The sequence below is a fragment of the Rutidosis leptorrhynchoides genome, chromosome 2 (assembly GCF_046630445.1).
Source record: "Rutidosis leptorrhynchoides isolate AG116_Rl617_1_P2 chromosome 2, CSIRO_AGI_Rlap_v1, whole genome shotgun sequence".
NCBI lineage: Eukaryota > Viridiplantae > Streptophyta > Magnoliopsida > Asterales > Asteraceae > Rutidosis > Rutidosis leptorrhynchoides.
The window spans coordinates 231,454,132-231,742,489 of record NC_092334.1 but is presented as its reverse complement, the minus strand read 5'-3'; the positions used below and the strand labels follow the sequence as shown (position 1 = coordinate 231,742,489).

At 35.4% G+C, this 288,358-nt stretch overlaps 1 protein-coding gene across 1 annotated transcript; it reads right to left on the bottom strand.

Moving 5' to 3' along the window:
• Window positions 1–59,782: 59,782 nt before the first annotated feature.
• On the bottom strand, window positions 59,783–61,927 carry LOC139891706 (NAC domain-containing protein 7-like). Its single transcript, XM_071874684.1, has 3 exons — window positions 61,768–61,927; window positions 61,039–61,310; window positions 59,783–60,358 (listed from the first exon to the last, which is right to left on the bottom strand). Exons 1-3 carry the CDS (start codon window positions 61,925–61,927, stop codon window positions 59,783–59,785), a joined length of 1,008 nt encoding a protein of 335 aa, XP_071730785.1.
• Between the last annotated feature and the right edge of the window lie 226,431 nt (window positions 61,928–288,358).

The following is a 288,358-nucleotide window of genomic DNA, read 5'->3' as shown; positions in this document are numbered from 1 at the left end:
CCAAAAGAGCTACGCCGATGTCCGAAGGAAACCATTAGAGTTTTAGATCGGTGACATGGTTATGTTAAAGGTGTCACCTTGTAAAGGTGTAATACGTTTTGGAAAAAGAGGTAAACTGAACCCAAGGTATGTAGGCCCGTTCAAGATCATCGAACGCATTGGACCGGTAGCTTATCGACTCGAATTACCACAACAACTCGCCAGAGTACATAATACATTTCATGTTTCAAACTTTAAGAAGTGTCTTGCAAAGGAAGACCTCACCATTCCTCTTGAAGAAATCCAAGTCGACGAGAAACTACAATTCATAGAAGAACCAATCGAAATCATGGACCGTGAAGTTAAACAACTCAAGCAGAGCAACATACCAATCGTTAAGGTTCGTTGGAATGCTCGAAGGGGTCCTGAGTTTACTCGGGAACGAGAGGATCAGATGAAACAAAAGTACCCACATTTGTTTCCCGAGAACGTAAAATAGGTACAACTTTAAAATTTCGGGACGAAATTTATTTAATGGGTAGGTACTGTAATGACCCGGATTTTTCCGATCGTTCTATACTTATAAGACTAATATTTACATAAATTAAACCTTACCAACATGATAAGCGATCCCAATTTGTTGAGACTTATGTTTTTTTTTTTTTTTTTTGAAAAGAGTTTTACACAACGTTTGACCGTCCAATTTGACCGATGATATCACGAACTATATAACACAAGATAATTATACAATTATGTATATATACATATCTATACATATTTAACTTGATTTAAGGATGGTTTAACATTTCATTGTGAACTAACAACAATGAGTTATAAGTATACTTTGAGACCACTAACTTAAGTTTTCAAAACGATAACTATATGTAACGTTCTTTGACATATATACTTACAATCTATAATGTGTTGGTGATTTATGTCACCAATATGATTTAAGTGTAATGTGATTAATTTGTAACCAAAATAATCTTGATAAATATCGAACAAGTTTGGGGAAGTGTGGAGTGCACATTTTTTTGAACTTATCTAGATTATGATGGGGGTTCGGGGGCAGCGCCCCCGATAAGCGGGGTCCAAGGGGTGGTAACCCCTAGCGGGGTCCAAGGGGCAGAGCCCCTGGCTCATATTGGTGACCCAAAATAAAAGCCCGGTTTTGAGCTTCCATTACCGTATCATACCCAGCATCTATACGTATTTACTATTGGTAAATACACATCAAATCCACATCCTTATCAGCCTTAGATCTGCCCTAGATAAGAGGGAATATTATTTGTAAGCTAGCATACATTATTACTCAAAAATTCAACACAAAAATTTGTCCTTGTTCCCTCAACAACCAGACTGTCCTATAAGTATCACCATCACCTTGGTTTTTCATTTCATTTTTACAACCATTTTTCTCTAACCAAAAACACACTCTTAGGAACTCTAAGTGTTCTTCACAATCTCAGCAAATACTCATGAAGAACTAGCTTCAAGAACAACCTATAATCATCATAAGAAAGTTTAATCATGATTATTTCTTATCTTTTCCAGTAGCCTTATCCAAGTAACTTGAGGTAGTAACCTTATTCATAATCTTATTCGATTCATATTTATATAGCTATCTTATTTTGTGTTATAAAATTTTTAACAACAAGAACATAGTTTGAATGATTTCAAACCTGTTCGCAAACTAAATAGATCCTTCTAACTTAACTATTAAAACAAAATCGGGTATCCGAAGCTAGTTTAGCTACGAAATTAATTAGATTAAAACTAAACTAATCTTATCTTTGCTAATTAATATGATATTTTATATATATTTACTTATGATTTAATTTTTTATATTTCAGGACCACCCGTAAACAACACGAGAAGATTAATCATAAGATCTCATGTTTGTACGCAACACGTCATTTGACAACACGGTACTTTATGTACGCAACAGGTCATTTGACAACATGGTACCATGGGTCGAGATTAATTCTGATCAATACGAATATGATGGGGTCTTTATTTATTTTATTGAGCAACTAATTGTGGACCATTAACAACAGACTGCTAACTACGGACTAAGAAAATATTATAAGTATTATAAGTATATATATATGTAACGATTACTTGAAAAGAAAATATGTTGATATATTATATATATGGTTAGGTTCGTGATATCAATTGGAGACCAAGTCGTGTTATATATCTTCAAGGCAAAAGTGAGTATATAGTCCCACTTTTAAACTCTAAATATTTCAGGATGAGAATACATGCATATTATGATTTAAGTTATGGACACAAGTGATTAAAAATATATATATTCTACGTTGAGTTGTACCACTGGCATACTTCCCTGTAACTTGGTAACTACTATTTACATGAGGTATTGTAAACGCGAATCCTGTTGATAGATCTATCGGGCCTGACAACCCCAACCGGACTGGACGACCAGTATTCAACGGTTGCATAGTACTTCGTTTCAGTGACTACACTTGGTACGGTGTAGTAAGATTTCATAATAAAGGGAATATGCGACGTTGATTAAATGTTAAGTATGGTTATCAAGTGCTCAACAACTTAGAATATTTTTATTAAAACGTGTATATATGAAATCTTGTGGTCTATATTTATAACGCTGCCGGCATTAAACCTATATCTCACCAACTTTATGTTGACGTTTTAAGCATGTTTATTCTCAGGTGATAACTAAAAGCTTCCGCTGCAACATGTTGAATTTAAGCAAGATCTTGAGTATGCATATTTGGGTCAAAAATAAAACTGCATATCGGAGAATTTGTAATGTAAAATACGTTGGAAATCATGTTGTTATCATCACATGTAAAATTTGTAAGGCTAAGATTATCGCTAAACGATAATCATTATTATGTTGTTTAAACCTTGTATTTGTAATAAAAGCTATGGTTTGTATTGTAAAAATGAATGCAGTTTTTGAAAAACGTCGCATATAGAGGTCAATACCTCGCGATGAAATCATATGTTATTGTATTCGTCCTTATGATTAAGGTCGGGTTATGACATGTGGTATCAGAGCGTTGGTCTTAGAGAACCAGAAAATTTGCATTAGTGTGTCTTATCGAGTATGTTAGGATGCATTAGTGAGTCTGGACTTTGACCGTGTTTGATTTCAAAAACTATTGCTTATCCTTGTTGGTTAAAAAAAATTAATATGTAAATATTATGTGGTACTAACGTGCTAGTTGTTATGTGATAGATGTCTGGCTTAGAACTTGTTATCACATTCAGTGACTCCGAACCAGAATCTTCAGATGGTGTTCCAGTCATTAACCTGTCCGATGATGAAAACGATACCTTTGGAGAAGACTCACAATTTTCGGATGAATCAATTGAAGAGGAACTGGAAAGTGATCCTAAGGAGGAAGAAATACAGGAAATTACGAAAGACAAGTTCGGAAGAGGAAAGAAACGAAAGGCTACTGAATTGGAAAATCCAAATCCCGAGTTTAGTAAGGATGTTGTGGCACCAACTCCACCAGACACTTCCACCCCTATTCCCGCTATTCCTATTAGTTCTATCCCGGCATCCAGTTCTTCAGCCCCTCAGCCAAAATGCAGGGAGACAATCAAGATAACCTATAAGCGATTTCTTTGAACACTAACGTTTTGGGTTAAATGATGCGATGTTGTTTTAAATCATGGGATCATATAACATTTTGTATAATATTACTAGTGTGGTTTGCTTAATGTTTTATGTAAAATAAGCATATGTAAAATAGTGAAGTGTGAAATGCAATAATTTTCCATGGTTGAGTATTATTTGGGTGATAGTAATTAATTTCTGTACTAAGCTATTAAGTATGAACTTTAACGGTTAGGTACTACCCTAGATATAATTATAAAACGCTAATAAGAAGAAAAGGCTTTTATAATAATAACTGGTTCATATTATTAATAAGCTACGATGTACTGTAAATACATACTACATCTATAATATTTCATGTGAATAATTATTTTTTTCATTCTTATTGAAGATTATGGCGCGATTGAACCGAATGACGGAACAAGAAATCGAGGAACTCATTAATCAGCGAGTGGACGAAAGAATGTTATGGGTCGAGGCTGCGAGAGGTGCTGCAGCTAACCCAAATCCTCGTGTGGGATGTACTTACAAAACTTTTCAAGGTTGCAAGCCCTCATCATTCAGTGGAACAGAAGGACCGGTCGGTTTAACCCGGTGGATCGAAAAGATTGAGTCTGTGTTTAAAATCAGTGGTTGTATTGAGAAGGACATGACCAAGTATGCATCGTGCACCTTACAAGATAGTGCACTCACGTGGTGGAAAAACTATGTGAAGGCCGTAGGAGGAGATGTAGCTTATAATACTCCCTGGGAAGAATTCAAAACAATGCTAATCAACAAGTATTGTCCAAGGAACGAGGTTAGGAAGTTGGAAGCTGAATTACGAAGCCTGAAACTTGTTGGTACTGAACTCACCAACTACAATCAGCGATTCATGGAATTAGCTTTGCTATGTCCCGAATTGGTACCAACCGAAGAACGGAAGATAGAACTGTACAAAGATGGTTTACCTAAAACTGTCAAGGCAAATGTTACAGCATCGAAACTCAAGACTATTCATGAAGCCATCACCATGGCAAACGAGTTGATGGACCAGATTATTCTGGATAAGAACACCGATGTCAAGACATCAGAAAACAAAAAAAAGTGGGAAGGTAATCAACAATCCAACAAGAAACAAGAAACCATGCAAGGTGTGGGTAGTGGTTCAAGCTTAGGTTACAAAGGACGAAATCCTTTATGTAATAGATGCCACAAACATCACTCTGGTTATTGTAATGTGGTGTGCGATAATTGTAATCGAAGGGGTCATCTTGCTGAAGATTGTAGGATTCCTGTTACAAATACCAATGGCACCAAGACTCCTGCCACCAATGCAAATAGAACTGCCTTGGCCACTGTTACTTGTTATGGGGGTGGGAAACAGGGTCATTATAAGAGCCAGTGCCCGAATCCAAAGAAGAATAACGGATCTGCACGCGGAAGAGCATTTATTATTAATGCTAGAGAGGCGTATGAAGACCCAGAGCTGGTTACGAGTACGTTTATCATTAATAACTTATCAGCATCTATTATATTTGATACTGGTGCCGATAGAAGTTACGTGTGTAGAGACTTTTACGCTAAATTGAATTGTTCATCATTACCTCTAGATGCTAAGTACATGATTGAGTTAGCTAATGGTAAACTAATTATAGCCGATAAAATTTGCCGTGATTGTAAAATAAGTTTAGCCGGAGAAACATTTAAGATTGATTTGATACCCGTAGAATTAGGAAGTTTTGACGTAATTATCGGCATGGATTGGATGTCCAAAGTAGGAGTCGAAGTGGTGTGTGCTGAAAAGGCAATTCGTATTCCTCGAAAGGATAAATCAATGATAATGATTTACGGAGATAAAGGTAACCCAAACCTAAATCTCATTAGCTATTTGAAAGCTTGAAAGTGCTTAGAAAAGGGATGTTATGCCATCCTAGCACATGTAAAGAAAGTTGAAGAAAAGGAGAAGAATATTAACGATGTAAATGTAGTAAGAGACTTTCTCGATGTATTTTCGGAAGAATTACCGGGACTACCTCCTTTCAGGTCTGTAGAATTTCAAATAGATCTTGTACCAGGAGCTGCACCGGTTGCTCGTGCTCCATATAGACTTGCACCGTCCGAGTTAAAAGAACTTCAGAGTCAGTTAAAACAATTACTAGACCGAGGATTCATACGACCAAGTACTTCACCTTGGGGAGCTCCAATTTTATTTGTTAAAAAGAAAGACGGATCTTTTAGGATTTGTATAGATTATCGTGAATTAAATAAGTTAACTATCAAGAATCGGTATCCACTACCGAGAATTGATGACTTATTTGATCAACTGCAAGGATCATGTGTTTACTCGAAAATCGACCTAAGATCGGGCTATCATCAACTACGTGTCAAAGAAGAAGACATTCCGAAAACTACTTTTCGGACACGTTATGGTCATTACGAATTTTTGGTCATGTCGTTTGGATTGACGAATGCGCCAGCTGTATTCATGGATCTCATGAATCGAGTTTTTAGTCCATATTTAGATAAGTTTGTTATCGTTTTCATTGACGATATTCTTTTCATTGATGATATTCTTATCTATTCCAAAAATGAGCAAGAGCATGATCAGCATTTAAGGTTGGTATTAGAATTGTTAAGAAAAGAACAGTTATACGCCAAATTTTCTAAGTGTGCGTTTTGGTTGAAAGAAGTGCAATTTCTTGGCCACGTTGTTAGTAGCAAAGGAATTCAGGTTGATCCAGCTAAAATTGAGGCCATTGAAAAATGGGAGACTCCTAAGACACCAACGCAGATACGCCAAGTTTTTGGTTTAGCCGGTTATTATAGAAGGTTTATTCAAGATTTTTCCCGAATAGCTAAACCATTAACAGCGTTAACGCAAAAAGGGAAGAAGTATGAATGGACCTCTGAGCAGGAGAGTGCATTTCAATTACTGAAGAAGAAGTTGACTATGGCGCCTATTTTATCGTTACCTGAAGGGAACGATGATTTTGAGATATATTGTGACGCTTCGCGACAAGGTTTTGGTTGCGTCCTTATGCAACGAAAGAAAGTTATTGCATACGCATCTCGACAATTGAAGATTCACGAGCGGAATTACACGACGCATGATCTAGAATTGAGGGCAGTAGTGTTTGCATTGAAGATATAGAGACACTATTTATATGGAGTTAAATGCACTGTGTTTACTGATCATAAAAGCCTTCAACATATTTTCGATCAGAAACAGCTGAACATGAGGCAACGTAGGTGGGTCGAGCTGATAAATGTCTACGATTGTGAGATTCGCTATCATCCCGGGAAAGCGAATGTAGTGGCCAACGCTCTAAGCAGAAAGGAACGAGAACCAATTCGAGTACGAGCGATGAACATAAAAATTCGCATGAATCTAAACTCACAAATCAAAGAGGCTCAACGAGAAGCTCTTACTAAAGAAAACATAGGAAATGAAATAATGAAGAAGTATGAGAAGCAACTCGTTATACGGGAAGACGGAATTCGATATTTTGCAAACCGTATTTGGGTACCGAAGTTGGGTGCATTAAGGAAGTTGATATTGAATGAGGCGCACAAGACAAGATACTCGATACATCCTGGAGTTGGAAAGATATACCAAGATCTTAAGACGCATTATTGGTGGTCTAATTTAAAGACAGACGTTGCAACATATGTTGGGGAATGTTTAACTTGTTCCAAAGTTAAAGCAGAACACCAAAAGCCATCAGGGTTACTTCAACAACCAGAAATCCCAGAATGGAAATGGGATGGTATTACCATGGATTTCATCACAAAGTTACCTAAGACTGCCTGGGGTTATGACACCATTTGGGTAATAGTTGATCGTCTCACTAAAGCTGCACATTTCTTGCCTATAAAGGAAACGGATAGGATGGAGAAACTATTACGACTGTACATAAAGGAAATTGTTTCAAGGCATGGAATACCTATTTCCATTATATCCGATCGTGATAGTAGATTTACATCAAAGTTCTGGCAATCACTACAGGAAGCCCTGGGAACTCGTTTGGATATGAGCACCGCATATCATCCGCAAACCGATGGGCAGAGTGAAAGAACAATTCAGACTCTTGAAGACATGCTCAGAGCATGTGTGATCGATTTTGGAAACGGATGGGATAAATATCTACCATTAGCAGAATTCTCGTATAATAATAGTTATCATGCGAGCATTAAAGCTGCACCATTCGAAGCACTATATGGAAGGAAGTGTAGATCCCCTATCTGTTGGAACGAAGTAGGAGATCGACAATTAACTGGTCCCGAGATCATCCATGAAACTACTGAGAAGATAGTGCAAATCAAAGAGAGATTGAAAACAGCCCGTAGTCGCCAAAAGAGCTACACCGATGTCCGAAGGAAACCATTAGAGTTTCAGATCAGTGACATGGTTATGTTAAAGGTGTCACCTTGGAAAGGTGTAATACGTTTTGGAAAAAGAGGTAAACTGAACCCAAGGTATGTAGGCCCGTTCAAGATCATCGAACGCATTGGACCGGTAGCTTATCGACTCGAATTACCACAACAACTCACTGGAGTACATAATACATTTCACGTTTCAAACTTTAAGAAGTGTCTTGCAAAGGAAGACCTCACCATTCCTCTTGAAGAAATCCAAGTCGACGAGAAACTACAATTTATAGAAGAACCAATCGAAATCATGGACCGTGAAGTTAAACAACTCAAGCAGAGCAACATACCAATCATTAAGGTTCGTTGGAATGCTTGAAGGGGTCCCGAGTTTACTTGGGAATGAGAGGATCAGATGAAACAAAAGTACCCACATTTGTTTCCCGAGAACGCAAAATAGGTACAACTTTAAAATTTCGGGACGAAATTTATTTAACGGTAGGTACTGTAATGACCCGGATTTTTCCGATAGTTCTATACTTATAAGACTAATGTTTACATAAATTAAACCTTACCAACATGATAAGCAATCCCAATTTGTTGAGACTTATGTTTTTTTTTTTTTTTTTGAAAAGAGTTTTATACAACGTTTGACCGTCCAATTTGACCGATGATATCACGAACTATATAACACACGATAATTATACGATTATGTATATATACATATCTATACATATTTAACTTGATTTAAGGATGGTTTAACATTTCATTGTGAACTAACAACAATGAGTTATAATTATACTTTGAGACCACTAACTTAAGTTTTCAAAATGATAACTATATGTAACGTTCTTTGACATATATACTTACAATCTATAATGTGTTGGTGATTTATGTTACCAATATGATTTAAGTGTAATGGGATTAATTTGTAACCAAAATAATCTTGATAAATAGCGAACAAGTTTAGGGAAGTGTGGAGTGCACACTTGTTTGAACTTATCTTGATTATGACGGGGGTTCGGGGGCAGCGCCCCCGATAAGCGGGGTCCAAGGGGTGGCAAACCCTGGCGGGGTCCAAGGGGCAGAGCCCCTGGCTCATATTGGTGACCCAAAATAAAAGCCCGGTTTTGAGCTTCTTTTACCGTATCATACCCAGCATCTATACGTATTTACTATTGGTAAATAAACATCAAATCCACATCCTTATCAGCCTTAGATCTGCCCTAGATAAGAGGGAATCTTATTTGTAAGCTAGCATACATTATTACTCAAAAATTCAACACAAAAATTTGTTCTTGTTCCCTCAACAACCAGACTATCCTATAAATATCACCATCACCTTGGTTTTTCATTTCATTTTTACAACCATTTTTCTCTAACCAAAAACACACTCTTAGGAACTCTAAGTGTTCTTTACAATATCAGCAAATACTCATGAAGAACTAGCTTCAAGAACAACCTATAATCATCATAAGAAAGTTTAATCAAGATTATTTCTTATCTTTTCCAGTAGCCTTATCCAAGTAACTTGAGGTAGTAACCTTATTCATAATCTTATTCGATTCATATTTATATAGCTATCTTATTTTGTGTTATAAAATTTTTAACAACAAGAACATAGTTTGAATGATTTCAAACCTGTTCGCAAACTAAATAGATCCTTCTAACTTAACTTTTAAAACAAAATCGGCTATCCGAAGCTAGTTTAGCTACGAAATTAATTAGAGTAAAACTAAACTAATCTTATCTTTGCTAATTAATATGATATTTTATATATATTTACTTATGATTTAATTTTATATATTTCAGGACCACCCGTAAACAACACGAGAAGGTTAATCATAAGATCTCATGTTTGTAAGCAACACGTCATTTGACAACACGGTACTTTATGTACGCAACACGTCATTTGACAACATGGTACCATGGGTCGAGATTAATTCTGATCAATACGAATACGATGGGGTCTTTATTTATTTTATTGAGCAACTAATTGTAGACCATTAACAACAGACTGCTAACTACGGACTAAGAAAATATTAAAAGTATTATAAGTATATATATATATGTAACGATTACTTGAAAAGAAAATATGTTGATATATTATATATATGGTTAGGTTCGTGATATCAATCGGAGACCAAGTCGTGTTATATATCTTCAAGGCAAAAGTGAGTATATAGTCCCACTTTTAAACTCTAAATATTTCGGGATGAGAATACATGCATATTATGATTTACGTTATGGACACCAGTGATTAAAAATATATATATTCTACGTTGAGTTGTACCACTGGCATACTTCCCTGTAACTTGGTAACTACTATTTACATGAGGTATTGTAAACGCGAATCCTGTTGATAGATCTATCAGGCCTGACAACCCCAATCGGACTGGACGACCAGTATTCAACGGTTGCACAGTACTTCGTTTCAGTGACTACACTTGGTACGGTGTAGTAAGATTTCATAATAAAGGGAATATGCGACGTTGACTAAATGTTAAGTATGGTTATCAAGTGCTCAACAACTTAGAATATTTTTATTAAAACGTTTATATATGAAATCTTGTGGTCTATATTTATAACGCTGCCGGCATTAAACCTATATCTCACCAACTTTATGTTGACGTTTTAAGCATGTTTATTCTCAGGTGATAACTAAAAGCTTCCGCTGCAACATGTTGAATTTAAGCTAGATCTTGAGTATGCATATTTGTGTCAAAAATAAAACTGCATATCGGAGAATTTGTAATGTAAAATACGTTGGAAATCGTATTGTTATCATCACATGTAAAATTTGTAAGGCTAAGATTATCGATAAACGATAATCATTATTATGTTGTTTAAACCTTGTATTTGTAATAAAAGCTATGGTTTGTATTGTAAAAACGAATGCAGTTTTTGAAAAACGTCATATAGAGGTCAATACCTCGCGATGAAATCATATGTTATTGTATTCGTCCTTATGGTTAAGGTCGGGTTATGATATCCATATTTCTGAGGATTTTTTATAACTATTCTTATCTGAAATCATTAATCTCTTCGTACTATCAGTATTACATCATATAGAAACTGTTGGTTTCTATATTCTGTAAACTTTCGAGCTTAAAATATGAAAGCTATTGAAGTAATGTTGGGAACTGATGCATGAATTAGTATAATATAATGACACTTGATCAACGTGATTATATTACAGTAATTCATGCTGAGTTTCTAATGGAACGTGATGATTCACAGAACATACTGTCATCATGTGCCATTTATACAACTCTTGCATTCTACTCAATCTCTAAACATATCAAGAACATATTTTCTAGATAGTTCAATCTTTTCTCTTGAATTCTAGTAAATTAACCAATCAAAATCGTGCTAATACAATTTCTTCTTAAAAACATTAACTATGTTCATCCAAAACTTCATACCTATGAATTCTGGACCATTACTAGCTTGACATGAAGTTGGGAAGAGGAGATAACAGTATGGAACTCTTATATATAAAAGAAAATATAAAGCTCGACAACAACACATAAACTGCAAACCGTGCATATCAATACGTATTGCCACGTAAAGGCACGGGAGAATTAAAATTACTATAACCCCAAGGTAATAATAGAAGTGAATAGATTCTTCTGGCGATAGATGAAAGAGAAGAATGACAGATATGAAAGTTAAGAGTATATCAAGGATCAAAGCAGATCCTAATTCCCTTGATTACCGAAGAATCAAATCTTATTACGAAGATTTCCTCCAAATCTCTTGAACTTGGGAAATCAATCCTATCTACGTCAAAAGATATGACGAATCTATACCTACCCATTTCACTCTTTGGTGTTAGCTTCACTCGTACTCTTCACAAAATCAAATGGTTTTATCCATATTACTCAATGATGATAAAACTCTATTTATCAACTCATATTGGTCATGAAAACATTTTTTAATGTTAGCCATGACGACCTCGATCAAATTTTAGGACGAAATTTCTTTAACGGGTAGGTACTGTGATGACCCGGAAATTTTCGACCAAATTTAAACTTAATCTTCATATGATTTCGACACGATAAGCAAAATCTGTAATGTTGAGTCTCGAAAGTTTTGAAACTATATTCATGTAATCAAATACCTTTTGACCATTCCCGACAATTCACGAACAACTACTTGTAAATAAATATGTGTGTATATATATATATATATATATATATATATATATATATATATATATATATATATATATATATATATATATATATATATATATATATATATATATATGCATATACAAATGTAAGTATACTTAATAATTTGAAATTATAAAAGATAATTTAAACAATGGAATTAAATATATAAAATAAGATACAAAATAAGTATGTGGTGATTTAAAATGAATGTATATATAAATACATATGATTTCTATGTATAAACATTATTATATGTATATTATAATGTATATATATATACATACACATATAGTGTATAAATATTCAAATATAGTATATAAACTATGATATAATTGATAAATTATGATAAATGTAATTACAAAGTTAAAAATATAATTACTATATTATTATTGCTTTTATTATTATTATCAATATTAATATTAATATTAAAAATTAGTATTATTAAAAGTATTATAGATATGAAGTTTGTTATATAAAATGTTGTAGTATTATTATTACTAATATTATTATTGTCATTAAAAATATTAGTATTATTATATCCAATATTATTATTATTAATAATATGATAGTTATAAATAAAATAGTTATTATTATCATTATCATTAATAAATAATATTATTATTACTATTATTAATATTATTACTATTATCATTAATAATATTAGAAATATTATTATCATTTAATGAATAAGATTAATTATAATTATAATATATATAAATACACATATATAAATACAGATAATTCATTAATTCAGATAAAAACAGATAATTACGGATAATTATAGATATATACACCTGTTACGACTAATAACATAGTTACAGATATAAATTTTAAAGAAATCAGTAATAATTTTATTTAGATTATTATTAATAATATATTTATTATTTAATATTAACATTAATTAAATAAACCATATATAGAATCGGATCAGTTTCAATCATAAATCGGCTGTTTTGGAATCTTGTTTTTGTCTTCGATTCTGTTAGATGTCTGCATCAAATAATCAGAACGATCCAAGCCAGTACGATTTGATATCGTCTTATATATTTTCTTTTTCTTGTACGATATATATTGTGTCAATTCTTCATTTGCTTTATAATAATTAATTTACTCACGGTATTAGGATAACAGTCGATCATTTATTCATCATTCTCCATTATCAATTTTAAATCACTGCTAACTGTTGAATTAAAATCACAAAAATTGAAGAACACATTCAACCCCTGTACGCGTCATAATTTCTTTCAAAACTCGATTTTTTATTGTTTTCCAAAATCCAATAATGTAGTCCTGTTAGAAAACTCTTACTCAAACTCCCTGTAAATCCTCAAGTCTCAATTCATCGTATGGAGTATTAATTTTAGAGTCAAAGTATTTTGATTTAAAAGTCAAACAAATGTTCATGAACGAATTTGAATTTTCTGTTATAATTAATGTTAAATTGATAGTTCCTAAAGTTTTTAAGAGTGATTTGGAACCTTTTTCATGAAGAGATCATAATCTAAAACGATCTACAAATTCGAGTTTGGGTATTGAGTTTCAATATTATTTTTTTTCCTTCGAAAACAGAAGCAGCAGCAATTTAAGATTTTTTTTTTCTTCTCTGTTAATTAAAAGATTACAATCTCTGGTCGTTATAGTTATATTCCAAGTCTTAATTCGATTTAGTGATTTGCTGTTATACTTCCTCTGGTCGTCTGAGTTCATGAAGAAGAAGAAGAAGTTAGTAGGAGTTAAATAGAACGGATTAAATACATTCGGGTTAGGATATTAATCAGAAAAATAAATTAGAGCAAACGGTTTAAGGGGTGTGCGGGTGAGCGGATGGTCACGGGTTCGAGTCCGGGCATGGACTATTATTTTTTTGGAACCTCATTCTTTTAAGGTAATTTATATTTATCTTATTATTATTATTATTCTTATTATTATGATTATGATGATTGTTATTATTATAATTATTATTTTTATGTTAATATTAATAATATGACTACTATCATTATCAATTTTTTTTTTTTGTTATTATTAAGATAGTACCACTAAGTATCATTAGTATTATTATTACTATCATAATGCCAAATATTATTATCATTAATATTAGTATTAGTATCAATTATAATTATTAGTATTATTATTATTATCATTACTTTTATCACTAGTATTATTATTATTATTTAAGTATTAGTATTATAGTTATTATTATTATTATCATTATTATTATATGTATCGTTATCGTTATTTTTAAACATTACAAATTTTGTTAAAAATGGTACTACCATTGAAATTAACATTTTTATCAAAATTATCAATTTACTATAGAAATTATTATTACTATCATTATTAAGAATTGACATGAGCTTATCAAAAACCAGTATTATTTTATCATCATTATCATCATTATTATTAATATTATTATTGTTATGATTAGTATTAGTAATATATCAAATAAAGTTGATTTATATAAAAATGCGTATAACTTAACTATATTATTATTATCAATACTACTATTAATATTATTATTATTATTATTACAATAAAAATTAGTTATATAAAACCATATCTAATACATATAATCCAAATTCTATTACAATATTAATTAATTATTCAAGATATATAAAATAAATATATTTAAGTTATTAATGGAACTTATAACTCGTTAGAATAACAGTTGAACCACTAATAATGATATATGATTGTTCGACCAAAAGAATATGTTTTAATATATATAACTGATATAGGTTCGTGAATCCAAGACCAACCCTGCATTGTTCAGTTGTTTAATGTCGTTATATGTATATTTACTGCAAAATACAGTATGGTGAGTTTCATTGATCCCCTTTTACTCTTTACATTTTTGGGGCTGAGAATACATGCAAATGCTTTAGTAACTGTTTTACAATAATTATATGCGTGAGTTTCGTCATTCCTTTTTTAAATACTTTCGCAATATATATTTTTGGGACTGAGAATACATGCGCTGTTTTTATAACTGTTTTACGAAATAGACACAAGTAATTGAAATTACATTATATGGTTGAATGATCGAAATCGAATATGCCCTTTATAGTCTGGTAATCTAAGAATTAGGGAACAGACACCCTAATTGACGCGAATCCTAAAGATAGATCTATCGGGCCCAACAAGCCCCATCCAAAGTACCGGATGCTTTAGTACTTTGAAATTTATATCATGTCCGAAGGAGGATCCCGGAATGATGGGGATATTCTTATATGTATATTGTGAATGTCGGTTACCAGGTGTTCAATCCATATGAATGATATTTTTGTCTCTATGCATGGGACTTATGTTTATGAGAAATGGAGATATGAAATCTTGTGGTCTATTAAAATTATGAAATAATTATTTATGTTAAACTAATGAACTCACCAACCTTTTGGTTGACACTTTAAAGCATGTTTATTCTCAGGTATGAAAGAAACATTCCGCTATGCATTTGCTCATTTTAAAGAAATTATTTGGAGTCGATCATTGCAATGAAACCAGATGTTGGTGACTTCGTCCAGATGGATTAGGACGGGTCCTTTCATCGGTGTTCATAACAACCGTTAGTGTACAACACATATATCACTAACCCTTGGACAACACATATCCGTTTATAAAATCGTTAGTGTACAACACATATAACACTAAATTGGACAACACATATCCATTCATAAAACCGTTAGTGTACAACGCATATATCACTAACTCGGACAACACATATTCGTTCCTACAAATAAATACATTATATACATACATGTATACTTATTCCACTCCCAACCACGTGTGATAACGTACACCCAAAGTGTGTACCTCACCAAAGGTGGTCAACTAAAATGCACAACCGTGCCAATTGGACCCATACACAAGTCCATCAAATCCACCTATATGTGAAGTGAGCTCTATAGCCAAGAATCACTTCACCCGACCCGCACCCATCCTACACATACAAATGCATATAGGATATTAACACTCACCTTGTCGCCTTGATGAATGCTTCCGAATTATCCACAACTCGCTGAAGGAACGTACCTATTCCATTATCATAAATACCACAACACAATTAGGATGGATTTACAAACCAACCCAATTCGACACTTAGTGCAAATTCGACCCAAATGCACTTCCAAGGACAAACCGCGCCCAAAATAACCAATAATCACTAACACAAGTGATAATGGTCCTAATATGCCAATTAAACCCGAACACAAGTGTTAAACACTTATCATTCTCAAAATCGCCCACAAACCCTAATTTTGACCCATAAGGTCAAAATCTCATCATTTACAAGTTTTGACACCAAAACATGTTTAACTCAGTTTTATACTTCAACTTAATCCATTTTAAGTTTACAAACCTCATCGAATCGACATTCGGGTCATAATCCTCAAAAAACCCTAATTTTGACTCTAGTCAAAATTAGTCAACCACGAAAACCCTAAAAGTCTCCAAAACACCAATAATCACTAATGCTAGTGATTGTACACCATTTACAAGTCTTAAACATGGTTAAATCATTAACCAACCCAAAACCCGCCTTTAACACTTACAAACCCAAATCTTGGTGTTAATCTCCAATTAACAATTAAATGGGTTCCATCTATTAATCATACAATCAAAAGCCTCAAATTTGGATGATGAACACGAAAATGAAATTCGGAGTTAGAGCTTACCTCTAGTATCACCGTGTAGCTAAGAACGAGGAGAACAAACTTGTCAACTACGCCAAAGATCAAATCCCGCTTCTTCCTTTCCAAAAATCCCTTTGAAATCAAGTGGGTGTTTGAGTTTTGAGAGAAAAATGAAAAGAAAAGGAAAATGAAAATAGGAAATGAAATGAATGGATGAGGTTAAATCCTCAAATCTGGCTCAAACGCAAAAAGACCAAATTGCCCTTAAACTTCATTTAAAATTACAAGATCTGGTGCCAGTTCGTGCAGTATGCCGCGCCGCGGCATTAATGGTCGCGCCACGACCTTTGCCTGAGTCTGGTGCCTTCTTTACCACACTTTTTGATCTGAATTCTAGTTGATTGCCGCGCCGCAGCCTCATTTGTCGCGCCACGACACACGGCGTGATCTGAGTCATTTTCTTGCATACAAGACCTCAACACCCGAACATGTCCCGAACCCTTCATACGCCTATCGTACATACACCATACACCTATAAATCATATACGGGGAAAACGGGGTGTTACATCAAAACATTTGCATACGTGTCTATGGTATCCCAAGATTACATAATATATTAGAATACATGTATAATACAATATAAGTTAGCTAGGATATGATTAATATAGATTTGTTACCAATTTTCACGTAGCTACAACAAGTAAAAATATCCAATCTTGTTTTATCCATAACTTCTTCGTTTAAAATCCGTTTTGAGTGAATCCAATTGCTATGGTTTCATATTTAAATTAAGTTTATGAATCTATACAGAAAAAGTATAAGTTTATAGTCAGAAATACAGGTTACAAGTCGTTTTTGTAAAGGTAGTCATTTCAGTCGAAAGAACGACGTCTAGATGACCATTTTAGAAAACATACTTCCACTTTGAGTTTAACCATGATTTTTGGATATAGTTTCATGTTCATAAGAAAAATCATTTTCCCAGAAGAACAACTTTTAAATCAAAGTTTATCATAGTTTTTAATTAACTAACCCAAAACAGCCCGCGGTGTTACTACAACGGCGTATATCCGGTTTTACGGTATTTTTCGTGTTCCTGCTATAAATCATTAAGTTAGCATATGATATAGATATAGAACACGTGTTTATTTGATTTTAAAAGTCAAGTTAGAAGGATTAACTTTTGTTTGCGAACAAGTTTAGAATTACCTAAACTATGTTCTAGTGATTACATGTTCAAATCTTCGAATAAGATAGTTTTATATGTATGAATCGAATGATGTTATGAACATCATTACTACCTCAAGTTTAGTAGGTAACCCTACTGGAAAAGAGACAAATAGATCTAGCTTCAAAGGATCCTTGGATGGCTTGAAAGTTCTCGAAGCAGAATCATGACACGAAAACAAGTTCAAGTAAGATTTACACTCGAAATAAGATTGTTATAGTTATAGAAATTGAACCAAAGTTTGAATATGAGTATTACCTAGAATTAGAAATATAACCTACTGTAAATAACAAAGATTTCTTGAGAATGGATGATCACTTTACATGATTGGAAGTAAGCTAGCAAACTTGGAAGTATTCTTGATTTTATGAAACTAGAACTTATAGAATTTATGAAGAACACTTATAACTTGAAGATAGAACTTGAGAGAGATCAATTAGATGAAGAAAATTGAAGAATGAAAGTGTTTGTAGGTGTTTTTGGTTGTTGGTATATGGATTAGATATAAAGGATGTGTAATTTTGTTTACATGTAAATAAGTCATGAATGATTACTAATATTTTTGTAATTTTATGAGATATTTCATGCTAGTTGCCAAATGATGGTTCCTACATGTGTTAGGTGTCTCACATGGGCTGCTAAGAGCTGATCATTAGAGTGTATATACCAATAGTACATACATCTAAAAGATGTATATTGTACGAGTACGAATACGGGTGCATACGAGTAGAATTGTTGATGAAACTGAACGAGGATGTAATTGTAAGCATTTTTGTTAAGTAGAAGTATTTTGATAAGTGTCTTGAAGTCTTTCAAAAGTGTATGAATACATATTAAAACACTACATGTATATACATTTTAACTGAGTCCTTAAGTCATCGTTAGTCGTTACATGTAAATGTTGATTTGAAACCTTTAAGTTAACGAGCATGTTAAATGTTGTTAACCCAATGTTTATTATATCTAATGAGATATTAAATTATTATATTTTCATGATATTATGATATATTAATATATCTTAGTATGATATATATATACAGTTAAATGTTGTTACAATGATAATCGTTATTTATATGCCTCGTTTCGAAATCATTAAGTTAGTAGTCTTGTTTTTACATATGTAGTTCATTGTTAATACACTTAATGACATGTTTACCTATCATTTATCATGATTAAACATAGTGTATCAATATCTTAATATGATTCATATGTATTTAATAAGACGTTGTTATAACGATAATCGTTATATATACCATTTCGAGTTTCTTAATTCAATAAACTCAATTTTATGTATATAACTCATTGTTAAAATACCTAATGATATACTTACTTATCATAATATCATGTTAACTATATATATAATGTAGTGACCCGAACTTTTCCATGTTTATATATATTAATTGAGATTGATATTTACATGACTAAATGTTTCCAACGTGTTAAGCAATCAAACTTGTTAAGACTTGATTAGATGAAATAAGTTTCATATAGACAATTGATCACCCAAGTTGACCGGCGATTCACGAACGTTACAAAATTGTGAAAACTACATATTGTGGTATATATAGACATATATATATATGGTTGACATGAGATTATGATGAGTAAGTATCTCAATAAATATATTAACAATGTGTGATATACATAAGAAATGAGATTACTAAGTTAAGAAAATCGAAATGATATATATAACGATTATCGTTATGATAACGTCTACTAAATACATATGTATCATATTAAGATATTGGTACACTATATTTAACATGATAAAATGATATTTAAATATATCATTAAGTGTGTTAACAATGAACTACATATGTAAAAACAAGACTACTAACTCAAGTATTACGAAATGAGACTTATATGTAACGATTATCGTTGTAACGATATTTTAATGTATATATTATATTAAGAGATATTCATACATCATAATATCATGATAATATAATAATTTAACATCTCATTTGATATAATAAACATTGGGATTACAACATTAATTGAGATCGTTAACTTAAAGGTTTCAAAACAACACTTACATGTAACGACTAACGAAGACTTAACGACTCCATTAGAATGTATATACATGTTGTATTTTGATACGTATTCTTACACTTTTGAAAGACTTCAAGACACATATCAAAGTGCTTCTACTTAACAAAAATGCTTAAAATTACATCCTCGTTCATTTTCATCAACAATTCTACTCGTATGCACCCGTATTCGTACTCGTACAATACACAGCTTTCAGATGTATGTACTATTGGTATATACACTCTAATTATTAGCTCTTAGCAGCCCATGTGAGTCACCTAACATATTTGGGAACCATCATTTGGCAACTAGCATGAAATATCTCATAAAATTACAAAAATATTAGTAATCATTCATGACATATTTACATGAAAACAAAATTACATATCCTTTATATCAAATCCATATACCAACAACCAAAAACACTAACAAACACTTTCATTCTTCAATTTTATTCATCTAATTGATCTCTCTCAAGTTCCATCTTCAAGTTCTAAGTGTTCTTCATAAATTCCATAAGTATAGTTTCATAAAAATCAAGAATACTAGTCTACTTCAAGCTTTCTAATCCATTCCAAGTAATCATCTAAGATCAAGGAACCTTTGTTATTTATAGTAGGTTATATTTCTAATTCAAGGTAATATTCATATTCAAACTTTGATTCAATTTATACAACTATAACAATCTTATTTCGAGTGAAAATCTTACTTGAACTGTTTTCGTGTCATGATTCTGCTTCAAGAACTTTCAAGCCATCCAAGGATCCTTTGAAGCTAGATCCATTTTTCTCATTTCCAGTAGTTTTATCTAGAAAACTTGAGGTAGTAATGATGTTCATAACATCATTCGATTCATACATATAAAGCTATCTTATTCGAAGGTTTAAACTTGTAATCACTAGAACATAGTTTAGTTAATTCTAAACTTGTTCGCAAACAAAAGTTAATCCTTCTAAATTGACTTTTAAAATCAACTAAACAAATGTTCTATATCTATATTATATGCTAACTTAATGATTTAAAACCTGAAAACACGATGTATACCATAAAATCGGATATACGCCGTCGTAGTGAAACCGGGGGCTGTTTTGGTTTGGATAACTAAAAACTATGATAAACTTTGATTTAAAAGTTGTTCTTCTGGGAAAATGATTTTTCATATGAACATGAAACTATATCCAAAAATCATGGTTAAACTCAAAGTGGAAGTATGTTTTCCAAAATGGTCATCTAGATGTCGTTCTTTCGACTGAAATGACTACCTTTACAACAATGACTTGTAACCTGTAATTCTGACTATAAACTTATACTTTTTCTATATAGATTCATAAACTTAAGTTCAATATGAAACCATAGCAATTGGATTCACTCAAAACGGATTTAAAACGAAGATGTTATGGGTAAAACAAGATTGGATATTTTTGATCTTTTTAGCTACGGAAAATGTTTAACAAATCTATACAAATCATATCCTAGCTAACTTATATTGTATTATACATGTATTCTAATATATTATGTAATCTTGGGATACCATAGACACGTATGCAAATGTTTTGACATATCATATAGACCCATGTATATATATTATTTGGAACAACCATAGACACTCTATATGCAGTAATGTTGGAGTTAGCTATACAGGGTTGAGGTTGATTCCAAAAATATATATACTTTGAGTTGTGATCTAGCCTGAGACATGTATACACTGGGTCATGGATTGATTCAAGATAATATATATCGATTCATTTCTGTACATCTAACTGTGGACAACTAGTTATAGGTTATTAACGAGGACAGCTGACTTAATACAGTCAAATCTTTAAAACATAATAAAAATGGTTGTAATTATATTTGATCATACTTTGATATATATGTACATATTTGTATAGGTTGGTGAATCGATCCGTGGCCAAATCTTATTTCCGAGGAAGGAAATATCTTTGAAAGTGAGTTATAGTCCCACTTTTAAAATCTAATATTTTTGGGATGAGAATACATGCAGGTTTTATAAATGATTTACAAAATAGACACAAGTACGTGAAACTACATTCTATGGTTGAATTATCGAAATCGAATATGCCCCTTTTTATTAAGTATGGTAATCTAAGAATTAGGGAACAGACACTCTAATTGACGCGAATCCTAAAGATAGATCTATTGGGCCTAACAAACCCCATCCAAAGTACCGGATGCTTTAGTACTTCGAAATTTAGATCATATCTGAATGGTGTCCCGGAATGATGGGGATATTCTTATATATGCATCTTGTTAATGTCGATTACCAGGTGTTCACCATATGAATGATTTTTATCTCTATGTATGGGAAGTATATTGAAATATGAAATCTTGTGGTCTATTGTTACGATTTGATATATATAGGTTAAACCTATAACTCACCAACATTTTTGTTGAGTTTAAAGCATGTTTATTCTCAGGTGAATACTAAGAGCTTCCGCTGTTGCATACTAAAATAAGGACAAGATTTGGAGTTCATGTTTGTATGATATTGTGTAAAAACTGCATTCAAGAAACATATGTCGATGTAATATATTTCTATTGTAAACCATTATGTAATGGTCGTATGTAAACAGTATATTTTAGATTATCATTAATTGATAATCTACGTAATATTTTTAAAAACTTTATTGATAAAATAAAGGTTATGGTTATTTTAAAAATGAATGCAGTCTTTGAAAAACGTCTCATATAGAGGTTAAAACCTCGCAACGAAATCAATTAATATGGAACGTTTATAATCAATATGAATGGGACATTTCATATAATCTTATATATGTCATCATATAGTTTTTACAAGTTTTAACGTTCGTGAATCACCGGTCAACTCGGGTGGTCAATTGTCTATATGAAACCTATTTCAATTAATCAAGTCTTAACAAGTTTGATTGCTTAACATGTTGGAAACACTTAATCATGTAAATATCAATTTCATTTAATATATATAAACATGGAAAAGTTCGGGTCACTACATAATTCCTCTTTCTTGAACCGAATCACAACTACTGCTGTAGCTCCTATGTTGTTTAAGTAAACTTGGGCTAAATTAATGGAATGGGCTTAGGTTAAAAATTTGAGCCTAGAGCATGTTCTCTGTTGGGTTGTGAACCGAGTATTGTGATTGAGCTATGTAACTATGGTTGTTATCCCTATTGGTCGAATGAATTGGTTGCTATGGTTGCAACAGTTATTGTTTCCAATACAATTAAATTCAAACTAATCTAATGACATAAAAATGATAAACGATGGGATGATTGTGTTAAGATGATGATGATTATGAAATGGGATGATATTAGATGTTAATAATGTAAGATGATGATGATGATGATAATGATTCTGTATGATAATATCATGAAGAAGATGAAGTTTGATTATGATATAAGATGATGTTTTAAAAAGACGATGATGATTGATATTGTTAGATGATGACTGTGAAAAATGATTATGATGAAGAAGTAGAGACAGATAAGAGGGTTATAAGTTAAACGTCTCAAATAATACAAGAACAAACACGCAGCTCAGTTGGTTTGGTGTGGTGATGAGGTAGCGAGAGGTCTTAGGTTCGAAACCAGGCCACACGATTTTTTTTTTTTCAGTAGAAACTGTTGGGCCACTTAGGTTTAGATGGAATTGAAGCTTGGGCCTTTTGTTGTTGGACTTCACAAGGGTGATGTATTATGTGTTAAGAGTTAATATAGAAAAGCAAGAGTGGAAGAGTTATTAAGGATGTTTTCGGGTTAGCGGGACGTCGCGGGTCCAAAACCGGACTTGGGCATTTTTTTAAGGGCTACTCCTTTGAGGTAGTTATTACTATTACTCTTATTATTATTATTATTATTATTATTATTATTATTATTATTATTTCATTATTATTATTTTTTTTATTATTATTATAATTATTATTTATTATTGATTGTTAATAAGTAATTATTATTATTACCAATATTAGAAATAAGATTATTAGTATAATTAATATTATTATCATTATTATTATTATTAAAATATATAGTATTATTATTAATATGACTATTAAAATTTCTATTAGAATCATTATTTTTATTAAAAGTACCATTATTATTTAAAATATTATTTTTATGAAAACTAACATTTTTATCTTATCATTATTATCTTTTCATTAAAATTATTATTATTACTAACATTATTTTTATTATTAGTATTATTATTAAAACTATTAATAGCAGTATTAATACTAAATCTAATTACTTTTAGTGTTATTATTATTATCATAAAAAGATACAAATTTTTATTTATTATTATTATTATTAATATTATTTTACCAAATAAATAGCTATATAAGAATATATTTAAAACATATCGCATAACAACCTTAATATTTTCATAATAAATACTAATTATTTATCTAAAGTATATAAAATAAATATAGTTAACATAGTTACCAATGAAACATACAAGTTACTGAAATAACAATTAATAATAATATCTAAACTTGTTCGATTACAAGTATATGCTTTAATAAATATATGAAAAATATAGGTTCGTGAATCCGAGACCAACCCTACACTTGTTCAATGACGTCATATGTATTTTTACTACAAAATACAGTATGGTGAGTTTCATTTGCTCCCTTTTTAAATGCTTTTGCTATATATATATTTTGGGACTGAGAATACATGCACTTTTATAAATGTTTGACGAAATAGACATAAGTAATTGAAACTACATTCTATGGTTGAATGATCGAAGCCGAATATTCCCCTTTTTGCTTGGTAGCCTAAGAATTAGTAAACCGATCTATTAATTGACGCGAATCCTAAGATAGATCTATTGGGCCTAACAAACCTCATCCAAAGTACCGGATGCTTTAGTACTTCGATGTTGTTTTATCATGTCCGATGGATGTCCCGGAATGATAGGGGATATTCTTATATGCATCTTGTTAATGTCGGTTACCAGGTGTTCAATCCATATGAATGATTATTTTTGTCTCTATGCATGGGACGTATTTTTATGAGAAATGGAAATGAAAATCTTGTGGTCTATTAAAATGATAAAAATGAATGATTATGATAAACTACTGAACTCACCAACCTTTGGTTAACACTTGAAAGCATGTTTATTCTCAGGTATGAAAGAAATCTTTCGCTGTGCATTTGCTCATATTAGAGATATTACTTGGAGTCATTCACGACATATTTCAAAAGACGTTGCATTCGAGTCGTTGAGTTCATCAAGATTATTATTAAGTTATTCATAGTTTGGATATATTATGAAATGGTATGCATGCCGTCAACTTTCGATGTAATGAAAGTTTGTCTTTTAAAAACGAATGCAATGTTTGTAAAACGTATCATATTGAGGTCAAGTACCTCGCGATGTAACCAAATGTAATGTATTCGTCCAGATGGATTAGGACGGGTCACTACATTGACTACTGCCCCGATTTTGTCATTGCTCGAAGGAAATGAAGACTTCGTAATTTATTGTGATGCTTCACGACAGGGTTTTGGTTGCTTGTTAATGCAACAGAAGAAGGTGATTGCCTATGAGTCATGACAACTAAAGATTTATGAACAGAATTACACGACTCACGATTTAGAACTTGGTGCTATGGTCTTTGCACTGAAGATATGGAGATATTACTTGTATGGTACAAAGTGCACTGTTTTCACCGATCGCAAGAGCTTACAGCATATTTTTGACAAGAAAAGGCTTAATATGAGGCAGAGACGTTGGATAGAGCTATTGAATGACTACGACTGCGAGATTTGCTATCATTCTGGCAAGGCTAATGTCATTGCATATGCCTTGATTATGAAGGAAAAATCTAAACCTCTCCGAGTTAGAGCATTGAACATGACTATCCGAATGAACCTTACTTCTCAGATTCGCAACGCACAACTTGAGGCATTGAATGAAAGGAACGTTACTACTGAGTCACTTCGAGGAATTGATAAGAAGTTTGTTATTCGAGAAGATGGAACCCGATACTTCTTAGATAGAATTTGGGTTCCGAGGTTTGGTGGATTAAGGGAATTAGTGCTAGATGAGGCACACAAGACAAAGTATTCTATTCACCCTGCATCCGAAAAGATGTATCAAGTTCTTAAGGCACTGTACTAGTGGCCTAACATGAAAGCTGACATCGCTACCTATGCTGGTAAGTCCTTGACTTGTGCTAAAGTCAAGGCTGAGCATCAGAAATCGTCAGGACTGCTAACACAGCCAGAGATCCCCAATGGAAGTGGAAAAATATTACTATGGATTTCATCACTAAGTTACCCAAGACTGTGGGAGGTTATGATACGATTTGGGTTATCATTGATCGTCTCACAAAGTCAGCTCACTTTCTACCGATTAAGGAAATGGATAAGATGGAGAAGTTGGCACAGATCTACATAAAGGAAGTGGTTTCCCGACATGGAGTGCCGATATCCATTATTTCCGACAGAGACAACAGACTTACATCTAGATTCTGGCAAGCTTTGTAAGATGCCATGGGAACTCGTTTAGACATGAGCACAGCATATCACCCACAAACTGATGGTCAAAGCGAGAGAACCATTCAAACACTAGAAGACATGTTAAGGGCATGTGTTATTGATTTCGGAAATGGATGGGATAGACATCTACCGTTAGTAGAATTTTCATATAACAACAATTATCACGCAAGTATAAAGGCAGCGCCTTTTGAAGTACTGTATGGCAGGAAGTGCCGATAACCTGTATGTTGGACTGAGTTAGGAGATAGTCAATTGACTGGTCCTGAAATTATACATGAAACAACTGAGAAGATTGCGCAGATACAAGAGAGACTGAAAACGGCGTGTAGTCGTCAAAAGAGTTGCGCCGATGTTAGAAGGCAAGATTTGGAATTTCAGGTTGGAGATAAAGTTATGCTCAAAGTATCACCCTGGAAAGGTGTAGTGTGTTTTGGTAAGCGAGGCAAGCTAAGTCCGAGATATATTGGACCGTTTGAGATTACCGAGAGATTTGGACCGGTAGCGTACAGGCTGAAACTAGCTACCGCAAGAACTCAGCAAAGTTCATGACACTTTCCATGTGTCTAACTTGAAGAAATGCTTATCAGACGAAAGTTTGGTAATTCCTTTGGATGAGATACAAGTTAACCTTAAGCTTCTTTTTGTCGAAGAACCTGTTGAGATTATGGGTCGCGAGGTCAAGCAGTTAAAGCAAAGCAGAATTCCGATAGTTAAAGTTCGATGGAATGCCCGTAGAGGACCAAAATTCATGTGGGAGCGTGAAGACCAGATGAGACTAAAGTATCCACAACTGTTTCCCGAGGAGACTACCTGTAGTGACCCGAACTTTTCCATGTTTATATATATTAATTGAGATTGATATTTACATAATTAAATGTTTCCAACATGTTAAGCAATCAAACTTGTTAGGACTTGATTAATTGAAATATGTTTCATATAGACAATTGACCACCCAAGTTGACCGGTGATTCACGAACGTTAAAACTTGTAAAAACTATATGATGACATATATATGGATATATATATAGTTAACATGATACTATGATAAGTAAACATATCATTAAGTATATTAACAATGAACTACATATGTAAAAACAAGACTACTAACTTAATGATTTTTAAACGAGACATATATGTAACGATTATCGTTGTAAAGACATTTAATGTATATATATCATATTAAGAGATATTCATACATGATAATATCATGATAATATAATAATTTAACATCTCATTTGATATTATAAACATTGGGTTAACAACATTTAACAAGATCGTTAACCTAAAGGTTTCAAAACAACACTTACATGTAACGACTAACGATGACTTAACGACTCAGTTAAAATGTATATACATGTAGTGTTTTAATATGTATTTATACACTTCTGAAAGACTTCAATACACTTATCAAAATACTTCTACTTAACAAAAATGCTTACAATTACATCCTCGTTCAGTTTCATCAACAATTCTACTCGTATGCACCCGTATTCGTACTCGTACAATACACAGCTTTTAGATGTATGTACTATTGGTATATACACTCCAATGATCAGCTCTTAGCAGCCCATGTGAGTCACCTAACACATGTGGGAACCATCATTTGGCAACTGGCATGAAATATCTCATAAAATTACAAAAATATGAGTAATCATTCATGACTTATTTACATGAAAATAAAATTACATATCCTTTATATCTAATCCATACACCAACGACCAAAAACACCTACAAACACTTTCATTCTTCAATTTTCTTCATCTAATTGATCTCTCTCAAGTTCTATCTTCAAGTTCTAAGTGTTCTTCATATATTCTACAAGTTCTAGTTATATAAAATCAAGAATACTTTCAAGTTTGCTAGCTCACTTCCAATCTTGTAAGGTGATCATCCAACCTCAAGAAATTTTTGTTTCTTACAGTAGGTTATCATTCTAATACAAGGTAATAATCATATTCAAACTTTGGTTCAATTTCTATAACTATAACAATCTTATTTCAAGTGATGATCTTACTTGAACTTGTTTTCGTGTCATGATTCTGCTTCAAGAACTTCGAGCCATCCAAGGATCCGTTGAAGCTAGATCCATTTTTCTCTTTTCCAGTAGGTTTATCCAAGGAACTTAAGGTAGTAATGATGTTCATAACATCATTCGATTCATACATATAAAGCTATCTTATTCGAAGGTTTAAACTTGTAATCACTAGAACATAGTTTAGTTAATTCTAAACTTGTTCGCAAACAAAAGTTAATCCTTCTAACTTGACTTTTAAAATAAACTAAAAACATGTTCTATATCTATATGATATGCTAACTTAATGATTTAAAACCTGTAAACACGAAAAACACAGTAAAACCGGATTTACGCCGTCGTAGTAACACCGCGGGCTGTTTTGGGTTAGTTAATTAAAAACTATGATAAACTTGATTTAAAAGTTGTTATTCTGAGAAAATGATTTTTATTATGAACATGAAACTATATCAAAAAATTATGGTTAGACTCAAAGTGGAAGTATGTTTTCAAAAATGGTCATCTAGACGTCGTTCTTTCGACTGAAATGACTACCTTTACAAAAATGACTTGTAACTTATTTTTCCGACTATAAACCTATACTTTTTCTGTGTAGATTCATAAAATAGAGTTCAATATGAAACCATAGAAATTTTATTCACTCAAAACGGATTTAAAATGAAGAAGTTATGGGTAAAACAAGATTGGATAATTTTTCTCATTTTAGCTACGTGAAAATTGGTAACAAATCTATTCCAACCATAACTTAATCAACTTGTATTGTATATTATGTAATCTTGATATACCATAGACACGTATACAATGTTTCGACCTATCATGTCGACACAACTATATATATTTCGGAACAACCATAGACACTCTATATGTGAATGTTGGAGTTAGCTATACAGGGTTGAGGTTGATTCCAAAATATATATAGTTTGAGTTTTGATCAATACTGAGATACGTATACACTGGGTCGTGGATTGATTCAAGATAATATTTATCGATTTATTTCTGTACATCTAACTGTGGACAACTAGTTGTAGGTTACTAACGAGGACAGCTGACTTAATAAACTTAAAACATCAAAATATATTAAAAGTATTGTAAATATATTTTGAACATACTTTGATATATATGTGAAATGTCCCGTTCTTATTGATTAAAAACGTTCCATATTAATTGATTTCGTTGCGAGGTTTTGACCTCTATATGAGACGTTTTTCAAAGACTGCATTCATTTTTAAAACAAACCATAACCTTTATTTCATAAATAAAGGTTTAAAAAGCTTTACGTAGATTATCAAATAATGATAATCTAAGATATCCTGTTTACACACGACCATTACATAATGGTTTACAATACAAATATGTTACATCGAAATCAGTTTCTTGAATGCAGTTTTTACACAATATCATACAAACATGGACTCCAAATCTTGTCCTTATTTTAGTATGCAACAGCGGAAGCTCTTAATATTCACCTGAGAATAAACATGCTTTAAACGTCAACAAAAATGTTGGTGAGTTATAGGTTTAACCTATATATATCAAATCGTAACAATAGACCACAAGATTTCATATTTCAATACACATCCCATACATAGAGATAAAAATCATTCATATGGTGAACACCTGGTAACCGACAATAACAAGATGCATATATAAGAATATCCCCATCATTCCGGGACACCCTTCGGATATGATATAAATTTCGAAGTACTAAAGCATCCGGTACTTTGGATGGGGTTTGTTAGGCCCAATAGATCTATCTTTAGGATTCGCGTCAATTAGGGTGTCTGTTCCCTAATTCTTAGATTACCAGACTTAATAAAAAGGGGCATATTCGATTTCGATAATTCAACCATAGAATGTAGTTTCACGTACTTGTGTCTATTTTGTAAATCATTTATAAAACCTGCATGTATTCTCATCCCAAAAATATTAGATTTTAAAAGTGGGACTATAACTCACTTTCACAGATTTTTTACTTCGTCGGGAAGTAAGATTTGGCCACTGGTTGATTCACGAACCTATAACAATATATACATATATATCAAAGTATGTTCAAAATATATTTACAACACTTTTAATATATTTTGATGTTTTAAGTTTATTAAGTCAGCTGTCCTCGTTAGTAACCTACAACTAGTTGTCCACAGTTAGATGTACAGAAATAAATCGATAAATATTATCTTGAATCAATCCACGACCCAGTGTATACGTATCTCAGTATTGATCACAACTCAAACTATATATATTTTGGAATCAACCTCAACCCTGTATAGCTAACTCCAACATTCACATATAGAGTGTCTATGGTTGTTCCGAAATATATATAGATGTGTCGACATGATAGGTCGAAACATTGTATACGTGTCTATGGTATCTCAAGATTACATAATATACAATACAAGTTGATTAAGTTATGGTTGGAATAGATTTGTTACCAATTTTCACGTAGCTAAAATGAGAAAAATTATCCAATCTTGTTTTACCCATAACTTCTTCATTTTAAATCCGTTTTGAGTGAATCAAATTGCTATGGTTTCATATTGAACTCTATTTTATGAATATAAACAGAAAAGTATAGGTTTATAGTCGGAAAAATAAGTTACAAGTCGTTTTTGTAAAGGTAGTCATTTCAGTCGAAAGAACGACGTCTAGATGACCATTTTAGAAAACATACTTCCACTTTGAGTTTAACCATAATTTTTGGATATAGTTTCATGTTCATAATAAAAATCATTTTCTCAGAATAACAACTTTTAAATCAAAGTTTATCATAGTTTTTAATTAACTAACCCAAAACAGCCCGCGGTGTTACTACGACGGCGTAAATCCAGTTTTACGGTGTTTTTCGTGTTTCCAGGTTTTAAATCATTAAGTTAGCATATCATATAGATATAGAACATGTGTTTAGTTGATTTTAAAAGTCAAGTTAGAAGGATTAACTTTTGTTTGCGAACAAGTTTAGAATTAACTAAACTATGTTCTAGTGATTACAAGTTTAAACCTTCGAATAAGATAGCTTTATATGTATGAATCGAATGATGTTATGAACATCATTACTACCTTAAGTTCCTTGGATAAACCTACTGGAAAAGAGAAAAATGGATCTAGCTTCAATGGATCCTTGGATGGCTTGAAGTTCTTGAAGCAGAATCATGACACGAAAACAAGTTCAAGTAAGATCATCACTTGAAATAAGATTGTTATAGTTATAGAAATTGAACCAAAGTTTGAATATGATTATTACCTTGTATTAGAATGATAACCTACTGTAAGAAACAAAGATTTCTTGAGGTTGGATGATCACCTTACAAGATTGGAAGTGAGCTAGCAAACTTGAAAGTATTCTTGATTTTATGAAACTAGAACTTTTGGAATTTATGAAGAACACTTAGAACTTGAAGATAGAACTTGAGAGAGATCACTTAGATGAATAAAATTGAAGAATGAAAGTGTTTGTAGGTGTTTTTAGTCGTTGGTGTATGGATTAGATATAAAGGATATGTAATTTTGTTTTCATGTAAATAAGTCATGAATGATTACTCATATTTTTGTAATTTTATGAGATATTTCATGCTAGTTGCCAAATGATGGTTCCCACATGTGTTAGGTGACTCACATGGGCTGCTAAGAGCTGATCATTGGAGTGTATATACCAATAGTACATACATCTAAAAGCTGTGTATTGTACGAGTACGAATACGGGTGCATACGAGTAGAATTGTTGATGAAACTGAACGAGGATGTAATTGTAAGCATTTTTGTTAAGTAGAAGTATTTTGATAAGTGTATTGAAGTCTTTCAAAAGTGTATAAATACATATTAAAACACTACATGTATATACATTTTAACTGAGTCGTTAAGTCATCGTTAGTCGTTACATGTAAATGTTGTTTTGAAACCTTTAGGTTAACGATCTTGTTAAATGTTGTTAATCCAATGTTTATAATATCAAAAGAGATTTTAAATTATTATATTATCATGATATTATGATGTACGAATATCTCTTAATATGATATATATACATTAAATGTCGTTACAACGATAATCGTTACATATATGTCTCGTTTAAAAATCATTAAGTTAGTAGTCTTGTTTTTACATATGTAGTTCATTGTTAATATACTTAATGATATGTTTACTTATCATAGTATCATGTTAACTATATATATATATCCATATATATGTCATCATATAGTTTTTACAAGTTTTAACGTTCGTGAATCACCGGTCAACTTGGGTGGTCAATTGTCTATATGAAACATATTTCAATTAATCAAGTCTTAACAAGTTTGATTGCTTAACATGTTGGAAACATTTAATCATGTAAATATCAATCTCAATTAATATATATAAACATGGAAAAGTTCGGGTCACTACAGTACCTACCCGTTAAATAAATTTCGTCCCGAAATTTTAAGCTGTTGAAGGTGTTGACGAATCTTCTGGAAATAGATGCGGGTATTTCTTCTTCATCTGATCTTCACGCTCCCAGGTGAACTCGGGTCCTCTACGAGCATTCCATCGAACCTTAACAATTGGTATCTTGTTTTGCTTAAGTCTTTTAACCTCACGATCCATTATTTCGACGGGTTCTTCGATGAATTGAAGTTTTTCGTTGATTTGGATTTCATCTAACGGAATAGTGAGATCTTCTTTAGCAAAACATTTCTTTAAATTCGAGACGTGGAAAGTGTTATGTACAGCCGCGAGTTGTTGAGGTAATTCTAGTCGGTAAGCTACTGGTCCGACACGATCAATAATCTTGAATGGTCCAATATACCTTGGATTTAATTTCCCTCGTTTTCCAAATCGAACAACGCCTTTCCAAGGTGCAACTTTAAGCATGACCATCTCTCCAATTTCAAATTCTATATCTTTTCTTTTAATGTCAGCGTAGCTCTTTTGTCGACTTTGGGCGGTTTTCAACCGTTGTTGAATTTGGATGATCTTCTCGGTAGTTTCTTGTATAATCTCCGGACCCGTAATCTGTCTATCCCCCACTTCACTCCAACAAATCGGAGACCTGCACTTTCTACCATAAAGTGCTTCAAACGGCGCCATCTCAATGCTTGAATGGTAGCTGTTGTTGTAGGAAAATTCTGCTAACGGTAGATGTCGATCCCAACTGTTTCCGAAATCAATAACACATGCTCGTAGCATGTCTTCAAGCGTTTGTATCGTCCTTTCGCTCTGCCCATCAGTTTGTGGATGATAGGCAGTACTCATGTCTAGACGAGTTCCTAATGCTTGCTGTAATGTCTGCCAGAATCTTGAAATAAATCTGCCATCCCTATCAGAGATAATAGAGATTGGTATTCCATGTCTGGAGACGACTTCCTTCAAATACAGTCGTGCTAACTTCTCCATCTTGTCATCTTCTCTTATTGGTAGGAAGTGTGCTGATTTGGTGAGACGATCAACTATTACCCAAATAGTATCAAAACCACTTGCAGTCCTTGGCAATTTAGTGATGAAATCCATGGTAATGTTTTCCCATTTCCATTCCGGGATTTCGGGTTGTTGAAGTAGACCTGATGGTTTCTGATGCTCAGCTTTGACCTTAGAACACGTCAAACATTCTCCTACGTATTTAGCAACATCGGCTTTCATACCCGGCCACCAAAAATGTTTCTTGAGATCCTTGTACATCTTCCCCGTTCCAGGATGTATTGAGTATCTGGTTTTATGAGCTTCTCTAAGTACCATTTCTCTCATATCTCCAAATTTTGGTACCCAAATCCTTTCAGCCCTATACCGGGTTCCGTCTTCCCGAATATTAAGATGCTTCTCCGATCCTTTGGGTATTTCATCCTTTAAATTTCCCTCTTTTAAAACTCCTTGTTGCGCCTCCTTTATTTGAGTAGTAATGTTATTATGAATCATTATATTCATAGATTTTACTCGAATGGGTTCTCTGTCCTTCCTGCTCAAGGCATCGGCTACCACATTTGCCTTCCCCGGGTGGTAACGAATCTCAAAGTCGTAATCATTCAATAATTCAATCCACCTACGCTGCCTCATATTCAGTTGTTTCTGATTAAATATGTGTTGAAGACTTTTGTGGTCGGTATATATAATACTTTTGACCCCATATAAGTAGTGCCTCCAAGTCTTTAATGCAAAAACAACCGCGCCTAATTCCAAATCATGCGTCGTATAATTTTGTTCGTGAATCTTCAATTGTCTAGACGCATAAGCAATCACCTTCGTTCGTTGCATTAATACACAACCGAGACCTTGCTTTGATGCATCACAATAAATCACAAAATCATCATTCCCTTCAGGCAATGACAATATAGGTGCCGTAGTTAGCTTTTTCTTCAATAACTGAAACGCTTTCTCTTGTTCATCATTCCATTCAAATTTCTTCCCTTTATGCGTTAATGCAGTCAAGGGTTTTGCTATTCTGGAAAAGTCTTGGATGAACCTTCTGTAGTAACCAGCTAGTCCTAAAAATTGGCGTATGTGTTTCGGAGTTTTCGGGGTTTCCCACTTTTCAACAGTTTCTATCTTTGCCGGATCCACCTTAATACCTTCTTTGTTCACTATGTGACCGAGGAATTGAACTTCTTCCAACCAAAATGCACACTTTGAAAACTTAGCGTACAATTCTTCCTTCCTCAATACTTCTAACACCTTTCTCAAATGTTCACCGTGTTCTTGGTCATTCTTTGAGTAAATAAGTATGTCATCAATGAAAACAATGACAAACTTGTCAAGGTATGGTCCACACACTCGGTTCATAAGGTCCATGAACACAGCTGGTGCATTAGTTAAACCAAACGGCATGACCATAAACTCGTAATGACCGTAACGTGTTCTGAAAGCAGTCTTTGGAATATCATCTTCTTTCACCCGCATTTGATGATACCCGGAACGTAAGTCAATCTTTGAATAAACAGACGAGCCTTGTAGTTGATCAAATAAGTCGTCGATTCTCGGTAGTGGGTAGCGGTTCTTGATGGTAAGTTTGTTCAACTCTCGGTAGTCGATACACAACCTGAATGTACCATCTTTCTTCTTGACAAACAAAACAGGAGCTCCCCACGGTGATGTGCTTGGTCGAATGAAACCACGCTCTAAAAGTTCTTGTAATTGGCTTTGCAGTTCTTTCATCTCGCTGGGTGCGAGTCTGTAAGGAGCACGAGCTATTGGTGCAGCTCCTGGTACAAGATCGATTTGAAATTCAACGGATCGATGTGGGGGTAATCCCGGTAATTCTTTCGGAAATACATCGGGAAATTCTTTTGCAATGGGAACATCATTGATGCTCTTTTCTTCAGTTTGTACTTTCTCGACGTGTGCTAGAACAGCATAGCAACCTTTTCTTATTAGTTTTTGTGCCTTCAAATTACTAATAAGATGTAGCTTCGTGTTGCCCTTTTCTCCGTACACCATTAAGGGTTTTCCTTTTTCTCGTATAATGCGAATTGCATTTTTGTAACAAACGATCTCCGCTTTCACTTCTTTCAACCAGTCCATACCGATTATCACATCAAAACTCCCTAACTCTACTGGTATCAAATCAATCTTAAATGTTTCGCTAACCAGTTTAATTTCTCGATTCCGACATATATTATCTGCTGAAATTAATTTACCATTTGCTAATTCGAGTAAAAATTTACTATCCAAAGGCGTCAATGGACAACTTAATTTAGCACAAAAATCTCTACTCATATAGCTTCTATCCGCACCCGAATCAAATAAAACGTAAGCAGATTTATTGTCAATAAGAAACGTACCCGTAACAAGCTCCGGGTCTTCCTGTGCCTCTACCGCATTAATATTGAAAACTCTTCCACGGCCTTGTCCATTCGTGTTCTCCTGGTTCGGGCAATTTCTAATAATGTGGCCTGGTTTTCCACATTTATAACAAACTACATTGGCATAACTTGCTCCGACACTACTTGCTCCGCCATTACTCGTTCCGACACCATTTGTTCCTTTCGTTCTATTAACCCCTGGTCCGTAGACCTCACACTTCGCCGCGCTATGACCATTTCTTTTACACTTGTTGCAAAATTTGGTGCAGAACCCCGAGTGATTCTTTTCACACCTTTGGCATAGCTGCTTCTGATTGTTGTTGTTGTTGCGGTTATTATTGTTATTGGGATGATTGTTGTAGTTGCTGTTGTTGTTGTTGTTGTTGTTGTTGGGCCGTTTGTTGTAGTTGCGATTGATGTTGCGATTGTTGGGATAATTGTTGCGATTATTGTTGTAATTGCTGTTGTTGTTGTATTGGTGATTCTTATCACCGTTTTCCTCCCACTTTCTTTTGACTTGCTTCACATTGGCCTCTTCAGCAGTCTGTTCTTTAATTCTTTCTTCAATCTGGTTCACTAGTTTGTGAGCCATTCTGCATGCCTGTTGTATGGAGGCGGGCTCGTGTGAACTTATATCTTCTTGGATTCTTTCCGGTAATCCTTTCACAAACGCGTCGATCTTCTCTTCCTCATCTTCGAATGCTCCCGGACACAATAGGCACAATTCTGTGAATCGTCTTTCGTACGTGGTAATATCAAATCCTTGGGTTCGTAACCCTCTAAGTTCTGTCTTGAGCTTATTGACCTCGGTTCTGGGACGGTACTTCTCGTTCATCAAGTGCTTGAATGCTGACCACGGTAGTGCGTACGCATCATCTTGTCCCACTTGCTCTAGATAGGTATTCCACCATGTTAACGCAGAACCTGTGAAGGTATGCGTAGCGTACTTCACTTTGTCCTCTTCAGTACACTTACTTATGGCAAACACCGATTCAACCTTTTCGGTCCACCGTTTCAATCCGATCGGTCCTTCGGTTCCATCAAATTCCAAAGGTTTGCAGGCAGTGAATTCTTTGTAGGTGCATCCTACACGATTTCCTGTACTGCTAGATCCAAGGTTATTGTTGGTATGTAGCGCAGCCTGTACTGCGGCTATGTTTGAAGCTAGAAAAGTACGGAATTCCTCTTCATTCATATTCACGGTGTGTCGAGTAGTCGGTGCCATTTCCTTCAAAATAGTTAAATGGAACAAGTTAATCATACAGAATATTAAGAGTAGTTAATAGTATTTCGTAGCATAATATGAACTCATTTATAAAAGCTTTTTCTTCATATTAGCGTTTTATAAGTTTAAATTCGGGTAGTACCTACCCGTTAAGTTCATACTTAGTAGCTAATATACAATTCAACTACTACAATTCTATATGAAAAACTGATTATAATAATATTTCGCGTTCAAACTTTTATACAATATTTTACAAACTTACAATACCGCTTATTTTACATAAAGCATGAAATATAGCACACAATAACTTTGATACAAGATAGTTGTGAAGACAATTCTAGCTAGTACACAAGTCGTTCAGCAAAGGTAATAAAGACACGTAATTCATACGTCCAGAAACAAGTCATGCATTCTGGTTTTACTAGGACTACTTCACATCCTTGGTCTTGTGCAACATAACCGTTATGGCCGTTGATAAGACAGCATGTTGTAACGTCATCAAAGGGACGAGGGTTACGTAATGTCCAACAGTCCCGTAATAATCTAAAAACCTCATTTCTTACCCCAATTACCGACTCCGTCACTTGTGGAAACGTTTTGTTTAATAGTTGTAGCCCGATGTTCTTGTTCTCACTTTGGTGAGAAGCGAACATTACTAATCCGTAAGCATAACATGCTTCTTTATGTTGCATGTTAGCCGCTTTTTCTAAATCACGAAGTCCAATATTCGGATATATTGAGTCAAAATAATTTCTTAACCCGTTGCGTAAAATAGCATTTGGGTTCCCCGCAATATATGCGTCAAAGTAAACACATCGTAACTTATGGGTTTCCCAATGTGATATCCCCCATCTTTCAAACGAAAGTCTCTTATAAACCAAGACATTCTTGGAACGTTCTTCGAATGTCTTACAAACTGATCTCGCCTTAAATAGTTGTGCCGAAGAATTCTGGCCGACTCTAGACAAGATTTCATCAATCATGTCTCCGGGTAGGTCTCTTAAAATATTGGGTTGTCTATCCATTTTGTGTTTTTAAACTGTAAAATAGACAAGAGTTAGATTCATAAAAAAAATACTTATTAATACAAGCAATTTTTACATATATCATAAAGCATAAGAACACTATATTACATATATTACACCACACGAATACAACTATCTTATTCCGACTCGCTCGTTTCTTCTTCTTCGGTTTTGGTTCGTTTTGCCAAGTTTCTAGGGATATATGATGTTCCCCTAATACGAGCCGTCGTTGTCCACATTGGTTTAGAAAAACCTGGTGGTTTAGAGGTTCCCGGGTCATTGTTACAACTTAAGGACTTCGAGGGTTGACGATACATATAAAGTTCATCGGGGTTGGAATTAGATTTCTCTATTTTTATGCCCTTTCCCTTATTATTTTCTTTATCCTTTTTAAATTCAGTTGTGGTAATTTCTATAACATCATCGGAATTCTCGTCGGAATCCGATTCATCGGAGAATTGGTAATCCTCCCAATATTTTGCTTCCTTGGCGGAAACACCATTGACCATAATTAACTTTGGTCGGTTGGTTGAGGATTTTCTTTTACTTAACCGTTTTATTATTTCCCCCACCGGTTCTATTTCTTCATCCGGTTCCGATTCTTCTTCCGGTTCCGATTCTTCTTCCGGTTCCGACTCTTCTTCCGGTTCCTCTTCGGGAACTTGTGAATCAGTCCACAAATCATTCCAATTTACATTTGACCCTTCATTATTATTAGGTGAGTCAATGGGACTTGTTCTAGAGGTAGACATCTATCACATAATATCAAACACGTTAAGAGATTAATATATCACATAATATTCATATGTTAAAAATATATAGTTTCCAACAAAAATGTTAAGCAATCATTTTTAAAGAAAACACGGTCGAAGTCCAGACTCACTAATGCATCCTAACAAACTCGATAAGACACACTAATGCAAATTTTCTGGTTCTCTAAGACCAACGCTCGGATACCAACTGAAATGTCCCGTTCTTATTGATTAAAAACGTTCCATATTAATTGATTTCGTTGCGAGGTTTTGACCTCTATATGAGACGTTTTTCAAAGACTGCATTCATTTTTAAAACAAACCATAACCTTTATTTCATAAATAAAGGTTTAAAAAGCTTTACGTAGATTATCAAATAATGATAATCTAAGATATCCTGTTTACACACGACCATTACATAATGGTTTACAATACAAATATGTTACATCGAAATCAGTTTCTTGAATGCAGTTTTTACACAATATCATACAAACATGGACTCCAAATCTTGTCCTTATTTTAGTATGCAACAGCGGAAGCTCTTAATATTCACCTGAGAATAAACATGCTTTAAACGTCAACAAAAATGTTGGTGAGTTATAGGTTTAACCTATATATATCAAATCGTAACAATAGACCACAAGATTTCATATTTCAATACACATCCCATACATAGAGATAAAAATCATTCATATGGTGAACACCTGGTAACCGACAATAACAAGATGCATATATAAGAATATCCCCATCATTCCGGGACACCCTTCGGATATGATATAAATTTCGAAGTACTAAAGCATCCGGTACTTTGGATGGGGTTTGTTAGGCCCAATAGATCTATCTTTAGGATTCGCGTCAATTAGGGTGTCTGTTCCCTAATTCTTAGATTACCAGACTTAATAAAAAGGGGCATATTCGATTTCGATAATTCAACCATAGAATGTAGTTTCACGTACTTGTGTCTATTTTGTAAATCATTTATAAAACCTGCATGTATTCTCATCCCAAAAATATTAGATTTTAAAAGTGGGACTATAACTCACTTTCACAGATTTTTTACTTCGTCGGGAAGTAAGATTTGGCCACTGGTTGATTCACGAACCTATAACAATATATACATATATATCAAAGTATGTTCAAAATATATTTACAACACTTTTAATATATTTTGATGTTTTAAGTTTATTAAGTCAGCTGTCCTCGTTAGTAACCTACAACTAGTTGTCCACAGTTAGATGTACAGAAATAAATCGATAAATATTATCTTGAATCAATCCACGACCCAGTGTATACGTATCTCAGTATTGATCACAACTCAAACTATATATATTTTGGAATCAACCTCAACCCTGTATAGCTAACTCCAACATTCACATATAGAGTGTCTATGGTTGTTCCGAAATATATATAGATGTGTCGACATGATAGGTCGAAACATTGTATACGTGTCTATGGTATCTCAAGATTACATAATATACAATACAAGTTGATTAAGTTATGGTTGGAATAGATTTGTTACCAATTTTCACGTAGCTAAAATGAGAAAAATTATCCAATCTTGTTTTACCCATAACTTCTTCATTTTAAATCCGTTTTGAGTGAATCAAATTGCTATGGTTTCATATTGAACTCTATTTTATGAATATAAACAGAAAAGTATAGGTTTATAGTCGGAAAAATAAGTTACAAGTCGTTTTTGTAAAGGTAGTCATTTCAGTCGAAAGAACGACGTCTAGATGACCATTTTAGAAAACATACTTCCACTTTGAGTTTAACCATAATTTTTGGATATAGTTTCATGTTCATAATAAAAATCATTTTCTCAGAATAACAACTTTTAAATCAAAGTTTATCATAGTTTTTAATTAACTAACCCAAAACAGCCCGCGGTGTTACTACGACGGCGTAAATCCAGTTTTACGGTGTTTTTCGTGTTTCCAGGTTTTAAATCATTAAGTTAGCATATCATATAGATATAGAACATGTGTTTAGTTGATTTTAAAAGTCAAGTTAGAAGGATTAACTTTTGTTTGCGAACAAGTTTAGAATTAACTAAACTATGTTCTAGTGATTACAAGTTTAAACCTTCGAATAAGATAGCTTTATATGTATGAATCGAATGATGTTATGAACATCATTACTACCTTAAGTTCCTTGGATAAACCTACTGGAAAAGAGAAAAATGGATCTAGCTTCAATGGATCCTTGGATGGCTTGAAGTTCTTGAAGCAGAATCATGACACGAAAACAAGTTCAAGTAAGATCATCACTTGAAATAAGATTGTTATAGTTATAGAAATTGAACCAAAGTTTGAATATGATTATTACCTTGTATTAGAATGATAACCTACTGTAAGAAACAAAGATTTCTTGAGGTTGGATGATCACCTTACAAGATTGGAAGTGAGCTAGCAAACTTGAAAGTATTCTTGATTTTATGAAACTAGAACTTTTGGAATTTATGAAGAACACTTAGAACTTGAAGATAGAACTTGAGAGAGATCACTTAGATGAATAAAATTGAAGAATGAAAGTGTTTGTAGGTGTTTTTAGTCGTTGGTGTATGGATTAGATATAAAGGATATGAAATTTTGTTTTCATGTAAATAAGTCATGAATGATTACTCATATTTTTGTAATTTTATGAGATATTTCATGCTAGTTGCCAAATGATGGTTCCCACATGTGTTAGGTGACTCACATGGGCTGCTAAGAGCTGATCATTGGAGTGTATATACCAATAGTACATACATCTAAAAGCTGTGTATTGTACGAGTACGAATACGGGTGCATACGAGTAGAATTGTTGATGAAACTGAACGAGGATGTAATTGTAAGCATTTTTGTTAAGTAGAAGTATTTTGATAAGTGTATTGAAGTCTTTCAAAAGTGTATAAATACATATTAAAACACTACATGTATATACATTTTAACTGAGTCGTTAAGTCATCGTTAGTCGTTACATGTAAATGTTGTTTTGAAACCTTTAGGTTAACGATCTTGTTAAATGTTGTTAATCCAATGTTTATAATATCAAAAGAGATTTTAAATTATTATATTATCATGATATTATGATGTACGAATATCTCTTAATATGATATATATACATTAAATGTCGTTACAACGATAATCGTTACATATATGTCTCGTTTAAAAATCATTAAGTTAGTAGTCTTGTTTTTACATATGTAGTTCATTGTTAATATACTTAATGATATGTTTACTTATCATAGTATCATGTTAACTATATATATATATCCATATATATGTCATCATATAGTTTTTACAAGTTTTAACGTTCGTGAATCACCGGTCAACTTGGGTGGTCAATTGTCTATATGAAACATATTTCAATTAATCAAGTCTTAACAAGTTTGATTGCTTAACATGTTGGAAACATTTAATCATGTAAATATCAATCTCAATTAATATATATAAACATGGAAAAGTTCGGGTCACTACAATATGTATATATTGTTATAGGTTCGTGAATCAACCAGTGGCCAAGTCTTACTTTCCGACGAAGTAAAAATCTGTGAAAGTGAGTTATAGTCCCACTTTTAAAATCTAATATTTTTGGGATGAGAATACATGCAGGTTTTATAAATGATTTACAAAATAGACACACGTACGTGAAACTACATTCTATGGTTGAATTATCGAAATCGAATATGCCCCTTTTTATTAAGTCTGGTAATCTAAGAATTAGGGAACAGACACCCTAATTGACGCGAATCCTAAAGATAGATCTATTGGGCCTAACAAACCCCATCCAAAGTACCGGATGCTTTAGTACTTCGAAATTTATATCATATCCGAAGGGTGTCCCGGAATGATGGGGATATTCTTATATATGCATCTTGTTAATGTCGGTTACCTGGTGTTCACCATATGAATGATTTTTATCTCTATGTATGGGATGTGTATTGAAATATGAAATCTTGTGGTCTATTGTTACGATTTGATATATATAGGTTAAACCTATAACTCACCAACATTTTTGTTGACGTTTAAAGCATGTTTATTCTCAGGTGAATATTAAGAGCTTCCGCTATTGCATACTAAAATAAGGACAAGATTTGGAGTCCATGTTTGTATGATATTGTGTAAAAACTTCATTCAAGAAACTGATTTCGATGTAACATATTTGTATTGTAAACCATTATGTAATGGTCATATGTAAACAGGATATTTTATATTATCATTATTTGATAATCTACGTAAAGCTTTTTAAACCTTTATTTATGAAATAAAGGTTATGTTTTGTTTTAAAAATGAATGCAGTCTTTGAAAAACGTCTCATATAGAGGTCAAAACCTCGCAACGAAATCAATTAATATGGAACGTTTTTAATCAATAAGAACGGGACATTTCAGTTGGTATCCGAGCGTTGGTCTTAGAGAACCAGAATTTTGCATTAGTGTGTCTTATCGAGTTTGTTAGGATGCATTAGTGAGTCTGGACTTCGACCATGTTTACTTGAAAAATGATTGCTTAACAAATTTTGTTGGAAACTATATATTTTTAACATGTGAATATTATGTGATATATTAATCTCTTAACGCGTTTGATATTATGTGATAGATGTCTACCTCTAGAACAAGTCCCATTGACTCACCTAATAATAATGAAGAGTCAAATGTAAATTGGAATGATTCGTGGACTGATTCACAATTTCCCGAAGAGGAACCGGAAGAAGAGTCGGAACCGGAAGAAGAATCGGAACCGGAAGAAGAATCGGAACCGGATGAAGAAATAGAACCGGTGGGGGAAATAATAAAACGGTTAAGTAAAAGAAAATCCTCAACCAACCGACCAAGGTTAATTATGGTCAATGGTGTTTCCGCTAAGGAAGCAAAATATTGGGAGGATTACCATTTCTCCGATGAATCGGATTATGACGAGAATTCCGATGATGTTATAGAAATTACCCCAACTGAATTTAAAAAGGCAAAAGAAAATAATAAGGGAAAGGGCATAAAAATAGAGAAATCTAATTCCAACCCCGATGAACTTTATATGTATCGTCAACCCCCGAAGTCCTTAAGTTGTAACAATGACCCGGGAACCTCTAAACCACCAGGTTTTTCTAAACCAATGTGGATAACGACAGCTCGTATTAGGGGAACATCATATATCCCTAGAAACTTGGCAAAACGAACCAAAACCGAAGAAGACGAAACAAGCAAGTTGGAATAAGATAGTTGTATTCGTGTGGTGTAATATAAGTAATATAGTGTGCTTATGCTTTATGATATATGAATAAATTGCTTGTATTAATAAGTATTTTTTTTATGAATCTAACTCTTGTCTATTTTACAGTAAAAAAACACAAAATGGATAGACAACCCAATATTTTAAGAGACCTACCCGGAGACATGATTGATGAAATCTTGTCTAGAGTCGGTCAGAATTCTTCGACACAACTATTTAAGGCGAGATCAGTTTGTAAGACATTCGAAGAACGTTCCAAGAATGCCTTGGTTTATAAAAGGCTTTCGTTCGAAAGATGGGGGATATCACATTGGGAAAATCCATAAGTTACGATGTGTTTACTTTGACGCATATATTGCGGGGAACCCAAATGCTATTTTACGCAATGGGTTAAGAAATTATTTTGACTCAATATATCCGAATATTGGACTTCGTGATTTAGAAAAAAGCGGCTAACATGCAACATAAAGAAGCATGTTATGCTTACGGATTAGTAATGTTTGCTTCTCACCAAAGTGAGAACAAGAACATCGGGCTACAACTATTAAACAAAACGTTCCCACAAGTGACGGAGTCGGTAATTGGGGTAAGAAATGAGGTTTTTAGATTGTTACGGGACTGTTGGACATTACGTAACTCTCGTCCCTTTGACGACGTTACAACACGCTGTCTTATCAACGGCCATAACGGTTATGTTCCACAAGACCAAGGATGGGAAGTAATCCTAGTAAAACCAGAATGCATGACTTATTTCTGGACGTATGAATTATGTGTCTTTATTGCCTTTGCTGAACGACTTGTGTACTAGCTAGAATTATCTTCACAACCATCTTGTATCAAATTTATTGTGTGCTATATTTCATGCTATATGTAAAATAAGCGGTATTGTAAGTTTGTAAAATATTGTGTAAAAGTTTGAATGCGAAATATTATTATAATCAGTTTTTCATATAGAATTGTAGTAGTTGAATTGTATATTAGCTACCAAGTATGAACTTAACGGGTAGGTACTACCCGAATTTAAACTTATAAAACGCTAATATGAAGAAAAAGCTTTTATAAATGAGTTCATATTATGCTACAAAATACTATTAACTACTCTTAATATTTTGTATGATTAACTTGTTCCATTTGACTATTTTGAAGGAAATGGCACCGACTACTCGACACACCGTGAATATGAATGAAGAGGAATTCCGTACTTTTCTAGCTTCAAACATAGCCGCGGTACAGGCTGCGCTACATACCAACAATAACCTTGGATCTAGCAGTACAGGAAATCGTGTAGGATGCACCTACAAAGAATTCACTGCCTGCAAACCTTTGGAATTTGATGGAACCGAAGGACCGATCGGATTGAAACGGTGGACCGAGAAGGTCGAATCGGTGTTTGCCATAAGTAAGTGTACTTAAGAGGACAAAGTGAAGTACGCTACGCATACCTTCACAGGTTCTGCGTTAACATGGTGGAATACCTATCTAGAGCAAGTGGGACAAGACGATGCGTACGCACTACCGTGGTCAGCATTCAAGCACTTGATGAACAAGAAGTACCGTCCCAGAACCGAGGTCAATAAGCTCAAGACAAAACTTAGAGGGTTACGAACCCAAGGATTTGATATTACCACGTATGAAAGACGATTCACAGAATTGTGCCTATTGTGTCCGGGATCATTCGAAGATGAGGAAGAGAAGATCGACGCATTTGTGAAAGGATTACCGGAAAGAATCCAAGAAGATATAAGTTCCAACGAGCCCGCCTCCATACAACAAGCATGTAGAATGGCTCACAAACTAGTGAACCAGATTGAAGAAAGAATTAAAGAACAGACTGCTAAAGAGGCCAATGTGAAGCAAGTCAAAAGAAAGTGGGAGGAAAACGGTGATAAGAATCACCAATACAACAACAACAGTAATTACAACAATAATCGCAATAATTATCCCAACAATCGCAACATCAATCGCAACTACAACAAACGGCCCAACAACAACAACAACAACAACAACAACAACAACAACAGCAACTACAACAATCATCTCAATAACAATAATAACCGCAACAACAACAACAATCAGAAGCAGCTATGCCAAAGGTGTGAAAAGTATCACTCGGGGTTCTGCACCAAATTTTGCAACAAGTGTAAAAGAAATGGTCATAGCGCGGCGAAGTGTGAGGTCTACGGACCAGGGGTTAATAGAACGAAAGGAACAAATGGTGTCGGAACGAGTAATGGCGGAGCAAGTAGTGTCGGAGCAAGCTATGCCAATGTAGTTTGTTATAAATGTGGAAAACCGGGCCACATTATTAGAAATTTCCCGAAGCAGGAGAACACGAATGGACAAGGCCGCGGAAGAGTTTTCAATATTAATGCAGCAGAGGCACAGGAAGACCCGGAGCTTGTTACGGGTACGTTTCTTATTGACAATAAATCTGCTTACGTTTTATTTGATTCGGGTGCGGATAGAAGCTATATGAGTAGAGATTTTTGTGCTAAATTAAGTTGCCCATTGACGCCTTTGGATAGTAAATTTTTACTCGAATTAGCAAATGGTAAATTAATTTCAGCAGATAATATATGTCGGAATCGAGAAATTAAACTGGTTAGCGAAACATTTAAGATTGATTTGATACTAGTAGAGTTAGGGAGTTTTGATGTGATAATCGGTATGGACTGGTTGAAAGAAGTGAAAGCAGAGATCGTTTGTTACAAAAATGCAATTCGCATTATACGAGAAAAAGGAAAACCCTTAATGGTGTACGGAGAAAAGGGCAACACGAAGCTACATCTTATTAGTAATTTGAAGGCACAAAAACTAATAAGAAAAGGTTGCTATGCTGTTCTAGCACACGTCGAGAAAGTACAAACTGAAGAAAAGAGCATCAATGATGTTCCCGTCGCAAAAGAATTTCCCGATGTATTTCCGAAAGAATTACCGGGATTACCCCCACATCGATCCGTTGAATTTCAAATAGATCTTGTACCAGGAGCTGCACCAATAGCTCGTGCTCCTTACAGACTCGCACCCAACGAGATGAAAGAACTGCAAAGCCAATTACAAGAACTTTTAGAGCGTGGTTTCATTCGACCAAGCACATCACCGTGGGGAGCTCCTGTTTTGTTTGTCAAGAAGAAAGATGGTACATTCAGGTTGTGTATCGACTACCGAGAGTTGAACAAACTAACCATCAAGAACCGCTACCCACTACCGAGAATCGACGACTTATTTGATCAACTATAAGGCTCGTCTGTTTATTCAAAGATTGACTTACGTTCCGGGTATCATCAAATGCGGGTGAAAGAAGATGATATTCCAAAGACTGCTTTCAGAACACGTTACGGTCATTACGAGTTTATGGTCATGCCGTTTGGTTTAACTAATGCACCAGCTGTGTTCATGGACCTTATGAACCGAGTGTGTGGACCATACCTTGACAAGTTTGTCATTGTTTTCATTGATGACATACTTATTTACTCAAAGAATGACCAAGAACACGGTGAACATTTGAGAAAGGTGTTAGAAGTATTGAGGAAGGAAGAATTGTACGCTAAGTTTTCAAAATGTGCATTTTGGTTGGAAGAAGTTCAATTCCTCGGTCACATAGTGAACAAAGAAGGTATTAAGGTGGATCCGGCAAAGATAGAAACTGTTGAAAAGTGGGAAACCCCGAAAACTCCGAAACACATACGCCAGTTTTTAGGACTAGCTGGTTACTACAGAAGGTTCATCCAAGACTTTTCCAGAATAGCAAAACCCTTGACTGCATTAACGCATAAAGGGAAGAAATTTGAATGGAATGATGAACAAGAGAAAGCGTTTCAGTTATTGAAGAAAAAGCTAACTACGGCACCTATATTGTCATTGCCTGAAGGGAATGATGATTTTGTGATTTATTGTGACGCATCAAAGCAAGGTCTCGGTTGTGTATTAATGTAACGAACGAAGGTGATTGCTTATGCGTCTAGTCAATTGAAGATTCACGAACAAAATTATACGACGCATGATTTGGAATTAGGCGCGGTTGGTTTTGCATTAAAGACTTGGAGGCACTACTTATATGGGGTTAAAAGTATTATATATACCGACCACAAAAGTCTTCAACACATATTTAATCAGAAACAACTGAATATGAGGCAGCGTAGGTGGATTGAATTATTGAATGATTACGACTTTGAGATTCGTTACCACCCGGGGAAGGCAAATGTGGTAGCCGATGCCTTGAGCAGGAAGGACAGAGAACCCATTCGAGTAAAATCTATGAATATAATGATTCATAATAACCTTACTACTCAAATAAAGGAGGCGCAACAAGGAGTTTTAAAAAAGGGAATTTTAAAGGATGAAATACCCAAAGGATCGGAGAAGCATCTTAATATTCGGGAAGACGGAACCCGGTATAGGGCTGAAAGGATTTGGGTACCAAAATTTGGAGATATGAGAGAAATGGTACTTAGAGAAGCTCATAAAACCAGATACTCAATACATCCTGGAACGAGGAAGATGTACAAGGATCTCAAGAAACATTTTTGGTGGCCGGGTATGAAAGCCGATGTTGCTAAATACGTAGGAGAATATTTGACTTGTTCTAAGGTCAAAGCTGAGCATCAGAAACCATCAGGTCTACTTCAACAACCCGAAATCCCGGAATGGAAATGGGAAAACATTACCATGGATTTCATCACTAAATTGCCAAGGACTGCAAGTGGTTTTGATACTATTTGGGTAATAGTTGATCGTCTCACCAAATCAGCACACTTCCTGCCAATAAGAGAAGATGACAAGATGGAGAAGTTAGCACGACTGTATTTGAAGGAAGTCGTCTCCAGACATGGAATACCAATCTCTATTATCTCTGATAGGGATGGCAGATTTATTTCAAGATTCTGGCAGACATTACAGCAAGCATTAGGAACTCGTCTAGACATGAGTACTGTCTATCATCCACAAACTGATGGGCAGAGCGAAAGGATGATACAAACGCTTGAAGACATGCTACGAGCATGTGTTATTGATTTCGGAAACAGTTGGGATCGACATCTACCGTTAGCAGAATTTTCCTACGAAAACAGCTACCATTCAAGCATTGAGATGGCGCCGTTTGAAGCACTTTATGGTAGAAAGTGCAGGTCTCTGATTTGTTGGAGTGAAGTGGGGGATAGACAGATTACGGGTCCGGAGATTATACAAGAAACTACCGAGAAGATCATCCAAATTCAACAACGGTTGAAAACCGCCCAAAGTCGACAAAAGAGCTACGCTGACATTAAAAGAAAAGATATAGAATTTGAAATTGGAGAGATGGTCATGCTTAAAGTTGCACCTTGGAAAGGCGTTGTTCGATTTGGTAAACGAGGGAAATTAAATCCAAGGTATATTGGACCATTCAAGATTATTGATCGTGTCGGACCAGTAGCTTACCGACTTGAGTTACCTCAACAACTCGCGGCTGTACATAACACTTTCCACGTCTCGAATTTGAAGAAATGTTTTGCTAAAGAAGATCTCACTATTCCATTAGATGAAATCCAAATCAACGAAAAACTCCAATTCATCGAAGAACCCGTCGAAATAATGGATCGTGAGGTTAAAAGACTTAAGCAAAACAAGATACCAATTGTTAAGGTTCGATGGAATGCTCGTAGAGGACCCGAGTTCACCTGGGAGCGTGAAGATTAGATGAAGAAGAAATACCCACATCTATTTCCAGAAGATTCGTCAACACCTTCAACAGCTTAAAATTTTGGGACGAAATTTATTTAACGGATAGGTACTGTAGTGACCCGAACTTTTCCATGTTTATATATATTAATTGAGATTGATATTTACATAATTAAATATTTCCAACATGTTAAGCAATCAAACTTGTTAAGACTTGATTAATTGAAATATGTTTCATATAGACAATTGACCACCCAAGTTGACCGGTGATTCACGAACGTTAAAACTTGTAAAAACTATATGATGACATATATATGGATATATATATATATAGTTAACATGATACTATGATAAGTAAACATATCATTAAGTATATTAACAATGAACTACATATGTAAAAACAAGACTACTAACTTAATGATTTTTAAACGAGACATATATATAACGATTATCGTTGTAAAGACATTTAATGTATATATATCATATTAAGAGATATTCATACATGATAATATCATGATAATATAATAATTTAACATCTCATTTGATATTATAAACATTGGGTTAACAACATTTAACAAGATCGTTAACCTAAAGGTTTCAAAACAACACTTACATGTAACGACTAACGATGACTTAACGACTCAGTTAAAATGTATATACATGTAGTGTTTTAATATGTATTTATACACTTTTTAAAGACTTCAATACACTTATCAAAATACTTCTACTTAACAAAAATGCTTACAATTACATCCTCGTTCAGTTTCATCAACAATTCTACTCGTATGCACCCGTATTTGTACTCGTACAATACACAGCTTTTAGATGTATGTACTATTGGTATATACACTCCAATGATCAGCTCTTAGCAGCCCATGTGAGTCACCTAACACATGTGGGAACCATCATTTGGCAACTAGCATGAAATATCTCATAAAATTACAAAAATATGAGTAATCATTCATGACTTATTTACATGAAAATAAAATTACATATCCTTTATATCTAATCCATACACCAACGACCAAAAACACCTACAAACACTTTCATTCTTCAATTTTCTTCATCTAATTGATCTCTCTCAAGTTCTATCTTCAAGTTCTAAGTGTTCTTCATATATTCTACAAGTTCTAGTTACATAAAATCAAGAATACTTTCAAGTTTGCTAGCTCACTTCCAATCTTGTAAGGTGATCATCCAACCTCAAGAAATCTTTGTTTCTTACAGTAGGTTATCATTCTAATACAAGGTAATAATCATATTCAAACTTTGGTTCAATTTCTATAACTATAACAATCTTATTTCAAGTGATGATCTTACTTGAACTTGTTTTCGTGTCATGATTCTGCTTCAAGAACTTCGAGCCATCCAAGGATCCGTTGAAGCTAGATCCATTTTTCTCTTTTCCAGTAGGTTTATCCAAGGAACTTAAGGTAGTAATGATGTTCATAACATCATTCGATTCATACATATAAAGCTATCTTATTCGAAGGTTTAAACTTGTAATCACTAGAACATAGTTTAGTTAATTCTAAACTTGTTCGCAAACAAAAGTTAATCCTTCTAACTTGATTTTTAAAATCAACTAAAAACATGTTCTATATCTATATGATATGCTAACTTAATGATTTAAAACCTGGAAACATGAAAAACACCGTAAAACCGGATTTACGCCGTCGTAGTAACACCGCGGGCTGTTTTGGGTTAGTTAATTAAAAACTATGATAAACTTGATTTAAAAGTTGTTATTCTGAGAAAATGATTTTTATTATGAACATGAAACTATATCCAAAAATTATGGTTAGACTCAAAGTGAAAGTATGTTTTCTAAAATGGTCATCTAGACGTCGTTCTTTCGACTGAAATGACTACCTTTACAAAAACGACTTGTAACTTATTTTTCTGACTATAAACCTATACTTTTTCTGTGTAGATTCATAAAATAGAGTTCAATATGAAACCATAGCATTTTGATTCACTCAAAACGGATTTAAAATGAAGAAGTTATGGGTAAAACAAGATTGGATAATTTTTCTCATTTTAGCTACGTGAAAATTGGTAACAAATCTATTCCAACCATAACTTAATCAACTTGTATTGTATATTATGTAATCTTGAGATACCATAGACACGTATACAATGTTTCGACCTATCATGTCGACACATCTATATATATTTCGGAACAACCATAGACACTCTATATGTGAATGTTGGAGTTAGCTATACAGGGTTGAGGTTGATTCCAAAATATATATAGTTTGAGTTGTGATCAATACTGAGATACGTATACACTGGGTCGTGGATTGATTCAAGATAATATTTATCGATTTATTTCTGTACATCTAACTGTGGACAACTAGTTGTAGGTTACTAACGAGGACAGCTGACTTAATAAACTTAAAACATCAAAATATATTAAAAGTATTGTAAATATATTTTGAACATACTTTGATATATATGTATATATTGTTATAGGTTCGTGAATCAACCAGTGGCCAAGTCTTACTTCCCGACGAAGTAAAAATCTGTGAAAGTGAGTTATAGTCCCACTTTTAAAATCTAATATTTTTGGGATGAGAATACATGCAGGTTTTATAAATGATTTACAAAATAGACACACGTACGTGAAACTACATTCTATGGTTGAATTATCGAAATCGAATATGCCCCTTTTCATTAAGTCTGGTAATCTAAGAATTAGGGAACAGACACCCTAATTGACGCGAATCCTAAAGATAGATCTATTGGGCCTAACAAACCCCATCCAAAGTACCGGATGCTTTAGTACTTCGAAATTTATATCATATCCGAAGGGTGTCCCGGAATGATGGGGATATTCTTATATATGCATCTTGTTAATGTCGGTTACCAGGTGTTCACCATATGAATGATTTTTATCTCTATGTATGGGATGTGTATTGAAATATGAAATCTTGTGGTCTATTGTTACGATTTGATATATATAGGTTAAACCTATAACTCACCAACATTTTTTTGACGTTTAAAGCATGTTTATTCTCAGGTGAATATTAAGAGCTTCCGCTGTTGCATACTAAAATAAGGACAAGATTTGGAGTCCATGTTTGTATGATATTGTGTAAAAACTGCATTCAAGAAACTGATTTCGATGTAACATATTTGTATTGTAAACCATTATGTAATGGTCGTGTGTAAACAGGATATTTTAGATTATCATTATTTGATAATCTACGTAAAGCTTTTTAAACCTTTATTTATGAAATAAAGGTTATGGTTTGTTTTAAAAATGAATGCAGTCTTTGAAAAACGTCTCATATAGAGGTCAAAACCTCGCAACGAAATTAATTAATATGGAACGTTTTTAATCAATAAGAACGGGACATTTCACTACCATGGCGGACATGCACTAAAATTTCGGGTCGAAATTTTTCATAACAGGTGGGTAATGTAACAACCCGACTTTTTTTGTTACTATCGTTACTTGTCTGTTAAATATTTAACAGTGTTTACTTAGACTTTGTGTGTTTAATATGTTTAAATGCATAATTGATCCTATTGGATTACTTGAATTAATATTTTATATTAATTTATGAACTTGTTTCGGATAATTAAATAACTAGAAAACGATACGATTAAGTTAGTCGTCTAGAAAGCTTTTCAGTTTACGGAACTTAGAAAAACGTGAAAATAATTATTTTTAATAATTATTGACTTTAAGAAAAACTTATTTAATTTATTATTTATTTAATGAATTAAACCCGGTGATTTCGTTTCAACGACTAGTTAACGTTTCGGAGACCCGGTTCGGTTAATGGCACACGAAACGGACCACGCGCGTACCAAGAGTTAACAAAACGAGCCCAATGACCCCCCCTTATAGGGCCATCGACCAAACACCACCCCCCCCCCCCCCCCCCAATGAACCTCCCTTGTTGGACTTTAATTTGCTAATTGGGTCATTAATGGTGAGTTTAGGGCCTAATGGGACTATAAAAGGAAAAATAGAACTAGAAGCCCTCATTTCCAAACCCCTGCTAGTCGACTTCTTCTTCTCCCTCCCCTCTCTTTGGCCGTTGGCCATAACATCACCACCACCACCCTCACAACTCAACATTATAAAAAAGCTTGAGCATAAACGTTGTTCGTTATCGTATGCTCAAGATATGCTAGATTGAAGTTTTCACTAGATTTTACTTGTAATCCGAATTTTCTGAGTTGTGAGCTTTATGATTTGGTTAATGAAAAGTGCACCACTATAATCCTTGTGAAAAATCATGCATGTTGGAAATTACCTTGTGTGAACTAGAATTGATTGAGACTTTGATCTTCTGGAATATGTTAGTTTATATGTTCCTTGATGTATTTCATTTGTATGGTAACTTTCGAAAACGTGTTTTACATGAGTTATAAGCTTGAATAAACAATATGTATGTTTGATGACTAAAACTAAAGGGTCTGGAAAGATTGGCTAATTTATACAAATTTGCAAAATGAATGTCTTTTTATTATTTTATCACTAAAACTTTTAGATTTTTTGAGTCATCTCCAATTGGCTGTTCGTCAAAATCTATTTTCAATATTTTATGAGAAATGTTTCAAAATTGACGCGCGGGCAGAAACTGATTTGGTAAACCGTAACTAGTCCTTTTATGAAACCTAACTTGTAGACATCGTATGAGGCCCTGGATGGACTTTATGGAATCGATTTTAAGTCTAGTTGTGTTATGGAGTTTTCCATGTTTTTATGAATTATGTGCTAAGAGTTATAATCGTGTTTTTCTATGATGCGCGTATTTTAAGGACATGCGATAAACTGCGAATGTACAAATTGCTAAACTATGAACTGTAACATATTGTTTGACTTAGGTTTGGCTTGTTGACCATGATTTCATGATCTACTGAGATTTTTTACTTTAGTTGACCACTTTGACCGAGTTGACTTTTGAGTTGACTTTAGTTGACTTTTGTTGACTTGTTTGGACTAGTTGACTTTTACTTGCTTATTGAGCCAGTCTGAGCACTAGGACTATGCGTACACTATGGGTTGACATAGTGTTACCTATATGTATACTTAAGATGAACTATTTGACTAGGTTGCGTTGTTCGATTGAGATTGTTCGACTACTGTACGATTTTACTAAGAGATATTTCAGTGCTTTTGCTAAGGTGAGTCTACAGTCCCTACTACATTTTTACAGGGATGAGATAACATTCTTTTTACAAATTTTTTACATATTAGGCACAAGTAACCAAACGATATACATATGAGTTCAGATCAAAAATCCTTTAGCTTGATTATATTAATTACTTTAAGTAAGCTCGACTTATAGGGACGGTACCGTTAGGTTTGACGAACTCGCCTCAACCTACGAGGTGCTTATTCTGTTGTTACTTGTACACTTGATCGGTGTATGCTTAGAAAGGGTAAAGGGACGACGTGTAGCTATTTAGCTATCCACGGGTTAAAGTTTTATAGTCAAGTGCTCATGCTAATGTATAATTTTTACGATGTATTCTAGAATCTTGTGGCCTAAACTTACGAAATGATTTACTAAACCTGTAGATTCACTCAACATTTTTCGTTGACGTTGTGCATGTTTTTATCTCAGGTCTATAGAGGTATAACTTCCGCTTTGCAGAGTTGTCATGATTGCTTGTTTGCTGCTAGTACTGGATGTCATCCAGCATGTTTTCGTCATGACTATTTAGAACATATATTTGCATTGAAAACTGTAGTTTCAAATGATATTTCGGTTTACTTAAGTTGGTTGTTTATGTCAACTACTTTTCAGATATATTTCTTTTAATATTTGACTTTGTTTTGATATCTAATGCGAATACATTTTCGAAAACGTCACATATAGAGGGTGTGACCATTAAAATGTGGGACTAGAGTTAATACACCGTTAGTGGATTCTGACGGGGTATTACAACATATTAAAGTTATTTAAACTTGTTGATGTATTAGAAGTGTTTCGAAAACATATTTGTGGTATTGTTGTTATTAAAAAAACAAATTTATGTCAGTTTAATGACGGGTTGGGTCATTACTTTAGATCTGTATGTGTAGCATCTCTGGTAAATATTTCCCTTTGATTTAACGGTAGGCAGATCTACAATGAATTTCTTTATCTACCGCGCAATCAAACCCTGAAGAGTTTTCCATGATGGCTGCCATCGTCGAAAAATCATAACTCGTGATCTAACAGTTCGATCGCAACCAACAGTAAGTTTTTAAGGCGATCCGACAGTTAAGGAACCCACTATGAATTTACTCTTACAACTGCTCATGAATCTCCGAATTTTGCTTAATCATTCTTTCACACGAGATCACGAAGAACGAAAACTCCGATCCGAAACAGGATCTCCTGAAAAAAAAAATATCTTCTTACAACAAAACCCTATCGAACCGACCCACTGACTCTTTACCCTTCGTGAATAAATCACCATCATAATGCACCCGGTGCCCCTGTTAAACCATAACCTGCTAGGATCAGACTAACCATGATGTGATCAACTTTTCTGGATACGTATACATACCCAAAGTTTATCGCGATTAACTAAGTCTCTATTCGAAACCTATTGCAAAACACAAAACCATGGTCGTTTCTTCTCATAAAGATAACCCAATATGAAGAAATATAGGACCTAACCAAGACAAGTAATTTACAGTAATCACGAACCCATGAACGACAAGCGAATAATCTAAAAGTATAAATGATAAAATTAAAGCATAATAACACAAGAATTTAACGTCGTTAAATCTCACTATTTTCGTATATGTACAAGAGGTCAGGGTTATTTTATTTAGGCAAAATGAATTAAGGAAACAAACTAAACCCACTTGCTGGCCAAACTAGGAACGCGACCGTGCAATGTTCGCAACGAATTTGAGATTTTAGTTCTCGACCAAGCTTTCGCGTTCTTGACCTTCAAGCTATACAACTTTCCTAGAATAGAATATTTGCTCCATAAGTTAAACTTTACTTCCAAAACATTCAATTTAATTCCTTTTATTTAAAGTTTTCATATCTCAACATTTTATCCCGTAACATATGGTCATGATCAAGTTAGTTTAAACGAGTTCATTATACAACAAAAAGTAGTAGTAATATATATGAAGAAATTCAACCACTATAATGTATATTTACAGCTAAATACATTCTGTTTATTTTTTTTAATTAAAAGCTTTGTTAAACAATATATCATTTTTAAAATTTTCCCATGATAAAATCTTTAGATCTTAATCTTAATGGATCAATTATTACAGAGCGTTTGATTAACTTGTTGTATTTGAAAGAAATTACCGGATAGTACTACTACAAAATCAACAATATTGATGAATGAAGAAATTGACAAAAATGGTCAACGGTTTCAGTATGTATGAATGCTTGTGTTCCATGTATGTGAAAATATATGATCGAGTACCACAAGATGAGCACGCCTAGTCATGATGGTGTCTGCTGAGAATTGGCATAGCTTAAAAGGGAAAACAAATTTTGAAATTACAGCTTCTTATATAGACCTCAAACAAAGTTAGATGTTTATTATTATATAGTTTTTATTTGTTTCTTAGATTCATTACAGAATCATCAACTCAACCCATTCTTTGTCTTCTATTATTCTCTCAATTTCATATAACAATATCCTACATATTCCTTCAACCTTCATTATCAGATTCACATTACCTTCCCCATATAAATGCATGCATTATTAAATACACTCTAATATTTCTTGGACGAATTCTTCGGTTGTACATACATAACCATGTTGATTATACGGTAAGTCATACATTTTCTGTTTTAAGTCTAACTTACTGTCACACCATTCCCCTCTTTTAAGTCCTGTTTTGAAATTTATGTTTTGTTCTGGTTATTTATAGGTTGTTTCTACAAGCTTTTCCACATTTTAGTCCAACATCTAAATAGATAAGAGTGCTTCCATGCATAAAGTATATACATTTAAAGATACATGTATGCTTTTTGACAAGTTTATGATATATGGTCTTTAAAGTTAGAAACTTTTGGCCATATGTAGCGAATATTTGTCGTGTTTATTCCCTTCAGCGTAAGAGTGCTCCCATGCTTCTCTGAGCTGTGGGTTTGGCATAACAACACTTGGTCTATCTTATCAATCTTTATGATTTTACACAACTACGTTTGCCTTTGTCATAAGATATTATGTTGTTAGCCATATATTTTACATATTTCGAGCTTCAGTGTCTATAGGATCCCTATCTACAGATGGGGTTGCCTTTTTATTTCATAAAACAAAACCAATATGTTGGTGCATTATAGTCTCCGAGTTCATTACGACCAAGTTGATAAGCTTTAATTTTTAACTTTCACTGTTGGAATACATCCGCACGGTTACAGGTATGCAACCGTACGGGTACACTAGGCAACCACCCGGTTGAAAGATGCAACCGCACTGTTGCACTGTGTGTATATAATGAAAATTTCGCGTTCATTGTTAGGGTTACGTATCATAAACATCCTAATTCGTCTAAACCGATTCCCAGGTTCCCTAACACTTGTTTTGGTCGTTCTTAGTCATACTAAAGTCGATTTACAAGCTAAGATTTATAGATTATTGATTGTTTTGAGTATAAAACCTAATATCGAGTTTTTCCGCACGCGATATTGAATATAAGATCGTTTAATATTGTTTACACGATCCTACAGAATAAAATTTTATGGTGCCAAATTGAATAAATTTTTTCTTTAATAAGCACATGCATTAATCCATCTAGGTCCCCTTTTTTTGTGACTTCCTAACAGTTACATAACTTTTTTTTTTTTTTGGAATGGCCAAAATATCATAAAAAGTTCATAGCGAGAAGGTAGGAAAGCCACGAATTACATAATAACTTTACCGCCAAAATTGTGTGAAGTTTAATATTCTGTATTAATATTAATGATAAGTTTACATTAATTATTTTGAGATCATGCTAATTACTTATATATTTATTTATAACAGCATTTTGATTATGCTAATTAGGTTTGTGTCACAAGTCAAACTTCCTGCTATATAAGTCTTACTATCTTGACACACCTTCTTGAATTCATGAAATAAAAAGCACAAACATCTTTACATATGTTCTTTTAAAGTGGCTAATGACGATCGGTATCTGTAAAGTATGTCTAATTTCATATTCAAACGTAACAGAAGTTCTTATTCTGCGTAGGTTGCTAGTGCATACACAGATCGATGATTAAATAGCGCTCGTATAAATAAAAAAATGAATGCAATGGTAGAAAACTAAATAATGACGATCCTACAATCAGTGGTTGATGATCAATCAAGAATAATAAAACAATATATAATAACATAAACATGAAAACGCAACAGCATTACTAGAAGCTACTGCTATGCTGATAAGGTATCCCATTGTTAATTTGTGTTGACCATATATATTTAGCACATCAATTAGCATAACAGTTATATTGATAAAGCTGCTTCATCAATATTCAATATAAGTTTTATTATGTACAACAATTAGTACAAGTACAACAATTAGTTCAACAATTTGATATTATTACATAAAGTCTATTCAATTCATTATAATATATGTCTCATTTTTTCCTTAATGAACAAGAAGTTCAATATACTGTTTTTTTGATTAATAATATAATTACTTCCAAAGATCCATCTGGCAAGTGGATGTAGATATTGAGGCATCTTCTGAGGCTATTTCCTCACTTTTAGAATCACTTAAAATCATGTTCATCTGTTCACCGATTTGAATTGATGATGTTGAAGGATTCAAATAACTGTTGTCCTTTGTGACTGTATCTTGATCATTACTAAGCTGAGAAGCAACAAATTTATCGAGTACTCGCCAATCAGTCACTTGAAGATCCTGCTGCCCGTTATTATTATCATCGTTATTATAATTATTACCGTAAATCAAGGTGGCATTCGACTCTTGAGTTGGGGGTTGAAAAGTACTTATGGTGGCCGATAATTGTGGAAGCTGAAGGAACGAGTGTTCATGCGGTAAGTTGTAATGCATTTGATCTAATTCTGTTTTTGCAGGGTGGTATGAAGTATTTGAGGTGTAAGGATGAGAAACTCGACTTGGGGATTCGTAATCGGGCATGAATGAATTAACTTGGTCATCGTACCAACAGATAGATTCGTGTTCATCCATTCTACGGACAGTTGTTATTCGCTTCTTGAATACTCTGCATACTACCCATCCTTCTTCCTGTTCCAAGGAAAGTAAGGCATTGTATCGAAGATTAACTAACAGTCACTGTAAGCACATAATATATATGGAAAAGGCCTATGCAGTACAAATATATGCATTAGTATATTGCTTGTATTTCGACAACAATAATTTTTTTTTTTTGAAAGATTAGCTTTGGAATCACTGACGAGGATAGAAACTATCCACCCAATCATTTTTTCCACGCATACATGCACACACAGGAGGAAACCTTAAGCATATATAAGAGGGACCCAATCCGTGACCTCCACCCGCCCAATACATAAGATATTGGGGTGAACCACTCGGCCGCGAAGGCGGGTTCAAAGCTTGACAATGAATTAATAGCTTGACAATGTAATAGCTAGTGTTTGACGAATGTAGGTTAAAAGGCAAAAGTGTCCTGGATTTTGTTTTCAAAATTAAATTATATTCAAGGGCACTTTAGTCTCTGTTTACCGCGTAACATAAACGCTAAATTTTAAAAATACATGAGGTCACATTGAAAAAGTTTCAAAGTAGTTGTGGTGTCACCGGACACCACTAACATACACCTAGATACGCCCTTGCTAGGCTTGGTATTTGGTTTCGATTATGTTGGGTGAAAGAAGTTAATATTAATAATAATATGAAGAACAAGTTCCGTAGTGACTAGACCAAAAGATGCTATAGAAACTTGCCTGAGTCATCGCATTTTCATTCGTTTCTAGTCTATACTCGTGCATGATCCAATCTGATTTCTGTCCGTTAGGAGCTCGGCCCTTATAAAAGACCAACGTCTTTCTCATACCAACTAGATTTTGCTTCGAGTATATGGCCTTGTCTCTTCCGGTTGCTTTCCAAAAGCCAACTTTTGTAGCCCTATTAGTACGAGTTCCCGTTGGATATTTTTTGTCCTTGTGGCTAAAGAAATACCATTCATTTTGCTCTTCAGTTCCCAAACTGCATAACTCTGTCAATATGACATGAAAAAGAGTTTAGAAACCCTTTAAATAGACATTATAATATTACAGGGAAGGGAATACATCTTTTTGAGGCAAGTTTTCTCGCCGAAAAGGGCACAAAATTAACCGCAATAACCTTTTCAACGGCGATTCAAGTCGCCGCAATTGCAATTTCAACGTTTGACCGGATTTTGAATAGAAAGAAAATCAAAAAGAAAATACGTTAATTCTTTTGCGGCGATATCATCAAAAAATGTCGCCGCAATTGGTTTGTTGACCCACTGTTGGTCAAAATTAAAAAGGTGAAAATTTTGTTGTATAGCGTGTCTTTTTTCGCCGAGATTCCGTCGCTGCAATTGTTTCGTCGCCCGTTATCTTTTTTCTTGTAGTGTAAAAGGTACTCAATATATACTACTTTAGTTGAAGACAAACTGAATCTAAATTTATCATGTCTTAATTTAATACCTTGAAGATCCCATGGTTCAATCCTATAGAGATCAACATCTTTGATAACATCGAGATCGATTCTTTTGGATGCAATTTTTTTTCTAAGGTAGTAATCTACGAGTTCTTCATCCGTTGGGTGGAATCTAAAACCAGGAGGAACATGTGAAAAGGTATTCATACTCTCAAAGATTGGATGATTTATATCTACAACCTGCAATATTCAAATGCGTGATTTTCAGTAGTTGTACCCCATACAAAAAAAAGAATTAACAGTCATGTATTCAGTCGATATAGTCTCAATTATGCGTACTCATCCGATTCACAATGCTGATAAATCTCAGGTCATGCAAGTAGATAATAAAGACAATGCAGTTGCTTTACAACCATGCCAAATTCTGGAAAAAAGAAATGAGATATTTTTAACTGAAAGAGAAGCTAGGCATAGATAAAAGCAAATCAACACTTGGGTTTTGTTTCGTTATGAAGTCCATTAACATTTACATGCATATCAGCTATATCAACTAATCACAATACATAGCATAATCAATTCAGTATTGAACAATAAACGGATGAGTTTCTCTCTATTCAAGGTTACCGTGGGATGATGACAAATTTTTCTCGCATTTTTGTACTTGATAGGACGTTAAATCACTAGGTCATCTAGTGAAGATTTGAGCATTGAACAATGTATAGTGAGAAGCTTGAAGATTTAACTAAAAGCATCCCCAAACATTAACCATATTTGGATACTTAATCCTTTAGGGTTTAAAAAAAATAATGAGTGACAATAACATATGTACGTTGTCTCATCATTTTAGCCACTTAACATTTTATTGACATTAGGAAGAATCCATTTTACATTAGGAGTATTTGTATAAGACTAATCGTTACAATGACTAGCTTTAACGTGGAGGCATTTTTGTGTTTTGTTGGGAGTTTGGGGTGGGATGACTAGATTATCTTTTGATGGGTTGTTATGGTAAAGAGTGTGGGAAGTGTTGTAGGAAGGTTTTGAGTGATGTGACAAAATATAATTGATAATTGAACGAAAATTAAATAAAATAATAAATCAAGTTTCCATTTTTTTCCGTTTCAATTCTACCCGACGCCAAAAAAACCACGAAAGGATGCCCTATAAAGAGAGGTCGTTTACGTTAAAAACGCCAACTTACATGCAAAATAAAAAAGGACACCGCGTAAGGGATAGTCTAACCAGAATCTTGGACTAGATATAGCTAATTAATGCCATATTATGAACTTCAAGCCTGTATCAAGTTCAAAGTTAGCACATTTATAAAGGCATTATTAATACATTGTATGGACTAGTTAAAGACTAAACCAAGAAACATGTGAAGAAAAATGTATATAAGAGAGAGTATAATTTATGAAGAATTATTTCAATATAACTTAATATATAAAAGCACGAATTTTGAACTCTTATTCGATCAGGACGTACCTAATTAATTCTTGAAAACTTGAAGGATGAATCAATACAACTAGCATGGATGATCCCAAAACTAACATAGAAGATTATTTATCGGATATTTCTATGTTTCAACTACGGGACTCAAACTTTTTATCTTAAAACTACGCGTGATGACAAACTAGTGATTATGGCTCTAATACTATATGTAACGACCCCAAACTAAACCAATGGAATAATAACTTATCTTTATGTTTCAATTACGAACCATGGTAGAAGGTATTATATCATTTAGAATTATAAGGGCCGACGTAAATTTATAGCTGGTGGAAGGGTTGTAACAGTGTTAAACCACACACATATTTGGCAAGTAATAATACACATTAAGGATGTGATTTTTATAAACATCAAGCTCCTAACCTTGAAAGGAATAAAGAAACTAATTATTTGCATACAATCTGGATTTCAAAATAATTTTTTTATGTGCTACTAATCCTCGACATTCCAAAGATGGAGGAGCAGCATTACTTGATGGTGTTATATGAGTTATTTTATATGTTTAAAAGCACAAAAATATGTGGGCATTCTTTTTTGATGCAGAAATTATGGCAAAAACAAGATAGAAGAAAAGATTGGTGTAGGGTAGAATGCAAATCATGATGTGAAAACAGTGAAAAACAATGTGTGGACTATGTTTCTGCCATGCATTCTCATGAAAGAAGCACCATTTGATGACTTGATGATCAAGATAAAAACTACTCAAGTTTGCTTTATCTTGATGAAAGCCACTCAAGTTTTGAACCACTCAACAAAAGTGTATTGTATTGTTGAATTCCTGATAATAATGCATAATCAAAAGACTACAACTTAGCATCCTTAACATACAAAAAGGCAGCAAATTAAACACTTATATATAGAGCTGTAGAGGCAATCAAGAGGTTCCCTTTTCGTCAGTTTAGGTAGAAATTAATTGGATATCAACACATAAATATAAAAAGAGTAATTAGCTCAATGGAGAAAGAGTAAAGATATAATAGAAAAAGAAGAGAGAAAAAAAACAAAGATGATCATGAGCTTGTGATCCTTATACTACAAGTTAGAACTTGTTTATTTCAATAGAAGTTAATATAATATATTTCAAATCTGTTAGCTTGTTTTATACCCGTATATAAACATCAATAACCGAAACTTACTTAATGAAAGAACATATAAATCATGTAACTGATCTTTTATTACTAAAAGATTATCAAATCTTAAGGAAATAAAAACACATAACAAAGAAGATGAGATCAATTACATATAAAAGATGAATTATATAGAAGATTAATAAAACCTTTGAGATAGTTTCTTTTTGATCCAAATGAATGAATCTTCTTGTTCTTCTAGAAGTGGATGATGATCAGAGAAAGAGAGAGAGAAAGGTTTCTTTTAGTACAAAATCCCTTCTTTTTCAATTAATAAGAAAGCAAAGGAGACAAAAGAAGCAAACAAAAAGCAAATAGCAAAAGGAAGGTTTGGGGCCCTAGAGAGTTTTATTCTCCTTGGGAATTGAAGTGAAAGAAGTTTGTTCTTTTGCTGTCGGGAATTGAAGTGAAAGAAGTTTGTTCTTTTGCTGTCTCAATTAACATCAGATCCCAAGTATATTAAACCTAATTACAACAACAACAACAAAAAAGCACAAAAAGTAGTTAATTTTTTCTGTATGAAGAAGATAAAGCAAAGCACATAAAATCAAGTACTAGCTTACTTAAATCTTTGTTCAATTCATGTAAAGAAGTTGCTGTTAAAAATAGGGAGCCAAAGAAGATGATCGATGCGGAGAAAAGGTGGCGGTCATATACTAATACTTCACCATCCGCCACCAACTACTGATAGAGACCATCAATATATTATATATGTATATATAGTTGACACACACATATATATACAAGAAGAATAGGCTAGACTAATATTTATTTTGTGCTTTTTAGGTCACCGGAGAGAGATGGAAATGAAAGAGATAGAAATGTGAGATTTAAGAATGTGACGGCATGGGATGATCACTTTAATTAAAGGACACCCACCAGACCAAAATTATTAGTACCATATGTATATTTCAAGATTTCCTCTTTCGGATGTCTTTTAGTTTCTATTAACACCATCATTCTAATATTAATTAATTGTACAAATATTAGATGTGTACGATGATCCAAAAATCACTTGTATCATTCACTATTGACCGGAGGAATATTTGATGTGTTTAGAATAAAAGAAGACTGATCATACGCATAATAATCCGTATCGACACGACACATCTTTTCATAACTTAACGAATTCCCGTCCAAAATTCGACTGGCACAACGGTCTAGGAGGGAGTGCATTCTCTCGGGTACGCCTAAACAAACCAGCCAGAAGGCCATTCAAGTGCATATTCGGGAAGGAATGTCTAGGATATTAGTTGATCGTGACTTCACGTCCATCCTACCCGGACAAGTGAGTCGGATACCGGCACCGCTCACCGGGTACCTGTGTATCGAAGAAGTTACAAACTATGTTGTCACATCAAGGTCTACTCGGCCAAGCACACAAATCATCCGACAAATACCTACAAAGAATACTTCGGATAAATACATGAACCGATTGCAGCCACACCCTGCCAGGAGAAGATCGTGAAGAAGCACTTGGAGTAAACATCAGATAATCCTTGTTTACCTAACCAAGAGTGAAGACAATCATCCGTCACATCATAGTCGGAACATGCACTTGGTCCCGAAACATACACTTGATCCTGAAACACACGCTTGACCACGGAACATACACTTGGTCCCGGAGCAGACGGTCAAACGGGTTATATGCCAAGTTAACCCACGAATCTAGAAAAGTTTGTTAGGATCTCTTTGTTACACCAATGAAAGGGACAGTTGCCACGTCAGCTCTCGAAATTAGCGAAGTTTGTTATGACCATGAAAGGGACATATGCCACGTCTTTATTCCCTTAAAACACCTATAAATACACTCAATGAGTCATTCATTAGCCAACACTCGATAGACACTGTTACTCTACCTAAAAATCTTACTGTAACATTATTCAGCTGAAAACACAACTCCGATAGAGATTTCGATCGATATCGGAGTTAACTTTTACTTAAGATATTGATTTATCTGATCTAATAGAGTAAGATTAATCCCATCGTTTGTTTTACGACCTTGGAATCCAGATTTCAATTTGGGGTTTGCAAATTATTGGAGTTAAAACAATCGATCAATTCATTTTTCTCAAATTAAGCACTCAGGTCTAAATCTAAAATCACAAAATCAGATTTAGGAGTGATCAAAGACAATTTAACATTGATGTGAATGTTTCAAATATTAAGGTTGTGTTAAACCATTCGTATCAAAGCATCAATTTTATTTTCACTTCAGTGTGGCAATAATGTGAAGCCCAATAACGCCCATATCGGAGAGAGATTTGACGCATGTCATGCGTGTTAGGAATAATTAATGAGCCTTAACAAGATTTGACAACTCTTGGTTATCAACCCACAAGACAACAAATGATAATATAACGAGGTTATATGTAATCAAAGTGATTACTTTAATCATCGGCCAACCAAAGAGTATTCTATTTATTAATTTTCGTAGTTATAATTTACAGGTTACATATGGGGGTTATAATTTAAAGGATTCCTAAGTCGCATCCAATTCTAGCCGCCTAAAGGGTGTTTTGCGATCGCAAGACCCAGTAGAAAAACACTTCGCGTTCGCGCGATAGACGTCGAGAGTTTCTTCAGTCGCGACTGAAATCTCCTTTTTGAGAACTTGATCTCCGCGGTCACAATCAAGACACTCGCGGTCAGGCGATGCATAGTAGCAGCAGCAACATCGACCTTATTTAACTTGATAGGTACTCCAACAATCTACGACTCTAAGAGACTTTAAACAATACCTATCTTTAACCTGACTTCATCCCACAGAAACAAACCGACCCGCTAATTACACCTCCTTTTGGTACCATTAAATGAGACACCCGAATCATCACACATTCACACGTTAACCCACGGGCAAGTGAAGTCTTTACAAAAATCCGCTGCTAACTGGTTATTTGAACCCGACCTGACCTAATCGCCTCCAGTGTCCAAGCAATCCACCCGTACACAATATCATCTACCTGATTTACCTTTTCCGACAAAGAGTAAACCCTCTGGTAGAACAAACACATGGACATTACCGATTACGGCCTTGAACGAGAACGCGATTGCACACTTAATAGTCCACCTTACTTCATTTATTTTCATTGTTGGAAAACCTACCACATACGTGCTCACGAATTTGACAAACCCAATTTTTAACCCTGGGCCAACTCACGTTATACGGATGTATCATTAAACGTGACTCCTAGAAAACCTCTTTCTCATCTTCCTCGGTCGATCTCAACAAAGTAGCCATTGGAGAAGATCTACCCGAAGTAACGAAGACTCTAGTGTACCCAATTACATCTGAATCTTCACATGTTTCAACTTCGCTTGAGCTCATACTCAAACAAGACTCCTCAAAAATCTTAGAAAGCATTAGCATAGTAGCACTTTTAACACCTACAAAACCACCTAACCATTCCTTGGAAAGAACATCAACCATATACATGGTTCCCCCTATACCCACGAGCAATAATACAATCAACACTATCCACTTTTGATTCCCAAATAGAACATGACACCTATCATCATCTAATTGGCCAGCCGAGATCGATTTACTCGTGAGCTTGGGAATAAACCTCATGTTCCTCAAGATCTAAGGATAATCCAATTGTCTAACCACAAGATCACCAATGCCTGCAATATCAAGAGTATTCCCATTCGCGACTCGAACCCTACCGGAATAGCCCTTAAAATTCACCATCTCGTTCATGTACGAGGTAACATGATACGAGGCACCCGAATCTAAAACCCAAGATTCTTTAAGAACCTCCTCTTAGCACATCAACGCATCCTCGATCATCGTAGTTACCACGCTCCCACCCGATTTAAGGCTCATTCACTTTGACTTATAGTGACAAACTTGTTAAAAAATGTAACACACCACATTCTTACTCCTTGATGGACTCCTTGACCCAACTCTTCCCCAACTAACACTAAAAACCGAACCCGAACCTGAACTCCCACTTGAATCTTTCTTTCAAATACCTTCTTTAAATATTAAATCACGAATTCCTTTAAAAGTGATATTAGTAGTTCCGGATGAACCACTAACCACTGTCACGCTACCGCCTCAACTATCGGGTAACGAAGATAGCAACAATAAAGTCTCAAGCTCATCATCCAATTTAATATTAACCGATTTTAATTGAGTTAAAGTCAAATTAAACTTGTTAACATGATCCGTCGCTGAGGAGCTCTCTATCATTCTAGCATTTACCAATTGCCGAATCAAGAAAACTTTGTTCAAATAGGATGGCTTTTCATACATTTTGTAAAACACCACAATCAATCCCGTATTTGTGGTTTCACCCAATATGTTCTAAGAAATGATCTTGGCCAGATAAAGTCGAACAGCCCCTAGGGCTTTCCTATCTAACAAGTACCACTTGCCTTGCCCCATCTATTCCTCTTTAACACCCTTTAAGGGTTGATAAAGCTTATTTTAAAAGAGTAGGTCTTCAATTTGCATCTTCTAAAAGCTCAAATTGGTCCCATCAAACCGATCAATCTTCATATTACTCTTATCCATCATTCTTCCTATAAACATGAGAGCCTAAGCTCTTATACCACTATTTAGAATCGATTAGTGAGCGCTAACATGACTTCACAACCCCCTGGTATCAAACCACAAGACAATAAACGAATATATGTGATGAATGCGAAGAATGAATAGCGAAAGCATAAAAACACAAGAATATAACGAGGTTATATGTAATCAAAGTTATTTACTTTAATCCTCGATCAACTAAATAGTATTCTCTTTATTAATTTCCATAGGTATAATTTGCAGGTTACTTATGGGGGTATTTATAGCATTTAATGAGTTAGAATTGCGATAAAACTAGGATTCCTAAGTCGAACCCAATTCTGGAAGCCTAGAGGGTGTTTCGCGATCGCGAGATCCAGTAGACTGCCCCTTCGCAAGCTATACATCGACAATTTCTCTAGTCGAGAGTTAAATTCTTCCTTTCGCGAACCTGATCTTCGCGGTCGTGAGATGCATAGTAGCAGCAATATCAACCTTGTTTAACTCGATTCCTACTCCAACAATTTCTGATAGAATTGATAGCCCAACAACATGTCCTACAATATAAGTACAAGAGTCCCTCTTTTCTCTAAAACCAATTGGTAGTAGAGGGAGTTCCCCCTAGACTTATATGCATACATTTATTTTGTTACCTGGGTCTCCTAAAAGATAATGTAAATTTTGTATTTAGTCTTTTGTAAAAGGGTGTATTGATAAGGGCTATCAATACCACCCTAGACTTCTAACAACATAGCCATTGTACTTACACTTAGTTAAGAAGCTGTGGAAATCTGATTTTTGTAAATTATTCTCTCTATCCAAATTCCAATTTCCTTGTCCGAATTTGTTCATCATACAAACTCCTTCATTTTGCATGTTAATGATATGATCAGGTCCTATCATTTGGTATCAGAGATCATCCAGGAGTAATTCTATATCACTTACTCGATCCAGATCACTTCACAGAAGCATATTTCAATTGATTTTCTCTCACGATTTGAACATTTTCAGTTAAATCTTGATCTTCATTTCTAGAGATTGAATATGTCAGGGATTTTCAATGAAGGTGTCTATAGCTATAAGGAATTGATTTCGATCAATAGATGAGATTAACAATAAATGCCTAGTATGAATTACTGATTTAGAGTACGTGGCTATTTCTCTGATTTTAATTGATTTAAGCCTGAATTTGATTAGAAATGGATAGTTCATTGGTGTTTCGTTAGTAAATCCGTACTGTTTCACGGATCAATTTCACAATTTCAAAAAGTTTTTGAGTTTTGCTCTATTTTCGGACTTGTAACTGCCTATCTGAATTTGATCATATCTTCAAATTTACGTGATTTTAGATTGATAGATGAGTGTTATATCTTATGTTAGTTGTAGTTTATGGTTTGGAAGTGAATTAAGTTGATTGTCCGAAGATTATAAGGAGTTAGTTGATTTTAGTTTTGTATTAGTATATTTTCGGACATACGACTGCCCGAGTTTGATTCTGATTAATGAACGTTCTCATTTTCTGATCTTCGAATTTTTTTTATAACTAACATGTTTGTTTTGCAGGTGTTCTTCGAATTAGAAATATTTTTTCATTGTACGAATTACAAAACTCAGAAAAATCAGAATTCAAGCAAGACAATCCGATTTTGATCTTTTCCAAAAACCAAATTTGTCCAAAAAACAAGTTTGTCAGAATTCAAGCAAGACAATCCGATTTTGACAATCCGGTTAATTTTTAACAAATGGCTAGCTCTTCTGACTATAACCGAATCACGTTTCACTGCTTTAGAAATGTAGATCTAAAGCAAGTTATGATTCCGAGCACAGACATCAGCACTCTCAACGGAAAATAGTGAAGCATTAAAGATGATTTGGTTCAATCTAATGAGATTTCTGCCCTACTTAAGCCTTACTTTTATTTACAAACGTTTTAGATTTTCAAAAATACTTTTTTGAAAAGGCTTTCTCTTGTTAAAAATTTTGAAATTTGGCTTAAGAACTTGTGATCTTCGTAATGGGTTATTTTAATACAGCGTAAAAAGATTATACCAACATCCCACACTTAGACGAACATTGTCCTCAATATTCCTAGTGTATCCCACACTTAGGAGTTTTAGTTGAAGATTTTGGGAATATTTGTCTAGTGTCTAATTGGGTTGGGATCCCACATTAGTGATAATCTAGGATGTGGCATAATTTAAAGTTTGAGCTAGCAGCGGGAAGAAAGAAGTACCCCTTGCATATGTTGCTTGTGACGATACTGCCTGGCTTTCAATCTGTAACACCCCGTTTTCCCCCTCTATGATTTATAGGTGTATTGTGTATGTACGATAGGCGTATGAAGGGTTCGGGACATGTTTGGGTGTTGAGGTCTTGTATGCAAGGAAAGGTGTCAGACCACGTTGAACGTCGCGGCGCGACGAAGGAGGCCGCGGCGCGGCAATTAACTGGAATTCAGATCAGAAGTCCGATTAAAAATGATCCCAGACCTAGGCAAATGTCGCGGCGCGACACTTAAGGCCGCGGCGCGGCGATACGGGCAAACTGGTACCAGATTCTTGTAATTTTAAATAAGGTTCAAGGGCAATTTGGTCATTTTGCATTTGAGCCAGATTTGAGGTTTTAACCTCATCCACTCATTTCATTTTCCTAATTTCCTTTTCCTTTTCTTTTCATTTTTCTCTCAAAACTCAAACACCCAATTGAATTCAAAGGGATTTTTGGAAAGGAAGAACCGGGATTTGATCTTTGGCGTAGTTGACAAGTTTGTTCTCCTCATTCTTAGCTACACGGTGATACTAGTGGTAAGCTCTAACTCTGAATTTCATTTTTGTGTTCATCATTCAAATTTGGGGCTTTTGATTGTATGATTCATAGATGGAACCCATTTAGTTGTTAATTGAAGATTAACACCAAGATTCGGGTTTATATGTGTTAAGGGCAGGTTTTGGGTTGGTTAATGATTTAACCATGTTTAATACTTGAGAATGGTGTATAATCACTAGTATTAGTGATTATTGATGTTTTGGAGACTTCTAGGGTTCTTGTGGTTGACTAATTTTGACTAGAGTCAAAATTAGGGTTTGTTGATGGTTATGACCTGAATGTCGATTCGTTGAGGTTTATAAACTTAAAATGGATTAAGTTGAGGTATGAAACCGAGTTAAATATGTTTTGGTGTTAAAACTTGTAAATGGTGAGATTTTAACTTAGTGGGTCAAAATTAGGGTTATGGGCGATTTTGAGAACGATAAGTGTTTAACACTTGTGTTCGGGTTTAATTGGCATATTAGGACTATTTTCACTCGTGTTAGTGATTATTGGTTAGTTTGGGCGCGTTCGGTGTTTGGAAGTGCATTTGGGTCGAAATTGCACTAAGGGTAAAGTGGGTTGGTTTGTAAGTAAACCCTAATTGTGTATTGTTGTATTTGTGATAATGGAATAGGTACTTTCCATTGACGAGTCGCGGATTACTTGGAAGCATTCATCAAGGCGACAAGGTGAGTGTTAATATCCTATGTGCATATGTATGTGTAGGATGGGTGCGGGTCGGGTAAAGTGATTCTCGGCTATAGAGCTCACTTTACATGTAGGTGGATTTGATGGACTTGTGTATTGGTCCAATTGGCACGGTGCGTGTTGGTTGACCACCTTTGGCGAGGTGCACACTTCGTGTGTACGTTATCACATGGGTTTGTGAGTGGAATAATTATATATGTATACATATGATTTACTTACTTGTGGGGTATGGATTAAAGTTCGATGTTGACGATACCATACCCTAGAGTATATTTGTGATGTTGATGAGGGCTTAAAGTTCGGTGTGGACGATACCTCATATGTATGGATTTAAAGTTCGATGTTGACGATGCCATCTTACTATTGTTTGTTGGATGAGGGTTTAAAGTTCGGTGTTGGCGATACCTCATATGTATGGAGTTAAAGTTTGATGTTGACGATGCCATACCACTATTGTAGTGATTTGATGAGGGATTAAAGTTCGATGTTGACGATACCTCATATGTGGGTTTTAAGTTCGATGTTGACGATACCACAATAAATGGGGCGGATGGGGTTTAAGTTCGATGTTGACGATACCATTCGCGGTGATAGCCTTGAGATCTTGAATACTAATGGATGTTGTGAATATCGATGTTTGTCGTATTATTGTATATATTTATATTAATGTATTGTTGTGGTGTAGCTGAACCTTCGGGTGTAGCTTATTGGCGTTGTTCACATCGTCGTTGGTGAACTTACTTTATTGTTGATGGTATTAGCTCGTTGCTTAGTGATTTCGGTATGCTTAGACTCGCTTGCCTTTATGTTTGGATGCTCCGGTATGCGGTATTTGATCATTTGTGTGGCGTATCCATTTTATGCATATATATATGTATGTAGTATATTATCACTCACTAAGCGTTAGCTTACCCTCTCGTTGTTTACATTTTTATAAATTTGCATGGAGGCGGTGGCACGGGTAAGCGTGGGAACTAGTGGACTTGCGTAGTTTGCTTTAGAAGACGTGCTTTTGGATTGATTAGGATTGAGTAGCGTATCCCCAATCACCATGCTCGTTTTGTTGGAAATTAAAATAGTCGGGTCGTGTTTGCCCGTTCGGATAATTAAGCTATGTATTAAATGTCTTAAAAGTTTATTTAACTTATTATTGTGTTAAAGATGTTTTCGGAAACATAATTGGGACCTAAATATTAATGTATTAAAGAAAAAAAAAATTCGGGCCGGTTTAAATACGGGTTGGGTTGTTTCAGAATCCTTGCGTCTTTTACTGATCGGCTCATTTGTCATCCTTTATTCTTATACTCTACTTTATTGCACGAGTTGCCTCCCAAGAAGCGCTTTTGTTTAAGGTCGTTGGCTCGACCGTAGTGATACCTTAGAAAACAAACATTCCTCGCTGATGGTTGTAATCTTGGTCTTCTCGAGGGAATGTGAGTCTTGGTGGGTAAATCCTGAGAAAGTGTCGGACCAACAGTAGTAGAAGATACGGTACTTCTCTTGAAGATCTTCTGAAAGATAAGTAGTGCGTAGTTTCGGCTGTTGATAAATCTTGAAGTCGGATGAGAATATGATCCACGGCTCTGCTGGTTGACCCATGAATTTCAATCATAGAAGTAGTGATGGTGGTGATTATCTCTCTGATGGGATGCTCATTTTGGAGGTCTTCAAACAATGTTAGAAACTGTATCTTTAGTATCTCAAAATCTTTGGAATGGTGATCTCCACAGTAAGAGTCTGTAGCTTTGCATAGATTAGTTAAAAGACGAAGCTGAAAATAAGTGAACAGCAATCCTGACCAGAGCATCAACGTCACCGTCTTTGAGTATATCTCCCAACATCCTGTTTTAAATGTGAAACTTGGATCTGTGGATTCATGGAAGATACGTGATATCTGCTTCGTAACGTAAGTTGCGATATTGACTCGATCTGGTTCAAGATGAGAGAACGGATTGTTGCGCCTTACTTCCTCTATAACTGCATCTCGTAACTCTTCGATAATCAGATCGCCATGGTGATCAATTGTTACGTAAATCACTAGCATGTCTGGTGTGCTTTCAAAATTATCTCTTTCCAAGAGAGCGAAAAATCTGTGAATATCCTCGATCATTTGCAAATCATAGTGATAAGTTGAGCGTCTGGTGGAGAGATCCATGTGCTTCCAGATGAGAGTCAGTAGTTCTCGTTGGTTTGCTGAGAACGGAAGTGCAGATCTGGCTAAGGCGTTGTAAACCTTAGAGTAAATAATCTTCTGATCTCGACAGTATCTTGTCTCAAGAATAGTGCGAACCACTGAATTGTGCTCTCGTTGCCTTTCTTCGTGGTAGATATGATCTTGAAGAGTGTTGATAAAGTCTTGAATGCGTTCTTCTAGGATTTCAACATCATTGTCTTCTCTTTGGAGATAGAGGTTGTATTCTTCTTGGATAGCCATAATTCGTTCCGTTAAGCGTAGCGTGAAATCAATTATTGATTTACGGATGGCTTCTAGAATATCTTCAAAATCATCGGTATCATTGATGAAGGTAATCATGCTTGCGTGTGTAGATATGACCGGAATCCGATCTGAAGAAGAGTCTGGCTCCCTTAGATCTAGTTCGGTTGGAGAGTGTAAGTTATCCAGAATGTCTTCATGTTGGTCTTCCTCATCATCATCATCGGTATAATGTTCTTCCGAGGATTCGTCTGAGGAACGGGTTTCTTCAGTATTCTGGTTCTCTACTTTGATACTTGTAGGGTCGATTTTTATATCTTTAACCTCAACCTTGTCAGTCTTCTTCTTGAAACGAATGATTAAACTGTGATCTTCTGTGTCAAGCGTCATTAATTCTTCATGACGCTTAATGCTTAGAGAGGGTATTATCGCAGTTTCTTTTACGTCTTCCATTTCCTCTTCCTTTTCAGATTCCTCCTCTTCCTCTATTTCTTTGCTGGGATCCACTTCTTCCATTTCTGGGTCGTCTGCAGAATGTGATTCGACACCCATATCGATATCATTGGCTGTTGGTGAAGACTCATCATCGGAATTGATTCGTCTGGTGGAAATAGCAAACATCTCTGCCTGTCCAGAAAGATCGGTTGGTCTGTCAATTTTGAAGGTAACACTCTCCCCATGTGATCGCAAGATCAAGGTTTGATTGTACACATCAATGACAGTCCTAGCCGTATTCATGAAATATCTTCCTAACACTACTGGTGTGTGTAGGTCTTCCTTGATGTCCATTACTACGAAATCCATAGGATACAAGAATATGTCGACTTTCACAATGACGTTCTCAACTATGCCCTTAGGATATCGAATTGTGTGATCGGCAAGTTGGATTGTCATTTTAGTTGGTGACAAGTCTCCTAACTCTAATCTCTTGTAGAGAGAGTAGGGGATTAGGATGATACTTGCTCCTAAATCTGCTAACGCATGAATGGTTAGATCGAACACCGAAAAATGAATCGGCCCGCACCTCCTAGCTTTGGTGGTAGAGAGTTTCTGAGTAATGCTGAGCATTCTTCATTCTGTGGAATTTTGTTAGAATCTGATATCCTCTCCTTTGTAGAGAGAAGCCTTCGGATGTATTTTTTCTGGTTGGGGACTTTGGACATGGTGTCCAGGAATCTTCCATCGAGCCTGAAGGAATCAAGCTTGGATGGTTCCTCATGTAGCCTTCCGGGATAGGGTACACGCACTGGAGTTGCAGGGGTTGATATCGGGCAAAAAGTCACATTTTTATCCCTAATATTAAGCCCTAGAACAATAAAGATTTAAACTTTGTTGGAAAAATTATTGTTTTTTCGGTTAATTTTTTAGATTAAGTAATTACGAAGGCTATGCAAAAAGAATCAAGTAAAACGGAGCTAAAACGAAGATTCTAGAGCGAAAACGGTGAAAGGTAAGAAATCAGGTTACGATCCAGTGAAATTAGGCTGACCAGGCCAGCAAACGGCCTATCATACGGCTTGCCAAACGGCCTTCCAGTATGGCAAACGTCCTGCCAAACGGTCAGAGCAAACGGGCTCGATAAACGACTTGCCTTAGCAAACGGCCTCCAAAAACAGCCTGGCAGCCGTTTGCAGGCAAAAATCAATTCTATTTAAAGGGCTCTCTCCATCCATTCCAACACACACTCAATTTGTAATTCATTTCATATTTTCAAGCTTTTAGTTAGTCTTTAGTAGTAGTTAGCTTAGCTTTTATTTTCCAGAGGATATCCCGGTGAGTCCCTGCGATCTCGGGCAGATTTCTTCGGCCTTTTCAGGTTTTTATCCGAAATGCTTGTGTTTTGTATTAAACATGTGTTCTTACTTTTTATGTTTAATAATGCGTTCCGATATTACCATGATAGCTTAATTAATCTGTATGTTGCCATGTTAGAAGTTTGGGTTAGCGTAATTATGTTAATTTAGTACGATTACTGTTATAATACTGAACTAGGAAGTCTGATAGATTTGTATGCTAGCATCTTAAGGATTGACCAACCTAGGTTGTGATCAGGACTTGTCCACCTATATGAAATTAACTACTTCATAGGATTAAGACCCCTGGTTATACTGTATCTGAAGATTCTATGAACACGGTATGGCCGGAGTTCCCAAGAGGCATTTAATGCGCTTTTAGGACACGGAACTTAGGAATTGAGACATGAATGACCTAGTATGCCTATTGACTATTCCGAAGAGACCTCTTAGGAGCTGTTAAGATCTAGTTAGTACCTTCACTGCATGACCCAAGCCTATTTCATGACCCTTCACTGAGTGACCCAAGCCTATTACATGGTGCTTTACTGAGGATAACCTCCGAGGTATTGTTACCTTTCAATTATACGACCAAGTGACATACTTCTCACTGCTCAAAGAGAACTCCGAGAGTTCAGAGATAAGTAGGTTTTTATAATTGGCTCATCCAACCAGATCTACATCATTCCAAGCATAGTCTTAACATAAGCATAAATACCTTCCCCTAACTCAATACTAATATCTTGGTCAACATTTCCCTGATCTGCATACTCCGGATATCGTTCCACTTTATTTACTTTTCCGAACTTAGGACTTTTAGCTATAATCAACTACTATCTTTTATTCAGGTAATTTAACTAAAAGACAATTATCCACTTGATCTTCAATTCGTTAATCAGCAAAAAAATACGACACTAGATTAACTTACACCTTCAAAACCTTAGAAAGTAAAAGTAAATTTAGGCCCCGCAAAATATAAATAAACAAAGACATTGTGTGCTACCGAATCGGACATCCTGCGACCTAACGACACCGCACAAATAAAACCGTCCGTTAGTAGCATATCACTAGTTTTCTTGGCGTCGCTTCCGGGGATCGAATATTTTGATCGAGAAATATTTTTAAACAGACAAAGTATTGTTTGGTGGCGTCTAAGAAAGACAATTATACACGAACTTGGTTGTTGGATTTTCTGAACCAAAAGGATCCTGCCTCTTCGTAGTCGGCCTGGCCACCTCGATACAAGTAATCTGTAAGAAATCCTATCAGTAAAGATATCCGATCTGGTTAGCGACCAATTTTTAAGAATAATTGTTTTTATAAAATTATCGATCATTTTAGTAAATTAATATTTTCTAAAAGTTACTTTTAAGTCTTTTTAAACAGAAAAAAATGGAACAACAAGACACCCTTGCTTCTATGCATAAGTCATGCTTAGAGGAAAGAGGAGGACCAATCACCTTAGGAACTGAAGGAATTTCTGAAATCAGTTCACATATGATTAAGCTAGTCAGTATGATCTGTAAATTTCAAGGATTACCGACTGACGATCCAAACTTTCATTTAAACAAATTTATCAGTCTGGTTGACTCTTTTAAGAAGGAAGAAAACGAGAAAAACATTTTAAAACTTCATCATTTTCAATATTCACTTTCTGCACACGCTTTAGCATGGTTTGACGAACTTAATCCGAATTCAATCCATACATGGGAGGAGTTAGCCACTAAATTTCTAAACAAATTTTATCCACCCTCCCTGCAAACCTGTTTAAGAAATGGCATCACAAACTTTTCTCAAAAAGAAAATGAGTCATTGTGTCTAGCATGGAATAGAATAAAGATGTTGCTTAAAAGATGTTCGAATCATTCGTTAATCCGGGCATACATAATCTGTATGTTTTACAATGGTTTGACCAAGGATGACAAGTCTCTCCTAGACATGGCCTCGCAAGGCAATTTCATTTCCCGAACAGCAGACGAAGCATGGAATCTCTTGGTCACAATAGCTGCACAATATGAAGATTGGAATAATGAAGCTGCTGAGAAGGATGACGTCTTCGCTCACACGGTAAAAATGCTGGAAACCAGGTTACAAGATCTCACCCTCACTCTTCAAAATTTACCAATTCCTATAAACTCCGATGCTACTAGAACCAATATAAGGTATCCTTACCCTAGATGGGCACATAAACAGCAAAATAGCTCGGATCATAATATAATCTTCCCGTTGCACAAACCTACTCTCCACTCTAGGGAAATTTTAGTTGAATTTATGAAAAAGCAATACGCGATAAACCTTCAAGTCATAGAATGTCAAAATAAGTTCGACAATTTGATAAAGACTTTTGAAGAATTAATCACCAATTTTAATCACCAATTTTCAGCTTACGCTTAAACGATTAACCACTAAAGATGAAATAGAGTTCAATGAGTTTGATGCCCTAGTAATTACTAGAGGAGGGAAGGAAACAACTGTCAATATACCCATACAAGATTTTTCCGATTAGGAACCTGTGCTAATTGACCTAGTGGTCAACCCATCAGAACCTATCTCTCCTAAGGCTCCGGAAATTATTCCGCGCACCGCATACCTTTCCCAGCTAGGCTTAGGAAGGAAAAACAAGAAGCGCAATTCGCTAAGTATTGGGATATTATCAAGAATTTGCATTTGAATGTACGACTAGTAGATGCTTTAGTAGAAATGCCAAACTGCGCTAAATTTTTCAAAGAACTGATTTCAAACAAAGAAAGATTAAGAGAGATAGTTAGCGTACCCTTAAGTGAAGAATGCTCATTAGTGTGACAATATGGAATTCCCCCTAAGTTAGGAGATACAGGAAGATTTACGGTACCTTGCTACCTGCAAGATGTCCAAATTAGCAATGCGTTAGCAGACTTAGGAGCCAGTGTAAACCTAATGCCCTATTCGTTATTCAAAAAACTAGGATTAAATGACTTAAGGCCTACCAGAATGACTGTAATGACCCGGGATTTTCCAACGTTTATTTTATTAATAATTGTCATTATTAATACTTGTGAATTGTTAAATGTATGTTATTACATTTACTTGCTACCATGATTGCCCGTACTTGACTTTAAATGCCCGAAACGTCTTTGTGACACACAAAACTTGAACGAATAATATTTTTAAAGTATTATTTACATTCATGATTAAGTTTTATTAATCATTTTAATTAACAAAGGTTACATGTTAATTACTTGGGCTTTGTTGGACTTAACTTGTTATTACTTGGAACTTGTGCCTTTATTAGTGTTAATGGACCCATGAAGCCCACCCTACTTCTTAGTTAGACTATTTAGCCCATTCTCACTTGTAAGTATCAAATTAGATGGAAACTAGTTAGTTTTATGCACTTGGAATCTAGTTAACACATAATCCCCATGAACAACCATCTAATAACCAACTTTTTCAAGCTTTACATGCAATTAACTTGTGGACTTCTTCCCCCCTTCTTTTTTTGCTGCTGACCGTAGGCTTCCAAGGGATGAGAGGGAGTTTAATTTTTTTTTTTTGTATTACTTCTACTTGCATCCTCTCACAATTGCACACACATTCAAACTTGCAACTTTCTTTCTGTCATTTCTCTCTCAATTTTGTAAGTGACTTGAGACTTTTCTCTCCTCTTTCTTTGTCCCAAAACTGTGACATATATACACATAATCATCATCATTACTTGTTGTTATTGTTGATTAATTACTTACTTGTTCATTGTTGTTGATTTTTACTCATTCTTAGTTGTTTACTTACTATTTTCTAAGAAGCAAACTTGTTAGTTTGATTCTTCATTTATCTTGTTCTTACAAGACATACAAGAGCAAAACTCTTTAGTTTATGTTCTACATTTATGGTTTCAAAAGATTTAAGGTTCATGTGTTGTAAATCATACTTGTAATTCATGTTAGTAAACTTTAAAGTTTACTTTCTTAAAGATCAAACTTTGGTATGAATCTTTAAAGTATGAACAACCCATGAACTAGTTACTAGTTATTTGTTTACTTAGCTTATTTACTTCATTTACTTGCACTTTAATTTCATGTTTGTTGGTTGTTATTGGTCAAATGTTACTAGTTAACTTTGATCTCATTAATCTTGAACTAAAATTAACTTTAAAAGTTCAAGAACATGTAAGTAAGTTTCTTTAATTATATCTTGGTACACTTATGCTAGATCTAGACTTTTGAGTCTTGGATCTTCAAGATCAAACTAAAGAACTATGTTCTACAACTCAAGATCTTGATTTCATGAGTTTACTTTCAAGTTTGTAACTTATTATTAGTTTTAAAGTTCATGTATGTGTTAGATCTAAGACTTTGATGTAACTTTAGTTCATCAAACTTCATACAACTCTTAAGTGAGTTATGCTACATGTCTTAGACCTACACTTGTGTCATAATAGTCAAAACTTGGTTAATATTACTTTTACATTTCACGTATGTGTTGAATCTAAGACTTTGATGTAACTTTGGTTCATCAAAACACTTGCAACACTTAAGTGAGTTGTACTTCTTGTCTTAGACTTACACTTGGGTTATGATGGTCAAACCTTGGTGAAATTGATGCAAACACATCAACGAGTTGTACACTTGAAGCTATATGCATCAAGGATGAGAACCGTGATAAGCATCGAGCACCAAGACCACCGGAACCCACTATTTTTCTGTTTTCTGTCTTCTGCCTACTGTTTTCTGGGTTCTGTAACAGACCAGTACACCTGGGCTACTGTAACCTTTATTTTCAGATAGATCTTTTCGAGTAGATAATTTTTCATATAGGACTCATCTTAATCCAAGTTACGGTTTTGGATTTATGGCCCTCTGATCGTCACTATGTCCTTTTAACGTTGTGCAGAAATTTCTGACCTACTCGCACTTAGACCGTCGCCACGGTCAAACGAAGACGAGTTTGATTCTGTAAATTTTACCACACTTAAAGGACTCATATACGGAGACATGGCCACTGGTATCACCTTAATTCATTAAGGGTAGAATCCGTGGTGACTGATCGAAATCAGCTTTTGTTTTAAACTACTTTCATAAACGAAACTTACTTTACACCTTTTATTGAATGATGAATGATGATGACCCTTAAGACCTTATTTACATACTTTTAAACCTATTCGGATGATTTACTGACTTAGTACTATTTGACTTAGGTTGAGGACCCGTTTGGAAAACCTTCATTACTTGCTTACTTTCCGAGTCATACTTTACCGCTACTTTATCATTGTGAGTTATAGCATTCCCTTTTTACTTTAACTTATTTTGGGAACTGAGAATGCATGCGGATTTTATGTTTTACATACTAGGCACGAGTACTTAAACTTATATATGTGTGGGTTATACAATGGCAGAAACATTCCCTTTAGCTCGGTAACGTTTAGTCATTGGTTTTTGAACCGGTGAACGCGAATCTTATATATGGATCCATAGGGTTTGACATCCACACTTGGGCTAGTAGCGCTAGCATTTAATGAGTGTTTAATACTTCGTAAACATACGCACTTTCCAAGTGTACTTTCAGGGGGTATAAACATTAAGTTAGTTACCAAGTGCCCACGGTTAACATATACTTTATCATACTATTTTGAAACGCTCTTTGTAGCACTGAAATCTCGTGGCCTACCTTACATACTGTTATACTTAAACTATAGCTCACCAACCTTTGTGTTGACATTTTTAAGCGTGTTTTTCTCAGGTGCTTAAGGTTTTTTGCTTCCGCTGTCGTGCTAGTCTTACCGTAGACACCCGCTGCTCTAGTGTTATCACCGCATGAACTGTTTATCTTGCATTCAAACTTTAATACTTTTGAACTATGTTTTGTAACAATCTAAGGGTCACATACATTTATTCATGCTTGCTATTCGTAGAAGCATACTGTTGGTGTAAAACAATTGACGTCGGTTATGACGTCATCTTTTTATCGTGAATGCATCTTCTTTTATTATAGCATATAGTACTTAACCTTGTAATCATCCTGTTGTTGATGATTCGTACACGATGGTTTTGTACGGGGCATCACATTTGGTATCAGAGCATTGGTTGTAGGGAACTAGGTTGCATTAGTGAGTCTAAGACCGACCCGAGTAGGATTCACTAATAGGACTAATCTACAACTTGCTAGTTTACTTGTTTCCGCTGAATTTACTGCATGCTGTTGCTTACTTTTACTGCTATATGCCGTATTCTACTACATATTTTCACTACTGTATGATATTACTTGCTTTCGATTGCATGCTACTTCTGTATGATTCGTTATTATTGCCATGCTACTTATTGTTATACATGATTTAAACTGTTGGCCTAATACGTGCTTGCTTTATGACTTACTGACATGGAAAAAAATATTTTTCCTTGTTCAGATGTCGAATACTCCACCTGCTATCATTTTGGGCAGTTGAGACTCGTCGGCCACCCCACCTGTTGCTGCTGCCGACACACCGATCCTGCTACCCACATAGTGACTCTGGCGCTTCATCTTCCGAGACTAGCAGCCAGGCGCCTGCCCCAGTGGTTACTTCTAGCAGAGCCCAGGACCATTCGGAGATTCCAGCTCCATCTGCCCCCAGACCTTCAGGATCACAGCCCCGCTCCGGCGAGATTGTGACTCCCGCGGAGTTCGAGGAAGGTCCATTCCATAACCGGTATCACCATTGGTGCCAACGCGCACCTGATGGATGTCTCATTCCGATCGGACCCACTCGTTACCAACAGATGATGGCCGCCCACGGACTGCCAGTTCAGCCACCAGTGCCACCACCACATGATTCGGATGACTCATCATCCGCCGATTCTTCATCAGATGACTCTTCCTCAGACGACTCCAGTGATGATGAGGACCCTGCTGATATACCTATTCAGCCACCCTCCACCCCGCCGAAGAAGCGGTATCGCTTCGACGGTACCATCATTCTGGGGATCAACGGAGGACGAGCATTCACTGACGCGTTTGGTCGACGTCGTAGGGTTACTGCTCGTAAGCGGCTTGTGCCGTACCCTGCTGACCCACAAGTGCATAAGACACCCTGTTACGTGCTGACTATTTCTGGAGCCAGAACGTCTGCACCCCGTTTTGTGCGGTCTGCACCACCGGCACCACCGGCACCACCCGTACCACCTGCCCTACCATCTCCCTCTAACAAGGAACTGAGGAGGGAGGTGGGAATCCTCCGAGCTCGGGTTACTGAGCTCGAGGAGTAATTGGCTCAGGTTTTAGCATCCTACACCCACCTTCACCGTAGGACCTTTTGTATTAGATTTCATGATGTAATCTAGTTGTAGTTTCATATTTCACTTATGTATTGTACGAATCTATCATGATGTATGAAGCTTATTATTAATGAATGGAAACTTTGTGATGTTACTTTTTGCACAAGTGTTCTAATTACGTTACTGTATGGTGTTTTGCGGTACTTGTATCAACTTGCGTTACTTAAATAACATGTGATGTGTTGATTCCATGTTGGTTGTCGTATACTGTATTATTACTTTTTGAATGCTGGATTTTGACTTGAGTCAAAATGTTTGTATAGAACACCATGGCTAACGGTCGATCCACACCTACTGCTGCTCAAATTGAAGAGATGATCCAAGAACATGTGGCCGCAGCCATTGCGGAAATGCAACCCCAAGCTCCACCGCCACCGCCACCACCGCCGGTTATTCAACCCGTTCAAAATGGGTGTACTTACAAGGAATTCCAGAGCTGTAAACCATACAACTTCAGTGGAACCGAGGGACTGGTTGGTCTCACCAGATGGTTCGAGAAACTTAAATCAGTATTCCGAGTTAGAAACTATACAGAGGATAATAAAACCAAATTTGCTTCTTGCACGCTGTCTGACGGCGCGCTCACGTGGTGGAACACAATGGCACAGCCACAAGGCATTGATGAGGCATATGCTACGTCATGGGAAGAATTTAAGTGTCCCATGATTGAGGAGTATTGTCCGAGAACCGAAATCCAAAAGATGGAAATGGAATTCATGCAGTTAAAGGCCGTTGGGAACGACCTTGATGGTTACAACAGGAGATTTTTGGAACTAGCCCTGATGTGTCCGACAATGGTCACCCCAGAATTCAAGCGTATGGAGAGATACTTTTGGGGACTCCCTAAGTCCATCATGGATAATGTCACCTCGTCCAAGCCACCGAATGTCCCAGAAGCGATGCGCATGGCACATACTTTAATGAATCAAATAACCATCGATGAACCGGAGAAAACTAAGTCTGAAGCGGGTACTAGTGAGAAATGTAAATGGGATAACCACAACAACAACAACAACAACAGGGGAAGGAACTATGAACAGAACCCGGTGAAATGACATGAGGGTTTTAGAGGAAACAACAACGGTGGAAACCCCAACCCCAACAACAACACCAACTCCAACCCGAACTACAAAGGAACTTTACCACAATGCAAGAGGTGTTAAGAACACCACACTGGGTATTGCAATGTTGTCTGCGAGAAGTGCCAACGGTCTGGGCATGTTGGAAAAGACTGTAAGGTCACCACTTTGAATGGGAAGCCGAACACCAATGGGCCGAAGAAGTGTTACGAATACGGGCAGACGGGCCATTTCAGAAATGCGTGTCCAAATAAGCAAAAAGATGGCGGACCACCGCGCGCTAAAGCTTTCAATGTTAATGCAAGGGACACACGTGAAAACCCCGACTTGGTGACAGGTATATTCAAAATCACCAATCTTTTAGCTTCTGTCTTGTTTGATACTGGTGCGGATAGAAGTTATGTATGTAGACATTTTTGCGATAAGATTAATTGGTCATTAGTCCCGTTAAAAGAGAGTATGCTTGTCGAGGTCGCCAATGGAATACTTGAGAAAGTTGACCATATTAGTCGAGGAGCTATCATCAACATAGCTGGTGCAGATTTCAAAATTGATTTGATACCTATCAAACTGGAAAGTTTTGACGTGATCGTTGGTATGGATTGGTTGAGCAAGATAAGGGCCGATATTATCTGTGGAGATAAAGCTCTTCGTATACCACAAGGAGATGGTGAGCCACTAATCATCTACGGAGAGAGATGTACCTCGAAGTTGAACCTCATTAGTTGCGTGAAAGCACAAAAGATTATGAAGAAGGGACGTCTTGCTATCCTAGCGCATGTGAAAACGGTAGACATCGAGGTGAAGAATGTGAACGACGTTCGAATTGTGAATGAATTTTCCGATCTCTTCCCAGAGGAATTTCCTGGATTACCGCCGCCGAGAGCCATAGAGTTTCAGATTGACTTAGTGCCAGGAGCTGCACCTGTAGCTCGCGCACCTTATAGACTCGCACCTTCCGAGATGCAAGAATTACAAAGCTAACTACAAGAACTACTTGACCGTGGATTTATCCAACCAAGTTTCTCGCCTTGGGGCGCACCTGTGTTGTTTATGAAGAAGAAGGATGGAACCTTCCATATGTGTATCGACTACCGTGAACTCAACAAATTGACTATCAAGAATCGGTATCCTCTTCCACGAATTGATGATCTTTTTTATCAACAACAAGGATCGAGCGTTTACTCAAAGATCGATTTACGATCCGGTTATCACCAGTTGAGGGTGAAGGAAAGTGACGTGATGAAAACTGCAATCAGGACCCATTATGATCATTATGAGTTTCTCGTGATGCCATTCGGTTTGACAAATGCACCTGCCGTGTTCATGGACCTCATGAATCGTGTCTGCAAGCCGTACTTGGATAAGTTTGTTATCGTCTTCATAGATGATATCCTCATCTACTCTAAGAGCGAAGAAGAGCATGAGCAACACCTCCAACTAGTACTTGAACTCTTGAGACAAGAGCAACTTTATGCCAAATTCTCCAAGTGTGAATTTTGGTTGAAGGAAGTTCAGTTTCTGGGTCATGTTGTGAGCGACCAGGGTATCAAAGTTGACCCCGCCAAGATTGAAGCTATCAGCAAGTGGGAGACCCCCACTACTCCGACGCATATTCGCCAATTCCTAGGTCTCGCCGGTTACTACCGAAGGTTTATCGAAGGTTTGTCTCTGATTGCACGTCCTTTGACCGCGCTGACTCACAAGGGCAAGAAGTTCATTTGGGAACCCACACACGAATCATCATTTCAAACTTTGAAGAAGAATTTAACCACCACACCTATCATATCAATTCCTGAGGGCAGTGACGACTTTGTTGTTTATTGTGATGCATCGAAAAGTGGTTTTGGTTGTGTACTGATGCAACGCTCAAAGGTTATCGCTTATGCCTCCCGACAATTGAAGATTCACGAGCGGAACTACACTACTCACGATCTTGAACTTGGAGCCGTTGTCTTTACGCTTAAATTGTGGAGACATTATTTGTATGGAACTAAGAGCACTATTTTCACCGATCACAAGAGTCTCCAGCACATCTTCGATCAGAAGCAACTGAATATGAGACAGCATCGATGGATCGAGATGCTCAACGACTACGATTGTAAACTCCGTTATCATCCTGGCAAGGCCAATGTTGTAGCTGACGCTTTAAGCCGAAAGGAAAGGACGGCACCTCTTCGTGTTAGGGCTCTGAACATCACCATTCATTCGAACCTCAACAGCCAGATCAGAGTAGCCCAAGATGAGGCTCTCAAGGAGGAGAATATATCTCATGAACATTTGAACATACTTGTCTCTCGATTCGAGGTTAGGGAGTCTGGACTCCGATGTTATGCCGGAAGAATTTGGGTACCTCTTTATGGAGATCTACGGAACCTTATACTTGATGAAGCACACAAATCGAGATATTCGATTCATCCTGGAGCGGGCAAAATGTACCACGACCTTAAGGAACAGTATTGGTGGCCGAATCTTAAGAAGGACGTTGCGACTTATGTTGGTAAGTGTTTGACTTGCTCGAAGGTTAAAGCCGAGCATCAGAGACCTTCTGGCTTACTGCAACAACCGGAAATCCCACAATGGAAGTGGGAAAGGATCACAATAGATTTCATTACTAAGCTGCCGAAGACGGTGGGCGGATACGATACTATTTGGGTTATTGTTGACCATCTTACCAAATCTGCACACTTTCTAGCGATGAAGGAAACGGATACAATGGAGAGACTTGCTCAATTATACATCAAAGAGGTTGTATCTCGTCATGGTGTACCGTTATCGATCATCTCAGATCGTGATCCCCGTTTTGCTTCTAGATTCTGGTGTTCTTTGCAAGAAGCCATGGGAACTCGTCTTGACATGAGTACTGCTTATCACCCTCAGACTGACGGGCAAAGTGAACTAATGATTCAGACCTTGGAGGACATGTTGCGAGCATGTGTCATTGATTTTGGAAAGGCCTGGGAAAGGCATTTGCCACTCATCGAATTCTCGTACAACAACAGTTATCACTCGAGCATTAATGCTGCACCTTTTGAAGCATTGTATGGCCGCAAGTGCTGATCTCCTATTTTTTGGGCCGAAGTAGGCGAAAAGCAAATCACCGGACCCGAGGTAGTCCATGAAACAATGGAGAAGATTGCTCAGATTCAAGCTAGACTTAAGACTGCCCGCGATCGTCAGAAGAGTTATGCTGATCTTAAATGTAAAGACATTGAATTCAACGTGAGCGACCGTGTAATGTTAAAGGTTTCACCTTGGAAAGGTGTGATCCATTTTGGAAAACGTGGAAAGTTAAACCCACGATACATTGGTCCTTTTGAAATCTTGAAACGTGTTGGACCCGTTGCTTACCGTTTGGATCTACCAGCACAATTGAGCTCAGTTCATCCTACCTTCCACGTGTCAAACTTGAAGAAGTGTCTTGCGGCACTGGAACTTATCATACCACTGGAAGAACTTACAATTGACGACAAACTCCACTTCGTGGAAGAGCCTGTTGAGATTATGGATCGTGAGATCAAAACTTTAAAACGCAATAAGATTCCGATCGTCCGAGTATGATGGAATGCCAAACGAGGACCTGAGTTTACCTGGGAGCGAGAGGATCAAATGATGCGGAAGTATCCTCACCTTTTCCCGACTCCATCTACCTCAGCTTAAAATTTCGGGACGAAATTTTCTTTAACAGGTGGGTAATGTAACGACCCTGGATTTTCCAACATTTATTTTATTAATAATTGTCATTATTAATACTTGTGAATTGTTATATGTGTATTATTACATTTACTTGCTACCATGATTGCCCGTACTTGACTTTAAATGCCCGAAACGTCTTTGTGACACACGAAACTTGAATGAATAATATTTTTAAAGTATTATTTACATTCATGATTAAGTTTTATTAATCATTTTAATTAACAAAGGTTACATGTTAATTACTTGGGCTTTGTTGGACTTAACTTGTTATTACTTGGAACTTGGGCCATTATTAGTGTTAATGGACCCATGAAGCCCACCCTACTTCTTAGTTGGACTATTTAGCCCATTCTCACTTGTAAGTATCAAATTAGATGGAAACTAGTTAGTTTTATGCACTTGGAATCTAGTTAACACATAATCCCCATGAACAACCATCTAATAACCAACTTTTTCAAGCTTTACATGCAATTAACTTGTGGACTTCTTCCCCCCTTCTTTTTTTGCTGCTGACCGTGGGCTTCCAAGGGATGAGAGGGAGTTCAAATTTTTTTTTTTGTATTACTTCTACTTGCATCCTCTCACAATTACACACACATTCAAACTTGCAACTTTCTTTCTCTCATTTCTCTCTCAATTTTGTAAGTGACTTGAGACTTTTCTCTCCTCTTTCTTTGTCCCAAAACCGTGACATATATACATATAATCATCATCATTACTTGTTGTTATTGTTGATTAATTACTTACTTGTTCATTGTTGTTGATTGTTACTCATTCTTAGTTGTTTACTTACTATTTTCTAAGAAGCAAACTTGTTAGTTTGATTCTTCATTTATCTTGTTCTTACAAGACATACAAGAACAAAACTCTTTAGTTTATGTTCTACATTTATGGTTTCAAAAGATTTAAGGTTCCTGTGTTGTAAATCATACTTGTAATTCATGTTAGTAAACTTTAAAGTTTACTATCTTAAAGATCAAACTTTGGTATGAATCTTTAAAGTATGAACAACCTATGAACTAGTTACTAGTTACTTGTTTACTTAGCTTATTTACTTCATTTAATTGCACTTTAATTTCATGTTTGTTGGTTGTTATTGGTCAAATGTTACTAGTTAACTTTGATCTCATTAATCTTGAACTAAAATTAACTTTAAAAGTTCAAGAACATGTAAGTAAGTTTCTTTAATTATATCTTGGTACACTTATGCTAGATCTAGACTTTTGAGTCTTGGATCTTCAGGATCAAACTAAAGAACTATGTTCTAAAACTCAAGATCTTGATTTCATGAGTTTACTTTCAACTTTGTAACTTATTATTAGTTTTAAAGTTCATGTATGTGTTAGATCTAAGACTATGATGTAACTTTGGTTCATCAAACTTCATACAACTCTTCAGTGAGTTGTGCTACATGTCTTAGACCTACACTTGTGTCATAATAGTCAAAACTTGGTTAATATTACTTTTACATTTCATGTATGTGTTGAATCTAAGACTTTGATGTAACTTTGGTTCATCAAAACACTTGCAACACTTAAGTGAGTTGTACTTCATGTCTTATACTTACACATGGGTTATGATGGTCAAACCGTGGTGAAAATGATGCAAACACATCAACGAGTTGTACACTTGAAGCTATATGCATCAAGGATGAGAACCGTGATAAGCATCGAGCACCAAGACCACCGGAACCCACTATTTTTCTGTTTTCTATCTTCTGCCTACTGTTTTCTGGATTATGTAACATACTACTACACCTGGGCTACTGTAACCTTGATTTTCAGATAGATCTTTTCGAGTAGATAAGTTTTCATATAGGACTCGTCTTAATCCGAGTTACGGTTTAGGGTTTATGGCCCTCCGATCGTCACTATGTCCTTTTAACGTTGTGCAGAAATTTCTGACCTACTCGCACTTAGACCGTCACCACGGTCAAACGAAGATGAGTTTGATTCTGTAAATTTTACCACACTTAAAGGACTCATATATGGAGACATGCCACTGGTCTCACCTTAATCAGTAAGGGTAGGGGCCATGGTGACTGATCGAAGTCAGATTTTGATTTAACCTACTTTCATAAACGAAACTTACTTTACACCTTTTGTTGAATGATGAATGATGATGACCCTTAAGACCTTATTTACGTACTTTTAAACCTATTCGGACGATTTACTGACTTAGTACTATTTGACTTAGGTTGAGGTCCCGTTTGGACAACCTTCATTACTTGCTTACTTTCCGAGTCATACTTTACCGCTACTTTATCATTGTGAGTTATAGCATTCCCTCTTTACTTTAACTTATTTTGGGAACTGAGAATGCATGCGGATTTTATGTTTTACATACTAGGCATGAAGTACTTAAACTTATATATGTGTGAGTTATACAACGGCAGAAACATTCCCTTTAGCTCGGTAACGTTTAGTCATTGGTTTTTGAACCGGTGAACGCGAATCTTAGATATGGATCCATAGGGTTTGACATCCCCACTCGGGCTAGTAGAGCTAGCATTTAACGAGTGTTTAATACTTCGTAAACATACGCACTTGCCAAGTGTACTTTCAGGGGGTATAAACGTTAAGTTAGTTACCAAGTGCCCACGGTTAACATATACTTTATCATACTATTTTGAAACGCCCTTTGTAGCACTGAAATCTCGTGGCCTACCATACATACTGTTATACTTAAACTATAGCTCACCAACCTTTGTGTTGACATTTTTAAGCGTGTTTTTCTCAGGTGCTTAAGGTTATTTACTTTCGCTGTCGTGCTAGTCTTGCCGTAGACACCCGCTGCTCTAGTGTTATCATCGCATGAACTGTTTATCATGCATTCAAACTTTAATACTTTTGAACTATGTTTTGTAACGACCTAAGGGTCACATACATTTATTCATGCTTGCTATTCGTAGAAGCATACTGTTGGTGTAAAACAATTGACGTCGGTTATGACGTCATCTTTTTATCGTGAATGCAACTTCTTTTATTACAGCATATAGTACTTAACCTTGTAATGATCCTGTTGTTGATGATTCGTACACGATGGTTTTGTACGGGGCATTACAATGACTATCTAACTCTCGGACAGATCAGTTAAGATTCCTCGGGGAATAGCTGAGGATGTTCTAGTTAGAGTGGATAAGTTCTCGTTTCCCGTTGATTTCGTCATTATGGATATTGAGGAAGACACGTAGGTCCCACTCATTCTTGGCAGACCATTCCTAAATACTGCCAAGGCCGTAATTGACGTTCATGAGAAATCATTAAAGTTAAGGGTTGGAGGAGAAGAAATCACATTCAATGTTGATCACGTCATGAACCATCCTAAGGAATAAGATGTGAATCTCTCTGATTTTTTTCAAGAACTCGTCAACGAATACCTGGAAGAGACCATGGCTATATGTAGTCAAGATCAAGTTTCTAAGGATCTGTTCTTTACATCTCCTGAAGGAAATCTTGACAACCATTTAGCCATAAACCTTAGTCAACACATATCTCCCCTCTCTGAAAGTAACTTTCTTGGCAAGACTATTCAAATAGCACCGCTAGGATAAGGCATTCCTTTACCTCTACTAAGCAGAAGACCGAATGAAGAAACAGATTTTAAAGGAGGACTGTGAGGAGTTTCCCGAACCTACCTTCGAAACTAAAGAAGACGTTTCTGAAGAGGAAGCATTAAGAAGGACAATTTCAAAAAATGAAGAATAGATAGCATCAGTGACCGCTACTGAAGAATCAGAATTCCAGGAGAAGTATGACTCATTAGACCGAAAGGAAATACCTAGGATGAAGCCATCTATCGAGGAACCTCAGGAATTGGAGTTAAAGAAGTTACCCGACAATCTAGAGTATGCATTCTTACAAGGAGAATCGCGACTCCCTGTAATCATCTTGAAAGACCTCACGTCACAAGAGAAGGCGAAATTGATTCAAGTATTAAAATCACATAAGAAGGCAATTGTTTGGAAGATCTCCGACATCAAAGGGATCAGCCCCAACTATTGCACCCATAAGATCTTCATGGAAGATGATTTTGAAACCTTCAGTTCAGAGGCAAAGAAGGGTCAACCCTATGATTCAAGAAGCCGTCAAGAAAGAAGTAATCAAACTTCTGGACGTCGGTCTGATCTATCCTATCTCTGATTCACCATGGGTTAGTCCTGTTCAAGTGGTACCCAAAAAGGGAGGGATAACCGTAATTTAAAATGAGAATAATGAACTTATTTCAACTCGGGAAGTCACCGATTGGAGGGTTTGCATAGATTATCGTAAACTAAATGATGCAACCCGAAAGGATCATTTTCCATTACCTTTCATTGATCAAATGTTGGAATGTCTATCAGGAAATGAATACTACTGTTTCCATGACAGTTTTTCCGGCTACTTTCAAATTCCCCTCGATCCAAAGGACCAAGAGAAAACAACCTTTACCTGTCCTTATGGAACATTTTCTTATCGATGCATGCCCTTTGGGTTATGCAATGCACCAGCTACATTCCAGCGATGCATGGTGGCAATATTCCACGACATGATTGAATGTTGTATGGAAGTCTTCATGGATGACTTCTGAGTCTTTGGTAGTACCTTTGATTCGTGACTATCAAACCTTGACAAGATACTCACCCGGTGTGAAGAGTTAAATTTAGTTCTGAATTGGGAAAAATGTCACTTCATGGTTAAAGAAGGGATAGTTTTAGGACATAAGATTTCAAAAGCAAGAATAGAAGTTGATAGGGCTAAGATTGAGACCATTACTAAGCTTCCAGAACCTACCATAGTAAGAGCGGTAAGGAGTTTCATAGTACACGCTGGCTTCTACCGACGTTTCATTAAGGATTTTTTAAAAGATCACACGACCTCTCACTCATCTCCTAGGAATGGAAGTCCCGTTTGTCTTCAATAAATAATATCGAAAAGCATTCAACTATCTGAAAGAACAGCTAACACATGCGCCCATCATGATAGCTCCTGATTGGAGTCTACCATTTAAAATCCTGTGTGATGCGATTGACTTCGCAGTTGGATCTGTGCTTGGACAACGAGTAGATAAGCACTTTCATCCAATCTATTACGCGAGCAAAACCTTAATCGGAGCTCAAGAGAATTACACTACCACGGAAAAGGAACTGCTAGCCGTAGTATTTGTCTTCGACAAATTCCATTCCTATCTCATCCTATCCAAAACTACAGTCTATACAGATCATTCAGCTCTCAAAATATCTATTCACTAAGCAAGACGCGAAACCAAGACTCCTACGATGGATCTTACTCATTCAGGAATTCGATATTGAGATTAAAGATAAGAAAGGAGCAGAGAACATCGCAGCAGACCATCTTAGTCGTTTGGAGAACCCAGCGATGGAATGACTTGCTGAACGAGATATCAGAGATAAATTTATGGAAGAACAGCTTCTGAGTTTAAGACAAACTCACATAGGATCACAATTTACTGACACTCTTTGGTATGCCGACATGGCCAACTACCTAGTTGCCGGAATAGTACAGAAGGGAATGAGCACCTCCCGAAGAAGGAAGTTCTACAGGAATGCTAAGTACTACTACTGGGAAGATCCTTACCTGTTTAGAATTTGCCCTGATCAGATAATCAGGAGGTGCGTAGATGAAAAACAAGCAGCAGGGATTCTTCACCAACATCACCATGGGCCAACTGGAGGTCATCATGGAGCAAATTTAACCGCAAGAAAAGTCTACGAATCAGGATTCTATTCGCTGTCTTTATTCCAAGATGCGCAAGAGCTTGTAAAGCGTTGCGACACATGCCAAAAGCAAGGTATTATCTCTATGAAGAATGAGATGCTTCGGACTAATATCCAAGCTTACGAGATCTTCGATATATTGGGATTAGACTTCATGGGCCCATTCCCAAAGTCTAATGGGAACGAATATGTCCTCGTAGCAGTAGATTACGTCTCCAGATGGGTCGAAGCCCAAGCATTTCCGACTAATGATGCCAAAGTCGTCACCAACTTCCTGAAGAGACTCTTCTGCAGATTTGAAGCTCCCCGTGCTAAAATAAGTGATAGAGGCACACACTTATGTAATACACAATTTATGAAGGTGATGCAACAATGCAGAGTTACCCACAAAATGTCCACTGCCTATCATCCGCAGACCAACGGACAAGCAGAGGTCACGAACAGAGCACTCAAAATAATCTTAGAATGAACTGTCAGCCATCATGGAAATAAATGGGCCGAAAAACTAGATGATGCTCTGTGGGCATTCCGAACTGCTTACAGGAATCCTCTATGGACTACACCCTACCGCATGATCTATGGAAAAGCCTGTCACCTTCCGCTGGAACTTGAATGTAAAGCTCTATGGGCGCTGAAGACCTGCAACCTCGATCCCTCAGTTATCGCAAAACATCAAAAAATGCAAATGAACGAGCTCGCCGAATTAAGAGACCAAGCATACGAAACGTCATACATCTACAAGGAACAAACAAAGCTTACGCATGACGCAAAATTTATTCCTACAAAGTTCACCCCTGGAGATAAAGTTCTGCTCTTCAACTCTCGGTTCAAGAAGTTCGCTGGAAAATTTAGATCAAGATGGAGTGGCCCATACAAAGTTGTACATGCTTTTTCACATGGAGCCGTGGAATTGGAAGGACCTACTGGCAACTTCAAAGCCAACGGCCACCGGTTAAAAGCTTATCTAGAAGACCATGATAAGGAGGAGCACCTCTTCTCCTTTGATCCATTCTGAAGATCTAGCAAAGAAAAGTCGAGCTGTAACGACTTGATAAACAAAGCGCTCATGGGAGGCACCCCTTGCTTATCCTTTTATTATTATTTATTTCGATTATTTTTAGTCTTAAGATATTATCTCTATGTACTAACAACTAAGCGCCATACTTGCGCTTAGTACTTACAAGTTTGTTGAATGTGTTTAGGCAAAAATGCCAAGTTCAGGAGCTTCGTTTACATCCCAGTTCACAGGAGGAGGACTCCTAGAGTTTACTCATCCGGAAGCAGTGCTGATCAGAACATGCCATCAACAGGGCAATTAGGCCCAAGGTGATTGATATTGGAAAGTGTTGAGGAGGATATTGGCATAGCACCGCCAGCACCTCCCATTCGATGATCTAGACTTTTAGCCAGGAGACCAGCCGAGCATACACAGCTGCCAGAGGCACATGAGCCACAGATAGTGATACACTATGGAGCCACTTTAAGTGAACCTGATGTTGCATGGGCACTACTCAGAGACCAGCAGAGGCTCTATCGAGCTCTTAGAGCATACCTTCAGTGCGAGGGGATGCCGCGCAGTACTCTAGGCCCGTCTTCATTTAGGCTAGCGCGTCATGTTCAGCTGACATGACAAGCTACGCCCAGGCATTCAACACCAGCCTCAATTCACTCAGTTGCCTCAGCAGCCATACCTGCATACGCTACTCATATTCCTATCACGCCGCCTGCTCCAGTCACCGAGCCAGTTCCAGTCACTGAGCTACCTGAGGGTTGTCACTTAGTCACTATTCCCATTTCAGTTGAGCCACCAACGGCCCAGGCATTTGAGATCACTGGGAGCATACCTGACGAGGAGCCTTTTCCGAGCCTATCCCACCTGGAGTTGCTGTCAGACCTATGTTTGGATTCACTACTAGGCCCTGAGTTGGATATAGGGCAACCTCTTGAGTATTTACCAAGACTAGATGATGATGATGATCTCTTCATATACTTCGCAGCACCGACTCAGCACATTGACCAGGATAGTATCCCATAGACTACTTTATTTTACTTTTAGTCTTATCTTTTTGAAGCATTGTACTAAAAAGGTTATATATAGTGGAAATGCTGCCTTTCTCTTTTTGTTCTTCATGCAGAAATATTATCAAAAGAGACTGGTCCCTAGGAGATTGACCGTAGGAAGGCCCAACACTAGGAAAGTAACAAGTCCATAGGGAAGTAATCCTTCCTCAAACCTATTTCGATTATAACGCACTAAAATCTCTAAGTGTGGGGTAACCCCCGCAAATAACTTAGAATTTTAGAAGTCAGTGTCCTTAATTTATAAAGTATTAAAATATTCTTTCTAGAGAACATTAGGGACAATGTTCTTCTAAATGTGGGGTAATGGGTAAAGGTATTAAAAGTCGAGTAACCATAAAACGCCAAGTTTTGAAAAATTCGTTTGTCCAAAAAGTAATTAAGCAATGGATATTGGGTAATTTTGAAAAATTCTTACCTTATTTTTGCCCAAAAAATCTAATAAAATTGCTAGAAATCGGTTTTCAGAACATTTATTAGAACGGAACTATTAAGCTGAAACTTATGTTTTGTGTCAAAAGATTTCTTTTAAGAAAATATGTAAAAGGCTACGCATGATCAAGCACGACCCCTACTCCCCAAAAGGTAAGGAATTTTGGACCCAAAGTATCTGTATGACCCATCAAATCTACAGTACTTTGTTATTTCATTTGATGAGCGTGCCAGTGTACGGTTTAAGTTAGAACTTGGTTCAGACATACGTTTCAAGACCAATGGTTAGTGAGCGTCATACGTGGTGCAGGTGCGATAATCCTTCCGAAATCATTCTGAATAGAGAAGACAAAAAGCCATCCGTTTTCGTTTCCACTCCACGCAATTTAAACCGTCCAACTCACATAAAGAGTTGATGAATCTGAAATGTTCACCCCAAATTCACTCCCAAAATACACCATTCACATTCACCCCCTTTCTATTCATCAAAAGATCCATAGATTTATAAAGAGATAGATCGATCAAATTCGCTTCAAAAATGCTTGTTGAAAGATTCCGAACCCCTGATTATTTTTGATAGGTCAAAGACCTATTTTCAGTGGATTATCACTTCCTCTTTGGGCACCAGGAACGAAAGACAAAAGTTATGAGGAAAGGGTATTCCGATATAAAAAAATAAAAATAAAAAATAAAAAATAAGAAAAAATAAAAAAATTTGAAAGAGCAAAGTCTCTAGAGCAAGTCTCTATGAATAAGGCAAAGAAAAACCCGAGAAGATGCGCTGAAGAAGAATGCCGGAAGAGCAAAAGAAAATTCTAGACAAAGTCTTAGCAAAATCTGCCTCTTCCGAAGAAAACTTTTACGGAATTCTAGGCCGTTCTCTATCCAAAATGGATACTCTGAAGAATCAAAGTCTATCAATTCTCTCAGAATTCAAAAAGATCTGGATACCTTTCACCGATCCATAAATTCCCGACCAAAACCCTATAACATGTCTTCCTCTTGAAAGAATACTTAGGAAGAAGATCAGTGCCGTCCTTACTTAACCGGTGGAGATATCGTAGCTTTAAAAAGCCTATGATGAGAACTGTTACACGACTGGCTTCTGAGCGACAATACAATTAGAATAGGACACCCAAAACACTTGAGTGATATGAGTGATCCGCTAGTAAGGAGCCTGATCATGTATACTCTACATCTGAGAGTTGGAAAGTACGCCTTTTTCACTATGGACGCAATTGAAATCTAGCGACCAAACCATCGAAGCTCGAAACTTTTTCTAATACTTTCGAAGGATGTGCTGACTTCTGATGAAGGCATAATAAAAAGATCTACGGGTGGGGCAAGGGAGAGTCTATTAGAAATATCCTTATATTCTCGCTTTTTGCTTGAGGACAAGCAAAGCCAAGTGTGGGGTATTTGATATCGGGCAAAAAGTCACATTGTTATCCCCAATATTAAGCACTAGAACAATAAAGATTTAAACTTTGTCGGCAGAATTATCGTTTTTCAGTTTATTTTGTTAATTAAGTAATTACGAAGGCGATGCAAAAAGAATCAAGTAAAACGGAGCTAAAACGAAGATTCTAGAGCGAAAACGGTGAAAGACAAGAAATCAGGTTACGATCCAGTGAAATCAGGCTGACCAGGCCAGCAAACCGCCTGCCATACGGCTTGCCAAACGGCGTGTCAAACGGTCAGAGCAAACGGGGTCGATAAAAGGCTTGCCTTAGCAAATGGCCTCCAAAAATAGCCTGCCAAACGGCCTGCCAGCCGTTTGCAGGCAAAATTCAAGTCTATTTAAAGGGCTCTCTCCATCCATTCAAACATACACTCAATTTGTAATTCATTTAATATTTTCAAGCTTTTAGTTAGTCTTTAGTAGTAGTTAGCTTAGCTTTTATTTTCCGGAGGATATCCCGGCGAGTCCCTGCGATCTCGGGCAGATTTCTTCGGCCTTTTCAGATTTTATCCGAAACGCTTGTCTTTTATATTAAACATGTGTTCTTACTTTTTATGTTTAATAATGCATTCCGATATTACCATGATAGCTTAATTAATTTGTATGTTGCCATGATAGAAGTTTGGGTTAGCTTAATTATGTTAATTTAGTACGATTACTGTTATAATACTGAACTAGAAAGTCTGATAGATTTGTATGCTAGCATCTTAAGGATTGACCAACCTAGGTTGTGATCAGGACTTATCCACCTATATGAAATTAGCTACTTCATAGGATTAAGACCCCTGGTTATACTTCATTAGGTATGGCCGGAGTTCCCGAGAGGCATTTAATGCGCTTTTAGGACACGAAACTTAGGAATTGAGACATGAATGACCTTGTATGCCTATTGACTGTTCCAAAGAGACATCTTAGGAGCTGTTAAGATCTAGTTAGTGCCTTCACTGTGTGACCCAAGCCTATTGCATGTTCTTGTTTGATTGTTGCCTTAGGTCTTAGTCATATCAACTGTTTAGGTACTCATTAGGTTTCTATCTGCTTTACTATCAGTATATTGACTATGATGCTGTATAATGTTTGAATTGATATGATCTCATTAATATGATGTAATGGTTGTTAGTTTTCATTTAAGGTTTTGCCAACTTAAACCGACATATTCCTTCCGTTTCTGATCATTGTTCAATCAACATGACACGTTGTTATTCAGTTACCTGAACTGATAACGAGGGTTAGGATTAGAGCTTAACTCACTAATAAACCTAGTGTTTTACTGAGGATAACCTCCGAGGTATTGTTACCTTTCAATTATACGACCAAGTGACATACTTCTCACTGCTCAAAGAGAACTCCAAGAGTTCAGAGATAAGTAGGTCTGTGTAATTAGCTCATCAAACCAGATCTACATCATTCCAAGCATAGTCTTAACATAAGCATAATTACCTTCCCCTAACCCAATACTAATATCTTGGTCAACATTTCCCTGATCTGCATACTCCGGATATCCTTCCACTTTATTTACTTTTCCGCACTTAGGACTTTTAGCTAAAATCAACTACTATCTTTTATCCAGGTAATTTAACTAAAAGACAATTATCCACTTGATCTTGAATTCGTTAATCAGCAAAAAAATATGACACTAGGTTAACTTACACCTTCTATACCTTAGAAAGTAAAAGTAAATTTAGGTCCCGCAAAATATAAATAAACGAAGACACTCTGTGCTACCGAATCGGACATCCTGCGACCTAACGACACCGTACAAATAAAACCATCCGTTAGTAGCATATCAGGGGTCAGCTTCTGAGTATACGTCGATTTGTTCTTGGGCCTAGCTGACATTCTCCGTGGTTCTTCCTCTGGAATTACGGAATCCGTTTTCTTAGCTTCCTCTATGCGGGGAATTTGGATAGTATTACTGGGTAATCTTCCCTGTGGTCGGTTTTCAAGGTGTTGTGATAACTGTCCGAGCTGCATCTCCAGACTTTTGAGCAGAGCCAATTAATTTCTCATTAGTATCTCTGTCTGATCTTGTCTGGCTGCAGTCCTCTGATTTAGCTGTTGTTGTCCTTAAATGAACTGAGTCAACTAATCATCAGCTCCGAGAGTGGGGTTACTTGCTTTTGTAATATGGGTGGTAGGGGAATTTTCCTCGAATGGTGGACCAGTGAGTGGAAGTGGTTGATCATAGGACAATTGAGATTGTTGGGCTGGGTAAGGTGGGTAGCGATAACGAAAAGGTTGGTTGCTTCGTTGAAATTGATTAACCCTAGGTTGTTGATTAAATCCGGGATTTATTGGACGAGCTGGGTATTGAACGTAACAGACTGAACTGTCAGGGTTTTTGTACTCAACTTGATATACTTCAATTGGTTGCGGGTTGGTACAACTAACACAAGCCTGAGCTTGGTTGACCTGCTGTGGCTGCGTCTTCAATTCTCCAAGTTGTTTAGCGAGAGATTCCATCTTATCTGTGAGGGATTTGATGGCCTCCGTTTGATTGTTAAGTGTAGAGAGTGGGGCAGATGATGAAGTTGTTTCATCACTGTTCCAATTATGATGATGCATTGTCATATTTTCGAGCAATTCCCATGCTTCGTCTGCGGTTTGGTTCATCAGATTTCCTTGAGTTGCTGCATCGATCGTCATCCTATGATTTACCATAAGACCATTGTAGAAGGTAAAGATTTGAGCTGACCGTTCGAGTTGATAATTAGGGCACTTCTTCAGCAGCGTTTTTAATCGCTCCCATGTAGTGTAAAGAGATTCATCATAACTTTGTCTAAAGTTAATGATGTCATTCTTTAATTTAATTTGTTTTGAAGGAGGTAAATATTTGGTTAGGAATTTAGTAGGCATATCCGTCCATGACGTGATGGAATCTTTTTTTAGTCCTTCGAATCATGTTTGAGCATGATAAGTGAGAGAATGGGGAAACATGTATAGCCGGACTATATCTTGTCCTATCCCTGGCTGTTTATAGGATTTTGAAAGAGATATGAATTTATCAAGGTGATAATTAGGATCGTCATTCAGTAATCCATGAAACTGACAGCCATTCTGGATGAGCTGGATGATATGATGTTTTAACTCGAAAGAGTGTCCTTGAATCTCTGGAAATCTGATTGGTCCTCCTCGACCTTCAATCAAGGGTTTGGTATTTTCTACTAAAGTAACGCATAACGCCATTTGATTTCTGATTCGTGCGTCCTTGCGTGCTTTAGATATTATTGCGTCTGGATCAGGTACGAATAACAACGTCCCTGGTCTAGATCGGGTTTAGGTCATACACTGGGTATGCCTTTTTGTTTTTAATTTTAAGCAGATAAACTAAATTTGTAAGATAATCTAAGGTAATTCTAATGTAATCTAAGGTAATCTTAATCTAAGGTAGTCTGAAGTAATCTAATTTAGTCTAAGATAAGCTAACTATCCTAAGGTTGAATATGTTTTTGGTTCTGGCTACTGATTCTCTGGTATTTCAATAATAAAGCTTCGCACAAACTATTCAACAAACCAAGTGGCCAGGCCGACTATGGAGAGGCAGGATCATGTTGGTCCCAATATAATTGGAGACCGTTCGGAAAATCCAACAACCAAGTGCGTGTATAATTGTCTTTCTTAGACACCACTAAATGCTTGTGATTAAGTTTGATAGAGAGCAGTATGTCTGATACCAGTTCCACGGTAGCGGCGCCAAAAACTTGCTTCCCTCTTGATATGGCCGAAACAGACGGTTTTATTTATGCGGTGTCGTTAGGTCGCAACATGTCAGAATCAACCACCAAGAGGGGGTACTGTTTTAAATTTATATTTAGCGGGGCCTAAATCGTACTACTCCTTATTATGAGTAAGGGAAGTATGACCTTAAGTCGTATTATAAGATATTAGTAGAATCGAACCTATATTAAAGCTTAAGATAGTTATGAAGGAGTAGTGGTTACCTAATTTTTGGGATTTTCTAGTTTATAAGACAGATAAAGTAAATGCGATAAAATTCATAATTCAAATAAAGTTAAAACAAGTGCATACTATGATTTCATCATTTATTCTGCCGAGATTATGGAATGCTGGCTCATGAATAGGCAGGGGCCTTGTATTCATTACACTGGTCCTAAACGCCCTTGTCGTAAGACATGTCACTGGGTAATGCGATAAGCTTGAAAATTCTGAATAGACAGCAACGTCCCTTACCCCCAACGCCCGTGCAGTCTGACTACAGGCATACACGTTCTGACGGCTCATCCAACTGAGCGACTCGATTGGGTGATGTATTAACATTTCACAAAGGTCTAAAATTTCTTAAGCATAATAAAATACAGGGTGTACCATATCTGAGAGACATGATGTGTTTCAATGCTTTCATTAGTGATTGGTTTAAAAGATAGTTAGGCCCTTAAAAAGAGTTCAACCATAGAGAACACCATGGCCAAGTCAGGTTGACTTCCATGAACATGTTCGGTTATCCTAACGGTCCAATCATTTATGTGTTTAAACAAACAGTTCCTTAATTAACTAAGAATCCCTCAAGCGGGGTGCAATGCTTGAGACCGTGTTATGGTCCAGTGTACTAATCAACACTGGCCGTGTTCCATGGCCTTACTTAGCAGAGGTACAGCTTACAACAACTGTTATGCTTCAGCATGCACGTACGAAGTTTATATGCTTGGTGACTACACTAGCATGGTCTGGGACCAACAATGTACTAAGGCTCTAGTCAGATGTTTCACTACCAAAGAGTCCTCAGTCAGAATCCAAAGCTTGATAGACTTACAACAACCGGTGTGCCTCAGTCGATCTTACGTTGTATCCGATAGACTTCTCTTACCAATGGGTGACACAGATAGTGTACTCTGAATCGGGGTTCACGACTTCCCAATAACAGAGCCAATAAGTACGTTCTATTATTTGGAAAAGCGATTGAGTTCAAAGCATAATCGGAAAGCATTTCAATAACATACACAAACCATAACATTATTTCGGCATTATAATTGCTTACATCATAGCATACACTAAAGATAACTACTCGCTAATCATGGTAACAATATCACAGAACATAATGATAGAAGATATTATATAAAGATAAAGGATAGAAGTACCAGTAGATTAAATGAGTTCTGAATACAAATGTGACAACTTCAAACTCCAGACCGCTCCTAATACAATCTTCGGCGTTCTTCTCAGGGTACTAGGTTTCTCGCACGGAGTCGAAGACCTTGAGAGTATGACTAATACTGTACAAGAGAGAAAGAGAAGTGAATTGAAGTGTGTGTTGGAATGAATGACAAAGACCCTTTAAATAAGCAAGAAATTTGCCTGCAAACGGCTGGCAGGCCGTTTGGCAGGCCGTTTGCAGGGGCAATTTGCCAAGCCAAGCCGTTTTCAAGAGCTGTTTATCCTGGGCGTTTGGTACGCCATTTGTGAGCCAGGAAAGCCATTTGGCAGGCCATTTGGCAGGCCATTTGGCTTGCCTAGTCAACTAAAACTCCTGGATCGTAACTTGATTTCTTGTCTTTCACCGTTTTAGCTCTAGAATCTTTGTTTTAGCTCCGATTTTCTTGATTCTTTTTATTACTTATTCTTCAATTTTAACCATCGAAGTGGGTATTTTGCCGGTCCTTTAGGTATCCTACGGTGGCCTCTCGGTCCGTAGGGGTTAAAAAAATCGAGATCAACAAAAGGTGACTGGGAACGAGTAGGTGAATCGGGTAAATCAGGTTCATATTCGGATTCGGGCTCTGGGTCCTCCTCGAGATCCTCCTCCGGTTCCTCTTCTTCTGGCTCTTCTTCCAGTTCAGATTGCATCTCGGGTTCAGATTCAGTTTCATCTATAAACTCAAGTATGGTGTTTCCTTGCGCTTGCACGGTTTCCTCCGATTCCATGTCGGAGTCGGTAAGAATAATAGGATTGGAAGAATTCATCTAGCACTCAAGAAAAACACAAGGTTAGTTCACTTAGTAATCATATCATTCAATTATAGGGTTCAAGTAAAGTAACAAGTAGTATAAAAAGGGTTCATGTAGCTTAACAAGTCTAGGGTTACAGTCCAGACTCATAGATGTCCTAACGTTCGACACTCTAATGCAGCCTATTCCTAGGTAACCGATCTGCTCTGATACTAAATTTAATACCCCGTCAGAATCCACTAATGGTGTATTAACTCCAGTCCCATAGTTTAGCGGTCACGCCCTCTATATGAGACGTTTCCGAAAAGTATTTTCATTAAATACCAAAGCAGAGTCATTTACTAAAGAAAATGCAACTGAAAAGTATTTGACATAAACGACCAACGTAATTAAACCCAAAACATTACTATAAGTAAATAGTTTCAATGCGAATAGTTGTTCTTTAAGTAAGACATGACAGAAAACATGTTGGATAACATTCCAGTTCTATCAGCAAACAAGCATGAAAACTCTAGCAACGCGGAAGCAATACCTATATGGACCTGAGATAAAACATGCAAAACGTCAACGAAAAATGTTGAGTGAAATCTACAGGTTTAGTAAAGCATTTTGTAAGTTAGGCCACAAGATTTCTGGAAAACATCGTAAGAAAAGCATACATTATCATGAGCACTTGATTATAAAACTTTAACCCGCGGATAGCTAAGCTACACATCTTCCCTTTACCCTTTCTAAGCATACACCGATCAAGTGTACAAGTAACAACAAAATAAGCACCTGTTATGTTTAGGTGAGGTTTGTCAAACCTAATGGTACCGTCCCTATAAGTCGAGTTTACTTAAAGCAATTAATATAATCCAGCTAAGGGATTTTTAATCTGAACTCATATGTATATTCCTTTAGTTACTCGTGCCTAATATGTAAAGCATTTGTAAAAATCATGTTATCTCATCCCTGTAAAACATAGTAGGGACTGTAGACTCACCTTAGCAAAAGAACTGAAATCTCTTAGTAAAACCGTACAGTAGTCAAACAATCACGACCGAACAATCCAATCTGATTAAACAGGTCACTTTAAGTATACAGATATGTCACACTATGTTAACCCATAGTGTACGCAAAGCCCTAGTGCTCAGACTGGCTCAATAAGCAATTAAAAGTCAACTAATCCAAGCAAGTCAACAAAAGTCAACCAAAGTCAAACCAAAAGTGATAGGTCAGATCATGTTGAGATTGAGAGAAAAGATAAGATATAGTGAGATTCGGTATATAGGAAGAAGACTCGGTATGAGAGAGAATCGGTACAAATTAAATTCCACAGCTTCTAGAACTCAGTTACAATGCAATGGCTATCTAATTAGGACTCCATAGGTTCCTTATATAGCCCTCTTCTAAAGAACCTTCATTTAAGCTTAATTCACATTAACACTATACAACTTCGGGGTCCTAACAATCTCCCCCTTAGTGTTAAATGTGAACTTTACAATATAATCCTATCAAAAACTAAAGGAACTATGTTCCTCTGAAGTGAACTTTAGATTTGAATCCCTTGAGGTTCTCATATCTTCGTATATTCACTCTTGTTTTGAGACGACTTTTCAATCTTGTGAGAATGTACTTGAAAATCTCATTATCTTCAGTTGAATAGCAGTTATTGATCAGTCTCCATCTCATGTATTTGAAAGCATACATCAACGTTCCGTCTGAGTATCTTCTGAAATCTGAGACTCTGATAAAGATCTTTGTATAGTGAGAATTGACAAATGAAAACCCATATGGACAGTTGCTCACTTCAAGTAAGGACATGTATCTTAGCTCTTCAATCACTTGATTTGGCGGTTTGATTCCGAGCTTTTTGTGTCCAGATTCTAATCCCATTTGAAAATAATGAACAGACATCCATCTCATAGAATCAAGAATAAACCTGTAGACTACCTTCATTGCAGTAGCATGATAAGTTGTTGCAGATTCATTCAAGTTAATCTGAACTCATATGTATATTCCTTTAGTTACTCGTGCTAATATGTAAAGCATTTGTAAAAATCATGTTATCTCATCCATGTAAAACATAGTAGGGACTGTAGACTCACCTTAGCAAAAGAACTGAAATCTCTTAGTAAAACCGTACAGTAGTCAAACAATCACGACCGAACAATCCAATCTGATTAAACAGGTCACTTTAAGTATACAGATATGTCACACTATGTCAACCCATAGTGTACGCAAAGCCCTAGTGCTCAGACTGGCTCAATAAGCAATTAAAAGTCAACTAATCCAAGCAAGTCAACAAAAGTCAACCAAAGTCAAACCAAAAGTGATAGGTCAGATCATGTTGAGATTGAGAGAAAAGATAAGATATAGTGAGATTCGGTATATAGGAAGAAGACTCGGTATGAGAGAGAATCGGTACAAATTAAATTCCACAGCTTCTAGAACTCAGTTACAATGCAATGGCTATCTAATTAGGACTCCATAGGTTCCTTATATAGCCCTCTTCTAAGGAACCTTCATTTAAGCTTATTTCACATTAACACTATACAACTTCGGGGTCCTAACAATCTCCCCCTTAGTGTTAAATGTGAACTTTACAATATAATCCTATCAAAAACTAAAGGAACTGTGTTCCTCTGAAGTGAACTTTAGATTTGAATCCCTTGAGGTTCTCATATCTTCGTATATTCACTCTTGTTTTGAGATGACTTTTCAATCTTGTGAGAATGTACTTGACAATCTCATTATCTTCAGTTGAATAGCAGTTATTGATCAGTCTCCATCTCATGTATTTGAAAGCATACATCAACGTTCCGTCTGAGTATCTTCTGAAATCTGAGACTCTGATAAAGATCTTTGTATAGTGAGAATTGACAAATGCAAACCCATATGGACAGTTGCTCACTTCAAGTAAGGACATGTATCTTAGCTCTTCAATCACTTGATTTGGCGATTTGATTCCTAGCTTTTTGTGTCCAGATTCCAATCCCATTTGAAAATCATGAACAGACATCCATCTCATAGAATCAAGAATAAACCTGTAGACTACCTTCATTGCAGTAGCATGATAAGTTGTTGCAGATTCATTCAAGTTAATCAAATAATTGTAAATGAAAATAATGTCGTCCATCTTCAGTTTATCAAAATCCGCTTATGAAAACTGATAATCCTCATCATCCATTCTTGTAACATGAAACAATGGCATCTTCACTTCATCCTTATTAATCATCAAAATCTTATTTATTCTTTTGATCTCTGAATTCCGCTGAATTTGAAGTTTCTCTGCATTATTCAATTTAAATTTATTGCGAACACTCAGATAAGCTTTGAGATATTCTGGTTTCTTATGATATTTCCATGCACCCAGAACACTCAATGATTCAGAAAGGACAAGATCAGAATCACCATAGATTCTATACGCTTTTTGTTCAATGAATGGTGAACGAAGAATCTTTTTCTCTTCATCCTCACTTAGTTGGTAATTAGCATCACGCTCAAGAACAATCTCTGCAGTTTGAAATGGAACATTCAAATCAGGAGGAGTCGTAGTATCTTCTTTGCCATTAGAGAAAATCTCCTTTTCGAAGTGTATTCCGAATTCATCAGTTGGAGATGTCAAGTTAACAAATTGATGATTATTGAATTCATTGGCGATACTCGATGATCCCTTCAAAATATCTTCAATGTTGTCAAAATTTTGATTGTTCTCTTGAGATGACTTATTCTCTGATTGATTAGCTGTATCCATAATCATTAACATCCCTGAGTCACCCTCTCTCTAGCTTTCTGATTCATCTAGAAAACTTTAACACTGCTGGATTTTCTCAATTTCATCACTATCGGAATCAGATATATCAACAACATCTTTATCCTTCTGTTGACTAGATGTACCAGCTTCATAACCACTGAACCGATGACCACTTTGTCTATTCTCCCCCTCATGAAGATTTTCGGGATCGAAATCATCATGATCAGGCATGTGAATTGGTCCAGGTGACTTGCATGGAGAGAAAGGATACACTATCCTTGCTTGCTCAAGATAAATCATCATAGTCTCACGAACTTCATCAAGATTAGTCCGTTTAGCAAACTCAGCAAGATAGAGCTCCTCCACCTCATTGTCAGAGAGATACTGTAATCCATATCTATTTGAAATCCGAGAAGGTGACCCAGTTGGTAAAACAACGGTGTAACAATGAACAAAAGCAGCATCAGCAGTATCTGTTGAAGGCGATGTCGATGGAAGTGTTTGAGTTGCCGTGAGGACAGGTAAGGATGATTGTGCGGTATTATTCTTATATGTAGGACTGTACATAATACTAGTCAGATTCATGATATCCCCTTCTGATGGAGGTTGGGTAACAACCGAAGTTGTCACCGGCGAAGTTTCTTTCGAAGCATCCGCCTCCATGACTTTAGTCTCATGGGACTCTGACAGAGTAGCAGAACTACCCGTCGGTTTAGATCTTGCAGAGATATTGCTATCTCCGACTCCTGAAATCATTGATATACCATGAGGTGGTAAATCTCTTTCAGTTAAAGACTCTTCCTCCAGACCCTGAGATTCAGAATCTGGAAGAGAAGTGGTTTGATCCAATGAATCACTTTGATGAACCAAGGGATCAGTCTGCTGGAAGTTTGATAAATATCCCGAAGGATTGTCATGTTGACTAGTTTCCATGGGACGCGGTAGATCTCCCTCATCAAGATAAGCCGGACCTCGAGACCCTATTGTACGTTGAGGCACAGGAGGATTTCCAGCCGATACGCAGGGTGCCTTTTCAAGACTTTTCGGCTCCCCTTCGGCCGTTCTGGACTTCAATGATTGAGTTTCCCCTATCGATTGAGTCAACGCAGACTTTACTGCAGAGGAAGACTTTACTTCCTTAGATGCCGAAGCACCTTGCTTTGTAGGATTTATTATTAAGTCCTGTTTAGATTGGATGGGCTTAGTGGTCTTTTTACCATCCGTGCATTTAGATCTCTTGCCTATCGAAACTTGTGCTTCATTTAGCATAAGGCTTACTGTTATTATTGGATGTGATACGGAGATGGGTGAGGGTGACCTAATTGGTTCTAGGTCATGGTCCGTATCACCAACGGTAGTAGTAACTGTTTGGCGGACGATAGGTGTCGAAGTCCTAGATCTAGTTACTCGTTGGGTTGGCGGAGTCTGAATCATCTCATCAGGTATATATCGAGTTCTCTTAGGAGAATGTTCGGGAGACGATTCAGATGCTGTTGCTGAAGTGTCGGTGTCACTGCTCACTTCGGGTGTTGTGGAAAGGGTTGGTTCAATCCTAGTTGGACTAGGTTCCTTGATCCTCACGGGTTGAGCTTGGTGTGCTGTCCTAGATCGTTTAAGGTTCACCCTAAGTGGAGGATTAGCTGGCCCGGGTGATTGAACTACAGGTTCCTCTACAACCTCTAGGGCTGGAACCGTGGCGGGTTCAACTTTTTCTTGTTGTACCGGGTTCGGAAGAGGTATTCCTACAGCCTCAAAATAAGAACGCATACGAGCGTCTTGGGGTTCAGCTAGCCTCACTAGCCAATTTGGAATCGGCACAGTGAATTGATTATCAGATACCATCGAGGTATTCATCTTCAGCTCCGCAAATCGTTTCATCTGTAATCCATGTGTACCTGGTATAAATATATTTGCATTTCTGCAAGCATTTATAGCATCATGGATAAAGATATAGAAAAACCTTTCGTAAGGAATGTATGAACCCCTTGGTTTATCAACTTGAGCTTGAACCAAATCCCATATTAGTTCTGCATAGTCAGGAGTTTCTACTCTTATGAAAGAGTAGAACAACTTCAGCATTGGCACAGTCAGGCTGTCGGATCCACTCCTTGTCATCAGCAAGCATCGGTTGATGATTGAGAAGATCACGTACCACCTTGAATGCATATATTTCTTCTGAAACTTAGCTGGAGGAACATTGCGTGCTCCAACATAACCAAGATCAAAGACAGATGACATCATCTGTTGAGTAGCAGGAAAAGCAGGAGCATTCTGCACAACAGGAAGTCTGAATATCCTCCTGAAATCAGCCTTAGTGATACTCCTCCTCCCTTGAACTCCTCTCAGTTGAAATTCAAAACAAGCTTGTGTTCCTTCTGGATTTTCAGCAGTAGGTTGTGTAGCTTCCACAAACCTAATTGTTTTGTTAAGTAGCTCCAGATCTATTACAGGTACACTGACTGTAGAGTTTAGAGCAGGCCACAGAGTGTGCCTCTCTAGAATTGCAGTCCAGTAATTGCAGGGAATGTTGTTTTCAGAGTTGATGAAGTGATTGTTCGTCATTTAGCTGTATAAATAAGAATTAGAAGACCACAGGATATTTAACATTAAGCATATATATCTCTATTCTTATTTGCCTTTGAAATCCTTTGTGTATGTTTTATCTTTTATATTTTATGATTTTTATGGTTTTTCTAAGATATAAAAATCCTTTATTCTAAAATATGAACAAGTAATTGACAATCATGACATTCATATGATATTCATCACAATACAAATTCATCATGCAAAATCAATTATATAACACAAAGAATCAGAACAACACTTGGTCAATTTTTTAAACACATTTCAAGCAGATTCGGTAGTCATGAAAACTTGAGATTCTGTAACCAAATAAGCTTGAGTTTTCAGATCAAAAAGATATAGAATAAACATGCTAAGTGATTGAAGATAAAAATCAGAAAGTTTCAAGGTACCAAAAGTCAGATTCGGTATCAAGAGAAGAACAGATTCGGTATCTCCAAAATTAACATAAAGTCACTCAAACATGCATATTCTATCATGTAAAATCACAACCATAATCAATTAACCACTCAATTAGAAGCAGATCAACATGTTAATCGTATGAACAGACTCGGTACTGTAGATAGAAAATATTTGGTAGATACATAATCCATCAAACAATCAATTAAGCATGTAATCAAGCTTGGTCAAATGATAGATCAATCAATATAACTCAGAGTAGACAAGAATTCATGTTAATTAACCAAATCAATTGAGTTTAATCAAAGATTAAAAGAATACGACTCAGACTCGGTATAATCAACAGAATTTCAAAATTAAGAGTCACAATCTAGTTATTTTTGATCTTTTCTGGTTGAAAAACATTTAATTATCTCAGATCTACACTTATGTATCTAAAGCAATGATTAAAATGAAATTATAGCAAAGATTTGAAGAAACAGAAGAACGGATTCGGTAGATTAGGCAGATTCGGTATGATCAGTAAGACTCGGTAGGTAATTAAGCACAGTAAGAGAGTTGTTTGACTTTGACCCTCCTTTTATAGATACCGAAGATAAAATACCGAATGGGCTTTACCGAATGGGCCTATTTTACCGAATACAGTCCACTTTTCAAAACTTTATCAATTTAACTTTAAAATCTTGACAAATTGACTTTTCCTCTTAAAATTCATTTCAATCTTTTCATGAAAAACAATTCTGAGACAATTTATGAAAACCTTTGAACTTACCGAATCTGTACTGTTGGATGTCAGATTCGGTATAATGCTAAAAATAGAATTTATTCAGTAAAAATTAAATATTTTTTTTTTGGATTTTATCTTTTCCAATTTTTATGAATTTTCCAAAATAAGATTTGTACTTAAAAGAACTTTGAATTTGTGAACAAAGTACAAATCATCAGTGATATCAATTGTTAAAATGGGTTGCATACTGAGATGTATACAAGCCTTAGTGAATTATTTCAGATATAAAACAAAGAATTTATGAATTCACTTTTGAAAAACAATATTTTTGAGTAATTTTCTCATTTTCTCCCCTCAAAATGTGATATACAAGAAAGTAAATCAGCATTTTGATAAAATTACCCAGAAAACGAATTAACTCTCCCTTGAAATATGATATCAATGAGTTACCTCCCCCTTACATAACCATTGAATAATTATATCCAGGAAGTTATCATAAATCTAAAGGCTCCCCCTTAAAAGATGATATCCAAAGCATATGAAAGTAGTTGCTCCCCCTAGAAAGTATCTACTCCCCCTAAACACAAAATCCCAAGAATAAGTCCTAACAGATCTAAGGAATATCAAGCACTATACTCTACCATGCCAATCTCTTTGATCAAGAACTTTAGCCTAAGTTCATCTAAAGGCTTAGTGAACATGTCAACTAATTGCACTTTGGTAGGCACAAAGTATAACTCTACATCCCCTTTCTCTACATGGTCCTTAATGAAATGATAGCGAATATCTATGTGTTTAGTCTTAGAATGCTGGACCGGGTTGCTTGTTATTTCAATAGCACTTTATGAATCACAGTAAATCGAGGTCTTAGAAAACTTAAAGCCATAGTCTGAAAGTTGAATTTGCATCCACAAAACTTGTGAACAACAATGAGCTGCAGCAATGTACTCAGACTCAGCTGTTGATAAAGACACACAGTTCTGCTTTTTGGATGACCAACCAACTAGCCTATTCCTCAACATCTGAATTGATCCAGATGTGCTTTTTCTATCAATATTGCAACCGCCATGATCCGCATCAGTGTAAGCAGTGAGATTGAAATTGGATCCAGGAGTATACCAGATCCCAAGGTTAGGTGTACCTTTAAGGTACTGAAAAATCCTAACAACCGCTTTGGAATGAGATTTCTTAGGGTTTGACTGAAAGCAGGCACAAACAGTTACAGCAAGTGTAATGTCGGGTCGACTTGCAATCAGATACATTAAAGAACCAACCATGCTTCGATAAAGTGTAATATCAAAGGGTTCCCCATTAGTATCAGCATCCAGTAAAGTCCTCATTGGGGTTGTCATTGGTTTTAAAGCAGTCATTTTAAAACGTTTTATCATATCATTGATATACTTTGTTTGACTGAGAAAAATCCCGTTTGGTAATTGTTTTACTTGTAACCCCAAAAAGAAATTTAACTGGTCAAGCATGCTCATTTCGAATTTGTTGGCCATAAGGTCACCAAATTCTTTGCATAAGGCCGGGGACGTGGAACCAAAAATAATGTCATCAACGTAAATTTGAACCAAGAGAATGTGACTGTGGTGTTTATGGATGAATATCATTATATCAATCGTTCCACGAGAGAAGCCATTATCCAGCAAATACTTTGTTAAGGTCTCGTACCATGCACGCGGTGCTTGCTTCAGACCATATAAAGCTTTCTCCAAGTAGTATACGTGATTTGGGTGAATGGGATCGACAAAGCCTTCTGGTTGATCGACATAGACTTCCTCTTGAAGATGACCATTCAGAAAATCAGTTTTGACGTCCATTTGAAACACTGTGAACTTCATGTGAGAAGCAAATACAAGGAAAAGACGAATAGCCTCAATCCTAGCAACCGGAGCAAACGTTTCGTCATAATCAATACCCTCTTGTTGTCGATATCCCTTGGCCACAAGACGTGCCTTATTCCGAACCACAATTCCATCAGAATCCTTCTTGTTCTTAAAAATCCACTTAACCCCTATTGGTCGTTGACTAGTTGGTCTTGGAACCAATCGCCATACTTTCAACCGTTCAAATTGATTGATCTCTTCTTGCATTGCAACCACCCAGTTCGGATCTAGTAATGATTGAGCAACCGTTGTTGGTTCAATCTTACTAAGAAAGGCAGTATATAAACACATATTCAAAGTAGCCCATCGAGTGGAGACTGGAGCAGATGCATCACCAATAATAAGATCTATTGGATGACTTTTAGTCCATCGATTGTGTGGAAGAGGTTGTACATCAGCGGTATCCATTGAAACATCAACCGTTGTTGACGTTGAGCCTTGATCCGCTTAATCTGATGTAACGTTATCTAATGGATTCAATTGAGTATCCGGAGAAACAGCTGGAGTTGTATCAACTGATGAATCTTGAATTGGTTCAAGATTATCAGTAATAGGAGTTGGTAGGGAGGATGAAGAAGCAACAGGTGAATCAGTTGGTGTTGTATCTTCATCAAAAAGACATTTTTGAGTCTCCACAGTAGTTGACTGTGATGATGTAACCGGTACGGCTTGAACATTTGAAATCCGTTGAGGAGCATAAAGACTATCAAACAAGATATCCAGTTCCTCTGATGTAACCGTAGGAACACCCTTCGTTGAGAAAATTGAGTTTTGCACGGAAGAAGAAGTTGCCAGGTTAGGATCGGGTTTTGAACTGAGTTGTTCAAAAGCCATTCCTGAAAATTCGTCGAACTTGACATTGATGCTCTCTTTAATCGTTTTTGTCCATTTGTGATAAACCCGATAAGCAACTTTGTTCGAAGAATATTTGAGAAATATGGCTTGATCGCCATTTGGATCAAACTTTCCGAGGCTGTCAAAATCGTTAAGCACATAGCATATACAACCAAAGACACGGAAATATTTGACATTCGGGCGTCTACCATACAATAACTCATATGGAGTTTTATCAAAACGTTTATTAACAATGCAACGATTTTGGGTATAGCATGCAGTTGAAATGGCCTCCCCCCACATTTTTGGAGGTAGTTTGGAGTATGCAAGCATCGTTCGAGCTGCTTCGCATAACGTACGATTACGTCGTTCGACGACTCCGTTCTGTTGGGGGGTCCGAGCAGCAGAACACTGATGTTTAATGCCTTGGTCTTTCAAATAACTATCAAGCAGGTCATTCTTAAATTCCGTCCCATTATCAGTTCGAATGCTCTTAACATGTTTGTTAAAAGAGTGTTGAGTCTTATTAATGAACTCAATGATAATGACGGGGGTATCTGACTTAGTTCGCAAAAGAAAAATCCATGTAAAATGAGTGTAGTCATCGATAATGACAAGCACATGTTTCTTGACACCTAGGCTAGAAATACGCATGGGTCCACATAAGTCCATATGCAATAGTTGCAAAGACGATGAAGTACAGGGGTTTTGCTTAAGCGGATGATTAGTCCGTTTCAGCTTACCCCTCGCACATGATGGACACACATGATGCTTATCATAGTGAAAGGTAGGAATACCATCAACTAAGTCTTTAGAGACTAGTCGATTGATACCCTTGTAATTCAGGTGTGACATCCGATGATGCCATAACCATGAATTTTATTTGGTAGAACGAGTGGCCAAACACATGGTTGTATGTGAAGGTGCATCATGGAGGTCAATAGTGTATAGTGAAGCACAACGTTTACCAACAAGAAGATCATTTCCTTCCGTAGATTGCACCGAGCATTGTCGACGTTCAAACAGAACTTTAAGATCTCCATCGCAGAATTGACTTACACTAAATAAACTGCACCCCAAAACTTCAACATATGAAACCCGTTTGATTGTTATGCCATTTTGCTCAAAATCTCCGTAACCCGTTATCGCTGCAATTTCATCATTTCCAAAAGTAACCGTTCCTAGGAATTTGTCAATGAAGTTGACAAGCAAGGATTTATCGCCCGTCATGTGCCGAGAACAACCAAAATCGATATACCAAACACAGACGTTGAAACCCTGTAAATGTGAATTTCCTAGAGTTTAGGTACCCAAAGTTTCTTGGATCCTCTACGGTTAGTACCAACAATAAACTTTGGATTAACGACAAGATAATCACGTAAAGCATCATGCAGTTTAGACAATAAAGCATCATTTAAAACCACATTACATGAAGCATCATACGCAATATCAAGTTTTACATCATTATCAGAAGTCTTAACACACAACTTATTCCAAGTAGATGTTTTGTTCACAGACGAAAATTGAAAAACATGAGATGATTTCCTAGGCCGACTAGCAGATTGCGTTGGTTTGGTTGCTACTTTCTTAGTCGTGGACTTAGGAACCCATACAGATTTGTAATTCAAGTTTGGATTATGACCTGTGACACGAGAAACACCTTTGTTAGTTAGACGTCCAAACTCTTCAGTTGACACATGAGATGATTGATTTTGCAAAATTTCCAATTTGATTTTACGTTCTTTTGCATCATACTCACTTAAATCAGGTTTAGGACTTGTGTGTTGTGTGGACTTAACTGATGTCGTTAAAAGACTCGCTTTTGAAGTATTTTTCATTGGAATCATAGGAATCTTTTCAGTTGACACAGAACCATCGGGAGAATGAACCTTTTTGACAACAAATTGAGTTGTAGAAACAACTTTTGAACCACGATTGCCAAATTGAGAACGGAAAGGATTTTTAAGAATAGTAATGGGTTTTACATCCTTAGATGTTGACATTCCCTTTCCTTTTTAGTAATCCCACCAACACATTCAAGCACATTGGTTTCAACATTAGACGATTGCTTAAGTGTGTTAGCATGTTTCAGTTGAATTATCTTTTGTTTTAAGCTTTTAATCTCAAGACATAATTCTTCAGCAGAAACTATCACTTCACCCTCCTTAAAAGTATAGGAACATTCTTTCTTAGGCAGTGAAGGCAATTTATCACACAGAGCAAGCATTTATTCTAATGATTGGCACTTAAGTTGCAAGTCAATATTCTCCTTTTCTAGTTGAGCTACTATACGATTCAGCGGTATCCATTGAAACATCAACCGTTGTTGACGTTGAGCCTTGATCCGCTTAATCTGATGTAACGTTATCTAATGGATTCAATTGAGTATCCGGAGAAACAGCTGGAGTTGTATCAACTGATGAATCTTGAATTGGTTCAAGATTATCAGTAATAGGAGTTGGTAGGGAGGATGAAGAAGCAACAGGTGAATCGGTTGGTGTTGTATCTTCATCAAAAAGACATTTTTGAGTCTCCACAGTAGTTGACTGTGACGATGTAACCGGTACGGTTTGAACATTTGAAATCCGTTGAGGAGCATAAAGACTATCAAACAAGATATCCAGTTCCTCTGATGTAACCGTAGGAACACCCTTCGTTGAGAAAATTGAGTTTTGCACGGAAGAAGAAGTTGCCAGGTTAGGATCGGGTTTTGAACTGAGTTGTTCAAAAGCCATTCCTGAAAATTCGTCGAACTTGACATTGATGCTCTCTTTAATCGTTTTTGTCCATTTGTGATAAACCCGATAAGCAACTTTGTTCGAAGAATATTTGAGAAATATGGCTTGATCGCCATTTGGATCAAACTTTCCGAGGCTGTCAAAATCGTTAAGCACATAGCATATACAACCAAAGACACGGAAATATTTGACATTCGGGCGTCTACCATACAATAACTCATATGGAGTTTTATCAAAACGTTTATTAACAATGCAACGATTTTGGGTATAGCATGCAGTTGAAATGGCCTCCCCCCACATTTTTGGAGGTAGTTTGGAGTATGCAAGCATCGTTCGAGCTGCTTCGCATAACGTACGATTACGTCGTTCGACGACTCCGTTCTGTTGGGGGGTCCGAGCAGCAGAACACTGATGTTTAATGCCTTGGTCTTTCAAATAACTATCAAGCAGGTCATTCTTAAATTCCGTCCCATTATCAGTTCGAATGCTCTTAACATGTTTGTTAAAAGAGTGTTGAGTCTTTTTAATGAACTCAATGATAATGACGGGGGTATCTGACTTAGTTCGCAAAAGAAAAATCCATGTAAAATGAGTATAGTCATCGACAATGACAAGCACATGTTTCTTGCCACCTAGGCTAGAAATACGCATGGGTCCACATAAGTCCATATGCAATAGTTGCAAAGACGATGAAGTACAGGGGTTTTGCTTAAGCGGATGATTAGTCCGTTTCAGCTTACCCCTCGCACATGATGGACACACATGATGCTTATCATAGTGAAAGGTAGGAATACCATCAACTAAGTCTTTAGAGACTAGTCGATTGATACCCTTGTAATTCAGGTGTGACATCCGATGATGCCATAACCATGAATTTTATTTGGTAGAACGAGTGGCCAAACACATGGTTGTATGTGAAGGTGCATCATGGAGGTCAATAGTGTATAGTGAAGCACAACGTTTACCAACAAGAAGATCATTTCCTTCCGTAGATTGCACCGAGCATTGTCGACGTTCAAACAGAACTTTAAGATCTCCATCGCAGAATTGACTTACACTAAATAAACTGCACCCCAAAACTTCAACATATGAAACCCGTTTGATTGTTATGCCATTTTGCTCAAAATCTCCGTAACCCGTTATCGCTGCAATTTCATCATTTCCAAAAGTAACCGTTCCTAGGAATTTGTCAATGAAGTTGACAAGCAAGGATTTATCGCCCGTCATGTGTCGAGAACAACCAAAATCGATATACCAAACACAGACGTTGAAACCCTGTAAATGTGAATTTCCTAGAGTTTAGGTACCCAAAGTTTCTTGGATCCTCTACGGTTAGTACCAACAATAAACTTTGGATTAACGACAAGATAATCACGTAAAGCATCATGCAGTTTAGACAATAAAGCATCATTTAAAACCACATTACATGAAGCATCATACGCAATATCAAGTTTTACATCATTATCAGAAGTCTTAACACACAACTTATTCCAAGTAGATGTTTTGTTCACAGACGAAAATTGAAAAACATGAGATGATTTCCTAGGCCGACTAGCAGATTGCGTTGGTTTGGTTGCTACTTTCTTAGTCGTGGACTTAGGAACCCATACAGATTTGTAATTCAAGTTTGGATTATGACCTGTGACACGAGAAACACCTTTGTTAGTTAGACGTCCAAACTCTTCAGTTGACACATGAGATGATTGATTTTGCAAAATTTCCAATTTGATTTTACGTTCTTTTGCATCATACTCACTTAAATCAGGTTTAGGACTTGTGTGTTGTGTGGACTTAACTGATGTCGTTAAAAGACTCGCTTTTGAAGTATTTTTCATTGGAATCATAGGAATCTTTTCAGTTGACACAGAACCATCGGGAGAATGAACCTTTTTGACAACAAATTGAGTTGTAGAAACAACTTTTGAACCACGATTGCCAAATTGAGAACGGAAAGGATTTTTAAGAATAGTAATGGGTTTTACATCCTTAGATGTTGACATTCCCTTTCCTTTTTAGTAATCCCACCAACACATTCAAGCACATTGGTTTCAACATTAGACGATTGCTTAAGTGTGTTAGCATGTTTCAGTTGAATTATCTTTTGTTTTAAGCTTTTAATCTCAAGACATAATTCTTCAGCAGAAACTATCACTTCACCCTCCTTAAAAGTATAGGAACATTCTTTCTTAGGCAGTGAAGGCAATTTATCACACAGAGCAAGCATTTATTCTAATGATTGGCACTTAAGTTGCAAGTCAATATTCTCCTTTTCTAGTTGAGCTACTATACGATTCAAATTCTGTACAGCAGGTAAATGCAAATAATAATCGTGCAAAGGATCAAGTTGACTTTCAAAATCTATCAAAGGTTCAATGATCGGTTCAGTATGAGATTCTGCTTTTTCATCTAAAGAATTTTGACCTAGAGATTCTGTCTCAAAGAAAACAGTTAGTTCATGTGCTAGGTCTTCACGGAAAACATTATCAGAACATGCAGGTAAAGCAGGTAGAACTGGTTTCACATCAAAAGTTGGTTCATCAAACACCTCATCTATGTTAACAATGCTAGAACTAGGTTTGTTAAACACGTCATTCTCAAGCATTAAAATGTATTTTTCTAGCATGAGTGTAGAAATGTAAACCAATCTACGTGTCGGCACATAATTAGCACATTGCACATTCTTTTCAGTTTCAACAAGTTCCTTCAAGAAAGCAGGATTTGATTTACCCATTTTTGCATTAATTTTCTCATACATTAAGCTAATTTGATGGTATTTTTTAGATTTGCGATTAACAATAATATCATCAAAATCAGCATCAGAAGAATGCATAAAATGCGGTGGTAAACCAGCTTGAAAGTAATCAGAATGATATAATCCTGGAATGTTTTTGGAAGCTCCATCTATGATCTTAGGATCTTTAAAACCCAACCCCCACTTTTCACCATGAATCGTTTTTGGTCGATTCATGAAAATTGTTTGTTTTGAAAGTTCCATATCCATGATAGCTTTGGATTGCTCTATTCGATAGAGTTTTTCCACATATCGAGCAAGTTGAGCTTTCATTAGAACAGACTCTTTTAACAATGAAGAGATTTCAGTGTCTTTTTCAATTATTGCGTTTTTCAAATGAATAATTTTCTTGTTTAGCTTTGAAAGTGTGGGTTCATGTTGGTTTTTTAAATCAGAAAGATCTTTTTCTAAGAATTGAACTTTTTCTGCAAGTCGTTCAGATTTTAAACGATAATCAGTTCGTTCAGATTCCGAGGAGCTGAGTTGGACGGTCAACTTTTGCAATTCCGATTGTAATTTGGATGAAGATGGTTTGGTCTCAGAAAGTTTGATTTTATATTTTAAAACCTTGTTTTTAGATTTTAAGCCTTTGACTTCTTTTGACATTGAGACCAGATTCTTCATCAAGTCATTTTGCATTTTTATAAAATCAGGTGAGATTTCAGTTGATTGTACCTCATCATCGTCAGATGTTGAGTCAGAATTCTCCAATGCTTCCTTAGCTTTGATGAGCTTAGTCACCTTGCAAACATTTGCATGTTCCACCTCTGAGTCTGAATCATCAGTCTAGTTAAACCGAGTATCATCAACCGGTTTCAGCTCTCCCCCAGTTTCCACAATCTTAGCCATCAACATTTTCTTCTTGTAGTAAGCTGCGTCCTTCTTCTTAGGCATCTTGCACTCACGAGAGTAATGACCAGCTTTGCCACAATTGAAACAGATTGAATCTTCCTTCTTGGAATCATCAGCACGTTGTTGTTTGGATTGATCAGCTTTCTTGTAGTACGAGGAAGATGATGAGTGTTTGCGTTGATTGCTTGATTTGCCTTTAAACTTGTGTTTGTTCAAAGAGTTTGTGAACATGGCTGCCATCTTGACTAATTCAAGGAGTGAATCATCAACATCAGAAAGATTCAACTCTTCAGAATCAGTTGATTCTTCAACAAGCACTTTCTTGGACAAGCTTTTGGAAAATTATTTGCTCTTCTTTTTGGCAATTAGAGCAAGAGGATCACTTGGAGATGACTCTTTCCTTCCTTCTTCAAGTTTAGACATTTCAGGTTGGTAATGCATAAGTACTCCAACAAGCTCATGAATAGTCAACTTGTCAATCTCTTTGGTAGATCGAACAATGGTTCCATAAGGAAGCCAATCAGCATTGAGCTTTTTGAGGAATTTCATGTTGACTTCAGCATGTACTTTTACAATCTTACACCTTTTCAACTCATTGAGGACACCATTGAAACGACGGTAGGTATCCTTGAGTAGTTCTTCTGGTTCCTGCTTGAAATCTTCATACAATCCCAGAGCCTTATTCAATTTAGTAACGTCTGACATGTCATAACCTTCTTGTTGTCGTTTGATCTCATCCCATATATCTTTTGCAGTAATGTTGCTATCAACATTTTCAAATAGCTCATATGGGATAGCTTGCATGACAATATTCTTAGCCTCTACGTCACCTTGAGCTCTTTCACGTTTATCACCAGAAAGTTCATAGACTGGAATTGGCATACCAGTATCCGGATGAAAATCAACAACTGGACCATCTCTCAGAGAAGCCCAAATATGTTTAGCTTTCTCACCCTTATAGTCTATGTACTGAGTAATACGATGAAGCCACTGAGTGTACTTGCCATCAAACAACACTGGAGGTCGGGAATCTGATCCAATGATAAGAGTATCTTGAGTAGACATCTTAAATTGAGGTAGATTCGGTATAGATTCGGTATTAAACACAATCTATGATCAGGGTTCAGTATAAAATCTAACAAGAATGTCAGATTCGGTAAAGATTCGGTACACTAGCAGATTCGGTAAGTGGTTCGGTACTGTAGCAGATTCGGTAACAATTCGGTATACCAGATTCTGTATCAGAAACTGATAAGAATCACAAGTAACACACCCAAATTCAGTATGGATTCGGTAACCACACAACTTGAAGCCTCAGAATACTTAAAACCAAAGAATTAAGTGAAACCGAGATTCTGATTCGGTAAATGACTCGGTAGTCAAATTATGTAAAATATTATGTGTAAACTCAATCCAATTCCCTTGAATTAGATTTAGTAACCTTGCTGCACAAGAAAACAATTTAGTAACAAACAGAATATCAATGATACCAAAGATTCAGGATACCGAATGTCAACTGTAGCAGTTGACAATACCGAGTCTAAGTCTAAAACTTAGAAATATAACAGAATCCTTTCTCAAACCACACCAATTAGCTGCATATGAACAAAACGAATGTGATAGAATCACAAACACACCACAATCTGCAACACTTAAGATGAATTTCCAGTATTGAAGCAGATTCGGTATGACAGTTACGATACCGAGTGTTGATCAAATCTTCAAAACTTGAAGAATTGGAGAAATTGAACCGACAGAAATGTGATTTAACACCTCACGAACACAACCGAATCTTTAAATCTTCACAAAACACCAGAATCAAGCTTGAATTAAGTAATACCGAGAGTTTTAGCCACAAGCTGTAATGATGATCGAAACTCTTTCTAATAGAACTAATACACCTTCGTTGAACTTATCACAAGAATCTGAACGTCAGATTATCAAATTCGATAGTACCGAATCTGATTCATTCTACCGAGAGTATCCAGATTCTGTAATCTACAATCTCTGGATCGATATAGTGATGTAGAATCACTTCCTGGAAGCTCTGATACCAAATGATAGGACCCTTGATGCATGAATACCAATGAATGTGAAGATTAACCATTAAGATTGAGAGAGAAAGTCAATCAGTCAAGATTGACTTTCCACGGCTCTCTTGAATATCTCTACATAACAGTGGCTAAGCTTAGCTAATCTAGGGAGCCTTGGATCCTTTATATAGCCTCGTATAAAGGATTCTCCATAAGGCTAGGGAAACTCGTATTACTCTTTCTCGGGTACCTAACAATCTCGCCCCAGGAGTGAGACGGGTTTCCAAAAACTAACTCCCTAGTAAACATACAACATTACAAGGAAAGAATCAACTATTGCTAACTAACTCCCCCCGAATGATGTACGGCCGTTGATGAAGATCTTGAATCTTTACTTTGAATCATCAAATGAATTCGCATCTCTAACATCGTCTTGGTCAATCATTACGCTTCAACCTCCCCCTAGATCCTCGAATTGTCACGCTAACAATCTTCTTTCGACTTTGTTTGAGACTTGAACTTCATCGTGATATTTTTGCTCTTTCAACGGTCTTTGAGTGTGCACAGCGGAATGCGCATTGAAGAACACATCACAAACTAAATATGTTACTATCAATCCCTCCCTTGACTTAGTTGTGATATGTCTTTAGAAATTGCTTGCATTGAGAAGTCGTTTTGAAACTTTAGAAGCTCCCCCCTCAAAGTACATGGGCTCTCATCAAAGTGTCATGACATATATACCGTCAGTTTCAATACCGAGACACGCCTCTTGAACTTTCATCGTTCCAAAGAGTACTTTCGATACTAGTCATAAGAAAACTCCCCATATGATGTAGGATCTTCTTCGAGTCTCTAGCTCCCCCCCAAACAAACAATTCTTTATTTGAAGTTCGAGTCCTATACCGTACATATATAGAAGTCACACGCACATCAACCATATACATATCTCCCCTACAATGATGCTCGCATGAATATCGTATGAAATAAGAGCGTCATTGTTTAAAATGGTTGACGTGCTCGGCAAATCTCCAAAATATCGTAAATAACGCATGTGAGAAAAGTCGTGTAAATCCGAGCCTCGAAAATAGTGAAAAAATACGCTTTGGAGGTCCAGATTCGGTAAAGGACCAGTTCTGAAAATTCTGATAAGCATCAGGGGCCAAAACTGTTAAAATTTGAGCCAGATTTGGTAGAGGACTGGTCTTGCAAAAAACTGTAATCTGTCAGGGACCAATGTTGTAATTTTCCTGAAAGCAGGCCAAAAAAGTGTCCAAATTAGAGTTGTTGGGCCTTGTGGATTCGGGTGGCCCAATAACATAGCAGATTCGGTAAACCACTTAAAAATCCGGTAGGCCCAATTAACCATGTATCTAAAATAAGTAGGAGGCCCAATGCTCGGTACTGTATGAAACATCATCGATAGATCTACCGAGTCGGTAACCGAGTCTGTAACTGAAACATTACCGAATGATCAACTGAGTCCAATTACCGAATTATATACAGAATATTATACTGAATGAAGAATATGATACCGAGTCCTTCATTGTGACAGAAGCAGATCGGGGTACACAGAATCCGATAGCAATTCAAACCGAATCAGATTCATAATCGCCATTGACAGAGTCTGATGCATCAGGAACAGAAATCGAATTCTTCAACTTCTATGAATTTTCACGAACATCAAACTTGAAGATTCATTAAATCATCAAATTGAGGCTTGTAATATGTTGTAATTGATTTCAACAGCAGTGTGTAACATATTCCATGTGGATATTGAATCCAGAAAATCAACAAATTTGTGAATTACTCGATGAACAGGAGGTGACCTTCATATGAACACGAAATCCAAAATACACAATTTAGATGTTGTTAGGCTTTGATTATAGCATGAAAGATGCTCCAATTCATGATTCAAACACTCGACACTCGTCAAATAATCTCCAAATTAACTGAAACATCCCAACCCGTATTAAAACCGGCCCATAAAATTTTTTCCTTTTAATACGCTTTAAATAACACTTTAGGTCCCAATTGTGTTTCCATAAACATCTTTAATACGATAGAAGGTTTAATAAACCTTAAAACATTTAATACATTGATTAATTGTCCAAAACGGACATACACGACCCGACTAGTTTAGTTTCCAACCAAAACCGAGCATGGTGATTTGGGACTACGCTACCCAAATCCTAATCGAATACGAAATCAAGATCTTCTAAGCAACCTAGCCAAGATCTCTAATCCCCAGGCTTACCCGAGCCGCCAAGCATGCAAACCTATAAAAATATCAACAACGAGAGGGTAAGCTAACGCTTAGTGAATGATAATATATTACATACATATATATGTATAAAATGGACACGCCACACAAATATCAAATACAGCATACCGAAGCATCCATGAATAAGGCAACTACACTAAGCATACCGTACTATCTCTAAGCAACAACCTAAAGATATCAACAAAGCGTAAGTTCACCAACGACGATGTGAACAACGCCAATAAGCTACACCCGGAGGGTTAGCTACAACACAACATTACATTAATATATATAACAATATAAAACGAATAAGGTTAACCCCTTAACCCATTACCGAATACCAAACGCCACAATGAAGATTGGCCAAACTACACGAGCCTTAGTAATCCGAACCCACACGAGATTACTATCTTCGCAACATCGAGGTTGGCCGAACTACACGAGCCTTAGTAATCCGAAACTACACGAGATTACTACCTCTATAAGATGACCGAACTACACGAGTCACCATGAATCCGAACTACACGAGATTCATTTTAGATAAGATGACCGAACTACACACGTCATCGTGAATCCGAACTACACGCGATTCACTTCTCCAACTCAACCCACGGTCACGGGATTATAAAATCCACCACATCGGGGTTATCCACATCACGACAATATCAACCCTTCGCCATTTGGGGTTACAACATCCAAATCACAACCACGTGTGATAACGTACACACAAACGTGTACCTCGCCAAAGGTGGTCAACCAAAATGCACAACCGTGCCAATTGGACTCATACAAAAGTCCATCAAATCCACCTATATGTGAAGTGAGCTCTATGATCGAGAACCACTTCACCCGACCCGCACCCATCCTACACATACATATGCGTATAGGATATTAACACTCACCTTGTCGCCTTGAAGAAATGCTTCCAAGTAATCCACAACTCGTCAGTGGAAAGTACCTAATCCATTATCACAAATTCAATCAACACACTTAGATTGGATCTACAAACCAACCCAATTCGACACTTAGTGCAATTTTGAGCCAAATGAACTTCCAAGGACAAACCGCGCCCAAACTACCCAATAATCACTAACACAAGTGATAATGGTCCTAATATGCCAATTAAACCAGAACACAAGTGTTAAACACTTATCGTTCTCAAAATCGCCCATAAACCCTAATTTTGACCCATAAGGTTAAAATCTCACCATTTACAAGTTTTGACACCAAAACATGTTTAACTCGGTTTTATACTTCAACTTAATCCATTTTAAGTTTACAAACCTTATTAAATCAACAATCGGGTCATAATCCTCAACAAACCCTAATTTTGACTCTAGTCAAAATTAGTCAACCACGAAAACCCTAAAAGTCTCCAAAACACCAATAATCACTAATGCTAGTGATTATACACCATTCTCAAGTCTTAAACATGGTTAAATCATTAACCAACCCAAAACCTGCCTTTAACACTTACAAACCCGAATCTTGGTGTTAATCTCCAATTAACAACTAAATGGGTTCCATCTATGAATCATACAATCAAAAGCCCCAAATTTGAATGATGAACACGAAAATGAAATTCAGAGTTAGAGCTTACCACTAGTATCACCGTGTAGCTAGGAACGAGGAGCACAACCTAGTCAACTACGCCAAAGATCAAATCCCGCTTCTTCCTTTCCAAAACTCCCTTTGAATTCAATTGGGTGTTTGAGTTTTGAGAGAGAAAATGAAAAGAAAAGGAAAAGGAAATTAGGAAAATGAAATGAGTGGATGAGGTTAAAACCTCAAATCTGGCTCAAATGCGAAATGACCAAATTGCCCTTGAACCTTATTTAAAATTACAAGAATCTGGTACCAGTTTGCCCGTATCGCCGCGCCGCGGCTTATATTTCGTGCCGCGACATTTGCCTAGTTCTGGGATCATTTTTTGTCCTACTTCTGATCTCAATTTCAGTCCATTACCGCGCCGCGGCCTCCTTTGTCGCGCCGCGACACAAAGCACGATCTGAGTAATTTTCTCCTCACACAAGACTTAACACTAGAAAATGTCCCGAACCCTTCATACGCCTATCGTACATACACAATACACTTATAAATCATGTACGGAGAAAAACGAGGTGTTACAACTCTCCCCCACTTAGATTCGATCACGTCCTCGTGATAATCGTCACTTAACCAAACGGATCACACTTCACTGTCCTCAAACATAAGTCCCAACCGACTTTCCTAAGAAATTCTTCCCAATGAATTGCCTTTGACAACTAAATCGTCACCCACGATTTATCAATTCCACAATCCGAGCACTAAAACCATGCTCATTCCCTAACATCGGGAAAACTCAACCAATCTCGTACCGAGATATCAACCCCTTAGCGTACCCTTACCGAGTACAACGCTAAAAGCAACCAAGTCTCAACCTAAGGTCAACAATCTGAGACGATGAAGACCGAACCAAACGAATCCTGACGGATAACACCAATCACTATACATCCCTTGTAGTGCGCAATACGACCAATACGCAACTACCGTAACATCATAATCCAACGGCTAAAACCGATAGCGCCCAAACGACTATGGAAACGCAAATCCCAAGGTGTACCAAATCGACTATTTTCACACCCATAACAACATGTGAGCGAAACACGGCTATCGCATCACTAATCAGACAACACGGTCGTCACGACCCCACCATCGGCGTATAAAACAACCGATAGTTCACACAACATGGTCCTTACGACCCCACCATTGGTGTATCAAACAACCAATAGATCACACGACAAGAAGGCTGGCCGAAAACACACGCGCCTTAGTAAATTCGAACTACACGCGACTCACTACCTTCACCACAATAACACTCGGGATTGGCCGAACTACACGCGCCTTAGTGAATCCGAACTACACGAGAGTCACTATCCCGGAGGAATGACCGAACTACACGAGTCATTTGTGAATCCGAACTACACGAGACTCACTCCTTAATACAATCACCGAAACCACACGAATCATTTGTGAATCCGAACTACACGCGACTCACTTCCACAATACGATGACCGAAACCACATGCGTCATCGTGAATCCGAAACCACATGCAATCCACTACCATGATGAATTCAGCGGACCCGAAGATCATGCTTCACCAATCTCAACACCGGATGAAGTCAGCGAACCCCGTCAACGGTCATGCTCCACCGATATAACAGCTCGCTCATGATGAAGTCAGCGGACCCCGAAGGTCATGCTCCACCAATCGCATACTCCCATGATGAAGTCAGCGGACCCTAAAGGTCATGCTTCATCAATAACCAATACCATGATGAAGTCAGCGGACTCCAAAAGTCAATCTTCATCAATCTACGCCCTTTTGGCCTCGAACGACGAGTAGCGTAACATCGCGCTCTGCTACGCCATAGTGAATCCTAACGGATACCACTAACCATTCACACACTCGAGCAAGAACCACCTATATCAAACATAGGCACAAAACAATAATTCTCTAGAAGAGAATCCGACACACACCTCCCTTAACCGAAGGATTTCACCTTGCTCACCAAATACGTCCATTATCTCTCAACGAGATTTACCACATTACCACCTCGGTGATAATTCAAATCCAAACCATACGTACAATTTATCCGAAATTGTAATCTACCACAAATCGACCAAAACCAGGTCTCGACAACATTTTCCGGATCTACCAAAAGCATCATCCAAAATCTCACACTAAAACTTCCTCGTGCGGAAGTGTAACTCCCCCACTTGGAACTACGTTCCATATCCGCACCTTGTACAACCTTACAATGCTACCAAAGATAGACTTTACCAACAATTGGGTTCACACGACCCATCACCATCTCTTGCTCCAACCTTGAGCATACGAAGGATTTCAACCAATCCTTAAACACTTCGAACGAAAAGTGTACCGCAAATTACACCACTCTACTCTCGCAATCATCCAATTGCTTTAGTTTGTCAAATTTCACCCGATCACTCATGTACCTAAGGGTTTCACTTCGGTACCCTAAGTACAATGTAACCGCAACACAATCGGAGTGGAACACCACGCTAGTAGGTATAAAAGAGGCACCTAATGTCGCGTCATATTAACTCCATTACCAACGTACATCGAGATCCAAAACACTTGATTTCAAGGGTTTCATCCCACCCGCCGAACCTCATGGTTCATCAACTTCAACACACGAGCGAACACGCGCTTAACAACCGAACACCAAAACCCATTTCCATGGTTTGGTAGAAACATTTCCCAAATACTAAGGAATGCTTGGTTGCACCAAGTCTTACGCCCTTCACCTGACAACCAAATGTCACCATAGAGTACTTCCATTAGGAACGTCACCCATATCAATAACATGCACAACACAATGCATCGAATAAACTCAAACTCAATGACACATAATAAAAAATCAAGGACATATTTATCAAAATGAAACGTACCTTAACGTCTCCTTGCCACACCCGTCCCCGCTAACTTGGGACATTCCGACTTACGATGTCCTTCTTCTTGGCAGTTGAAGCACACCATACCATCACCCTTTGGTACCGAACATTCCCAAGACTTGTGACCCCTCATGCCACAATTATAACATCTAGATGTACTAGAATCCGGTATACCCGTCCGCGTACCACCCGTGCTCACACTCGGACCCTTAGTCCTCTTACTCGGAGCACCATACGAAACAACCCTTCTCTCACTTGAAGGTTCACCAATATTTAATTGCATATAGGACTCGAAACCTCTAGCCATGGCGAATAATTCCGCAAACGATTTCGCTTGACCTCGACTAATTTTACTCTTCAAGTCATCATTCAAGGTCCGATAGAAATCCTCCATCAACAAACGATCATTCCCCAAATACTCCAGGAAAAAACGAGCCTTCGCCATAAAGGTCGTTTTGAGAGTATTCAAGTCCATAGAAACCTGTTGCAAATTTCACAACTCATTATGCATTTCTGATAAATCGGCTGAAGTCCGGAACTCCTCGAAGAATTCCTTCTTAAACCCGTCCCACGATAATGCCATAAACGGTTCACCACCGACAAGATCAATCTTACCATCCAACCAATCCTTTGCCCTACCCCGCAACAAACTAGTAGCGAGTCTTGTCCTCTTCTCAGGAGGGCATTCAATAGTACGAAAACACCCTTCGACATCCGAGATCCAAGTTGTGCTTACCAAAGGATCCGGTTTCCCGTCATACATCGGGGGTTTAGTCCTCATGAAGCTCTTAAGACAACGCTCCATTTCACTACTACCCCGAAATTTGGAATACTTCCTATCCATTTCTTCTCGAAACGCACTCATTTGCTCCGCAACGGCTGCCGCAACTCTAGAGTTAAACTCCTCGTCATTTGTCTCGATCTCGTTTCGCGTCATCATTCTAAAGAATGTAAAACGATTAGTCCACGAACGTATAAAACAACACGCATAACACCGCCCCATCTTGCTCAACACTCGTCGTACATCACTTGTTAGACACGATTTACACCCGTAATAAGGTTTGCAAGTCCTTATTACGGACACATGTCGTCTCAACTCATTAGTACAACGACCACCTCGCTCGATGATATAACCAACACAATGACAATTCCACGCGATATAAATACACGCAAGGGAATAGCATCACAACACAAGCCAGAAATCCTAGTTAGTCCACCTACAAACAAGGCACTAACTATAACCCGTTCCGACCCGTTCACCTACAAGTCCCGCAACAAATAAGCACACATAAAAGTCTAAGTCTAGGCACCTATCTCAAGTCGCCTAAATCCCTTAGACCATGCTCTGATACCACTTGAAACATCCCAGCCCGTATTAAAACCAGCCCATAAATTTTTTTCCTTTTAATATGCTTTAAATAACACTTTAGGTCCCAATTGTGTTTCCATAAACATCTTTAATACGATAGAAGGTTTAATAAACCTTAAAACATTTAATACATTGATTAATTGTCCAAACGGACATACACGACCCGACTAGTTTAGTTTCCAACCAAAACCGAGCATGGTGATTTGGGACTACGCTACCCAAATCCTAATCGAATACAAAAGCAAGATCTTCTAAGAAACCTAGCCAAGATCTCTAATCCCCAGGCTTACCCGAGCCGCCAAGCATGCGAACCTATAAAAATATCAACAACGAGAGGGTAAGCTAACGCTTAGTGAATGATAATATACTACATACATATATATGTATAAAATGGACACGCCACACAAATATCAAATACCGCATAGCATCCATGAATAAGGCAACTACACTAAGCATACTGTACTATCTCTAAGCAACAACCTAAAGATATCAACAAAGCGTAAGTTCACCAACGACGATGTGAACAACGCCAATAAGCTACACCCGGAGGGTTAGCTACAACACAACATTACATTAATATATATAACAATATAAAACGAATAAGGTTAACCCCTTAACCCATTACCGAATACCAAACGCCACAATGAAGATTGGCCGAACTACACGAGCCTTAGTAATCCGAACGCACACGAGATTACTATCTTCGCAACATCGAGGTTGGCCGAACTACACGAGCCTTAGTAATCCGAAACTACACGAGATTACTACCTCTATAAGATGACCGAACTACACGAGTCACCATGAATCCGAACTACACGAGATTCATTTTAGATAAGATGACCGAACTACACACGTCATTGTGAATCCGAACTACACGCGATTCACTTCTCCAACTCAACCCACGGTCACGGGATTATAAAATCCACCACATCGGGGTTATCCACATCACGACAATATCAACCCTTCGCCATTTGGGGTTACAACATCCAAATCACAACCACGTGTGATAACATACACACAAACGTGTACCTCGCCAAAGGTGGTCAACCAAAATGCACAACCGTGCCAATTGGACTCATACAAAAGTCCATCAAATCCACCTATATGTGAAGTGAGCTCTATGACCGAGAACCACTTCACCCGACCCGCACCAATCCTACACATACATATGCATATAGGATATTAACACTCACCTTGTCGCCTTGAAGAAATGCTTCCAAGTAATCCGCAACTCGTCAATGGAAAGTACCTAATCCATTATCACAAATTCAATCAACACACTTAGATTGGATCTACAAACCAACCCAATTCGACACTTAGTGCAAATTTGAGCCAAATGCACTTCCAAGGACAAACCGCGCCCAAACTACCCAATAATCACTAACAAAAGTGATAATGGTCCTAATATGCCAATTAAACCCGAACACAAGTGTTAAACACTTATCGTTCTCAAAATCACCCATAAACCCTAATTTTGACCCATAAGGTCAAAATCTCACCATTTACAAGTTTTGACACCAAACCATGTTTAACTCGGTTTTATACTTCAACTTAATCCATTTTAAGTTTACAAACCTTATTAAATCAACAATCGGGTCATAATCCTCAACAAACCCTAATTTTGACTCTAGTCAAAATTAGTCAACCACGAAAACCCTAAAAGTCTCCGAAACACCAATAATAACTAATGCTAGTGATTATACACCATTCTCAAGTCTTAAACATGGTTAAATCATTAACCAACCCAAAACCCGCCTTTAACACTTACAAACCTGAATCTTGGTGTTAATCTCCAATTAACCACTAAATGGGTTCCATCTATGAATCATACAATCAAAAGCCCCAAATTTGAATGATGAACACGAAAATGAAATTCGGAGTTAGAGCTTACCACTAGTATCACCGTGTAGCTAGGAACGAGGAGAACAACCTAGTCAACTACGCCAAAGATCAAATCCCGCTTCTTCCTTTCCAAAAATCCCTTTGAATTCAATTGGGTGTTTGAGTTTTGAGAGAAAAAATGAAAAGAAAAGGAAAAGAAAATTAGGAAAATGAAATGAGTGGATGAGGTTAAAACCTCAAATCTGGCTCAAATGCAAAATGACCAAATTGCCCTTGAACCTTATTTAAAATTACAAGAATCTGAGATCATTTTTTGTCCTACTTCTGATCTCAATTTCAGTCCATTGCCGCGCCGCGGCCTCCTTTGTCGCGCCGCGACACAAAGCACGATCTGAGTAATTTTCTCCTCACACAAGACTTAACACTAGAAAATGTCCCGAACCCTTCATACGCCTATCGTACATACACAATACACTTATAAATCATGTACGGAGAAAAACGGGGTGTTACATTAATAGAATCATTGTAATTGATTTGTTGAGTTTATGAACATAAAGTTTGACTTCATGAATCTGAGCTCGAATCTGAATGATATGATTTGAAACTGTGAAGAAAGCATCACGATGTGAATTAGAACCTTTCTACATTTACACATTTCGTAAATTCGTTCCAAATCATTCCGGAGACCAAAACGAGCACGTGTTCGATTTAAGTGAAGAACTCGATCTGATTTTCTACAAATTTGTTGTTGTTAATCTGATAAAAGGATGAACGAGGTTAAGGAATCATGTAGTGAATTAATTTATGAAGTCAATTCGAAGTGAGAATCATGAATAACAAATTCGATGTTGAAGCTTCATGAGGAAATTCAATCTGACTGTGTTAACACGTACTGTAGCAGTTGAAGAAAAATCATGATCTGTATATGATGAAAGTGTAATCTGAGATGTAATGAAATAATATGAATGAATAATCTCAGGTTGTAATTTGTTTGTGAATTTGAATGAGTTTATGAATTATGTTTTGAAATAAGTTTCGGTTTAGATTCGGTAAATGAGATTCGGTATTTTTTTAATCTCATTTAGTTGTGTTTATGTTTTGGTTGGATTCGGTAAATGTTAAAAGGTTATGTCCGAAAATTTTTGAAGATCTTCATATCTTCATGATGAAGATGATGAAGGTTTGAAGGTTTAAAGTTGAAGGTTTGAAGATGTATGTGTTTTGGTTTGAAGGTTTGAAGGTGGAGGGAAAACATTCATGATATTCAACAGGATCTCCTTCATTTCGTTGAAGGTTAGGCTCTGAAACCAAATGATAGGTCAGATCATGTTGAGATTGAGAAAAAAGATAAGATATAGTGAGATTCGGTATATAGGAAGAAGACTCGGTATGAGAGAGAATCGGTACAAATTAAATTCCACAGCTTCTAGAACTCAGTTACAATGCAATGGCTATCTAATTAGGACTACATAGGTTCCTTATATAGCCCTCTTCTAAGGAACCTTCATTTAAGCTTAATTCACATTAACACTATACAACTTCGGGGTCCTAACAAAAAGTCAACTCGGTCAAAGTGGTCAACGAAAGTAAAACATCTCAGTATGTCATGCAAACACGGTCAACATGTAAAACCTAGGTCAAGTAACACTCTTAGCACATAATTCATATAAACATGGAAAACTCCAGATCACAACTAGACTCAAAATAGATTCCAAAAAGTCTAACCCGAGCCTCATATGATATCTACAAGTTGGGTTTCGGAAAAGGTCTAATTATGGTTTACCAAATCAGTTTTTGCCCGCGCGTTAGTTTTAGAACATTTCTCAAAAAATATAGAAAATAGATTTTGATGAACGGCTAATTGGAGATAACTCCTGAAATCCCATTGTTTTAGTGATAAAATAAACAAAGACATCTCTTTATCCAATTTTTACATATTATCCAATCTTTACAGACCCTTCAGTTTTAATCAACAAACAGACATGTCAAATGGTCAAGCTTATATCTCATGGAAAAACACGTTTTCAGAAGTTAGCATGCAAATGAAATACATCAAGGAACATATAAACTAACATAATCAAGAAGGTAAAAGTCTCAATCAATGTTTAGTTCACACAAGGTAATTTATTTCACATTCGAAAACGGTTTCAGTACTCTTTAAAACACGAATCTTCGTTTTGACGCACTGAGAGCATCACAAAATCTTTTGACGCGAATCTTAAGTCCAAAATGCATTATTTTTCACAAGGAATACAATAGTACACAACTCATTAGCCAAATCATAAAGTACATAACCCATAAAATTCGTATATCACGTAAACCCCAACGAGCAACTTTGATTCACAAAACTTTGTCTAATTTTGAAGATTGATGATGATGGTGGTGGGTTGTATGTCGACCACCAAAAGGGGAGGTGGAGAGCAAAAATAATCGACTAGAACAAGTGGGGGAATGAGGGTTTCAAGTCCCTTGCCTAGTATTTATAGGTAGGGCCTTTAATTAAGAAAGCTAATGACACAATTAACATGTTATAGTCCAAAACAAGTCAAAAGGGGTAAGGGGAATGGGGATTCGGCCGATGGCCCTATAAGGGGTCATTGGGATCGTTTTGTTAACTCTTGGTACGCACGTGGTCCGTTTCGAGTGCCGTTAACTGTACCGGGTCTCCGGAACGTTAACTAGTCGTTGAAACGCAATCACCATGTTTAATTCATTAAATAAATAATAAATTAAATACATTTTTCGTAAAAACAATAATTATTAAAAAAAATATTTCGTCATTTTTCTGAGTTCCGTATACTGAAAAGCTTTCTAGGCGATTAACTTAATCGTAACGTTTTCTAGTTATTTTGCTATTCGAAATAAGTTCATAAATTAATATAACATATTAATTCAAATAATCCACTAGGATCAATTATGCATTCAATTCCATTAAACACAAAAGGTCTAAGTAAACACCGTTAAATACTTAACGGACAAGTAACGATAGTAAACGGAAAAAGTCTGGTTGTTACATTACCCACCTGTTATAAAAAATTTCGTCCCAAAATTTTAGTGTACATCCGCGGTAGTCGTCTCCTCGGGAAAAAGTTATCACAACGCCTTGAAACCCAACCCACAGAAAGATTACCTAATAATACTATCCAAAATCCCTACATATATGAAGCTAAACAAATGGACTCCATAATCCCTAGGGAAGAACCACGGAGTAGGTCAGCTAAGCTCAAGAACAAATAAATATATACTCAAAAGCTGCCCACTCAAACTCCAATTCGTGTACCTTATCCTGAAAGGCTACAAGAAGAACCATCAAAGCTTGATACCTACAAACTTGATGGAAGATTCCTGGACACCATGTCCAAAGTCCCCAACCAGAAGAGATACATTCGGAGTCTTCTCTCTGCAAAGGAAATGATACCAGATTCCAACAAAATTCCACTGTGTGAAGAATGCTCAGCATTACTCATATACTCTCTACCACAAAGGCTAGGAGATATGGGCCGATTCATTTTCCCGTGTTCAATCTACCAATCTGGAACAATTCATGCACTAGCAGATTTAGGAGCAAGTATCATCCTAATCCCCTATTCTCTCTACATGAGATTAGAGTTAGGAGACTTGTCACCAACTAAAATGACAATCGAACTTGCCGATCACATAATTTGATATCCTAAAAGTCGACAAATTCTTGTTTCCTACGGATTTCGTAGTGATGGACATTAAGGAAGACCTTCACACGCCGATAGTGTTAGGAAGACCTTTCATTAATACGGCTAGGACTGTCATTGATGTGTACAATCAAAACTTGATCTTGCGATCACATGGGAAGAGAATTACCTTCAAAATTTGACCGACCTATCGATCTTTCTGGACAGGCAGAGATGTTTGCTATATCCACCGGACGGATCACTTCCGATGATGAGTCTCTACCACCAGCCAATGATATGGAGTTAGGTGTCGAATCACAGTATGCTGACGACCCAGAAATGGAAGAAGAGGACCCCAGCGACGAGATAGAGGAAGAGGAAGAATCTGAGGAGTAAGAGGAAATGGGAGACGTAAAATAAACTGCGATAGTACCCTCTCTAAGCTTGGAACGTAACGAAGAATTAATGAGGCTAGATACGGAGGATCACAGTTTAATCATTCGTTTCAAGAAGAAAACTACTAAGGCTGAGGTTAAAGACATAGAGATTGACCTTGCAAGTGTTGAAATGGAGCACCAGACTACTGAAGAAGCCCGTTCATCAGATGAATACACAGAAGAAAGCTATACCGATGATAAAAAGGAAAAGCAACATGAAGACATTCTGGATGATTCATATTCTCCACCCGAACCAGATCAGGAGGAGCCGAACTCTTTTTCAAATCAGATTCCGGTAATATCTAATCACGTCGGCATGTTAACCTTCATCGATGACACCTATGAATTTGAAGATATTCTCGAAGCCATCCGTAAATCAACAATCAATTTTACACCGTGCTTAAAGGAATAGATCAAAGCTATCGAAGAAGAATACAACCTCTATCGACAAAGAGAAGACGATGATGTTGAAATCTTAGAAGGGCGCATTCAAGACTTTATCAATACTCTTCACGGTCATATCTACCATGAAGAAAGGCAACGAGAGCACAATTAAGTGGTTCGTACTATTCTCGAGACAAGATTTTGTCGAGATCAGAAGGTCATTTACTCTAAGGTTTACAACGCCTTTGCCAGATCTGCACATCCGTTCTCAGTAAACTAACGAGCACTACTGACTTTCATCCGGAAGCATATGCATCTTTCCATCGGACGCCCGACTTATCACTCTGATTTGAAAATGATCGAAGATATTCACAGTCTCTTCGTTCTCTTAGAAAAAGATAATTTCGAAAGCACACCAGACAGGCTAGTAATTTATGTAACAATTGATCATTAGACTAATCTGATTATCAATGAGTTACGAGACGTAATAGCAGAAGAAGGGAGATGCAACAACCCGTTCTCACATATAGAACCAGATTGAGTCAACATTTCCACCTATGTTACGAAGTAAATAACACGTATCTTCCACAAATTCGCAGATCCTAGTTTCATATTCAAAGCTGGATGTCGGGAGAGATATTCTAAGACGGTGACATTAATGCTTGGGTCAGGACTGCTTTTCACTTCTTTTCTGCTTCGCCTCTTGAAAAATTTGTACCAAGCTATAGACCCCTACTGTGGAGATCACCGTTCAGAAGATTTCGAGATACTGAAGATACAATTTTTGACACTATTTGAAGACCTCCAAAATGAACATCCTATCAGAGAAGTAATCATTACGAGCACTGCCTCGATGATTGACATTCATGGATCAATAAGTAGAGCCGTGGATCACATTCTCATCGTACTTCAAGATTTGTCACGAGCCGAAACCGCACATTATCTCTCCTTCAGAAGATCTTCAAGAGAAGTCCCGGATCTGCTACCACTTTTGGTCCGACACTTTCTCCGGATTTATCCACCAAGACTCACATTCCCCCGAGAAGACCACGATTACAACTACCACAGGGGAATGTCTGCTTTTTAAGGCATCATTACGGTCGAGCCAACGACCTTAAACAAAAGCGTTTCTCGAGAGGAAACCCGTGCAATAAAGTAGAGTAGAAGAATACAAGTCAGCATGTTTCTCAACAAGCAACCACGATTATCGACTGGGGTACTCCTTACTTCCAGTTACTAGCTCAAATTTTAATTATGCCACATGCTAGCTTATCACTAAATGTGGGATTCCAACCCAAATAAACACTAAACAAATATTCCCAAATCTTGAACTAAAAGTCCTAAGTGTGGGATACACTAGGAACATTGGGAACAATGTTCGTCTAAGTGTGGGATGTTGGTATAATCTTTTTATGCTCAATTTAAATAACCCCATTACAAAGATTCTAAGTTTTTAAGCTAAATTTCATAATTTTTAACAAAAGGAAACCTTTCCAAAAAAGTACTTTCGAAAACTTAAAACGTTTATAAATAAAATTAAGGTAAAGTAAGGTAGAAATCTTGTTGGGACGAACCGAATCTATAATAGAGCATTGCATGACTAGGCATTATCTACCTAAATTGATCATGGTGAGGCACCCAAATAAGACCATATGAGCATTCCTCTTTAATGCTTCACTATTTTTCGTTGAGAGTGCTGATGTCTGTACTCAGAATCAGAACTTGCTCTAGATCTGCATTTCCAAGTAACGAAATGTGATTTGTGTATAATCAGAAGAGCTAGCCATTTGTTAAAATAAGTCTTTCACACCTTTACCACTTCTACCACATCAAACCCTCATCCACATCATCTTTAATATCACTCGAAAAATCTAGAAAATGAGATTCCTACCGAAAACCCAATGTTATAAACCTCTCAAGTATCATGGAAAAGGTCTTGAAAAAGTTTACCGGCAGAAAGTTTCTCGAGATAAAATCTCCAAAAAAAAAATGTGTATTTTCAAAGTTCTGCCACAAACGCCTATCACTCCAAAGGAGAGAAAGTCAAAGTGCTTCTCAAAAATATCGGCACTCCTATCTATCTTATATTTCCCAAAATTCTGAATAAAAGTCTTTAAAAAATCTATATTACCCTTTTCTCACCCCCTTTAAAACAACTTCACCACCACCCCAAAATTCCTTTCCATCATTCCAAATTGACAAATGACCTAGAAGCTATGATTACTACTGTTTTCACCTTAGTAGCAAGGATTTGAGTCTTTATCAAGCCTATGACAATGGGTAAAACATGACTGGCTATGAGAGAATTCATTTCTTAGATCTATAGGTAACCCTAAATACTAGAGTGATTTGAGTGACCCGTGAAAGCTAGCCTAAAGTCATGTAACCTCCTCGCATGCTTGCAGAGATAGTTTCAATCCTAACACAGATAACTCACCTTATTTTTCTCCCTTTTAATAAAAAATAAACCTATTAGGCTAATAGAAAGGAAACTCCGAATAGATTTCTTAAAGTAAAAACGAGAAGTTTACATGAGGACAAGCAAAGTCTAAGTGTGGGATATTTCATATCAGCTAAAAAGTTACATTTTTACCCCGATATTGAGGCCTAAAAACAACATAGTTCCAAGATTTATTGCTAAAAATACTCGCCTCATCGGTTAAAATTGAAGATTAAGTAATTACAAAGATGGTGCAAAAAGAATCAAGAGAATCAGAGCTAAAACGAAGATTCTAGAGCGAAAACGATGAAAGACGAGAAACCAAGTTACGATCAAGGAAATCAAATTACGAACCAGTGAAAACAGCATACCAGGGCAGGCCATATGGCCTGGCATACAGCCTGTCAGTGTGAAAAACAGCCTGCCAAACAGCCAGACCAGACTGCCAGGCAATCCGGCTCACCAGAGCAAAAGGCCACCAAAAAGCGCCTTCCATACGGCTTACCAGCCTATGCAGACCAATTTTAGGTCTATTTAAAGGGTCTTTGTCATCCATTTTTACACATACTTCAATTCACTTATCTTTCTCTCTTTATACAATATTAGTCATATTTTCAAGGTCTTCGACTTTGTGCAGGAAACCTAGTACCCGGAGAAGAATGCCGATGATTGTATTCAGAGCGGTCTGGAGTTTGAAGTTGTCACTTTTGTATCTGGAACTTGTTTAATCTACTTGTACTTCTATCCTCTGTCTTTATATAATGTCTTTCATTATTATGCTTTGTGATATTGTTGCCATGATTAGCGAGTAGTTATCTTTAGTGTATGCTAAGATGTAGTCAGTTATAATGCCGAAATAATATTATGGTTTGTGTATGTTTTCGAGATGTTTTCTGATTATACTTTAAACTCAATCGCTTTTTCAACTAATAGAACGTAGTTATCGGCTTTGTTATTGGGAAATCGCGAACCCCGATTCAGAGTACACTATCTGTGTCACCCTTTGGCAAGAGAAGTCTATCGGATACAACGTAAGTTTGAATGAGGCACACTGGTTGTAGTAAGTCCACCAATCCTTGTACATTGTCAGTCCTAGACCATGCTAGTGTAGTCACCAAGCATATAAACTTTGTACGTGCACGCTGAAGCACAATGGTTGTTGTAAGCTGTACAGTAAGGCCATAGAACCCAGTCAGTGCTGATTAGTACACTTTACCATAACACGGTCTCAAGCATTGCACTCCGCTTGAGGGATTCTTATTTAATTAAGGAACTGTTTGTTTTAACACATAAAGGATTAGACCATTAGGATAACCGAACGTGTTCTTAGAAGTCAAATCTGACTTGGCCATGATGTTTTTTATGGTTGAACTCTTTTCAAGAGCCTAAATACCTTTTTAAACCCAATCATTAATAATAGCATTGAAACACATCACATCTCTCAGATATGGCAAACTCTGTATTCGATTATGCTTAAGAAATTTAGACCTTTGTGGAATGTTAATACGTCACCCAACCGAGTCGCTCAATTGGATGAGTCGTCTGAACGTGTATGCCTGTATTCAGATTGCACGGGCATCGATGGTAAAGGATGTTGCTGTCTATTCAGAATCTTCAAGCCTAACGCATTACCCAGTGACATGTCTTATGACAGGGGCGTTTAGTACATGTGTAATGAATACAAGGTCACTACCTATTCATGAGCCAGCATTCTATAATCTCGGCAAAGTAACTGATGAAACCATAGTATGCACTTGTTTTAACCTTATCTGAATTACAAATTTTATCGCATTTACTTTAATTTATCTTATAAACTAGAAAACCCAAAAATATGTAATAAACCACTACTCCTTTACTTTAGGATTATCTTAAGCATAAATTAAAGGTTCGATTCTACTGATATATTAAAAATACGACCCTATGTCATACTTACCTTACTCATAATAAGGAGTAGTACGAATTAGACCCTGCTAAATATAAATTTAAAACTTTTACCAACCCCCTATTCGATTGGCTGATTCTGACACCTTGCTGCCTGAGGACACCGCATAAATAAAACTGTCCGTTTCAGTCATATCATGGTCCTATAGTACATCAACACTGTACTCTACTGTTGCAAAAGTATTTTCTCGAGTCTTATACTCTTGACCAATGTCTTGATATGGTCCTATGAAAATTCCCCCATGTACTTTATAGTATTTCCGATGGGTTCAAACCTTGACAAATGTATAAACACAAATAATTAATTACCTTATAATTGTCGACTTTATAAAAGGTTTTAATCACATTTATTTGTTGAATGTGAAATGTCCCGTTCATATTGATTATAAACGTTCCATATTAATTGATTTCGTTGCGAGGTTTTGACCTCTATATGAGACGCTTTTCAAAGACTGCATTCGATTTTTAAAACAAACCATAACCTTTATTTTATCGATAAAGGTTTAAAATATTACGACGATTATCAAATAATGATAATCTAAAATATAGCTTTTTCACACTATTAATACATAATGGATTACAATAATAATACACAACAATATATGCCTTCGAATGCAGTTTTTAAACAATATCATACAAACATGGACTCCAAATCTTGTCCTTAATTTAGTATGCTGTAAGACCCAAATATTTGTTGTGTACATAAGCGTAAATAAGATGCTTGAAGTTGGGGTTTTGTTGTACATATTTAAAGGAGAAAGAATATGATCTGGGGGAGTGGCGCACCGCGCAGGCCTTTGGCGTGCCACGCCATTGGTCTGAGACAGATTCCTTTCTCTTTTAATTAGATATTTTGAGGGCAAATTGGTAAATTCACTAAAGGGCCGACTTTAAGGCTCTAGATTCACTTTGGTGAGCCTCATAACACCATTTTCACCTACTTCACCTCTTCCAAATTAATTTAGTAAGAGAAAGGGTTTTCTAGAGTGAGAGAACTGAAATCAAGGAAGAAGAAGCCGATTTCGGGTCTAAGTGCAAGCATTAAAGTTGTTCACCTACTTCCTATCTACATTTTGAGTGTAGTGGTATGCTTTAATCTTAATTTCCTTGTTAATTTGATTAAGGGTTAGGGTTTGGGGTAAATGATGAACTTAAAACCCATTTGTGGGTGAATTGGGTGTTTTGGGTGAAATTGAGTCATGTAGACTCAAAGATGACTAACTAAGGTTTTCAAAGTGTTAGATTGATGTTTATGAACATAAATTAGTTAGTAAATTGCTAGCACACCTATATTTATGTAAGTGGGTGTTGTGCGAGTTAGTGGATGACCCAAAATGGGTATGTTGACTTTAAAATAGTCAAATGGGTTATAATGGACCTAAGTTGGTTAATGGTTGTGAAAGATGCATAAACTTTGTATTGAAATGTGTTTTAAACCAACCTTGGCTAATTTTAGGTTTTTGGTGTAAGTTAACCCAATTTTAGGGTTAAGGGTGCAAATGGGTCGAAATTGCACCTTAGGTCAAAATGGCACTAGAATGAAGTTAGTGGTTGACCACCTTGAATGAATGATTGATATGTGCATAATGTAATAGGTGCGTTACATTGAAGTTGAAAGCTCGGATATCTCTCGCCAAGACTTTGAAGTGAGTGAAAAATCTATATATGTATGTATATGATTTACGTGCCGTATTAATGGTGTAACATAGCCGTTTTGTGACCATAGTTGTGAGACATAGCCATTTTGTCCACGTTTACTATTTATGCACATAGACGTGTTTGTGCATATAGTAGCGAGTAATAGCCGTGTTTTACTCCCACGATGTATTCCGTATTATTTTGTGCACATAGCCGTGTTTGTGTACATGATTGTGAGTAATAGCCGTGTTTTACTCGCACATTGATCAAGTGATGCCATAGCCGTTTTTGGAGCACTTAGGGGTGATGTCATAGCCGTTTTTGGAACACCTCGGGGGTTAGTATACCATAGCCGTGTTTGGGAGCTAACGGTTGTTATGAACATCGATGACTTGTTTAGCGAAGTCATTCCCTTGCGAAGAACTTGGTTAACCATGGTTTATAGTTGTTGATGTTAGCATTTAATTATTATCATGAATATTATGCTATTGATGTTACTAGTTGTACGGATTGACGATACTAGCTTGTTTATTGAGACGTTATGCGTTTGTATGCGTTATATGATATCGTGGATGCGAGTAGGTAAGTCTTATATGCATGTATATATTTATTCTACTCACTAAGCGTTAGCTTACCCTCTCGTTGTTTACCATTTTATAGGTTCCGGCATGGATAAGGGTAAGGGTATACGGTTGGATTAAAGATCCCGCTTATTGTTAGGGGACGCTTTTTGGATGTGTTAGCTTTTAGAGTTTGACCATGACTTGGGTAGTTTAATCCCAAACACCATGCTCATCGCGTCGTTTGGTACTTAAACTTTTTGGTGGTCGAAACTCTCGTTATGTATTAAACTCGTAAAACGGCCGATGTGGGCCTCGCTTTGTAAAACTTATTTTATGTTTGAAAAGTGTTAGTTGTACACATTTGAATTTGTTGTTAAAAGCGTTTTGTCTAATTATGTCGGGAAGTGGCCAATCTTTTTCACGTTTCAAGACTTTTTGGACAGACCAGATCGGCGCGCCGCGCGGGGTACTGGCGCGCCGCGTCAGTTGCTGAACAAACAAATTTTTTTTTTTTTGATATTTTCCGCGGGTTCGATTGTGGTTTGGTTTGGGTTGTTACAAGTGGTATCAGAGCATGGTCTAAGGGATTTAGGTGACTTGAGATAGGCGCCTAGACTTAGACTTTTTGTATGCGCGTTATGCGGGACTTGTAGGACTTTGGGTCGGATCGGGTTTCGGTTAGTGCATAGGATTATGTGAACTAATCATGCGCTATTTTTTTGTGTGGTATTTGAAATCGTCAAGCGAGATAGACGTGGTACTAGTGAGTTAATGCGATGTGCTCGCATAACAATGATTAGCTACCATTGTTACAGGTTCAAATCGTGTCAAACAAGCGATGTACGACGATTGTTGAGCAAGATGGGGTAGTGTGGTGTATATGTATATACATATGTATTAAGTCCTTTCGTTTTGTTGCTTAATTTACTTCGTTTTATAGAATGAAGATGAGAAATGGACACGACACCAATGACGGAAGTACGAGTGAGGACGTTGAACTCACGGCCAAGGTTGAGGCTATCTTTAAAAGGCTAAAGAAGGATTTTCTTGACGACGTTCGAAAGGTCTTCCAAGAGTCGGTCGATGGACATGTGACCGAAATGATCAATGATCGAATGAAAGCCGCAATAGAGGTGGCTTTAGAGGCTAGAAACATTTATCCTCGAAGCGAAGGGGGTGAAGGTAATGGTGGGGGTGGAAGGCGGGACTTCCACTACAAAAATTTCAAGGATACTCAACCTTTGATGTTTAATGGGGCGAGGGATCCATTGAAAAGCACTTGTTGGATTTCCGATATCGAGGGAGCGTTTCGTACCGCGGAGTGTCCTCCCGAGAAGAAGACGAGGTATGGGTCTAGCATGTTGCGTGAAGAGGGCAAGTTGTGGTGGGACGATAAAATCAAATTATATGGTGAAGAGCAATGCATGTGGTTGACATGGGAGGAGTTTAAGAAGGAATTTTTCCAAGAATACCGAACTTCTTCCCATCTTGATAAAATCCGGGACGAGTTGCACAATTTGCGACAAAGTTCGATGGACTTGGTTACTCTCAAGTCTACCTTCTTGGCAAAGACTCGTTTTTGTCCTGAGTATGTAGGTGATGATCACAAGTTGATGCTAGATTTCTACCGTACTTTAAGTGATGAGTTGAAGGGTAAGATTAGCCGGGGTATGGCTAAGTCTTTTGAAGATTTATATGAATTGGCTAGGGGTTTTGAGCCGGAAGTTCCAAGAAAGAGTGATTTCATTTTTTACAAAAGAAAGTTTGAAGGTTCTAGTCATTCTAACTTCTCAAACAAGAAAAACAAGAACAAGAAGGGGTCCGAAAGCGTCGGAAGTGGGAAGAAGGGTGGTTCAAATACTTTTACACCTACTTGTTATAGTTGTGGGAAGCCAGGTCATTACGCCCGTGATTGTTTGACCAAGTCGGTCACGTGTTTTAATTGTGGAAAGGAGGGGCACAAGAGGCCGGAATGTCCCGATTTGAATAATGATCATGTCAAGAAGTTAGAAAAGGCGACGGGCACAGCTAGGGGTCGCAACTACTTGATGACCAATGATGAAGCAAAACAATCCAACGAAGTTGTCTCAGGTACTTTTATGGTTAACTCTACTCCGGCAAGGATTCTTTTTGATAGCGGTGCAAATTTGTCGTTTGTGTCTCCAAAATTTGTGCCTAAACTTAATAGACCGTTAGCTAAGTTAAGTCATCCGGTAGAAGTCAAAATAGCGGACGGCAAGATGGTGCTAGTGGTTGATGTGTGTAAGAATTGTGATGTTGTTTTTTGTGCTGAAAACTTTAAGATTGATCTTATCCCGATGACTTTGGGCGATTTCGATATCGTTGTTGGTATGGATTGGCTCGATCATAATAGAGCCGATATTGCGTGCCATGAAAAATTTATTCGTGTGAAGGCCCCAAGTGGGGGAGAGTTAATTTTTCACGGTGATAAGCGTAGAAGACTTGTGCCGATATGCACTTTTGCACGGGCACGTCGTCTCCTTGATAGTGGCGGCATGGCTTTTCTTGCCCATGTTGTTGATACTCGTGATGAGCCACCACCCATTCGTGAAATTCCGGTGGTTAGTGAATTCGAAGACGTTTTTCCGGATGAGTTACCGGGTGTTCCGGCGGAAAGATAAGTTGAATTTCGCATTGAGTTGGTTCCGGGGGGCTATCCCCATTGTTAAAACTCCTTATCTTTTAGCTCCGACGAAAATGCAAGAGTTGTTAAATCAAACCCAAGAGCTACTTGAAAAGGGTTTTATTCGACCGAGTGCTTCGCCATGGGGCGCTCCGGTTTTATTCGTGAAAAAGAAGGATGGAAGTATGCGGATGTGCATCGATTATCGGGAGTTAAATAAAGTGATGATCAAGAATCGTTATCCATTACTGATGTGCGTAGAGGTGTATACAAAATACTATTATTTTTATTACGAAATACGATACAATTTACACAAGTTATTTATTTATTTATATAGATGGGATATACTTAAATCTTGCTACAACACTTATAGGCAGTGTACCTAATCGTAGAGTAGTGTAGTTTTTAGTAAGTCTAGTTCATTCCACAGGAAGCTAGCTGAGTTTAACGCTATATTTTTAACAACTATATTATATAAAATATATATAATTATATATAGTAATATTATTATAAAAGGGGGTTTTTATCGTTTAGTGACCGGTTTGTCGATTTTATGTAAAGCGTAAAGATAAATGACGATAATATAAATGACAGAATTTAAACTGCGATAAAGTAAATTGTAGTAATTGAAATGACAGTAATAAAGGTACGATGAAATATGAAATAAAAATATTATGCTTATTTAAACTTCCGTAATCATGATGTTTGACATTTTGATTTTAATTAATTGTTGCCCGGGTTAATTGTACTTTGTTCTGGTTTATTTGATACCTTTCTGGTTTTTATCCATAATAGTCCATCGGTCATAATTATAAAATGCTCGTCAAATTAACCTTATTCCCGAAGTCAAATATTCCAACTAATTAGGGATTCGAACTGTAACAAGGTTTTAATACTTTGTTAATAATTACACCAGGTTATCGACTGCGTGTAATCCAAGGTTTTAATACTTTATTAACAATTACACCAATTATCCTTGTATGTAATCCACCCCTGTTTTAATTAGTCCATGATACATTAATTTATTCACTTGGCCAAAATGAATAATCAATTACCCAATCTAATTGATTAATTAAATGATTGTAAACGATGTCGTATAAACGTCACTAAATAGGACATTCGTAATCAATTTAATAATTATTAGATTAACTAATTTGAAGATAGGTTCGACAGGTTCCAATGAGTTGTCATTCAATTAGACAATACCCCTACCTATTAATAGTCAATAGTCCAATGTTCACAAGTGTCGGTCTTTTGTCCAAACCCTAATTATGGTACAAAATCCAATATCCCCATCTTAATATTTAGTCCAACATCACGATTACTTCGGCTCAAATAAGCATAATAATAACTTAGTTACAAAACATTAATTTAAAAGGAAGAAAACATAGCTTACAGTGATTATTTATCGCGTAGCATTACACGGACAGAATTTCGACTTAAAAACTTAAAACATTCGCCAACATAAACTTATTATTATTAAACTTAAATTAAAATTAAAATTAAAATTATATATATATATTTTTACGTATATAGAAAAGAAAGAAAAGGAGTAAGTGAAATCGATCAGAATGCGCGGCCTTTTATAGGCCCACTTTGAACTGTTGTGCTCTGCGAGTGCGGAGTTTTTGTGCTTCACAGCTCCGCGAGTGCGGAGCTTCGGATTCCAGCTCACCAAATTGAGTTAAATGTGGGCTGCTGAATTTTATAATATATAATATAATAATATATAATTTTATATAATTATATATATATATTATATTATATTCTTGTGCATAGTTGACTTATAATTTTAGCTCCGTTGAGTTGTACGTTGATGCTCGGTTTATGTCTCAGTTTCGGATTTTTGAACGCCTTTTCGTACGCTTAGATATCTTGTACTTTGCGTTTCGCGGCTTGTACTCTTGTCATTTTTAGGCGTTTCTTATCAATAATTTGAACCACTTGAATTATACCTTTTACATTTGAGCTTTTTGGTTATTTGTGTCTTTAAATCGTCATTTTCTTCTTTTGTCTTCGTACTTATTTATTTAAACGATTATTAAATAAAAATAAAACAATAGTAACTAAAAGCTTTACATATTGGAAGGATATTGATACTAAATATATGTTCATTTAGAGCACTATCAAATATCCCCACACTTGAACGTTGCTTGTCCTCAAGCAATACAGAACTTGAAATTAAATCACACTTCACTCGAATCACTTTTTTTATTCTCACACTTTGTACAACAGTGATTTTAATACGGCGGTATAAACAATGATAGTAACGATGTGGTTTACAGTCCCACATGACTATGAAAATTTACATCCTTTAAGGAAATTGGATCTTTATGAAAACATTTGATCTTTTGAAAATTCAATCTAGTTTTTACCCTAGATAAGTTTTCCGGAATAACCCTTCACCGGTGTTCGCAAAATGTTTTTGTGGGTTTTGTGGGTTTTGTGGGTTTCAGATTTGAAAATTTTAGCTTAAAACTTGCGGTTTTGTGTCACCCACTTGCTAACCTTGTATTAGGAAAGCACACATCCAGTATACTTGCACTGTATATTATCTTTCGGTGAACTACCATCCGGTTGTAAAGGAAATCGTTGAACAAGCAACTGTTAAGGTAATGTCTAATGACATGCAGATGTTCATGGTCCACAACGTGTCGGATGCAATTACTATCCTTTGTAGGAGCAATAGCAAAGATCACCCTATAATTTTTCGGTCTGGTACAAGGTCCTGTCTTCGACCATGCTATGCAACCACCGTTCTTACGGTTGACACCCGATTTGGTTCAGGTGACCTAATGAATTCCAGGTGAATTCCTAGGATTTTACGTTCAATGGTAATGAACGCATTGAAAATAGGTTTTCAGAAAAACAAATCGATTTTAATTTGATCAAAATATTTTCTCATTCAAGCTCGAGTTTAGATATCATTGAATTCCATGAGTTTGTAATTCTCAATCTTTAAGGTTAAACTCAAGGATTGAGTAATATCAGGCTTAAAAGCTGATTTTTAATCTTTAAGGAGATTATCCTTTCTGGGGGTCTGATTCATTAGTCTTATCAAGCTAATTTGCACGGCGCCCTCCTCATTTTACGAGACAGATCCTCTCATGGTTAGGATAGGTCTGACCACATGGCGACCCTGTTTGATGCTGAGGTCCGTGGATTTCCTGCTGATTTTAGAGATGACTTTTATAGATTTTTCGTCAACCTACAGCTGGTCTGGACGACAACTTCCTGACCTAAATCAAGAAGCGCGTGTCTTTTTCAGAAGGCTTTACTTCCTTTTAATAATGGAATTGATTCATCGTGTAGATCTATCTTTCTTTCAAATATATTACAGTAAATCGGGTAAAACTGATTAGTTTAGTCCAAAACAAAAGTACCTGCAATAATCTTGTACAAAAATATGTGATATATGTCTTTCTTTGCCTTTTTATTCTCTTCTATTCCATTTTAAATGAATTCAAGCGTTTTGGGTTGTTTCTCAATTTATGTCCTTTCCGAGCTAGCAATAATTTCGGTATTATCACCTAGTTCTATCGTTCATAAATATGTATAAACATGATTTTGAATTCATTTAATTGAAAATTTTTTAAATATTCACAAAATTTGGCAATTAAACTAAGTGTAAACCCGAGAGAATTTATAACCCTTCCCCACACTTGAGATCATGCAATGCCCTCATTTGCATGAAATCAGACTATAATTATAAATTCATAAGGGTGATTAGTGTAGAAAAGTGATTAAAAATACCGAGTTTGCAAACATATTATTTTATATCACATTTGATATTTGCGTCTTGTCATTAAAATTAGTAGCTTTTGCTGAACTTTAATGTCAGTCTTTGAAAATGCGCTGTTTTACCCTGTTTTGTACATAAGATAAACTACAAACATATATACATATATATATATATATATATATATATATATATATATATATATATATATATATATATATATATATATATATATATATATATATATATATATATATATATATAAAACCTTTATTTATTAAAACAATTTAAATGAATAATTTTTTAAAATTTTGTTTCCTTTTACTTTAGGTAGTTTCGGTATGTTTACCTAGTCCGTCCCTCGACAAAATTTAAAAATTGTCGTTTTTAAAGCGAGTGTTTTAATAAGCAAAGATTTTCGGGTTTTTTTTATTTTTTTGGTATACTTTAGATCAATAAAATTAAAAATAATTATAACAAAATTTTTCGCCCCGCCCTCGGGTAAAGCAATTTCGGTTCCATGACCTACTCTTTAACTTACGATGAATTTTAGAAATCATTTTTTAACTTCACACAAAACTTAAATTTAAAAATGCAAATTAATTTAATACAAAACCTACAAAACAAAAATTCAGAATGGGGGGAGAAAACTAGTTCTTTAGTGTCTGCTAGTGGAAAAGACCAATCAGATTCCATTCTCGGAACTACACGAGTACAGAACAACTAACTCTGTACAGCGTTATTTCTTAGAACATTTGAATCTCCCCACACTTAGGTAGCTGTGGTGTCAAAATTGTGATTAACTTCCTCGTCAATTTCTCTTGGACCATAATCAAATTGCATATCTGTGACTTTTGCTTTAAGCCATTGGTCGGATTCTTGTGTAATATCCACAAATTCAACTAGTTTCGCCTTTTCTTTAGGCGATAGATTAGATACTAACCGGTTACATAACTTAAAGTTCCCCTTGGTTCTAGCATCGCGAATTCGTTTAATAAGTTTCTTCATTGAACTGTTAATAACGGGGTCATTTAATTTCGTATCAACAATGGGGTTCTTTGTTATCAGGTCATCATTAGGTTTTACTTCATCTTCCCCACACTTAGGCATTTTATTATTGTTAAGAACTACCGTTGGAGTTGGTAAAACAACATGGTTCTTACCAATCATTTTTGGTGGTTCAACGGTTTTGGTTGGTAGAGATTTACCCTTTCGACTCACAAAGGTGACCGATTTTGTGAAGACCCGTCCTAATCCATCCGGACGAAGTCCATATCGATTATAAACGATTCACAACAGTTGATTACATCGCGAGGTACTTGACCCCTATATGATACATTTTACAAACATTGCATTAGTTTTTGAAAAGACAAACTTTCATTACATCGAAAGTTGACAGCAGGCATACCATTTCATAATATATCTAACTATAATTGACTTAATAATAATATTGATGAACTCAACGACTTGAATAACGTCTTTTGAAATATGCCATGAATGACTCCAAGTAATGTCTCTAATATGAGTTAATGCACAGCGGAAGATTTCTTTCGTACCTGAGAATAAACATGCTTTAAAGTGTCAACCTAAAGGTTGGTGAGTTCATTAGTTTAACATAAATAATCATTTCATAATTTTAATAGACCACAAGATTTCATATTTCCATTTCTCATAAACATACGTCCCATGCATAGAGACAAAAATATCATTCATATGGACTGAACACCTGGTAACCGACATTCACAATATGCATATAAGAATATCCCCATGATTTCGGGATCCTCCTTCAGACATGATATAAATTTCGAAGTACTAAAGCATCCGGTACTTTGGATGGGGCTTGTTGGGCCCGATAGATCTATCTTTAGAGTTCGCGTCAATTAAGGTGTATGTTCCCTAATTCTTAGATTACCAGACTTAATAAAAAGGGCATATTCGATTTCGATAATTCAACCATAGAAGTAGCGCATGTATTCTCAGTCCCAAAAATATATAAAAAGGGAGAAATGAAACTCACAATACTGTATTTTGTAGTAAAAATACATATGACGACATTGAACAATGCAGGGTTGGCCTCGGATTCACGAACCTATATCATTTATATATATATATTAACACACATATTTATAGTCGAACAATATTTATATATTATATCTTAAATTATATATCTTATATATTTAGTTTGTATATTCATTTAAAATAACTAATATTTAGATAGTTTTATTTATATATGTGATTAGTATTATGTAGAAAATCAATAATTTGTTATATGTAAATATTTATATAATTAGTGCTAATACATTTATTATTTTATAATTTTATGTTACACTAATATATTATGTATCAAATATATTTTTATATATCTAATATTTCTTAGATAAATAATGTTAATAATAATAGACATAAAAATAAAGTGTATATACCCTCTTGAAAGCTTTCTTAAAAATAAATGCCCTGGACCGGGCTCGATCCCGTGACCTCCCGGTTAGACAAGTCACCCCATAACCATTTGATCTGTGTCATTTTTTTTCTGTTTCCTAGTCGTATTAAAATACATAACACATCTTTATCTGTTTCTTATATCTTCTAAACAACAGGACCCATTTACAACTTCAAGATATACACCATAACCTCATTATCTTAATCCGTATTATCAACATCGTTTACCTCATACACCATCATCATTCATTACCGTCTTCTTTTTAAATATCAACGTAAGCAGCAGTAGCAGGAAACAATCCCCATAGCTAAACCGAATGGCTGTTGGGCTTTTTAATACTAAGTTAAATTAACTGGCCCAATTTAAATTTATCTTAACTTAAATGGACTCCTCCTTCACCACTCATATTATTTAGTGTTGAGGTCCAAAATAGTGCGGTGGCCCAATGATCTAATAAGTCCCGAATTATGAAGGTAAAAATTATGTGAGATGAATGGTAGGGTTCGGTTAGGAAAAAAAACATAAAAGAATAAAAGAAGAAGGAAAGCAACTGATAATCATAGATAACCCACTGGTCGCCCATAAATTGCAACATATTCAACTTATGTTCTCCTTCATCGTCTTTATTCGATATTACTAGTCATCATCATTCTTCGATGCTGTAACCGAAGCATAAATAACAACTAGTGGCAGTAGCAGTTGGTGATGGATCTAAAAGAAACAGAAACAGAAGCAAGGGAGTATCAAAGGTAATGAATCACGATGATGGTGGTGGTGTTTCTGGTTTTTGGTTAACAGAAAAATCAACAATTTATGTGGGTTTGGTGTGGTTCGATGGTAGTGGTGATGGCAAAAACAGTCGTGAAGCAGCTGTAGCAATAGATAGTGAAAAGGTAAGGTTCTGATGGAAACTGATAAATGGTGGAGGAGGGTTTACGAAGAAGAGGAAGAAGAGGGTAGAAGTGGTTGATGGTTTTATGGTGATTATGAAACAAGAGGTGTTTGCAAGATGGTTGTGATTGGTTAGGATCTCGATAATAGTTCATACGGTACTTCCCAACGTTGTTGTTTGAGCATTGTTTATGTGAACTTGCAAACGGGTCATCAATTCATGCTTGATGTACAAGTTGTCGTCCAGGATTGAATAAACTCAACTTGAAAGCTTCCATCTCCTTTTGAAATTAATGTTTGGTTTATGGTTAAGGGTTGTGTGGGTGTGATTGGTGGAGGTTGAAGTGTCAAAGAAAAGAAAGATATCTCCTTCTCTACATCTCGAGCACATGCACATATAACATATTACTTTACAAATCATATAATAACAATATTAATACTATTAATAATAGTGACTAATATTATTTAACACACAAGTTGATAAGTAAACGTGTTTCTTAATAGTGCGATACAGTGATGTGTGCGAGGTGTACTAGGAAATAGTATTATTTTTACAACAAAATACTATTAAATACGATACAATTTTACACAAGATATTTATTTATTTATAGAATGGATATACCTAAACTTTGCTACAACACTTATAGGCAGTGTACCTAATCGTACAGTAGTGTAGTTTTTAGTAAGTCCGGTTCGTCCACAGGGAACTCTTAAACAAGCTTAACGCTATATTAGTTTTAAATTTATAAAAATACAAATATATATATATATATATATATATATATATATATATATATATATATATATATATATATATATATATATATATAAAAGTAATTTTATTATTATAAAAAGGGGGTTTTTACCGTTTAATGACCGGTTTGTCGATTTTTAAAACGTTAGTCACAGTTAAAACCTAATGTAAAATATTAAATAAATAAAAGACTTAATTTAAAGCGTAAAATAAATAACGATAATGAAATTGCGATAAATAAAAGTGCGATAATTAAAAAGTACGATAATTAAAAGTGCAATTAAATACAATGACAATAAATAAAAGTGCGATAATTAGAAGTGCAATTAAATATGAAAATAAAAGAATTATGCTTATTTAAACTTCCATAATCATGATGTTTGACGTGTTGATTTTAGTTTATTCCAATGGGTTAATTGTCCTTTGTCCTGGATTATTTAATATGCCCGTCTGGTTTTTGTCCATAACAGTCCATCAGTCATAAATATAAAGTGTGAGTGTCCTCGTCAAATTATCCTTATATCCTAAGTCAAATATTCCAACTAATTGGGGAATCGAATTGTAACAAGGTTTTAATACTTTGTTTAATGAATACACCAGGTTATCGACTGCGTGTAAACCAAGGTTTTACTACTTTGTTAACAATTACACCAATTACCCTTGAATGTAATTCACCCCTATTTCAACAAGTTTATTAACTATTAATCCAGTTCCGTGTCCGGTAAAATGAACAATTATTGGTATTTATAGATATCCCGCCCACCGTACCCAGTCAAGCGTATGTGGTTATATATAAATACGTCAAATTATAAGTCTATATTTTAATTTAACGAGGTATCGTTTAGTTAATATAAGACCCATTAATAGCCCATAGTCTAATTTCCACAAGTGTCGTTCTTTTGTCCAAACCCCAATTATGGTCCAAAACCCAATTACCCAATCTTAAATATTTTGGCCCAACATCATGATTACTTCGTTTTAAATAAGCATAATAATAACTTAGCTACGAGACATTAATTTAAAAATAACATTAACCATAACTTACAGTGATTAAAAATAGCGTAGCGTTACACGGACAGAATTTTGACTTACACCCTTACAACATTCGCTAACATACCCTTATTATTAGAATTAAAATTAAAATTAAAATTTAAAATATAATATATATATATATATATATATATCTTTATGTATGAAGGAAGAAGAAAAATAAGTGTAAATTTCGTCCAAAACTCGCGAACTTTATAGGACCAGGCCTGGATTTCAGGGCCATGCGCTCGCATGGCTTTTGTGCCTCCAGGCCATGCGATCGCATGGTGGTAGGTAACAGCTCACATATTTTTGTTTCTTTGCTGGTTGACGTTTTAATAAATAAATATAATATATAAATAATTATAAGAATTATTTAAATATTATATTATATTTATGTGCATAGTTGACTTGTAATTTTTAGTCCTTTGCGTCGAGCGTTGAGAGTTGACTTTGGTCCCAGTTCCAGATTTTTGAACGTCCTTGCGCACAATTTAATATCTTGTATTTTACGTTTCGCGTCTTGTACTCTTGTAATTTTGAGACGTTTCTTATCAATAATTGGAACCATTTTGATTGTGCTTTGTACTTTTGAGCTTTTTGGTCGTTTGCGTCTTCAATTCGTCGAATCTATTTTTTGTCTTCACCTTTTATTATTTAAACGAATATTCCTTGTAAATAGAACAATTGCAACTAAAAGCTTGTCTTTCTTGAGGGATAATGCTATGAAATATATGTTCGTTTTTAGCATTATCATACAGTAATGCTTAACTCAATCAATTCAATTTTAAAGGTAACAAGTGGGTAAGAAAGTCAAGACTAAAAAGGCAGGGTGTTTGTTATCTCTGCAAATTATATACATATCTTTATTTAAATCATGCATTCAAAACAAGATATAAAGTAGCATGTATGTATCAAATTTCCAAATTGTGGGTTCCATGAATTTGTTTTAGTCGAGCATCAAAACAATGGACCGGTTTTCTTTTAATCAACTACGCATGGATGTATGTACATAATTAAATATATAAAGTTAATAATATATATATATATATATATATATATATATATATATATATATATATATATATATATATATATATATATATATATATATATATATATATATATATATATATATATATATAAAAGGAACGGACATGTTGAAAAAATAATATATAATAGCACACTTGTGTCTTCTCTTACCGACGTCTTATTATGGGTAATATTTCGTGCTCCTTTGTTAAATTTAATGGCGAATAAAAGTCTTCGAAAAATTTCTAAAATTTTAAAATAAATATTTTTATTTATTCTAGTCATTATGGTATAAAATTCGGTCATAAATTATAAAAAAAACTTACATTAATTATTCACTCCCAACCCCCAAGTAAAATATAAAAAGTTTAGAATTTGACAAACAACTTCTAAACATATTAGTAATAAGCCTAAAATTTATAGAACTCATTTTCAGATCACCGTTTATTTTAAAACCATATAAGTTCAAATTAAACTTCTCTAATATCAATCGGAATATCAAACGAGTATTACAATCATTTAAATATTTATTTTTAATATACTTTTATGTATATATAGATATGTTTTAAATAATAACTATTATAATATCATATTTCTTAACAACAACATTCAATATTTCAAATTATACTTCCAATTATTATTTATATATATACACCCATATCTATTTACAAATAGTCGTTCGTGAATCGTTGGAGATGGTCAAAGTCAAATGCTTTCATGGAAATAGTTCAAACATTATGAGACTCAGTTTAATAGAATTTGCTTATCGTGTCAAAATCATATAAGATTAAGTTTAAATTTGGTCGGAAATTCCCGGGTCACTACAGTACCTACCCGTTAAAGAAATTTCGTCCCGAAATTTGATCGAGGTCGTCATGGCTAACCATAAAAATGTTTTCATGACGAAGATGATTTGATACTTAGGGTTTTATCATTATTGAGTAATATAGATAAAACCATTTGATTACGCAAGGAGCATAATTGAAGCTATCACAAGAGTGTGAAATGAGTAAATGTATATTCGCTTTAACCGATGACGTAGTTATGATTGACTTCCGGAATTCAAGGGATTTAAAGAAAATCTTCGTAATAAGATTTGGTTCTTCGGCGATTAAGTAAATCAGGATCTTCTTTGATTAAATGCGATAATCTGTTTCGATTGCTCTGTCGGATATTTCACTATAAATCTACCCTCTTCGTTTCTTTATTTTCCACAACTCACACCTTTTATTCTTTCTCCTCAACTCATACTTTAAAACATTCGTTAATATGCTCCATCCCATTCTGATCCTTAATATCCTCTTACTTCCATATCTGTCATTCTTCTTTTTCATCTGACACCGGAAGAATCTATTTACTTCTACTATACTCTTGGGTTTATAGTGTTTTTAGTTCTCCCGTGTCTTTATGTTTCTATAAGCATCGATATATGCAGTTTGTAATTTCGGGGTTGTTGTTGGGTTTTATATCTTCCCTTATATTTCGAAGTCCACGCTTCTGTTTCCCATAATCATTGGCATCCACAGTTAATGCTCTCTCTTATTTGCTGTGGTTTATACCCCCATTTACACTTTGAATTTTCATTCTTTCGTTTCCTCTACTTGCGATTAAGCATCGTATGTAATGGTCCAGAATTTCGTAGGTATGGATTTCAGAATGAACATAGTAATTGTTGTAAGAAGGGAATCGTAATGGCACAATCTTGATTTGTCAAATTACCAGAATATCCCGGAAAGATAGAATTATCAAGAAGATATGTTCTTAATATGTTTGGAGATTGAGTAGAATGTAAGAGTCGTGTAAATGGCACATGATGATGGTACTGTGAATCATCACATTCCATTAGAAATTCGGCATGAATTACTGTAATATAATCACGTTGATCAAGTGTCATTATATTATACTAACTCATGCTTCAGTTCCCAACACTACTTCAAAAACATTCATATTTTAAATTCGAAAGTTCGCAGAATATAGAAACTAAAACAGTTTCCTTTTATGATATAATACGGATAGCGCAGAGAGATAATTAATATCGAACGAGAATATTTATGAAGATATCTTCAGAAATATTGAGGATATTAATAAAGAAAGGTATGATGATAACTTAGGATTTCAGAATCAAATTGTGATGAAGAAATTCATTCACGATGATTTAGAGTGGTTAAGGGGTAAAGTATTCGCTAAAGATTTCATCAGAAACAGAATCATCTGGATTCTTTATGTACAAGTTTAGTCCTTGTAATTTGTTCAGATTCTCCATCATGGTTTGCTCAATCCTATTTCCAGTTCCAACTTTTCTGAACTTTGCCAATATACTATTATTTATCTTTATACCTTCGACGGTTAGGGTCGTGTACAGTTTTTGCTGCTGTATTCGGCTTGTACAGTTTTTGCTGCTGTATTCAGCTTGTACAGTTTTTGCTGCTGTATTCAGCTTGTACAGAATTTAGAGTATTGATTTGTAGACTGGGTGCTTTTCAGAATTTCAGAATGGAAGATCATAATTCTAAGAGCTAAATGTTATACATATAACTGTTGATGTAGATATGCTGCGAGATTTCAAAATACTGATTGCTGGTTTTCGGTAATCGGTATGGCAATTCTCGTTACAAAATGCAGATGAGTATATGATAGGGTTTCAATGAATATAATGATTTTTCAGAGAGTCAAAGATCAATGATGTTGCTGGTAAGTTTACTGCTAATGTGGTGGAATATAAACAGTTCCCCGGTAATGATGACGAAAGGTAAACTTATATATCAAAGTTATAATAAGATTTATTCAAATGAAAAGTTGAAATTGGTTTGCTGAAGCTGTGACATAATTGGCTACTTTGAAAAGGAATTGCATGGTTATTTTCAGTAATAACAATACCGAAGGAGCTAGCACAGATGCGTGTTAAATGTTTACTCAGGTTCCGAGTATGTTCAGGTGCATAACTATATGCATCAATCTTTTCTTCGGTAGATGTAGCGCGGTTGGTTCAACCTCTTGATTGAGGTGTTTTCAAGAATCATAAAAGATTTGAACGCAGATTATAATCATCAAGATACAAATGAGGTTTAAGATGAAATCAAGTGGCAAACTTGAAGAATTGTTTAGTTTCATATGTTATAATTAATATTTTAATTCATTTTAATTGTCCAATGTTGCTAGTCCACAGTTAGCAACTCAATAATTCATATATAGTTTAATATATTATATTCGAATTAATTAATACGTATCGTGACCCGTGTACATGTCTCAGACTAAATCACAACTCAAATTATATATATTATTGTAGAATCAACCTCAACCCTGAACTCGATCATTACTGTATATAGAGTGTCTATGGTGATTCCAAATAATATATATAGATGCGTCGATATGATATGTCAAAACCTTGTATACGTGTCCCGATATTTAAAGTGCGTAAAATAAATAACAGAAAATAAATGACGATAAATAAAGTGCGTAAAGTAAATAACAGAAATTAAATGACGATAAATAAAATTGCGAGAATTTAAATTGCGATAAATAAATTGCGATAAATAAAATGTAATCAGTTAGCTAGGAACAGTTAGCTAGGATTTTTGTTAGCGTGGATTCTTAACAAAATTTCTCATAGTTAATTTGTTTTTTTCTAACAAATTTTTTTTTTTTATTTTATCAAATGTTTTCTTCATTATGCCACTTGTTGGATTCTGATAGGTCAAAATCCAAATATGAAATTGAATGAAAATGGTTATTCTGCGGTGAACAGATACGTATATCGGTGAGTGCAAATAGGATAGTAAATGACTGTTGAATCAGCTTTGACAAATGTACAGTGTAACTTATTAAGGTGAAATCTAAATATTCCTCGGGTATTACCTACCCGTTAAAATATTTCCACCATTAATAGTTTGTACAAAAGAATTTTTAATTACAATCTTTATAATAACATATATACATATATATTTTCTTCATATGTAATCATGGATTTAATGAGTCAATATGATATTAGACTCATTTGATTTACCGTTAGAATAAGAATATGTAATCTCTAAAACATTAGAGATTATATAATCGCCATGTCGAACGAAGATAAATGATGTAGAACGATTCGTGGAACGATAATTATACTCGAGGTACAGAATGAGATGTTGAGGCATGGATTGTTGATGGTACTGGTGCCGTTATTGATGGTACTGTTGGTGTCGGTGATGTTGCTGAAGCAGGTATGTTTTGCACCATATTTTCCAAGGCTACAACTTGGGCACGAAGCTCGTTGACTTCTTCCATTATTCCAGAGTGATTGTCAGTCAGAACGAGCGAATGAAAAAGATCTAAAATTGTGGATAGAATATAATCATTGTGGGATATCCTGGCAATGAGGGTGAATATGGTGTTTCGAATAGATTCGCCGGTAAGTGCTTCAGGTTCTTCACTAAGAGGTGAATTCGGTTGGTGGAAAGGATCGACTTATTCTCATCTTCATTGATTAAGTTGACTACGAACCCATCAGATGAATTGGGAATGGCTGATTGGTTAATTTATTCTGGTGACGTTGCTTCCGGAGCTTAGGTGAATATCCATGTCGGAATAGCTGTCGGAATAACTGTCGGAATAGCTATCGAAATTTGAGGGACTCGAACTGGTTGAGGGATTCATCTCGTACGATCAGATGAAGGATTTTTGATAAGAAATAGATTATAGGATGTAGATTAGTACCCTGAAATACATAATTTACATATGCATATATAATACTAAAATCCCATAAGTTATGGAGGAATCTACGGAAGTTGTCAGGCAAAGTCTACAGTAACAGATATGCTAAGATATGAATTTTGTCTATACACTATTCATGAAGTCAATGCAGTAAAACGTTTCTAGACTAAGAATAATGAGCAGGTAATTTCCTAAGGATGATAAGCAGATGATTTCCGACAAAAATGATAAGCAAAACTTTTGACATGCAGACACGGTCGAAGTCCAGACTCACTAATGCATCCTAACGACTATCAGTTAGACACACTAATGCAAGACCTGGTTCGCTAAGACCACTGCTCTGATACCAACTGTGAAGACCCGTCGTAATCCATCCAGACGAAGTCCATATCGATTATAAACGATTCACAACAGTTGATTACATCGCTAGGTACTTGACCCTTATATGATACATTTTACAAACATTGATTTTGTTTTTGAAAAGACGAACTTTCATTACATCAAAAGTTGACAGCAGGCATACCATTTCATAATATATCTAACTATAATTGACTTAATAATAATATTGATGAACTCAACGACTTGAATGCAACGTCTTTTGAAATATGCCATGAATGACTCCAAGTAATGTCTCTAATATGAGTTAATGCACAACGGAAGATTTCTTTCGTACCTGAGAATAAACATGCTTTAAAGTGTCAACCAAAAGGTTGGTGAGTTCATTAGTTTAACATAAATACTCATTTCATAATTTTAATAGACCACAAGATTTCATATTTCCATTTCTCATAAACAAACGTCCCATGCATAGAGACAAAAATATCATTCATATGGACTGAACACCTGGTAACCGACATTCACAATATGCATATAAGAATATTCCCATCATTCCGGGATCCTCCTTCGGACATGATATAAATTTTGAAGTACTAAAGCATCCGGTACTTTGGATGGGGCTTGTTGGGCCCGATAGATATATCTTTAGAGTTCACGTCAATTAGGGTGTCTGTTCCCTAATTCTTAGATTACCAGACTTAATTAAAAGGGCATATTCGATTTCGATAATTCAACCATAGAATGTAGTTTCGATTACTTGTATCTATTTCGTCAAACATTTATAAAAGTAGCACATGTATTCTTAGTCCCAAAAATATATAAAAAGGGAGTAATGAAACTCACAATACTGTATTTTGTAGTAAAAATACATATGACGACATTGAACAATGCAGGGTTGGCCTCGGATTCATGAACCTATATCATTTATATATATATTAACACACATATTTATAGTCGAACAATATTTATATATTATATCTTAAATTATATATCTTATATATTTAGTTTGTATATTCATTTAAAATAACTAATATTTAGATAGTTTTATTTATATATGTGATTAGTATTATGTAGAAAATCAATAATTCGTTATATGTAAATATTTATATAATTAGTGCTAATACATTTATTATTTTATAATTTTATGTTACACTAATATATTATGTATCAAAAATATTTTTATATATCTAATATTTCTTAGATAAATAATGTTAATAATAATAGACATAAAAATAAAGTGTATATACCCTCTTGAAAGCTTTCTTAAAAATAAATGCCCTGGACCGAGCTCGATCCCGTGACCTCCCGGTTAGACAAGTCACCCCATAACCATTTGATCTGTGTCGTTTTTTTTTTCTGTTTCCTAGTCGTATTAAAATACATAACACATCTTTATCTGTTTCTTATATCTTCTAAACAACAAGACCCATTTACAACTTCAAGATATACACCATAACCTCATTATCTTAATCCATATTATCAACATCGTTTACCTCATACACCATCATCATTCGTTACCGTCTTCTTTTTAAATATCAACGTAAGCAGCAGTAGCAGGAAACAATCCCCATAGCTAAAACGAATGGCTGTTGGGCTTTTTAATACTAAGTTAAATTAACTGGCCCAATTTAAATTTATCTTAACTTAAATGGACTCCTCCTTCACCACTCATATTATTTAGTGTTGAGGTCCAAAATAGTGCGGTGGCCCAATGATCTAATAAGTCCCGAATTATGAAGGTAAAAATTATGTGAGATGAATGGTAGGGTTCGGTCAGGAAAAAGAAACATAAAAGAATAAAAGAAGAAGGAAAGCAATCGCTAATCATAGATAACCCACTGGTCGGCCATAAATTGCAACATATTCAACTTATGTTCTCCTTCATCGTCTTTATTCGATATTACTAGTCATCATCATTCTTCGATGCTGTAACCGAAGCATAAAATAACAACTAGTGGCAGTAGCAGTTGGTGACGGATCTAAAAGAAACAGAAACAGAAGCAAGCGAGTATCAACGGTAATGAATCACGATGATGGTGGTGGTGTTTCTGGTTTTTGGTTAACCGAAAAATCAACAATTTATGTGGGTTTGGTGTGGTTCGATGGTAGTGGTGATGGAAAAAACAGTCGTGAAGCAGCTGCAGCAATAGATAGTGAAAAGGTAAGGTTCTGATGGAAAGTGATAGATGGTGGAGGTGGGTTTACGAAGAAGAGGAAGAAGAGGGTGGAAGTGGTTGGCGGTTTTACGGTGATTATGAAACAAGAGGTGTTGGTATGGCAATTCTTGTTATAAGGTACGAATGAGTATATGATAGGGTTTCGATAATTATAATGATTTTTTTTTTAAAAGTCAAAGATCAGTGTAGTTGTTTGAAAGTTTATTGCTAATGTGGTGAATATAAACGATTCCCTGGTAACGTTGGCGAAAGGAAAACGTATCTATCGAGGTTATAATAAGACTGTTTTGATTGAGAAGTCGAAGTTGACTTGCTGGAGCTGTGACAAAACTGTCTATTTTGAAACGGAATTGAAAAGTTATTTTAGCTAGTAAATGCCAAAGGGTCTAACACGGATACGTGTCGAACTATGACTTGGGTTTTGAGAGTTTTTCAGGTGTATAACTATGGGTAACATGTGGTTGGATCATCATCTCAATTGTTCCTTAGTTGAAGTGTCTTCAGGAATTTCGAAGGGTTTGAGCACATATTGTAATCGTTAATACATATGATGTTCTAACACAGTTTTGAAGTCAAAGTATAGGTTTGAACGATATAGGAAACTAAGAGTGATGATACTGGTTATATTTCGAATTGAATTATGCGATTTCAAAATCAGAATATGTAATTGAATTTGAATGAGTATGATTGTTTTGATTTATATGAAAGAATGGATATTGTTGTGAAAGTATGGAGTATAGTTGAGGTTTGCTGACTCAGTTTCGAAAAATGTAATCTATTAATTGTGAATTTATATATCTCTTGGGTATTACCTACCCGTTAAAAAAAATTTCACAATTAATATTTTGTACAAAAGAAGTTTATTACAGTCTTTATGAAAATATATGTGTATATTTTCTTTAGATGTAATATAGATTTAATGAGTTAATATTAAACTAAACTCATTTGTTTTATGGTTGGAACTAGAATTGAGTAATCCCTAAAACTTTATAAATTGCATAAGTATTTCTTCAATAATATTGAAATTATGAATCATTACTTTGTTATTTGTTGGTTTTCGTGAAATTCTTGCGAACTTCGCAAGGTACGAATGATGTTATTTGAAAAGTTTCGAGTACATCGATGATGAAAGTGTAAAATCAAACATATATTCGAATAATACACTTGATTTATTATGAATTGGATTTTTATTGAATTGAGACAGAGATTGAAATTAACGATGGTTAAGTTGCGGACGAAGGACGTACATCATTGCATATTTGTAATATGAATTAACTGAGTAGTTAAGATTCACACATAATAGCTTAGTACGGGAAGATTTATTATGGTTTAAAAATTTATACATATAAAATATACATATAAATCTTTCGATTGGAAATGAGTTAATACTTCATAACTCGTTGATACAATATATTTGTTGTTGATTCGTAATGATGTCCACAATGATTCTTGAACTGACAGAGTTTGTGATGTTACAGGTGCTATTGATTCTGACGATACTGACGGCACTGACTGTGTTGATAATGCTACGGTCCTGTTGATGTTGTTGGTAAAACAATTCTAGCTTGTAAATCATACACCATTTTCGATCCAAGTTTCTACTCTACCATCTCCGTTCACTCATCCGATTTACGGTCAGAATTAAATAATCTCTAAGATTTTGGAGATTACATAACTGCCGCAGAGATATCTCTTCAATGAAGTTTATGAATTAATACTTCATCGTTTGTTGTTGTTGATATTCCTGGATATTTACAGGGCGTATGACGTTGATGTTTGAGATACAGATTGTGATGTTGCGGTGTGGGATGTGGATGTTGTTGTTGGTGGTGGTGATGGTACTGTTGGTGTTGCTGATGGTGGTACTGTTTATGCTGCTGGTGCTGCTGCTGGTGTTTGTAACCTTTACACCATATTCTCCAAAGCCACTACCCGAGCGCGAAGCTCGTTGACTTCTTCTATTACACCGGGGTGATTGTCGGTTCGGACGAGCGGATAAATAAAATCTAGAATTTGGTGTAGTATGTAATCGTGACTAGATACTATAGAAATAAGAGAGAAAATGGTGTTTCGGATAGGTTCGCCGGTAAGTGCTTCAGGTTCTTCGCCAAGAGGGCAATGTGGTGGATGGAAGGGATCGCCTTCTTCTTGTCTCCAATGATTAAGGAGGCTACGAGCCCATCGCCAATTCATCCAGAATAGATGATGAATAATTGGTTGATCCATTCCGGTCACACTGCTTTCGGAACTTGAGTGGGATTCCATTTCGGAATCCGAGGGACTTGAACTAATGACGAATTCTATTTTGTACGATTGAATAAAGAATTTTTCGATATGAAATGATTTTCTGGCTATCGGGTGGTATTCTAATTATATAGAGCAAAAGGTTTCGTAGATTACGGAGGAATTTACGGAATATGTCAGGCAAAGTTTACAGTAATAGATACGCTAAGATATGAATTAGCAGATACGCTAAGATATGAATTTTGTCTATACACTATTCATGCAATCAATGCAATAAGATGTGTCTAGACTTAGAATGATAAGCAGGTAATTTCCGACAAAAATGATGAGCAAAACTTTTGACATGCAGACACGGTCGAAGTCCAGACTCACTAATGCATCCTAACGACTATCAGTTAGACACACTAATTCAGACCTGGATCGCTAAGACCACCACTCTGATACCAACTGAAAGGACCCGTTCATATACATTATAAACGATTCACAATAGTTGATTACATCATAAGGTATTTGACCTCTATATGATACATTTTACAAACATTGCATTCGTTTTTAAAACACAAACTTTCTTTACAATGAAAGTTGACGGCGTGCACACCATTTCATAATACATCCAACTATAATTTGGCTTAATAATAATCTTGATGAACTCAATGACTCGAATGCAACGTCTTTCAAAATATGCCATGAATGACTTCAAGTAATATCCTTAAAATGAGCTAATGCACAGCGAAAGATTTCTTTAATACCTGAGAATAAACATGCTTTAAAGTGTCAACTAAAAGGTTGGTGAGTTCATAGGTTTATCATAACAATCATTTCAATATATTAATAGACCACAAGATTTCCGTTTATAAATATATGTACACTCGCAAGTGTATAAAAGTATTCTATAAGTTGTAGGCACCCGGTAACAAGCCTTAACGTTCATGTTTTACCCTATGAAGTACACCAGATCAGGTGTGTTTAAAATAACCTCGAAGTACTAAAGCATCCCATAGTCAGGATGGGGTTTGTCAGGCCCAATAGATCTATCTTTATGATTCGCGCCTACCATACATAGACAAGTAGTTTAATGTTACCAAGCTAAGGGTATATTTCTGGTTTAAACCCACATAGAATTAGTTTTAGTACTTGTGCCTATTTCGTAAAACATTTATAAAACAGCGCATGTATTCTCAGCCCAAAAATATATATAAAAAGGGAGTAATGAAACTCACAATACTGTATTTCGTAGTAAAAATACATATAACGTCATTTAACAAGTGCAAGGTTGGCCTCGGATTCACGAACGTATCAATATTGAGATTCAATATTGCAGGAAAGTACGTAGACACAATGGAGATGATAAACACTAGATTGACCTCACGAGCATACCCATGAACCATACCCATCACCTCCATAGCTATAACCCATAATTTCCTTAGCTTCGACTCATTCAAAAAACTATTTTGAAATCACTCGGACAGCACTCCGTCGTAATATTTTATGTACACTAATAATATCTTGAAATAATACAGAGCAAATATATATATTTATATATATATATATATATATATATATATATATATATATATATATAAATCGATTGAAAGAGTTTAGAGAAATATATTTTCAAGTTTCTATGAAATAATGAAACCTACTGAATTCTATTTATAATAGATTTTTGAATTATTAAAGTGAATTATTAAAGTATGAATTATCAAAGTGAATTATTAAAGTATGAATTATTAAAGTGAATTATTAAAGTATGAATTATTAAAGTGAATTATTAAAGTATGAATTATTAAAGTGAATTATTAAAGTATGAATTATTAAAGTGAATTATTAAAGTATGAATTATTAAAGTGAATTATTAAAGTTAAAGTAAAGTAAAAGTAAAGTAAAGGTAAAGTTAAAGTATAGTAAAAGTATAAAAACTATGTATGTATAATACGCGTATAAATATATATAATATTAATTTAAATTGTTATATATATTTAATGAAATAAAATATAAATATCGTTATATTTATTATACTGGTTAAGTAATGAGTTGTCAAAAGTGATTCTAGATATTTATAAAAGTTATATACGTTTTAATAATAAAGTTCTTTTTAAACTGAAAACGTCTTTGTACGTTTGAAAATAGATTAATAGAATATTATGGAAACCAATTCTCCACTAACTTTTGTCTAACTTTCGTAAATGACACTTTTTGTTTTTATTTATAAACAGCTTTACAAATTATTCTGAATATCGTTCAGAGGAATAGATTTTCTCAAATCATAGTGGACCTCTCAACAGAGACTTGTAATCATAATTCAATGTTTCTGATAATTCAATCAATTAATATTTTTTTTTTAATTTCGTCGAAAATCATATTGAAACGAATACGTTCGTGTAAAGTATTATACGTTTAATACTTTATTAATATCCTCAAGTTATAATATATATATATATACATATACATATCTATTTATATATAACGGTTCGTGAATCGTCAGAATTTGGTCGAGGTTATAATGAATGTATGAACACAGTTTAAAATTCTTGAGATTTAACTTAACAAACTTTGCTTATCGTGTCGGAATAATATAAAGATTAAAGTTTAAATTTGGTCGAAAATTTCCGGGTCGTCACAATACCTACCCGTTAAAGAAATTTCGTCCCCGAAATTTGATAGAGGTCATCATGACTAACAATGAGAATGTTATTATAACGATTATAGAGTTTTGTCATGTTCAAGAAGAATGGATAAAATAATTCGATTACTCGAAGCGTGTTAGTGAAGTTATCGTAAATGAATGAAATAAGATAATAGTGATTCGTCGTATCTTTTGAAGTCATCACGATTGATCTCTGAAAAGAAAATCTTTGTAATCTATATCGGATTTGATTATTCGGCGATTAAGTAAATTATGATCCTCTTCGAATTAATGCGATAATCCATTTTGATTTCTCTGTCGGATATTTCACTATAAATCCACCTCATTTGTTTTCTTACAACTCACACCTTCTCAACTCATATTTTAAAGTATTTGTCAATATGCTTCATCCAGTGCTGATTCTTGATATACTCCTCACTTTCATATCTGTCGCTCTTCTTTTTCATCTGCCTCCGGAAGAATCTATTTACTTCTACTATACTCTTAGTTTTATAGTGTTTTTAGTTCTCTCGTGTCTTTATATTGCTATATGCATTGATATATACGGTTTGTGATTTCTAGGTTGTTGTTGGGTTTTATATCTTCCCTTATATTTCAAAGTTCTTGCTTCTTCTATAATCATTGTCATCCACAGTTAATGCTCTCTTCTATTTGCTATGATTTATACTCCCATTTCTAGTTCGGAGCTTTGTCCTTTCTTTTCTTCTTCTTGCGATTAAGCACCGATTGTAATGGTCCAGAATTCGCAGATATAAATTTTGAAATGAACATTGTTAATGTTCTAGGAAGGAAATTGTAATGGCACGATCTTGACTTGTCAAATTACCATAATACCTCGGAAAAGGCCGAATCATCAAAAAATATTTTCTTGATATTTATAGATCAAAGAGAATACAAGAGTCGTGTAACATAGCACATGATGATGTTATGATCTGTGAATCATCATGTTCCATTTAGAAACTCAGCATGAATTACTGTAATATAATCAGGTTGATCAAGTGTCATTATATTATACTAACTCATTCTTCAGCTCCAAACACTTCTTCAAGAATATTCCTATTTTAAACTCGAATGTTTCAGAATTTAGAAACTAAATAGTTTCTTTTATGATATAATACAGATAGCGCGAAGAGGTAAATGATTTCAGATAAGAATAATTATAAAAATATCTTCAGAAGTATGGATGATATTTATAATGAAAGATACGATGATATCTTAGAATGTCTAATATCAGAGGATGATGAAGGATATTGTCCGTAGGGGTTTAGAGTCAGGAGCAAGGTATTCGTTAATGACTTCAGCAAGTACTGAATCATTTTGATTCTTTGAAGGCAGGTTCAGCCTTTATGATTTGTCCACAGCCTCCTTCATACTTTGCTCAATCCGTTTTCCAATTCCAAAGCTTCTCTTATTCTGAGCTTTTCCAATATACTATCCTTTATCATCCAACTTTTTACTGTTAAGGTCGTTTACAGTTTTTGCTGCTTCATCAGCATTTTTCAAAATTTTGAGAACTGGTTCGCAGTTTAGGGTGTTTTTCAGAAATTTCTCATTCAAAGAATGGAAGTCTTGGAGGTAGACGTTGTGTGTATATGTAATTGTTGATGTAGACATACTGTGAGGTTTCAAAATACTGATTGCTGATTCTCAATAATTGGTATGGCAATTCTTGTTATAAGGTATGAATGAGTATATGATAGGGTTTCGATAATTATAATGATTTTTTTTTTTGGAAAGTCAAAGATCAGTGTAGTTGTTTGAAAGTTTATTGCTAATGTGGTGAATATAAACGATTCCCTGGTAATGTTGGCGAAAGGGCAACGTATCTATCGAGGTTATAATAAGACTGTTTTGATTGAGAAGTCGAAGTTGATTTGCTGGAGCTGTGATAAAACTGTCTATTTTGAAACGGAATTGAAAAGTTATTTTAGCTAGTAAATGCCAAAGGGTCTAACACGGATACGTGTCGAACTATGACTTGGGTTTTGAGAGTTTTTCAGGTGTATAACTGTGGGTAACATGTGGTTGGATCATCATCTCGATTGTTCCTTAGTTGAAGTGTCTTCAGGAATTTCGAAGGGTTTGAGCACATATTGTAATCGTTAATACATATGATGTTCTAACACAGGTTTGAAGTCAAAGTATAGGTTTGAAAGATATAGGAATCTAAGAGTGATGATACTGGTTATATTTCGAATTGAATTTTGCGATTTCAAAATCAGAATATGTAATTGAATTTGAATGAGTATGATTGTTTTGATTTATATGAAAGAATGGATATTGTTGTGAAAGTATGGAGTATAGTTGATGATTGCTGAATCAGTTTCGAAAAATGTAATCTATTAATTGCGAATTTATATATCTCTTGGGTATTACCTACCCGTTAAAAAAAATTTCACAATTAATATTTTGTACAAAAGAAGTTTATTACAGTCTTTATGAAAATATATGTGTATATTTTCTTTAGATGTAATATAGATTTAATGAGTTAATATTAAATTAAACTCATTTGTTTTATGGTTGGAACTAGAATTGAGTAATCCCTAAAACTTTATAAATTGCATAAGTATTTCTTCAATAATATTGAAATTATGAATCATTACTTTGTTATTTGTTGGTTTTCGTGAAATTCTTGCGAACTTCGCAAGGTATGAATGATGTTATTTGAAAAGTTTCGAGTACATCGATGATGAAAGTGTAAAATCAAACATATATTCGAATAATACACTTGATTTATTATGAATTGGATTTTTATTGAATTGAGACAGAGATTGAAATTAACGATGGTTAAGTTGCGGACGAAGGACGTACATCATTGCATATTTGTAATATGAATTAACTGAGTAGTTAAGATTCACACATAATAGCTTAGTACGGGAAGATTTATTATGGTTTAAAAATTTATACATATAAAATATACATATAAATCTTTCGATTGGAAATGAGTTAATACTTCATAACTCGTTGATACAATATATTTGTTGTTGATTCGTAATGATGTCCACAATGATTCTTGAACTGACAAAGTTTGTGATGTTACAGGTGCTATTGATTCTGACGATATTGACGGCACTGACTGTGTTGATAATGCTACGGTCCTGTTGATGCTGTTGGTAAAACAATTCTAGCTTGTAAATCGTACACCATTTTCGATCAAAGTTTCTACTCTACCATCTCCGTTCACTCATCCGATTTACGGTCAGAATTAAATAATCTCTAAGATTTTGGAGATTACATAACTGCCGCAGAGATATCTCTTCAATGAAGTTTATGAATTAATACTTCATCGTTTGTTGTTGTTGATATTCCTGGATATTTACAGGGCGTATGACGTTGATGTTTGAGATACAGATTGTGATGTTGCGGTGTGGGATGTGGATGTTGTTGTTAGTGGTGGTGATGGTACTGTTGGTGTTGCTGATGGTGGTACTGTTTATGCTGCTGGTGCTGCTGCTGGTGTTTGTAACCTTTATACCATATTCTCCAAAGCCACTACCCGAGCGCGAAGCTCGTTGACTTCTTCTATTACACCGGGGTGATTGTCGGTTCAGACGAGCGGATAAATAAAATCTAGAATTTGGTGTAGTATGTAATCGTGACGAGATACTCTAGAAATAAGAGAGAAAATGGTGTTTCGGATAGGTTCGTCGGTAAGTGCTTCAGGTTCTTCGCCAAGAGGGCAATGTGGTGGATGGAAGGGATCACATTCTTCTTGTCTCCAATGATTAAGGAGGCTACGAAACCATCCCCAATTCATCCAGAATAGATGATGAATAATTGGTTGATCCATTCCGGTCACACTTCTTTTGGAACTTGAGTGGGATTCCATTTCGGAATCCGAGGGACTTGAACTAATGACGAATTCTATTTCGTACGATTGAATAAAGAATTTTTCGATATGAAATGATTTTCCGGCTATCGGGTGGTATTCTAATTATATAGAGCAAAAGGTTTCGTAGATTACGAAGGAATTTACGGAATATGTCAGGGAAAGTTTAAAGTAACAGATACGCTAAGATATGAATTAGCAGATACGCTAAGATATGAATTTTGTCTATACACTATTCATGCAACAATGCAATAAGATGTGTCTAGACTAAGAATGATAAGCAGGTAATTTCTGACAAAAATGATGAGCAAAACTTTTGACATGAAGACACGGTCGAAGTCCAGACTCACTAATGCATCCTAACGACTATTAGTTAGACACACTAATGCAGACCTGGTTCGCTAAGACCACCGCTCTGATACCAACTGAAAGGACCCGCTCATATACATTATAAACGATTCACAATAGTTGATTACATCGCGAGGTATTTGACCTCTATATGATACATTTTACAAACATTGCATTCGTTTTTAAAACACAAACTTTCTTTACAATGAAAGTTGACGGCATGCACACCATTTCATAATACATCCAACTATAATTTGGCTTAATAATAATCTTGATGAACTCAATGACTCGAATGCAACGTCTTTCAAAATATTCCATGAATGACTCCAAGTAATATCCTTAAAATGAGCTAATGCACAGCGGAAGATTTCTTTAATACCTGAGAATAAACATGCTTTAAAGTGTCAACCAAAAGGTTGGTGAGTTCATAGGTTTATCATAACAATCATTTCAATATATTAATAGACCACAAGATTTCCGTTTATAAATATATGTACACTCGCAAGTGTATAAAAGTATTCTATAAGTTGTAGGCACCCGGTAACAAGCCTTAACGTTCATGTTTTACCCTCTGAAGTACACCAGATCAGGTGTGTTTAAAATAACCTCGAAGTACTAAAGCATCCCATAGTCAGGATGGGGTTTGTCAGGCCCAATAGATCTATCTTTAGGATTCGCGCCTACCGTACATAGACAAGTAGTTTAATGTTACCAATCTAAGGGTATATTTCTGGTTTAAACCCACATAGAATTAGTTTTAGTACTTGTGCCTATTTCGTAAACCCTTTATAAAACAGCGCATGTATTCTCAGCCCAAAAATATATATAAAAAGGGAGTAATGAAACTCACAATACTGTATTTAGTAGTAAAAATACATATAACGTCATTTAACAAGTGCAAGGTTGGCCTCGGATTCACGAACGTATCAATATTGAGATTCAATATTGCAGGAAAGTACGTAGACGCAACGGAGATGATAAACACTAGATTGACCTCACGAGCATACCCATGAACCATACCCATCACCTCCATAGCTATAACCCATAATTTCCTTAGCTTCGACTCATTCAAAAAAACTATTTTGAAATCACTCGGACAGCACTCCATCGTAATATTTTATGTATACTAATAATATCTTGAAATAATACAGAGCAAATATATATATTTATATATATAAATTGATTGAAAGAGTATAGAGAAATATATTTTCAAGTTTCTATGAAACAATGAAACCTACTGAATTCTATTTATAATAGATTTTTGAATTATTAAAGTGAATTATTAAAGAATGAATTATTAAAGTGAATTATTAAAGTATGAATTATTAAAGTGAATTATTAAAGTGAATTATTAAAGTATGAATTATTAAAGTGAATTATTAAAGTATAAATTATTAAAGTGAATTATTAAAGTATGAATTATTAAAGTGAATTATTAAAGTTAAAGTAAAGTAAAAGTAAAGTAAAGGTAAAGTTAAAGTATAGTAAAAGTATAAAAACTATGTATGTATAATACGCGTATAAATATATATAATATTAATTTAAATTGTTATATATATTTAATGAAATAAAATATAAATATCGTTATATTTATTATACTGGTTAAGTAATGAGTTGTCAAAAGTGATTCTAGATATTTATAAAAGTTATATACGTTTTAATAATAAAGTTCTTTTTAAACTGAAAACGTCTTTGTACGTTTGAAAATAGATTAATAGAATATTATGGAAACCAATTCTTCACTAACTTTTGTCTAACTTTCGTAAATGACACTTTTTGTTTTTATTTATAAACAGCTTTACAAATTATTCTGAATATCGTTCAGAGGAATAGATTTTCTCAAATCATAGTGGACCTCTCAACAGAGACTTGTAATCATAATTCAATGTTTCTGATAATTCAATCAATTAATATTTTTTTTAATCTCGTCAAAAATCATATTGAAACAAATACGTTCGTGTAAAGTATTATACGTTTAATACTTTATTAATATTCTCAAGTTATAATATATATATATATATATATATACATATACATATCTATTTATATATAACAGTTCGTGAATCGTCAGAATTTGGTCGAGGTTATAATGAATGTATGAACACAGTTTAAAATTCTTGAGATTTAACTTAACAAACTTTGCTTATCGTGTCGGAATAATATAAAGATTAAAGTTTAAATTTGGTCGAAAATTTCCGAGTCGTCACAAATAGTGACTAATATTATTTAACACACAAGTTGATAAGTAAACGTGTTTCTTAATAGTGCGATACAGTAATGCTTAACTCAATCAATTCAATTTTAAAGGTAACAAGTGGGTAAGAAAGTCAAGACTAAAAAGGAAGGGTGTTTGTTATCTCTGCAAATTATATACATATCTTTATTTAAATCATTCATTCAAAACAAGATATAAAGTAGCATGTATGTATCAAGATTCCAAATTGTGGGTTCCATGAATTTGTTTTGGTCGAGCATCAAAACAATGGACCGGTTTTCTTTTAATCAACTACGCATGGATGTATGTACATAATTAAATATATAAAGTTAATAATATATATATATATATATATATATATATATATATATATATATATATATATATATATATATATATATATATATATAAAAGGAATGGACATGTTGAAAAAAATATATATATAATAGCACACTTGTGTCTTCTCTTACTGACGTCTTATTATGGGTAATATTTCGTGCTCCTTTGTTAAATTTAATGGCGAATAAAAGTCTTCGAAAAATTTCTAAAATTTTAAATTAAATATTTTTATTTATTCTAGTCATTATGGTATAAAATTCGGTCATAAATTATAAAAAAAACTTACATTAATTATTCACTCCCAACCCCCAAGTAATATATAAAAAGTTTTAGAATTTGACAAACAACTTCTAAACATATTAGTATTGCGTGAATATCTTTATTCATCTTTTCCATTCGTCTTTCGAAAGCATCTATTTTTGCTGAAACGGAATCAAAGTCATGGCTAGAATCGGCTCTAGCCACTTTAGATGAACGAAAAATATCTTTTTCCTGGTGCCACTCATGCGAGTGGGAGGCTGTGTTATCAATAATTTTGTAAGCTTCAGTTGAGGTTTTCTTCATAATGGAACCACCAGCTGTTATGTCGATGTGTTTTCGTGTAGCAACGTCGACACCTTGGTAGAATATTTGTACTATTTGATAAGTGTCTAAACCATGTTGCGGACATCCTCTTAATAACTTTCCAAATCTTATCCACGCCTCATATAGAGTTTCATTTGGCTTTTGTGTGAACGTAACAATTTCTCCTTGAAGTCTCACGGCTTTAGATGCCGGAAAGAATTGTTTAAGAAATTTTTCAATTAAGACATCCCATGTATCAATCGCCCCTTCAGGTAACGATTCTAACCAATCTTTGGCTTCTCCCTTTAAAGTCTAGAGAAATAACATGAGATATATCTGTTCATCCTCCACTTCTCGGATTTTAAATAGAGTACAGATCCTATTAAAGGTTCGAAGATGTTCATTTGGATCTTCTTTTGGCGTACCACTATATTGGCATTGATTAGTTACCATGTGTAGGATTTGTCCTTTGATTTCATAATCTGGTACATTAATGTCTGGCTTAATAATGGCATGACCTTGGTCCGTGCGTGTGGCTCTCATTCGGTCTTCCATACTTAGAGGTTCCGTTACTTCCATAATTGAAATTGTTGAATCTGAATCACTAGAAGATTCTGATTTAACGGTTTATGGTTCAGGAGGAATGATTAGTGGTTCAGGATCTTGGAATTGTCCTTGAATATCCTCCGGGTTCTCGGGTTCAAAAAGTGGATTATCGGAAATTTGAATTGGAGTACTTGGTCGACTTGATGACGATTCTAAAGAAAAATCAACGGCGACGATATTGGCTAAATGTCTTGATCGAGTTGCAGGTGGTGAACGTATAAAAGGTGGTGAACGTTTTGCTCAGTGCATTCACTGAATATCCTATTAGTTATAAAGATAAAAATTATTAAAGTTATCAAATTAATAGACTTTTCTGATTTTTCCCACGTTTCAAATAGCCAATAGATACAGCAGGTAGCCAGGACCCTTTAAATCGGAAGCCCACAACTCGCCACTAACAAATCCAACTATTACTACGAACCAGAAAATTTTGGATGTCTATCAATTTAACCGCTTAAAATAATTTTTCGTTTTAAAATTTTAGAGAAGAAATAGAAAATTCTATGTCCTAAAAACTAGAGCGTCGAGAAATAAGAAAGAAAAAGAGCGCGTCGGAAAACGTCGAAAAATAAAAGGTCGAAAAATAAAAGGTTGAAAAACAAACAGTCGAAAAATAAAAATAAGAAAATAAGCATCAAAACTTAGTATTCTAAATACTAAAAATTAAAAGTTGCGTCTAAAGGTATTAAAGCTTAAAGGAATTCTATATCCAAAACGGCAATAACTTAAAAGTCACTAAAATCTAATAAATATTTAAGCGATAAGCGACGTCGTAAAATTCTAGAGCATCTAAATCTTAGTCTAAAGAAAAAGTACTCAAGGGATTTTATGGCAAAGTCTTAAAAGCTAAAAATATAAAATAACTATGGCAAAACTAAATTTAAAACTAATTACTAACGATAAATATACAAATTACGATTAAACGATTAAAAAGATACAGAATATAAAAAAAAAACTTAAAGTTATAAAAATACAATTTTTATAAAAATATTATTTTTATATTATTATTTTATAAAAGTATTAATCTATAATTAATAAAACTAATTAAAATTTAAAAATACCAAATTAAATAAACTAAAACTAATTATTATTAAACTAAAACCCTAATTATTATTAATTATAAATAATTATAACCCTAATTTCGTAATAAATGCAGGCAGAGGGTTTGACCTGTGAGACGGCTCCGCGAGTGCGGATGTTTGCTGCCCAAGAAGCTCCGCGAGTGCGGAGTTACGCAGTCTCAGATTGATGCAGGCCAAAATTGCAGGTTCATCGTAATTTTAATTAATTTTTTTAAATATAATTTAAATAAAACTTATATTTTAAAAATTACTTATTAGTTTTATAATTCTAAAAAAATTTAAACTTTTTAATTTCGTACTTAAAAATATAGATATATATTTTTCTTTTTTATGTTTTTATATTTTTTTAAACTTATATATTTTTACAAAAATAGCTTAAAAACTTATTTTTTTATATATAGCGTTTCACTGTCCCCGGCAGCGGCGCCAAAAACTTGATGTGCGTAGAGGTGTATTAAATACTATTATTTTTATTACGAAATACGATACAATTTACACAAGTTATTTATTTATATATATAGATGGGATATACTTAAATCCTGCGACAACACTTATAGGCAGTGTACCTAATCGTAGAGTAGTGTAGTTTTTAGTAAGTCCGGTTCGTTCCACAGGGAGCTAGCTGAGTTTAACGCTATATTTTTAACAACTATATTATATAAAATATATATAATTATATATAGTAATATTATTATAAAAGGGGCTTTTTACCGTTTAGTGACCGGTTTGTCGATTTTATGTAAAGCGTAAAGATAAATGACGATAATATAAATGACAGAATTTAAACTGCGATAAATTTAATTGCAGTAATTTAAATGACAGTAAATAAAGGTACGATGAAATATGAAATAAAAGTATTATGCTTATTTAAACTTCCGTAATCATGATATTTGACGTTTTGATTTTAATTAATTGTTGCTCGGCTTAATTGTCCTTTGTCCTGGTTTATTTGATACCTATCTGGTATTTGTCCATAATAGTCCATCGGTCATAATTATAAAATGCTCGTCAAATTAACCTTATTCCCGAAGTCAAATATTCCAACTAATTAGGGATTCGAACTGTAACAAGGTTTTAATACTTTGTTAATAATTATACCAGGTTATCGACTGCGTGTAATCCAATGTTTTAATACTTTGTTAACAATTACACCAATTATCCTTGTATGTAATCCACCCCTGTTTTAATTATTCCATGATACATTAATTTATTCACTTGGCCATAATGAATAATCAATTACCCAATCCAATTGATTAATTAAATGATTGTAAACGATGTCGTATAAATGTCACTAAATAGGACATTCATAATCAATTTAATAATTATTAGATTAACTAATTTGAAGATAGGTTCGACAGGTTCCAATGAGTTGTCATTCAATTAGACAATACCCCCTACCTATTAATAGTCAATAGTCCAATGTTCACAAGTGCCGGTCTTTTGTCCAAACCCTAATTATGGTATAAAATCCAATATCCCCATCTTAATATTTAGTCCAACATCACGATTACTTTGGCTCAAATAAGCATAATAATAACTTAGTTACAAGACATTAATTTAAAAGGAAGAAAACATAGCTTACAGTGATTATTATCGCGTAGCGTTACACGGACAGAATTTTGACTTACAAACTTAAAACATTCGCCAACATAACCTTATTATTATTAAACTTAAATTAAAACTAAAATTATAATTATAATTATATATATATATATATATATATATATATATATATATATATATATATATATATATATATATATATATATATATATATATATATATATATATATATTACATATATAGAAAAGAAAGAAAATGGGTAAGTGAAATCGATCAGAATGCGCGACCTTTTATAGGCCCACTTTGAACTGTTGTACTCCGCGAGTGCGGAGTTTTTGTGTTTCACAGCTCCGCGAGTGCGGAGCTTCGGATTCCAGCTCACCAAATTAAGTTAAACGTGGGCTGCTGAATTTTATAATATATAATATAATTATATATAATTTTATATAATATTCTTGTGCATAGTTGACTTGTAATTTTAGCTCCGTTGAGTTGTACGTTGATGCTCGGTTTATGTCTCAGTTCCAAATTTTTGAACGCCTTTTTGTACGCTTAGATATCTTGTACTTTGCGTTTTGCGACTTGTACTCTTGTCATTTTTAGGCGTTTCTTATCAATAATTTGAACCACTTGAATTTTATCTTGTACATTTTTAGGCGTTACTTATTTATTTAAATGATCATTACATAAAAATAGAACAATAGTAACTAAAAGGTTTACATATTGGAAGGATATTGATACTAAATATATGTTCATTTAGAGCACTATCAATTACCTCGGATTGACGATTTGTTTGACCAACTCCAAGGTGCAACGTATTTCTCTAAAATCGACCTACGGTCTGACTATCACTAAATGCGGGTCCGTAAGGAAGATATTGAGAAAACGGCTTTTCGAACGCGTTATGGGCATTTTGAATTCGTAGTTATGCCTTTTGGTCTTACGAACGCACCGGCGGCATTCATGGATCTTATGAACGTAGTGTGCCAACCAATGTTGGACAAGTCGGTAATTGTGTTCATCGACGATATACTTGTTTATTTGAAGAGTATGAACGAACATGAACGTCATTTGCGTGAAGTATTAAAGACGTTACGAAAGGAGAAGTTGTATGCTAAGTTCTCCAAATGTGAATTTTGGCTAAGGGAGGTTCAATTCCTCGGCCACATTGTGAACAAAGACAGTATTCAAGTAGATCCGGGGAAGATATAGATGGTGAAGAGTTGGAGACAACCGACTACGCCTACAGAAGTCCGAAATTTTCTCGGATTGGTCGGTTATTATCGTCGTTTTATCCAAGACTTTTCTAAGATCGCTTCTTCATTGACGAAATTGACGAGGAAGAATGCGAGGTTTAATTAGGAGAACGAATAAAAAATTGCTTTTCAATTGCTAAAAGAGAAGTTGTGTCAAGCTCCGGTGTTAGTGTTGCCAGAAGGAGTGGAAGACATGACGGTTTATTATGATGCTTCGTTAAATGGGCTCGGGTGTGTTCTAATGCAAAGAGGTAAAGTCATTGCTTACGCCTCTCGACAATTAAAGGAACACGAAACGAGATATCCGACTCATGATCTTGAGTTGGCGGCAGTGGTACATGCGTTAAAAATTTGGCGCCATTACTTGTTTGGTGTCAAGAGTACAATTTATTCGGATCATAAGAGCTTGAAACATCTCTTTAATCAACGAGATTTGAATTATCGTCAACGTAGGTGGATGGATGTGGTGAAAGATTATGATTGTGAAATACTTTATCATCTGGGCAAGGCGAATGTGGTCGCGGATGCATTAAGTCGAAAGGGTCATCACCCGGCGTTACGATTGGGATTGTTAGGTATGATTATTACTAACGAGTTTCTTGAAAAACTTGGTGTGATTCAAATAGAGGCTTACGTTCACAACAAGCATGCGGGAACGAATCATGGGGCAATCGGAGTTCATTACTATGGGCTCGCGTGGTTTGTTGTCTTTTCAAGGAAGAGTGTGGGTGCCTAAGATGGGTGATTATCAACAAGTGCTACTTGATGAAGCACATAAGTCAAAGTATTCCATTCATCCGGGCGTGACAAAAATGTATCTAGATTTAAGAAAAGATTATTGGTGGCCGGGCATGAAACGTGATGTTGTGAAGTATGTTGAGCAATGCGTCACGTGTTTGCAAGTTAAGGCCGAGCACCAAAAGCTGTATGGTAAGTTACAACCGTTAGAATTCCCGAAATGGAAATGGGAGCATATTACCATGGATTTCATCACAAAGTTACATAAAACGGCGAGAACCCAATCTGATTCGATTTGGGTTATAGATGATCGATTGACGAAAAGTGCTTTGTTTCTTTCCATTCGGGAAGCGATATCGCCGGAGACCTTGGCTAAGTTGTTCATCAAGGAAGTCATCTCTCAACACGGTGTTCCTATATCTATTATTTCGGATCGAGATACCCATTTTACATCTCGGTTTTGGGAAAAGTTTCACGAAGATATGGGTACACAATTAAAATTGAGCACGGCGTATCATCCTCAAACGGACGGTCAAACCGAACGTACGAATCAAACTTTGGAATATATGTTACGGGCGTGTATTATTGATTTTTGGTGGGAGTTGGGACGAGCACTTACCTTTGGTGGAATTCTCGTACAATAATAGTTATCATACTAGTATCGGGATGCCACCTTACGAGATGCTTTATGGGCGGAGGTGCCGAACTCCAATTTGTTGGGGTGAAATTGGTCAAAGAGAAATCTAGAGTACCGATTTGGTTTTGGAGACGAATAACAAGATTGATATTATTCGGGATCACTTGAAGAAGGCTCAAGAAAGACAAAAGTCGTATGCCGATAAACGTAGACGAACGATCAAATTTCAAGAAGGTGACATGATGATGCTTAAGGTTTCGCCATGAAAAGGTATTATTCGATGCTTAAGGTTTCATAATACTTTTCATGTCTCCCATCTCCGTAAGTGTCTTGCGGATGATTCATCTTGGGTACCATTAGACGAAATTGAACTAAACACAAGTTAGAATATATTGAGGAGCTGATTGCCATACTCGATGAGAAGGTCAAAAGGTTGAGAAATAAAGAAGTGAGGACTTTTAAATTTCAATGGCGTCAGAGTAAAGGTTCCGAGTTTACGTGAGAATCGAAGAATTCGTGTTAGTTTATCTTCCTTCTTGTCATCCTGCTTGGATCGCGAGGACGCGCTCCGATTCAAGTGGGGGAGAGTTGTAAGACCCAAATATTTGTTGTGTACATAAGCGTAAATAAGATGCTTGAAGTTGGGGTTTTGTTGTACATATTTAAAAGGAGAAAGAATCTGATCTGGGGGAGTGGCGCGCCGCGCAGGCCTTTGGCGTGCCGCGCCATTGGTCTGAGACAGATTCCTTTCTCTTTTAATTAGATATTTTGAGGGCAAATTCGTAAATTCACTAAAGGGCCGACTTTAAGGCTCTAGATTCAGTTTGGTGAGCCTCATAACACCATTTTCACCTACTTCACCTCTTCCAAATTAATTTAGTGAGAGAAAGGGTTTTCTAGAGTGAGAGAACTCAAATCAAGGAAGAAGAAGCCGATTTCGGGTCTAAGTGCAAGCATTAAAGTTGTTCACCTACTTCCTAGCTACATTTTGAGTGTAGTGGTATGCTTTAATCTTAATTTCCTTGTTAATTTGATTAAGGGTTAGGGTTTGGGGTAAATGATGAACTTAAAACCCATTTGTGGGTGAATTGGGTGTTTTGGGTGAAATAGGGTCATGTAGAGTCAAAGATGACTAACTAGGGTTTTCAAAGTGTTAGATTGATGTTTATGAACTTAAATTAGTTAGTAAATTGCTAGCACACCTATATTTATGTAAGTGGGTGTTGTGTGGGTTAGTGGATGACCCAAAATGGGTATGTTGACTTTAAAATAGTCAAATGGGTTATAATGGACCTAAGTTGGTTAATGGTTGTGAAAGATGCATAAAGTTTGTATTGAAATGTGTTTTAAACCTATCTAGGCTAACTTTAGGGTTTTGGTGTAAGTTAACCCAATTTTAGGGTTAAGGGTGCAAATGGGTCGAAATTGCACCTTAGGTCAAAATGGCACTAGAATGAAGTTAGTGGTTGACTACCTTGAATGAATGATTGATATGTGCATAATGTAATAGGTGCGTTACATTGAAGTTGAAAGCTCGGATATCTCTCGCCAAGACTTTGAGGTGAGTGGAAAATCTATATATGTATGTATATGATTTACGTGCCGTATTCATGGTGTCACATAACCGTTTTGTGACCATAGTTGTGAGACATAGCCATTTTGTTCACGTTTAATATTTATGCACATAGACGTGTTTTGTGCATATAGTGGCGAGTAATAACCGTGTTTTACTCCCATGATGTATTCCGTATTATTTTGTGCACATAGCCGTGTTTGTGTACATGATTGTGAGTAATAGCCGTGTTTTACTCACACATTGATAAAGTGATGCCATAGCCATTTTTGGAACACTTGGGGGTGATGCCATAGCCGTTTTTGGAACACCTCGGGGGTTAGTATATCATAGCCGTGTTTGGGAGCTAACGATTGTTATGAACATCGATGACTTGTTTTGCGAAGTCATTCCCATGCGAAGAACTTGGTTAACCATGGTTTATAGTTGTTGACGTTAGCATTTAATTATTATTATGAATATTATGCTATTGATGTTGCTAGTTGTACGGATTGACGATATTAGCTTGTTTATTGAGACGTTATGCGTTTGTATGCGTTATATGATATCGTGGATGCGAGTAGGTAAGTCTTATATGCATGTATATATTTATTCTACTCACTGAGCGTTAGCTTACCCTCTCGTTGTTTACTATTTTATAGGTTCCGGTGTGGATAAAGGTAAGGGTATACGGTTGGATTAAAGATCCCGCTTATTGTTAGGGGACGCTTTTTGGATGTGTTAGCTTTTGGAGTTTGACCATGACTTAGGTAGTTTAATCCCAAACACCATGCTCATCGTGTCGTTTGGTACTTAAAATTTTTGGTGGTCGAAACTCTCGTTATGTATTAAACTCGTAAAACGACCGATGTGGGCCCCGCTTTGTAAAACTTATTTTATGTTTGAAAATTGTTAGTTGTACATATTTGAATTTGTTGTTAAAAGCGTTTTGTCTAATTATGTCGGGAAGTGGCCAATCTTTTTCACGTTTCAAGACTTTTTGGACAGAACAGATCGGCGCGCCGCGCGGGGTACTGCCGCGCCGCGCCAGTTGCTGAAAAAACAAAAAAAAAATTTTGATATTTTCCGCGGGTTCGATTGTGGTTTGGTTTGGGTTGTTACATATGCAACAGCGGAAGCTCTTAATAATCACCTGAGAATAAACATGCTTTAAATGTCAACAAAATTGTTGGTGAGTTATAGGTTTAAAACTATATATCAAATTGTAATAATAGACCACAAGATTTCATCTTTCAATAACATGCAATATGCATAAAAATCCTTCATATGTTTGAACACATGGTAACCGACATTAACAAAATGCATCTAGAATATCCCCATAAATAACATCGAAGTACTAAAGCAGTTCAAATTCTCTGACTGGAGCGTGTCAAAGCTCATAGATCTATCTTTAGGATTCGCGTCAACTGGTGGCAATTATAATAAACACCAATTCAAAGGTTACCAAGTTCAACAAAGGCGATATCCGGTATAACGATTCAATATAGAATGTAGTTTCAATTACTTGTGTCTATTTTGTAAATCATTTTCAAATCTGTATGTATTCTCATCCCAAAAATATTCGATATTAAAAATGGGACTATAACTCACTTTCACAGATTTTTCCTTCGTCGGGAAAATAAGACTTGGCCACGGGTCGATTCACGAACCTATAACAAATATGTACGTATATATCAATTTATGGTCGAAATATATTCACAACATTTTTTTTATTATATTTTAATGATTTAAGTTTGTTAAGTTAGCAGTCCAACGTTAGTAATCTACAACTAGTTGTCCACAGTTAGATGTACAGAAATAAATCAATATTATCTCGAATCAATCCACGACCCAGTGTATACAAGTCTCAGGCTAGATCATAACTCAAAGTATATATATATATATATTATTTTGGAATCAACCTCAACCCTGTATAGCTAACTCCAGCATTACTGCATATAGAGTGTCTATGGTTGTTCCAAATAATATATATAGAAGGGTCGATATGATATGTCAAAACATTGTATACGTGTCTATGGTATCCCAAGATTACATAATATGTATAATACAATATAAATTAGTTAGGATATGTTTAGTCTAGATTTGTTTCAAAATTTTTGTAGGTAAAACTAGAAAATTTATCCAATTTTGTTTTACCCGTCATTTCTTCGTTTCAAATCCGTTTTGAGTGATTCAAGTTGCTATGGTTTTATAATGAACTGAAATTTATGAAACTAAACAGAAAAAGTATAAGTTTATAGTCAAAAATATAGGTTACAATTCATTTTTTAAAGAGGTAGTCATTTTTGTCGAAAGAACGACATCTTGATGACCATTTTGAAAAGCATACTTCCACTTTGAGTTTAACCATGATTTTTGGATATAGTTTCATGTTCATAAGAAAAATTATTTTCCCAGAACAACAACTTTTAAATCAAAGTTTATCATAGTTTTTAATTATCAAACCCAAAACAGCCCGCGGTGTTACTACAACGGCGTATGTCCGGTTTTACGGTGTTTTTCGTGTTTCCAGGTTTTAAATCATTAAGTTAGCATATCATTAAAAGTCAAGTTAGAAGGATTAACTTTGTTTGCGAAAAAGTTTAGAATTCACTAAACTATGTTCTAGTGATTACATGTTCAAATCTTCGAATAAGATAGTTATGTATATATGAATCGAATGATGTTATGAACATCATTACTACCTCAAATATAGTAGGTAAACCTACTGGAAATGACAAAAATAATCTTGAGCTTGAATGGATCTTTGATGGCTTGGAAGTTCTTGAAGCAGAATCATGACACGAAAACAATTTCAAGTAAGATTATTACTCGAATTAAGATAGTTTATAGTTATAGAAATTGAATCAAAGTTTGGATATGAGTATTACCTTGAATAAGAAAGATAACATACTGTAAATAACAAAGGTTTCTTGATCTTTGATGATTACTTGGATTGGATTAGAAAGCTTGGAAGTAATCTAGTAAACTTGAAGGTGTTCTTGATATGTTCTTGAGTTGTTGTTTTGTAATTTGTTTTATGTTTAGATTTTTGAGCTAGATTGAGCTAGATTTTGATGAAGATGATGAAGAACACTTAGAACATCAAGAGAGAACTTGAGAGAGGTGAGTTTTATTCATAAAAATTGAAAAATAAAAGTGTTAATGATGGTGATGAAAAACGTGATATTGCATGGCCATATAAGGTCACATTACTTTGTAATTTTGTGTAATCATTCATGCTAGTTGCCAAATAATAGTTCCCACATATTTAATGACTGACATGGGCTGCTAAGGAGCTGATGATTGAGTGTATATACCAATATTATATACATCTAGAAGAGGTGTATTGTACGAGTACGAATACGGGAGCATACGAGTAGAATTGTTGACGAAAACGAATGAGGATGTAATTGTAAGTATTTTTGATAAGTAGAAGTACTTTGATAAGTGTCTTGAAGACTTTCAAAAGTGTATGAATACATATTAAAACAGTACATGTGTATACATTTAACGAAGTCGTTAAGTCATCGTTAGTCGTTACATGTAAGTGTTGTTTTGAAAGATTTAAGTTAACGATCTCATTTAATGTTATTAACCAATTGTTTATTATATCTAATGAGATGTTAAATTATTACATTATCTTGATATTATGATTTATGAATATATCTTAATATGATATATATACATTAAAATGTCGTTACAACGATAATCGTTACATATATGTCTCGTTTCGAAATCCTTAAGTTAGTAGTCTTGTTTTTACATATGTAGTTCATTGTTAACACACTTAATGATATACTTAATTATCATTTTATCATGTTAAACATAGTGTAACAATATCTTAATATGATTCATATGTATTTAGTAAGACGTTGTTATAACGATAATCGTTATATATATCGTTTCAAGTTTCTTAATTCGATAAACTCATTTTTATTTTTATAACTCATTGTTAATATACCTTGTGAGATATTTACTTATAATAATATCATATTAACTATATATATATATATATATATATATATATATATATATATATATATATATATATATATATATATATATATTCATATATAAGTCATCATATAGTTTTTATAAGTTTTAACATTCGTGAATCGCCGGTCAACTTGGGTGGTCAATTGTCTACATGAAACTCATTTCAAATAATCAAGTCTTAACAAGTTTGATTACTTAACATTTTGGAAACATTTAATCATGCAAATATAGTTTTCATTTAATATATAATCATGGAATAATCATGGAAAAGTTCGGTTCACTACAGTACCTACCCGTTAAATAAATTTCGTCCCGAAATTTTAAGCTGTTGGAAGTGTTGACGCATCTTCTGGAAATAGGTGCGGGTATTTCTTCTTCATCTGATCTTCACGTTCCCAGGTGAACTCGGGTCATCTACGAGTATTCCATCGAACCTTAACAATTCGTATCTTGTTTTGCTTAAGCCTTTTAACCTCACGATCCATTATTTCGACGGGTTCTTCGATGAATTGAAGTTTTTCATTGATTTGGATTTCGTCTAGCGGAATAGTGAGATCTTCTTTAGCAAAACATTTCTTCAAATTCGAGACGTGGAAAGTGTTATATACAGCCGCGAGTTGTTGAGGTAACTCAAGTCGGTAAGCTACTGGTCTGACACGATCTATAATCTTGAATGGCCCGATGTATCTTGGATTTAGTTTCCCCCGTTTACCAAATCGAACAACACCTTTCCAAGGTGAAACCTTAAGCATGACCATCTCTCTAATTTCAAATTCTATATCTTTTCTTTTAATGTCCGCGTAGCTCTTTTGTCGACTTTGGGCGGTTTTCAACCGTTGTTGAATCTGGATGATCTTCTCGGTAGTTTCTTGAATTATCTCCGGACTCGTAATTTGTCTATCCCCAACTTCACTCCAACAAATCGAAGACCTGCACTTTCTACCATAAAGTGCCTCAAATGGTGCCATCTCGATACTTGAGTGATAACTGTTTTTGTAGGAAGATTCTGCTAACGATAGGTGTCGATCCTAGCTATTTCCAAAGTCAATAACACATGCTCGTAGCATGTATTCAAGGGTCTGTATCGTCCTTTCACTTTGGCCATCAGTTTGTGGGTGATAAGCAGTACTCATGTCTAGACGAGTTCCTAATGCTTGTTGTAATGTCTGCCAAAACCTTGAAACAAATATGCCATCCCTATCAGAGATAATAGAGATTGGTATTCTATATCTGGAGATAACTTCTTTCAAGTATAATCGCGCCAACTTCTCCATTTTGTCATCTTCTCTCATTGGCAGAAAATGTGCTGATTTGGTGAGACGATTAACTATTACCCAAATAGTATCATAACCACTTGCAGTCCTTGGCAATTTAGTAATGAAATCCATGGTAATGTTTTCCCATTTCCATTCTGGGATTTCAAGTTGTTGAAGTAGACCTGATGGTTTCTGATGTTCAGCTTTGACCTTAGAACACGTCAAACATTCTCCTACATATCTCGCAATATCGGCTTTCATACCCGGCCACCAAATATTTCTGGAGGTCCTTGTACATCTTTCCCGCTCCGGGATGTATTGAGTATCTGGTTTTATGTGCTTCCCCAAGTACCATTTCTCTCACATCTCCAAACTTTGGTACCCAATATTAAGGTGTTTCTCCGATCCTTTGGGTATTTCATTCTTTAAATTCCCTTCTTTTACAACACCCTGTTGTGCCTCCTTTATTTGAGTAGTAAGGTTAGTGCGAATAATTATATTCATAGCTTTTACAAGTATAGGTTCTCTATCCTTTCTATTCAAAGCGTCAGCTACCACATTCGCCTTCCCCGAATGGTAACGAATCTCAAAATCGTAATCATTCAATAACTCAATCCACCTACGCTGTCTCATTTTCAGTTGTTTCTGATTAAATATGTGTTGGAGGCTTTTGTGATCGGTATATATAATACTTTTGACTCCATATAAGTAGTGCCTCCAAGTCTTTAATGCAAAAACAACCGCGCCTAATTCCAAATCATGCGTCGTATAATTCTGCTCGTGAATCTTCAATTGTCTAGACGCATAATCAATTACCTTCGTTTGTTGCATTAATACACAACCGAGACCTTGCTTTGAGGCGTAACAATATATCACAAAATCATCATTCCCTTCAGGCAATGACAATATAGGTGTCGTAGTTAACTTTTTCTTCAACAATTGAAATGCTTTTTCGTGTTCATCCTTCCATTCAAATTTCCTCCATTTATGCGTTAATGCAGTCAAGGGTTTTGCTATTTTGGAAAAATCTCGGATGAATCTTCTGTAGTAACCAGCTAATCCTAAAAATTAGCGCATGTGTTTCGGAGTTTTCGGGATTTTCCATTTTTCAACGGTTTCAATCTTTGCCGGATCCACCTGAATACCTTCTTTGTTCACTATGTGACCGAGGAATTAAACTTCTTCCAACCAAAATGCACACTTTGAAAACTTTGCGTACAGTTTTTCATTCCTCAACAACTCTAGCACTTTTCTCAAATGTTCTTCGTGCTCTTGATCATTCTTTGAGTAGATAAGTATGTCATCGATGAAAACAATGACAAACTTGTCAAGATATGGCCCACACACCCGGTTCATAAGGTCCATGAACACAGCTGGTGCATTAGTTAAACCAAATGGCATAACCATAAAATCGTAATGACCGTAACACATCTTAAAAGCTGTTTTCGGAATATCATCCTCCTTCACCCGCATTTGATGATATCCAGAACGTAAATCAATCTTCGAATAAACCGACGAGCCTTGTAGTTGATCAAATAAGTCTTCGATTCTTGGTAGTAGATAACAGTTCTTAATGGTAAGTTTGTTCAACTCTCGGTAGTCGATACACAACCTGAATGTACCATCCTTCTTTTTGACAAACAAAACAGGAGCTCCCCATGGTGATGTGCTTGGTCGAATGAAACCACGTTCTAACAGTTCTTGTAGTTGACTTTGTAATTCCTTCATTTCGCTGGGTACGAGTCTGTAAGGAGCACGAGCTATTGGTGCAGCTCCTGGTACAAGATCTATTTGGAATTCTACGGATCGATGTGGGGGTAGTCCCTGTAATTCTTTCGGAAATATGTCGGGAAATTCTTTTGCGACGGGAACATCACTGATGTTCTTTTCTTCAGGTTTGACTTCTTCGATGTGTGCTAGAATGACATAGCAACCTTTTCTTATTAGTTTTTGCGCGTTCAAATTATTAATAAGATTTAACTTCGCGTTGTTCTTTTCTCCGTACACCATTAAAGGTTTTCCTTTTTCGCGCATAATGCGAATCTCATTTTTGTAACAAACGACCTCTGCTCACACCTTTTTCAACCATTCCATGCCAATTATTACATCAAAACTCCCTAACTCGACTGGTATTAAGTCAATCTTAAATGTTTTGTCAACTAGTTTAATTTCTCTATCCCGACATACTTTGTCTGCTGTAATTAGTTTACCGTTTTCTAATTTGAGTAAAAATTTATTATCCAAAGGCATTAATGGATAATTTAATTTGGCACAAAAATCTCTACTCATATAGCTTCTATCCGCACCCGAATCAAACAAAACATAAGCAGATTTATCATCAATAAGAAACGTACATGTAACAAGCTCCGGGTCTTCCTGCGCTTCTGCCAAAATAATGTTGAAGACTCGTCCACGGCCTTGCCCATTATTATTCCCTTGATTAGGGCATGCTTTGCTGAAATGGCCAGGCTTTCCGCATCCATAACAAATAATGGAATTATTTGTTCTGTTATTTTTATATGCCTCTGGTCCATAGACTTCACACTTCGTTACACTATTTCCGGTTCTATTACACTTGGTACACACTACTACACAGAACTTATTTGGATGATACCCTCCACACCTTAGACATTTATTATTCTGATTGTTGTTGCCATTGTTGTTATTGATTTGGTTGATGTTGCGATTGTTATTGTTGTTAGGACGGTTATTGTGGTTGTTGTTGTTGTTGGGATAGTTGTTGTTGCGTTTGTTTTTGCGAAAAATGTGGCGATTGTAGTTGTGATTGCTGTGTTGGTTATTGAAGCGATAGTAACTGTTGTTTTGTTGGTGACTCTTGTCACTGTTTTCTTCCCACTTCCTCTTGACTTGTTTCGTGTTGGCTTCTTCGGCCGCCTGCTCTTTAATTCTTCCCTCAATCTGATTTATGAGTTTATGAGCCATTCGACTTGCCTTTTGTATGGAGGCGGGCTCGTGTGAACTCACATCTTCTTGAATCCTTTCTTGTAACCCTTTTACAAATGCATCGATCTTCTTTTCTTCATCTTCGAACGCTCCCGGACACAATAGGCACAACTCTGTGAATCGTCGTTCGTACGTGGTAATATCAAATCCTTGTGTTTGTAACCCTCTAAGCTCTACCTTGAGCTTATTGACCTCGTTTCTGGGACGGTACTGCTCGTTCATCAAGTGCTTGAATGCTGACCACGATAATGCGTAAGCAGTATCTTGTCTCACCTGCTCGAGATAGGTGTTCCACCATGTTAACGCAGTACCTGTGAAGGTATGCGTAGTGTACTTTACTTTGTCTTCTTCAGTACATTTACTTATGGCAAACACTGATTCAACCTTTTCATTCCACCGTTTTAATTCGATTGGACCCTCAGTTCCATCGAATTCCAAAGGTTTGCAGGTAGTGAATTCTTTGTACGAGCATCCTACACGATTTCTTGTGGAATTAGTTTCACTGCTAGAACCAGAGTTATTATTGTTATTTTGCATTGCGGCCTACACTGCGGCTATGTTCGCAGCAAGGAAAACACGGAAGTCTTCCTCACTCATGTTCAAGTTCTGACGACTAGTCGGTGCCATTTTCTTCAAAAATAGCCAAAAGAATTAAGTTAATCATATAGAATATTAAGAGTAGTCAATAGTATTTCGTAGCATAATATGAACTTATTTATAAAAGCTTTTTCTTCATATTAGCGTTTTATAATTTTCCATTCGGGTAGTACCTACCCGTTAAGTTCATACTTAGTAGCTAATATACAATTCAACTACTACAATTCTATATGAAAAACTGATTACAATAATATTTCGCGTTCAAACTTATATACAATATTTTACAAATTTAGAATACCGCTATTTTACATATAGCATAAAATATAACACACAATATCTTCAATACAAGGCAATTGTGAAGATAATTCTAGTTAATACGCAAGCTCCGCACTCGCGAAGCTGTAAGGCACAAAAGTACTGCACTCGCGGAGCAAAAAGTAATAAAGACACGTAATTCATAAGTTCAGAAACAAGTCATGCATTCTGGCTTTACTAAGACTACTTCCCATCCTTGGTCTTGTGGAACATAACCGTTGTGGTCGTTGAAAAGACAGCATGTTGTAACATCGTCAAAGGGACAAGGGTTTCGTAATGCCCAACAGCCCCGTAATAATCTAAAAACCTTGTTTCTCACTCCAACTACTGAATCCGTCACTTGTGGGAAGGTTTTATTTAAAAATTGTAATCCGATGTTCTTTTTCTCACTTTGGTGAGAAGCGAACATCACTAACCCGTAAGCATAACATGCTTCTTTATATTGCATGTTAGAGGCTCTTTCTAACTCACGAAGTCCTACGTTGGGATATGTTGAGTCAAAATAGGTTCTTAACCCGTAGCGTAAAATTGCATTTGGGTTCTCCGCTTTTAACGCTTTAAAAAAACACGGCGTAACTTACGATGTCCCCAATGTGATGTACCCCATCTTTCAAATGAAAGCGTTTTATAAACTAAGGCATGCCTGGAACGTTCTTCTAATGTTCTACAAACTATTTTTGCCATAAATAATTGTGCCGACGAATTCTGACCAACTTTAGACAAGATTTCATCAATCATGTCCCCGGGTAGGTCTTCTAAAATTTTTGGTTGTCTATCCTTAACGTCCATTGTGTTTTTATACTGTAAAACATACGAGAATTAGATTGGTAAAAGATAATTATCAAATAATATAAGCAATTTTTACATATAACAAGAAAGTACAAGCACACTTATATTACATATATTACACTACATGATTACAAATCTTTATTCCGACTCACTTGTTTCTTCTTCTTCTTCGGACTTGGTTTGTTTCGCTAATTTCCTAGGGATATATGGTGCTCCCCTAATACGAGCTGTTCTTTTCACAAATGGTCTAGAAGGACCCGGTGGCTTAGATGTTCCCGGGTTATAGCTAAAACATAAGAAATACGGGTGTTGACGGTATTTTCCATCGGGACATTTCATGTTAACAAAGAGGTCATCGGGGTTGGACTCGGGTTTTTTTATTTTTATGCCTTTTCCCTTATTATTTTCTTTTGCTTTTTCAAATTGGGTCGAGGAAATTTCTACAACATCATCGGAATCCTCATCGGGATCCGATTCATCAGAAAATTGGTAATTTTCCCAATATTTTGCTTCCTCGGCGGAAACACCATTGACCATTTTTAACTTTGGTCCATTGGTTGAGGATTTTCTTTTATTTAACCATTTTTCTGAAGTTATTAATATTTCTTCCTCCTTAACCTCTTCTTCTTCCGGTTCCTCTTCTTCCGGTTCCTCCTCTTCCGGTTCCTCCTCTTCCGGTTCTTCCTCTTCCGGTTCCTCCTCTTCCTGTTTTTCCTCGGGAATTTGTGAATCTTCCCAAAATATATTCGACTCTTCATTATTATTAGGTGAGTCGATGGAATTTTTAATAGAGGTAGACATCTATCACACAATATCAAACATGTTAAGAGATTAATATATCACATAATATTTACATATTAATAATATATAGTTTCCATAAAAAAATGTTAAGTAATCTTTTTTAAAGAAAACACGGTCGAAGTCCAGACTCACTAATGCATTCTAACAAACTCGATAAGACACACTAATGCAATTTCTGGTTCTCTAAGACCAACGCTCGGATACTAACTGAAATGTCCCGTTCATATTGATTATAAACATTCCATATTAATTGATTTCGTTGCGAGGTTTTGACCTCTATATGAGACGTTTTTCAAAGACTGCATTCGATTTTTAAAACAAACCATAACCTTTATTTTATCGATAAAGGTTTAAAATATTATGACGATTATCAAATAATGATAATCTAAAATATAGCGTTTTCACACGATTAATACATAATGGATTACAATAATAATACACAACAATATATGTCTTCGAATGCAGTTTTTAAACAATATCATACAAATATGGACTCCAAATCTTGTCCTTAATTTAGTATGCAACAGCGGAAGCTCTTAATAATCACCTAAGAATAAACATGCTTTAAATGTCAACAAAAATGTTGGTGAGTTATAGGTTTAAATCTATATTTCAAGTTGTAATAATAGATCACATGATTTCATCTTTCAATAACATGCAATCTGCATAAAAATCATTCATATGTTTGAACACCTGGTAACCGACATTAACAAAATGCATCTAGAATATTCCCATAAATAACATCAAAGTACTAAAGCAGTTCAAACTCTCTGACTGGGGCGTGTCAAAGCCCATAGATCTATCTTTAGGATTCGCGTCAACTGGTGGCAATTATAATAAACACCAATTCTTAGGTTACCAAGTTTAACAAGGGCGATATCCAGTATAACGATTCAACATAGAATGTAATTTCAATTACTTGTGTCTATTTTGTAAATCATTTTCAAATGTGCATGTATTCTCATCTCAAAAATATTAGATATTAAAAATAGGACTATAACTCACTTTCACAGATTTTTCCTTCATCGGGAAAATAAGATTTGGCCACGGGTCGATTCATGAACCTATAACAAATATGTACATATATATCAATTTATGATCGAAATATATTCACAACATTATTTTTATTATGTTTTAATGATTTAAGTTTGTTAAGTTAGCAGTCCAACGTTATTAATCTACAACAAGTTGTCCACAGTTAGATGTACAGAAATAAATCAATATTATCTCGAATCAATCCACGACCCAGTGTATACAAGTCTCAGGCTAGATCACAACTCAAAGTATATATATTATTTTGGAATCAACCTCAACCCTGTATAGCTAACTCCAGTATTACTGCATATAGAGTGTCTATGGTTGTTCCAAATAATATATATAGATGGGTCGATATGATATGTCAAAACATTGTATACGTGTCTATGGTATCCCAAGATTACATAATATGTATAGTACAATAGAAATTAGTTAGGATATGTTTAGTCTAGATTTGTTACAAAATTTTCATAGATAAAACTAGCAAATTTATCCAATTTTGTTTAAACGTCATTTCTTCGTTTCAAATCCGTTTTGAGTGATTCAAGTTGCTATGGTTTCATAATGAACTGAAATTTATGAAATTAAATAGAAAAAGTATATGTTTATAGTTAGAAATACAGGTTACAAGTCATTTTTTAAAGAGGTAGTCATTTCTGTCGAAAGAACGACATCTTGATGACCATTTTGAAAAACATACTTCCACTTTGAGTTTAACCATGATTTTTGGATATAGTTTCATGTTCATAAGAAAAATTATTTTCCCAGAAGAACAACTTTTAAATCAAAGTTTATCATAGTTTTTAATTATCAAACCCAAAACAGCCCGCGGTGTTACTACAACGGCGTATGTCCGGTTTTACGGTGTTTTTCGTGTTTCCAAGTTTTAAATCATTAAGTTAGCATATCATATCAATATAGAACATTTGTTTAGTTGATTTTAAAAGTCAAGTTAGAAGGATTAACTTTGTTTGCTAACAAGTTTAGAATTCACTAAACTATGTTCTGGTAATTACATGTTCAAATCTTCGAATAAGATAGTTATGTATATATGAATCGAATGATGTTATGAACATCATTAATACCTCAAATATAGTAGGTAAACCTACTGGAAATGACAAAAATAATCTTGAGCTTGAATGGATCTTTGATGGCTTGGAAGTTCTTGAAGCAGAATCATGACACGAAAACAATTTCAAGTAAGATTATTACTCGAATTAAGATAGTTTATAGTTATAGAAATCGAATCAAAGTTTGGATATGAGTATTACCTTGAATAAGAAAGATAACCTACTGTAAATAATAAAGGTTTCTTGATCTTGGATGATTACTTGGATTGGATTAGAAAGTTTGGAAGTAATCTAGTAAACTTGAAAGTGTTCTTGATATGTTCTTGAGTTGTTGTTTTGTAAGTTGTTTTATGTTTGGATTTTTGAGCTAGATTGAGCTAGATTTTGATGAAGATGATGAAGAACACTTAGAACATCAAGGGAGAACTTGAGAGAGGTGAGTTTGATTCATAAAAATTGAAAAATGAAAGTGTTAATGATGGTGATGAAAAACGTGATATTGCATGGCCATATAAGGTCACATTAGTCTGTAATTTTGTGTAATCATTTATGCTAGTTGCCAAATGATGGTTCCATCATATTTAATGACTCACATGAGCTGATAAGGAGCTGATGATTGAGTGTATATACCAATAGTATATACATCTAGAAGCTGTGTATTGTACTTGTACGAATACGGGTGCATACGAGTAGAATTGTTGACGAAAATGAATGAGGATGTAATTGTAAGTATTTTTGATATGTAGAAGTACTTTGATAAGTGTCTTGAAGTCTTTCAAAAGTGTATGAATACATATTAAAACACTACATGTGTATACATTTAACGGAGTCGTTAAGTCATCGTTAGTCGTTACATGTAAGTGTTGTTTTGAAAGCTTTAAGTTAATGATCTCATTTAATGTTGTTAACCCATTGTTTATTATATCTAATGAGATGTTAAATTATTACATTATCATGATATTATGAGGTAAGAATATATCTTAATATGATATATATACATTAAAATGTCGTTACAACGATAATCGTTACATATATGTCTCGTTTCGAAATTCTTAAGTTAGTAGTCTTGTTTTTACATATGTAGTTCATTGTTAACACACTTAATCATATACTCAATTATCATTTTATCATGTTAAACTTAGTGTAACAATATCTTAATATGATTTGTAACATCCCGCCTTTTTCCGTCAATTTTCCGTTTAACTATTTAAGTTCCGTTATATGTTTATAACACATCTCGTTAATACGCGTTTTAAATTATCATGTTTAGGTAATTTAACGCACCCGCAACCGAACTCGAGGGACTAGTTTCGCCAAAACACCAAAGTGGTGACTAGCTTTTGACTAAGTCAACCACCTCCTCACCATTATCCATTCATTTCTCTTTTTCTAAAATACTTCCATATTTTTCTCTAATTTCATCAAAAGGAAATCATCATCCAAATTCGTTCAAGAAGGATTCAATCAAAACAAATTACATATTTGAACTCCTCGTGATCTCCTATTCGATTCCATACCGATTTCATCAATTTTGGGTAACTTTCTAAAATCACTAATTTTATGTGTTCTTGAGATTTTTGAGTTATAAAGTTGTTAATTAGTGTCTATGGCTCAAGTCTAGTATGATTATGTGTTTTGTATGCTTGTTCTTGCTATTTTGATGTAACTAGTTCATATTGAAAGTTCACATGCTTAATCTTGAATTTTGAGTGTTCATATGTTGTTTGATGCTAAGAGTTCATGTTTTAATCTTATTCCTAGTGTTACTAGCTTCGTTATGATGTATGGTTTGGTTAAAGAAACCTTCTAAACTTGATTATGAAATTTGGTGAATTTGAGTTAGGGTTTCATGAACCAGAAATGGACTTTTGATGCTTTAAATGACACGAAATGCTAATTGTAAGTGTTAGGTTGTGTTGTATGCTCAATTACCTACAAAATGGCATGTCATATGTATGCATTGAATACCCGAATCATTAAATGTGCATTGGTGAGTTTGAAGCATTAATGTGTGCATTGAATGATCACTTGGTTTGAAAACTCGGTTGTTACAAATGAGGTTTTTGATTAATGAATTGTGTTTAGTTGCATTCTACGTCAGAAGAGCTTTCCAACGATATAAGGTGCGAGTCCTAAGTGTTAGCGGTTTGTGTTTTATTCACAAAAAGGTTTTGGATTGAGACTTGAACATTTGGGACTGGCCAGGCAAAAGCACCCGGCCTTTGCCGCGGCGCGGCCCCTTCCTGTCGCGGCGCGACATATAAGGGGGCCAGGTTCTGACCTCCTTGTCCCAAATGTGAAAAATGTTTGGCACGTTCTAGACCTCCAATTCACATGCAATTTGTTCTAACATGCTTATATATGAATAATTAGCATAGAAAATTTGTTCGGGACCCGACCCGAACATGTTGACTTTTTCGTTGACTTTGACCGACCAAGTTTGACTTTTTATCAAACTTAACCAATTAATTATGCAATCTTTCTAACATGCTTTTATACTTGTGTCTTGCATAAAACTTGATGATTTGATTCACATGCTATATTAATCGAGTCGTATTGAGCCATAGGACTAATTGAACATCTTTGACCCTTCGTGACTATCGTTATTGATACAACCTATTTGTTTAGGTCAAGACTAGCATTGTTCTTTGCACACGTTACTTGTCGAAGTACTTTTTGATTCGTGCATACAAGGTGAGATCATAGTCCCACTTTTACTCTTTTTGAACTTACTTTTGGGATGAGAAAACATAAACGTTCTTTTAAACTACGTGAACACAAGTACAGGGAAAACAAACATTCTACATACGAGTTTGAACACAAATCCTCAATTCGATTATCATTAGTTACATCAGATGGTGTAAGCGAGAACTTATGTTATATGGCCATATGGGTTTGACAAACCCTCACTTCGGACGGTTCGCTACCGTCTACGGGTGAAATATATTTTCGGGAAACAGTGTATGTTCTAACACTATTATTACGTGGTTCAACGGACGGAATGTTAAGCTTTGATAATTGAGTGCTCGTGAATATTAACTTTTAGAATGTACTATGACTTTATCGATGTTGCAAATCTTGTGGTTCAACTTACTATTACTCACTTACTTATTTAAACCTATGATTTTACCAACGTTTTCGTTGACAGATTCTCTATGTTTTTCTCAGGTCCTTGAACTTAGGTGATACATGCTTCCGCTCATACTTTTTGATACTTGCATTGGATGTCGAGTATACTTGCATACGTGGAGCGTCTTTTTGACTACTTTTAATTGTGTCGCACGTGTTTCATACAAACTTTAAACATTGTTATGTACTTGTTATGGAAACTACTTTTGTAAACTTTGAAACATCCTTATTTATGAAATGAATGCGACATATTTTTCGGTCAAACTTCGTTATAAAGACTTACGACCATGTAATGGGACCATACGTAGATGATGCCGTCATTTGACGATTTGTCGGGGTCGCTACAAGTGGTATCAGAGCCTTGGTTGTAGGGATTTAGAGTTCATTGGTGTCAACCCCGAGTCATAGGGTACATTGGTGGGTCTAGACTACAACCGGCATATAGACTTGACATAGGAATTACTTGACTACATGTGCATTTATACTCGAGCTCTCTTACTCATATCTACTCTTATTCTATCTAAAATCTTGCGTTGTATAATTTAATTGACACGCCACCTTGACTATATGATGTAATGTCGAATGCACATATGAATTAGGGTAATATAATTCCCGGAAATTATATTACGGTGACTCATATGAACATACCGACATTATGACATAAAGAATTTAAGGCGAGTCAAGGATAATTTTCTCTTTATCTTTATTCCATATCACGGTTAGTATTATTTAGAATACTAACCAACGGTATTCTTTTGTTTTGAAGGAACAATGCCTCCTCGCCGTGTACGACGCAATGAAACTCCCGAACAAGCTTTGCAACGCATGATAGCCACCGCCGTGGATGCGGCCATGGCCGGTCACTCGTCCAACAACAACAATAATAATAACAACAACAACAACCAAGGAGCCGGTAACTCTAGCGAAGGGTGTTCCTACAAAGCTTTCATGGGGTGCAAACCTCACACTTATGATGGAACCGGGGGACCGGTTGTGCTTACTCGTTGGTTTGAACAAACCGAGGCCGTCTTTAGCATAAGCGGTTGTTGGGATCAAGACAAGGTCAAATACTCCACCCACACTTTCTCCGGAATTGCTCTAACATGGTGGAACACCTATGTTCAATCGGTGGGTACCGATGAAGCTCATGCCCTCTCTTGGGCCGATCTAAGGGAAAAGATGATTGTTGAATATTTTTCGCGCGAAGAAACCCGAAAGCTTGAGGAAGAACTAAGAGCTTTGAAAGCGGTCGGAAACGATCTTAAAGCTTATAATCAACGCTTCGCCGAACTATCCTTGATGTGTCCTAATCTTGTTAACCCCGAATCTCAAAGGATTGAGCTCTACATGCTCGGTCTTCCAAAAAGCATCAAACAAGGGGTGATGTCATCCAAACCCGCTACTCATCAAGCCGCTATGAACATGGCCCGCCAATTAATCGAAACGGTTGACGAAATCGTAGTGCCGGCTCCTAAGGCCGAGGACAAGTCGGGTGGCAACAAAAGGAAATGGGAAGCCACTCCATCAACCAACTACAACAACAACACCTTCACCAAAAAGCCTTTCAACAACGACGGCAAGAAGGGTTATGTCGGAAACTTACCTTTTTGCAACAAATGCCACAAGCATCATCACGGCGAATGTAACAAGCTAGTTTGTCACCGTTGCCAAGGTGTTGGTCATAGGGCCAACAATTGCACAAGCGCCGCCCCCGTTGCTCGAAAGGGGCCCAATCCTCCAAAAACGGTCACTTGTTACGAATGTGGCCAAACGGACCATTATAAGAACGAATGCCCGAAAAAGAAAGCCAACCCCAACAACCGAGGCCGAGCCTTTAACATCAACACCGAGGAAGCCCGAGATGACAATGAACTAGTCACGGGTACGTTTCTTCTCAACAACTCTTATGTTACTTGCTTATTCGATTCGGGTGCCGATAAATGTTTTGTGTCTAAGACTTTGGCTCCTACCCTTTGCACTCCACCACACCCTTTAGATACTACTTATTCCATCGAAGTGGCCGACGGAAAACTCTTAAGTGCCGACACATATTACCGGGGGTGTACTTTGAACATTTTGGGTAAGGAATTTGAAATTGACTTGATACCCATGGAATTAGGGAGTTTTGATGTAATAATCGGTATGAATTGGATGGTCAAAAATAAATCTCACATTCTTTGCGATCTTCACGCAATCCGAATTCCTATCGAGAATGGTGAACCATTGATTGTCTATGGCGACAAAAATTGCACCGGACTCAATCTCGTTTCGTGCCTTAAAGTTCGAAAGCTACTTCGCAAGGGTTGTTTCGCGATTCTTGCTCACGTTAAGAAAGTCGAGGCCGACGAAAAGCGCATCGAAGATGTGCCAATTGTTAGTGACTTTTCCGATGTATTTCCCGACGAATTACCGGGTCTTCCACCTCATCGACCGGTTGAATTTCAAATCGATCTTATTCCAGGAGCCGCACCCGTAGCGCGTGCACCGTATAGACTCGCTCCATCCGAATTACAAGAATTGCAAAGTCAAATCCAAGAGCTACTTGACCGTGGTTTCATTCAACCTAGCCATTCACCATGGGGAGCTCCGATTTTGTTCGTCAAGAAGAAAGACGGATCCCTACGAATGTGCATTGATTATCGTGAACTAAACAAATTAACGGTTAAGAACCGATATCCTCTTCCTCGCATTGATGACCTCTTTGATCAACTACAAGGTTCTCGTGTATACTCAAAAATCGATCTCCGTTCGGGTTATCATCAACTAAGGGTTAAAGGGGAAGATGTCTCCAAAACCGCCTTCCGGACTCGTTATGGTAGTTATGAGTTCCTTGTCATGCCTTTCGGTCTCACTAACGCACCGGCGGTGTTCATGGATCTCATGAACCGCGTGTGCAAACCTTACCTCGACAAATTCGTTATCGTGTTCATCGATGATATTTTGATCTATTCTAAAAATGAAGAGGAACACAAAGAACATCTCCGACTCGTGCCTGAACTCTTCAGAAAAGAACAACTCTATGCCAAGTTCTCCAAGTGTGAATTTTGGTTGAAGGAAGTTCAATTCCTCGGTCACGTTGTAAGTGATCAAGGCATTAAAGTCGATCCCGCGAAAAATCGAAGCCATTAGTAAATGGGAGACTCCTACTACTCCTACTCAAATTCGTCAATTCTTAGGTCTCGCCGGATACTATCGTAAATTCATCAAGGATTTCTCCTTAATCGCTCGCCCTCTAACTGCGTTAACTCACAAGTAACGAAAGTTCATTTGGTCATCCGAACAAGAAACCGCTTTTCAAATCTTGAAAACTAAGCTAACCACCGCTCCTATCTTGTCACTTCCCGAAGGCAATGATGATTTTGTTGTATATTGTGATGCCTCAAAAAACGGTTATGGATGCGTATTAATGCAACGAAAGAAAGTCATTGCTTATGCCTCTCGACAACTCAAAGTCCACGAACGAAACTACACGACACATGATCTTGAACTCGGTGCCGTCATCTTTGCACTTAAGTTATGGAGACATCATCTTCTTGGTACCAAAAGTACCATCTTTACCGATCACAAAAGTCTCCAACATATCTTCGATCAAAAGCAACTAAACATGAGACAACGAAGGTGGATTGAGACCTTGAACGATTATAATTGCGAGCTTCGTTACCACCCCGGGAAGGCAAATGTAGTGGCTGATGCCTTAAGTCGAAAGGAAGGAGCGGTGCCCCTTCGTGTCCGAGCTTTGAATATCACCATCCACTCCAACCTTAATAGCCAAATTCGGGTAGCCCAAGATGAAGCTCTTAAGGACAACAACATCGCACGCGAACTTTTAAACATTCTCGTCTCCCGATTCAAAGTTAAGGAGACCGGACTTCGATATTACGCCGGAAAAATTTGGGTGCCTAGATATGGCGATCTACGAAACCTCATCCTAGACGAAGCCCACAAATCGCGATACTCGATTCATCCCGGCGCCAATAAGATGTACCATGACCTTAAAGAACAATATTGGTGGCCGAACATCAAAAAGGAGGTTGCTAGATACGTCGCCAAATGTTTGACTTGCGCTAAAGTCAAAGCCGAACACCAAAGACCGTCCGGGTTACTTCAACAACCCGAGATCCCGCAATGGAAGTGGGAAAGGATCACGATGGATTTTATCACCAAACTACCGAAAACGTCAGGCGGTTATGATACAATTTGGGTCATTGTTGACCGTCTCACCAAATCCGCGCACTTTCTCGCCATGAAAGAAACCGACAAAATGGAGAAACTTGCACGACTTTACATTAAAGAGATTGTAGCCCGACACGGAGTACCGTTATCGATTATCTCCGACCGAGATGGTCGTTTCGTTTCTAGATTTTGGCGTACGTTACAAGAAGCGTTGGGAACGCGTTTGGACATGAGCACCGCATATCATCCCCAAACCGATGGGCAAAGTGAACGTACAATACAAACCTTAGAGGATATGTTACGAGCCTGCGTTGTTGATTTTGGAAAAGCTTGGGACAATCACTTACCTCTCGCCGAATTCTCTTACAACAATAGTTATCACGCGAGTATTAAGGCCGCACCTTTTGAAGCGTTATATGGTCAAAAATGTCGCTCTCCTCTTTGTTGGGCCGAAGTGGGTGACGTGCAAATTTCCGGGCCTGAACTCATTCACGAAACCACCGAGAAGATTCTTCAAATCCGAGATAGGCTTCGGACGGCCCGGAGTCGCCAAAAATGCTATACCGACAAAAGTCGCAAAGACCTCGAATTTCAAGTCGGTGACCGCGTCATGTTAAAAGTCGCACCTTGGAAAGGTGTCATCCGTTTTGGGAAACGTGGGAAACTAAATCCGCGGTACGTTGGTCCTTTCGAAATCTTAGAGCGTGTTGGAACCGTTGCGTATCGTTTGGATCTTCCGCCTCAACTAAGCTCCGTCCACCCTACATTTCATGTATCTAACTTGAAGAAATGTCTTGCCGAGCCCGATATCGTCGTCCCTCTCGAGGAACTTACTATTAATGACAAACTCCATTTTGTGGAGGAACCGGTTGAAATTGTGGACTATGTCGAGAAGGAATTAAAACAAAGCCGGATCCCGATTGTTAAGGTCCGTTGGAACGCCAAAAGGGGACCCGAGTTTACTTGGGAAAGAGAAGATCAAATGCGAAAGAAACACCCTCATCTATTCCCGGTTCCGGAAACGTCATATTCCGAGGAAGAAACAACGACCACTACGCCTACCTAAATTTCGGGACGAAATTTCTTTTAAGGTGTAGGTAATGTAACATCCCGCCTTTTTCCGTCAATTTTCCGTTTAACTATTTAAGTTCCGTTATATGTTTATAACACATCTCGTTAATACGCGTTTTAAATTATCATGTTTAGGTAATTTAACGCACCCGCAACTGAACTCGAGGGACTAGTTTGACCAAAACACCAAAGTGGTGACTAGCTTTTGACTAAGTCAACCACCTCCTCACCATTATCCATTCATTTCTCTTTTTCTAAAATACTTCCATATTTTTCTCTAATTTCATCAAAAGGAAATCATCATCCAAATTCGTTCAAAAAGGATTCAATCAAAACAAATTACATATTTGAACTCCTCGTGATCTCCTCTTCGATTCCATACCGATTTCATCAATTTTGGGTAACTTTCTAAAATCACTAATTTTATGTGTTCTTGAGATTTTTGAGTTATAAAGTTGTTAATTAGTGTCTATGGCTCAAGTCTAGTATGATTATGTGTTTTGTATGCTTGTTCTTGCTATTTTGATGTAACTAGTTCATATTGAAAGTTCACATGCTTAATCTTGAATTTTGAGTGTTCATATGTTGTTTGATGCTAAGAGTTCATGTTTTAATCTTATTCCTAGTGTTACTAGCTTCGTTATGATGTATGGTTTGGTTAAAGAAACCTTCTAAACTTGATTATGAAATTTGGTGAATTTGAGTTAGGGTTTCATGAACCAGAAATGGACTTTTGATGCTTTAAATGACACGAAATGCTAATTGTAAGTGTTAGGTTGTGTTGTATGCTCAATTACCTACAAAATGGCATGTCATATGTATGCATTGAATGACCGAATCATTAAATGTGCATTGGTGAGTTTAAAGCATTAATGTGTGCATTGAATGATCACTTGGTTTGAAAACTCGGTTGTTACAAATGAGGTTTTTGATTGATGAATTGTGTTTAGTTGCATTCTACGTCAGAAGAGCTTTCCAACGATATAAGGTGCGAGTCCTAAGTGTTAGCGGTTTGTATTTTATGCACAAAAAGGTTTTGGATTGAGACTTGAACATTTGGGACTGGCCAGGCACCAGCACCCGGCCTTTGCCGCGGCGCGGCCCCTTCCTGTCGCGGTGCGACATATAAGGGGGCCAGGTTCTGACCTCCTTGTCCCAAATGTGAAAAATGTTTGGCACGTTCTAGACCTCCAATTCACATGCAATTTGTTCTAACATGCTTATATATGAATAATTAGCATAGAAAATTTGTTCGGGACCCGACCCGAACATGTTGACTTTTTCGTTGACTTTGACCGACCAAGTTTGACTTTTTGTCAAACTTAACCAATTAATTATGCAATCTTTCTAACATGCTTTTATACTTGTGTCTTGCATAAAACTTGATGATTTGATTCACATGCTATATTAATCGAGTCGTATTGAGCCATAGGACTAATTGAACATCTTTGACCCTTCGTGACTATCGTTATTGATACAACCTATTTGTTTAGGTCAAGACTAGCATTGTTCTTTGCACACGTTACTTGTCGAAGTACTTTTTGATTCGTGCATACAAGGTGAGATCATAGTCCCACTTTTACTCTTTTTGAACTTACTTTTGGGATGAGAAAACATAAACGTTCTTTTAAACTACGTGAACACAAGTACAGGGAAAACAAACATTCTACATACGAGTTTGAATACAAATCCTCAATTCGATTATCATTAGTTACATCAGATGGTGTAAGCGAGAACTTATGTTATATGGCCATATGGGTTTGACAAACCCTCACTTCGGACGGTTCGCTACCGTCTACGGGTGAAATATATTTTCGGGAAACAGTGTATGTTCTAACACTATTATTACGGGGTTCAACGGACGGAATGTTAAGCTTTGATAATTGAGTGCTCGTGAATATTAACTTTTAGAATGTACTATGACTTTATCGATGTTGCAAATCTTGTGGTTCAACTTACTATTACTCACTTACTTATTTAAACCTATGATTTCACCAACGTTTTCGTTGACAGATTCTCTATGTTTTTCTCAGGTCCTTGAACTTAGGTGATACATGCTTCCGCTCATACTTTTTGATACTTGCATTGGATGTCGAGTATACTTGCATACGTGGAGCGTCTTTTTGACTACTTTTAATTGTGTCGCACGTGTTTCATACAAACTTTAAACATTATTATGTACTTGTTATAGAAACTACTTTTGTAAACTTTGAAACATCCTTATTTATGAAATGAATGCGACATATTTTTCGGTCAAACTTCGTTATAAAGACTTACGACCATGTAATGGGACCATACGTAGATGACGCTGTCATTTGACGATTTGTCGAGGTCGCTACATGATTCATATGTATTTAGTAAGACGTTGTTATAACGATAATCGTTATATATATCGTTTCGAGTTTCTTAATTCGATAGACTCATTTTTATGTATATAACTCATTGTTAATATACCTTGTGAGATATTTACTTATCATAATATCATATTAACTATATATATATTCATATATATGTCATTATATAGTTTTTATAAGTTTTAACGTTCGTGAATCGCCGGTCAACTTGGGTGGTCAATTGTCTACATGAAACTCATTTCAAATAATCAAGTCTTAACAAGTTTGATTGTGTAACGACCCGGATTTTTCCAATCATTTTATACTTATGAGATTAATATTTACATAAATTAAACCTTACCAACATAATAAGCAATCTAAATTGTTGAGACTTATGTTTTTGAAAAGAGTTTTACACAATGTTTGACTGTCCAATTTGACCGATGATATCACGAACTATATAACATACGATAATTATACGTTTGTGTATATATATGTATTTATATATATTTAACATGATCTAAGGATGGTTTAACATCTCATTATGTACTAATAACAGTGATTTATAAATATACTTTGAAACTACTAACTTAAGTTTTCAAAACGATAACTATACGTAACATTCTTTGACATAAATACTTAAAACTTATAATGCTTATACATGTATCGTATAGATATGTATTTAATCACTTTTAAAGGGCTTTTATACATAAAACAATATAAGTATATTTACAAAAGATAGCTATATTTGAATCCTCGTTCCGTTTTCTCAAGATTTCTATACGTATATCAAGGGTATATGTACCCGTATCATACCCAGCTTCTATACGTATTTACTATTAGTATATACACATCAAATCAACATTCTAATCAACCATGTTACTGCCCTAAAGGAGGGGTAACTGCTTTTGTAAGATAGTATGACAATTTCACAAGATTACAAGTTAGGAAATTTGTCCATGTCTCCTCCATTTTCACATTTTTAAGGGGTCTTCCCCATTCCATTTTTGATTCAATTTCTATCTTCATTTCTTAGCTAAACACACACATTTTCATAACCCTTAAACACCTACTTCAATTCAGGAAGTTACCATGAAGATCTAGCCATAAAGCCAAGCCTTAATCTTCATAAGAAAAACCTTCCAAGAACACTTCAATAATCCTTCCAAGTAAACAAGTTTACTTCCAACCTTTTGATCTAACTCCACCACTCTTTGATTCCAAGATTATTTCTTCTCTTTTGAAGTAACTTTGTCCAAGTAACTTGAGGTAGTAACCTTGTTCATAATCTTATTCGATTCATATTCATATAGCTATCTTATTTTGTGTTGTAAAATTTTAACAACAAGAACATAGTTTGAATGATTTCAAACTTATTCGCAAACTAAATAGATTCTTCTAACTTAACTTTTAAAACACTTCAAGACCTGTAATATATCATAAGGATATGCTAACTTAACAAGATATGACTTGATTTTACAAAGAACACCTTAAAACTGAATCTACATCGTTGGAGTGCAACCGGGGGCTGTTTTGGGTTGGATAAATAAAAACTATCTTGAACTTTGAATTGGAAGTTCATGTTCTGGAAAAATGATATTTCTTATGAATATGTTAACACATAAAAATTTCATGGTTTAACTCAAAGTGTAAGTATTTTTAGAAAAATGATCATTAAATGTTGTTTTTATGATGGAAAATGATCCATTTCATAAGTTTCACCAAAGTTTGACCTATAACCTGTGATTTCGAATACAAACTAAGGTATTTTCAGTTCATATTCTTAAAATTTGACTCGATCCAAGGAAGTGGCAAGTTGAACCAACAAAAACGGAGTTGTAATGAAGAAACTACGACTAAAACAAGATTGGGTATCCGAAGCTAGTTTAGCTACGAAAATATTTGAAGAAAAAGTAAATTAATCATATCTTTGCTAATTAATATGATATTTTATATATATTTACTTATGATTTGATTTTATATATTTCAGGACCACCCGTAAACAACACGAGAAGATTAATCATAAGACCTCATGATTGTACGCAACACGTCATTTGACAACACGGTACTTTATGTACGCAACACGTCATTTGACAACATGGTACCATGGGTCGAGATTAATTCTAATCAATACAAATACGATGGGGTCTTTATTTATTTTATTGAGCAACTAATTGTGGACCACTAACATCGGACTGCTAACTACGGACTAAGAAAACATTATAAGTATTATAAGTATATATATATATATATATATATATATATATATATATATATATATATATATATATATATATATATATATATATATATATATATATATATATATATATGGTTAGGTTCATGATATCTATCGGAGACCAAGTCGAGTTAAATACATTCATGGCAAAAGTGAGTATATAGTCCCACTTTTAAACTCTAAATATTTCGGGATGAGAATACATGCATTTTATGATTTACGTTATGGACACAAGTGATTAAAAATATATATTCTACGTTGAGTTGTACCACTGGCATACTTCCCTGTAACTTGGTAACTACTATTTACATGAGGTATTGTAAACGCGAATCCTGTTGATAGATCTATCGGGCCTGACAACCCCAACCGGACTGGACGACCAGAATTCAACGGTTGCACAGTACTTCGTTTCGGTGACTACACTTGGTACGGTGTAATAAGATTTCATAATAAAGGGAATATGCGACGTTGATTAAATGTTAAGTATGGTTATCAAGTGCTCAACAACTTAGAATATTTTTTAAAACATTTATATATGAAATCTTGTGGTCTATATTTATAACGCTGCCGGCATTAAACCTATATCTCACCAACTTTATGTTGACGTTTTAAGCATGTTTATTCTCAGGTGATAACTAAAAGCTTCCGCTGCAACATGTTGAATTTAATCAAGATCTTCAGTATGCATATTTGTGTCAAAAATAAAACTGCATATCGGAGGATTTGTAATGTAAAATATGTTGGAAGTCGTATTGTTATTATCACATGTAAAGTTTGTAAGTCTAAGATTATTGCTAAACGATAATCATTATTAAGTTGTTTAAACCTTGTATTTGTAATAAAAGCTATGGTTTGTATTGTTAAAACGAATGCAGTTTTTGAAAAATGTCGCATATAGAGGTCAATACCTCGCGATGAAATCATATGTTATTATATTTGTCCTTATGGTTTAGGACGGGTTTTGACATGTGGTATCAGAGTGTTGGTCTTAGAGAACCAAAAAATTTGCATTAGTGTGTCTTATCGAGTTTGTTAGGATGCATTAGTAAGTCTGGACTTTGACCGTGTTTGATTTCAAAAACTATTGCTTATCCTTGTTGGTTAAAAATTAATATGTAAATATTATGTGGTACTAATTTGCTAGTTGTTATGTGATAGATGTCTGGCTTAGAACTTGTTATCACATTCAGCGACTCCGAACCAGAATCTTCAGATGGTGTTCTAGTCATTAACCTATCCGATGATGAAAACGACACCTTTGGGGAAGACTCACAATTTTCGGATGAATCAATTGAAGAGGAACCGGAAAGTGATCCTGAGGAGGAAGAAATACAGGAAATTACGAAAGACAAGTTTGAAAGAGGAAAGAAACGAAAGGCTACTGAATTGGAAAATCCAAATCCCAAGTTTAGTGAGGATGTTGTGACACCAACTCCACCAGACACTTCCACCCCTATTCCCGCTATTCCTATTAGTTCTATCCCGGCATCCAGTTCTTCATCCCCTCAGCCAAAACGTAGGGAGATAGTCAAGATAACCTTTAAGCGATTCCTTTGAACACAAACGTTTTGGGTTAAATGATGCGCTGTTATTTTAAACCATGGGATCATATAACGTTTTGTATAATATTACTAGTGTGGTTTGCTTAATGTTTGATGTAAGATAAGCATATGTAAAATAGTGAAGTGTGAAATGCAATAATTTTCCATGGTTGAGTATTATTTGGATGGTAGTAATTAATTTCTGTACTAAGCTATTAATTATGAACTTTAACGGGTAGATACTACCCTAGATATAATTATAAAACGCTAATAAAAAGAAAAGGCTTTTATAATAATAACTGGTTCATATTATTAATAAGCTACGATGTACTATAAATACATACTACATCTATAATATTCCATGTGAATAATTATTTTTCTCATTCTTATTGAAGATTATGGCGCGATTGAACCGAATGACGGAACAAGAAATCGAGGAACTCATCAATCAGCGAGTGGATGACAGAATGTTATGGGTCGAGGCTGCGAGAGGTGCTGCAGTTAACCTAAATCCTTGTGTGGGATGTACTTACAAAACTTTTCAGTGTTGCAAGCCCTCATCATTCAGTGGAACAGAAGGACCGGTCGGTTTAACCCGGTGGATCGAAAAGATTAAGTCTGTGTTTAAAATCAGTGGTTGTATTGAGAAGGACATGACCAAGTATGCATCGTGCACCTTACAAGATAGTGCACTCACGTGGTGGAAAATCTATGTGAAGGCCGTAGGAGGAGATGTAGCTTATGATACTCCCTGGGAAGAATTCAAAATAATGCTAATCAATGAGTATTGTCCAAGGAACGAGGTTAGGAAGTTGGAAGATGAATTACGAAGCCTGAAAGTTGTTGGTACTGAACTCACCAACTACAATCAGCGATTCATGGAATTAGCTTTGCTATGTCCCGAATTGGTACCAACCGAAGAACGGAAGATAGAATTGTACAAAGATGGTTTTCCTAAAAATGTCAAAGCAAATGTTACAGCATCGAAACCCAAGACTATTCACGAAGCCATCACCATGGCAAACGAGTTGATGGACCAGATTATTCTGGATAAGAACACCGATGTCAAGACATCAGAAAACAACAGAAAGTAGGAAGGTAATCAACAATCCAACAAGAAACAAGAAACCACGCAAGGTGCGGGTAGTGGTTCAAGCTCTGGTTATAAAGGACGAAATCCTTTATGTAACAGATGCCACAAACATCACTCTGGTTATTGTAATGTGGTGTGCGAAAATTGTAATCGAAGGGGTCATCTTGCTGAAGATTGTCGGATTCCTGTTACAAATACAAATGGCACCAAGACTCCTACCACCAATGCAAATAGAACTGCCTTGGCCACTGTTACCTGTTATGGGTGTGGGAAACAGGGTCATTATAAGAGTCAGTGCCCGAATCTAGAGAAGAATAACGGATCTGCACGTGGAAGAGCATTTATTATTAATGTTATAGAGGCTTATGAAGACCCGGAGCTGGTTACCGGTACGTTTATCATTAATAACTTATCAGCATCTATTATATTTGATACTAGTGCCGATAGAAGTTACGTGTGTAGAGACTTTTACGCTAAATTGAATTGTTCATCATTACCTCTAGATGCTAAGTACATGATTGAGTTAGCTAATGGTAAACTAATTAAAGCCGATAAAATTTGCCGTGATTGTAAAATAAATTTAGCCGGAGAAACATTTAAGATTGATTTGATACCCATAGAATTAGGAAGTTTTGATGTAATTATTAGCATGGACTGGATGTCCAAAGTAGGATTCGAAGTGGTGTGTGATGAAAAGGCAATTCGTATTCCTCGAAAGGATAAATCAATGATAATGATTTACGGAGATAAAGGTAACCCAAACCTAAATCTCATTAGCTGTTTGAAAGCTCGAAAGTGTTTAGAAAAGGGATGTTATGCCATCCTAGCACATGTAAAGAAAGTTGAAGAAAAGGAGAAGAATATTAGTGATGTAAATGTAGTAAGAGACTTTCCCGATGTATTTCCGGAAGAATTACCGGGACTACCTCCTTTCAGGTCTGTAGAATTTCAAATAGATCTTGTACCAGGAGCTGCACCGGTTGCTCGTGCTCCATATAGACTTGCACCGTCCGAGTTAAAAGAACTTCAGAGTCAGTTAAAAGAATTACTGGACCGAGGATTCATACGACCAAGTACTTCACCGTGGGGAGCTCCAATTTTATTTGTTAAAAAGAAAGATGGATCTTTTAGGATGTGTATAGATTATCGTGAATTAAATAAGTTAACTATCAAGAATCGGTATCCACTACCAAGAATTGACGACTTATTTGATCAACTGCAAGGATCATGTGTTTACTCGAAAATCGACCTAAGATCGGGCTATCATCATCTACGTGTCAAAGAAGAAGATATTCCGAAAACTGCTTTCCGGACACGCTACGGTCATTATGAATTTTTAGTCATGCCGTTTGGATTGACGAATGCGCCAGCTGTATTCATGGACCTCATGAATCGAGTTTGTAGTCCGTATCTAGATAAGTTTGTTATCGTTTTCATTGACGATATTCTTATCTATTCCAAAAATGAGCAAGAGCATGAACAGCATTTAAGGTTGGTATTAGAATTGTTAAGAAAAGAACAGTTATACGCCAAATTTTCTAAGTGTGCATTTTGGTTGAAAGAAGTGCAATTTCTTGGCCATGTTGTTAGTAGCAAAGGAATTCAGGTTGACCCAGCTAAAATTGAGGCCATTGAAAAATGGGAGACTCCTAAGACACCAACGCAGATACGCTAATTTTTGGGTTTAGCCGGTTATTATAGAAGGTTTATTCAAGATTTTTCCCAAATAGCTAAACCATTAACAGCGTTAACGCAAAAAGGGAAGAAGTACGTATGGACTTCTGAGCAGGAGAGTGCATTTCAATTACTGAAGAAGAAGTTGACTACAGCGCCTATTTTATCGTTACCTGAAGGGAACGATGATTTTGAGATATATTGTGACGCTTCACAACAAGGTTTTGGTTGCGTCCTTATGCAACGAAAGAAAGTTATTGCGTACGCATCCCGACAATTGAAGATTCACGAGCGAAATTATACGACGCATGATCTAGAATTGGGAGCAGTCGTGTTTGCATTGAAGATATGGAGACACTATTTATATGGGGTTAAATACACTGTGTTTACCGATCATAAAAGCCTTCAACATATCTTCGATCAGAAACAGCTGAACATGAGGCAACGTAGGTGGGTCGAGCTGATAAAAGACTATGATTGTGAGATTCGCTATCATCCCGGGAAAGCGAATGTAGTGGTCGACGCTCTAAGCAGAAAGGAACAGGAACCAATTCGAGTACGAGCAATGAACATAAAAATTCGCATGAATCTCAACTCACAAATCAAAGAGGCTCAACGAGAAGCTCTTACTAAAGAGAACATAGGAAATGAAATAATGAAGAAGTATGAGAAGCAACTCGTTATACGGGAAGACGGAATTCGATATTTTGCAAACCGTATTTGGGTACCAAAGTTGGGTGGATTAAGGAAGTTGATATTGAACAAGGCACATAAGACAAGATACTCGATACATCCTGGAGTTGGAAAGATGTATCAAGATCTTAAGACGCATTATTGGTGGCCTAATTTAAATACAGATGTTACAACATATGTTGGGGAATGTTTAACTTGTTCCAAAGTCAAAGCAGAACATCAGAAGCCGTCAGGGTTACTTCAACAACCAGAAATCCCAGAATGGAAATGGGATGGTATTACAATGAATTTCATCACAAAGTTACCTAAGATTGCATGGGGTTATGACACCATTTGGGTAATAGTTAATCGTCTCACCAAATCTGCACATTTCTTGCCTATAAAAGAAACGGATAGAATAGAGAAACTATTACGATTATATATAAAGGAAATTGTTTCAAGGCATGGAATACCTATTTCCATTATATCCGATCGTGATAGTAGATTTACATCAAAGTTTTGGCAATCACTACAGGAGACCCTGGGAACTCGTTTGGATATGAGCACCGCATATCATCCACAAATCGACAGGCAGAGTGAAAGAATGATTCAGACTCTTGAAGACATGCTCAGGGCATGTGTGATCGATTTTGGAAACGGATGGGATAAATATCTACCATTAGCAGAATTCTCGTATAATAATAGTTATCATGCGAGCATTAACGCTGCACCATTTGAAGCACTGTATGGAAGGAAGTGTAGATCCCCTATCTGTTGGAATGAAGTAGGAGATCGACAATTAACTAGTCCCGAGATCATACACGAAACGACTGAGAAGATAGTACAAATCAAGGAGAGATTGAAAAAAGCCCGTAGTCGCCAAAAGAGCTACGCCGATGTCCGAATGAAACCATTAGAGTTTTAGATCGGTGACATGGTTATGCTAAAGGTGTCACCTTGGAAGGTGTAATACGTTTTGGTAAAAGGGGTAAACTGAACCCAAGGTATGTAGGCCCGTTCAAGATTATCGAACGCATCGGTCCGGTAGCTTATCGACTCGAATTACCACAACAACTCGCCAGAGTACATAATACATTTCACGTCTCAAATCTTAAGAAGTGTCTTTTAAAGGAAGACCTCACCATTCCTCTTGAAGAAATCCAAGTCGACGAGAAATTATAATTCATAGAAGAACCAGTTGAAATCATGGACCGTGAAGTTAAACATCTCAAGCAGAGCAATATACCAATTGTGAAGGTTCGTTAGAATGCTCGAAGGGGTCTTGAGTTTACTTGGGAATGAGAGGATCAAATGAAACAAAAGTACCCACATTTGTTTCCCGAAAACGCAAAATAGGTATAACTTTAAAATTTCGGGACGAAATTTATTTAACGGGTAGGGACTGTAACGACCCGGATTTTTCCAATCATTTTATACTTATGAGATTAATATTTACATAAATTAAACCTTACCAACATGATAAGCAATCTAAATTGTTGAGACTTATGTTTTTGAAAAGAGTTTTACACAACGTTTGACTGTCCAATTTGACCGATGATATCACGAACTATATAACATACGATAATTATACGTTTTTGTATATATATGTATTTATATATATTTAAAATGATCAAAGGATAGTTTAACATCTCATTGTGTACTAATAACAATGAGTTACAAATATACTTTGAAACTACTAACTTAAGTTTTCAAAACGATAACTTTACGTAACGTTCTTTGACATAAATACTTAAAACTTATAATGCTTATACATGTATCGTATAGATATGTATTTAATCACTTTTAAATGGCTTTTATACATAAAATAATATAAGTATATTTACAAAAGATAGTTGTATTTGATTCCTCGTTCCGTTTTCTCAAGATTTCTATACGTATATCAAGGGTATATGTACCCGTATCATACCCAGCTTCTATACATATTTACTATTAGTATATACACATCAAATCAACATTCTAATCAACCATGTTACTGCCCTAAAGGAGGGGTAACTACTTTTGTAAGATAGTATGACAATTTCACAAGATTACAAGTTAGGAAATTTGTCCATGTCTCCTCCATTTTCACGTTTTTAAGGGGTCTTCTGTAGTGACCCGAACTTTTCCATGTTTATATATATTAATTGAGATTGATATTTACATGATTAAATGTTTCCAAGATGTTAAACAATCAAACTTGTTAAGACTTGATTAATTGAAATAGGTTTCATATAGACAATTGACCACCCAAGTTGATCGGTGATTCACGAACGTTAAAACTTGTAAAAACTATATGATGACATATATATGGATATATATATAGTTAACATGATACTATGATAATTAAACATATCATTAAGTATATTAACAATGAACTACATATGTTAAAACAAGACTACTAACTTAATGATTTTTAAACGAGACATATATGTAACGATTATCGTTGTAAAGACATTTAATGTATATATATCATATTAAGAGATATTCATACATGATAATATCATGATAATATAATAATTTAAAATCTCATTTGATATTATAAACATTGGGTTAACAACATTTAACAAGATCGTTAACCTAAAGGTTTCAAAACAACACTTACATGTAACGACTAACGATGACTTAACGACTCAGTTAAAATGTATATACATGTAGTGTTTTAATATGTATTTATATACTTTTGAAAGACTTCAATACATTTATCAAAATACTTCTACTTAACAAAAATGCTTACAATTACATCCTCGTTCAGTTTCATCAACAATTCTACTCGTATGCACCCGTATTCGTACTCGTACAATACACAGCTTTTAGATGTATGTACTATTGGTATATACACTCCAATGATCAGCTCTTAGCAGCCCATGTGAGTCACCTAACACATGTGGGAACCATCATTTGGCAACTAGCATGAAATATCTCATAAAATTACAAAAATATGAGTAATCATTCATGACGTATTTACATGAAAACAAAATTACATATCCTTTATATCTAATCCATACACCAACGACCAAAAACACCTACAAACACTTTCATTCTTCAATTTTCTTCATCTAATTGATCTCTCTCAAGTTCTATCTTCAAGTTCTAAGTGTTCTTCATAAATTCCAAAAGTTCTAGTTTCATAAAATCAAGAATACTTTCAAGTTTGTTAGCTCACTTCCAATCTTGTAAGGTGATCATCCAACCTCAAGAAATCTTTGTTTCTTACAGTAGGTTATCATTCTAATACAAGGTAATAATCATATTCAAACTTTGGTTCAATTTCTATAACTATAACAATCTTATTTCAAGTGATGATCTTACTTGAACTTGTTTTCGTGTCATGATTCTGCTTCAAGAACTTCGAGCCATCCAAGGATCCGTTGAAGCTAGATCCATTTTTCTCTTTTCCAGTAGGTTTATCCAAGGAACTTAAGGTAGTAATGATGTTCATAACATCATTCGATTCATACATATAAAGCTATCTTATTCGAAGGTTTAAACTTGTAATCACTAGAACATAGTTTAGTTAATTCTAAACTTGTTCGCAAATAAAAGTTAATCCTTCTAACTTGACTTTTAAAATCAACTAAACACATGTTCTATATCTATATAATATGCTAACTTAATGATTAAAACCTGGAAACACGAAAAACATCGTAAAACCGGATTTACGCCGTCGTAGTAACACCGCGGGCTGTTTTGGGTTAGTTAATTAAAAACTATGATAAACTTTGATCTAAAAGTTGTTATTCTGAGAAAATGATTTTTATTATGAACATGAAACTATATCCAAAAATTATGGTTACACTCAAAGTGGAAGTATGTTTTCTAAAATGGTCATCTAGACGTCGTTCTTTCGACTGAAATGACTACCTTTACAAAAACGACTTGTAACTTATTTTTCCGACAATAAACCTATACTTTTTCTGATTAGATTCATAAAATAGAGTTCAATATGAAACCATAGCAATTTGATTCACTCAAAACGGATTTAAAATGAAGAAGTTATGGGTAAAACAAGATTGGATAATTTTTCTCATTTTAGCTACGTGAAAATTGGTAACAAATCTATTCCAACCATAACTTAATCAACTTGTATTGTATATTATGTAATCTTGAGATACCATAGACACGTATACAATGTTTCGACCTATCATGTCGACACATCTATATATATTTCGGAACAACCATAGACACTCTATATGTGAATGTTGGAGTTAGCTATACAGGGTTGAGGTTGATTCCAAAATATATATAGTTTGAGTTGTGATCAATACTGAGATACGTATACACTGGGTCGTGGATTGATTCAAGATAATATTTATCGATTTATTTCTGTACATCTAACTGTGGACAACTAGTTGTAGGTTACTAACGAGGACAGCTGACTTAATAAACTTAAAACATCAAAATATATTAAAAGTGTTGTAAATATATTTTGAACATACTTTGATATATATGTATATATTGTTATAGGTTCGTGAATCAACCAGTGGCCAAATCTTACTTCCCGACGAAGTAAAAATCTGTGAAAGTGAGTTATAGTCCCACTTTTAAAAATCTAATATTTTTGGGATGAGAATACATGCAGGTTTTATAAATGATTTACAAAATAGACACAAGTACGTGAAACTACATTCCATGGTTGAATTATCGAAATCGAATATGCCCCTTTTTATTAAGTCTGGTAATCTAAGAATTAGGGAACAGACACCCTAATTGACGCGAATCCTAAAGATAGATCTATTGGGCCTAACAAACCCCATCCAAAGTACCGGATGCTTTAGTACTTCGAAAATTATATCATATCCGAAGGGTGTCCCGGAATGATGGGGATATTCTTATATATGCATTTTGTTAATGTCGGTTACCAGGTGTTCACCATATGAATGATTTTTATCTCTATGTATGGGATGTGTATTGAAATATGAAATCTTGTGGTCTATTGTTACGATTTGATATATATAGGTTAAACCTATAACTCACCAACATTTTTGTTGACGTTTTAAGCATGTTTATTCTCAGGTGATTATTAAGAGCTTCCGCTGTCGCATACTTAAATAAGGACGAGATTTAGAGTCCATGCTATTATGATATTGTGTAAAAACTGCATTCAAGAAACTTATTTTGTTGTAACATATTTGTATTGTAAACCATTATGTAATGGTCGTGTGTAAACAGGATATTTTAGATTATCATTATTTGATAATCTACGTAAAGCTTTTTAAACCTTTATTGATGAAATAAAGGGTATGGTTTATTTTAAAATGAATGCAGTCTTTGAAAAACGTCTCATATAGAGGTCAAAACCTCGCAACGAAATCAATTAATATGGAACGTTTTTAATCAATAAGAACGGGACATTTCAGTTGGTATCAGAGCGTTGGTCTTAGAGAACCAGAAAATTTGCATTAGTGTGTCTTATCGAGTTTGTTAGGATGCATTAGTGAGTCTAGACTTCGACCGTGTTTTCTTTAAAAAATGATTGCTTAACATTTTTGTTGGAAACTATATATTTTTAACATATGAATATTATGTGATATATTAATCTCTTAACGTGTTTGATATTATGTGATAGATGTCTACCTCTAGAACAAGTTCCATTGACTCACCTAATAATAATGAAGAGTCAAATGTAAATTGGAATGATTCGTGGACTGATTCACAAGTTCCCGAAGAGGAACCGGAAGAAGAGTCGGAACCGGAAGAAGAATCGGAACCGGAAGAAGAATCGGAACCGGATGAAGAAATAGAACCGGTGGGGGAAATAATAAAACGGTTAAGTAAAAGAAAATCCTCAACCAACCGACCAAAGTTAATTATGGTCAATGGTGTTTCCGCCAAGGAAGCAAAATATTGGGAGGATTACCAATTCTCCGATGAATCGGATTCCGACGAGAATTCCGATGATGTTATAGAAATTACCCCAACTGAATTTAAAAAGGTAAAAGAAAATAATAAGGGAATGGGCATAAAAATAGAGAAATCTAATTCCAACCCCGATAAACTTTATATGTATCGTCAACCCCCGAAGTCCTTAAGTTGTAACAATGACCCGGGAACCTCTAAACCACCAGGTTTTTCTAAACCAATGTGGATCACGACGGCTCGTATTAGGGGAACATCATATATCCCTAGAAACTTGGCAAAACGAACCAAAACCGAAGAAGAAGAAACGAGCGAGTCGGAATAAGATAGTTGTATTCGTGTGGTGTAATATATGTAATATAGTGTGCTTATGCTTTATGATATATGTAAAAATTGCTTGTATTAATAAGTATTTTTTTTATGAATCTAACTCTTGTTCTATTTTACAGTATAAAAACACAAAATGGATAGACAATCCAATATTTTAAGAGACCTACCCGGAGACATGATTGATGAAATCTTGTCTAGAGTCGGTCATAATTCTTCGGCACAACTATTTAAGGCGAGATCAGTTTGTAAGACATTCGAAGAATGTTCCAAGAATGCCTTGGTTTATAAAAGGCTTTCGTTCGAAAGATGGGGGATATCACATTGGGAAATCCATAAGTTACGATGTGTTTACTTTGACGCATATATTGGGGGAACCCAAATGCTATTCTACGCAATGGGTTAAGAAATTATTTTGACTCAATATATCCGAATATTGGACTTCGTGATTTAGAAAAAGCGGCTAACATGCAACATAAAGAAGCATGTTATGCTTACGGATTAGTAATGTTCGCTTCTCACCAAAGTGAGAACAAGAACATCGGCCTACAACTATTAAACAAAACGTTCCCACAAGTGACGGAGTCAGTAATTGGGGTAAGAAATGAGGTTTTTAGATTGTTACGGGACTGTTGGACATTACGTAACCCTCGTCCCTTTGACGACGTTACAACACGCTGTCTTATCAACGGCCATAACGGTTATGTTCCACAAGACCAAGGATGGGAAGTAATCCTAGTAAAACCAGAATGCATGACTTGTTTCTGGACGTATGAATTACGTGTCTTTATTGCCTTTGCTGAACGACTTGTGTACTAGCTAGAATTATCTTCACAACCATCTTGTATCAAATTTATTGTGTGCTATATTTCATGCTATATGTAAAATAAGCGGTATTGTAAGTTTGTAAAATATTGTGTAAAAGTTTGAACGCGAAATATTATTATAATCAGTTTTTCATATAGAATTGTAGTAGTTGAATTGTATATTAGCTACTAAGTATGAACTTAACGGGTAGGTACTACCCGAATTTAAACTTATAAAACGCTAATATGAAGAAAAAGCTTTTATAAATGAGTTCATATTATGCTACGAAATACTATTAACTACTCTTAATATTCTGTATGATTAACTTGTTCCATTTGACTATTTTGAAGGAAATGGCACCGACTACTCGACACACCATGAATATGAATGAAGAGGAATTCCGTACTTTTCTAGCTTCCAACATAGCCGCAGTACAGGCTGCGCTACATACCAACAATAACCTTGGATCTAGTAGTACAGGAAATCGTGTTGGATGCACCTACAAAGAATTCACTGCCTGCAAACCTTTGGAATTTGATGGAACCGAAGGACCGATCGGATTGAAACGGTGGACCGAGAAGGTCGAATCGGTGTTTGCCATAAGTAAGTGTACTGAAGAGGACAAAGTGAAGTATGCTACGCATACCTTCACAGGTTCTGCGTTAACATGGTGGAATACCTATCTAGAGCAAGTGGGACAAGACGATGCGTACGCACTACCGTGGTCAGCATTCAAGCACTTGATGGACGAGAAGTACCGTCCCAGAACCGAGGTCAATAAGCTCAAGACAGAACTTAGAGGGTTACGAACCCAAGGATTTGATATTACCACGTACGAAAGACGATTCACAGAATTGTGCCTATTGTGTCCGGGAGCGTTCGAAGATGAGGAAGAGAAGATCGACGCGTTTGTGAAAGGATTACCGGAAAGAATCCAAGAAGATATAAGTTCACACGAGCCCGCCTCCATACAACAGGCATGTAGAATGGCTCACAAACTAGTGAACCAGATTGAAGAAAGAATTAAAGAATAGACTGCTGAAGAGGCCAATGTGAAGCAAGTCAAAAGAAAGTGGGAGGAAAACGGTGATAAGAATCGCTAATACAGCAACAACATCAATTACAACAATAATCGCAACAATTATCCCAACAATCGCAACTACAACAAACGGTCCAACAACAACAACAACAACAACAACAACAACAGCAACTACAACAATCATCCTAACAACAATAATAACCGCAACAACAACAACAATTAGAAGCAGCTATGCCAAAGGTGTGAAAAGAATCACTCGGGGTTCTGCACCAAATTTTGCAACAAGTGTAAAAGAAATGGTCATAGCGCGGCCAAGTGTGAGGTCTACGGACCAGGGGTTAATAGAACGAAAGGAACAAATGGTGTCGGAACGAGTAATGGCGGAGCAAGTAGTGTCGGAGCAAGTTATGCCAATGTAGTTTGTTATAAATGTGGAAAACCGGGCCACATTATTAGAAATTGCCCGAACCAGGAGAACACGAATGGACAAGGCCGTGGAAGAGTTTTCAATATTAATGCGGCAGAGGCACAGGAAGACCCGGAGCTTGTTACGGGTACGTTTCTTATTGACAATAAATCTGCTTACGTTTTATTTGATTCGGGTGCGGATAGAAGCTATATGAGTAGAGATTTTTGTGCTAAATTAAGTTGTCCATTGACGCCTTTGGATAGTAAATTTTTACTCGAATTAGCAAATGGTAAATTAATTTCAGCAGATAATATATGTCGGAATCGAGAAATTAAACTGGTTAGCGAAACATTTAAGATTGATTTGATACCAGTAGAGTTAGGGAGTTTTGATGTGATAATCGGTATGGACTGGTTGAAAGAAGTGAAAGCGGAGATCGTTTGTTACAAAAATGCAATTCGCATTATACGAGAAAAAGGAAAACCCTTAATGGTGTACGGAGAAAAGGGCAACACGAAGCTACATCTTATTAGTAATTTGAAGGCACAAAAACTAATAAGAAAAGGTTGCTATGCTGTTCTAGCACACGTCGAGAAAGTACAAACTGAAGAAAAGAGCATCAGTGATGTTCCCATTGCAAAAGAATTTCCCGATGTATTTCCGAAAGAATTACCGGGATTACCCCCACATCGATCCGTTGAATTTCAAATAGATCTTGTACCAGGAGCTGCACCAATAGCTCGTACTCCTTACAGACTCGCACCCAGCGAGATGAAAGAACTACAAAGCCAATTACAAGAACTTTTAGAGCGTGGTTTCATTCGACCAAGCACATCACCGTGGGGAGCTCCTGTTTTGTTTGTCAAGAAGAAAGATGGTACATTCAGGTTGTGTATCGACTACCGAGAGTTGAACAAACTTACCATCAAGAACCGCTACCCACTACCGAGAATCGATGACTTATTTGATCAACTACAAGGCTCGTCTGTTTATTCAAAGATTGACTTACGTTCCGGGTATCATCAAATGCGGGTGAAAGAAGATGATATTCCAAAGACTGCTTTCAGAACACGTTACGGTCATTACGAGTTTATGGTCATGCCGTTTGGTTTAACTAATGCACCAGCTGTGTTCATGGACCTTATGAACCGAGTGTGTGGACCATACCTTGACAAGTTTGTCATTGTTTTCATTGATGACATACTTATTTACTCAAAGAATGACCAAGAACACGGTGAACATTTGAGAAAGGTGTTAGAAGTATTGAGGAAGGAAGAATTGTACGCTAAGTTTTCAAAGTGCGCATTTTGGTTGGAAGAAGTTCAATTCCTCGGTCACATAGTGAACAAAGAAGGTATTAAGGTGGATCCGGCAAAGATAGAAACTGTTGAAAAGTGGGAAACCCCGAAAACTCCGAAACACATACGCCAGTTTTTAGGACTAGGTGGTTACTACAGAAGGTTCATCCAAGACTTTTCCAGAATAGCAAAACCCTTGACTACATTAACGCATAAAGGGAAGAAATTTGAATGGAATGATGAACAAGAGAAAGCGTTTCAGTTATTGAAGAAAAAGCTAACTACGGCACCTATATTGTCATTGCCTGAAGGGAATGATGATTTTGTGATTTATTGTGACGCATCAAAGCAAGGTCTCGGTTGTGTATTAATGCAACGAACGAAGGTGATTGCTTATGCGTCTAGACAATTGAAGATTCACGAACAAAATTATACGACGCATGATTTGGAATTAAGCGCGGTTATTTTTGCATTAAAGACTTGGAGGCACTATTTATATGGGGTCAAAAGTATTATATATACCGACCACAAAAGTCTTCAACACATATTTAATCAGAAACAACTGAATATGAGGCAGCGTAGGTGGATTGAATTATTGAATGATTACGACTTTGAGATTCGTTACCACCCGGGGAAGGCAAATGTGGTAGCCGATGCCTTGAGCAGGAAGGACAGAGAACCCATTCGAGTAAAATCTATGAATATAATGATTCATAATAACCTTACTACTCAAATAAAGGAGGCGCAACAAGGAGTTTTAAAAGAGGGAAATTTAAAGGATGAAATACCTAAAGGATCGGAGAAGCATCTTAATATTCGGAAAGACAGAACCCGGTATAGGGCTGAAAGGATTTGGGTACCAAAATTTGGAGATATGAGAGAAATGGTACTTAGAGAAGCTCATAAAACCAGATACTCAATACATCCTGGAACGGGGAAGATGTACAAGGATCTCAAGAAACATTTTTGGTGGCCGGGTATGAAAGCCGATGTTGCTAAATACGTAGGAGAATGTTTGACGTGTTCTAAGGTCAAAGCTGAGCATCAGAAACCATCAGGTCTACTTCAACAACCCGAAATCCCGGAATGGAAATGGGAAAACATTACCATGGATTTCGTCACTAAATTGCCAAGGACTGCAAGTGGTTTTGATACTATTTGGGTAATAGTTGATCGTCTCACCAAATCAGCACACTTCCTACCAATAAGAGAAGATGACAAGATGGAGAAGTTAGCACGACTGTATTTGAAGGAAGTCGTCTCCAGACATGGAATACCAATCTCTATTATCTCTGATAGGGATGGCAGATTTATTTCAAGATTCTGGCAGACATTACAGCAAGCATTAGGAACTCGTCTAGACATGAGTACTGCCTATCATCCACAAACTGATGGGCAGAGCGAAAGGACGATACAAATGCTTGAAGACATGCTATGAGCATGTGTTATTGATTTCAGAAACAGTTGGGATCGACATCTACCATTAGCAGAATTTTCCTACAACAACAGCTACCATTCAAGCATTGAGATGGCGCCGTTTGAAGCACTTTATGGTAGAAAGTGCAGGTCTCCGATTTGTTGGAGTGAAGTGGGAGATAGACAGATTACGGGTCCGGAGATTATACAAGAAACTACCGAGAAGATCATCCAAATTCAACAACGGTTGAAAACCGCCCAAAGTCGACAAAAGAGCTACGCTGACATTAAAAGAAAAGATATAGAATTTGAAATTGAAATTGGAGAGATGGTCATGCTTAAAGTTGCACCTTGGAAAGGCGTTGTTCGATTTGCTAAACGAGGGAAATTAAATCCAAGGTATATTGGACCATTCAAGATTATTGATCGTATCGGACCAGTAGCTTACCGACTTGAGTTACCTCAACAACTCGCGGCTGTACATAACACTTTCCACGTCTCGAATTTGAAGAAATGTTTTGCTAAAGAAGATCTCACTATTCCGTTAGATGAAATCCAAATCAACGAAAAACTTCAATTCATCGAAGAACCCGTCGAAATAATGGATCGTGAGGTTAAAAGACTTAAGCAAAACAAGATACCAATTGTTAAGGTTCGATGGAATGCTCGTAGAGGACCCGAGTTCACCTGGGAGCGTGAAGATCAGATGAAGAAGAAATACCCGCATCTATTTCCAGAAGATTCGTCAACACCTTCAACAGCTTAAAATTTCGGGACGAAATTTATTTAACGGGTAGGTACTGTAGTGACCCGAACTTTTCCATGTTTATATATATTAATTGAGATTGATATTTACATGATTAAATGTTTCCAACATGTTAAACAATCAAACTTGTTAAGACTTGATTAATTGAAATAGGTTTCATATAGACAATTGACCACCCAAGTTGATCGGTGATTCACGAACGTTAAAACTTGTAAAAACTATATGATGACATATATATGGATATATATATATATAGTTAACATGATACTATGATAAGTAAACATATCATTAAGTATATTAACAATGAACTACATATGTTAAAACAAGACTACTAACTTAATGATTTTTAAACGAGACATATATGTAACGATTATCGTTGTAAAGACATTTAATATATATATATCATATTAAGAGATATTCATACATGATAATATCATGATAATATAATAATTTAAAATCTCATTTGATATTATAAACATTGGGTTAACAACATTTAACAAGATCGTTAACCTAAAGGTTTCAAAACAACACTTACATGTAACGACTAACGATGACTTAACGACTCAGTTAAAATGTATATACATGTAGTGTTTTAATATGTATTTATATACTTTTGAAAGACTTCAATACATTTATCAAAATACTTCTACTTAACAAAAATGCTTACAATTACATCCTCGTTCAGTTTCATCAACAATTCTACTCGTATGCACCCGTATTCGTACTCGTACAATACACAGCTTTTAGATGTATGTACTATTAGTATATACACTCCAATGATCAGCTCTTAGCAGCCCATGTGAGTCACCTAACACATGTGGGAACCATCATTTGGCAACTAGCATGAAATATCTCATAAAATTACAAAAATATGAGTAATCATTCATGACGTATTTACATGAAAACAAAATTACATATCCTTTATATCTAATCCATACACCAACGACCAAAAACACCTACAAACACTTTCATTCTTGAATTTTCTTCATCTAATTGATCTCTCTCAAGTTCTATCTTCAAGTTCTAAGTGTTCTTCATAAATTCCAAAAGTTCTAGTTTCATAAAATCAAGAATACTTTCAAGTTTGCTAGCTCACTTCCAATCTTGTAAGGTGATCATCCAACCTCAAGAAATCTTTGTTTCTTACAGTAGGTTATCATTCTAATACAAGGTAATAATCATATTCAAACTTTGGTTCAATTTCTATAACTATAACAATCTTATTTCAAGTGATGATCTTACTTGAACTTGTTTTCGTGTCATGATTCTGCTTCAAGAACTTCGAGCCATCCAAGGATCCGTTGAAGCTAGATCCATTTTTCTCTTTTCCAGTAGGTTTATCCAAGGAACTTAAGGTAGTAATGATGTTCATAACATCATTCGATTCATACATATAAAGCTATCTTATTCGAAGGTTTAAACTTGTAATCACTAGAACATAGTTTAGTTAATTCTAAACTTGTTCGCAAATAAAAGTTAATCCTTCTAACTTGACTTTTAAAATCAACTAAACACATGTTCTATATCTATATAAGATGCTAACTTAATGATTAAAACCTGGAAACACGAAAAACATCGTAAAACCGGATTTACGCCGTCGTAGTAACACCGCGGGCTGTTTTGGGTTAGTTAATTAAAAACTATGATAAACTTTGATCTAAAAGTTGTTATTCTGAGAAAATGATTTTTATTATGAACATGAAACTATATCCAAAAATTATGGTTAAACTCAAAGTGGAAGTATGTTTTCTAAAATGGTCATCTAGACGTCGTTCTTTCGACTGAAATGACTACCTTTACAAAAACGACTTGTAACTTATTTTTCTGACTATAAACCTATACTTTTTCTGATTATATTCATAAAATAGAGTTCAATATGAAACCATAGCAATTTGATTCACTCAAAACGGATTTAAAATGAAGAAGTTATGGGTAAAACAAGATTGGATAATTTTTCTCATTTTAGCTACGTGAAAATTGGTAACAAATCTATTCCAACCATAACTTAATCAACTTGTATTGTATATTATGTAATCTTGAGATACCATAGACACGTATACAATGTTTCGACCTATCATGTCGACACATCTATATATATTTCGGAACAACCATAGACACTCTATATGTGAATGTTGGAGTTAGCTATACAGGGTTGAGGTTGATTCCAAAATATATATAGTTTGAGTTGTGATCAATACTGAGATACGTATACACTGGGTTGTGGATTGATTCAAGATAATATTTATCGATTTATTTCTGTACATCTAACTGTGGACAACTAGTTGTAGGTTACTAACGAGGACAGCTGACTTAATAAACTTAAAACATCAAAATATATTAAAAGTGTTGTAAATATATTTTGAACATACTTTGATATATATGTATATATTGTTATAGGTTCGTGAATCAACCAGTGGCCAAGTCTTACTTCCCGACGAAGTAAAAATCTGTGAAAGTGAGTTATAGTCCCACTTTTAAAAATCTAATATTTTTGGGATGAGAATACATGCAGGTTTTATAAATGATTTACAAAATAGACACAAGTACGTGAAACTACATTCCATGGTTGAATTATCGAAATCGAATATACCCCTTTTTATTAAGTCTGGTAATCTAAGAATTAGGGAACAGACACCCTAATTGACGCAAATCCTAAAGATAGATCTATTGGGCCTAACAAACCCCATCCAAAGTACCGGATGCTTTAGTACTTCGAAATTTATATCATATCCGAAGGGTGTCCCGGAATGATGGGGATATTCTTATATATGCATTTTGTTAATGTCGGTTACCAGGTGTTCACCATATGAATGATTTTTATCTCTATGTATGGGATGTGTATTGAAATATGAAATCTTGTGGTCTATTGTTACGATTTGATATATATAGGTTAAACCTATAACTCACCAACATTTTTGTTGACGTTTTAAGCATGTTTATTCTCAGGTGATTATTAAGAGCTTCCGCTGTCGCATACTTAAATAAGGACGAGATTTAGAGTCCATGCTTGTATGATATTGTGTAAAAACTGCATTCAAGAAACTTATTTTGTTGTAGCATATTTGTATTGTAAACCATTATGTAATGGTCGTGTGTAAACAGGATATTTTAGATTATCATTATTTGATAATCTACGTAAAGCTTTTTAAACCTTTATTGATGAAATAAAGGTTATGGTTTATTTTAAAATGAATGCAGTCTTTGAAAAACGTCTCATATAGAGGTCAAAACCTCGCAACGAAATCAATTAATATGGAACGTTTTTAATCAATAAGAACGGGACATTTCATCTTCCCCATTCCATTTTTGATTCAATTTCTATCTTCATTTCTTAGCTAAACACACACACTTTCATAACCCTTAAACAACTACTTCAATTCAGCAAGTTACCATGAAGATCTAGCCATAAAAACAAGCCTTAATCTTCATAAGAAAAACCTTCCAAGAACACTTCAATAATCCTTCCAAGTAAACAAGTTTACTTCCAACCTTTTGATCTAACTCCACCATTCTTTGATTCCAAGATTATTTCTTATCTTTTGCAGTAACTTTGTCCAAGTAACTTGAGGTAGTAACCTTGTTCATAATCTTATTCGATTCATATTCATATAGCTATCTTATTTTGTGTTGTAAAATTTTAACAACAAGAACATAGTTTGAATGATTTCAAACTTATTCGCAAACTAAATAGATCCTTCTAACTTAACTTTTAAAACACTTCAAGACCTGTAATATATCATAAGGATATGCTAACTTAACAAGATACAACTTGATTTTACAAAGAACAACTTAAAACTGAATCTACATCGTTGGAGTGCAACCGGGGGCTGTTTTGGGTTGGATAAATAAAAACTATCTTGAACTTTGAATTGGAAGTTCATGTTCTGGAAAAATGATATTTCTTATGAATATGTTAACACATAAAAATTTCATGGTTTAACTCAAAGTGTAAGTATTTTTAGAAAAATGATCATTAAATGTTGTTTTTATGATGGAAAATGATCACTTTCATAAGTTTCACCAAAGTTTGAGCTATAACCTGTGATTTCGAATACAAACTAAGGTATTTTCAGTTCATATTCTTAAAATTTAACTCGATCCAAGGAAGTGGCAAGTTGAACCAACAAAAACGGAGTTGTAATGAAGAAACTACGACTAAAACAAGATTAGGTATCCGAAGCTAGTTTAGCTACGAAAATATTTGGAGAAAAAGTAAATTAATCATATCTTTGCTAATTAATATGATATTTTATATATATTTACTTATGATTTGATTTTATATATTTCAGGACCACCCGTAAACAACACGAGAAGATTAATCATAAGACCTCATGATTGTACGCAACACGTCATTTGACAACACGGTACTTTATGTACGCAACACGTCATTTGACAACATGGTACCATGGGTCGAGATTAATTCTAATCAATACAAATACGATGGGGTCTTTATTTTTTTTATTGAGCAACTAATTGTGGACCACTAACATCGGACTGCTAACTACGGACTAAGAAAACATTAAAAGTGTTATAAGTATATATATATATATATATATATATATATATATATATATATATATATATATATATATATATATATATATATATATTATATATAACGATTACTTGAAAAGAAAATATGTTGATATATTATATATATGGTTAGGTTCGTGATATCTATCGGAGACCAAGTCGAGTTAAATACCTTCAAGGCAAAAGTGAGTATATAGTCCCACGTTTAAACTCTAAATATTTCGGGATGAGAATACATGCATTTTATGATTTACGTTATGGACACAAGTGATTAAAAATATATATTCTACATTGAGTTGTACCACTGGCATACTCCCCTGTAACTTGGTAACTACTATTTACATGAGGTATTGTAAACGCGAATCCTGTTGATAGATCTATCGGGCCTGACAACCCCAACCGGACTGGACGACCAGTATTCAACGGTTGCACAGTACTTCATTTCGGTGACTACACTTGGTACGGTGTAGTAAGATTTCATAATAAAGGGAATATGCGACGTTGATTAAATGTTAAGTATGGTTATCAAGTGGTCAAAAACTTAGAATATTTTTTAAAACGTTTATATATGAAATCTTGTGGTCTATATTTATAACGCTGCCGGCATTAAACCTATATCTCACCAACTTTATGTTGACATTTTAAGCATGTTTATTCTCAGGTGATAACTAAAAGCTTCCGCTGCAACATGTTGAAATTAAGCAAGATCTTGAGTATGCATATTTGTGTCAAAAATAAAACTTCATATCGGAGGATTTGTAATGTAAAATATGTTGGAAGTCGTATTGTTATTATCACATGTAAAGTTTGTAAGTCTAAGATTATCACTAAACGATAATCATTATTAAGTTGTTTAAACCTTGTATTTGTAATAAAAGCTATGGTTTGTATTGTAAAAACGAATGCAGTTTTTGAAAAATGTCGCATATAGAGGTCAATACCTCGCGATGAAATCATATGTTATTATATTTGTCCTTATGGTTTAGGACGAGTTTTGACAGATTGCTTAACATGTTGGAAACATTTAATCATGCAAATATAGTTTTCATTTAATATATAATCATGGAATAATCATGGAAAAGTTCGGGTTGAAATGTCCCGTTCTTATTGATTAAAAACGTTTCATATTAATTGATTTCGTTGCGAGGTTTTGACCTCTATATGAGACGTTTTTCAAAGACTGCATTCATTTTAAAACAAACCATAACCTTTATTTCATCAATAAAGGTTTAAAAAGCTTTATGTAGATTATCAAATAATGATAATCTAAAATATCCTGTTTACACATGACCATTACATAATGGTTTACAATACAAATATGTTACAACAAAATAAGTTTCTTGAATGAAGTTTTTACACAATATCATACAAGCATGGACTCCAAATCTCGTCCTTATTTAAGTATGCGACAGCGGAACCTCTTTATAATCACCTGAGAATAAACATGCTTAAAACGTCAACAAAAATGTTGGTGAGTTATAGGTTTAACCTATATATATCAAATCATAATAATAGACCACAAGATTTCATATTTCAATTCGCATCCCATACATAGAGATAAAAATCATTCATATGGTGAACACCTGGTAACCGACATTAACAAGATGCATATATAAGAATATCCCCATCATTCCGGGACACCCTTCGGATATGATATAAATTTCGAAGTACTAAAGCATCCGGTACTTTGGATGGGGTTTGTTAGGCCCAATAGATCTATCTTTAGGATTCGCGTCAATTAGGGTGTCTGTTCCCTAATTCTTAGATTACCAGACTTAATAAAAAGGGGCATATTCGATTTCAATAATTCAACCATAGAATGTAGTTTTACGTACTTGTGTCTATTTTGTAAATCATTTATAAAACCTGCATGTATTCTCATCCCAAAAATATTAGATTTTAAAAGTGGGACTATAACTCACATTCACAGATTTTTACTTCGTCGAGAAGTAAGACTTGGCCACTGTTGATTCACGAACCTATAACAATATATACATATATATTAAAGTATGTTCAAAATATATTTACAACACTTTTAATATATTTTGATGTTTTAAGTTTATTAAGTCAGCTGTCCTCGTTAGTAACCTACAACTAGTTGTCCACAGTTAGATGTACAGATATAAATCGATAAATATTATCTTGAATCAATCCACGACCCAGTGTATACGTATCTCAGTATTGATCACAACTCAAACTATATATATTTTGGAATCAACCTCAACCCTGTATAGCTAACTCCAACATTCACATATAGAGTGTCTATGGTTGTTCCGAAATATATATAGATGTGTCGACATGATAGGTCGAAACATTGTATACGTGTCTATGGTATCTCAAGATTACATAATATACAATACAAGTTGATTAAGTTATGGTTGGAATAGATTTGTTACCAATTTTCACGTAGCTAAAATGAGAAAAATTATCCAATCTTGTTTTACCCATAACTTCTTCATTTTAAATCCGTTTTGAGTGAATCAAATTGCTATGGTTTCATATTGAACTCTATTTTATGAATCTAAACAGAAAAGTATAGGTTTATAGTCGGAAAAATAAGTTACAAGTCATTTTTGTAAAGGTAGTCATTTCAGTCGAAAGAACGACGTCTAGATGACCATTTTAGAAAACATACTTCCACTTTGAGTTTAACCATAATTTTTGGATATAGTTTCATGTTCATAATAAAAATCATTTTCTCAGAATAACAACTTTTAAATCAAAGTTTATCATAGTTTTTAATTAACTAACCCAAAACAGCCCGCGGTGTTACTACGACGGCGTAAATCCGGTTTTACGGTGTTTTTCGTGTTTTCAGGTTTTAAATCATTAAGTTAGCATATCATATAGATATAGAACATGTGTTTAGTTGATTTTAAAAGTCAATTTAGAAGGATTAACTTTTGTTTGCGAACAAGTTTAGAATTAACTAAACTATGTTCTAGTGATTACAAGTTTAAACCTTCGAATAAGATAGCTTTATATGTATGAATCGAATGATGTTATGAACATCATTACTACCTTAAGTTCCTTGGATAAACCTACTGTAAAAGAGAAAAATGGATCTAGCTTCAACGGATCCTTGGATGGCTCGAAGTTCTTGAAGCAGAATCATGACACGAAAACAAGTTCAAGTAAGATCATCACTTGAAATAAGATTGTTATAGTTATAGAAATTGAACCAAAGTTTGAATATGATTATTACCTTTTATTAGAATGATAACCTACTGTAAGAAACAAAGATTTCTTGAGGTTGGATGATCACCTTACAAAATTGGAAGTGAGCTAGCAAACTTGAAAGTATTCTTGATTTTATGTAACTAGAACTTGTAAAATATATGAAGAACACTTAGAACTTGAAGATAGAACTTGAGAGAGATCAATTAGATGAAGAAAATTGAAGAATGAAAGTGTTTGTAGGTGTTTTTGGTCGTTGGTGTATGGATTAGATATAAAGGATATGTAATTTTGTTTTCATGTAAATAAGTCATGAATGATTACTCATATTTTTGTAATTTTATGAGATATTTCATGCTAGTTGCCAAATGATGGTTCCCACATGTGTTAGGTGACTCACATGGGCTGCTAAGAGCTGATAATTGGGGTGTATATACCAATAGTACATACATCTAAAAGCTGTGTATTGTACGAGTACGAATACGGGTGCATACTAGTAGAATTGTTGATGAAACTGAACGAGGATGTAATTGTAAGCTTTTTTGTTAAGTAGAAGTATTTTGATAAGTGTCTTGAAGTCTTTCAAAAGTGTATGAATACATATTAAAACACTACATGTATATACATTTTAACTGAGTCGTTAAGTCATCGTTAGTTGTTACATGTAAATGTTGTTTTGAAACCTTTAGGTTAACGATCTTGTTGAATGTTGTTAACCCATTATTTATTATAACAAATGAGATGTTAAATTATTATATTATCATGATATTATGATATATAATATATCTTAGTATGATGTATATACAGTTAAATGTCGTTACAGCGATAATCGTTACATATATGTCTCGTTTCGAAATCATTAAGTTAGTAGTCTTATTTTTACATATGTATTTCATTGTTAGTAAACTTAATAATATATTTACTTATCATTTAACATAATTAACCAAGTGTATCAATATCTTAATATGATTCATATGTAGCTAGTAAGACGTTGTTATAACGATAATCGTTATATATATCGTTTTCGAGTTTCTTAAATTAATAGTCTCATTTTTATGTATATAACTCATTGTTAAAATACCTAATGAGATACATACTTATAATAAAAACATGTTAACTATATATATAACCATATATATGTCATCGTATAGTTTTTACAAGTTTTAACGTTCGTGAATCACCGGTCAACTTGGGTGGTCAATTGTCTATATGAAACATATTTCAATTAATCAAGTCTTAACAAGTTTTATTGCTTAACATGTTGGAAACATTTAATCATGTAAATATCAATCTCAATTAATATATATAAACATGGAAAAGTTCGGGTCACTACAGTACCTACCCGTTAAATAAATTTCATCCCGAAATTTTAAGCAGTTGGAGGTGTTGACGTATCTTCCGGAAATAAATGCGGGTATTTCTTCTTCATCTGATCTTCACGTTCCCAGGTAAACTCGGGTCCTCTACGAGCATTCCATCGAACCTTAACAATTGGTATCTTGTTTTGCTTATGTCTTTTAACCTCACGATCCATTATTTCGACGGGTTCTTCGATGAATTGGAGTTTTTCGTTGATTTGGATTTCATCTAACGGAATAGTGAGATCTTCTTTAGCAAAACATTTCTTCAAATTCGAGACGTGGAAAGTGTTATGTACAGCCGCGAGTTGTTGAGGTAACTCAAGTCGGTAAGCTACTGGTCCGACACGATCAATAATCTTGAATGGTCCAATATACCTTGGATTTAATTTCCCTCGTTTACCAAATCGAACAACGCCTTTCCAAGGTGCAACTTTAAGCATGACCATCTCTCCAATTTCAAATTCTATATCTTTTCTTTTAATGTCAGCGTAGCTCTTTTGTCGACTTTGGGCGGTTTTCAACCGTTGTTGAATTTGGATGATCTTCTCGGTAGTTTCTTGTATAATCTCCGGACCCGTAATCTGTCTATCCCCCACTTCACTCCAACAAATTGGAGACCTGCACTTTCTACCATAAAGTGCTTCAAACGGCGCCATCTCAATGCTTGAATGGTAGCTGTTGTTGTAGGAAAATTCTGCTAACGGTAGATGTCGATCCCAACTGTTTCCGAAATCAATAACACATGCTCGTAGTATGTCTTCAAGCGTTTGTATCGTCCTTTCGCTCTGCCCATCAGTTTGTGGATGATAGGCAGTACTCATGTCTAGACGAGTTCCTAATGCTTGCTGTAATGTCTGCCAGAATCTTGAAATAAATCTGCCATCCCTATAAGAGATAATAGAGATTGGTATTCCATGTCTGGAGACGACTTCCTTCAAATACAGTCGTGCTAACTTCTCCATCTTGTCATCTTCTCTTATTGGTAGGAAGTGTGCTGATTTGGTGAGACGATCAACTATTACCCAAATAGTATCAAAACCACTTGAAGTCCATGGCAATTTAGTGATGAAATCCATGGTAATGTTTTCCCATTTCCATTCCGGGATTTCGGGTTGTTGAAGTAGACCTGATGGTTTCTGATGCTCAGCTTTGACCTTAGAACACGTCAAACATTCTCCTACGTATTTAGCAACATCGGCTTTCATACCCGGCCACCAAAAATGTTTCTTGAGATCCTTGTACATCTTCCCCGTTCCAGGATGTATTGAGTATCTGGTTTTATGAGCTTCTCTAAGTACCATTTCTCTCATATCTCCAAATTTTGGTACCCAAATCCTTTCAGCCCTATACCGGGTTCCGTCTTCCCGAATATTAAGATGCTTCTCCGATCCTTTGGGTATTTTATCCTTTAAATTTCCTTTTTTTAAAACTCCTTGTTGCGCCTCCTTTATTTGAGTAGTAAGGTTATTATGAATCATTATATTCATAGATTTTACTCGAATGGGTTCTCTGTCCTTCCTGCTCAAGGCATCGGCTACCACATTTGCCTTCCCCGGGTGGTAACGAATCTCAAAGTCGTAATCATTCAATAATTCAATCCACCTACGCTGCCTCATATTCAGTTGTTTCTGATTAAATATGTGTTGAAGACTTTTGTGGTCGGTATATATAATACTTTTGACCCCATATAAGTAGTGCATCCAAGTCTTTAATGCAAAAACAACCGCTCCTAATTCCAAATCATGCGTCGTATAATTTTGTTCGTGAATCTTCAATTGTCTAGACGCATAAGCAATCACCTTCGTTCGTTGCATTAATACACAGCCGAGACCTTGCTTTGATGCATCACAATAAATCACAAAATCATCATTCCCTTCAGGCAATGACAATATAGGTGCCGTAGTTAGCTTTTTCTTCAATAACTGAAACGCTTTCTCTTGTTCATCATTCCATTCAAATTTCTTCCCTTTATGCGTTAATGCAGTCAAGGGTTTTGCTATTCTGGAAAAGTCTTGGATGAACCTTCTGTAGTAACCAGCTAGTCTTAAAAACTGGCGTATGTGTTTCGGAGTTTTCGGGGTTTCCCACTTTTCAACAGTTTCTATCTTTGCCGGATCCACCTTAATACCTTCTTTGTTCACTATGTGACCGAGGAATTGAACTTCTTCCAACCAAAATGCACACTTTGAAAATTTAGCGTACAATTCTTCCTTCCTCAATACTTCTAACACCTTTCTCAAATGTTCACCGTGTTCTTGGTCATTCTTTGAGTAAATAAGTATGTCATCAATGAAAACAATGACAAACTTGTCAAGGTATGGTCCACACACTCGGTTCATAAGGTCCATGAACACAGCTGGTGCATTAGTTAAACCAAATGGCATGACCATAAACTCGTAATGACTGTAACGTGTTCTAAAAGCAGTCTTTGGAATATCATCTTCTTTCACCCGCATTTGATGATACCCGGAACGTAAGTCAATCTTTGAATAAACAGACGAGCCTTGTAGTTGATCAAATAAGTCGTCGATTCTCGGTAGTGGGTAGCGGTTCTTGATGGTAAGTTTGTTCAACTCTCGGTAGTCGATACACAACCTGAATGTACCATCTTTCTTCTTGACAAACAAAACAGGAGCTCCCCACGGTGATGTGCTTGGTCGAATGAAACCACGCTCTAAAAGTTCTTGTAATTGGCTTTGCAGTTCTTTCATCTCGCTGGGTGCGAGTCTGTAAGGAGCACGAGCTATTGGTGCAGCTCCTGGTACAAGATCTATTTGAAATTCAACGAATCGATGTGGGGGTAATCCCGGTAATTCTTTCGGAAATACATCGGGAAATTCTTTTGCAATGGGAACATCATTGATGCTCTTTTCTTCAGTTTGTACTTTTTCGACGTGTGCTAGAACAGCATAGCAACCTTTTCTTATTAGTTTTTGTGCCTTCAAATTACTAATAAGATGTAGCTTCGTGTTGCCCTTTTCTCCGTACATTATTAAGGGTTTTCCTTTTTCTCGTATAATGCGAATTGCATTTTTGTAACAGACGATCTCTGCTTTCACTTCTTTCAGCCAGTCCATACCGATTATCACATCAAAACTCCCTAACTCTACTGGTATCAAATCAATCTTAAATGTTTCGCTAACCAGTTTAATTTCTCGATTCCGACATATATTATCTGCTGAAATTAATTTACCATTTGCTAATTCAAGTAAAAATTTACTATCCAAAGGCGTCAATGGACAACTTAATTTAGCACAAAAATCTCTACTCATATAGCTTCTATCCGCACCCGAATCAAATAAAACGTAAGCAGATTTATTGTCTATAAGAAACGTACCCGTAACAAGCTCCGGGTCTTCCTGTGCCTCTGCCGCAATAATATTGAAAACTCTTCCGCGGCCTTGTCCATTCATGTTCTCCTGGTTCGGGCAATTTCTAATGATGTGGCCCGGTTTTCCACATTTATAACAAACTACATTGGCATAACTTGCTCTGCCATTACTCGTTCCGACACCATTTGTTCCTTTCGTTCTATTGACCCCTGGTCCGTAGACCTCACACTTCGCCGCGCTATGACCATTTCTTTTACACTTGTTGCAAAATTTGGTGCAGAACCCCGAGTGATACTTTTCACACCTTTGGCATAGCTGCTTCTGATTGTTGTTGTTGTTGCGGTTATTATTGTTGTTGGGATGATTGTTGTAGTTGCTGCTGTTGTTGTTGTTGTTGTTGTTGGGCCGTTTGTTGTAGTTGCGATTGATGTTGCGATTGTTGGGATAATTGTTGCGATTATTGTTGTAATTGCTGTTGTTGTTGTATTGGTGATTCTTATCACCGTTTTCCTCCCACTTTCTTTTGACTTGCTTCACATTGGTCTCTTCAGCAGTCTGTTCTTTAATTCTTTCTTCAATCTGGTTCACTAGTTTGTGAGCCATTCTACATGCCTGTTGTATGGAGGCGGGCTCGTGTGAACTTATATCTTCTTGGATTCTTTCCGGTAATCCTTTCACAAACGCGTCGATCTTCTCTTCCTCATCTTCGAATGCTCCCGAACACAATAGGCACAATTCTGTGAATCGTCTTTCGTACGTGGTAATATCAAATCATTGGGTTCGTAACCCTCTAAGTTCTGTCTTGAGCTTATTGACCTCGGTTCTGGGACGGTACTTCTCGTTCATCAAGTGCTTGAATGCTGACCACGGTAGTGCGTACGCATCGTCTTGTCCCACTTGCTCTAGATAGGTATTCCACCATGTTAACGCAGAACCTGTGAAGGTATGCGTAGCGTACTTCACTTTGTCCTCTTCAGTACACTTACTTATGGCAAACACCGATTCGACCTTCTCGGTCCACCGTTTCAATCCGATCGGTCCTTCGGTTCCATCAAATTCCAAAGGTTTGCAGGTAGTGAATTCTTTGTAGGTGCATCCTACATGATTTCCTGTACTGCTAGATCCAAGGTTATTGTTGGTATGTAGCGCAGCATGTACTGCGGCTATGTTTGAAGCTAGAAAAGTACGGAATTCCTCTTCATTCATATTCACGGTGTGTCGAGTAGTCGGTGCCATTTCCTTCAAAATAGTCAAATGGAACAAGTTAATCATACAGAATATCAAGAGTAGTTAATAGTATTTCGTAGCATAATATGAACTCATTTATAAAAGCTTTTTCTTCATATTAGCTTTTTATAAGTTTAAATTCGGGTAGTACCTACCCGTTAAGTTCATACTTAGTAGCTAATATACAATTCAACTACTACAATTCTATATGAAAAACTGATTATAATAATATTTCGCGTTCAAACTTTTATACAATATTTTACAAACTTACAATACCGCTTATTTTACATAAAGCATGAAATATAGCACACAATAACTTTGATACAAGATAGTTGTGAAGATAATTCTAGCTAGTACACAAGTCATTCAGCAAAGGCAATAAAGACACGTAATTCATACGTCCAGAAACAAGTCATGCATTCTGGTTTTACTAGGATTACTTCCCATCCTTGGTCTTGTGGAACATAACCGTTATGGCCATTGATAAGACAGCGTGTTGTAACGTCGTCAAAGGGACGAGGGTTACGTAATGTCCAACAGTCCCGTAACAATCTAAAAACCTCATTTCTTACCCCAATTACCGACTCCGTCACTTGTGGAAACGTTTTGTTTAATAGTTGTAGCCCGATGTTCTTGTTCTCACTTTGGTGAGAAGCGAACATTACTAATCCGTAAGCATAACATGCTTCTTTATGTTGCATGTTAGTCTCTTTTTCTAAATCACGAAGTCCAATATTCGGATATATTGAGTCAAAATAATTTCTTAACCCGTTGCGTAAAATAGCATTTGGGTTCCCCGCAATATATGCGTCAAAGTAAACACATCGTAACTTATGGGTTTCCCAATGTGATATCCCCCATCTTTCAAACGAAAGTCTCTTATAAACTAAGACATTCTTGGAACGTTCTTCGAATGTCTTACAAACTGATCTCGCCTTAAATAGTTGTGCCGAGGAATTCTGACCGACTCTAGACAAGATTTCATCAATCATGTCTCCGGGTAGGTCTCTTAAAATATTGGGTTGTCTATCCATTTTGTGTTTTTATACTGTAAAATAAACAAGAGTTAGATTCATAAAAAAAATACTTATTAATACAAGCAATTTTTACATATATCATAAAGCATAAGCACACTATATTACATATATTACACCACACGAATACAACTATCTTATTCCGACTCGCTTGTTTCTTCTTCTTCGGTTTTGGTTCGTTTTGCCAAGTTTCTAGGGATATATGATGTTCCCCTAATACGAGCCGTAATTTTCCACATTGGTTTAGAAAAACCTGGTGGTTTAGAGGTTCCCGGGTCATTGTTACAACTTAAGGACTTCGGGGGTTGACGATACATATAAAGTTCATCGGGGTTGGAATTAGATTTCTCTATTTTTATGCCCTTTCCCTTATTATTTTCTTTTGCCTTTTTAAATTCAGTTGGGGTAATTTCTATAACATCATCGGAATTCTCGTCGGAATCCGATTCATTGGAGAATTGGTAATCCTCCCAATATTTTGCTTCCTTGGCGGAAACACCATTGACCATAATTAACCTTGGTCAGTTGGTTGATGATTTTCTTTTACTTAACCGTTTTATTATTTCCCCCACCGGTTCTATTTCTTCATCCGGTTCCGATTCTTCTTCCGGTTCCGATTCTTCTTCCGGTTCCGACTCTTCTTCCGGTTCCTCTTCGGGAACTTGTGAATCAGTCCACGAATCATTCCAATTTACATTTGACTCTTCATTATTATTAGGTGAGTCAATGGGACTTGTTCTAGAGGTAGACATCTATCACATAATATCAAACGCGTTAAGAGATTAATATATCACATAATATTCACATGTTAAAAATATATAGTTTCCAACAAAATTTGTTAAGCAATCATTTTTCAAGTAAACACGGTCGAAGTCCAGACTCACTAATGCATCCTAACAAACTCGATAAGACACACTAATGCAAAATTCTGGTTCTCTAAGACCAACGCTCGGATACCAACTGAAATGTCCCGTTCTTATTGATTAAAAACGTTCCATATTAATTGATTTTGTTGCGAGGTTTTGACCTCTATATGAGACGTTTTTCAAAGACTGCATTCATTTTAAAACAAACCATAACCTTTATTTCATCAATAAAGGTTTAAAAAGCTTTATGTAGATTATCAAATAATGATAATCTAAAATATCCTGTTTACACATGACCATTACATAATGGTTTACAATACAAATATGTTACAACAAAATAAGTTTCTTGAATGCAGTTTTTACACAATATCATACAAGCATGGACTCCAAATCTCGTCCTTATTTAAGTATGTGACAGCGGAAGCTCTTAATAATCACCTGAGAATAAACATGCTTAAAACGTCAACAAAAATGTTGGTGAGTTATAGGTTTAACCTATATATATCAAATCATAATAATAGACCACAAGATTTCATATTTCAATACGCATCCCATACATAGAGATAAAAATCATTCATATGGTGAACACCTGGTAACCGACATTAACAAGATGCATATATAAGAATATCCCCATCATTCCGGGACACCCTTCGGATATGATATAAATTTCGAAGTACTAAAGCATCCGGTACTTTGGATGGGGTTTGTTAGGCCCAATATATCTATCTTTAGGATTCGCGTCAATTAGGGTGTCTGTTCCCTAATTCTTAGATTACCAGACTTAATAAAAAGGGGCATATTCGATTTCGATAATTCAACCATAGAATGTAGTTTCACGTACTTGTGTCTATTTTGTAAATCATTTATAAAACCTGCATGTATTCTCATCCCAAAAATATTAGATTTTAAAAGTGGGACTATAACTCACATTCACAGATTTTTACTTCGTCGAGAAGTAAGACTTGGCCACTGTTGATTCACGAACCTATAACAATATATACATATATATTAAAGTATGTTCAAAATATATTTACAACACTTTTAATATATTTTGATGTTTTAAGTTTATTAAGTCAGCTGTCCTCGTTAGTAACCTACAACTAGTTGTCCACAGTTAGATGTACAGAAATAAATCGATAAATATTATCTTGAATCAATCCACGACCCAGTGTATACGTATCTCAGTATTGATCACAACTCAAACTATATATATTTTGGAATCAACCTCAACCATGTATAGCTAACTCCAACATTCACATATAGAGTGTCTATGGTTGTTCCGAAATATATATAGATGTGTCGACATGATAAGTCGAAACATTGTATACGTGTCTATGGTATCTCAAGATTACATAATATACAATACAAGTTGATTAAGTTATGGTTGGAATAGATTTGTTACCAATTTTCACGTAGCTAAAATGAGAAAAATTATCCAATCTTGTTTTACCCATAACTTCTTCATTTTAAATCCGTTTTGAGTGAATCAAATTGCTATGGTTTCATATTGAACTCTATTTTATGAATCTAAACAGAAAAGTATTAGTTTATAGTTGGAAAAATAAGTTACAAGTCATTTTTGTAAAGGTAGTCATTTCAGTCGAAAGAACGACGTCTAGATGACCATTTTAGAAAACATACTTCCACTTTGAGTTTAACCATAATTTTTGGATATAGTTTCATGTTCATAATAAAAATCATTTTCTCAGAATAACAACTTTTAAATCAAAGTTTATCATAGTTTTTAATTAACTAATCCAAAACAGCCCGCGGTGTTACTACGACGGCGTAAATCCGGTTTTACGGTGTTTTTCGTGTTTTCAGGTTTTAAATCATTAAGTTAGCATATCATATAGATATAGAACATGTGTTTAGTTGATTTTAAAAGTCAAGTTAGAAGGATTAACTTTTTTTTGCGAACAAGTTTAGAATTAACTAAACTATGTTCTAGTGATTACAAGTTTAAACCTTCGAATAAGATAGCTTTATATGTATGAATCGAATGATGTTATGAACATCATTACTACCTTAAGTTCCTTGGATAAACCTACTGGAAAAGAGAAAAATGGATCTAGCTTCAACGGATCCTTGGATGGCTCGAAGTTCTTGAAGCAGAATCATGACACGAAAACAAGTTCAAGTAAGATCATCACTTAAAATAAGATTGTTATAGTTATAGAAATTGAACCAAAGTTTGAATATGATTATTACCTTTTATTAGAATGATAACCTACTGTAAGAAACAAAGATTTCTTGAGGTTGGATGATCACCTTACAAAATTGGAAGTGAGCTAGCAAACTTGAAAGTATTCTTGATTTTATGTAACTAGAACTTGTAAAATATATGAAGAACACTTAGAACTTGAAGATAGAACTTGAGAGAGATCAATTAGATGAAGAAAATTGAAGAATGAAAGTGTTTGTAGGTGTTTTTGGTCGTTGGTGTATGGATTAGATATAAAGGATATGTAATTTTGTTTTCATGTAAATAAGTCATGAATGATTACTCATATTTTTGTAATTTTATGAGATATTTCATGCTAGTTGCCAAATGATGGTTCCCACATGTGTTAGGTGACTCACATGGGCTGCTAAGAGCTGATAATTGGAGTGTATATACCAATAGTACATACATCTAAAAGCTGTGTATTGTACGAGTACGAATACGGGTGCATACGAGTAGAATTGTTGATGAAACTGAACGAGGATGTAATTGTAAGCATTTTTGTTAAGTAGAAGTATTTTGATAAGTGTCTTGAAGTCTTTCAAAAGTGTATGAATACATATTAAAACACTACATGTATATACATTTTAACTGAGTCGTTAAGTCATCGTTAGTTGTTACATGTAAATGTTGTTTTGAAACCTTTAGGTTAACGATCTTGTTGAATGTTATTAACCCATTATTTATTATAACAAATGAGATGTTAAATTATTATATTATCATGATATTATGATATATAATATATCTTAGTATGATGTATATACAGTTAAATGTCGTTACAACGATAATCGTTACATATATGTCTCGTTTCGAAATCATTAAGTTAGTAGTCTTATTTTTACATATGTATTTCATTGTTAATAAACTTAATAATATATTTACTTATCATTTAACATAATTAACCAAGTGTATCAATATCTTAATATGATTCATATGTACCTAGTAAGACGTTGTTATAACGATAATCGTTATATATATCGTTTTTGAGTTTCTTAAATTAATAGTCTCATTTTTATGTATATAACTGATTGTTAAAATACCTAATGAGATACATACTTATAATAAAAACATGTTAACTATATATATAACCATATATATGTCATCGTATAGTTTTTACAAGTTTTAACGTTCGTGAATCACCGGTCAACTTGGGTGGTCAATTGTCTATATGAAACATATTTCAATTAATCAAGTCTTAACAAGTTTGATTGCTTAACATGTTGGAAACATTTAATCATGTAAATATCAATCTCAATTAATATATATAAACATGGAAAAGTTCGGGTCACTACACGGGTCACTACAGAAGGACGATAATAATGAGGTTTAATATCATAGACGGAAAGCGAGTACAAAATGATAATCATCCCTAACTAACATTTTCAAATCATGGTAAACAATCAAGCAATTAATCACACATCATGGTAACAAACATTTCTAATATTAATAAATCACAAACATCGAACAAGAATATTATAATAAATTAATAAAACAAAGGATAGATATTACTTAATAATGTCAGCAGAATAACACTTGTAATTCTTCATAATATCTATAGCGTTACAATACTTGATAGCTTCTACTACTAACTACATAGTAATCTCCTATTGATCAATAGAGAGCGACAATAGAGAGATAATTAATTTCCTAATCTCTATACTTTTCTCTCTAGAATATATATATATATATATATATATATATATATATATATATATATATATATATATATATATATATATATATATATATTTATATATATAGAGAGAGAGAACTAATCTCATACTGATCACTAGAGAGCGACAATAGAGAGATGTTTTAGAGAGAGAAGTGAAGAAGGTGTGTGTTGAAATGGTGGGATGTGCCACCTATTTATAGGATAGCTTGATGGCAAAGTTGCATATAAATGGGCTGAAAACCCCTGGCAAGTAAGACGGCGGGTAGGACGGCAGGTAGGATGGTAGGCAGGACAGCAGACAGGATCTTTGCTGGGATACGGCTGGCAGGCCGTATGGCAAGCCGTATGGCCAGGCAGTTTGGCCAGGCAAGCTGTTTGGACAGGCCGTTTGCTGGCAGGCCGTTTGTAATGTTGGAAGGCCGTATGGCAGGCCGTTTTTGGCCTCTGGTTTGCTGTTTGCTTGGTCGCTTTGCTCATTCCCGGATCGTAACTTGGTTTCCGGGGTCGTAACTTGTCTTTCACCGTTTCCCTCTAGAATCTTCATTTTAGCTTCGTTTTACTTGATCCTTTTTGCATCGACTTTGTAATTACTAAATCTACCAAATTAACTGACAAAGTAATTTTTTGGCGATAGAGTTTGGAACTTTATTATATTTGGGCCTTAATATCATGGTAAAAATGTGACTTTTTAGCTGATATCAAATATCCCACACTTAGACTTTGTTTATCCTCAAGAAAGCCTTTCTTTTATTTTGAGTTCAAGGATGCTTCTGAGGTTTTCGTTTTTTTTATCCAAATGGCTTGTTATTTATTATAAGAGCAAAATCGGACAAACCATCTTCTAAAAGGGTAGAAACTATCTCTGCAAGCATGAGGGGAGGTTACATAACTTTGGTTTCCTTACACGGTCACTCAAATCACTCAATTGTTTAAGGTTCCCTATCAATCTATGAAATGAATTCGCTCATAGCCAGTCATGTTTCAAGTATTGTCATAGGCTTGACCAAGAATCAAATCTCCACCGGTTAGATAAGGACGGCACTGATCTTCTCCCTAATCAATCTTTCAAGAGGAAGAGCGGGTTTAAAGGTTGGTTTGCGGAGAAAAGTGAAGGTTTTGATATGGCGAAAAGGTTGATTTTCGAATCATTGAAATTTAGAGAGATTCGATAGATTTCGGTTTCATGAGGATATATTTTTTTAGGAAAGATGGCACTCTATTTTTGTTGAAGAGTTGCTTTAGAGGATACAGATTTTTAGCGAAGACTTTGCTTCTTTTCTGCAATCTTCCTCGGTCACAATCTTCATTTTCTTGGGGGATCTATGCTTTTATTTGAAGACTTTTCTCTTCTTTATTTTGGAGACTTTGTGAAATGTCCCGTTCTTATTATTAAAAACGTTCCATATTAATTGATTTCGTTGCGAGGTTTTGACCTCTATATGAGACGTTTTTCAAAGACTACATTCATTTAAAAACAAACCATAACCTTTATTTCATCAATAAAGGTTTAAAAAGCTTTACGTAGATTATCAAATAATGATAATCTAAAATATCCTGTTTACACACGACCATTACATAATGGTTTACAATACAAATATGTTACAACAAAATAAGTTTCTTGAATGCAGTTTTTACACAATATCATACAAGCATGGACTCCAAATCTCGTCCTTATTTAAGTATGCAATAGCGGAAGCTCTTAATAATCACCTGAGAATAAACATGCTTAAAACGTCAACAAAAATGTTGGTGAGTTATAGGTTTAACCTATATATATCAAATCATAATAATAGACTACAAGATTTCATATTTCAATACACATCCCATACATAGAGATAAAAATCATTCATATGGTGAACACCTGGTAACCGACATTAACAAGATGCATATATAAGAATATCCCCATCATTCCGGGACACACTTCGGATATGATATAAATTTTGAAGTACTAAAGCATCCGGTACTTTGGATGGGGTTTGTTAGGCCCAATAGATCTATCTTTAGGATTCGCGTCAATTAGGGTGTCTGTTCCCTAATTCTTAGATTACCAGACTTAATAAAAAGGGGCATATTCGATTTCGATAATTCAACCATAGAATGTAGTTTCACGTACTTGTGTCTATTTTGTAAATCATTTATAAAACCTGCATGTATTCTCATCCCAAAAATATTAGATTTTAAAAGTGGGACTATAACTCACTTTCACAGATTTTTACTTCGTCGGGAAGTAAGACTTGGCCACTGGTTGATTCACGAACTTATAACAATATATACATATATATCAAAGTATGTTCAAAATATATTTACAACACTTTTAATATATTTTGATGTTTTAAGTTTATTAAGTCAGCTGTCCTCGTTAGTAACCTACAACTAGTTGTCCACAGTTAGATGTACAGAAATAAATTGATAAATATTATCTTGAATCAATCCACGACCCAGTGTATACGTATCTCAGTATTGATCACAACTCAAACTATATATATTTTGGAATCAACCTCAACCCTGTATAGCTAACTCCAACATTCACATATAGAGTGTCTATGGTTGTTCCGAAATATATAAAGATGTGTCGACATGATAGGTCGAAACATTGTATACGTGTCTATGGTATCTCAAGATTACATAATATACAATACAAGTTGATTAAGTTATGGTTGGAATAGATTTGTTACCAATTTTCACGTAGCTAAAATGAGAAAAATTATCCAATCTTGTTTTACCCATAACTTCTTCAATTTAAATCCGTTTTGAGTGAATCAAATTGCTATGGTTTCATATTGGACTCTATTTTATGAATCTAAACAGAAAAAGTATAGGTTTATAGTCGAAAAAATAAGTTACAAGTCGTTTTTGTAAAGGTAGTCATTTCAGTCGAAAGAACGACGTCTAGATGACCATTTTAGAAAACATACTTCCACTTTGAGTTTAACCATAATTTTTGGATATAGTTTCATGTTCATAATAAAAATCATTTTCTCAGAATAATAACTTATAAATCAAAGTTTATCATAGTTTTTAATTAACTAACCCAAAACAGCCCGCGGTGTTACTACGACGGCGTAAATCCGGTTTTACGATGTTTTTCGTGTTTCCAGGTTTTAAATCATTAAGTTAGCATATCATATAGATATAGAACATGTGTTTAGTTGATTTTAAAAGTCAAGTTAGAAGGATTAACTTTTGTTTGCGAACAAGTTTAGAATTAACTAAACTATGTTCTAGTGATTACAAGTTTAAACGTTCGAATAAGATAGCTTTATATGTATGAATCGAATGATGTTATGAACATCATTACTACCTTAAGTTCCTTGGATAAACCTACTGGAAAATAGAAAAATGGATCTAGATTCAACGGATCCTTGGATGGCTCGAAGTTCTTGAAGCAGAATCATGACACGAAAACAAGTTCAAGTAAGATCATCACTTGAAATAAGATTGTTATAGTTATAGAAATTGAACCAAAGTTTGAATATGATTATTACCTTGTATTAGAATAATAACCTACTGTAAGAAACAAAGATTTCTTGAGGTTGGATGATCACCTTACAAGATTGGAAGTGAGCTAGCAAACTTGAAAATATTCTTGATTTTATGTAACTAGAACTTGTAGAATTTATGAAGAACACTTAGAACTTGAAGAAAGAATTTGAGAGAGATCAATTATATGAAGAAAATTGAAGAATGAAAGTGTTTGTAGGTGTTTTTGGTCATTGGTGTATGGATTAGATATAAAGGATATGTAATTTTGTTTTCATGTAAATAAGTCATGAATGATTACTCATATTTTTGTTATTTTATGAGATATTTCATGCTAGTTGCCAAATGATAGTTCCCACATGTGTTAGGTGACTCACATGGGCTACTAAGAGCTAATCATTGGAGTGTATATACCAATAGTACATACATCTAAAAGTTGTGTATTGTACGAGTACGAATACGGGTGCATACGAGTAGAATTGTTGATGAAACTGAACGAGGATGTAATTGTAAGCATTTTTGTTAAGTAGAAGTATTTTGATAAGTGTATTGAAGTCTTTCAAAAGTGTATAAATACATATTAAAACACTACATGTATATACATTTTAACTGAGTCGTTAAGTCATCGTTAGTCGTTAAATGTAAGTGTTGTTTTGAAACCTTTAGGTTAACGATCTTGTTAAATGTTGTTAACCCAATGTCTATAATATCAAATGAGATTTTAAATTATTATATTATCATGATATTATCATGTATGAATATCTCTTAATATGATATATATACATTAAATGTCTTTACAACGATAATCGTTACATATATGTCTCGTTTAAAAATCATTAAGTTAGTAGTCTTATTTTTACATATGTAGTTCATTGTTAATATACTTAATAATATGTTTACTTATCATAGTATCATGTTAACTATATATATATCCATATATATGTCATCATATAGTTTTTACAAGTTTTAACGTTCGTGAATCACCGGTCAACTTGGGTGGTCAATTGTCTATATGAAACATATTTCAATTAATCAAGTCTTAACAAGTTTGATTGCTTAACATGTTGGAAACATTTAATCATGTAAATATCAATCTCAATTAATATATATATACATGAAAAAGTTCGGGTCACTACACTTTGCTCAACTTTTTTTTTTGCATATCCCATCTTCATAACTTTGTTTATTTCTTCTTGTGCCCAGAGAGAAAGGTATTTAACTAGAAATAGGTCTTTTTGACCTATCAAAAACAGTCCGGAATTTCAGAATTTTTCGACAATTGTTTGAAGTAAACTTGGTCGATCTATCTATTTGAATTTCTGGATTTTGGAAATGAAAAAGGAAAGAGGGTAACGTATTTGATAGTGAATTTGAGGGTGAGTATTTTCTGATTCATCAACTCTTTGGCATGAGTTAGTCGGTTTGAATGTGTGGAATGGAAACGAAAACGGAAACGGAAACGGAAACGAATGGTTTTTGTCTTCTCTATTCAGAATGATTTCGGAAGGAGTATTGCACCTACACCAGTATGGTGCTTACTAACCATTGGCCTCGAAATGTATGTCAAGGTCAAGTTCTAACTCTAAATTCTAACATCGGCACTCTCAACGGAAAAGATATTGAAGCATTAAAAATGAATGCTTATTGGGCCATTTTGAGGTGCCTCACAACAATTATATTGGGTTGATAATGCCTAGTTATGCAATGCTCTTTTAGAGAATCGGTTCATTCTTAAGAAGATTTATGTCCTCATTTGTCTTAATTTTAGAACAAACAAGCTTGATTTTCGAAAGTACTTTTTCAGAAAGTATCATTTAGCCAAAGTTTTTGAAAAATTTACGTTGAGGACAAAGAATCTAAATAGTAAGTATACTCGAAAATCTTAGTAAAATTTTAAGTTAAGAACATTTTCCGAGCATCCCATAGCTAATTACGGTGTACTAAACCGCTATCCCACGCCTAGAGGAACATTGTCCCTAATGTTCATTCTTAAATTTTAGGGAGCTAAAATCCCACACTTAGAGTTTGAACATGTCGAAAAAGTTTCTAAGCTCAATATTGGGTTGGAGTCCCACTTAGTGATAAGCTTAGGATATCGTATAGTTTAAGAATATAACGAAGCAAAATAAATAAACGAAAAGAAAGAAACGAATTACTCCCCTTGGGTGCAGCTGTGAGCTGAGGATCTGAAGGTAGACTGAGTCGGAACCATCTTCTGCTAGATTCGAATATGTCTTCTTGAAGTGTACTCGAGCTCATTCAGGCGTTATCATCTTCCATAGACCTTCCACCAATAACTTGCAATGAAATAATCAACGGGTTTCCTTTTCGTTTCATCATTATTCAAAGAGTCTCCACCACAAGCATCAATAACTGTCTATTACTTGTAAAAATGGAAAAGATCAAACCTAGATAGGTGATTAAGCTTTAGGCCATAGACTCACTGATTTGCGTTTTGATGAAAAAGTTATTTGAAAACTTGAGGGTTTCAAAATCAGGTTTTTGAAAATTCAACAAATCAGTGTATGACTAAAAAGCTTAATCCCATACTTAAAGTGTTGACTGCCTTTAATTTTAAGACTTTTGAAATAATGTAGCAATTAATTCACTTAAGCCTAAGACAAGTAGAAGAAGTGAATTTGTCCTAAAAAATGTTGAAAATTTTATTTTAAGCATCACTTTTCGCTTATTCAATTAACCTAATTATCCTAATCTAACTACTACTAAAGCTATAGAAAAAATAAACACACGGGTTACCTCCCGAGAAGCGCTTGTTTTTGTTCGTGTCACGAGCCGGACTCTAGCCTTATTTCTCAGGAAATCTAGGCGGCTCCCTTGCATCCTTCAGTAGACACAAGAGGTAATATTGGAACATACCGATGGGATTGAAGTGGGCATTGAATTAGGTATGTCTAATGAGAGGAGAAGGTGGTTTGAATTGAATGCTTTGTTTAACTTGAAGTATAACAAATCTATCAACTTATTTTAACTCCTTTATTGGAATGAGATGGTCAAAGGGGTCCTCATCACTCCATGATGTGTATATCATTATGTATTTGAGTGATGGTTTATAGGGTAGCCCTGACGCAAAGCCCGTCTTTCTTCTTGTGACTTCAGGTTGGTCGTAATGTTGTACTCTAAGGATGGAGGTGGGACGATGTCTATTGACTTCTCAAATATGGTAGCAACATTAACAACTACTTCGGTGCTAGAATCCTCCATCTCTTTCTTCTCATCCGGGCTTTCCATTTTAATTTCTTCATCCACCTCCTCGTCACTCTGGTCAGGAGATTCAAGTATAATTGTTTTAAAGAGTTCTTCTATAATGAAATCCTCTCCAATCATTAAAAGATCAAAATAAGGTAAGAGTGAAGATTGGGTAGGTGTGGAGTGGTTATTCTTCTTGTCTTCTACTTCTATCTTTTACTCTTCATTATCGGAATAGAAGGTGACTTTCCTAGTGGAGATGGTATTTATTTCACTGTTCCCATCAGAAGGACATATAGACTCGTCGATCGTGAAAGTGACCTCTTTTCCACCGGCTCTCACGGTGATAGTCTGTGAATAAACGTCAATGATCTATTTGGCTATATTCATGAAAGGCCTTCCTAAGATGATAGGGGTTTTTATGTCTTCCTTATACTCCATAACCACAAAGTCAGTCAGAATGAGGAATTTGTTGACCTTAACCATGATGTTCTCAGCTATTCCCTAAGGATATCTAGTGGATTGGTCAGCTAGCTGAATAGTCATTTTAGTAGGGTTAAGGTTTCCAATTTCGAGTCTCTGGAACAGTGAGTAGGGCATTAGCATGATGCTGGCACTAAGGTCAGCGAGAGAATAGATAGTACCAGATTGGTAGATTGAACAAGGAAAGGTAAATCGTCCGGTATCCCTTAGTTTTTCAGGAAGAGTATTTAAGATAATGGTTGAACAATCCGCGTTCAGCGGGACATTGGGTATAACAACCCGTCCTAATCCATCTGGAAGAATACATTACATTTGGTTACATCGCGAGGTACTTGACCTCTATATGATACATTTTACAAACATTGCATTCGTTTTTGAAAAGACAAACGTTCATTTCATTGAAAGTTGACGGCATGCATACCATTTCATAATATATCCATCTATAATTGACTTAATAATAATCTTGATGAACTCAATGACTCGAATGTAAAATCTTTTGAAATATGTCATGAATGACACCAAGTAATGTCTCTAAAATTGAAATGTCCCGTTCTTATTGATTAAAAATGTTCCATATTAATTGATTTCGTTGCGAGGTTTTGACCTCTATATGAGACGTTTTTCAAAGACTGCATTCATTTTAAAACAAACCATAACCTTTATTTCATCAATAAAGGTTTAAAAAGCTTTACGTAGATTATCAAATAATGATAATCTAAAATATCCTGTTTACACACGACCACTACATAATGGTTTACAATACAAATATGTTACAACAAAATAAGTTTCTTGAATGCAGTTTTTACACAATATCATACAAGCATGGACTCCAAATCTCGTCCTTATTTAAGTATGCGACAGCGGAAGCTCTTAATAATCACCTGAGAATAAACATGCTTAAAACGTCAACAAAAATGTTGGTGAGTTATAGGTTTAACCTATATATATCAAATCATAATAATAGACCACAAGATTTCATATTTCAATACACATCCCATACATAGAGATAAAAATCATTCCGGGACACCCTTCGGATATGATATAAATTTCGAAGTACTAAAGCATCCGATACTTTGGATGGGGTTTGTTAGGCCCAATAGATCTATCTTTAGGATTCGCGTCAATTAGGGTGTCTGTTCCCTAATTCTTAGATTACCAGACTTAATAAAAAGGGGCATATTCAATTTTGATAATTCAACCATAGAATGTAGTTTCACGTACTTGTGTCTATTTTGTAAATCATTTATAAAACCTGCATGTATTCTCATCCCAAAAATATTAGATTTTAAAAGTGGGACTATAACTCACTTTCACAGATTTTTACTTCGTCGGGAAGTAAGACTTGGCCACTGGTTGATTCACGAACCTATAACAATATATACATATATATCAAAGTATGTTCAAAATATATTTACAACACTTTTAATATATTTTGATGTTTTAAGTTTATTAAGTCAGCTGTCCTCGTTAGTAACCTACAACTAGTTGTCCACAGTTAGATGTACAGAAATAAATCGATAAATATTATCTTGAATCAATCCACGACCCAGTGTATACGTATCTCAGTATTGATCACAACTCAAACTATATATATTTTGGAATCAACCTCAACCCTGTATAGCTAACTCCAACATTCACATATAGAGTGTCTATGGTTGTTCCGAAATATATATAGATGTGTCGACATGATAGGTCGAAACATTGTATACGTGTCTATGGTATCTCAAGATTACATAATATACAATACAAGTTAATTAAGTTATGGTTGGAATAGATTTGTTACTAATTTTCACGTAGCTAAAATGAGAAAAATTATCCAATCTTGTTTTACCCATAACTTCTTCATTTTAAATCCATTTTGAGTGAATCAAATTGCTATGGTTTCATATTGAATTCTATTTTATGAATCTAAACAGAAAAAGTATAGGTTTATAGTCAGAAAAATAAGTTACAAGTCGTTTTTGTAAAGGTAGTCATTTCAGTCGAAAGAACGACGTCTAGATGACCATTTTAGAAAACATACTTCCACTTTAAGTTTAACCATAATTTTTGGATATAGTTTCATGTTCATAATAAAAATCATTTTCTCAGAATAACAACTTTTAAATCAAAGTTTATCATAGTTTTTAATTATCTAACCCAAAACAGCCCGCGGTGTTACTACGACGGCGTAAATCCGGTTTTACGGTGTTTTTCGTGTTTCCAGGTTTTAAATCATTAAGTTAGCATATCATATAGATATAGAACATGTGTTTAGTTGATTTTAAAAGTCAAGTTAGAAGGATTAACTTTTGTTTGCGAACAAGTTTAGAATTAACTAAACTATGTTCTAGTGATTACAAGTTTAAACCTTCGAATAAGATAGCTTTATATGTATGAATCGAATGATGTTATGAATATCATTACTACCTTAAGTTCCTTGGATAAAGATACTGGAAAAGAGAAAAAAGGATCTAGCTTCAACGGATCCTTGGATGGCTCGAAGTTCTTGAAGCAGAATCATGACACGAAAACAAGTTCAAGTAAGATCATCACTTGAAATAAGATTGTTATAGTTATAGAAGTTGAACCAAAGTTTGAATATGATTATTACCTTGTATTAGAATAATAACCTACTGTAAGAAACAAAGATTTCTTGAGGTTGGATGATCACCTTACAAGATTGGAAGTGAGCTAGCAAACTTGAAAGTATTCTTGATTTTATGTAACTAGAACTTGTAGAATTTATGAAGAACACTTAGAACTTGAAGATAGAACTTGAGAGAGATCAATTAGATGAAGAAAATTGAAGACTGAAAGTTTTTGTAGGTGTTTTTGGTCGTTGGTGTATGGATTAGATATAAAGGATATGTAATTTTGTTTTCATGTAAATAAGTCATGAATGATTACTCATATTTTTGTAATTTTATGAGATATTTCATGCTAGTTTCCAAATGATGGTTCCCACATGTGTTAGGTGACTCACATGGGCTGCTAAGATCTGATAATTGGAGTGTATATACCAATAGTGCATACATCTAAAAGCTGCGTATTGTACGAGTACGAATACGGGTGCATACGAGTAGAATTGTTGATGAAACTGAACGAGGATGTAATTGTAAGCATTTTTGTTAAGTAGAAGTATTTTGATAAGTGTATTGAAGTCTTTCAAAAGTGTATAAATACATATTAAAACACTACATGTATATACATTTTAACTGAGTCGTTAAGTCATCGTTAGTCGTTACATGTAAGTGTTGTTTTGAAACCTTTAAGTTAACGATCTCAATTAATGTTGTTAACCCATTGTTTATTATATCTAATGAGATGTTAAATTATTATATTATCATGATATCATGATATATTAATATATCTTAATATGATATATATACATTTAAATGTCGTTACAACGATAATCGTTACATATATGTCTCGTTTCGAAATCCTTATGTTAGTAGTCTTGTTTATATGTATATAACTCATGGTTAATATACTTATGGAGATACTTAATTATCATAATCTCATGTTAACCATATGTATATCCATATATATATATATCGTCATGTCGTTTTTACAAGTTTTAACGTTCGTGAATCGCCGGTCAACTTGGGTGGTCAATTGTCTATATGAAACATATTTCAATTAATCAAGTCTTAACAAGTTTGATTGCTTAACATGTTTGAAACATTTAATCATGTAAATATCAATCTCAATTAATATATATAAACATGGAAAAGTTCAGGTCACTACAGTACCTACCCGTTAAATAAATTTCGTCCCGAAATTTTAAGCTGTTGAAGGTGTTGACGAATCTTCTGGAAATAGATGCGAGTATTTCTTCTTCATCTGATCTTCACGCTCCCAGGTGAACTCGGGTCCTCTACAAGCATTCCATCGAACCTTAACAATTGGTATCTTGTTTTGCTTAAGTCTTTTAACCTCACGATCCATTATTTCGACGGGTTCTTCGATGAATTGAAGTTTTTCGTTGATTTGGATTTCATCTAACGGAATAGTGAGATCTTCTTTAGCAAAACATTTCTTCAAATTCGAGACGTGGAAAGTGTTATGTACAGCCGCGAGTTGTTGAGGTAACTCAAGTCGGTATGCTACTGGTCCGACACGATCAATAATCTTGAATGGTCCAATATACCTTGGATTTAATTTCCCTCGTTTACCAAATCGAACAACGCCTTTCCAAGGTGCAACTTTAAGCATGACCATCTCTCCAATTTCAAATTCTATATCTTTTCTTTTAATGTCAGCGTAGCTCTTTTGTCGACTTTGGGCGGTTTTCAACCGTTGTTGAATTTGGATGATCTTCTCGGTAGTTTCTTGTATAATCTCCGGACCCGTAATCTGTCTATCCCCCACTTCACTCCAACAAATCGGAGACCTGCACTTTCTACCATAAAGTGCTTCAAACGGCGCCATCTCAATGCTTGAATGGTAGCTGTTGTTGTAGGAAAATTCTGCTAACGGTAGATGTCGATCCCAACTGTTTCCGAAATCAATAACACATGCTCGTAGCATGTCTTCAAGCGTTTGTATCGTCCTTTCACTCTGCCCATTAGTTTGTGGATGATAGGCAGTACTCATGTCTAGACGAGTTCCTAATGCTTGCTGTAATGTCTGCCAGAATCTTGAAATAAATCTGCCATCCCTATCAGAGATAATAGAGATTGGTATTCCATGTCTGGAGACGACTTCCTTCAAATACAGTCGTGCTAACTTCTCCATCTTGTCATCTTCTCTTATTGGCAGGAAGTGTGCTGATTTGGTGAGACGATCAACTATTACCCAAATAGTATCAAAACCACTTACAGTCCTTGGCAATTTAGTGATGAAATCCATGGTAATGTTTTCCCATTTCCATTCCGGGATTTCAGGTTGTTGTAGTAGACCTAATGGTTTCTGATGTTCAGCTTTGACCTTAGAACACGTCAAACATTCTCCTACGTATTTAGCAACATCGGCTTTCATACCCGGCCACCAAAAATGTTTCTTGAGATCCTTGTACATCTTTCCCGTTCCAGGATGTATTGAGTATCTGGTTTTATGAGCTTCTCTAAGTACCATTTCTCTCATATCTCCAAATTTTGGTACCCAAATCCTTTCAGCCCTATACCGGGTTCCGTCTTCCCGAATATTAAGATGCTTCTCCGATCCTTTGGGTATTTCATCCTTTAAATTTCCCTCTTTTAAAACTCCTTGTTGCGCCTCCTTTATTTGAGTAGTAAGGTTATTATGAATCATTATATTCATAGATTTTACTCGAATGGGTTCTCTGTCCTTCCTGCTCAAGGCATCGGCTACCACATTTGCCTTCCCCGGGTGGTAACGAATCTCAAAGTCGTAATCATTCAATAATTCAATCCACCTACGCTGCCTCATATTCAGTTGTTTCTGATTAAATATGTGTTGAAGACTTTTGTGGTCGGTATATATAATACTTTTAACCCCATATAAGTAGTGCCTCCAAGTCTTTAATGCAAAAATAACTGCGCCTAATTCCAAATCATGCGTCGTATAATTTTGTTCGTGAATCTTCAATTGTCTAGACGCATAAGCAATCACCTTCATTCGTTGCATTAATACACAACTGAGACCTTGCTTTGATGCATCACAATAAATCACAAAATCATCATTCCCTTCAGGCAATGACAATATCGGTGCCGTAGTTAGCTTTTTCTTCAATAACTGAAACGCTTTCTCGTGTTCATCATTCCATTCAAATTTCTTCCCTTTATGCGTTAATGCAGTCAAGGGTTTTGCTATTCTGGAAAAGTCTTGGATGAACCTTCTGTAGTAACCAGCTAGTCCTAAAAACTGGCGTATGTGTTTCGGAGTTTTCGGGGTTTCCCACTTTTCAACAGTTTATATCTTTGCCGGATCCACCTTAATACCTTCTTTGTTCACTATGTGACCGAGGAATTGAACTTCTTCCAACCAAAATGCACACTTTGAAAACTTAGCGTACAATTCTTCCTTACTCAATACTTCTAACACCTTTCTCAAATGTTCACCGTGTTCTTGGTCATTCTTTGAGTAAATAAGTATGTCATCAATGAAAACAATGACAAACTTGTCAAGGTATGGTCCACACACTCGGTTCATAAGGTCCATGAACATAGCTGGTGCATTAGTTAAACCAAACGGCATGACCATAAACTCGTAATGACCGTAACGTGTTCTGAAAGCAGTCTTTGGAATATCATCTTCTTTCACCCGCATTTGATGATACCCGGAACGTAAGTCAATCTTTGAATAAACAGACGAGCCTTGTAGTTGATCAAATAAGTCGTCGATTCTCGGTAGTGGGTAGCGGTTCTTGATGGTAAGTTTGTTCAACTCTCGGTAGTCGATACACAACCTGAATGTACCATCTTTCTTCTTGACAAACAAAACAGGAGCTCCCCACGGTGATGTGCTTGGTCGAATGAAACCACGCTCTAAAAGTTCTTGTAATTGGCTTTGCAGTTCTTTCATCTCGCTGGGTGCGAGTCTATAAGGAGCACGAGCTATTGGTGCAGCTCCTGGTACAAGATCTATTTGAAATTCAACAGATCGATGTGGGGGTAATCCCGGTAATTCTTTCGGAAATACCTCGGGAAATTCTTTTGCAATGGGAACATCATTGATGCTCTTTTCTTCAGTTTGTACTTTCTCGACGTGTGCTAGAACAGCATAGCAACCTTTTCTTATTAGTTTTTGTGCCTTCAAATTACTAATAAGATGTAGCTTCGTGTTGCCCTTTTCTCCGTACACCATTAAGGGTTTTCCTTTTTCTCGTATAATGCGAATTGCATTTTTGTAACAAACGATCTCTCCTTTCACTTCTTTCAACCAGTCCATACCGATTATCACATCAAAACTCCCTAACTCTACTGGTATCAAATCAATCTTAAATGTTTCGCTAACCAGTTTAATTTCTCGATTCCGACATATATTATCTGCTGAAACTAATTTACCATTTGCTAATTCGAGTAAAAATTTACTATCCAAAGGCGTCAATGGACAACTTAATTTAGCAAAAAAATCTCTACTCATATAGCTTCTATCCGTACCCGAATCAAATAAAATGTAAGCAGATTTATTGTCAATAAGAAACGTACCCGTAACAAGCTTCGGGTCTTCCTGTGCCTCTGCCGCATTAATATTGAAAACTCTTCCGCGGCCTTGTCCATTCGTGTTCTCCTGGTTCGGGCAATTTCTAATAATGTGGCCCGGTTTTCCATATTTAAAACAAACTACATTGGCATAACTTGCTCCAACACTACTTGCTCCGCCATTACTCGTTCCGACACCATTTGTTCCTATCGTTCTATTAACCCCTGGTCCGTAAACCTCACACTTCACCGTGCTATGACCATTTCTTTTACACTTGTTGCAAAATTTGGTGCAGAACCCCGAGTGATACTTTTCACACCTTTGGCATAGCTGCTTCTGATTGTTGTTGTTGTTGCGGTTGTTATTGTTGTTGGGATGATTGTTGTAGTTGCTATTGTTGTTGTTGTTGTTGTTGTTGTTGTTGTTGTTGTTGTTGTTGGGCCATTTGTTGTAGTTGCGATTGTTGGGATAATTATTGCGATTATTATTGTAATTGCTGTTGTTGTTGTATTGGTGATTCTTATCACCGTTTTCCTCCCACTTTCTTTTGACTTGCTTCACATTGGCCTCTTCAGCCGTCTGTTCTTTAATTCTTTCCTCAATCTGGTTCACTAGTTTGTGAGCCATTCTACATGCCTGTTGTATGGAGGCGGGCTCATGTGAACTTATATCTTCTTGGATTCTTTCCGGTAATCCTTTCACAAACGCGTCGATCTTCTCTTCCACATCTTCGAACGCTCTCGGACACAATAGGCACAATTCTGTGAATCGTCTTTCGTACGTGGTAATATCAAATCCTTGGGTTCGTAACCCTCTAAGTTCTGTCTTGAGCTTATTGACCTCGGTTCTGGGACGGTACTTCTCGTTCATCAAGTGCTTGATTGCTGACCACGGTAGTGCATAAGCATCATCTTGTCAAACTTGCTCTAGATAGGTATTCCACCATGTTAACGCAGAACCTGTGAAGGTATGCGTAGCGTACTTCACTTTGTCCTTTTCAGTACACTTACTTATGGAAAACACCGATTCGACCTTCTAGGTCCACCGTTTCAATCCGATCGGTCCTTCGGTTCCATCAAATTCCAAAGGTTTGCAGGCAGTGAATTCTTTGTAGGTGCATCCTACACGATTTCCTGTACTGCTAGATCCAAGGTTATTGTTGGTATGTAGCGCAGCCTGTACTGCGGCTATGTTTGAAGCTAGAAAAGTACGGAATTCCTCTTCATTCATATTCACGGTGTGTCGAGTAGTCGGTGCCATTTCCTTCAAAATAGTCAAATGGAACAAGTTAATCATACAGAATATTAAGAGTAGTTAATAGTATTTCGTAGCATAATATGAACTCATTTATAAAAGCTTTTTCTTCATATTAGCGTTTTATAAGTTTAAATTCGGGTAGTACCTACCCGTTAAGTTCATACTTAGTAGCTAATATACAATTCAACTACTACAATTCTATATGAAAAACTGATTATAATAATATTTCGCGTTCAAACTTTTACACAATATTTTACAACCTTACAATACCGCTTATTTTACATATAGCATGAAATATATCACACAATAAATTTGATACAAGATGGTTGTGAAGATAATTCTAGCTAGTACACAAGTCGTTCAGCAAAGGCAATAAAGACACGTAATTCATACGTCCAGAAACAAGTCATGCATTCTGGTTTTACTAGGATTACTTCCCATCCTTGGTCTTGTGGAACATAACCGTTATGGCCGTTGATAAGACATCGTGTTGTAACGTCGTCAAAGGGACGAGGGTTACGTAATGTCCAACAGTCCCGTAACAATCTAAAAACCTCATTTCTTACCCCAATTACCGACTCCGTCACTTGTGGGAACGTTTTGTTTAATAGTTGTAGCCCGATGTTCTTGTTCTCACTTTGGTGAGAAGCAAACATTACTAATCCGTAAGCATAACATGCTTCTTTATGTTGCATGTTAGCCGCTTTTTCTAAATCACGAAGTCCAATATTCGAATATATTGAGTCAAAATAATTTCTTAACCCATTGCGTAAAATAGCATTTGGGTTCCCCGCAATATATGCGTCAAAGTAAACACATCGTAACTTATGGATTTCCCAATGTGATATCCCCCATCTTTCGAACGAAATCCTTTTATAAACCAAGGCATTCTTGGAACGTTCTTCGAATGTCTTACAAACTGATCTCGCCTTAAATAGTTGTGCCGAAGAATTCTGACCGACTCTAGACAAGATTTCATCAATCATGTCTCCGGGTAGGTCTCTTAAAATATTGGGTTGTCTATCCATTTTGTGTTTTTATACTGTAAAGTAGACAAGAGTTAGATTCATAAAAAAAATACTTATTAATACAAGCAATTTTTACATATATCATAAAGCATAAGCACACTATATTACTTATATTACACCACACGAATACAACTATCTTATTCCGACTCGCTTGTTTCTTCTTCTTTGGTTTTGGTTCGTTTTGCCAAGTTTCTAGGGATATATGATGTTCCCCTAATACGAGCCGTCGTTATCCACATTGGTTTAGAAAAACCTGGTGGTTTAGAGGTTCCCGGGTCATTGTTACAACTTAAGGACTTCGGGGGTTGACGATACATATAAAGTTCATCGGGGTTGGAATTAGATTTCTCTATTTTTATGCCCTTTCCCTTATTATTTTCTTTTGCCTTTTTAAATTCAGTTGGGGTAATTTCTATAACATCATCGGAATTCTCGTCGGAATCCGATTCATCGGAGAATTGGTAATCCTCCCAATATTTTGCTTCCTTGGCGGAAACACCATTGACCATAATTAACCTTGGTCAGTTGGTTGGGGATTTTCTTTTACTTAACCGTTTTATTATTTCCCCCACCGGTTCTATTTCTTCATCCGGTTCCGATTCTTCTTCCGGTTCCGATTCTTCTTCCGGTTCCGACTCTTCTTCCGGTTCCTCTTCGGGAACTTGTGAATCAGTCCACGAATCATTCCAATTTACAATTGACTTTTCATTATTATTAGATGAGTCAATGGGACTTGTTCTAGAGGTAGACATCTATCACATAATATCAAACGCGTTAAGAGATTAATATATCACATAATATTCACATGTTAAAAATATATAGTTTCCAACAAAATTTGTTAAGCAATCATTTTTCAAGTAAACACGGTCGAAGTCCAGACTCACTAATGCATCCTAATAAACTAGATAAGACACACTAATGCAAAATTCTGGTTCTCTAAGACCAACGCTCGGATACCAACTGAAATGTCCCGTTCTTATTGATTAAAAACGTTCCATATTAATTGATTTCGTTGCGAGGTTTTGACCTCTATATGAGACGTTTTTCAAAGACTGCATTCATTTTAAAACAAACCATAACCTTTATTTCATCAATAAAGGTTTAAAAAGTTTTACGTAGATTATCAAATAATGATAATCTAAAATATCCTGTTTACACACGACCATTACATAATGGTTTACAATACAAATATGTTACAACAAAATAAGTTTCTTGAATGCAGTTTTTATACAATATCATACAAGCATGGACTCCAAATCTCGTCCTTATTTAATTATGCGACAGCGGAAGCTCTTAATAATCACCTGAGAATAAACATGCTTAAAACGTCAACAAAAATGTTGGTGAGTTATAGGTTTAACCTATATATATCAAATCATAATAATAGACCACAAGATTTCATATTTCAATACACATCCCATACATAGAGATAAAAATCATTCATATGGTGAACACCTGGTAACCGACATTAACAAGATGCATATATAAGAATATCCCCATCATTCCGGGACACCCTTCGGATATGATATAAATTTCAAAGTACTAAAGCATCCGGTACTTTGGATGGGGTTTGTTAGGCCCAATAGATCTATCTTTAGGATTCGCGTCAATTAGGGTGTCTGTTCCCTAATTCTTAGATTACCAGACTTAATAAAAAGGGGCATATTCGATTTCGATAATTCAACCATAGAATGTAGTTTCACGTACTTGTGTCTATTTTGTAAATCATTTATAAAACCTGCATGTATTCTCATTCCAAAAATATTAAATTTTAAAAGTGGGACTATAACTCACTTTCACAGATTTTTAGTTCGTCGGGAAGTAAGACTTGGCCACTGGTTGATTCACGAACCTATAACAATATATACATATATATCAAAGTATGTTCAAAATATATTTACAACACTTTTAATATATTTTGATGTTTTAAGTTTATTAAGTCAGCTGTCCTCGTTAGTAACCTACAACTAGTTGTCCACAGTTAGATGTACAGAAATAAATCGATAAATATTATCTTGAATCAATCCATGACCCAGTGTATACATATCTCAGTATTGATCACAACTCAAACTATATATATTTTGGAATCAACCTCAACCCTGTATAGCTAACTCCAACATTCACATATAGAGTGTCTATGGTTGTTCCAAAATATATATAGATGTGTCGACATGATAGGTCGAAACATTGTATACGTGTCTATGGTATCTAAAGATTACATAATATACAATACAAGTTGATTAAGTTATGGTTGGAATAGATTTGTTACCAATTTTCACGTAGCTAAAATGAGAAAAATTATCCAATCTTGTTTTACCCATAACTTCTTCATTTTAAATCCGTTTTGAGTGAATCAAGTTGCTATGGTTTCATATTGAATTCTATTTTATGAATCTAAACAGAAAAAGTATAGGTTTATAGTCGGAAAAATAAGTTACAAGTCGTTTTTGTAAAGGTAGTCATTTCAGTCGAAAGAACGACGTCTAGATGACCATTTTAGAAAACATACTTCCACTTTAAGTTTAACCATAATTTTTGGATATAGTTTCATGTTCATAATAAAATTCATTTTCTCAGAATAACAACTTTTAAATCAAAGTTTATCATAGTTTTTAATTATCTAACCCAAAACAGCCCGCGGTGTTACTACGACGGCGTAAATCCGGTTTTACGGTGTTTTTCGTGTTTCCAGGTTTTAAATCATTAAGTTAGCATATCATATAGATATAGAACATGTGTTTAGTTGATTTTAAAAGTCAAGTTAGAAGGATTAACTTTTGTTTGCGAACAAGTTTAGAATTAACTAAACTATGTTATAGTGATTACAAGTTTAAACCTTCGAATAAGATAGCTTTATATGTATGAATCGAATGATGTTATGAACATCATTACTACCTTAAGTTCCTTGGATAAAGATACTGGAAAAGAGAAAAATGGATCTAGCTTCAACGGATCCTTGGATGGCTCGAAGTTCTTGAAGCAGAATCATGACACGAAAACAAGTTCAAGTAAGATCATCACTTGAAATAAGATTGTTATAGTTATAGAAGTTGAACTAAAGTTTGAATATGATTATTACCTTGTATTAGAATGATAACCTACTGTAAGAAACAAAGATTTCTTGAGGTTGGATGATCACCTTACAAGATTGGAAGTGAGCTAGCAAACTTGAAAGTATTCTTGATTTTATGTAACTAGAACTTGTAGAATTTATGAAGAACACTTAGAACTTGAAGATAGAACTTGAGAGAGATCAATTAGATGAAGAAAATTGAAGAATGAAAGTGTTTGTAGGTGTTTTTGGTCGTTGGTGTATGGATTAGATATAAAGGATATGTAATTTTTTTTTCATGTAAATAAGTCATGAATGATTACTCATATTTTTGTAATTTTATGAGATATTTCATGCTAGTTGCCAAATGATGGTTCCCACATGTGTTAGGTGACTCACATGGGCTTCTAAGAGCTGATCATTGGAGTGTATATATCAATAGTACATACATCTAAAAGCTGTGTATTGTACGAGTACGAATACGGGTGCATACGAGTAGAATTGTTGATGAAACTGAACAAGGATGTAATTGTAAGCATTTTTGTTAAGTAGAAGTATTTTGATAAGTGTATTGAAGTCTTTCAAAAGTGTATAAATACATATTAAAACACTACATGTATATACATTTTAACTGAGTCGTTAAGTCATCGTTAGTCATTACATGTAAGTGTTGTTTTGAAACCTTTAAGTTAACGATCTCAATTAATGTTGTTAACCCATTGTTTATTATATCTAATGAGATGTTAAATTATTATATTATCATGATATTATGATATATTAATATATCTTAATATGATATATATACATTTAAATGTCGTTACAACGATAATCGTTACATATATGTCTCGTTTCGAAATCCTTAAGTTAGTAGTCTTGTTTATATGTATATAACTCATGGTTAATATACTTATGGAGATACTTACTTATCATAATCTCATGTTAACCATATGTATATCCATATATATATATCGTCATGTCGTTTTTACAAGTTTTAACGTTCGTGAATCGCCGGTCAACTTGGGTGGTCAATTGTCTATATGAAACATATTTCAATTAATCAAGTCTTAACAAGTTTGATTGCTTAACATGTTGGAAACATTTAATCATGTAAATATCAATCTCAATTAATATATATAAACATGGAAAAGTTCGGGTCACTACAAAAATGAGCAAATGCACAGCGGAAGATTTCTTTCATACCTGAGAATAAACATGCTTTAACGTATCAACCAAAAGGTTGGTGAGTTCATTAGTTTATCATAAAAAATCATTTTTATCATTTTAATAGACCAAAAGAATTTTATTTCCATTTCTAATAAATATACGTCCCATGCATAGAGACAAAAATCATTCATATGGATTGAACACCTGGTAACCGACCTTAACAAGATGCATATAGAATATCCCCTATCATTCCGGGACTCCCTTCGGACATGATGAATTCGAAGTACTAAAGCATCCGGTACTTTGGATGGGGCTTGTTGGACCCAATAGATCTATCTTTAGGATTCGCGTCAATTAGGGTATCTGTTCCCTAATTCTTAGATTACCAGACTAAAAAGGGGCATATTCGGTTTAATAATCCAGCCATAGAATGTAGTTTCGATTACTTGTGTCTATTTCGTAAAACATTTATAAAAGCAGCGCATGTATTCTCAGTCCCAAAAATATATATTGCAAAAGCATTTAAAAAGGGAGCAACTGAAACTCACAATATTTTATTTTGTAGTAAAAATACATATGACGTCATTGAACAAGTGTAGGGTTGACCTCAGATTCACGAACCTATATTATTCATATAATTATTAAAAACATATACTTGTAATCGAACAAGTTTAGATATTATTATTAATTGTTATTTCAGCAAATTGTATGTTTCATTGGTAACTATATTAACTATATTTATTTTATATACTTTAGATAAATAATTAGTATTTATTATGAAAATATTAATGTTATTATGCGATATGTTTTAAATATATTCTTATATAACTATTTATTTGTTAAAATAATATCAATAATAATAAATAAAAATTTGTTTCTTTTTTTATGATAATAATAATAATAATACTAAAAGTAATTAGATTTAGTAATGATACTGCTATTAATAGTTTTGATAGTAATACCAATAATAAAAGTAATGTTAGTAATAATAATAATTTTAATGAAAAGATAATAATGAAAAGATAAAAATGTTAGTTTTCATAAAAATAATATTTTAAATAATAATGGTACTTTTAATAAAAATGATGATTCTAATAGAAATTTTAATAGTCATATTACTAATAATACTATATATTTTAATAATAATAATAATAATAATAATAATAATAATAATAATAATAATAATAATAATAATAATAATAATAATAATAATAATAATAATAATAATAATAATAATAATAATAATAATAATAATAATAATAATAAGTATACTACCTTAAGGAAAACTAAAAATAATGTCGCAGCCCAGGCTCGAACTCACGACCTCCCGTTTATCGAAGACACCCCTAACCATTACTCTATCTTTTTTTTTCTGTTTTAATTACTATCTATATTCTTATAACTCGTCTCTGTCTTCTTCTTCTTCTTCTTCTTCTTCTTCTTCTTCTTCTTCTTCTTCTTCTTCTTCTTCTAAGAATTAACCAAACCATACAAATCTAACATTACCATCCTTCCATCATCATCATGAATCCATATCATCTTCACTTTATAACCTAATCAGAATCAACATCATTCATTCGTCATCACCATCATCAAACCCATTTCATGATCATCATTAACACATCATTCCATTTACACAGACCCATCATTATTATCAATATTTGCTCACAGATTTGTCATGATACATCATATATCCATCATATGATTATCATCATTAGCGTGCATCATTCAACATCCCATCTTCATCACCGTATACAACATTCAACATCAACACATTCACTACCTACTTTCATTATCATCATCATTACTTCATCGTGTAATATACTTTGGAATAGGTTATAGAAACAGAAATATGAAGCTGCAGTAGCAGTTGCAGCGAAGGTTAAATGTTTATCAACGGGTTTGATTATAGCAGCAGCTAGATCACCTTTCAAGTACAGTATCATGGCCAAATAATGCAACCTTGTCACGGCCTAACAGTAGAAATCTGACAGCCCAATAAATAAGCCCATCACATGATTTAAATGAATTGTTAGGCAGTTTATGGGTGTGATTCATTTAGGGAACTCGAAAGAAAACTAATACATTGTATCTGTGGCCAACTTTTCCTCTTTAATTATGTAAATGTCGGCCATTATATCCCCATCACATTTCACTTACAAAAACTTTAAAGGAAATGCTGTATTTTTAAATTCCTATATCCATGTTTATCAACTTTAAAGTGCGAGCATAAACGACTCATACCATTATTTTAATAACTCGACATCATCATCTTTTTAGTGATTAATCCTACAAAAATGGCAGTCCAATAGTTCTGGTGATGGTGTTGGTTTGTTTACGAAGAAAAGGATTAAAAGTGATGGTTAAGGTGAGTTCAAGAAAGAAGATAGAAGAGAGGGAGAGAGCAAGTGATAGAGAGGAAGATCGAGGTGGTTTCGATGGTTGCTGGTTTGAATATTATCATGGTAGTCCAAGCAAAAGGTTACGCAGTCATAAAAGAAAAAAAATGGGTTCCAATATTCTAGCTAATTTGAATCAGAAATCATATGGAAGTACCATCATTAACTATATTATCTTATTATCATCTTTAAACCTTTACACCCCACTATTATAAATCATAACAAAATAAATAATGTAATTATTGTTATCTTACGTACTCCTTTTGTCGGCCAAAGAGTGCAAATTGTTCCACTAGCTATTTACTAATCGCCATATGATAAAATACTATAAGCAACTTGACAAAACCCCTTTTAAATATGTGGTACCACTTCTTCCTTCATTTGTTTTATAAGTCCACGACTTAAATAAACAACAAATCATTTCTTGTTTCATTGTGTGAGCAAATAGAAAGGATATTGTACAAGGTTGCAACAGGTACACGAGTTTTAAGGGTGACCATTATTCATTTATGTAGAAACAAAAGTTGCACCTCAGTAGTTAATTGGAATTGAACTGTGCAGCATCTTGTTTATAGTAGTTTATGAAAATAATGATGGTGGTGGTTGTTTAAGGTATAGTTTGGTGATGGTTGTTCGTGTGTCTCGGTTGTTATGGCTTAAGGTGGTTTACAATGGTGGTTGTTTTTGGCCGTGAAAGTGGTGATTCAAGGCTGCTATGGGTTTATGTTATTAGAGGCATGTTGTGTTGTTTATCAAACGAAACTGAAGCTTATTCATGAAGCAACATATAGTAACAAAAGGTGGTGCATAGCTAGTGATGTTAACCGAACTACAAGAGTTTCAAATGTGATGATTTGTGGTGATAGTAATCGGCTGCAACAGAAAAACGGGAAGCCAATTATAGTGATGAAGATGGTGGTGATGTTGTGATTGTGTGTGTCAACAGAAGCAATACAGAAACAGCTACAGTTCATGGGTGTTTGAAAATAACCATAAAACAGAAAAATAAAAACAAACAAGGGTTCTTGTTTTAGATTTAAAGGAATAAATAGAAAGATTAGAGATACATAGGGTGATTGAGAAAGTGATGGAGAAGGAATCCGTTGGTGGTGTAGATGATGGTGTCCAGTTAATGATCAAAGTTGAAGATGGATAGGTGGTTGAAGTGAGGGTTGTCTTGTTAGTCGATCAACTATGGAAATGGGTTTTGTGTTATTGTAGTACCTCTCTCTACATATAATACCTATCTAATACATATCTAGAGACTTTAAATAATGTAATCAACCAACAATAGAAACAAGTACAGTAATTTAAATGATAATTCAAATCATCACGGGTGTGATTACCTATTACTCTCTGCCGTCTGTTGTATTCATTTTTTTTTATATTACACAACACAATTTACATACACCATATAAATAATATATTATATTATTATGATTAAGAATGGATGGAATATCGAATAGTAATTGCAATAAAATTATTTAGTCATCGATAGTAGGTGATGAAGTGGGGTTTCAAATAAGAAAAAAGGACTAGGAAAAATGTTTAAGAATCCAACAAGCACAGTAAAAGTTTTTGCTTGATGTAGTTCACGACACAAATAAGGGGTTGGTTGCCTAGTGTAGTAAGTGAAAATCAAAAGTAGTTTGTGTGTGTGTGTGCAGAAGTCAAAAAGCAAGATAGAAGATGATATGTGTGCTTGTAATTGAAAAACGGAAATATTAATAAATGTTCTCCATGACAAAGAAAATAGTATAAAATATATATTGTTTGACATGCTTGTAACTCTTGTTTAAACTCTTGCTACCGACACCATATTGATACAAGACACAAGAAAGTTAAGCCCAAAGTAAAAAGAATAATTATAATATGCATAATATCATGATTAATGGGCTAATGATTTAGTCCACAATCCAAGTTGTTGAAGTAGTCCAACAATAAATATGTATAAGTACATATGTAGTTATGGTATATATGTATTTAGATATTTATTAAATTTTCTTTAACTTTATTAAAGAACTAATAATAGTATAATAATATAAATTAGTAATTAGTACATGATTTTCTTTTAAGTACATAGACATACATTCATTAACATAATATAGTTCGTGAATCGTCGAGAACATTCGAATGGTAATTGCATACATGAAAATAGTTCAAAATTTTTTAGACTCGTCTTTACAGACTTTGCTTATCGTGTCGAAACATATAAAGATTAAGTTTAAATTTGGTCGGAAATTTCCTGGTCGTCATAGTACCTACCCGTTAAAGAAATTTCATCCCGAAATTTGATCGAGGTCATCATAGATAACAGTAAAAATGTTAATATGATGAATATGAGTCGATACATAAGATTTTATCATTATTGATAAATATGAAATAATCAATTCGTTTACTCGAAGCGTATGGTTGAAGCTATCGTAACAGAGTGAAATTAGGTAATAGGTATTCGTCTTAACTAATAGGAATTTAAAGAAAAGTTTCGAATTCTAAAAGATTTAATTCTTTGGCGAATTAGGAAATTAAGATCTCTATAATTAAATACGGTGATCTGCCTCGATTACACTGTCTGGTATTTCACTATAAATCCATTCTCTTCATTTCCTTTATATTTTGGAGTTCCATCCTTTTGTTTTCTCTTCCCGACTTTAAGTCAAGCGAAAAATGGTCCTGAATTTGTAGGTATGAGGTTTCAAATGAACATTTACTAATGTACTAAGAGATAAATTATACTAGCACGATCTTTATTGGTTAAATTACAAGAATTCAAGAGTAAGATAAAACTATCAAGAAATTATGTTCTTGATATGTTTATTTATTAGATAGAATGTAAGAGTCGTGTAACATGGCACATAATGATGGTATAATCTGTGAATCATCATGTTTCATTAGAAACTCAGCATGACTTACTGTTATATAATCACGTTGATCAAGTGTCATTATATTATACTAACTCATGCATCAATTTCCAACACTACTTCAAAATCATTCATAATTTAAACTTGAATTTTAAAGAAATTTAGAAACTAAAGTAGTTTCATCTGTGATGTAATATAGATAGCACGAAGAGGTAAATAATTTCGGACGAGAATATTTATGAAAATATCTTCAGAAATATCGAAGATATTTATGATGATATTTTGGAATTTCTATGTTCGATAGTTGATTAAGAAAGATTTTCCGCAAGATTTTAACATGAGTGAGGAGCAGGATATTCGCTGAAGATTTCATCGAATCCAGAATTACCTGGATCCTTTGAATATATTGTTTGGTCCTTGTATTTGTCCTTGGTCTCCTTCATGGTTAACTCAATCCATTTTTCAGTACCAAATTTTCTATCGAGCGTTCCTAACACTCCCTTCTTTATCATCAAACTTTTGGCCGTTTAGACCATCTACAATTTTTCTATTTCCTCTGCATTTAATGCTACAATATCTTAAACATCGGTTATCAATCCGAGGTGGTTTCAGGAGAATTGTGTTTTTAGATGATTAAACACTGATGGTAATATGGTGGAATATAAAAGGTTCCCCGGTAACAATAAAAGAGCACGCATATATATCAAGGTTATAGTAAGGTTGTTTCGAACGAAACGTCATAGTTGACTTGCTAAAGCTGTGACAAAACTGACTAATTTGGACAGAGATTGTAAAGTTATTTAAGGTAATAACAATGCCAAAGGAGCTAGCACAGATACGTGTTAAACGTTTACTCAGGTTCCGAGTGTTTTCAGGTGCATAACTATATGCATCAATCTTTTCTTACGTAGATGAAGTGCGGTTGGTTCATCCTCTCGATTGAGGTGTTTTCAAGAATTACGAAAGGTTTGAACGCAAATTGTAATCGTCAAGATACAAATGAGGTTTAAGATGAAATCAAGTGGCAAACTTGAAGAATTGTTTAGTTTCATATGTTATAATCAATATTTTAATTCATTTTAATTGTCCAATCTTGGTAGTCCATAGTTAGCAGTCCACAGTCACTAACTCAATAATTCATATATAGTTTATAATATTCGAATTAACTAATATGTATCGTGACCCGTGTACATGTCTCAGTCTCAATCACAACTCAAATTATATATATTATTGTAGAATCAACCTCAACCCTATATAGCTAACTCAAGCATTACTGCATATAGATGTCTATGGTTATTCCAAATAATATATATAGATGCGTCGATATGATATGTCACAACCTTGTATACGTGTCCCGATATTTAAAGTGTGTAAAATAAATAACAGAAATTAAATGACGATAAATTAAATTGCGAGAATATAAATTACGATAAATAAAGTGCGATAAATAAAAATGTAATCAGTTAGCTTGGAACAGTTAGCTATGAACAGTTAGCGCGGATTCTTAACAAAATTTTTCTCATAGTTAATTTATTTGTTTCTAACAAATTTTATTTTGTCCAATATTTTCTTCATTATGCCACTTGTTGGATTCTGATAAGTCAAAATTCAAATATGAAATTGAATGAAAATGGTTATTCTGTGGTGAACGAATTCGTACTTCTGTGGTTGTAAGTAGGATAGTAAATGACTGTTGAATCAGATTCGAAGAATGTACAATGTAACTTATTAATATGAAATCTAAATATTCCTCAGGTATTACCTACCCGTTAAAATATTTTCACCATTAACAGTTTGTACGAAAGAATTTTTAATTACAGTTTTTATGAAAAATATATATACATATATATTTTCTTCAGATGTAATCATGAATTTAATGAGTTAATATGATATTAAACTCATTTGATTTACCATTAGAACAAGAATATATAATCTCTAAAATGTTAGAGATTACATAATCGCCATGTCGAACGAAGATAAATGATGTAGAACGATTCGTAGATTGATGATTATGCTCGAGGTACATAATGAGATGTTGAGGTGTGTGATGTTGAACTTGGATTGTTGGTAGTACTGGTATTGATGTTGGTGGTACTGTTGGTGCCGTTGATGTTGCTGAAGCTGGTACGTTTTGCACCATATTTTTTAAGGCTACAACTCGGGCGCGTAGTTCGTTGACTTATTACTCCGGAATGATTATCGGTAAGAACGGATGAATGAATATGGTTTAGAATCTGAGTTATGAAATAGTCGTGGCGAGATATTCGGGAAATGAGGGTGAAAATGGTGTTACGAACAGGTTCGCCGGTAAGTGCTTCAGGTTCTTCATCAAGAGGTGAATTCGGTTAGTGGAAGGGATCGCTTTCTACGCGTCTCCATTGATTAAGTCGACTACGAACCCATCAGATGAATTGGGGATGGATGATTGGTTGATTCATTCTGGTAACACTGCTTTCGGAGCTTAGGTGAAACTCCATATCGGAATAGCTGTCAGAATCCGAGGAATTCGAACTGGTTGAGGGATTCATCTCATACGATCAGATGAAGGATTTTCGATAAGAAATAGATTATAGGATGTAGATTAGTACCCTGCAATACATAATTTACATATGCATATGTAATACTAAAATCCCATAAGTTACGGAGGAATCTACGGAAGCTGTCAGGCAAAGTCTACAGTAGCAGATACGCTAAAATATGAATTATCAGATACACTAAGATATGAATTTTGTCTATACACTATTCATGCAGTCAATGCAGTAAAACGTGTCTAGACTAAGAATGATAAGCAGGTAATTTTCGACAAGAAATGATAAGCAAAACTTTTGACATGAAGACACGGTCGAAGTCCAGACCCACTAATGCATCTAAACAACTATCAGTTAGACATACTAATGCAAGACCTGGTTCGCTAAGACCACCGCTCTGATACCAACTATAACAATCCGTCCTAATCCATCTGGACAAATACATTACATTTGGTTACATCGCGAGGTACTTGACCTCTATATGATACATTTTACAAACATTGCATTCGTTTTTGAAAAGACAAACTTTCATTTCATTAAAAGTTGATGGCATGCATACCATTTCATAATATATCCAACTATAATTGACTTAATAATAATCTTGATGAACTCAACGACTCGAATGCAACGTCTTTTAAAATATGTCATGAATGAGTCCAAGTAATGTCTCTAAAATGAGCAAATGCACAGCGGAAGATTTCTTTCATACCTGAGAATAAACATGCTTTAAAGTGTCAACCAAAAGGTTGGTGAGTTCATTAGTTTATCATAAATGATCATTTTCATCATTTTAATAGACCACAAGAATTTCATTTCCATTTCTCATAAATATACGTCCCATGCATAGAGACAAAAATCATTCATATGGATTGAACACCTGGTAACCGACCTTAACAAAATGCATATAGAATATCCCCTATCATTCTGGGACTCCCTTCGGACGTGATGAATTCGAAGTACTAAAGCATCCGGTATTTTGGATGGGGCTTGTTGGGCCCAATAGATCTATCTTTAGGATTGGCGTCAATTAGGGTGTCTGTTCCCTAATTCTTAGATTACCAGACTAAAAAGGGGCATATTCGGTTTAATAATCCAGCCATAGAATGTAGTTTCGATTACTTGTGTCTATTTCGTAAAACATTTATAAAAGCAGCGCATGTATTCTCAGTCCCAAAAATATATATTGCAAAAGCATTTAAAAAGGGAGCAACTGAAACTCACAATATTTTATTTTGTAGTAAAAATACATATGACGTCATTGAACAAGTGTAGGGTTGACCTCAGATTCACGAACCTATATTATTCATATAATTATTAAAAACATATACTTGTAATCGAACAAGTTTAGATATTATTATTAATTTTTATTTCAGCAAATTGTATGTTTCATTGGTAACTATATTAACTATATTTATTTTATATACTTTAGATAAATAATTAGTATTTATTATGAAAATATTAATGTTATTATGCGATATGTTTTAAATATATTCTTATTTAACTATTTATTTGTTAAAATAATATCAATAATAATAAATAAAAATTTGTATCTTTTTTTTATGATAATAATAATAATACTAAAAGTAATTAGATTTAGTAATGATACTGCTATTAATAGTTTTGATAGTAATACCAATAATAAAAGTAATGTTAGTAATAATAATAATTTTAATGAAAAGATAATAATGATAAGATAAAAATGTTAGTTTTCATAAAATAATATTTTAAATAATAATGGTACTTTTAATAAAAATGATGATTCTAATAGAAATTTTAATAGTCATATTACTAATAATACTATATATTTTAATAATAATAATAATAATAATAATAATAATAATAATAATAATAATAATAATAATAATAATAATAATGATAATAATAATAATAATAATAATAATAATAATAATAATAATAATAATAATAATAATAATAATAATAATAATAATAATAATAATAATAATAATAATAATAATAATAATAATAATAATAATAATAATAATAATAATAATAATAATAATAATAGGAATAATAAGTATACTACCTTAAGGAAAACTAAAAAAAATGTCACAGCCCAGGCTCGAACTCACGACCTCCCGTTTATCGAAGACACCCCTAACCATTATTCTATCTTTGTTTTTCTATTTTAATTACTATCTATATTCTTATAACTAGTATTGTCTTCTTCTTCTTCTTCTTCTTCTTCTAAGAATTAACCAAACCATATAAATCTAACATTAACATCCTTCCATCATCATCATGAATCCATATCATCTTCACTTTATAACCTAATCATAATAAACATCATTCATTCGTTATCACCATCATCAAACCCATTTCATGATCATCATTAACACATCATTCCATTTACATAGACCAATCATTATTATCAATATTTGCTCACAGATTTGTCATGATACATCATATATCCATCATATGATTATCATCATTAGCGTGCATCGTTCAACATCCCATCTTCATCACCGTATACAACATTCAACATCAACACGTTCACTACCTACTTTCATTATCATCATCATTACTTCATCGTGTAATATACTTTGGAACAGGTTATAGAAAAAGAAATATGAAGCTGCAGTAGCAGTTGCAGCGAAGGTTAAATGTTTATTAACGGGTTTGATTATAGCAGCAGCTAGATCACATTTCAAGTACAGTATCATGGCCAATTAATGCAACCTTGTCACGGCCCAACAGTAGAAATCTGACAGCCCAATAAATAAGCCCATCACATGATTTAAATGAATTGTTAGGCAGTTTATGGGTGTGATTCATTTAGGGAACTCGAAAGAAAACTAATACATTGTATATGTGGCCAACTTTTCCTCTTTAATTATGTAAATGTCGGCCATTATATCCCCATCACATTCCACTTACAAAAACTTTAAAGGAAATGCTGTATTTTTAAATTCCTATATCCATGTTTATCAACTTTAAAATGCGAGCATAAACGACTCATACCATTATTTTAATAACTCGACATCATCATCTTTTTAGTGATTAACCCCACAGAAATGGCAGTCCAATAGTTCTTGTGATGGTGTTGGTTTGTTTACAAAGAAAAGTATTAAAAGTGATGGTTAAGGTGAGTTCAAGAAAGAAGATAGAAGAGAGGGAGAGAGCAAGTGATAGAGAGGAAGATCGAGGTGGTTTTGATGGTTGCTGGTTTGAATATTATCATGGTAGTCCAAGCAAAAGGTTACGCAGTCAAAAAAGCAAAAAAAAAATGGGTTCTAATATTCTAGCTAATTTGAATCAGAAATCATATGGAAGTACCATCATTACCTATATTATCTTATTATCATCTTTAAACCTTTACACCCTACCATTATAAATCATAACAAAATAAATAATGTAATTATTGTTATCTTACATACTCCTTTTGTCGGCCAAAGTGTGCAAACTGTTCCACTAGCTATTTACTAATCGTCATATGATAAAATACTATAAGCAACTTGACAAAACCCCTTTTAAATATGTGGTACCACTTCTTCCTTCATTTGTTTTATAAGTCCACGACTTAAATAAACAACAACTCATTTCTTGTTTCATTGCGTGAGCAAATAGAAAGGATATAGTACAAGGTTGCAAACGAGTTTTAAGGGTGGCCGTTATTCGTTTATGTAGAAACAAAAGTCGCACCTCAGCAGTTAATTGCAATTGAACTGTGCAGCATCTTGTTTATAGTAGTTTATGAAAATAATGATGGTGGTGGTTGTTTAAGGTATAGTTTGGTGATGGTTGTTCGTGTGTCTCGGTTGTTATGGCTTGAGGTGGTTTACAATGGTGGTTGTTTTTTACCATGAAAGTGGTGATTCAAGGTTGCTATGGGTTTATGTTATTAGAGACGTGTTGTGTTGTTTATCAAACGAAATCGAAGCTTATTCATGCAGTAACATATAGTAACAAAAGGTGGTGCATAGCTAGTGATGTTAACCGAACTACAAGAGTTTCGAATGTGATGATTTGTGGCGATAGTAATCGGCTGCAACAGAAAAACAGGAAGCTAATTATAGTGATGAAGATGGTGGTGATGTTATGATTGTGTGTGTCAACAGAAGCAATACAGAAACAGCTGCAGTTCATGGGTGTTTGAAAATAATCATAAAACAGAAAAATAAAAACAAACGAGGGTTCTTGTTTTAGATTTAAAGGAATAAATAGAAAGATTAGAGATACATAGGGTGATTGAGAAAGTGATGGAGAAGGAAGCCGTTGGTGGCGTAAATGATGGTGTCCGGTTAATGATCAAAGTTGAAGATGGATAGGTGGTTGAAGTGAGGGTTGTCTTGTTGGTCGATCAACTATGGGAATGGGTATTGTGTTATTGTAGTACCTCTCTCTACATATAATATCTATCTAATACATATATAGAGACTTTAGATAATGTAATCAATCAACAATAGAAACAAGTACCGTAATTTAAAAGATAATTCAAATCATCACGGGTGTGATTACCTATTACTCTCTGCCGTCCGTTGTATTCATTTTTATTTTTTTGTATTACACAACACAATTTACACACACCATATAAATAATATATTATATTATTATTATTAAGAATGGATGGAATATCGAATAGTAATTGCAATAAAATTATTTAGTCATCGATAGTAGGTGATGAAGTGGGGTTTCAAACAAGAAAAAAGGACTAGGAAAAATGTTTAAGAATCCAACAAGCACAGTAAAAGTTTTTGCTTTATGTAGTTTACGACACAAACAAGGGGTTGGTTGCCTAGTGTAGTAAGTGAAAATCAATAGTAGTTTGTGTGTGTGTGTGCAGAAGTCAAAAAGCAAGATAGAAGATGATATGTGTGCTTGTAATTGAAAAACAGAAATATTAATAAATGTTCTCCATGACAAAGAAAATAGTATAAAATATATATTGTTTGACATGCTTGTAACTCTTGTTTAAACTCTTGCTACCGACACCATATTGATACAAGACACAAGAAAGTTAAGCCCAAAGTAAAAAGAATAATTATAATATGCATAATATCATGATTAATGGGCTAATGATTTAGTCCACAATCCAAGTTGTTGAAGTAGTCCAACAATAAATATGTATAAGTACATATGTAGTTATGGTATATATGTATTTAGATATTTATTAAATTTTCTTTAACTTTATTAAAGAACTAATAATAGTATAATAATATAAATTAGTAATTAGTACATGATTTGCTTTTAAGTACATAGACATACATTCATACACATAATATAGTTCGTGAATCGTCGAGAACATTCGAAGGGTAATTGCATACATGAAAATAGTTCAAAATTTTTTAGACTCATCTTTACAGACTTTTCTTATCGTGTCGAAACATATAAAGATTAAGTTTAAATTTGGTCAGAAATTTTCGGGTCGTCACGTTGGGTACTTCGGGTACCTTATCCTTGGTTGATAGGAGTTTCCTAAAATACTTCTTACTATGAGTATTTTTAGACACAATGTCCAAAAATTTACCGTCAAGCTTGAAAGATTTCATACTGCTATGTCTTTGCTTGAGACAGCCTGGGAATGGAATGGGTGTTTTCCCATCGGGTTTAGGTGATGACTCAATGACTACTACAAAAAGGGTATTAGTTAGCTTCTTCACCTTAGAAGAAACTGAAGGTTGGCTATGTGCCACCTTTGAGTCCTTTTTAGGACAACCTAGAGAATAGAGACGTTGATTTAGCTGGCCTATTTGATTTTCAAGACTACTCAAGTGATCAGTCATGACTAAGTCAGCTGCGTCTTGTATTGATGTGATCATGTAGATGATTCGCAGTAGAACATCGTCTGGACTTGTCTCTACTGGGGTAGTTGTAACATCCCGCCTTTTTCCATTTACTTTTCCGTTTAACTATTTAAATTCCGTTATATGATTATGACATCCCTCGTTAATTCGCATTTTAAAAATATCTCGTTTAGGTAATTCACACACCCGCAACCGAACTAGATAGACCATTGTTGCCAAGAGAGCAAAGAGATGACTAGGTCAACTAGTCAACCCTTCACTCTCATCCATTCATTATCTCTTTCATTTTTCCTTTTTCTTTAATACTTCCACAAAATCTCTCAAACACCACTTCAAGGATTCATCATCCAAATCAAATCGAGCAAACATCCATCTAAACAAATTGCATATTCGGAATCCTCTCATCTTCCTCTTCGATTCCATACCGATTTCATCAAGTTTGGGTAACTTTCTAAAATCACTAGATTTGGTGTTCTTGATGTTTTTAACTTATAAAGTTGTTAATTAGTGTCTATGGCTCAAGTCTAACAAGAATATATGATTCATATGTTCGATTTTGTTATTTGAAGTAACTAGCATGAACATAAACTTTGGTGTGTTTGAGATGGTGATTTGGTTGATTGAATGATGTTAAATGCCATAAATGCATGTATTAAATGTATTCCTAACATCACTAGCTTCAATTTCATGTGTAGGTTGCTTGAGAAAACTCCCTAAACTTGATTAGTGATTTTGGTGAATTTGGGTTAGGGTTTGATAAGCTTGAAATGAATATTTGATGCATTGAATGCCATGAATTATTGCTAGTAAGTAGTTAGTTGTATTGTATGCTCGATTACCTACAAAACGGCATGTTGTATGTATGCATTAAATGCCCGAATCATAAATGTGCACTTATCAAATTTGAGTATTAAATGTGTGCATTAATTGATCATTTACTTTGGATAGCCGATTGTTACAAATAACGTTTTTGGTTGGTGAAATGTATTTAGTTGTGTTCTTTGTCAAATTACCTTTCTAACGATATAAGATACGAGTTCTAAGTATTAGCGGTTTGCGAGTTATGCTTGAAAGTGTTTTGAATTGAGACTTGGACAATTGAGACTGACCAGGTACCAGCTCCCGCGTATTGTCGCGGCGCGGCAATCCTGGGTCGCGGCGCGGCCTAAGCTGTGTTCAGGTTCTGACCTACATGTCAAATATATGAAAAATGTTTGGCACCCTATGGACCTACGTTTCACATGAGACTTGTTCTAACATGTTTATATATGAATAAAAACCTCAGAAAAATAGTTCGGGACCCGACCCGAACGTGTTGACTTTTTCGTTGACTTTGACCGACCAAAGTTTGACTTTTTGTCAAACTTAACCAAATGATTATGCAACCTTCCTAACTTGTTTCTATACTTGTATCTTGCATGAAACTTGACAATTTGATTCACATGCTACTTAATCGAATCGTAACGAGCCATAGGACTAATTGAACATCTTTGACCTATCGTGTTTACCGTTATTGATACGACCTATTTGTTTAGGTAAAGACTAGAATTATCCTTCGCACACGTTACTTTGTGAAGTACTTTTCATACGTGCACTCAAGGTGAGATCATAGTCCCATCTTTCAAACAACTTTTATGCTTTAAACTATGGGATGAGAAACATATACGTATCATACTTTACACTTTGAACACAAGTACGAAAACGAACATTCCACGTACGGGTTTGAACAAAAATCCTCAATTCAATTATCATTAGTTACACTTGCAGGGTGTAAACGAGAACTTATATTATGTGATCATATGGGCTTGACGAGCCTCATTCGGACGGTTCGCTATCGTTAGCGGATGAAATATATTTTCGAGTATAGTGTATGTTCTAACACTACGTAACTGGGTACAAAACAGTTAAGTTTGATAATTGGGAGCCCGCGAAACAAATAACAACTTTGGAATGCAAATGATTTAGATAATCATATTATATTAAATCTTGTGGTTCAAATGCAACGTTTACTAAAACACCTATGATTTCACCAACGTTTTCGTTGATAGTTTTCTATATGTTTTCTCAGGTCCTTGAAAGCTACTTGATACATGCTTCCGCACTCTTTTTGATACTTGCTTGGAGGTCGAGTATACATGCATAGTTGGAGCGTCTTTTGACTACTTTAAATTGTATCGCATAGGTTTCATTCATACGTTAAACTTTGTAATGTAACTAGTCTTTTGAACTACATTTGTAAACTTGAAACATCCTTTTACTTATGAAATGAATGCGACATATTTTGGTCAAACGTCATGTTAAAGACTTATGACCACGTAACGGGACCTAAGTAGTTGACGCCGTCAAACATGATTTGGTCGGGTCGCTACAGATGGTATCAGAGCGTTGGTTGTAGGGATTTAGAGTTCATTGGTGTCGACCCCGAGTCATAGGTTACATTGGTGAGTCTAGACTACAACCGGCATATAGACTTGATGTAGGAATTACTTGACTACTTGTACATTATACTCGAACTCGTCTATCATATCTAATTCTTATTCAATCTTAATCTCACGTTACTTGATTCAATTGACGCGCCACCTTGACTATATGAATTAGTGTCGAATGCACATATGAATTAGGGTAATATAATTTCCGGGATTATATTACAGTGACTCATATGAACATTCCGACATTATGACATAAAGAATTTAAGGCGAGTCAAGGAAAATTTCTCTCTATCCTTATTCCATATCATGGTTAGTATTATTAAGAATACTAATCAACGGTATTCTTGTGTTTTGAAGGAACAATGCCTCCTCGTCGTGTGCCACGCCATGAGACTCCCGAACAAGCACTACAACGAATGATAGCCACCGCCGTGGAAGCGGCCATGGCCGATCAATCCTCCAACAATAACAACAACCACAACAACAATCAAGGGGCCGGTAACTCAAGCGAATGGTGCTCCTACAAAGCCTTCATGGGGTGCAAACCTCACACTTTTGATGGAACCGGGGGACTGGTTGTACTCACTTGATGGTTCGAACAAACGGAAGTAGTTTTTAGCATAAGCCGTTGTCGAGACCAAGATAAAGTCAAATATTCCACCCACACCTTTGCCGGTATCGCCCTCACGTGGTGGAACACATATGTATAATCGGTGGGTACCGATGAAGCTCACGCCCTCTCTTGGGCCGATTTGAGAGAAAGGATGATCGTCGAATTTTTCCCTCGTGAAGAAACCCGAAAGCTCGAACAAGAGCTAAGAACTTTAAAGGCGGTCAGAAATGATCTCAAGGCCTACAATCAACGATACGCTGAGCTATCCTTGATGTGTCCCAACCTCGTAAACCCCGAATCTCAAAGGGTTGAACTCTATATGGATGGTCTTCCAAAGAGCATCAAACAAGGAGTGATGTCATCCAAACCCGCTAACCTACAACAAGCTTTGAACATGGCCCGCCAATTGATCGAAATGGTTGATGAAATTGTAGTTCTGGCACCTAAGGCCGAGGATAAATCGGGCGGTAACAAAAGAAAATGGGAAGCCCCCCAATCAAGCAACAACTACAACAACAACTTCACCAAAAAGCCTTTCACCTCCGACGCCAAGAAAAGTTATGGCGGAAATAAACCCTTTTGCAACAAATGCCACAAACACCACTATGGTGAATGTAGCAATCTATTTTGCCACCGGTGCCAAAGGGGTGGTCATGTGTCCAACGATTGTAGAAGTGCCGCCCCCGTCGCTCAAAAGGTGCCCAATGCACCAACACACGGGTACTTGTTATGAATGTGGCCAAACGGGTCATTTTAGAAATGCATGTCCGAAGAAGAAAGCCAACACCAATACACGCGGACGAGCTTTCAACATCAACACCGAGGAAGGCCGAGATGACAATGAATTAGTCACGGGTACGTTTCTCCTCAACAACACTTATGTTACTTGTTTATTCGATTCGAGTGCCGATAAGAGTTTTGTATCCAAGACTTTGACTCATTCTTTTAATACTCCACCCCTTCCACTAGATACCACTTATACCATTGAAGTGGCCAACGGAAAGCTATTGAGTGCCGACACATATTACCGGGGGTGTACGTTAAACATTTTGGGAATGAGTTTGAAATTGACTTGATACCCATGGAACTAGGAAGCTTTGATGTAATAATCGGTATGAATTGGCTAGCCAAAACGAAATCTCACATCCTTTGTGATCTTAACGCAATCTGAATTCCTATCGAGAATGGTGAACCTTTGATCGTCTATGGTGATAAGAGTTGCACCGGACTCAACCTCGTTTCATGCATTAAAGTTAGAAAACTACTCCGTAAGGGTTGTTTTGCGATCCTTGCTCACGTTAAGAAAGTCGAGTCCGATGAGAAGCACATCGATGATGTGCCAATTGTTAGTGACTATTCTGATGTATTTCCCGATGAATTGCCGGGTCTTCCACCTCATCGACCGGTTGAATTCCAAATCGATCTTATCCCGGGAGCCGCTCCCGTAGCACGTGCACCATATAGACTCGCTCCATCCGAAATGTAAGAATTGCAAAGTCAAATCCAAGAACTACTTGATCGTGGTTTTATCCAACCTAGCCATTCACCTTGGGGCGCTCTGATTTTGTTTGTAAAGAAGAAAGACGGATCCCTACGAATGTGCATTGATTATTGTGAACTAAACAAATCGACGGTTAAGAACCGATATCCTCTTCCTTGCATCGATGACCTCTTTGATCAACTACAAGGGTCTTGTGTATATTCGAAAATCGATCTCCGCTCGGGTTATCATCAACTAAGGGTTAAAGGGGAAGATATCTCCAAAACCGCTTTCCGAACTCGTTATGGTAGTTATGAATTCCTTGTCATGCCATTTGGTCTCAATAACGCACCGGTGGTGTTCATGGATCTTATGAACCGCGTGTGCAAACTGTATCTTGACAAATTCGTTATCGCGTTCATCGATGATATTTTGGTTTATTCAAAAAGCGAAGAAGAACACGAGGAACACCTCCGGATTGTGCTTGAACTTTTAAGACAAGAACGACTCTATGCCAAATTCTCCAATTGTGAATTTTGGTTAAAGGAAGTTCAATTTCTTGGTCATGTTGTAAGTGACCAAGGTATTAATGTTGATCCAACGAAAATCGAAGCCATTAGTAAATGGGAGACCCCTACTACTCCTACTCACATTCGTCAATTCTTGGGTCTCGCCGGATACTACCGTATATTCATCAAGGATTTCTCTTTGGTTGCTCGTCCTCTAACCGCTTTGACTCACAAGGGAAAGAAATTCAATTGGGTGACCGAACAAGAATCCGCATTTCAAATCTTGAAAACAAAGCTAACGACAGCTACTATCTTGTCACTTCCCGAAGGCAATGACGATTTTAATGTATATTGCGATGCCTCGAAACATGGTTTTGGGTGTGTGTTGATGCAACGAACGAAAGTCATTTCTTATGCTTCTCGACAACTCAAAATTCATGAACTAAACTATACGACACATGATCTCGAACTCGGAGCCGTTGTCTTTGCACTTAAAATGTGGAGACGCTATCTTTATGGAACCAAGAGTACTATCTTTACCGATCACAAAAGTCTCCAACACATCTTCGATCAAAAGTAACTAAACATGAGACAACGAAGGTGGATTGAAACCTTAAATGATTACGATTGCGAGCTTCGTTACCATCCCGGGAAGGCAAATGTAGTAGCCGATGCCTTAAGTCAGAAAGAAAGAGCGGTGCCTCTTCATGTCTGAGCCACCATCCACACCAACCTTAATAGCCAAATTCGGGTAGCCCAAGATGAGGCTCTCAAGGATGAAAACGTTTCACACGAGCTCTTAAACATTCTAGTCTCTCGATTCGAAACTAAGGAAACCGGACTCCGATATTTCGCCGGAAGGATTTGGGTGCCTAGTTATGGGGACCTACGAAGTCTTATTTTAGCTGAAGCCCATAAGTCACGATACTCGATTCACCCCGGTGCCAATAAGATGTACCAAGACCTTAAAGAACAATATTGGGGGCCGAACATCAAAAGGGACGTAGCTACTTATGTTGCCAAGTGTTTGACATGTTCCAAAGTCAAAGCCGAACACCAAAGACCGTCCGGGTTACTTCAACAACCCGAAATCCTGCAATGGAAGTGGGAAAGAATAATGATGGACTTCATCACCAAGTTACCAAAGACAACGGGCAGTTATGATACCATTTGGGTTATTGTTGACCGTCTCACCAAATCCGCACACTTTCTCGCTATGAAAGAAACCGACAAAATGGAGAAACTTGCACAACTTTACATCAAGGAGATCGTAGCCCGACACGGTGTACCTTTATCGATTATCTCCGATCGAGATGGCCGTTTTGTTTCTAGATTTTGGCGTACCATGCAAGAAGCGTTGGGAACGCGTTTAGACATGAGCACCGCATATCATCCCCAAACCGTTGGACAAAGCGAACGCACAATTCAAACCTTAGAGGACATGTTACGGGCTTGTGTGGTTGATTTTGGAAAAGCTTGGGACAAGCACTTACCTCTCGCCGAGTTCTCTTACAACAATTGTTATCACGCGAGTATTAAAGCCGCACCTTTTGAAGCGTTATATGGCCGAAAATGTCATTCTCCTCTTTGTTGGGCCGAAGTAGGCGACGTACAAATCACCGGACCCGAACTCATTCACGAAACCACCGAGAAGGTCGTTCAAATCCGAGATAGGCTTCGGACGGCCCGGAGTCGTCAAAAGTGCTATACCGACAAAAGACGCAACAACCTTGAATTTCAAGTCGGTGACCGCGTCATGTTAAAAGTCTCACCTTGGAAAGGTGTCATTCGTTTTGGAAAACGTGGGAAATTAAATCCGCGGTATATTGGTCCCTTCGAAATCTTGGAGCGTATTGGAACCGTTGCTTATCGTTTAGATCTTCCGCCTCAATTGAGCCCGATATCGTCATCCCTCTCGAGGAACTTACTATTGATGACAAACTTTATTTTGTGGAGGAACCGGTTGAAATTGTGGACACCTCCGTCAAGACATTAAAACAAAGCCGAATCTCGATTGTCAAGGTTCGTTGGAATGCCAAAAGAGGACCCGAGTTTACTTGGGAAAGGCAAGATCAAATGCAAAAGAAATACCCTCACTTATTCCCGATTCCGGAAACGCAAGATTTTGAGGAAGAAACAACGACCGCTACGCCTACTTAAATTTTGGGACGAAATTTCTTTTAAGGATTAGGTAATGTAACATCCCGCCTTTTTTCGTTTACTTTTCTGTTTAACTATTTAAATTCCGTTATATGATTATGACATCCCTCGTTAATTCGCGTTTTAAAAATATCTCGTTTAGGTAATTCACGCACCCGCAACCGAACTAGATAGACCATTGTTGCTAAGAGAGCAAAGAGATTACTAGGTCAACTAGTCAACCCTTCACTCTCATCCATTCATTATCTCTTTCATTTTTCCTTTTTCTTTAATACTTCCACAAAATCTCTCAAACACCACTTCAAGGATTCATCATCCAAATCAAATCGAGCAAACATCCATCTAAACAAATTGCATATTCTGAATCCTCTCATCTTCCTCTTCGATTCCATACCGATTTCATCAAGTTTGGGTAACTTTTTAAAATCACTAGATTTGGTGTTCTTGATGTTTTTAACTTATAAAGTTGTTAATTAGTGTCTATGGCTCAAGTCTAACATGAATATATGATTCATATGTTCGATTTTGTTATTTGAAGTAACTAGCATTAACATAAACTTTGGTGTGTTTGAGTTGGTGATTTGGTTGATTGAATGATGTTAAATGCCATAAATGCATGTATTAAATGTATTCCTAACATCACTAGCTTCAATTTCATGTGTAGGTTGCTTGAGAAAACTCCATAAACTTAATTAGTGATTTTGGTGAATTTGGGTTAGGGTTTGATAAGCTTGAAATGAATATTTGATGCATTGAATGCCATGAATTATTGCTAGTAAGTAGTTAGTTGTATTGTATGCTCGATTACCTACAAAACGGCATGTTGTATGTATGCATTAAATGCCCAAATCATAGATGTGCACTTATCAAATTTGAGTATTAAATGTGTGCATTAATTGATCATTTACTTTGGATAGCCGATTGTTACAAATAATGTTTTTGGTTGGTGAAATGTATTTAGTTGTGTTCTTTGTCAAATTACCTTTCTAACGATATAAGATACGAGTTCTAAGTATTAGAGGTTTGCGAGTTATGCTTGAAAGTGTTTTGAATTGAGACTTGGACAATTGAGACTGACCAGGTACCAGCTCCCGCGTATTGTCGCGGCGCGGAAATCCTGGGTCGCGGCGCGGCCTAAGCCGTGTTCAGGTTCTGACCTACATGTCAAATATATGAAAAATGTTTGGCACCCTATGGACCTCCGTTTTACATGAGACTTGTTCTAACATGTTTATATATGAATAAAAACCTCAGAAAAATAGTTCGGGACCCGACCTGAACGTGTTGACTTTTTCGTTGACTTTGACCGGCCAAAGTTTGACTTTTTGTCAAACTTAACCAAATGATTATGCAACCTTCCTAACTTGTTTCTATACTTGTATCTTGCATGAAACTTGACAATTTGATTCACATGCTACTTAATCGAATCGTAACGAGCCATAGGACTAATTGAACATCTTTGACCTATCGTGTTTACCGTTATTGATACGACCTAGTTGTTTAGGTCAAGACAAGCATTATCCTTCGCACACGTTACTTTGTGAAGTACTTTTCATACGTGCACTCAAG

Bases quoted from the DNA above. Each gene is read 5' to 3' on its own strand.
- LOC139891706 (XM_071874684.1), bottom strand. From the start codon at position 61,927: ATGAATACCTTTTCACATGTTCCTCCTGGTTTTAGATTCCACCCAACG. The intron at 61,311-61,767 runs GTATTAAATTAA...TCATATTGACAG, and splicing joins TGAACCATGGGATCTTCAAG to AGTTATGCAGTTTGGGAACT. The intron at 60,359-61,038 runs GCAAGTTTCTAT...TCCTTGGAACAG, and splicing joins ATGAAAATGCGATGACTCAG to GAAGAAGGATGGGTAGTATG.